We start from the raw sequence: 271251 nt of genomic DNA, 5'->3' as shown, positions 1-271251 counted from the left end.
GTGCAGCTTTTTTGTATTTCATTAACTTGAAAACATCTTGCAGAAAGCCAGAAGACAAATCACATGTTAAAATAGAATTGGATTTTGAGAATCAGCTGCCCTGTTGCTTTTTTGGTACTGTGGTATCAGAAAATTCTAAGCAGTTCACATACCCAAGAAACCAGGACATTCTCCTGGGAATAAAAAAAATATATATAGCATTAATATAGTAGAAATAAAAATGATACAAAAAGCCAGATAAAATATTGTTTAGGGAATATATCCTCAATTAAATAAAGTCTTTAAAAAAAAAAAAAAAATTTAATCTAAAAGCCTGATGAGTAAGAGTGATCAGAATATGCAGAAATTTCTTCCTAAATCTTAGGAGCTTGAAAGGCTAACAGCATCTCATATAACTTAAATTTTTCCTGCAGATAGTGTAGCTAGTTTTAAGAAAGGTTTGGACAAGTTCCTGGAGGAAAAGTCCATAGTTTGCTATTGAGAAAGACACGGGGGAAGTTACTGCTTGCCCTGAATCGGTAACATGGAATATTGCTACTCCTTGGGTTTTGGCCAGGTACTAGTGACCTGGATTGGCCACCGTGAATACGGGCTATTGGTCTGACCCAGTAAGGCTCTTCGCAGAAGGGAATGTAAAAGGTGAATTATTAAGAGTTGCCTTATTCTAGAAGAAATAGAAAATTCAAAGTGAGAGGGAGCCTATATTACAGATACTCACCATTTAAAACCTTATATAAAACACATGAAAACTTAAATAAAATCTTAGCTTACCGAGTTGATGTAGTTTTATATAATTTCCTGTGATACTATCATATTTATTTAAGCAGTGTTCGGAATCATCTGGAGTCTTTTTACCGCATGTGTTGCGTTAGGATACAAACTTGTATTGAAAAATCTTACACTGTAACTATGACAAATTTAACCTGTAAACTGTATATTATGGATATTGGTATTAAATCCCTAGTATGTGTCTAGTTAGGATAAAAACTTGTACTGGAAAAAACTTGTACTGTAATCATGTTAAATTGTAACCTGTTAACTGTTTTGTATATTCTGTATGTTGACCTGTAAACCCTCCCTGGGCTTTTTGGGACGGACGGGACAGGAAACAAAATCAATCAATCAATCAATCAAATCTACTGATTTTCACTAATCTTTTTGATATGTCCATCCTGAATTAATACTTTCACTACCAAGATGTTTGCAACTTCAGGACCTTATATACATGTGCGTGGATGCTGAAAAGTTCACAGCCCAACCAACCAACTTCCTAAATTCTGAGCCCACTGTAGCTGAAAAGAGAGTTAGCTTATTTCATTAAGGGCCAATTTGCAGACGTGAAAGTCTATTGGCTCCTTTTACTAAGCTGCGGAAGCATTTTTAGCGCACGCAGAATATTAGCGCACGCTAACCCCGCGCTACGCGGCTAGAACTAATGCCAGCTCAATGGTGGCGTTAGCGTCTAGCGCGCGGGGCCATGTAGCGCGCGCTAAAACCGCTAGCACAGCTTAGTAAAAGGATCCCTATGTTTTGACTGTTTCAGATCAATGATTGAACCGCGTCCACGTTATTCTCTTCTTGGTTGAGCTGAGAACTTTTCAGCACCCCCTGGTAAACCACAGTAACACAGGCTGTTGCAGGAGGCTCTCACTGAACTCATAGCACATACAGGCAGTGGGCATTAGCTGTTTTCTGGTCACTTGCCTGCCTTCTGGGGGGGGGGGGTTCCTGTGAATATGACATCCAGAAACAACATGTTTAAAACTATACAAAATACAAATTTCAAAAACATTTAATGCATTTTCATTATATAAATATGTTGAGCCGGAATAAGTGTGTGTAGCTACTATGTTTTCAATAATAATGAACCAGATAGAACAACATCCTTGAAGCAAGAATAGTCACCCATTTACTGTTAATTTTTCCATCTATGAAGGGTATAAAAGTATAGCACAACAAAGAAAAATGGGGAGACCCGATGATCCACAGTGAAAACAGTCCAGCGATGAAAACAAAAACTGTGGATACAGATGTTCTGGAGATAATTTATTAAACACTGACATATAAAATCATGAAAATTCAATTTAAAAAGTACAATGCTAAAAAAATATTGTGATAAAAATCCAACCGGATCCTACAGGGTCCGTGTTTCGGCGAACACGCCTTCCTCAGGGGTCCAATGGTTTGCAAACTCACATATAAAGAATTGGACTGAAAACAGTCTATTGTCTTTAAACATGTGAGCAAAGAACACCGCAGACAAGCTGAAGTAGCAAAAAAATGCTAAGGAGGTACATCATAAATCTTATTTTTATTGTTTAGTACAAATATGGAACTCACTTTCTTTAGAAATTCATGTAACAACTTCTATCGTTTTTCGTAGAGTTAAAAAAGTATAGTTTTAATTGTTTTTGCTATGTGATCGTCTCTGTATATAATTTGAACCATGTGCAAATTGATGCATTTTTTAGGAAGTATTGTGACTCGCTCTGAACTTCTATTGTGAGGATATAGCAGATACAAAAAAAGTTAACATAACATCTAGAGATAGGAATAACTAGTGAGATTATAAAATTTTCTGATGACACACACACACACAAAAAAAAATTGTCACCCATTTTTGAATCCTTCACTTTAAAGAGAAAAAAAAAGAGTCAGGTCTAAATCAGGGATGTTTCCTCAGTTTGGTGGTATTCATTTCATTTTAGTGTGCAGCATTTTATTTAACACATTCTGCATCAGAACAAAAAATAAAACTATCCCCTCTCCATATAAAATTCACTGCCCCCTCCTCACGCACCTGTGGAGGGGCATAATAAAAAAAATATGTCTAAGTCCGTTTTGGGCCTAGGGCACTGGTCACCTACAGTCGGCAGTATCTAAAGTCCATTCTCGAAAAATATGTCCAAAATATTTTTTTCAAGAATTGTCTAATTATACCTCCAGTCATTTGATCGTCCAAACCACAAAGCTGTCTATCTTTATACCCCATTCTCGTCCAAAAATTTGTTCAAGTCCCAAACACCTAGAAAAAGACCTTTTGGACATGGGAGGGACCAGCAAAGTGATGGACTAGCCACCCAGACATGGCAAAAGAGTAGTGGGGCACCTTACAGGGCACTGCTGTGAACTTCACAAAAAGGGTGCCACATAAACATCTCACCACAACTCCCTTGCAGGTCATGGTGAGCCTCCCCCCAAACAACCCCAAAGCCTACTATACCCACCTGTCTACCACCCTAATAGCTCTTATGGCTTCAGGTGGCATCTATATTGCAGTACAGTAGGGTTTTGGGGGATTTGGTGGGCTCACATTTTTTACCATGAATGTAGTGGTTAGAGTGACTTATGAGCCTGGGTCTTCCTCTCTATGGCTCACTAGCCCCTCCCCCCACCCCCAACTACTTAAGCCAGCTCTGTGCAGCTTTACTTGGCCTTCCTATGCCACGTTCTGATGTTCTGGAGGCAGGTATGTACATTTTTATTCTGATGTTTATGGCAATGTGTGTATGGGGGGGGGGGGGGGTTGTCAGTGATCACTGGGGGAATGTGTGGGGGTCTGTACTTTGTCCCTGCATTGGTTATCTGGTCACTTTGGATACCTACTGGGAACTTAGACCTGTTTTTAGATCACCTAAGTCACAACATATAAGTTCTGTCTAGGCAGTCTTGTCAAACTTTCGATTATTGCTGCAGGACGACTAAGTTTTGTCAGCCCACATCCCGCCCTAATCACTCCTTGAAAAACACCCCTTTTTTTCTCTGGGATTGGAGGAGGAGTATGACTGACAATAGAAGTGAAGGAGTGAGGAGCTAGCTGCAATTAGCAGTTTAGTGGGTAAAGGAAATCTTAGACTAATGTTTTCTGCTATTATGAATTGTACAGTCACAATCAGTGAGATTTACAGAAAAGGAATGTGAAGTACAATAATCAGTGAAGGCCATTGATGGCATACAAAAAGGGGGGTCTGCATAGAAATGAAATGAGATTGTCATATAGTTTTTTTTTTTATAACTGGGATGTTTCCTAAGTAAAATACCTGGCACATAGAATATATAACCATATCATATAGGTACAGACTGGTTTGGGCAGAATTAGTTTTCTTCACCTGGAGTATTGCGTTCAATTTTGGTCTCCTTATCTCAAGAAAGATATAGTGGCACTAGAAAAGGTTCAAAGAAGAGCAACCAAGATGATAAAAGGGACGGAACTCCTCTCATATGAGGATAGGCTAAAAAGGTTAGAGCTCTTCAGCTTGGAAAAGAGACGGCTGATGGGGAGATATGATTGAAGTCTACAAAATCCTGAGTGGAGCAGTATGGGATTTTTCATTCCGTCAAAAATTACAAAGACTGGGGGACACTCGATGAAGTTGCAGGGAAATATTTTTAAAACCAATAGGAGGAAATATGTTTTTACTCAGAGAATAGTTAAGCTCTGGAACACATTGCCAGAGGTTATGTTAAGAGTGGATAGCGTAGCTGGTTTTAAGAATGGCTTGGGCAATTTCTTGGAGGAAACGTCCATAGTCTGTTATTGAGAAAGACATGGGGGAAGCCATTGCCCTGGATCGGTAGCATAGAATATTGCTACTCTTTGGGTTTTGGCCAGGTACTAGTGACCTGATTGGCCACCATGAGGCCGGGCACTAGGCTTGATGGACCATTGGTCTGACCCAGTAAGGCTATTCTTATGTCCTCAAAATTGTGTGAAGGCATGAATGGTTAGGCATTGTTAATCTCTTCAAGCTAACCTCTTGACCGACTTTTGTAAACTACGCATGCCTGGATGTATAATTGTATGTATTTTCTGTCAGAATAGGTAATGCTAGAGGCCATCATTCATTAGTGAGGGGCAGTTAGCATGATTAGCAAGTGTTATGTTAGTAATCAGTTTTATATCTATGCATTAAATCAAAACCATGTGTGTATTATCCTAGGTGTACTTATGGAAATCATAGTTTTGTAACACTATATAAGATAATGAACAAATGAGTCTGAATGCTACATCCTTGTCTTTCAGTGTTGTTACAATAAATACTTTCTTATAATGCTATGAGGACTGGTATTGAATTCTGTATCAGTGTTAGTGGATGGGAATTTAGAGACCTTGAGCTGGAGAGTTTTGGGTTGCTCAGGGATACCGATTACTGCTTGGCATCTAGTAAGAAATTTATTCTTACAATAGTGCTTTGTGTATCTGGTCACTTCAGTGCCTCTGGATCTCTCATTTTTCTTTTCTCCTGCTAGTTCAAAATCAATCTAGCATTATAGAACCTTTGAAAGTGGTTTATTGAAGTAAATAATTTGCCCAAATACTTCAGCTTGCACTTTTGTTATTTACATTGCACAGCTAGGAATATCTCTGTTCTAATCTCAGGATTTCATGCATAGGCTTGGATTCAGGGATACCATTCTTTCATGTTTCAAGAATCCTTGAACCCCCCCCCTCTGTGTGACGCTTCTGTTTCCTAGTTGAAGGACTTCCAGGTCAGGGCTGTTCCATCATGGGTCAGTGATACAACGTGGTAGGTAGACTGTGGATACTACTGGGTATTTTTGCTCTTCGCTTTTTCAGGAATCCAGGGAGTCTGATTCACAGACAGGAAGTGGGCTTGCCCAACTCTGAATGAGTGTTGAACCAGTCAGTGGAGAGGAGAAAGAACAAGTGCAACTTTGACCACAGCATCCTGTCAGCCCTCAACATCCTAGCAGAAAAACGGAGGCATGGATGGAAGCATTGGTGGCAGATAGGAAGAACACAGGTGGAGGCCTTGTGGGTGAGACTGGAAGGCCCAGTGGCCCTGCAATTGTTCATCAGGGGGAGCAGAGTGTAGGTCAGCAGCAGGAAGGGGGAAAGGAGAATGCCAGATAGAGGACAAGAAAACCCACTACTATTTTCTATAACATTATATGTAAACAGCACTGTACACATTATATGCAGGTACTTTCTCTGTGCCTAGTGGGCTCCTAATCTAACCCCCTCTTTTATTAAACTGCGCAGAGAGCCGTGCTGAATAGCCTGTGCTGCTCCCAACGCTCATAGGAACTCTATGAGCATTGGGAACAGCGCGGCTCTCTGTGCTACAAACTGCTAGCGCAGTTTAATAGAAGAGGGGGTAAGTTTTTGTACCGGGGGGAACACAGGGCTAAGTGACTTGCCCAGGGTCACAAGGAGCTGCAGTGGAACTTGAAGAGGGTTAACATATGGCTCCAGAAAAAGAGAGGACGGATTGAGATATCTGGGTTTTTCTTCCATTGGAAGTAAAACCCGGAAATCTCAATCCATCCTCTTTTTTTCTGGAGCCATATGGTAACCGTAAACTTGAGCCCAGTTCGCTATACTAACCATTAGGCTACTCCTCCACTCTGGAAAGGGGGATGGGACTTAATATACCACCTTTTTGTGGTTGCAGTCAAAGCAATTTGCATATTATATACAGATACTTATTTTGTACCTGGGGCAATGAAGGGTTAAGTGACTTGGCCAGAGTCACAAGGGGCTGCAATGAGAATTGAACCCAGTTCCGCAAGTTCTCAAGCCACTGCACTAACCACTAGGCTATTCCCGAAGAAGAAGAAATAATATAACTCTGGTGTTTTCTTCGCCAGCTCCTCTAATTCTTTGCAGCCTTCATCCTCTTTGACTAGTACCGTATTTTCACGCATATAACGCGCGCACTATACACGATTTTACAAACCGAGCATAACCGTGCACGTTATATGCGTGAGCGCATTTTACAATTTGTTTTTTACATTGCTGGTTCCCCCCCCCCCGACGTCTGATTCATCCCCTAGCTCCCCCGCACCGTTTGCAGTGGAGAAGCAGCCTACCATGGGTTTGCGATGCCAGTGAGCCCTGCGCTGCTTCCTCTGCCGCAGACCCGCCCCTTCTCTGAGCCCTGCGCTGCTTCTCCCAGAGAAGGGGTGGGACCGCGGCAAAGGAAGCAGCGCAGGGCTCAGAGAAGGGGCGGGACCGCGGCAGAGGAAGCAGCGCAGGGCTCACTGGCATCGCGAACCCACGGTAGGCTGCTTCTCCACTGCAAACAGTGCGGGGGGGGGGGGGCTAGGGGATGAATCGGACGTCGGGAGGGGGGAACCAGCAATGTAAAAAACAAATTGTAAAACGCGCTCACGCATATAACGCGCACGGTTATGCTCGTTTTGTAAAATCGTGTATAGTTGGGGCGGCAAGACAGGAACAGGGCGGCGATTCGGGGCAGAGGGCAGGGCGGCGAGAGGAGAATCAGGACGGCAATGCGCGGTATACGCGTGTGCGCGCTATATGTCAATTTATTTACATAAATGTTTTTCCACACACTATACCCATGTGCGCATTTTACACGGGTGCGCGTTATATGCATGAAAATACGGTAATAGCTCGTATGCAGAGGTGGCAGGGAATACAGAGAATATAGGTATGGATTGCTGTACCCAAGCTTTAGTGGCTTAAACTGAATTATAGGAGTCTGTACCTAAGTGAGTGTGGGAAAAGTTTAATAAATGGGCTTTGTTCTGTCACCAACAGTTTCTTACAGTGTTCTGACATGCATACATCCTTCTTAGGAATTGTCAGTATGTACTCAGCTGACTTGTGCTGCTATTGCTTATAAAATAACTGCAGTTGAGGTGTATGGAGACTGTCAGCTTTACCCATAGTTGAAACCTCAAATGTATGAGGCCACTGAAAATTTTTCAGCCCAGCCAAGAAGAGAATGATGTGGAACCATGAAACTTACAAGTTATTTGACACTTTTCTCTTCAATGATATGAAATTAAACAAAAAAGCGTCAAGAAAAGTGTGGAATAACTTGTAAGTTTCATGGCTCCACATTATTCTCTTCGTGGTTGGCTGAGAACGTTTCAAGGCCCCTCGTATCTTTCTCTATTTTTGAGTTTGTCCAAAAGAAAGAGTTATTTGTCTATTTCTGCTTCACAATTTTCTTTTGCTTTTTCCATCAAGCTGTAAATTCTGTGTGTTCTTATCAGGACCTTTCCTCAACTCAGAATTCTCCTGTGCTGCATTTGAAATGTGATCTGATTCAGCATTGAAATCAATGCTTTCTTTAAACGCTCTTTGAAAGTTGAGTGAGTGAAACTTGGCCCTGTCTCAAAATAATTTTTCTTTTTTTGCAGCTAAGATGGAAACTGGGGGTCTATAGGAAACTCCTTATAAAGAAACATCTTTTTTTTTTTTCCTGTTAGCACACAGCACTTGACTGGATTCGGGACTTTTGTAACAACTAGGCACAGCTCTGTCCTGTTTGCTGTCGCAATTTACTGTAGCAGGCTCTAAAATTCTCAAATGCACACCGAGAATGTACCAGAGACAGTGCAAAAACCTTTTTTAAACTATGATAGGCTTTCCTAAGAGAGTTATTTCCTTGGCACTGCAATGATTTCTTAATCTGACTGCAGCTTGCACATTAACAGATGATAGCATTCCTCTGTCACCATTATATGTGATGCTTTGAGTAAATGTTCTGAAGCATTATCAAACTGAAGCTCCCTGAAGGAATTCATATGTTTTCCTTCCAAGCCTTATGGCTTTTACATGAGGTTTTACTGTTCTGTATCTTACAGTGTTCTGATATGCAATAAAATCTTGTATTTAACTTCACCAGATAGACTCACACTCATGATCAGATTATTCTTTAATATAGCTCATGAAAAATAAGGAAAAAATAAGACTTATGGCTCCTTTTACTAAGGTGCGCTAGCGTTTTTAGCGCACGTACAAGATTAGCGTGTGCTATAGCGCGCGCTAACTGAAAAATTACCGCCTGCTTAAAAGGAGGCGGTATCGGCAAGCGTGTGTGCTAAAATTGCTAGCACGCCTTTGTAAAAGGAGCCCTTAGGGCTCCTTTTACAGAGCTGCGATAGTGGTTTTAGCGTGCGCTAGAAGCTAACACCAGCATTGAGCTGGCATTAGTTCTAGCCGCATAGCGCAGGTTTAGTACATGCGGCAATTCTGCGTGTGCTAAAAACACTATCACAGCTTTGTAAAAGGAGTCCTTACTATTGAGATGTACTGGAACAAGAGTTACTACTTTCTACTGGTTATTCCAAGGAGATGGCATTCCTAAAAGGCTCGAGGTGGATGGAGGGTAAGGTAGAGTACAAAATGCTAGCAAGGTATGTTGTTTATGCCAAAGGACTGGAGGACTCTGAAGGGGTGGTGATTAAGCATGTAGAGGTTTCTCATTTTCTGCAAAAGCCTTTGGTGGAAGTTGGCAAAGAGTTTTTGGTTAAGTGAATGTTGAAGGAGGGGGTTCCCTAGGACACTGGTTCCCAACCCTGTCCTGGAGGACCAGCAGCCAATCAGGTTTTCAGGATAGCCCTAATGATGGAGCAGATTTGCATGCCTGTCACTTCCATTACCTGCAGATCTCTCTCATGCATATTCATTAGGGCTATCCTGAAAACCCGACTGTCTGGTGGTCCTCTAGGACAGGGTTGGGAACCACTGCCCTATTACACCAGATACCTATTATTTATTTATTAAATTTTCTATACCATTCTCCCTGGGAAGCTCAGAATGGTTTACATTAATTGATTCAGGTACTTAAGCATTTCCCCCATGGGCTTACAGTCTATTGAATGTACCTGGGGCAATGGGGGGCTTAAGGTACTTGCCCAGGGTCACAAGCAGCAGCATGGGTTTGAACCTGTAATCTCAGAGTGCTGACACTATAGATTTAACCACCGTGCCACATTCCACAGTGGTAATTTAGCATAATCTGCCTAAAGTTGCTTACTTCCATTATGAAGTTTGGTTGTTTAGAGCTGTGTTTAGTTAGGCCTTTTCAGAGCCCTCCAGGTGGGGGAGCTGGTGGCCAGGTCTGCAGTGACAGTTAAGAATGAGATTCCACAGCTGGAGCATGTGGTATTATTAGAGGACAGGATAAAAATAGTAAGATCCAAGACTAATCAGCTGGGTAAAGGACCATCTAACCCTAGGTGGTTTACATAAGAACAATACAAAAGGCAAATAAAACATCCAAATTGGATACACAATAATCCACTGATTCAATAAATTGTTGAAAGAAAGGCAGGTAGTGTAATTACTCTTCTTTGGAGGAATGTCCAGGGTTACCATATGGTTCCAGAAAAAAGAGGATGGATTGAGATACCTGGTTTTTACTTCCATTGCTTTCAATGGAAATAAAACTCAGATGTCTCAGTCTATCCTCCTTAATTCTATTGCTTTTAATGGAAGTAAAACTCAATCCATCCTCCTTTTTCTGGAGCCATATGGTAACCCTAACTTAACCATCCAGCTGCAGGGGTCAGAACCTTTCTTGATGCTTCGGAAAGATGGGCATTGGCCCAGTGGCGTACCAAGGGGGGGGGCGGGAGTGGCGGTCCGCCCCGGGTGCCAGCCCTGAAGGGGAGCTCCCGGCCTTGCCGTTCAGTCCCCCCACACCCCCGAAGGACCGCTCGCCCCACTGACCTTCCTGCACCACCTGTGAAGCAGCAAGCAGCAGGATCGCGAGGTCAGCTATCCCTGAGCTGCTTGGGCTCTGCTTCCTGCGCCGCGGTCCCGCCCCTCCTCTGACATCAGAGGAGGGGCGGGAACGCGGCGCAGGAAGCAGCGCCTAAGCAGCGCAGGGATAGCTGACGTCACAATCCTGCTGCGGCTGCTTCATAGGTGGTGCAGGAAGGTCAGTGGGGCGAGCGGTCCTTCGGGGGTGGTGGTGGTGGTGGGGACTGAACGGCAAGGCCGGGAGCATAGGTAGTGCTGCTTCATAGGTGGTGCGGGGAGGCCAGGGGGGGCGAGCGGTCCTTCGGGGTGGGGCGGGTGGGCAGGCAGGCAGGCATTCAAGGGGGAGGGGGGTGACAGGCAGGCAGGCCTTCAAGGGGGGGGGACAGGCCTTCGGAGGGGTGTGCAGACCTTCAAGGGGGAGGGACAGGCCTTCAAGGCCTTCAAGGGGGGGACAGGTCTACAAGGGGGGACAGGCCTACAAGGGGGTGGGCAGGCCTACAAGGGGGTGGGACAGGCCTTCAGGGGGGGTGCAGGACTTCGGGGGGGGGTGCAGGCCTTCAAGGGGGGGGACAGGCCTTCAAGGGGGGGACAGGCCTTCAAGGGGGGACAGGCAGGTAGGCCTTCAAGGGGGGGACAGGCTTACAAGGGGGGGGACAGGCCTACAAGGGGGTGGGACAGGCCTTCAAGGGGGGGACAGGCCTTCAGGGGGGTGCAGGCCTTCGGGGGGGGTGCAGACCTTCAAGGGGGGGACAGGCCTTCAAGGGGGGGGGACAGGCAGGCAGGTCTTCAAGGTGGGGGGACAGGCCTACAAGGGGGAGGGACAGGCCTTCAAGGGGGGGGGACAGGCCTACAAGGGGGTGGGACAGGCCTTCAAGGGGGGTGCAGGCCTTCAAGGGGGGGACAGGCAGACCTTTAAGGGGGGACAGGCCTTTGGGGGGGACCCTGGTTTAGAAGTACATGGAGGGAAGGGGGTGTTCAAAGAGACGTGCATATGCCAAACTTTGGGGGGGATGAAGAAATAATGGGTCTGAAAATAGAGGAGAGGGAGAGAAATGATGGACCATGGGATTTAGGGAGGGAAGGAACTGAAAGGGAGAGAAATTGGACACAAGGGATGGTGTGGAGGAGGGATAGAGATACTGGATAGGAGGGTAATTGGGAAAAGAAAGGGAGAGATGGTGGACTCTGGGGTGGTGGGGAAGGAGGGAGAGATGCCGGATGAAAGGGTAGTTAAGAAAAGGTGGATCTGTGGAGGGAGATGAAAAAAAGGAAAGATACCAGACTTCCTGGGGAGGGAAGGGAAATGGAAAGGGAGGACAGAGTTGGCAGATGGATGGTTAGCACGCAGAAAGAGAAAGAAGGAGACCCTGGCAAGCAAGTTATCAGAAGAAAACCAGAGCCTTGGACCAACAAGATTTGAAATATAACCAGACAACAAAAGGTAGAAAAATTAATTTTATTTTCTGTTTTGTGATTATAATATGTCAGATTTGAAATGTGTATCCTGACAGAGCTGGTGTTGGACTGCAAACGTGAGCTAGGATTTAACAGAGAGAGGAAAAGTCCTTTTTGTTTCTTTATTTTATTTACACCACAGCGCCAGTGTGGTTAGGAGAAGCCAAAGGGGGTGAAAAAGCTATAAAACCCACCAGGAGTTTTGAAAAAAATCACCCAACTGGGCAGGAAAATCGAATTGAAAAACCAAATCAATAGGCTGAATCGAATCGAAATTTTTTTTCCTGAATCTGGCAGCATTAGTTTGCGCTACTGTCTTAGACTTTAGGACCTGGGATTGGGGAGAGATGGCATCCTCAGTACTTTATAATGCAAGTGAAACGAGGATTTGGTCAGACTTTTGAAGGGTCTGCAGAAAAAAAATATTGTATAGGCCGGGGACATGAAACAGCAGGAAATGGGAACTTTTCTTCCTTCTATTTTTGTGAATGGAAAGGCTGAGGATGTCAGAGAGTTCAGTTAAAATATGTGCTTTATAAGAAAACTAGCTGATGCCCTGGCATTGCACGGGTATTTAATTATAGCAATAACACTGTAAATGGATTCAAATAAAGATACTTTATAGTGGTGAATGAAAGTATTTTTTTACAGCTTAATAAAAAGTACAATATTCAAATAATAATGTGAAATATTTGACAAAATGAATACAATACAACTAACGCAAAACGTGATTATAAACAACAATTTTAGCTTCACCTCCTGGAGCAAGAACATATAAATTCTTGGGTGAACCCACCCTTGGGCAAGCGCCATAGAGTTGTGGGCCGCGAGACCCCCAGAACATATCAACCCAGGTAGTGAGGGATCAGCATACCAAGTTTCGTCCAAATCAGTGAAGCCGTTTTTGAATTAATGTGAGAATGGCAGCTTTTTACATTTTTTCCATTGACATGAATGGGTGAAATGTGATTTTCTGTTTGTAGCTCCGCCCACGTGTTCAGGTGGGCCGCGAGACCCCCAGAACATATCACCCCAGGTAGTGAGGGATCTGCATACCAAGTTTCGTTCAAATCGGTCAAGCCGTTTTTGAATTACTGTGAGAATGGCAGCTTTTTACATTTTTTCCATTGACATGAATGGGTGAAATGTGATTTTCTGTTTGTAGCTCCGCCCATGTGTTCAGGTGGGCCGCGAGACCCCCAGAACATATCACCCCAGGTAGTGAGGGATCTGCATACCAAGTTTCGTTCAAATCGGTCAAGCCGTTTTTGAATTACTGTGAGAATGGCAGCTTTTTACATTTTTTCCATTGACATGAATGGGTGAAATCTGATTTTCTGTTTGTAGCTCCGCCCACGTGTGCAGGTGGGCCGAGAGACCCCCAGAACATAACAACCCAGGTAGTGAGGGATCTGCATACCAAGTTTCGTCCAAATTGGTCACAGTGAGAATGGCAGCTTTTTACATTTTTTCCATTGACATGAATGGGTGAAATCTGATGTTCTGTTTGTAGCTCCGCCCACGTGTGCAGGTGGGCCGCGAGACCCCAGAACATATCACCCCAGGTAGTTGGAATTACTGTGAGAATGGCAGTTTTTTACATTTTTTCCATTGACATGAATGGGTGAAATCTGATTTTCTGTTTGTAGCTCCGCCCAGGTGTGCAGGTTGGCCGCGATAACCCCAGAACATATCACCCCAGGTAGTGAGGGATCTGCATACCAAGTTTTGTTCAAATCGGGCAAGCCGTTTTTGCGTTGGCAGCTGTTTTACATTTTTTCCATTGACATGAATGGGTGAAATCTGATTTTATGTTTGTAGCTCCGCCCACATGTGCAGGTGGGCCGTGAGACCCCCAGAACATATCACCCCAGGTAGTGAGGGATCGGCATACCAAGTTTCGTTCAAATCGGGCAAGCCGTTTTTGCGTTGGCAGCTCTTTACATTTTTTCCATTGACATGAATGGGTGAAATCCGATTATCTGTTTGTAGCTCCGCCCACGTGTGCAGGTGGGCCGCAAGACCCCCAGAACATATCATCCCGGGTAGTGAGGGATCTGCATACCAAGTTTCGTTCAAATCGGTCAAGCCGTTTTTGCGTGATCGCGGCACATACATACATACATCCGATTTTATATATATAGATATAATAATGTGTTTTATAAAGTTTATAGCATAGCTGGCCTACCCAGTGAGGTGTTTCTAGTGGTGGTGGTGGCAGTGTGTCAATTTGTTGAGAGGAAGAGGTGGTCTGGGAAATTCTGCTGAGCAAACTCCGGGCCCATTTCCACCCCCCAGTTAGTCCACTCCACTCAACTGGTTCACACACTGAGTGGGTCTTTGGGTGTTGTGTTGGGATCTCTTCCAGTGGTTTATCAGTATCTCCTTCTGGTCCAAGGAAGGAAACTTTGTTATCCTTAGCATTGACCTACAGAATATGTTTGTAACAGCGCTGCTTGTGTGGCATTAGGCTATGTAGTGATCGAAAGAAAAAAACAGACCTTTGCACATTTCCTGCACAGCTAAGTCCATGTGAAGTTACCTTGTGCTGTATTTGACATCTAGCAAGGTCTCTGTTTGAAAGGAAAGATCTAAACTTAAAAATGAAGTGGCCAGAAGTTATGGTAAAAGCAGATAGTGTAGCTGGTTTTAAGAAAGATTTGGACAAATTCCTGGAGGAAAAGTCCATAATCTGTTATTAAGACATGGGGGAAGTGTCTGCTTGCCCTGGATCGGTAGCATGGAATGTTGCTACTCTTTGGGTTTTGACCAGATATTAGTGTCCTGGATTGGCTACCATGAGAATGGGCTACTGGGCATGATGGACCATTGGTCTGACCCAGTTAGGCTATTCTTATGTTATGTTCTCATCTGTAGGGGCCTTTGTTTTCACTTCTTATTTTAATGTATTTTTTTTTCTGGGAACTTATCAGTGTTTTTTATAATGGGAACAAAAATGGAAGAGAATTAATGTGAGTGGGATGAGGGGGTAACTAATTTCTTCAGCTAAATAATTCAATCCACTTCAAACAGACATAGGAGAACTCACGCACCATTCACACACCCTCCAACCAAAAACGTCAAAAGGAAAAAAAACTGTTCGACAACCTCCTAGCCATTCGAGCTGCAACACTCGACCCCCAACTCTACAACCAATTGACATCGACCACAGACTGCAAAACCTTCAAAAAGAAATAAAAACCCTTCTATTCAAAAAACACATAAAACCGAACTAACACAATCAGAACTGTCCCAAGCATCACCTGCAACTACTCCATATGTACTTCTGATGTCATGACAATTCAGACATAATTTATGTTATGTTATGTTATGTTTGGAATATAAGAAAATTTTCAATGCCTGTTTCTATTCTGACCATTTATTCCGTTTCATGGTCATTACAAAAAATATTTTTTTACATGGGGGGTGTCAAAAAATGATGGGCCCCGGGTGCCACATACCCTAGGTACACCACTGCATTGGCCTATTACCAGTTTGCTGTGGCTTTGAAGAAGCTGGTACAGGAGCTTGGTCTGAATGCATTCTTGCTTGGAACTTGTTCCACACTGGGGTAGCTCTTAAGTGCAAGGGATCCAGCTTGGGAGCGGCAGTTATAAAGAGGATTGGGAGGTGGGGTCAAGGGTATTTGAAGGGAATATCAGAAAAAGGAATGGATCGCTATTCTATAGGTACATTTAGATATAGATATGTAAAAGAAAAAAAAGGGGTGATAAAAAGGGGAACTGGGAGTTTCAGTTTATGGAATGAAAAAGGTGCAATATTCCAAGAAGTCATTGGTAAAGGTACTGTATGTGGAGTATGGGGAGCTATTTCTAACATTATTTGATACTTGCAAATGTGAATGACTGTGCGACCACTGTTTGACCAATAGGACATTCCTATATTTGTTGGGCTGGACACAGGGCAATATTATTTTTTACTGTATTGTTATAAGCATTCAAACTGATTGCAAGCAAATTACTTGCTTAGGAAATAGGATGCAAGGGAAACAAAACCAAAACACAAATATCATAGAAAATTTCTTATCCTCTCAAATTCGTGCCCTTATGGAAATCACCCTGAATTGTCAGTTGCTGGAGTCTGACTATCTTGGTTGGGTGAATGGTACATGTCCTGGAATCAGCTGTCACTTTGACCTGCCTCTCACAATACATGTGATACCTACCCTGTGCCCCCCCCCCAAATAGTTTTGTCTAGTGATGCCTCTGGGTGAAAGCAGCCAGCTTAGCAGGGTTTAAAAAAAAAAAAAAAGGTTTGCATAATTTCCTAAAGGAAAAGTCCATAAGCCACCATTAAGATGGATTTGGGAAAAGCCACTGCTTATTTCTAGTATAAGCAGCATGAAATCTGTTATAGCAGTGGTTCCCAACCCTGTCCTGGAGGGTTTTCAGGATAGCCCTAATGAATATGCATGAAAGAGATTTGCATGTAATGAAGATGGTAGGAGTGCAGATCAGTCCCATGCATATTCATTAGGGCTATCCCGAAAACCCGACTGGCTAGTGACCCTCCAGGACAGGGTTGGGAACCACTGTGCTATAGAATACTAGCATAACCTGAAACGGCACCCCTACATCCTAACAATTACACCAGCCATAAAGCTACCATAACTGCAGGCACCTATATTTAGCAGAGGCATGCGTACTATGATGAATTTCCCCACATATGTTGCAAGGATTCTTCATTATCAAACCTATTTGTTTCTGGAGGACATTAAAAGGAATGTATAACTTTCTTTTACAAGACTTTTCAAATGAGCCAAGGATAATTATAAATATATGGCAAAAAAACCCAGAAACAACTTTTAATAGTTTGTAGATATCACTTAATATAATGGAAGGTAAAAACTATTTAAAAGTTGCTTCTGTTTTTTGCCTTATATTTATAGTCAAAAGGAACATTAAGGGTCCTTTTACTAAGGCACGCATGCTAAATATTAGCGCGTGCTAAATGCTGTGTCCATAGAATATAATGGACGCTTTAGCGTTTAGTGCGTGCTAAAACAGCTAGCGTGCCTTGTAAAAGGACCCCTTAGATAAGAAAAGTAAAAAATATAAAGATAACGAAAAAGAAAAGTAAAAACAAAAAAGTTTAATGAAAGGCTTTTTGTAGTAATATATCCCCCTCCAAAAAAAGGATTTTATGAAGGTTTTTTGGGATAAATGAGAGAAAATTCAATCCAATTATAACCAATGGATGCTAATTTTGCCCACCATTTGGATTTCTGAGATCCTTTTTCCTTCATCAGCATCTGTGCGCACCGTTATAGTGGCATGCGCTTTCAAGAAATAAACCTCTAGTTGACTGACATTTTATATTTTTGGTTTATTACCATTTTTTGGTTTGATATATATTGAATTTGTAAAAGGGTCCCTCAATTAGGTGTTTTGATTTATCCTTTCAAGTTTTTAAGTTTCAAGTTTATTAGTTTTTTTTATATACCGCCTATTAAGATTATTTAAGCGGTTTTACAATCAGGTACTCAAGTATGTTTCCCTACCTGTCCCGGTGGGCTTACAATCTATCTAACGTACCTGAGGCTATGGAGGACTGAGTGACTTGCCCAGGGTCACAAGGAGCAGCACGGGGTTTGAACCCACAACCCCAGGGTGCCGAGGCTGTAGCTCCAACCACTGCACCACACATTCCTCCTTTTTAAATAATTAACACCCCCCCCCCCTTTTACAAAGCCGCATTAGGCTTTTTTTATTACCAGCTGCGGCGGTATTAGCTCTGATGCTCTTAGGAATTCTATGAGCTAATACCACCATGGCCGGCGATAAAAAAGCCTAACGCGGCTTCATAAAAGGGGGCCTAAATGCTTCCATGGAGTTTTATAAGGTTTTTTTTATGGTACTTTATTAATGTTTAAGTATTTGCTTTATATTTAATTTTTTATTAGATATATAACTTGTTACCTGCCCAGAACAGTGGATGAGCAGATTTAAAATATTTTCAAATAAATAACAAAATAACCATTATAAATTATATCCAGTTTAATAGAGAAAACTTAAAAAAACATACAAAGAACTAACCAGCAGTTCACACATTAATTTAAGATCAACACTTTCAAGTTATCACAAAAATAAATAAATAAATAAAAAAACCAATGTAAAAATATACCTCTCCCTCCCTCCCTCCCTTTTACTAAGCCACAGTAGAGATTTCTATCACGACCCGGAGTGCTAAATACTCTGACACTGCTCTAATGCTCATAGAATTCCTACCATGACTTTGTAAAAGAGGACCACAGTAACACAAAAAATGTAATTTTATTAAATATTCCTGCATTTATATCAGGGTGGATTAGAAAAGAATAATAAAAAGAATACAGAGGCCAACAGTGAGCCAGCAGTGCTTAGCGTTTCTTTTATCCCTGGCACCAGGAGTGGCTCAAGGCAATCTGCTGCCTCAGACGAGGGATGAGCTGGCACCCCCCCTCCAAATATCCAAAATGGGGGTGGGACAAGGGCTGCCCCAACTATTAGGCTTTCCGCTTTCACCCTTCTCCCCCCCCATCGCATTTTTCCCATTCCACCTGCCGCCCTCCCACCCCAGCATCTACCTTCAACTTGTCATAAAAGTTGCTGGGCGGCAGTAGCGATTCACAGAGCTACCTTGGTGCCAGTCCCGGCATCTTCCTTCCACTGTGGCCCTTCTCTGACAACTTTCTGTTTCCGCTCGGGCGGGCCGCAGTGGAGAGAAGATGTCAGAACCGGCAGCAGAGTAGCTCTATGAATCGCAGCTGCCGCCAGGCAACTTTTAAGACAAATTGAAGGTAGATGCGAGGGGGGAGGGTTGGAATAGGAAAAATGCTGATCGGTGGGAGAAGGGTAAAAGCATTAGATGCCAGGAAGGGAAGCAGCAGAGAAAGCCAACCAGCAGGAAGGCTGACCAGCAGCAAGATGCTGCTCCCTCAACAGTGCTGCCTCAGGCCACTGCCTCAGTTGGCCTCATTAGAGGTTTGCCCCTGCCTGGCAGTATCCCCAGACATTCAATGGTGAGCCATGTCGGGGCACCAGTACTGACTGTCTGGCTATACGTAGCTAGATAACATTTATCCAGTTAAGTGCAATATTCAGAACTTAACTAGAGAAGATAAACTGGATAAAAATAGGACTGTGTTTTATGTAGTCCTATTTATCCTTCTAGCACCTACTTTCTCCATAAGGCTCAGTAATCATGTCAGTAGCTCTGTAATACTGTAACGATTGCTGCTAAAGAAGAACACAATTTGTTCTCGCCCCTGCGGGATCAATCTCCATCCCTGTCCCGTCCTCATGAGTTCTGTCCCTGTCCTTGCCCCACCTCTCCACAGCCAGTACAAACCCTGTTCATGAAATCTGTCAACAGGGGGCGCTAATGAGGCCAGCGATGATTACTCTTTCATTGTAAGACTAATGAAATGGTTTTCAAATCTGATATAGGATTTACAGTAAGAAAAACCTAATATTTCTGCTTTGTGAACTTTTCAGTAAGAGACGTAACATTACACATACCATAATATTTAACTTAATAAATAATCAATAAATATATAGATACTCGGGCTTATGTCATAGTCTGCACCACACTATAGCCAGTAGCTGGCTTCTTCATGTGACGGCGGCTTCTGTTCACTTTAGGGCTCCCTGAGAAGTTACAATGCTGTTTGGTGTCTTCAGTCTCTTCAACTTCCCTATAATTGGCTCTCTGGTGTGGGCTTAGAGCTTTAAGAAGAGGAGTGATGAATGTTAGAAACAAGTCAATTGAAGCACCGAATAAACTACAAACACATGTAATACAAAATCATACAAAAATATATAACACTCATTCCCTGGGTCTTATTTTCAAAGATAATTATACACATGTGCCTGAAGCAAATTTTTTGAATGCTTAAAGGTCAGAAGAGAAACACGCCTAAATCTGGCCATTATTTTCATGGTATTTTCAGAATATTGCCCATTCAAATAATTCCATCTATTCTAAAACAAGTGATCAACATTTTAATTTTAAAGGGGTTAACATTTTTTTGCTAGCTAGTAACATTTTTTTCTTCACTAGTAAACTTAATTTATCTTGGATTAATATTCAGTGGAAATTAAATTAGGCAGAAGTGTCTTTTTCCCAGTTAACTCCCACCAACAGGCTGTTCACCTGATAGTCATCAGCAGTTAACCAGATAGTGGTGCTAAATATCATATCTAATATCTTTTTGCAACTGCATTTTAGTGACCTATGTAATCTGGAGATGGAATGATGTTGGATTGCTTACAGTATAGCAGAGCCATTTTTCTGACTTCAATTATGTATTTGTGACTTCAATTATGTATGGCCATTTGTAAATCGCCTTGGTTTAGGCCAGTGTGTCACAAACTTTTTGAAGCCGTAGCACACTGAACTTGGGGCCAAGGCTGGGGAGCCTCCTGGCGCACACGGACGTTAATGTGATGATGTAATGTGTATGTGTGATGTCATCACATCGACGTCCGTGCATGTGTGAAGGCCCTCCAGATGGGGCCCTGAGCTTATTCAACTTGAAATTGGTATGCCATGGGGGGTGAGGGTGGAGAGAAGGAGAAGCACCGGCGAGGAAGACAGATACCAGTGCCGGCTGACTGCCTATAGGACGTGCCACTCACCATGAGAGGCATGTTCTGTAGTAGCCAGCACCGGCACCTCTCCTCCTTACCAGCATCTCGCAGCACACCCAGAATCTCACTGTGGACCCACAGTTTGCGATACAATGGCTTAGGTGAAGTATAAATTTGTAAAATAAAAACGTCACCAGCATGATACTATCTAGTTAATGCTGGGCGATCCAGCGGCAGAATCAGAAGCTATCCAGGTATCTAGGTTATCAGTTAGTTGCATCCCTGCTGCATGTAAGTGCTCACATTTATGCCAACTCTATGGCAGGTGTAAGTGCGGGCACCTACATGTTAGACACACAAATGCCAGGTTACGCCGGTATAGAATGCTGGCACCACGGTTCTAACCCGAATGGACTTTTGTAGGGGTAACTCTATAAAGTGCAACAAAACAAAACAAAAAGAAGACCCAATATTCCACAGTGAAAACAATCCAACCGATGAAAACAAAAAACTGTGGATGTTATAAGAGATGATCCCAATATCAACAGGACCCCTGAGGAAGGCGTGTAAGGTCCGTATAGGGTCCGGTAGGAAAATCATATGTGGACTATAAACTTGGATTTATATTTGTATTTTTATTTTTTTATTGTGAAGAGTGAACAATAAATCATCTTTCAGAACATCCACATCCACAGATGGCAAATGGTGGCGTTCTTGACAGCGTGATTTATGTTACTGTAAATTGAACGTTGGATGCAATTTTTTGACCTTTATACAGATTTATGAGACTCCTGATGCAGGCCTCTTTGGCCGAAACATGCGCATGTCGAGTCGATATATGGTGTACTGAAGAAATAAAGAATTGTGTGTGATATCTTGAGTTCACCAGTCTTTTTTGGACCTTTCCACTACCTCTGAGTCTAACTCTATAAAGTAACATTTACGTGCTGATTACATGCGTACATGATTAGAATGCCGACATAGACTTGCACAGGTGTGCAAACACCTGGGTAAATGTTACCCAGGCAAGCGTGCTCACACATGAGTACCTGAATAAATGCATGTAAACTGTTCTGAGCTCCCCTGGGAGAACGGTATAGAAAATTGATAAATAAATACAAAATAAATGAGTGGGGGCTGGGTGGAGTGGGGCGGAGCTTACATTTTTAGAAAAACGGATAAAATTTTATAATTTATGCACTTTTCTCTCGCAACTAGGCATGCACACTTCAATCAGCTCTGTGGAAGTTTCACTAGTATTCTAGAAAGAAAAGTAAGCACATACTTTGCTTTACAGAATAGGCTACTACCAGGCCCCCTGTGGTCATTTAATTGTAGGTGCACTTTACAGACTTATCCCGTATAGAGCTCATGTTCACATAATGACAATGATTCTATAATCGGTTTCTAAAGCATAGGTGCTGAACAACACAGTGCATAGTGACTGTCAATCTTGAGTTAGACACTGATTATAGAATCATGCCTAGCAATATTTAAATTGCGCATAGGTGTCTATAGTTAGGCAGTGCTTAAGTTAGGCCTAAGGCAAATTTAGTCACCTAGCTGCAAAACATGCCCAACATATACTCACAATTTGCCCCTAACCATGCCTACTTTCTGGTAGGCACCTACTATCTAATCAATTGTTTTCAATTGCTATTTAATTGTGATTTTCAATTCACAGCACCGATTAAGCATAATTAAATAATTAAGTTAGGTGCCTAGAATGGCTACGTGCACCGATCTAGGCACCTAACTTTAGGGGCCATTTATAGAATCATGGCCAATATGCCCAAAGACATTCCCAGAGGTGGAAAGTAGGTAGAGTGGAAGTGGGATTACTAATTACAAACATACTTTTATAAAATATTCAGATATGCACCTCTTCTTTCCAGCATACACACATGTACAAAATACGCACCAATTTGCCTTGACATCCTAATTGCCTCACTATGAAATTGACTCTCCCCATGTATGCCATGTAGTTCTACAATTTTTCCTTAACACCTTAAGATTTGTTTTACCTTTCTAGAATCTTCCTGATGATCCGTTCCACCCAGGGAGCTCTTGGTTCCAAACATACTCTCTGCCCAGACTTTAGTGTCGCACTAAATAAAACCAAAGATATGAATCATTATAAATCCTCACAAAGTAAAGGAATGAAGTCTACTAAAGCTTCTCTCACATGTATTGCAAAATTTATTGTGTCTCCTTCACTTGGGTTGCCAAAACCCTATAGATCTCTTTGATCTAACTGATTTAGTGGATTTTGCATTTGAATGCAGGAAATTAACACATGCTAAGTATATAACTAACACGGTGCCTAATGTGGGGGGAGGGGCATGCCCAGCGTGTAACCTGCAGTTACTGCATTAAAACGCCCATTGCAATGATCAGGGGTGATGGGGGGGGATCTTCGGTGTGTGTGTGTGTGTGTGTGTGTGTGTGGGGGAGTTACGACAATTCTGTTTACTGTTCAACTTTCTTGGTTTGCTATATTTGCTGTATTGGGGGTGCCTCTCCGCATGTGGAATTGGGGATTTGGATTGTAGGTTTTTTTGCCTGCTGTTATGGGGAGTGGGGTTGGGGGGGATTCTAGGGGGTTGGGTTGTTAGTCAAGTGGGAGGGGCATGTTTTCTGGGTTGTAGTTTCTGCTTGATGACATGATGCATGTATAGTGTACTTTTTCTGTTTCTTCTAAATAAAGAATTACCAAAAAAAAAAAAAAAAAAGCCCATTGCATTAGTTGTTAAAGCAGACCAAACTACGCATTAACAGTCTAAGTTTTCTCAGTGGTGGGCATTTAATGTTGTTAATACCCATACTATCATTAATACTTTATCAGGGTTTCCAAAGTCTCATAGATCTCCTTGTTTTCTGATTAACGTTGCTCTGTGCATTTGATATTGTGATGATTGGACCTAATTGGGGGAGAGTGTGAGACAGTGATTAAAGCTACAGCCTCAGCATCCTAAGGCCATGGGTTCAAACCCACACTGCTCCCTGTGATCCTGGGCAAGTTATTTAATCCAATTAGTCTTCCAAAAGTATACAGGAAAAAAAGAGAGAACTAATAATCTCCAATAAATACCCCTCTTCAGTGCCTTAAATTTGTCACTGATTTAGAAATGTGGTGAATCTTCTTTACCATGGACTTGTTTCAAAAGCAAAACAAGTCACTAAATCTCCCTGCTGCCCCCTGTACATTTAGATCAGGGATCTCAAAGTCCCTCCTTGAGGGCTGCAATCCATTCGGGTTTTCAGGATTTCCCCAATGAATATGCATTGAAAGCAGTGCATGCACATAGATCTCAGGCATATTCATTAGGGAAATCCCGAAAACCCAACTGGATTGCGGCCCTCAAGGAGGGACTTTGAGACCCCTGATTTAGATAGATCATGAGCCTGCCAGGACAGACAGGGAAAAATACTTGCGTACCTGAATAAATTCATGTAAACCATTCTGAGCTCCCCTGGGAGAACAATATAGAAAAATTATTGTGGCTTCTTTGTGGGATGGTTCTTTACTTGGTAGTCTTCCCCACCCCTTCCCCTTTTGGTTATCTGTTAAATATAACTTAGATTATAGTCTTGGAATAAATTATATTGGGCTAGTCATATTGCCTCTCCTCCCATTTGTGGATTCTTTTCTCATTGTCTTTGGTCTATCTCATTTACTCAAAGTTGTTATCATATATGGTTAGTTTCTGCTCTGTATGAGTATTTTGTAAACTGCCAAGATATTTCATGAATCACGGTATTAAAATATTCATAAATAAATACCCTTATTACCAATATTGCTTTGCCGTTATGCCCTATTTGACAGTGTATATTCTTCTACTTAAAAGAAAACGGAAACTGGAATGCTTACATGACTTCAACATTACTGCAGTGGGGGCCACTTGGGATGAGCTCCACATTCTGCATGAGTCTGGGGGGGATGAACCTGGACTCTGTTTTTATACACTGGCAGCGCAATTCTCTTCCAATTTGTGCCAGTGACATTGCTGTAAAAAGAAAATGAGTATGTGAATACAGAGGGAAAGTAATTCCACCCAGTGGCCAGACCAGGGCTTTTATCTGGGGTGTGTCTATTTTTCTTCCCAAGACAACCAGAAATGCAAGGGTGGAAGAAAACCCCCATTCTCAACATTTATCACAGACATTTAAAATCAACCATTTACTTATTCCAACTCTGTACAAACATGACCGAAGACAGGTCTTCATACAGTTTGAAAGAATTTTCCGGCTAAAGTAAATTCAATGAGAACAATGCTGTAAAAAAATTTTTTAAACTTTCCTTTGAACATTAGGATATCAAATTATTATCACCACTATTAATTTGACATTAGAAGCCATAAGATTGTTTTCATATTTTAATAATATTACTATTTGCTTATGTTCCTCTGGATTTGTGATACAGTATGGGGACGATGAATTTAAAGAACATGTTTTAAATCAGTGATCTCATTCTCGCGGCCTGGGGGGCCACATGCGGACCACCAGGTACTATTTTGAGGCCGTGGGTATGTTTATCATAATCACAAAAGTAAAATAAAACAGTTTCTTGATCATATGTCTCTTTAGCTATAAATGACAATATTATTATTAAGACTTAGCCAAAAGGAAAGATTTATAAACTATAAAGAGTTTTACCTCATGCAAAATTGTTGTTTCTTTAATAAGACATTAACTATTTTTTCTGAGGCCTTCCAAGTACCTACAAATCCAAAATGTGGCCCTGCAAAGGGTTTGAGTTTGAGACCACTGGTTTAAATGTATCCGACTATTAATGCCTTCCTGAGTTATACCTGTTTTATTATTGTTTGTATAGAGAGCTTAAGCTGATTTGTATGTAATTTGTGAACCAAATAGTTAATATGCAGTATATAAATTTTTAAATAAATAAATAAAACTTCTTTTAATAATTGTAAATAATAAGCTGAAACTAGCTCACTCTTCTACAAAGCCGCGCTAGCAGCTGCCGCGCGGCAACAGCCCCGAAGCCCTTTAAATCTCTATGGGCTTCAGGCCGTTACCGCGTGGCAGCCATTAGCACGGCTTTGTAGAAGAGGGGGTAGGTTTCATTGTGCAGGATGCATTCCTGAATTTTCTTACCACCGAGATTGCAGAACTGCTATACTCCTATAGCTACTGTTATGATTTAATAAAGCAATAATTATGTTACTAATATTTCATGCATAAAGGGAGTAGTTCAAATTCAATCAAAAGGTAGTAAGTAAAAAAAAAAAATAGAAGAAAATCTTTTGTGATAGCAAGCTTATGGTAAATTAAAGAAGTCATCATTAAAACAAATTCTTTGCTAAATCCACATTTAAAAAAAGCCAGAGTCCTTTCAAGCTGGTAGATTTTTCTACCAGCTTTATCTCCATATAAAGTTTTTCTCACCATCAGTCAGGGAAACTGAGAGCAGGCACATGATCAGGGCAGCAGCAAACATTGCGTTCCTGGTTCCCATGAGTGGATCGGCTTCCTTTCTCGTGTCTCTGGTTCTAGCTGCAGGGCGCTTAGTTGTCTTTATGGTCTGAACTGCAAAAATGATCCTACTTATATCCTGAGGATGAGGAAGCCGGAATCTACCCTCTCATCTCATGGCTAGATTATGAAAGGGGCTTTCCAAAATGTGCAAGACCCCTGTCACTGTCCTCCAAATTAGTTCAGCAAAATGACATCATGCCCTCAGGACAGTCAGATTGACAGCCTGCAATGAATATTAGAAAATCTTTGCAATTCCTCAGGTGGTTGCTGCTGAATTCATATTTTTATTTCTGCCTCATTTTCTTGAATAGTTTAATTGTTCAAATGTTTTGGAAACTCCCAATGTGGCTCTTATTGTATTGTATATTATTTTTACCTTTCATTAACTTGAATACATTTTACCATTAGGCAGACAATAAGGGGCTCATTTTCAAATAAGATAAACGTCCAAAAAGTGGTATAAAGGGACAGATGGATATATTTCTCTCCAAACCCTTGCAATTTGGTATTTTTGAAACCTATTTTCTAGATGGAATTCTATGCTGTTCATCTGCAGCCCATCTAAATCTCAAGGGTGGATGGGTGTTAGAGGTATGGTATGGGCAGGACTAGGGCAGGCTTATGACTTGGACATTTTTCTAAATAAAGTGAAATAAACTGCAAGATGTTATCCCACAGTTTTGCCGTACTTCATTCAACAATATATTATTTTGTCATTAATTTCACTGGTCCTCAGCGGGCCACCACACACTCAAACTATCTCATTGTGCTGGGCTTTATGCTCTCACTCGTCATTGGATCCAGTATGCATTATTTTAAACCTTTCTAAGAAATAATTTAATGCACTCAACCAAATATATGCTTAAAGTACTTAGCTTTTGCAAGACGCTATTCAGGGGGGGGGGAGTAAATTCACCATTCACCAACATGTTTCGCCCGTGCGATTCAGAGGGCTTTATCAAGGTTCCCACTCCCTCTTAAGCTATTCAACCAGACCATTGCGTCAGAAATGAAATTTTTTCTGTCATAATCAAACATTTAAGAATACGTCCAGGGCACAATGTAGATGTTTGAGACTAGACTTGTTTTAACAACAAATAAGTGTCTAAAAGATGCCCAAACTGGTCAGATGACCGCTAGAGGGACACAAGCATGCCCGTCACACTCTCCAAGTGGTCACTGACCCCCCCCTCCCATCCCCCAGAGATGTGAGAGAAACAGTACATACCTGCCCATAAGATTCCTTCAGGTGTTATGGCCAATCCTAGAACGAGGGGGTGCTGAAAAGTTCTCAGCCGTCCCTGTCCATGCCCCATTCCTGTAAGCTCTGCCTTAACCGCACAAGCCTTGGACACTTATGATTTTAAAGTGTTTGTGGCTTGTGCAGATGATGATAGAGCTTGCAGGAATTGGGCAGAGACAGGAAAAGAACTCGTGGGGACAGGATGGGAAAATGTGTTCCCACAAGGTCGAGGATAAATTTGTCCCTGTGCCATTCTCTAGTTGAATGTCTGTGTGGCCAGTCTACTACAATGCTAGCCCCTCCTACATCCCAAAGGCTTGTTTTCTAGTGTGCTAGTTATAACTAATATGACCTTTGGCTTATACCATAAATGTGCCAGCAAAAGAGACCAAACTGTGTGATATAAGGTGGTCCTCAGTAGTCACAACTCCAAGAGACTTTCATAGAGTTGGAAGCTTGATAACCCAAAAGGGTTTAGTAAGCGTAATACATCCTTGGACTTGTTTGTGGTGTGATGTGCAAAATCAACACAAAAATAACACACCTAACTAAAACTTTGCCCTGTGGTTGATCGCAAAATAATTTCAAAAACAAGTCGAAGCCATTTGAAGTTTCTTGACTGCTCTCCCAGTGTCTACTGCGTTTGCCCCTGAGAAAGAAGGCAGTTGCCTCCATAATGGAGCTCTGTAGAGCTGAATTACAGCACGGACTTTGAAAGGCATATTTTGACTGATACTCTCACCAACGGAGATAAGTACTTTTTCATATTTTTCATTGCTTCTCCTTATGCTGATTGTTAGATTAGGAGAAGTGCTCTCCCTCCTGTAAGCAGTAGCTGGCGCCAGTACCTTTCCTCCTCGCCGGTATGCCGCGGCACACAGTCTGCGATACATTGGTATAGTATAGTGTTTAGTACCAATTATTTCTGGTGCTCATTTTTGAATAAACAAACAAAAAGATCAAAAAGAGTTCCATGGGATGTCATCAAATGAACAAACAAAGTGGGACACTGTGAAGTCCAAAGCACCTTTAATAAAGCATAAAACAGTCCAAATAAATACTTGCCCTCTGGGAGAACAGACTCAATTCAAAGCAGTCACTTTCTCTCGATTTCAAGCAGTCACTTTCTCTCGACACAGCCGTGTTTCGGCTGGTGCACCTTCAACAGGCGAAGGAAAACACGCCTTACAAACTCACTGGTCGAGATGATATCAGCTGATGTTTAGAGCACAGTTCAAAAAGAGAACCAATCACAGAAAATGAGCTGTAGCTAGTAAAACAATCACACACCAAAATGCTGAAAACTTTTCCTATAAGAGAAAAGGACTGCTTGAATTTTTTTTTTTTAAATGTATATTCTGCATATCCTACAATTCTATGCAGATTGCAAATTATTCAGGTACTTCAACATTTTTCCCTAACTGTCCTGGTGGGCTCCCACTCTATCTAATGTATCTGGCGCAATGGGGATTAAGTGACTTGCCCAGAGTCACAAGCAGCAGTGCAGGATTTGAACCCACAACCTCAGGGTGCTAAGGCTGTAGCTCTAACCACTGCACCACACACTCACCACAAAGTGATTATTTTGAATTGAGTATGTTCTGCCAGCTATTTACTTGGACTGTTTCATGCTTTATTAAAGCTCATTTTTGAATATCGTTTATAGAACTCCCCTCTAACTGTCAAATGCAGAGTTAATGCGAGATCACTTACTCCCTCCTAAATAGCAGGTGTTAAGTGCTTCTCTTTTAAGTGGGAACAGTTGCCACATGTTAACGATGACCTTTATTCATTTATTTACACATTTGAATTACATCACGGCTCCATGCAGAAACAGTTGGAAAAACTGAATAGTCAACAATCATTTAACCATCTGGTACTAACTGACAAGGACATAATAAAACAAGAGGGAGGGGAAGCATAGGGTGGCAATAAAATTCTAAAGAACCGAAAAGTAATGCAATAGAATGGGAAAGAGAGAGAGAGAGAAAACACAGGTCAAAATATTTAAACTGATCTGACATAAGTTCCTTATTCCTCATGATCTTCCGAGAACTTTAAGATCTGCCTCAGCACCTTCTTCATGTCCCATCCTTAAAAATCGTTAGTACACGTAGGGCAACTTCATTCGCCACAACAGCCCTTACAATATGGAATTTGTTACCAGCACATTTAGGCCTAGATTCTGTAAAGTGCGCCTAACTTTAGGTGTGCTATAGATGTCCTTGTAGCACAAGTGGCAATCAGCGTTATTTAGGAACTGTTACGCCCACGTCAACAAACTTAGATGCGACTATTCCCTAAATCTGCACCTATCTCGCATCTGTGCTCTAAGGACCCCTAAAGGATGCCTAAGTCCGTCTACGTTCCAATTAACACTTGTTAAGACCCTTAAATTGCTCATTATCTACTTAAATCGGACGCCTAACGCACGCCTGAAGTTAGGCGCACTTTACAGAATCTATGCCTTATGGTCTGAGAAAAATTTAGATAAATTTAAGGGCGGTGTTAAAAGCTTCTTATTTAAAGATGCTTATGATTGCTAAATGTTCTCTGGGTCCTTCTATGCCAAATTCTGTTTTACTTATATTCAACACTGATGTGATCCCTCTCATTTCCCTCTTGTTTTTAACCTTAATTGATCTCTTTTCTTTTAAAATTGTATTTCTCCCTACCATCCTGTTGTTTTTATGTAAATACTGTCGTGTCACTAATAAGTTTGTTAATTGTTCCCCATTTTAATTTTTTAATTGTCAAACGCTTAGAATGTATGATTAGCGTTTTATCAAATTTTAATAAAACTTGAAACTTGCATTTCTTGGAGGATGGTTACAAAACGAGGTCTGTAGAGAGAGTATTCCAGATAGCTGCAGCTAAGCACCTAAACACTAATCAACAAAAAAAGTTTCAAGTTTAATTAATTTTAATATACCGACCATCGACGTGCTAAAAATGAAAGGTTAAAATAAATTTTTGTAGGGGGGAAATGTGAATATTAAATAGAAAAATTACAAATACAAACATAAACTTGAGGGTAAAGGGGGAGGGGAAAGTTAATAATTACATCATTAAAAACAAATTAATTAAAGGGAAAGGGGGTAGGATAAAACACTAGGAATGGGAATCGCTCCTTAAAAGCAATTCATGTTTATTTTGCAGGATGTTGGAAAGGAAATATTTAGACGCTATGGTATGCGCCTCAGAATAAGAACGTTTTTCGTTTAGTCTTGAATTTGTCGAGTGAATTTTCAAGGTGGAGTTGAGGTGGCATGGCGTTCCATAAAGTTGGAGCTACAATGGAAAAGTTAATTTTTCTAGTGTAGTAGAATTCTTTGATGGAAGGTATGGTCAGTAACAACTAGGTGAGGACTGTCGGTTAAGAACTTGTTGATATGATATGAAGAAAGATGATAGATAAGAAAGCTGACCAGTACAATATGCCTTATGGGCAAACATCAAGATCTTAAAATGTAGCCTGGTATTTATTGGAAGCCAGTTTTGTGCCACAAGAAAGGGGTGGAGATCACATGATCATATTGTCTAGAGTTGTATTAAAGTCTTGCGGCCATGTTTTAGATTAGTTGGAATTGCTTAAGGAAATAGGAGAGAAACCTGGCCAGAAGGGAATTACAGTAATCCAGTCTATTTCTAGGTCATGAAAAAGTGTCTTCGCAGCCTAAGGTTCTGAGTCTATAAACAGTGCCAAGAAATGTGATGCATAGCGGCTGTCAAGCTTCAGTTATGTGATGTTTCTAGAATCATGCCTAGCTTTGCTTAAATTGGACTTAGACGCCGGTTGGTATCAAAACCTTAGGTGCTCCCTATTTATGCCAGCATTTTCTTGCCTTAAATATTGGCACCTAAGTTCAGTTTAGGCACCTACATGGAAAATATGCCCAAGATCTGCCCACGATCTGCCCGTAACTATGCCCACTTTCTGGTAGGTGCCATGGGCTAGGTGCCTACCGATTTAGGCACCTAATGAGCAATTGATTTTAATTTATGCCAATTATTGAGCTAATTAAGCTAGGCACCTAAATCGGCTAGGTGTGTTGATTTAGGCAACTAACTGTGCCTAAATCAACTTTCATAGAAAGTTAATTTAGTCTCTAAAATGGACATCAAGACCTGAATATGAGCTATCAAAAAGGACCACTAAGGATCATATACTGAGTTTTACTAGGATAGGGGTGGAATTAAGCCATGGTTGAAAAGGAAGCAAATGCTGGGAACTAGGAATCCAAAGAACTTCTGACCTGTATGAATTTTAAATCAGCTTATTATTGATAAGTCAGGAGGATATCAGGCCTAGATTGCTGTCATTTGAGTGCTAAATGGATTCATCCCAAGTATCTGAAGATATTGACAGTTGAATATCATCCACGTAGATATATACCCTTCTTTACGTAGGGTGGTGGATGGCTGAAATGCGCTCCCGAGAGAGGTGGTGGAGAGGAAAACGGTGACGGAGTTCAAAAAAGTGTGGGATGAACACAGAGGATCTAGAATCAGAAAATAATAGTAAATATTGAAGAACCAAGGCCAGTACTGGGCAGATTTACACGGTCTGTGTCTGTATATGACCATTTGGGGGAGGATGGACTGGGCAGGGTAAAGATGGGCTGGAGTGAGCTTTGACGGAGACTTCAGTAGTTGGAACCTAAGAACAGCACCAGGCAGAGCTTTAGATTCTTGTCCATAATAGCTAAGGAGAAGAAGAAAAAAAACCAAAAAACAACCCACCAAATTTTTAGATTGAATCAGGTTGGGCAGACTAGATGGTCCATTCGGGTCTTTATCTGCCGTCATCTACTATGTTAAACCCAGATCCTTAATTAAAGTCGCCAAGTGTGCCAAGAAAAAATTGAAAAGGATCTTGGACAAAATGGAGCCCTGGTGCACTTCACAAGAGAGGGAGAAGATAGTGCAGGAAGTATCGTTAACTACTTTGAACGAGGAATGAAACCAGTTTAGGGTGATGTCATAGAAGCTTGTGCTGTAAAGTCTAACTAATAAGAGTGATTGATCTATACCTAACCTATTGTTTTAGCCATTTATGTTCTGCCTATTCTATATCAATTGTAGTTCTTCCCCATCCGTCCTTTTGTTGCCATATGTCTGTACAAGTCACTTGTTTTCCCTGTTTTAATATACGTCTCAATGTAACTGTTTAACTTGTTTTTATGTAATTTTATTATGTTAACTGCTTAGAAATTAGATTAAGCGGTCAAACAAATATTTTAATAAACTTGAAACTTGAAACATCAAAAACTGCATTGAGGTCTAATTAAATAAGAAGGACATCCTTTCCAGAACCTAAAAGTAGCCAGATTAATAGGTGACATTAAACCTGCAACTACCACGTCGAAAATCCCATGTTAAGCTTAGTAAAAGGGCTCCTAAGTTATGTTTTAGTTATCACAGAACAACTTCACTGTTACCATATTCCACAAAGCTTATCAGTAGTGCTGACTGAAACTATAATCCACACTATTGTTTCCCTGTAGATCCAATTACTACTTTAATTCCACCCCCTGATGCCATCTCTTTGATCCTTGAGGAAGGGTACAATTTTCTTTTTATTTCCGTGGGTAAACACCTTTTTTTTTTTTTTTCTCAGAAATCTCTTTGAAAATTTTCCCCTAATGCTCAATCAGTTTTCTTCTGTGAACAATTATTAAACAATGAGGCATCAAGTAACAAACTAGATAAGTTAACATGAATAAGCAATAAAGTGAATACTACTCCAGGAACACAAACCACACCCCCATATAGTCTCACTACCATTCATCTTCTATTAGAGAAAGGCATAGATATCCTTATCTCAAACTTCAAAGCTATTTATTATGAAAACACCTGTTCTTACTTGACAACGAGGCCCAAATATGGGCTTCTTGACTCTTTCCTGCATTTTGTAAATGCAATGTTAATGGAAGATAATCAACACATTGTCCAAAAAGAACAATAGTTAAATCAACCATAAAGAAACTCAATCTGGCCCAAATAATCCTTTAACCGGTGACGGGATAATCGCGCGTGAGACACCAGCGCGCCGACAATCCAGCGCAAGACAGAAGTGCACCACCGAAAGCCCCCGAAAAACTTATTTTTTCAGAGCTCCGACGGGGTGTGTGTGTGGGGGGAGGGAACCCCCACTTTAATGCATAGTGTTCACGCTGCCGTTGGGGGTGTGTGGGGGGTGCAACCCTCACATTATAGACAAAACTGAACTTTTCCTGAAAAAATCAGAAACTGTTTCATTTTCTCTATAATGTTGGGGGGGTTTGCACCCCCACACCTCCCCCAACGGCAGCACAAACACTATGCATTAAAGTGTGTGTGTGTGTGTGGGGGGGGGTTCCCCCCCCAAAACAATTTACCTCGGGATCAGGGTCTGTAAATACCAATATATCACTCAAGTCAAAACCCTATATGGAACCAGACACACACTCCCCAGGTAGACCTATTGGACACTCCCCCAGGTAGACCTATGGAGGGGCATAATCAAAAGGGACGTCTAAGTCTGTTTATGTCCATTTCGCAAGTCGTCCAAAGTCAAAAAGTGCTTAAGTGACATTTTCGAAAGAGATGTCCAACTTCTTTTGACTTTCGAAAATCGTCCAAATTATATGTCCTGCAGAACTGATCTAAAATATCTATCTTTATGGTCCATTTTCGTACAAATGTCCATCCAAGTCAAAAACGTCTAGAACAAGCCCTGTTGGACGTGGGAGGGGTCTGCAAAGTGATTGACAGAACACCCAGACAGGGCACCTAAATAGTGGGGTACCTTACATGGCACTGCTGTGAACTTCACAAACAGGGTGCCATGGCTTCTCCTCACTACAGCTCCCTTATAGGTGATAGTGAGCCCCCCAAACCACCTCCAGAATCCCCTAGACCCACTTATCTACCACCCCTATAGCCCTTATGGATGCAGGAGCCACTTATATGCCAGTACAAAAGGGTTTTGGGGGTGTATAGGGGAGTGCACATGTTTCAATATCAATACAGTGATTACAGGGGCTTATGCACATGGGTCCATCTCTCTATGGGTCCCAAACCCACCCCCAAGATGACTTAAGATGCCTCTGGGCTGGACGACTAGGCTTTCCTATGCTAGGCAGCCAGGTGATGATGGTCTGGAGGCTGAAATTTCAAGGTATGATTAAAATTTTTATTGGGGTGGGGGGTTGTTAGTGATCACTGGGGTAGTGTGTGGGGGTCTGTGTTATGTGTTTTCAGTGATTATCTGGTGAGTTTAGGTGGGTTTTAGTGACTTAGACCATGTTTTAGATGGTCTAAGTCAAAACGTCCAAGTTTCCTCTAGGCTCTGTTGTTTAACTTTCGGTTATACATGCTGTACGACTAAGTCTAAGCCGGACATTGAGCAGCTCTATGAAGGCCTAAGTCATTTAGAAATACGTCCAAAACCCGGTTTGATTATCGGCACTTGGACGTTTTAGAGAAATGTTCATCCAAGTGCCGATTTAGGCTGATTTTTGGACGTTTTTCTCTTTCGATTATGAGCCCCATAGTGTCAGGGAGAGATTCTTTATTAGAACGAGTGTGTCAGTATGTGGATGTTCATCTCCAACCTTGTCTTTCCTCTGTGAAATCTTTACTGAAAGATACCACACATTTTTTTGAAACTGCTGGGTAGTTGGGAACCTGGACTTTCTGAGGTCACGTTTTTGGTGACTTTTGATATTGCTTCTTTGTATACCTCCATCCTTCAAGATGAGGCGTTGGAGGTTTTACAACAGTTTTTGAGTCAACTGCCTCGTCCTTGGGTGGTCCCCCCTGAATTCCTGCTTGGACTGACGGCCTTAGCTATGAAGAAGAACTATTTTTTGTTTGAGGGTCAGTTCTATATGCAACTCTCGGGGGTGGCTATGGGTGCTACTTTTTCTCCTACCATAGCCAATTTGTTTATGGGCTATTTTGAAGAACGGTTTATCTACCCCTCTAGATTTTTTCAGGCGGTGATGGGATTGACTCGTTTCATAGACGATATTTTTTGTCTATGGCAAGATTCCTTGGACGAACTGTTGTCATTTAGAGACTACATTAATGCATGTCACCCTTCACTTAGATTTGATATGAACTTTCATCAAACTAAGATTGCCTTTTTGAATGTCACTGTGGAGATAATGGATGGTTCAATGTATACCACTATACATGTTAAGAAAACTGATCGTAATTCTTTACTACAGTTTAACAGCATGCATCTGTATCCTATGAAGACCAGCATTCCATTTGTCCAGTTTTTATGCTATAGATACATCTGTGGCACCAATTCAGAATTTCAATACCAATCTGGTATATTACAGGAGAAGTTTGTCCACAGGGGCTATCCTGCCCCTGTGGTAGCAAGGGCTAGGAAAAGGGCTCTATATAATCATAGGGAGTCCTTACTTGAATACCGTAATGTGCAAGCTTCACAGGACATGGTTCCATTTGTTTCTAAGTTTAACCAGATGTCCAGAAGTTCGCAGCAGGTAATCTGTCGGCATTTGAACATTCTACGGATACATCCTTGTCTACAACATCTTAAGATTTTATTTTCTTGTGGGCGTAATTGGAATCTTTGTGACATTCTAAGCCCTAATGTTTTGAGATCAGTTCCATCAGATTTAAACACAGGGGTTTTACCTGGTCATCGAAGCTGTGGTCATTGCTCGTTGGGCCCCCAGATGATCGAGTCAGATGAATTTGTTCATCCTAGGACTGGCCAAGTGTATAAGCTACGGAGCTCTACTTCATGTTTGACAGAAGGGGTGATATACATCATTATATGCCCCTGTCTGAAAATATATGTGGGACATACATCTCGTCGGTTTAAGACCCGACTTATTGAGCACAGATCCTGTTTAAATACTCGGCGCTTGGAGGAGCCTTTGGTTGTGCATTGTTTGGAGGCGCAGCATGAGTTTGGGACACTGCAATGCACGGTGATTGAACACATCGTGTATCTGGTTCGCAGGGGAGACTGGAGACATCTACTCTGGCAGAAGGAGCAAAGATGGATTTACATACTGGCATCGGTTCAACCTGATGGACTAAATGCCCGGATTGAGTTGGCGGCTTTTTTTGGTTCATGAGAAATTCTGAGAGATTTTGATTGGTGAATGGCATTGTGGGGTGGAGCCTGTGGGAGGATTTCAGCGCGTTACTGCAGCGTTTCTTTGCGCCAGTAGTGATTTGAGAAGTGAAGTGAGAACCTGAGGAGCACGGTGGGTCTGGAAAGTTTGAAGGTGAAGCAGTGGAACCGATACCCCTGACGCAGCAAGACAAAGCGAAACAGAGGGTTCCCCATCGGGTTTATTGGGTGCAGAGTCCTGGAGTTAGAGTTTGGATTGAGACGTTCCTGGATGCCATTAGCAGCTAAGTTGTTTCTATTTTTTGACTGCTTCCTGTGCAATACTGAGGTCCGTAGTGTTGAAGAACTCACGTATCCACAATATCACGAATTGGGGGCTGGATGCCCCGGCGTGCTGTTTGACATCACTCTGCAGGCTACTATAGTGCCTTTTTTCTATTTTTGTTCACATGTATGAGTGGTTATCTTTATGAAGTGGAGTTTTTTTGCCAGATGAAGCAGAACTGAGGCATTTTCCCCACTTCTTTTCTTTTTCTTTTTTCTTGCTTTCTTATTTGGTGTGTGAACGATTGATGTGTTTGATTGAGGCCTAGTAGTGTTATAGAGTGTGTGTCTGGTTCCATAAAGGGTTTTGACTTGAGTGATATATTGGGGTTCCCCCCCCCACACCCACTGTCGGAGCTCTTAAAAAATAAGTTTTTTGGTGGCTTTCGGCGGCGCGCTTCTGTCTTGCGCTTAATTGTAAGCGCTGGATTGTCGGCGCGCTGGTGTCTTGCGCGCCACTGACTATGAACCCTTTAACCTACCATTTCTAGGTAGGATCAATGAAAAAATAAATGTTCTGATCCTGCTTTCTGATTTCTGCTCATCACAAAGAGCCGGAGCCATTTTAATTAGGTTTCAGACCATGTTTCAGCCTTTTATCCTTCCATTAGACCAGGGGTAGGCAATTCCGGTCCTCGAGAGCCGGAGCCAGGTCAGGTTTTCAGGATATCCACCATGAATATGTACAAGATGGATTTGCATGCACTGCCTCCTTGAGATGCAAATCTATCTCATGCATATTTATTGTGGATATCCTGAAAACCTGACCTGACTCCGGCTCTCGAGGACCGGAATTGCCTACTCCTGCATTAAACTTATATCTGCTCCCCATGCTCCCATCACAAGACCATTTCCAAGTACCTCTATCTAAGAATTACACTTCACAACCACCAGAGATCTTTTTTTTTTAAATTATCAACCTTTTGGAATGATTTGAACCCAACATCAAATTATCACTGGGGTCAACACTGAAAGACACTGCTGCCAAATAAAGGTTACAGTATGATGTATCTGCTGATTGTAATGATATGACACATCTTTCTCACTCAAAATCATGTTACCCACTGGCTAATCTTTTGTTCTTGTTTTGTTAAGTAATTCTGTTTTGTTTCATTATGAGTGTGTTGGTTTTACTTTTTGTTTTTAACCATGTTACGTATTTTCATTGTGTAAACCCCTTTTAATTGTTCTGTAAACCGCTAAGAAGTTTTTGATTTGGCGGCCATAACACTATCAGCAGTGTATTACATCAAAACTAAGACCAAGTATCTAGTATTAATGTTCACGTGCCTCCATCTTCTTGTGGGACTGCACTCCTTTGAAGGACTCTTTGACCACCTCCCTGAGGTTTCTGAGATCTCTGATGATCCACTTGCCACCGGTATTGTGCCAATTTCTTTAAAGCTGAATCCTGCATCTCCTGTGTTCCTGATGATGTGATGCCCTCCTTCTGAAGTACATTCCAAGCTTCTGCCACCATCAACACTTTCTTACGGAACCCATTAATAGTGATCAACGAGGCCAGATTCTGGAATATTTCCACTTTAAGTTTTTTTTTGCCATAGAATGGGCCCTTTCTCAAGAACTGATCTTTCTCCTTAAAGTTATTGTAGTCCACCCCTGGACAGTTTTAGTAGCTGCAAGACAACAATAAAATTTGAGAGTTTTCCTGTAAAACCCTACTTGGAGGTGAAATACATATAAAATAAAGTGACCTCATCCTGCTGTTTCTAAAACAATAGGAGGAAATAATTTAGGGGGTCTTTTACTAAGACATGCTAGCCGATTTAGCATGCACTAAATGCTAACGTGCCCATTATATTCTATGGATGCGTTAACATTTAGCGCACATTAAATCTGCTAGCTCTCCTTATTAAAAGACCCCCTTAATGAGGATTTTAAAAAAACAACCCCCAGTTACAATATAATATTTTATTTTCTTATGTAAAATTCAAATGAAATGGTAATCAAGATGATACAATATTATTTGGCATATCTATGAGGGCTAAGAGCCAAATATCTTCCATGTTCTTATATAATTGGAAAAATTGGAATAGATTGAACTACAGATTTTGGTGGAATTCAGTATGTCATATTTATAAAATGGAAAGATCATTAGCTATTCAGAAAGGGAATTTTAATAAATTTCAAGATGTGTGCAGGCCATTAACAAAATACTGCAAAGAATAGTTATTATTTTCCCTGATTTGTACAAATGAAAGAATGGGGTGGGGGGAGGGGGACTATATTATATGATATGAGATATTGAAGGGATGGGAGGGTAAGGGATAAATTTTATTTAATATGAAAAATTGTAGAATTTCAAGTGATGTATTTAAGTTAAAATGTGGTTACTTATTTGATGCACTTGATGAAAGTTATAAAAATAAAGAATTAAAAATAAATAAATAAATAAACAGTCTATCAGTGGTTCCCAAACCTGCCTGGAGGCAAATATCTCCCATTGTGGATACCCTGAAAATCTGATTGGCTGGGGAGTCCCCAGGACTGGTTTGGGAACCACTGGTCTAAATCCAAAATTTTATATGGGTTTGCTACTTTAAATTTTAAAAGGTTGACTTCCCAGGCTTACAAATATAAACAGAAGCTATGTCACTTTGGTTGCACTCAACACCAGCTTCTTTTAACAGACAATGGCATACTACTTAGAGCTCTGTTAAAGTAATGGAAACTGTGGTCATAGATCAGAATTTTACACAGACCACCAGGAACAGCTTCCCAAACTCCAGTTCCACAACAGTTTACTTTTTAAAGTCACAAACACACTCTCAGAGCGCAATAACCACACGAGCTCTGTGTTTGTTTGTTTTTGTGTGTGTGTGTGTGTGTGTTTTTTTTAACTAAACAGCCAATCCTTAAACAATTTCCTCACAAATCAGAGCACAGTGAGGCAGTCTCCAAAGTAGGTCTGCCTTTCTTCAACGTTCCCTCCCAACCCACACAGACAGGCAAAACAGCTCCAACCAGAATGGTTACCAGGGCAACATGGATGCCAGTGCTAATCTCTCATAATTCTGCAGCCTCTGCACCATACCAGCTACAGCAAAGACATGAACAAACTGCATCCCCCCACCCTAAGATTCATATATTTTTAATACTTAAGGGGTTGTATTATGTAAACACGCTATTACAGTATATCTTTTGGTACATCTCCACATTTAGGACTTAATGCTTGGTGTGCCCTATCTATTTTAACAGGAGCAGAAGGAGCACCATCCCCCATACTGTAAATGTCCATCACAACATTGTAAATTTCTTGTATCACCTTTACAGCATCTCGATAAGCCTCAGATTCAGGGATCCCCCCTGAGCCTGACATTCTGCCTTTGCGACCTGTTTTCCAAATTTTCCACTCTCGACACACAGTCCAAAAAGTCTTTTTGAACACCTTTAGTTGTGGCTTGCAATTCCATAACCACCTCCTCCTGTTCTCCTATACTAGGGTTGCAAGATTTTACATTTGTAAAATCCAGTCCCCTAGGCCCACCCAATTACACCCCAGTCCTGCCCCCTAATCCCACCCTAGCCCCGCCCCTGCTGGCTTGCAATTCCATAACCACCTCCTCCTGTTCTCCTATACTAGGGTTGCAAGATTTTACATTTGTAAAATCCAGTCCCCTAGGCCCACCCAATTACACCCCAGTCCTGCACCCTAATCCCACCCTAGCCCTACCCCTGCTGGCTTGCAATTCCATAACCAACTTCTCCTGTTCTCCTATACTAGGGTTGCAAGATTTTACATTTGTAAAATCCAGTCCCCTAGGCCCACCCAATTACACCCCAGTCCTGCCCCCTAATCCCACTTTAGCTCCGCCCCTGCTGCTTACTCTGGTTAGGCAGGAGGGCATCCGCGCATGCGCAGATGCCCTCTTGCCTGACACAGTTTCTGGGGAAGCTTTTCAAAACCTGGACAAAGGGCTAGATTCACTAAGGGCACGGATCGGATCGGATCCATGACCGGGGGGCTGATTCATGAATCACCCTCATGCAAATGAGGGCGATCAGAATCACGCCCCTAACTGCCAGCCCGGATCACTCTATAGTGATCCCAGCGCATGCGCAGACCATCTGTAGATGGTCTGTGCATGCGCTGGACCTCTGGGCCCGGCAGAGATTTTATTTTATTTTTTTTTACTTTTTCAGAGCACGTGGTTTAACCCACTTAAGTGGGTTAAAACCACTGGCTTGCACTGCGGGGAAGGGTGGGAGAGTCGGGGAAGGCAAGCGATCGGGGCAGGCAGGAGATCCGGAGCAGCGGGAGAGTCAGGGCTGCAGGAGAAAAGACAGCTCCTTCCAGGATGCAGGCGATCGTGGCAGGCAGGAGATCCGGGGCAGGCAGGAGAGTCGGGGCTGCAGGAGATTGGGGCTTACAGGGCAGAGAGCAGGGCGGCAGAAGGCAGGGCAGTCGGAAAGGGCTTGAGCGACTGGTCCTCAGCAGTCGCTTGTTTGTGATCGGCCAGCCCAGTTGGTGTTGCAGGGTTTTGGTTAGTGAATCGCGTCCCTGCCTACTTTGCATGCCGTTCCCCTCATTTGCATGTGCGGATCGGAGGATGGTCGGCAGAGAGGGAAGTGAATTGGGCCGGAGGGAAATCAGGTCGCAAAGGTACACGATCGGTTTGTTTTGTGAATCTAGCCCAAAGTGCCGGGTTTTGAAAAGCCGTCCGGACCACCGGACATGTCCTCAAAAGGAGGACCTGTCTGGGGAAATCCGGACATCTGGTAACCCTATCGTATACGCCTCTCTACCTCCTCCACACACCCCACCGATTCCACCATCTCCTGTTTGATTTCTCAAACCACTACCTCGATTTTGCCCCTGACCATGGTGAACTCACTTTTAATACCTTATTCCCATTTCTGCAGGTCTGCTTTCGTTATTGGGGCCACAGCTTCCAACTCTCGACACCAGGGTGAACCGCCTTGAGTAGATTTATCTTCCGATCCACTCTCTCCCAAGTCCAGACACGTCGGGCCTGAGGTGCCGTGCGTGTGATATAGGCTGCTTTTGTGCATTGCTGTAACTGAGCTTTGGGGCTCTTCTCACTCCTTTTTCGCTAGCATATTTGGCTCAAGTGCACAGTTCACTGCACCACCACAACAACAAATGCTTCAACAGATCGGGGTTTGCTCTGGTGGATGGGTTTTATTGTTTACGCAGGCCAGAGCTCCAGTTTTACCCTGCCCAATGAAGTCACCGAAAGCCTGCTGCCTCCAGATTTTTAATGGAAATCAGTGGAAACCAGGTGGAATTTAGGAAACCAAACCACAATAGAACATAAGAACATAAGAAAAGCCTTCACCAGATCAGACCGAGGTCCATCCAGTCCGGTGATCCGCACACGCGGCGGCCCATTTAGGTACTCCTGATTGGAGACCCAGATATACCGTAGCCCTCAATATTATTTGCAAGAAGGTGTGCATCCAACTTGCGCTTGAATCCCAGAACAGTAATCTCTGTCACAATATCCTCCGGGAGAGCATTCCAAATTCCCAGCACGCGCTGTGTGAAAAAGAACTTCCTGACATTCGTCCTGAACCTGCTGCCACTCAGTTTCAGTCTGTGACCTTTTGTCCGTGTCACATCTGAAAAAGTTAGTAATGCTTCTTCTTGGTCGATTTTATCAAATCCCTTTATTATTTTAAAAGTCTCTATTAAATCCCCTCTCAGTCTTCTCTGCTCGAGGGTAAACAGTCCCAATTTCCTAAGGCGCTCTTTGTAGCTCAAATTCTCCAATCCCTTGACAAGTTTCTTTCAGATGGAGGATTCTTTAAGCTACAATTTTATGAAGCCATTAGACTTTAGGAAATTAAAGTAATTATCATAAAAGTAATGATGATAATTATCTCAAACAACTGTCAGATGAGTCACTTGTAGTGATAATGAGGAAATCAGGGACTTCCTTGTAGCCATGCCTGTCTTCACATGCCCAGCAGAATTTCTACCAGAGGAAATTGCCCAACAAATGGACGATGTCATAGTCAGCTGGTGGAAGAATATCAGCTGGGATCCGCATAAGCTCTGGCGGCTAGCACCTGAAGAATTAGCCCTGGATATTTATTTATTTAAAATATTTATTTCTCTCATTATCCACTAGTTCTAAATGAGGTACACTAAAAACTTATATAATCATTGCCCAGCATTGAATATTGGGGATTAGTTCTGTTGGCTGACTATTGACTAGAAGAAGTTTTTATAGGCATTCCCATGGTTTGAGCCTAATGTAAAATTTTCTTATGGCTGTGATTTGCTTACAATAAATTTGCTATTTGAGAGGCTGGTATCATAGAGCAATTCTGATATTATTTTCTGTTTCTTTTATTTTTGGTAAACCTCTCCTCCCCCGATTTTATGGTGCTACAGATTGTCTGAGGACCTTTCAAGCATATGTGCTTTTGAACTGTATTCTTTTCTTCATGCTGATATTATTGTAAGCAAAGGAGTGGTGCGAGGGGCAGCTGAAAAGTTTTCAGCCCAACCAACAAAGCTGGGGCAGTATCCATCGAGGGCTATACACTTAGGGCTCCTTTTACAAAAGTGCGTTAGGGTCTTAACGCGTGGAATAGCGTGCGCTAGCCGCTATCGCCGCCTCTTGAGCAGGCGGTAGTTTTTGTGGTATTGCACGCTATAGCGTGTGCTAATCTGGTGCGTGCACTAAAAACGCTAGTGCACCTTTGTAAAAGGAGCCCATAGACCAGCAGTTTTCCATTTTTTTCATTTTGTATTTTTCCGACAGAATGAAAAAAGTGAAAATTCATTGGTCTAAGGGGCAAATTCTATAAATGGCGTCCTGATTGTAGGCGGCAGTAGGAGTCCTATTGCTGTCTAACCAGCCAGGACGCATGTTAAAAAACCCCAAAACAACCCAAGGCAGGCTGCCTACATTGGCATTTTCACGAGCCTAGAGAGGTACATAGGACCACGTAAGCTCACTCATGGTAAGACGTGGGCATGGTTTCACCCAGAAGTGGCCTTAAGCGAGCTGAGGCGGCCCTAGGCACCTCCCTAGGGCCGAGATAGGCACCTGAAATGTAGGCCAACAAAATACTGGTTTACATTTCAAATATACATGGCTGCTGAGCCGATTGCGGCAAGGGAATCTCCCTGCCATGATCAGTTTAATGGCCGCAGCAGGGAATCCGGCCCCATTGCTTTGTCTACCTTTAATTTAGCTAGCTCCTCACGAACACAACCCTCTGAAAATCGATCAGTGTCAAACACTCCTCCATCCCTAGTCGCGTTTTGTCTTCTGCGGTCCCACGCCCAGCGCTTCAGCCGTGAACAGAGAACAGAAATATTTATTAAGAAATTCAGCCTTTTCATTATCAGCTTGTACATATGCCTCCCCTTCACTTTTGAGTCTCACAATGCCACTTTTGCGCTTCTTCCTATCACTGATATAATCCACCTGGAGTTCCAGCCAAATTATGACTTCACTTTAATCTCTTTGGCCTGGAGTCTCAAAATAGCACTGTTAAGTTGTGGTAAGTGCCCTACTGCTGTCTAATTTAATTTGTTTAATTGGTTCAATTGGCGCAGCAATTGACTGCGCCAATTAAAAACTAATTAAAGGGCTATTTTTAAAAAAAAAATGAAGGCACCTAATGGTACCTCCAAAAATAGTGCTGTCGTCTTTTATAAGGAGGCACCTTGTGGCATTTAAGGCCACTGTAGGCATGGATAATACTGGAAGTGGCCTTAAGTGCCGTTAGGTGCCTCCTTAGATGTGATTCACGTGAAAGGTAGGTGCCAGAAACATAGACCTTTAAAACCCCGGCCTACGTTTCTGGTGCCTACCTTTCACGTAACTGCGATTCTCAAAATAGTGCCTTTGCATGATTGACACATGATTGGCTGTTTTTGAAGGCGGATGCTGATATCGGCACCATTTAGAGCAGGGGTAGGGCACTCCGGTCCTCAAGAGCCTTATTCCAGTCGGGTTTTCAGGATTTCCCCCAATGAATATGCATGAGATCTATTTGCATGCACTGCTTTCAATGCATATTCATTGGGGAAATCCTGAAAACCCGACTGGAATACGGCTCTCGAAGACCGGAGTTCCCTACCCCTGATTTAGAGAATCTGGCCCTTAATGCTTTCCATCCGATTAATACATAGAGTAGAAATGTAATTGTAATTGCATAATTTTTCTGAGGTAAATTTTCAAAGTGTAAGTAGAGATGTACCATAGAAATATGCACATATTTTAATCCATGTGCATAGTTAGCCAATTACCTCCTAAATGTTTATTATACTCAAAAATTTCTGCAGAGATCATCATTCTTATTTGACGTGCTATAAGAACACCAAAAAATCCACGAGGCAGTGCTTGTTCTTGCGTAACAACTTTAATGTTGAATAAATATGTAAATAATATCACAGATTTAATATTCAAAGTCAAATGTATTCTCCATCATTTGTTTATAAATTATAATCATTAAGCACACTTCTATAGTTTTTCACAGCAACAGAAAAAAATTTCATTTCATTCACCAATAAATCACTTGAATTAAATATATATAAATAACAATACTTAAGTGAACATTAAAAATATTGAAATAATTACTAAAAAAGCACGTTTTAAATCAGTGATTCTCAACTCGGTCCTCGAAACAGTGAATCCCCCTTGAAACCAAAAAAATAGTGCATGCATATCTGTCTCATGCATATGGATATCCTGAAAAGCTAACTGGCTGGGTGCATGCTGAGTACTGAATTGAGAAGCACTGTTTTAAATTATTACATATCATATAACAATGATCCCCTAATATTTTCTGCAAGTGCTTCTTATCTTTCTCTTTTAAGACATTCAGGCCTCTTTTAGAAAGCCTGATAGCGCGGGCCAATGCGGTAAATGCTCTGCCACCCATGACAACTGAATAGGCATCAGAGCATTTGCCGTGCGGCACTCCTCTCGCACACAGCTTCGTAAGAGAAGCCCTAATGCTTCGTGTGTGATAATCCCTTAGACGTGGTCAAACAAATTACAGCTGGCCAAAGTTGATGAGGAGGCTAGTGACTAAATGTTTTTCTCAGCGGGTTAAAAAGTGTCCCTTATGAGTGCCGCTTCTGATGACTTTATAATTTTTGAAACCAACAATAAGACAAAAAATGGTCAAGGGTTCCGTGAGTGATTGCAGGACTCAGAATACACCAATAAGATACTAATAAACAAAACTAAGAGAAGTTCAATAACTTGTTAAAGTGAGATTAGGTACCCTCAGTGCGAGGGGTCAGCGACGGGAGCAATGCTCCAATGCTTCACATAATGAGGTAGAGACCGACAGGCCACCATCATCGGGTACCTATGGTGTGCTTCAATTGAAAATAACGCTATCATCATAAAAAACAGTGCACAATGAACACAGGTGAATTCATTTGCAGCAATCACTCAGGGAACTCCCCCAGCCAACTCCCCAAAAATCAAAAGAAAGCCACTTAGCTTCGATGAAACTTCATCCAGCGTCCAGGGGAGCGAGGACAAGGCAGATGAAACACCACAGAACCAGGTTCAACCAAGCCTGGTTTCGGGAACATGTCCCTTCCTCAGGAACCCATAGTTCAAGGAATCAATGGCAGATCTCAAGACGAGCTGGTGGGAGGGAGTTTTCTTAGTGAATGTAATAAGATTGATACAATTTTTGATATGCAAGTCTTTTAGTGATTCAACAGGCCAGATGAATGTGATGATAGTGTGCGATAATGGCATTATTATGTATTATCTATCGCAATGCAGTATGGCAATGCTTATTTTGATGGATTATCTATCACATAGTCCATTTTATACAATGGACTTTATGGCAAATAAAGACTGGTAATGCCATTATTTTGCAGTAAATATTAGTTAGTAAGAGCCGTAGGTAAAAGAGGAAGTCACTTCAGTGAAAGTCCTGTTTGCATCATTACTCCTCCCCAAGGTATCTCTTTGATTATAAACTCTTCAGGGCACAGATTTATTCATTCTCCCTGTGCTTGTTGTTTATGTTCTCATGTTAATGATTTCAAGTATTTCAGTCCTACCACTTGTGTCTTATGCAAACACCAAACTTTTTTTTGGTTTTCTTCCTGCACTACAGTTTTAACATTTACACTTTCATGGCATTGGAGGTGATTGCACTGAATGACAGATGTGACATTTATCTCTGAGGCCAATACCAATACTTCTCCTTGATTCTTCCGGCAAGGAAATCTTAAGCATCAAAAGATGAACGCCCACTTTCCTGCCTTACAGCACATTCATGTATCCAGGATGAAGCATGGTTTTCAGTAAATTTTACAGAACTTGTTAAAACATGTTACTGTATCATGTTTTCGCTTGTGGTATTTTGGCCTCAGGTTGGTGCCTTCATGTAAACTAAAGAAACATCCTTTTTCAACTGGATTCAATTTGCATTGTTAAATAAATGTACAGATATGCAACTTATAGTCATTAAAATGTAGTTGAAGAAAAGACTGTTTGCTTGTGAATTAAGGTATTTTCTTCCTTCATCAACTTGGGAAGCTTCGAAACCATACGGCTCTTCTCTCTCAGTGTCTTCATCAGTGACCTTCATTATTAATATCTGGGGAACTATAACAGAAGAAGGTATTGAGGACATGAGAAGCAAAATGACACTACAATTAAAACTACACAGAAAATCAATGTTACGATTATGTCAATGAAATCATAACAACTTAATTGGACACAAGATTAACACAACAGACATGGTAATACCTGATTGATCACGCTGCTCTGATTCCATCTTTTCGTGAACACCAGACCTTTAAAAAGTAACAGTGAGAAGCCAAATTGTTGCACCAAGTAGGTTCATTATAGTTGCAACCAGCATGAGTTTCTACTCTAAGGGGGACTTCCATTTGGGCGCCCCGATGTTGTGTGATGAGAGCGTATTCTATAACCAAAGCAATATATTGCCTGGACTAGGGTAAATATAAAACGAAATTTGCCAGAAGCAATACTGCAAAGAAAATCAATGAACCAGCAAAACCAGTTAATATATACCATATCAATGATATTTAAAAGTGCTCCGAGGTGTGAACTAGAGACCATAAGTGGAGACAAACCCCAATGTGTTTGTCTCAATGTGTCTCTCAATCATAGCACTTTAACGCGTCCAAATCAAAAAAACTTCAAAATGTTAAATTAGTGCACTGAGTTTTCTGAGAAAGCTATTTGCGAAACATGTCAAGATCCAGGAACATTTATTAAGATAAGTGCACTAATTTAACATTTTGAAGTTTTTTGATTTGGACGCACTAAAATGCTATGATTGAGAGACACATTGAGACAAACACATTGGGGTTTCATTTATTTATTTAGGGGTCCTTTACTACGGCGCAAAAGCTGATATAGCATGCGTCCATTATATTTTATGGACACGTTAGCATTTAGCATGCGCTAAATTGGCTAGCGCGCCTTAGTAAAAGACCCAGTTAATTCGCTTTCTATCCCGTCATCCTCAATGAGCTCAGGACAAGTTACAGGTTAACATACATAATATACACATCTCCCTCATTATTCGCGGGAGATAGGGGCAGAGCCAGACCGCGAATAGGGAAATGCCACGAATATCTGACTCTGACCCACCCCGCCTCCCCCCAGCATCTCGGCCTTACCTGGTGGTCTAGCAGGCTTTCGGGGCAGGAGCAATCTTCCTACGCTCCTGCCCCGTGTAGATCGCCAATAGGAAATGGCTGTAGGGAGTTCCCATCGTAGTCTCAAGAGACTACGGGAGCTCATGGCAGCCATTTCATATTGGCGATCTGCACGGGGCAGGAGCGTAGGAAGATCGCTCCTGCCCTGAAAGCCCGCTAGACCACCAAGTAAGGCCGGGATGCCAGGGGAAGGCAAAAATATGGGGGGGGAGGGTGTTCCCCCTCCTCCCAAAAATTACGATTATGTGAAATCGCGAGTGGGGAAACTGTGAATGGGGAGGGGGAAGTGTATAGTTAACAGGTTACAATTTACCATAGTTCCAGTAGAGGAATGAGGTCTCAGGGAGACATATAATGAGAGACAAGAGAGATATTGATACTGATAAATGTTTCAAGAATAACTATGGTTACACCTAGAGATATGCTCAGGAGATACTTATTAAAATCTTAGAAGTCCCGGAAGGTAACCTTCCACCATTTTCTCAAGTGTATTATCTCCCTAGCAAAACTCCGCATCAACAGCAACCTGAGCCTACTGAAGGACAAGCATTGAATATTACCGAGATTCTGGAGAAGTCAGACACGGAAGTGGTTACACCTGCAACATTAGTTGCTACATTGGCTTTTTCTATTGATAAATTTTGGTTATTGAGACTATTTCTAAAGAACAAATAAAAGGAATTTCTTGGTTGTAAAATTCAAATGTTCCCTGACGTTTCAAGGGAAACGCAAAAACATAGATGTGACTTTCTTCTTTTAAAACCGGGGGTCATCTCATTAGGGGCTACATTTGATTTACGACATCCCTGCAAGTGCATCGTCTGTTATCACTCAACATTTGACCAATTTTGAGCTCTAAAAGAAAATAGTAACTCCGTTCCCGATCTACAGGAATAGCATTACTTCTTAATATTGGTTGTTTTTTCTTGTTTTTCTCGCTACTAAAACTCTTGGATCCAAAGAGGACTTGAGCCAATTTCACCATAATAATTTTTCTTGTAAATTACTTAACATCTGTTAAGTATGTATTTTTATAATTGTAATATGCTTTGGTTAAATTTGCTTTCTGTACAAGTTATACTTGATATTATATTGAAATCAATAAAAAATACTTAAATATAGATTAAAAAAAGAGAGATACTGAGGGGCTGCAGAATGAACACACTTGTAGGTTAATAACACATAAGAACATAAGAATAGCCTTACTGAGTCAGACCAATGGTCCATCAAGCCCAGTAGCCTGTTCTCATGGTGACCAATCCAAGTCACCAGTACCTGACCAAAACCCAAGGTGTAGCAATATTCCAAGCTACTGATCCAGGGCAAGCAATGGCTTCCCCCGTGTCTTTCTCAATAACAAACTATGGACTCTTACTCCAGGAACTTGTCCAAACCTTTCTTAAAACCAGCTATGCTATCTGCTCTTACCACATCTTCTAGCAATGCGTTCCAGAGCTTAACTATTCTCTGAGTGAAAAAAAAAAAAATTCCTCCTATTGGTTTTAAAAGTATTTCCCTGCAACTTCATCGAGTGTCCCCTAGTTGTTGTAATTTATGACGGAGTGAAAAAATCGATCCACTTGTACCCATTCTACTCTACTCAGGATTTTGTAGACTTCAATCATATCTCCCCTCAGCTGTCTCTTTTCCAAGCTGAAGAGCCCTAACTGTTTTAGTCTTTCCTCATACAAGAGGAGTTCCATCCCCTTTATCATCTTGGTTGCTCTTCTTTGAACCTTTTCTAGTGCCACTATATCTTTCTTGAGATAAGGAGACCAGAATTGAATGCAATACTGCAGATGAGGTTGCACCATGCAGCGATACAGGGGCATTATAACATTCTTAGTCTTGTTAACCATCCCTTTTTTAATAATTCCTTGCATCCTGTTTGCTGTTTTGGCCGCCGCCACACATTGGACGGAAGGTTTCATGTATGCAAAGGCGGATAGTGAGCCAATTACTCCACTTGTGGTCTCTAGTTCACAACTCTGAGCATTTTTGAATACCACTTATATAGCATACTAGCTGAAGCCCCGGCGTTGCACGGGTATTTAATTATAGCAATAACACTGTAAATGGATTCAAATAAAGATACTTTATAGTGGTGAATGAAATTATTTTTTTACAGCTTTATAAAAAGTACAATATTCAAATTATAATGTGAAATATTTGACAAAATGAATACAATACAACAAACACAAAACTTGATTATAAACAACATTTTTAGTTTCACCTCCAGGAGCAAGAACATATAAATTCTTGGGTGAAGAGACCCCCAGAACATATCACCCCAGGTAGTGAGGGATCTGCATACCAAGTTTCGTTCAAATCGGTCAAGCCGGTTTTGATTTACTGTGAGAATGGCAGCTGTTTACATTTTTTCCATTGACATGAATGGGTGAAATATGATTTTCTGTTTGTAGCTCCGCCCACGTGTGCAGGTGGGCCGCGAGACCCCCAGAACATATCACCCCAGGTAGTGAGGGATCTGCATACCAAGGTTCGTTCAAATCGGTCAAGCCGTTTTTGAATTACTGTGAGAATGGCAGCTTTTTACATTTTTTCCATTGACATGAATGGATGAAATCTGATGTTCTGTTTGTAGCTCTGCCCACGTGAGCAGGTGGGCCGCGAGACCCCCAGAACATATCACCCCAGGTAGTGAGGGATCTGCATACCAAGGTTCGTTCAAATCGGTCCAGCCGTTTTTGAAGTACTGTGAGAATGGCAGCTTTTTACTTTTTTTCCATTGACATGAATGGGTGAAATCTGATGTTCTGTTTGTAGCTCCGCCCACGTGTGCAGGTGGGCCGAGAGACCCCCAGAACATATCACCCCAGGTAGTTGGAATTACTGTGAGAATGGCAGCTTTTTACATTTTTTCCATTGACACGAATGGGTGAAATCTGATTTTCTGTTTGTAGCTCCGCCCACGTGTGCAGGAGGGCCGCGAGACCCCCAGAACATATCAGCCCAGGTAGTGAGGGACCTGCATACAAAGTTTCATTCAAATGGTCAAGCCGTTTTTGAATTACAGTGAGAATGGCAGCTTTTAACATTTTTTCCATTGACATGAATGGGTGAAATCTGATTTTCTGTTTGTAGCTCCGCCCACGTGTGCAGGTGGGCGGCGAGACCCCCAGAATATATCACCCCAGGTAGTGAGGGATCTGCATTCCAAGGTTCGTTAAAATCGGTCAAGCCGGTTTTGAATTACAGTGAGAATGGCAGCTTTTTTCATTTTTTCCATTGACATGAATGGGTGAAATGTGATTTTCTGTTTGTAGGTCTGCCCACGTGTGCAGGTGGGCCGCGAGACCCCCAGAACATATCACCCCAGGTAGTGAGGGATCAGCATACCAAGTCTCGTTCAAATCGGTCAAGCCGTTTTTGAATTACTGTGAGAATGGCAGCTTTTTACATTTTTTCCATTGACATGAATGGGTGAAATCTGATTTTCTGTTTGTAGCTCCGCCCACGTGTGCAGGTGGGCCGCGAGACCCCCAGAACATATCATCCCAGGTAGTGAGGGATCTGCATACCAAGTTTCATTCAAATCGGTCAAGCCGTTTTTGCGTGATCGCGGCACATACATACATACACACATACATACCTCCGATTTTATATATATAGATTCTATAACGACATCTAAACTTCCAGATTCTGTAATAGAACACCAGTGTAAACCGGTATCGGTGTGGCTAACATTACACGCCTGCAGTAAGACTAGCCATAGACCTAGTGCAGCTATGGTTGGGTAAACGCAACAGTAGTCTGTTAGGTGTGTAACTGGGAACCCCACCCATGCTCCGCCCATGTTCCACCCACATCTACCCCCCTTGCATTTATCTGCTATGCCAGTTATGCATTGCCTTACAGAATAGCGCTTTTGCAGGTAAGTGTCTATTTAGATGCATTAGTGCTAATATTCTCTACATCGATGCATGCAATGGCAATGGGCACATAACTGCCATTGGCAACAGGCACATAACAGTGGATGCCCAGTTATATAACTGTCCTTCACATAATGATCTCCAGCGCACTGCAAACTGATGAACTGAACTATGAAGTATGGCATGAGAACGGCTGCCTTCATGGGGAGCTCTTCAGTGATTCAGGCACCATAAATCCTGGCAGGGCCTTTCAGAGAATCAGAGAGCACCGGGCCAATGCAAATTAGGAGGCTCCGGAGTCCCGAAACTCATGATTGAAAATGAAAACCAGACATCCCAAGCAAATTATGCAGATTTTTAGCGATAAAAGTGTATTCATAGGTTTATAATTACAGTGGTATGTAAAAGTCTGGAACCACTTGTGAATTTTGCATTCTTTCAACTTTCTGACCTTTTATTTTAATTTCTTTGTTGACCCAATGGATTTGTCTGTGCACCACATTATAAAAGATACATTTGCCTATTAGAATCGACTTTTTAAGATCACTTGTTTCTAATTTTACAATTTTGTTGATACTGCATATTGCAAGATGTGCTTCTGCATCAAAAGACTGTGCTACCTTTGAGGCAGTGGTGTGTGGTCATGGCCTTCTGGGGATTCACCAACCCCCTGAAGGCCCTGAGGGCACTGCTCTGAATTTTATTGGTTGTGCAAGGAGGAGGCATAAGCTGCTCAACCAATCAAATTCAGATCAGTACTGTCAAGGCCTTCAGAGGGTTTGGTGAATCCCCAGCCCTACAGCCCTGCTTTTTTTTAAAAAAAATTTTGTTTACTTAATGCTTGATGCAGTTTGACTGTTGAGCAGGCTGCCTGCTAATCAAACTGCATCAAGCAAAAAGTAAACAAACTAAAAAGTAGCAGGACTGTATGGTTCATAGACAACGGCGCGAAAGACAAAGGCGCGCGCCAAAGAAAATTACAGTTTTTAGGGGCTCCGACGGGGGTTTTTGTTGGGGAACCCCCCCCCCACTTTACTTAATAGACATCGCGCCGGCGTTATGGGGGACTTGGGGGTTGTAACCCTCCACATTTTAATGTAAACTTAATAACAACTTAATAAAAACAGGGAAAAAGTGAAGTTTTCATTAAAATGGGGGGGTTACAACCCCCCAAACCCCCCACAACGCCCCCACAACGCGGCGCAATGTCTATTAAGTAAAGTGGGGGGGTTCCCCCCACGCCCCCCCCATTGGAGACCTAAAAACAGTGATTTTGAGCGGCGTGCACCTCCGCGCTGCGCTCAATTTTCTGGGCGCGCCTTTGTCCCGGCGCGCTTTTGACCTGGCACCGGACTGTATAGAGCTGGTGATTCACTGAATTTCCTGAAAGCACTGACTGCACTTTAGTGCTTTGAAGATAAGTTCCCCTAAGTAAAATGGTATTTATCCCCCTAATTCTATAAATTTGGGTGCCCTTAATAAAGAAATTAGTTGACCTTATGCATGACATATTGTTTAAGGCTGTTACATATGAGCATACTAATGTAAAAGCGTCATGTCAGCTCAAAGTAAAGGTCCAGCAGTCCCAGTATCCTATTTCCAACAGTGGCCAGTCCAGGTTACAAGTAGCAGCCCACCGTGATAAGCATTGACTGTCCCCAAATCTACCTTAATAAGATTTTATTGACTTTTCCTCTAGGTACTCATCCAAATCATTTTTTAAACCAAGCTGCACCAACTGCTTTTACAACAACATCTATCAATGAATACCAGAGCTTAGTTATGCATTGACCCCCAAATTCTACATAAGGTGCCTAAAAAGTCAGCACCAGTCAGAACGGCACTTCGCATGATTCTATAAAAGGATATATAAAATCACGCTTAGCAGCCATATGTGGCATAACATTTAGGCATACCTATATAGGCCAAGGAAAACCAGGCCTACATACCTGTGTCTAAATTGTGCATAGATTAGACGTCCACAGCTTTGTTAAAGGGGCCCTTTTTTTGGTGTCCCCTAGTCTTTTTACTTTTTGAAAGAGCAAACAATTCATGTTTACCACTTCCACTGTACTCAGGGTTTTAATTACATCTCTAACTTTTTCCTCAGGAGATGATTATGGAATGGATCTTACCTTCCTAATATCTTGTTGATGATTTTTTGCACCCAAGGGGCAGAGGGATCCAAACACACCCGGTGTCCGTCTTTAAGGGTCGCACTGTGAACAGGAACATTGAGACGATGATAAGCCTTACAAATTTCCAAGTTTAATTAATGATTGATATACCGCATTGGCAAATGCATCTAATTGGTTTACATTTAATATAAAAGTTAAAATAGAGTGAAATCTGAAGGTCCAATAAAGGAAGGTGTGAAGTTATATTTTAGACAGATAAAGACAAACAAAATGTGATAAAATTCAAATTTAAATGTAATTTAATGTTAAACGTGTGCTTCTAATTCCATATTGGTGCTCACTGAGTCTTGCCTGAATATGAATATGTCGAATGAACAGAAGCTGTTAGTGAAATGAATCTGAAAATAAAAAAGATTTTAAAAATGATTTGAAATGTTCTAAATTGGTTTCAGACCTAATGTCATTTGGAAGGGCATTGCAGAGTTTTGGACCATTAACTGAAAAAATATGGTCTCTAGTGACGTATATAGTATAGAAAATCAAAAAAGAACTAATGGGAGACAGCAAAATATATTTAAAAAACTAGTCTTTAAGCCCGTTACATTAATGGGTGCTAGAATATATGTCTGTCTCTCTCCCTGCCCCTGTCTCTTTCTTCCTTTCTTTCTGTCTCTCTCCCTCCTGCTGTCTGTCTTTCTTTCTGTCTGTTTCTCTCCCTGGCCCCCTTTGTTTTGTCTGTATTTCTGTCTCTCTTCCTGCCCCTGTGTCTTTCTTCCTTTCTTTCTGTCTGTCTCGCTCCCGCTGTCTATCTTTCTTTCTTTCTCTTTCCCTCCCGCTGTCTGTCTGTCTGTCTTTCTGTCTCTCCCTGTCCCCTGTGCAGCAGCCACAGCAGCATTTCCTCCCCTCCATTTCCCTGTGCAGCAGCAGCAATAGCATTTCCCTCCCTCTCCACTTCCCTGTGTAGCAGCAGCAGCAGCAGTAGTAATATTTTCCTCTCCCTCCACATCCCTGTGCAGCCGCAGCAGCAGCAGCATTCACCTCCATCCCCGTCCCTTCCCTTCCCAGCAGCTGTTTGTTTATGGCCAGCTCCCTTAATCCGTTGCAGGAGTTATTTTTAAGTTTTAAGCTGCAGCAGCGGCTCCTCTCACGATCCTCGCCTGCGTCGGAAGCCTTCTCTCTGACATGACGTCAGAGAGGCTTCCGACACAGATGTGGCTGTGAGAGGAGTCGCGACGGCGGCTTTGAACTTAAAAATAACTTCGGTCAGGAAATGTAAGGGAGCCGGCCAGACCGCAGGCTGCAGAACAGTACCTGGGGGCCGTGAGTGTGAAGCCGTTCTGTTAGACGGAGTGAGGGTGGGAGGGGGAGTCACCTCCATGCATCCCTGCTTAAGGTGGCTCCGCATGTGCAGAAGAAACCACCGCTGACTCCTTCTACTGCGCATGTGGGGCCATGGAGCTACGGATCATAGATCACGTAGGTAGAAGTGTGCATGTACACTTAGGGTTTTATTATTAGTGATTGAATTCCAAAGTATTGGAAATCTTCACATAAGAACATAAGAAGTTGCCTCCGCTGGGTCAGACCCGAGGTCCATCGTGCCTAGCAGTCCGCACCCGTGGCGGCCCATCAGGCTCATGACCTGTAATGTGATCCTTCTCTAATCCCTTTTATCCTTCTATCCATACTCTGTCTAAAACCTATCTCTACCTCTATCTGTATCCTTCAATCCCCCTATCGTTCAGGAATTTATCCAATCCTTCCTTGAACCCCCGTAGTGTACTCTGTCCTATCACAACCTCCGGAAGCGCATTCCAGGTGTCCACCATCCTCTGTGTAAAAAAGAACTTCCTAGCATTGGTTCTAAAATTGTCCCCTTTCAGCTTCTCTGAGTGCCCCCTTGTGCTTGTGGTTCCTAATAATCTGAAGAATCTGTCCCTTTCCACCCTCTCTATGCCCTTCATGATCTTGAAAGTCTCTGTCATGTCTCCTCTGAGTCTCCTCTTTTCAAGGGAGAAGAGCCCCAGCCTTCCCAACCTGTCTGCGTATGAAAGGTTTTCCATACCTGTTATCATGATTTTGTTATGGCGGTTTTTTGTTGGTCTGAGGGACTCTTACACATTTTTTTGAGAGCACATGGATATTATCCAGCAGCAGTGACTTTACAGATAAGATTTTCCTCAACCTCCTGCCTGAAGCTTTTTACTGAACATTTCAACTTCAAGCTAAGTGAAAGATATATATCTTTTTGGAGTTTGTGAGAAACCAATGTCTTTATGAGTTTACAGAGTGTCATTCAAGATAACAAGCAATATTCTAGGTAGGCAGGTGGGTGCTTTGATGTCTTTACATCACCTTAATAAGACGCTGCTGCTGAGTCTAGATGACATCTTGAACTGAGCACTCATAATTATTTCACTCTTGAGTTGTACCTCATTTGTTGTATTTTGTTTCATTTTTTAATGTTTTATTCTTTATTGAATTTTGATATGTCATTTTATATATAGTATAGAGACAGAATAGCAAGAACAGTGACATAGTAAGGGGGTGGGGGTGGGGCAGTCCGCACCGGGCGCTGTCTTGGCACGCTGCTTCCCTTCCCCCCATACCTCTGAAACATTTCTGGCGCAAGCTGCATCCCCCCCAACCTGCTGTTGCGTCAGCATCAGCTCTTCATCTGATGTCACTTCCTGGACCTGCACCTAGGAAGTGTCGTGAGAGGAAGAGCCGACGCTGGTGCGACAGCAGCTTGGGGGTTGCTGCTCATCCAGGAACAAGAGGGGGCAGGGAAGGAGCGTGTGGGGGGGGGGTCAGAAAAGAGGGCAGGGAGGGGCGCCACTGTCCCAGGCGCCTCTCACCCTTGCTATACCACTGAGTACGAAGGTTTTGTTGGAGTGAACAAAGTTTGCATGAAGGTGTATATGGCATCAAATAATTGTCGAGATAAGGTGGAGATCGAGCAGAACGTGTCTTAAAAACCATAGGCAAAATCTTATATGTTAAACAATTAGCAGTAAACTGGATCATGATGACGTGCTGAAATCTTAACTATCTATAGATTTAGGACTAGATTTAATAAAAGGCACCCATATTTGGATGCTGAAAAAAAAATGCACACATAGTGAGTTGAGTGCCATTTAATGAATGGGCTCCACCGGGATCCACGCCCAACTCATGGGCACGACGATTTATACCAACCAAGACCTGGTGTAAATCCTTGTGTATCTTTAATGAATGCCCCCCCCCCCCGATTTCCCCATGCCCCTCCTCTTGGCCACGCCCTCTTTTCAGTTGCACACTAAATAATGTTGGCGTACACCTTTATAGAGCAGCATCTAGCAAGGTGTGTGCATAAATCTAAATGGTTACCGATAATTGTTAGCACCCAATGAAGGGCGCCAATTTGCTCATTACTCAAATTGGGCGTGTAAATTTGGCCCATGCCTAAATGTGTTCAGGCAGTTTTGAGCGCCATTTAAAGAACTTGAGGGTTAACATATACCTTCATTCTCTAAGTCATCAGACTGGATCTCAGATTCCTATTGACATGTTCCTATACCTGTGTTTAAAAGGGAATGTGGTGGTTTCTTGAACTCTGAATGTGAACGCCCATCATAAATGCACCCTTTGGCATTCGCAGCTTGAGCTGCTATTAAAACTGCACAGTGCATATTTTTTCCTGTGCTTTGCTGTTGACTTTGGGCGGGGTTTTCAGCACACCAGTTCACTTTGTTCATGTAGACTTAACCCCCCCCCCTAGCTTTTTTCATAGCTCTAATTTCACTTCAAAGAGTAGTGGGTGTGGGGTTTTTTTTGCTATCTTCTTCATACTTTTCTGTCTCCACACTCCAGCTCAAAGTAGTACAGCATAACCTGGTTAGGTTAGATCACTCTTTATAGGTGCGTGTGTAAGAATTTTTGAAATACGAGGGGTGCTGCAAAGTTCTCAGCCCAACCAACCAACTTCCTAAATTCTGAGCGTTATTTCACTGCTGTAGCTGAAAAGACCCAGCAGCCGCTGACATTCACTATATACGACGGGGTGCCAAAAAGTTCTCAGCCCAGCCAAGAAGAGAATGACATGGATAGGGTTCAATCAATGATCTGACCCAATGACAAAACATAGAATTTCATTTCTGCAAATTAGCACTTAATGAAATAAGATAACACTCTTTTCAGCTAAGGTGGCAAAATAAAGCTCAGAATTTAGGAAGTTGGTTGTTTGGGCTGAGAACTTTTCAGCGCCCCCTTCTATGTTTATGATTCACTGTGCTAAGTTTTTCTTACAACAATTTGCATTATGTCAACGTTGATACAGTAGAGTTTTAATATGGACTCGGGGGATGGTGAGAGGAGGCTTGAGATGGAAGGTGATGGGAAAAGTGGTGAAAAAATTAAAAATTGTAATATAGGTACTTGACGACTTATGACCGCAATTGGTTCCGACTGACAGGTTGTAAGTTGATTGGGACGTAAGTCAGCCTATGTTAGATTATGTTTAACAGATTCGAACAGACAGCTCACGCACCCTTTAAATACCGAAGGAAGAACATAAGAACATAAGCAGTGCCTCTGCTGGGTCAGACTAGGGGTCCATCATGCCCAGCAGTCCGCTATCTATACCCTTCTATCCCCTTTTCCTTCAGGAAATTGTCCAATCCCTTCTTGAACTCCAATACCGTACCCTGTCCTATTACGCTATCTGAAGCGCATTCCAGGTATCCACCACCCATTGGGTGAAGAAGAACTTTCTAGCATTGGTTCTGAATCTGTCCCATTTTAATTTTTCTGAATGCCCTCTCGTTCTTGTAGTTTTCGAAAGCTTGAAGAATCTGTTCTTCTCTACTTTTTCTATGCCCTTCATGATTTTGTAAGTCTTTATCATATCCCCTCTAAGTCTCCGCTTCTCCAGGGAAAAGAGCCCCAGTTTCTCCAATCTTTCGAAGTATGAAAGGTTTTCCATACCTTTTATCAAGCGTGTCGCTCTCTTCTGAACCCTCTTGAGTATCGCCATAGCCTTCTTTAGATACGACGACCAATATTGGACGCAGTACTCCAGATGCGAGCACACCATCGCCCGATACAACGGGAGGATAACTTCTTTCATTCTGGTTGTAATACCCTTCTTGATTATACCTAGCATTCTATTCGCTTTCTTAGCGGCCACTGCGCACTGTGCCGACGGCTTCATGGTCTTGTCCACTATTACCCCCAAGTCCCTTTCTTGGGTACTCTCACTCAGTAACAGCCCTCCCATTGTGTAGCTGTACATCTCATCGTCCACTCCCCTAGCTTGTTCAGGTCCCTTTGTAAATCTTCGCAGTCCTCTTTAGTCCTTCGCACCCCTTCTAAACTTCGGAAGAAGTTCCCAGAACTGCCGAGCGATGCGCGGGAACACGGCGACAGAAAAGAGGCGACCAGACGTTGATGCCAGCTTACTCTCATGCTGCATAGTACTGCTGCATAGTGAGACTTGGGAGTGCTGGAAACTGTCGTAAATGCATCGTAAAGTCGAACGGTCGTAAATCGCATAGGTTGTAAGTCAATAAGTACCTGTATATATTTATTTGAGGCTTGATACAATGCTTGGATGCCAATATTCTGTTTTTCTTTCTTTAAGTTAATAGTTATTTATATACCACTTATTTATTAATTAATTAAAAAAATTATATACCACATACAACTATGCGGTTTCCATACCACATACATAAAATCTTGTTTCACTCCGATTATCACATATAACATAGACATGTCTCAACAACATCGTTAATCGTCCCAGTTATAATAGGGATAGAGTACAAATTCAATCAATTCAGAAATGCAAGTAAGTTTTAAATCATACATTGATGTCAGAAAAATTCTAAACGGTGATTATCAACTGAAATATACCTTAGCATAAGAAGGCATTGGCAAATAATTGAGTTTTCAGCATTTTCTTAAAATTCATCCTCCCTATACAAAATCACAAGATACCAGGCAAGTCATAAGAACATAAGAACATAAGCATTGCCTCTGCCGGGTCAGACCAGGGGTCCATCGCGCCCGGTAGTCCGCTCCCGCGGTGGCCCTCCAGGTCCATGACCTGAAAATGTTCCCTACCTAACCTAAAAAGTCCATACCCTATTTGCTCAGTGTCCTGTGAGGTAAACCTCCATCTGTACCCTGTTATTTCCTCGCTTCCAGGAAGTCATCCAGTCCCTTTTTGAACCCCAGAATTGTACTCTGGCTTATCACCTCTCCGGGAAGCGCGTTCCATGTGTCTACCACCCGTTGAGTGAAGAAGAACTTTCTTGCATTCATTTTGAATCTGTCTCCTCTCAGTTTTTCTGAGTGACCTCTTGTTTTAGTTGCCCCTGCTAGTCTAAAGAATCTGTCCCTCTCCACCTTCTCTATGCCTTTCATGATTTTATAAGTCTGTATCATGTCCCCTCTCAGTCTCAGCTTTTCCAGGGTAAAGAACCCCAGCCTGTCTAACCGTTCGGCATATGAGAGGTTCTCCATACCCTTTATCATCCTCGTTGCTCTCCTCTGGACCCTTTCGAGTATTGCCATGTCCTTCTTGAGGTATGGCGACCAGTATTGGACGCAGTATTCCAGATGTGGGCGCACCATTGCTCGATACAGTGGCAGGATAACTTCCTTCGTTCTGGTAGTGATACCCTTTTTGATAATGCCCAGCATTCTGCTCGCTTTTTTTGAGGCCGCTGCACATTGCGCCTCCGGCTTCATTGTGTTATCCACCAATACCCCCATATCTTTTTCTTGGCTGCCTTCCCCGAGTACCCTCCCTCCCATAGTTCTATGCCAGCCACAGATATTACTGATGCTCTGATCCTAGCATGTATTCAGGTACTCTAACACTTTTCCCTCTCTGCCCTGGCAGGCTCACACTCTATCTAATGTACCTAGGACAATGGAGGATTAAGTGACTTGCCCAGGGTCACAAGGAGCAGCATGGGATTTGAACCCACAACTTCAGGGTGCTGAGGCTGTAGCTCTAACCACTGTGCCCCACAGTTAAATGGATGCTTCTATATGTTCCTGCTTAATAAAGGACTTCTTTTACAAAGCCACACTAGAGGTAAATGCTCCGATGCTCAAAGGAATTCTATGAACATTGGAGCATTTACCGTACCGGCCTGTGATAGAAACCTCTACCATGGCTTTGTAAAAGCCAGCAAAAGTGACTTAAAGTAAACTGCTTTTCCTGAACAATTCATTGGAACTGAAAGAAGTATTAAGTTTAAGTTCTTTTTCCTGAAAGATTCTTCTCATTTATTTTTCCTGCTTCACTTCCCCAAATGGTATTTGTGGTCTAAGGAAGGAAAATGTAAGAACATAAGAATATAAGAAGTTGCCTCCACTGGGTCAGACCAGAGGTCCATCGTGCCCAGCAGTCCGCTCCTGCGGCGGCCCATCAGGTCCATGACCTGTGAAGTGGTTTCTGACTATTCCTATAACCTACCTATACTTCTATCTGTAACCCTCAAACCCCTTTTCTTTTAGGAACCTATCTAGACCCTCCTTGAACCCCTGTAGCATGCTCTGGCCTATCACAGCCTCCGGGAGCGCGTTCCATGTGTCCACCACCCTCTGAGTGAAAAAGAACTTCCTAGCATTTGTTCTAAACCTGTCCTTTTTCAATTTCTCCAAGTGCCTCCTTGTACTTGTGGCTCCCCGCAGCCTGTACTTATATTAGTGTTAATGAATGGATATTCCTTCTATATTTCTATAGCAAGAAGTTTTTCATGTAAAAAAAATAAAAAAGGAACTGAAAGAAGTGAACTCTAAGAGCTCCTTTTACAAAGGCGCGTTAGGGCCTTAACACGCGGAATAGTGCATGCTAAAATGCCGCGCGCGCTATCCGCTACCGCCTCCTCTTGAGCAGGCGGTAGTTTCTCGGCTAGCGTGCGCTAATCCGGTGCGAGCGCTAAAAACACTAGCGCACCTTCGTGTAAGGAGCCCTAAGTTTGGATATGACATTCTTTTAAAAAAATCAGATGGATATTTTTACTATAAGAGGACACGAGGAACATTTTGATCAAGCCAATTGGTAGAATCAGCACTGCTTAAGGGCTCCTTTTACCAAGGTGCGCTAGTGTTTTTAGTGCACGCAGGATATTACCGCACGCTATACCGCGCGCTACATGGCTAGAACTAACGCCAGCTCAATGCTGGTGTTAGCGTCTAGCGTGCGGAGCAATGTAGCGCGCGCTATTCCGCACGCTAATGCCCTAACGCAGCTTCGTAAAAGGAGCCTTAAGTGCTGCTTCATGTCTTTATCACATTTTAAAAAACTGCCTGCCTTCTTCTTCTTAAAAAGAAAACAACTCTTATTCTCTTGTCTTGCTTGGCTGCCTGAATTATTTTCAGTGGTTTTACCTTTAAAATAACCCCCCCCCCCCCCCCCCACACACACACACAGGGTTGAGAACTTGGCAGTAGTCCCCATTGCTCACAAATTTCAAGCATGTGCTGATTCAGGCCTTTTTTTTTTTTTAATTGTATCTTCCAAATCACATCAGTCATTTTCCATAAAGAGTAGAGGCTGAGACTTACACCCCAATCCTGGTTTCTTTAAAAGTCTAACACCCTGACTAAAAATTCCAAAAGCACTCACATGACTTCCATGTTCGCGCATTGTGCCCCACTGGGATAGAGCTCCACAATCTCAATATTCTTAGGGTGAATGAAGGAGGACTCTGTTTTTATACACTGGCAGCGGAGTTCCATGTCCATCCTCGCCATGATCATCCTGGGCAACTCCATCCTGGGCACACCCGTCGCTGTGGAAAGACAACAGAGAAGCTGATAAAGATGAGAACCTGGACCTCAGCACTGAACAGATCAGGTAGCAATCATTAACATAGTGTTCATTAATGAATGATGTAGAAATTGTTACACTTTCAGTGCATTTGAGTTGTTCTTTTTCAGTGCTTTTATATTTGTCTACTGCTTTAAAAAAAAAGGTGACCTATTAAATTTTTAACAAGTTCATTTGGTGAAATGTGCATTTCAATACTGTAGGATAGGACAACAGGCCTTACTAGCCTCTGGGCTTTGCTCTTCATTTGCAGCTTTAGCCCCTGCAATATGGAATTCGTTACCACCATATTTAAGGGCGGAGCAAAATCCAGATAAATTTAAGGGCAACCTTAAAAGCTTCTTATTTAAAGACGCTTATGATTGCTAATCGATCTCTGGCTCCTTTCTTGCCACATTCTGTTTTTACTCATAGTCAACATCAATATGATTTCTCCTATTTCCCTTTTGTTTTTAACCTTAATTGTACTCTCTCCTTTTACAATTGTATTTCTCCCCACTTTCCTGTTGTTTTCATGTACGCAAAGTTGTGTTGTAAGTTCGTTGATTGTTCCCCATTTTAATTTTTATTGTCAGACGTGTGAAATTATGATTATGATTATGATTTATTGTCAGACGTGTGAATTTATGATTAGCGTTTTATCAAATTTTAATGAAACTTGAAACTTACCTTCAGAGTAACATGTAGAAATAAAACAAAAACATTAAGGAAAGAAATAATACATTTTTTATTGGACTAACTTAGGCCCCCCTTTATCAAGCCATATAAGGGGATTTTATCAAAGGCCGCTGCGGTAAAAGCTCTGACGCTCGTAGTGTCAGAGCTTTTACCGCAGTGGCCAGCGATAAAAACCCCTAATGTGGCGTGATAAAAGGGGGCCTTAATATAATTTATGATTATTATACCACTTATGGCCTAAGTGGTTTACATTCAGGTACTCAAGAATTTTTCCCTATCTGTCTATCTAAAGCAGGGGTCTCAAAGTCCCTCCTTGAGGGCCGCAATCCAGTCGGGTTTTCAGGATTTCCCCAATGAATATGCATGAGATCTATGTGCAGGCACTGCTTTCAGTGCATATTCATTGGGGAAATCCTGAAAACCCGACTGGATTGCGGCCCTCAAGGAGGGACTTTGAGATCCCTGATCTAAAGTATCTGGGGATAATGGGGGATTAAGTGACTTGCCCAAGGAGCAGCATGAGGTTTGAACCCACAACCGCAGGGTCCTGAGGCTGGAGCTCTAACCACTGTGCTACACACTCCCTTGAGCTTTCTTCCTCCACTGAAATGCTTTCATGTTTCCCTTATAAATACTGATTTTGCCAACATTTGCTTATTTCTGATCTGAGGAAGAAGGGGTTATCTTCGAAAGCTATTGGGGTGTTTTTTTTTTTCCCTTTATGTTTTTGTTTTATTGCTACATATTATCTTGAAGAGTGGGCTAGTACGGCCACCAAACCACTTACCTTCAGGCAAACTGGTAACAACAGACAGCAGGTAAGTTGCCAGGATGACAGTGGGAAATAGGCTCTGCATGTCTACACTTGAGTCGTTCTGCTTCTCCCGGTTCTCCTTGTAGCTGCTGTGAGATCTAGCCTCTCAGGATATCTGTTTGTTGAATAGCTGTTGAGGTCATATTTATACCAAAGCCAGGGTTTCTTTTACATCTTCGTGTTTACATGACCTTAGAGGAATTTCCAAAGGCTTAAGTGCCTCTTGACAGCCACACAGGCTGAGTCACGAGGAAGTCACATACCCTTTACCTATCCACATTTAATAACACCGCAATCATATCTCCTGAGTGTTTGCACTAATCTATTCAATTTACAGGGGTATTTACAGCACCTATTGTGTTTGCTAAAGAGGAAGGTTGTACAAGGTCACGTGGCAATATTCTATGTAAGTAACTATTCAAGGATTATTATAGCACAAAATTCTGGGTTGTATTTCATCTGGTCATTGCAATATACCTTAGGCGTACAAGGGAAAACAGTGGTTGAAATTTCCAAAATTTCAGTATTTAGGTGATGGATAGGTCGGTTCTCCCCCCCCCCCCCCCCCCATTTTACAAAACTGTAGTGCGATTTATAGCGCCAGTCGTGGCAGTAACAGCTGTGACATTCATAGAATTCCTATGAGCGTAGGAGCTGTTACCTCCACGGCCGGTGCTAAAAAACGCACTACGGGTTTGTAAAAGGGGGGGAGGGTGTTATTTTTACATTAACTAAAACCAAAAAGAGAAGCCAGAGAACCCATTTTTAGTGCTGTGGGATACTAATTAGTTAACGCCAGGCTGGGTGTATTTATCCGAGCTTGGTTAAATTTCTCGTTTTCTGTTCCATCGTTTGCACATTACTATATATCTTCCACTGAAAAAACAAAAATGATAAATGATTATTCCAGAGAAAGCTGACATAACATTAGTTATTCTATTTGAATTTGAATTTGACCTTGGAAATATTGTGCCATCAGCCATTCAGATTTTTTTTTTAATCTGCATTTAACAATTAAACAAAGAAAACATCTTTGCAAGAAAAGCAAGAAGGAAACATTCCCACACAGGAAATACATACCCTAAAAAGAGTTGCTTGGGGTGTTTTTTTTCTAACCTCTATTCTTTTCTGTTATATATTGTACTTCCTTTCCTTTGTCTTAGTTGTATCATATATCACATTGCTTTTGTATTAAAAAGTGGTACTGTATATCAAATGCCAAATAAACTAAACATAAGTTGATATCCAAACCCTGGAGCAAAGAGATCACAGCAATTATAGGAGCTGATGGTAATGTAATCTATCTCAACAAATGCAAAATAATCTTGTCATAAGAAACTGACAGAACTTTAAGGGTTCCTTTTACTAAGGTGCGCTAGCATTTTTAGCGCGCGCTAACCCCGCGCTATGCGGCGAGAACTAACGCCAGCTCAATGCTGGCATTAGCGTCTAGCGCGCGCGACATTGTAGCGTGCTCTATTCCGCGCGTTAATGCCCTAACGCAGCTTAGTAAAAGGAGTCCTAAATGTGTGCCTTTGCCTGATCCCTTAACCCAATAGGGACAAATCATGTTAATTGAGCAGAAATATATTTCTTTACAGCTTCAAGAAAAGTCATCAATTGTTTAGGGTCCCAGACAATATAGGGACAGGTTTAATGAAACATTTCACAGGAAACCTCAAAAAGAACCATCCTCCAATGGAGTGTACTTCTTAACAAAGTTTAAGGAATATTCTTCTTTTATCTTGTGTCTGTTTAGACACATCTGGGAATAAGCACACAGGACTCACAAATTGAGTTTGTTGCATATAAATGTAGAACAGAGTCCTTATCGGACTTTAAAACAAAGGTGACTAGAAGAGTTTAATTGTCTTGTTTGATATCTACAAAGGGGTGCTGAAATGTTCAAAGCCCAACCAGTGTCGTACAGAGAGCGCGAGGAGTCCAAGATGGTGGCACCCCTCCCCCATGCTCTTCTCTACCCCTTCCTTCCCTTCCCCCCCCTGCCGTGGGCATGCCCCTTCCCTTCTCCGTACCTCTAACTTTCCCGGCGCGAGCAGCATCACCAACTTGCTGTCTGCATCGGTATCAGCTCTCCCTCTGATGTCACTTCCTAGCTGCAGGACCCGGAAGTGATGTCAGAAGAAGAGCCTACGCTGGCACAAGCAGTAGATTGAAGTTGCTTCTCATGCTGGTGAAGAGCTAGAGGTAATGTGGGGAGAAGTGAAGGTACTATTGCTATGGGCCAGCTTTCCATACAAGGGAGCGGGGAGGAGGGTGGAGGAGAGGCTTGTGTTTTAATACAGGGTTAGTTCTGAGACCTGGTGGTTAGCATAAGTCTTATGGCTTTTTGCATCATCCTTAACCTGTTGCACCAATAATAGTATCTTTCTCACATATTTCTATCTCCCTTGGATTTAGGGGGGGTGGGGCTAGAGTGGCACCCAATACTCTCCTCTTTACTTTGGTTTATGCCATAGTCAGTATTCAACACTCCCTAATGTTGGAACAAAATAATAAACTCCCACACCTTTCTCTTTAAACCCTGTCCTATATACTATATACTTTCTGGAACCCCTCTAGCTCCTCTCCTGGATCTCCTTACAGAGAACTGAGCTAGAAAGTTCCAGAGTATTTCTAAAGTTATATCAATACTAGTGTCTGGTACTCCTGACTGATCAGTACTCCAAATTCCACTGACTGGTAGGCACTTAAGATCACCCCACTTCAAACTGACCCCAACAATGTTACATTACTTAAAACACTAAAAGTTTTCCTGCCTTCTTCTGCGTCTCCTTAATGAGATTTCTTTGATTCTAATTGGTGATTATACTGTACAAAGCTCATAAAATCCTCTCCCTCTATATAGCCAGTCTACTTTTTTTTACGACAGCATATAAATATCAGACTCAGCCACATATCTGCTCTCTTCCCCTCTGCACAGCTTAACCTCCCCCCCTGCTACTGAAAAGTCATGAGAAAAATAAAAAAAGAATCTCACACTTCCTCAGCCTCATTTTTTCATTCTTACCCCTTCCAGGTTCATTGTCTTTTTCTCACCTCTCACCCTAGGTTCACCTCTAGATTCATCTATTGTCTGTATTACCAGCGTAGGTGCATTCTGTCCTCACACAGCACCTTGTGACTCATCTACTGCCAGCTTTCCAGGATAACCTCCATCAGCCTCAACCAATCATCCACATCCACATCCTTTCTCTCTCAGCCCTAGGTTTATTTCTCTTCTCTCTCCCATAATCTCCCCATCAATGTCTCTCCCCTATTTATATCTTCTCTCCCACTTACCCCCATACTCATCCTCCATCTCTACCACCTAGATCAGTATCGTCTCCCATTCCCCAGGCTCAGCTCTTCATTCTCTCTCTACCTGAAGGTCATCTCTTCTCTCTTTCAACTCTGCTCCACCCTTTCAGACACCTTTCCAAAAGTGTCCCACACTGCCCTATTAGAGATAGCAGGAGAAAGAGAATAGGGGTACATTGGCCACCTTTTCCTTCTATTTAGCCAGTAGCAATGGGATTACTGAGGAGTAAATGGCAGAGAGTCAGCAGTCTTGGGCTTATTGAGATGAAAGAAAATATTGCAGATCAGACAGGGGCAAACCAACATTGGTGGCAAACGCTGAAGCGAGACAAAAGTACCTCCCATGGCTTTCCCCCTTTTGAGCTGAGCACTATGGAATTCAGGCACCAAGCACTATAGAATATCACAGAGCCAGATGTGCGCAATCTGTGCATACATCCTAATTGGTACCAATTAATGTACATAATTTGTACATAATGTACATAATTGCTCGTTAACTGCTCATTAGCCAAATAAGTGTGCGCGTCTCAGATTGCATCAAATTTAGGCACTCAAATCTGTGAGAATGGAGGAGTGGTCAAGTGGTAGGAGCTGCTACCTCAGCACCCTGAGGTTGTGGGTTCAATCCCAACACTGCTCCTTGTGACCCTGGGCAAGACACCCAACCCTCCATTGTCCTAGATACCACAGTTATATTGTGAATCCATGGGACAGATAGGAAATCTCTTCAGAAAAAAACTAGTTAATAAATAAATAAATATAGAATCTGGAGGGTGGTGCTAGCTGTACACATTATTATTTTTTGGGGGGGAAGAGGGATAGGGACTTATTTCCATATAGATAAACTTATAGCCTTAAATGAGGACTCTGTGACCTGATATGGGACTGTGACCCATAGTTTGGAAACAGCTGCTAAAGAAATTTCTCCTTTGTAAACGTGCTTAAAGACTCACAGGGACAAATTAGCCTTGCACCAGAGGATTTCATAATTTCCCCTACAGTCTTTATGCAAATAATTTAATCTTCCTAAAGACATGATACATTAAGCCACAGTGTCAACTATTGAACAATGAAACATGTTTACAAGTTGTCACGTTGCAATTTGTATTCTGAACATGCAAAATTACGCCTTTCCGGTTGAGATTTGCATTATGAAATATTTGGGTTTGAAATATTAGATAGACAATAGCCTTTAAGTACAGTACTTTAGAATGTTCATAATGATCTCTGACTCCAGGTGGAATGCTAATAAATCAATCAATCGTTCAATAAGATAGTCTTTCTTCTGTATGTGAAACACGTGTCTGTTAACAGGCTGAGAATGAGTGAGAACCTACTCTAAGACCAATACTGCAGAATCTATTTGGCAACTCAGCTGCTTCTGTTTAGTTAAAAGTTGTTTTGCAGTCAAAAGGATGGAAGTGCTCTTCAATGGTTATGCTGTCTCCCCATGTTATGTGTATTAATGGGGTTAATTTCATTGCTGCTAATTTACCTATTTGCAGAGGGGACAGTATAGGTCAGTTTGGGATTTTTGACGTATTATGGGACCAGCAGCACTGATTTCAAGATATCGCACTGCATTAGGCTAACTATCCCTAAAGACAAAATACAATTTACAAAATCAGTCCAGTGATTCTCCTATGTGCCCAGGACTAATTTAACAAATCATATAATGACACCCTTCTCTTCCCCCAGATTATAAGTTCCTAAATCACCAACTGAAACCAGCTATAATCAAATTGTTATTCAGAGGATTTATATTTTTCAATTTTGGAAGCCCATAGTTTTAATCGAGGAGGTAATCTTGCCGTTCAGCTGTGGTGGAAAGCGCAATGCTGGATCTTCAATATAAATACTGTCAGCCCGCACGGTATGAAAAGTGATATAGAACGGGTTTCTGGGTTAACTCATTCAGCAATAACAAATGTGAATGACATCATCTCTCCGTTTTCTCGCTGGATTGCTGTTTTGTGTGATGTCATCATGCTTGTACATAGTGCTGTCATTCAAGTGATTTGCCGCGTTGGTGGTGGAAAGATGCGCTTACTTTTTTTGCGCATGAAGATCAAGATGAATATTTGAAGTCTACAGCTACCTCCCATGAGATTATCTGTGGCTGTTTCTGGAGACAGTTCATCTATTTATAGTTGTAACTTTATAAAAATTGACAGTCGGCCGGGACAACAGACAGGAAGGATCCCACCCGTCTCGGCCCACCCCACCAGACCATATAGCAGGCTCGTGGGGCAGGTGGGCGATGACTGGAATATAAGTTGAGACTCCCATTTTCAGGCCATTTTTTTGGCCCCAAGATTTCAGTTTATATTCGAGTATATATGTATTCTCTGAGTGAAAAAATATTTCTTCTTATTGGTTTTAAAAGTATTTCCTTGTAACTTTATTAAGTGTCCCCTAGTCTTTGTAATTTTTGACAGAGTGAAAAATCAATCCACTTGTACCCTTCCACTCCACTCAGGATTATTTAGACTTCAATCATATCTCTCCTCAGCCGTCACTTTTCCAAGCTGAAAAGCCTTAACCTCTTTAGTCTTTCCATATGCAATATGGAAATTATTATCACATTTTCACATTTATCACAATTATTTATCACAATTATTATCACATTTAAAATTATTATCACATTTTCACAGTTCACCGTGGTATGTGTACACGCTACTTACACCCAAACTACATCTCACATTCTCCTTATCACAATCTTCCCATAGGACCCCTGAGGAAGGAATGTTTTCTGAAACACGGACCGTGTTGGGTCCTGTGTACTCAGACAAGAAAACCATTTGTTTGGAATGCTACATTGCATTTTCTTCAATAAAGATAAGACTTCTATACCTTCCACATTATTTCTGCAGTTTTTCTCCTTGTTCTGGTCATTTTGACTCTTTTACTGCAGATTGATTGGATTGATTTTTTTTTGTTTTGTGTAGCAAGTGCTTTACCACTTGCTACACAAAACACTTGCTACACAAAACAAAAAAAAATCAATCCAATCAATCTGCAGTAAAAGAGTCAAAATGACCAGAACAAGGAGAAAAACTGCAGAAATAATGTGGAAGGTATAGAAGTCTTATCTTTATTGAAGAAAATGCAATGTAGCATTCCAAACAAATGGTTTTCTTGTCTGAGTACACAGGACCCAACACGGTCCGTGTTTCAGAAAACATTCCTTCCTCAGGGGTCCTATGGGAAGATTGTGATAAGGAGAATGTGAGATGTAGTTTGGGTGTAAGTAGCGTGTACACATACCACGGTGAACTGTGAAAATGTGATAATAATTTTAAAACTTATTGAACAAATGTGAAAGGGAACAATCAGCATAGATTGGTATTCACCCTGTGTAGCAATGAATTAAGGTGAGGGTCAAAAAGTGATGGCGAGAGGTGAAACAATCAGGCTATTATGACATGATCGAAACAAGGGAAAAAGGAGAGGAAATGCTGCCTTAACTACATACCGGGATGTAATGGTACACCAATAAAACCAAATTATCCTAAAAATAAAATTAAAGATTTGCAGATCACAGCTTCACTTAGCTTCCAAACTCAGAGCGTTTTCAAACATATTCAGTCTATCTCATTAGAAACATAGAAACATAGAAAGATGACGGCAGAAAAGGGCTATGGCCCATCAAGTCTGCCCACTCTACTGACCCACCCCTTTAAGTCTACTGACCCCCTTTAAGTCTACTGCCACTCTACTGCCCACCCCTTTAAGTCTAAACCCTAGTGACCCTATTCCTTGACTTGACCCTCGTAGAGATCCCACATAGGAATCCCATTTATTCTTAAAGTCTGGGATGCTGCTGGCCTCGATCACCTGCACTGGAAGCTTGTTCCAATGATCAATCTCTCTTTCCGTGAAGAAGTACTTCCTGGCGTCTCCATGAAATTTCCCTCCCCTGATTTTGAGCGGATGCCCTCTTGTGGCCGAGGGTCCTTTGAGAAAGAAAATATCATCTTCCACCTCGACACAACCCATGATGTACTTAAATGTCTCAATCAGTGAAGAAATGAGCTCAGATATAGAACTGGGAAACCCCTGGTTAAAAAAAAAATCTTCCATCTTGTCAGTACTACTCCAATTGGTTTCAAACCACATAACCACCAAAAAGGCAATGCCATCTGTCCAATGAGAGCTGCGGTAAGGCAGATCTGAAGCAGTTGATACGGCATACATCATACGGAAAACACCATCACCCTGCTGCTTTGAAATGTGTGCTCAGCTCTGTCTTTTGTCAGCTGCTGAATCACGTGCTGTGACATCCTTACTTTATTTACACTGAATATTTCATTTATTCAGTTTCATTCCTGGAATGCCTAGTCAAAAAAGATCTAACAGATTTATAGCAAATAAAATACACAAAAGCCACATAGATAAAATAAAACAAATACCAGAAAACCAAACATAGAAAAATGATGGCAGATAAAGACCAAATGACCCATCTTCTCTGCCCATCTGCAGTAACCATTATCTCTTCCTCCCTCTAAGATATCCCACATGCCTATCCCACGCCTTCTTGAATTTAGACAAAGGACACCTTTTACAAAGGTGCGTTAGGGCTGTAACACGCGGAATAACACATGCTGAATTGCCACATGCGCTAGACCAGGGGTCTCAAAGTCTCTCCTTGAGGGCCGCAATCCAGTCGGGTTTTCAGGATTTCCCCAATGAATATGCATGAGATCTATGTGCATGCACTGCTTTCAATGCATATTCATTGGGGAAATCCTGAAAACCTGACTGGATTGCGACCCTCAAGGAGGGACTTTGAGATCCCTACACTAGACCGTAAAGCCAGCATTGAGCTGGCGTTAGTTCTAGAAGCATAGCAAGGGTTTAGCGCACGCTAAAATCCTGCGTGCGCTAAAAATGCTAGAGCACCTTAGTAAAAGGAGCCCTCAGTCTCTGTCTCCACCACTTCTTCCGGGAGACTGTTCCACACATCTACCTACCTGTCTGTAAAAAAGTATTTCCTTAGATTACATTGGACCCTATCACCTCTTTTTTTAAAAAATTATGCTATTTTTATTCATTTATCAAAATTTACAAGTATAACTACTTGTTATAGAAATATAGAAATCAAACTCATTTCAACAAAATTCAAGTCGGAAAAAACAAAGAAGACCATATATCAATATTATCCTTAAGGATTTCAAATTCTTTCTTAGACCTCCATAACTTGCTGGAGGAAAGACAAGAAATTAAGGGAGAATTACAATTACCAAATTACAAAAAGAAAATAGTTTAAAAGGCCATTAATTCCCTCAGTTATTAATTTGAGCCTCTAGCCGTGCCACTGGTCAGTCCCTCTTAACTTCATCCTATGCGCTCTCATTCCAGAGCTTCCTTTCAAATGAAATGAGACATCAACATAAAATGAATGAAACAACAAAGACAAAAAATATATAAGAAAATACCAAAATAAAATATTTCCATACTGTACAAAAGAATGCATGCCTAGTTCTATCAGGTAATAATTCAGAAAAAAAATAATTTCACAGCTAGAAAGACAGAAGGAAACAAAGGGATAGAGCACATCATAGACAACGGCGCGAAAGACAAAAGCGCGCGCCGACAATTGAGCGCAGCGCGTGCCACCGCACCGCTCTAAATTACAGTTTTTAGGTGCTCCGACGGGGGATTTTGTTGGGGAACCCCCCCCCAGTTTACTTAATAGACATCACGCTGGCGTTATGGGGGGTTTGGGGGGTTGTAACCCTCCTCATTTTACTGTAAACTGAACTTTTTCCCTAAAAACAAGGAAAAAGTGAAGTTTTCAGTAAAATGTGGGGGGTTACAACCCCCCACACCCCCACAACATGGCGCGATGTCTATTAAGTAAAGTGGGGTGGTTCCCCCCACACACACCCCCGTCGGAGCACTAAAAACAGTAATTTAGAGCGGCGCTGCGGCGCGCGCTGCGCTCAATTGTCTGGGCACGCCTTTGTCCCAGTGCGCTTTTGACCTGACACCCAAAATAACATTTCCTCAGGCTTTTGCAGTTGCTGTTGAAGTTCAAACATTCCTGACACGCCTGCCAAAACCTGCAACACTTTTGCAACCCATTTTTAGTCACTCGTGGCCAAAAGGTCTATGCCAGCTGACTGAACCAAAGAGGTCTGTCATAAAATTGTGAGATTTACAGCTATTAATGTTAACTTCTCAGCATGTGTTGAAGCATCAGCTGGCTGTGATTTCAGGATCTAATGGAAATAAAACTACGAGGGTTCTCCATAAAGTTTCCGCACTTTCATTTTTTGGTGGGAAATGGTTGGGACGGGAGAAGTGATAAGAGGGCATTAAGAAGTTAGCAGGATGCTGGGCAAAATGCATCACCAACATGGTGATGTAATTTGGTTTTGTCACACACTTGACCATGGCTAACCACACAAACTTAACAGTGAAGTAATGCTTTTACACACTATGGAAGCTAAGGACTATTAAAAAATACTTTGACACAACATACTTCGCTGATCCTATCCACCCTGGACTACTGCAATATCATCTACCTGGGTATCCCACAAAAAAACAATAAAGAAACTGAGATTAGTGCAAAACACTGCAGTTCGCTTAATCTTCGGACTGAGGAAAAAAAGACCACATTAGCCCATACTACAAAAAACTGCACTGGCTACCAATGGAAGCGCAAATACAGTTCAAATTTGCTTGCATCTGCTTCAAACAAATCTGGGGCCTAGCCCCTTCCTACCTGCAAACACACTTCACTCTACACAACCCTACACGAACAACCAGAAACAAAAACATCTTCGCCTGTCCTAAAATCACTGGCTGCAAATACAAATCCTTCCTTGACAGAACCTTCATGTTCCAAGCTAACAGACAACAATCCTGGCTGGGAAACTACATAAATAAAACCAGACAGACCTACAACGCATTCCAACAATCAATCAAAACCACTCTGTTTGACAAATTCATCACCTAAACAGACCGACCTTCGCTCTGTGCATTTTCGCCCTACAAACCCGAAGCAATCTCTCAGGCAATTCCAACCCCTCTCACTTCCCCTCTCCTTACAACCCCTCTTACATTCCCTCCCCTTCAACCCTTTTCTTCTGTAACATTCCCCTCACGCATTTGTAATTCGCTGAATGTCCAGCCTTCTTTCGATGTGAATCGCCTAGAAGTCGTCTGACTATGGCGGTATAGAAAAATAAAGTTATTATTATTATATTTGTGTTTAAAAAAATAAAAGTGCAGAAACCTTTTGAAGATCCCTCGTATTAGTTCAGAAATTCATTATTCCTCTGAAATTACAACAGTTTCATTTGACTATCGTCACTGACAAATAATTAACACCTTTTTATCTCAACCCCCCTTATTTATTGGTTTAGATTGGTTCCAGCAAAGATGCAAAATGTTCAGTCTGTTTTATCTTTTTGTGACTAATTCTATAAAGGGCGCAGACTTTAAGTGGTAAAGTACACAGCTTTGGGGTATTTAAATCATTTATACACAGATCAGTGGCATAGTAAGAGTGAGCGACACCCGGGGTGGTGATGGCCCTCCCCTGCCCTCTTCCACGCCACCTTCCCTTTCCCCATACCTTTATAGCTCATCCTTTGATGTCACTTCCTAGGTGCAGATCCCGGAAGTGATGTCAGAGAGAGCACAGATGCTGACGCGGGCAGCAACCTCATGCCGGAGAAAGGTACGGGGGAAGGCAAGGAGCATGCGCACATGGCAAAGAGGGGAATTGGGGGGGGGGCAGAGAGGAGGAGGGGTGCCACTGTGCCCTTAGAAAAACCACACTCAGGGCAGACCCCTCCCCCACATCCCCCTTAATATGCCACTGACACAGATGTGGCAATTTTTCTTTACAGAACAGCAAATATTTTTCTTTATAAAATAGCAGCTAGGTAGGTACTTTCGTACAACCTTATCCACGACACACTTATAAAATTACTGTCCTAGAGGGCAATTCTACTCATATGAAGGGACATCTACATCTAGGCACCCAAAAGGCACCTATTTTACTCTTAGTGGATTTCTGTATGACTGCGCAATGCAAAATGTCCGTAGAATTGCACAGTCACGCAGAATTCCCTTTTCCCACACAGAATCTCGCCGTGTTGGGCCATGTCAATATCAAATCTCACCGTGTCATTATCTTCGGGTCCCGGTATCAGCAGCAATTCCCACATGCTGCCTGCCGCTGACCCATAAGTCTTTCTGTGGCACAGAAGCAAGCAGCATGTGAGAGTCACTGTCGATACCGTGACCCAAAGAAGCAACCCTTGGAGTATAGAGGAAGAGATGGAAGGAAAGTTGGTGTCACAGCGGGAGGGAAGGGGTGAGAGAAAGGAAATCTGGTGGCACAGGGGGAGGGAAGAGGTGAGAGAAAGGAAATCTGGTGGTACAGGGGGAGAGGAAGGGGAGAGAAAGGAAATCTGGTGGCACAGGGGGAGGGGAGGGGGAGAGAAAGGAAATCTGGTGGCACAGGGGGAGGGGAGGGATGAGAAAAAGGAAATCTGGTGGCACAGGGGGAGGGAAGGGGTGAGAGAAAGGAAATCTGGTGGCACAGGGAGAGGGTAGGGATGAAAGAAAGGAAATCTGGTGGCACAGGGGGAGGGGAGGGGGAGAAAAAGGAAATCTGGTGGCACAGGGGGAGGGAAGGGGTGAGAGAAAGGAAATCTGGTGGCACAGGGGGAGGGGAGGGGGAGAGAAAGGAAAGTTGGTGGCACAGGGGGAGGGAAGGGATAAGAGGAAATTTTTTTCACTCAGAGAATAGTTAAGCTCTAGAACACATTGCCAGAGATTGTGGTAGTTCAAATAAAAGAACTGTCTTCTCATTCAAATTGGTAACCAAACTTCAGGATTGCAACCGTCACGTTTGAAAGTCACTCAGAGGTATAGAGTTCTTCAAGAAGAGAGTTGCGCCCTCTAGTGATAAACCAAAGTATATTTTTCAGTCGTTGCAACTTTATTAGTTCTGGTTACGCTCCAAGTTTGATTACAAAAGTAAATAAATAAATAAATGTCTTTACAGTCTTTCAAACACTTGTATGAAAATACTTTGTTTTTCTTATCTTTACAAATCTTTTCAAATGAACATCGCTCTGTGAGAAAATTGAGAGCAGCTTGGTAATTCAGTTTATAACAGGTTTGGGGTCTCTACGTGGCCCCGTTTCGATTCCTTCTTCAGGAGACCCTATTGTATGTAAATTGAAAAACCTTTTCAATGCTGATAGAATGCTTCAAGTTTGCGATGTGGTAACATCGTCAAAAGAACGCTGTCGGTGCTGTGAATTTAAACTGTCAGAGAAAACATAGCATCAGCTGTCTGGTTTAAAAGAGTAATTTAAAAGAGTAATCAAACTTGGAGCGTAACCAGAACTAATAAAGTTGCAACGACTGAAAAATATACTTTGGTTCATCACTAGAGGGCGCAACTCTCTTCTTGAAGAACTCTATACCTCTGAGTGACTTTCAAACGTGACGGTTGCAATCCTGAAGTTTGGTTACCAATTTGAATGAGAAGACAGTTCTTTTATTTGAACTCTAATATTTTTCTGACTTCCACTAATATTTAACTATTAGTACCCCAGTGACATTATAAAGAGATTGTGGTAGAGCAGATAGCATAGCTGGTTATAAGAAAGATTTGGACAATTTCTTGGAGAAAGAGTCCATAGTCTGTTATTGAGAAAGAATTGCCCTGGATCGGTAACATGTTGGGTTTTTTTTCAAGTTTTTATTACAATTTGATTCTGTCACATGGAATATTGCTACTCTTTGGGGTTGGGCCAGGTACTAGTGACCTGGATTGGCCACCGTGAAAATGGGCTACTGGACTTGATGGACTATTGGTCTGACCCAGTAAGGCTGTTCTTATGTTCTTAGATGAATACCTATGCTGTTCATCTGCAGTTGGTCTAAATCTCAAGGGGGCATGCTGTGGGTGGGATTAGGATGAGTTTATGACCTAGACATTTTTCTGCCATAACCAAACATTTTAAATACATTCGGGCACAATTTAGGTGTCTAGTGCTAGACATGTTTTAACAACCGGTAAGTGCCAAATAGGTGCCCAGACTCACCAGATGACCACTGGAGGTATGTAAGCATGATCTCACCCCCACCCCACACATACACACATACACACACTCCCCCAATGGTCACTGACCCCCTTCCACCCCACAAAGATGTAAATGAAACAGTACATACCTGTCCGTATGATAGCTTCAGATGTTATGGCCAGTCCCAGTAGTGCAGCAAGCAGATTTCCGGAGTAGTCTGGTGAGTGGTGTAGTGAACCGTAGAAATGGGAACCCAGACCAATATTTCACTCTAACCACTATCCTTGTAGTGAAACATGTGAACTATCCAAGCCCCATCCTAATCCCTCTGTACTCACATACAGGTGTCAACTGCAGGCATGAAGGCTATTGGTGTGATATACAGTTGGGTACAGTGCATTTTGGGTAGGTTTTTGGAGGGCTCACCATACAATATAAGGAGGCTCAGGTGAGATATGTACCTGGGACTTTTTATGTGAGGTTCACTGCAGCGCCCCCCTAGGGTGCCCCACTGTTCTGCTGGAATGTCTGAGTGGCCAGTCTATTAAAAATGCTGGCCCCTTCTATATCCCAATGGCTTGTTCTGTGTGTTTTTCTTTTGGATGAGTGTTGTTGTTTTTTTTAAATAGTTCAAAAAGATAGACGCACAGAGCACAAACACATCCATTTTCTAAAAAACATGACAGATGTTTTGCAGTTTTGAAAACGAGCATGCTTGGTATTGGATTTTTGTGCATGTAAGCCAATACAGATGATGCATGTAAGCAAATACAGATGATGATCACCATCTCTCCAGATGGTATCTCCTTAGAGGCATGCCTTGACATTGAGGTCCCCAATGCCTCAACACCTAGGGCTCCTTTTACTAAGGTGCGCTAGCGTTTTTAGCATGTGCTAAAGATTAGCACACGCTAACCACGCGCTAAATGAAAAATACTAACGCAAGCTCTAGCGTACCTTAGTAAAAGGAGCCCCTAGTATTGCAGGCTCCTCCTGTACCTTTGCTTATATCAGTACCAGTATCATTGATAGAGGAGCAGCTTTGAGCACTACTCCAACGAGAGCTTGCAGGGCTACTGTAATCGCAGGCTAACCAAGCTCCTGCGGCTTCCGCACCAGCCTCAGCCCAGCTCAAGGATATGTTGGTACATCGCTCCAGACAACGCTCCAGGACTCTTACTGTAGGTTAAGCATTGACATGCAGGAGATGCTTGATGCATGCTTCATCCTCAAGGGAGTGTGATTCATCTGTTTCACCTCAACACATTCTTGATGCTCTACTTCAGAAATATCTCGAAGAATATACTTTCATGAATTTGATTCTGACCTATTATTACGCTACTGGAATAGCCCAAGGAGTATATAAAAGTTCTACTCCAAAAACTACTATACCCACCCGTGTACCACCCCAATAGCCCTTATTGCTGCAGGTGACACCTATATGGCAGTATAGTAGGGTTCAGGTGGGCTCATACTTAGTACCATAGATGTTGTGGTTAGAATGACTTATGGGCCTGAGCAATGGCGTACCTAGCATATGTGACAACCGGGGCCCATCATTTTTTGACACCCCCCCCATCTATATGAAAAATTTGATTTTTAGTAATAATCCACTTATCACACAAGAGTGTACCTAGGAAAAGGCAGCATCTTAAACACTGCAATGAGCACTAGAACACCAACACATACATTGTAAAACAAAACAAGTCAGATCCCGCACAGTCAATTGATCCTCTAGTCAATGCCAACTGAAAACTATGTTCTTTTCATACACACAGAACAGAGATACACCCTCGCCCAATATGGAATAATCACAAACTAAAAATAGAAATATGTAGACAAAAGTTAAACTGAATCGCCAAGAAACCAGACTCTGCATACAATGCAACACTACAACAGCACAAAAACAGTAACACATGTCCTCTAATACTGTGCAAAATATAAAGAGAGTAGATGTAAATTTGAAAAACTGATACATAACAATCACCACTTTACAAATTAACAAATAAAAATAAAACAAATAATGAGAAATAAGAAAATACAATTTTATTGGACTAATTCCTGTAAGCTTGGTCCCAATCTTCTCAAACCAACTGATTCCATCCACACAGGCCTTGAATTGTTTTATATTGAACTTATATATTAAAGTATAAAAAGAAACAATATTCTGTACAGTTGTCAATTTATAAATCAGCGTCTTCTCCCCACTCTCTCGTCCCCATTTCCCTTCAGCGTCCTCAGCCCACTCTCTCTCCACTTTCCTTCAGCGCACGCAGATAAAAACAAGCAAGTAATTTTATATCATTTTCATTCTATTCATTCATAGAAATTAAAGTCTAAATAATGCCAGTCACATAACAAAACATGATTTTACAAAAATAATTCCCTGCAGTCAAGGCTGCAAGGATTACTAGATGTTTTTCAGCAGCTCCCCTCCCCCCCTTACCTTTGTGGCCAAGTCAAAATGATCTACCAACAATAAAATTTTAAAAACACAAAGCACACTGTACGCAGAGAAAATGTTAATTATCATTTATATTCCACGGGTTTTCAAAGAGGTCAAGGCAGATGACTTTATGCAATGTCACCTCAGTAACAACTATACAAAAATAGACAAATATACCCCCTCCCTTTTTACTAAACCGCGATAGTGTTTTTTAGCACAGGGAGCTGTGCTGAATGCCCCACGCTGCTCTCGACGCTCACGGGCTCCCTGCGCTAAAAACCGCTATTGCGGTTTAGTAAAAGGGGGCTATAGTGCAAAATATATAAATTCCCAAAACGGACACATTTTGATCACTAAATTGAAAATAAAATCATTTTTCCTACCTTTGTTTGGTAATTTCATCAGTCTCTAGTTGCACTTTATTCTTCTGACTGTGCATCCAATATTTCTTCCCTTCTTTCAGCCTCTTGTATGCTTCCTCTCCTCCAGACCTCATTCCCTCCCCCAACTTTTTCTTTGTTTCATCCTGCCCCCTTCTTTTTTTCTCTCTGCATGCCCCCTTTCTTTCTGTATGTCTGTCTTTCTCTCTCTCCATGCCCCATTTCTTTCTTTCACCCTGCCCCCTTCATTCTTTCTCTCTCCATGCCCCCTTTCTGTATGTCCGTCTTTCTCTTTCTCTGTACCCCATTTTTTTCTTTCTTTCACCCTGCAATCTTCTTTCTTTCTCTCTCCATGCCCCCTTTCTTTATGTATGTCTGTCTTTCTCTCTCCGTGCCCCATTTCTTTCTTTCTTTCACCCTGCCCCCTTCTTTCTTTCTCTCTCCATGCCCCCTTTCTTTCTCTATGTTTGTCTTTCTCTCTCTCCGTGCCCCATTTCTTTCTTTCTTTCACCCTGCCCTCTTGTTTCTTTCTCTCTCCATGCCTCCTTTCTTTCTGTATGTCTGTCTTTCTCTCTCCGTGCCCCATTTCTTTCTTTCTTTCACCCTGCCCCCTTCTTTCTTTCTCTTTCCATGCCCCCTTTCTTTCTCTATGTCTGTCTTTCTCTCTCTCCGTGCCCCATTTTTTTCTTTCTTTCTTTGTTTCACCCTGCCCCCTTTCTTTCTTTTTTCTCCCTGCCCTCCCCATGCCACCGCCATTGGGAAACATGCTTCTGCCACTGCCGCCGGGGAAAGGCTGCCACTGCTGCCATCAGGAACAGGCCGGCGCTGAGTTCTCCCTCCCTGCTTTTCTTCCCCACGGGGCCAACCAACTTTCGCCGCCCAACGTTAATTCTAACGTCAGAGAAGACATTCTGGGCCAGCCAGGCAACGATTAGCTGGCCCAGAACGTCCTCTCCGATGTCAGAATTGACGTCGGGTGGCATGAGTTGGTTGGCCCCGCGGGGAAGAAAAGCAGGAAGGGAGAACTCAGCGCCGGCTTGTTCCCAATTGCGGCAGTGGCAGCCTATTCCTCGGTGGGTAGCCAGTTGTGCACCCCCTTGGGGCATGCACCCAGGGCGGACCGCCCACCCCGCCCCCCCTTGGTACCCCATTGGGCCTGAGTCCTCCTCTCTATGGTTTACTAGCCCACCCACCAGGTAACTCTACAAACCTGATACTCTACTAGGCTTCCCCATATCAGATGCTGTTGTTCTAGATCCAGATATGTACCTTTTTGTTCTCATTTTTGTGTGGTGGAAGGGGGTCAGTGAGCACTGGGGGAGTTTGGAGGCATGCAGTGGTCATCTGGTTAATTTGGGCACTTTTGTAGCACTTAGACACTTCCAAAACAGGTATAGCTCCGAATGTCTAAGTTCTATCCAGGTCATCTTGCAAAATGTTTTATTATTACTGGAATACTTCCAAGTCTAACCCACCCTTACGCATACCCAAAGCCCACCTATAACACACCTCCACCACGCCCATTTCGAGCTCTGGATTCACAGAGGCTGGGACACCTCGCTAGACGTTCAGAAAAGTGGTTTTGATTATCCGTACTTGGACACCCTGGTGATTATGATGTCCATGTGCCGATGTAGGACGCTTGTTGGACATTTATATTTTTTGATTATGAGCTCCAATGTGTATAGCACTACATATGCCTAGTAGTGCTATAGAAATGATTAGTAGTAGTAACATGAATTTAAACATCATATCAAAAATGCCTCTCTAAATCTTCCAAAAATCCATTTTTTGACTATCATCATGTTTTCCCATAGCATTGAGGCAGTAAATCCCTCCCACTGTTTCTCTGAGTTTGGGCCAGAAGTCCTTTTGCATGTAAAATTCTCTGAGGAAAAGAGCACAGCCAGGACAGATAGGGAAAAATGCTTGATACCTGAATGTACACCACTTATATTATAAGTGGTATATAAATGCTAATAATAAATAAATATATTCAGTCAATGTAGCTTGTTACATCAATTATGACCAGATTCAATACGTGGATTTAGCACCAAATATGAATTTGGTCAGGTGTGACATCTGATAAATAAGCAGTGATGATATTGCAGATGCCTTGCAAGTGACACTTAGCCACAACACTTCTCTACCTTCACCTGAGCCAGCCAGGTAAGTTGTTCTCTCCTCCCCGAAACAATTTTTTAAAGCCGTGCAAATAAGGCAGTGTGGTGACTGAAATATGGGTAAGCAGTTTTTGGCCTCTTCCCCTTATTCTGTGGTCACGACAGGGCTGGCTCATGCTCTCTGTGGTTCCTCCACCCAGCTACAGAGTCTGTTGACGTTATAAAGGGTGGTAGAAAGCCAGTGAATGGATTAACTCTAGTCTGGGAAACTACACATACGTTTTTTGACCGCCTGAGCTATAGTGAAGCAGCAAAATGCCAAAACAAGTGATCTAATGCTTAAACTGAGCTAATGAAATGATCTTTGGGTTAGAGGCCAAGGTCCTAAGTTCTTTCATGTGATCTTTCTGACAATATAGCAGCATGTAGGCTCTTGCCTTTGAAGTCTCCTGAGCACACCAGCCTATGGAAGCATTTGAATATTCCATTATGAATTCTTGAGCTCCTATAGGAAATCTAGTATTACATATTTTTTTCAGGAAATAGTCCCTCATATTTCTGTGCAAAAAGGCAAAATCAATTCATGAAGCTGCTCATTCATGAGGAAGTACATCATGTGCTATTTAGATGGTTCCAGTAAGTTGATAAAGAAAGGGAAACTGGTGCAGAGTACATCTTGTGCATCAGCTAAAAAATTTAGGAAACAAGTTGACTGATAACTTCAGTCAGACAATTTACTCTGGAGAAGTGTCAAAGGTACATAAGTGCAGAGACCCCTCCGTTTCCCTATTAATTAATGTCTCCCTTTTAAACAGGACATGTTTTCCTGTAGCACAAAGAACTACTATGGTCTATTTGTGGGAATGCCCCTTTTGGGAGGTAGCTGGAATAGAAACTCTGCCTGTGAGGTTATACAGCAAAACATGCATGGGAAAAAGTTTTGGTTTGGTTTGTGGTAAGTGCAGTCACACATTTGATTCATTTTCAACTTCCAGATTATTCAGATAATTTTGAATTATTTGAGGTCATTAAAGTTAATGATGAAAGCAATTTTGCAATCCAGCAGTAGGAGATTCCGTTCAATGCTAGTCAAACTTAGAACATAACATAAGAACATAAGATAGATTGGGACAGACTGAAAGTCCATCAAGCCTTTTATCTTGTTTCCAACAGTAGCCTACTTAGGTCACAAATGCTGCTTTTCCTAGAAATAAGCAGTAGATTTTCCCAAGTCCATCTTCATAATGGACTTTTAGGAATTAGCCAAATAATTTTTAAACCCTGCTAAGCTAACTGCTTTCACCACATTCTCCGGCAACAAATTCCAGAGTTTATTAAGATGTTGTGTGAAGAAATATTTTCTCCTGTTTTAAATCTACTACTTAGCAGCTTCATTGCATGTCCCCTAGTCCTAGTAGTTTTGGAAAGCGTAAATAAGCAATTCACATCTGTCTGTTCCACTCCACTCAATATTTTATAGGCCTCTATCATAATTCCCCTGGGCCATCTCTTCTCCAGGCTGCAGAGCTCTAGCTGCTTTAACCTTTCCTCATAGGAAAGTAATCTCCTCCCTTTTATCATTTTCATCACCCATTTCTGTACTTTTTCTAAGTCTACTATATCTTTTTTGACATGCGTCGACCAGAATCGCACACAGTATCTGAGGTGTGGATGCACCAAGGAGCAATACAAGTGCATTGTAACATGATATGATTAATTTTATAGGGTATCTGAATATAAGAATTATAGCTGTCTTCAGGTTATTGCAAGCCTGAAACAAAGAAGTTAAGTACCCCTTTCAGTGAATACAAAAGAGAGCTGGGTTTAGTACCAGTGTCGAACAGAACTTTACTCTGCAAGATATGCACAATAGTAGAAGTTGCAGCTCTATTCTCCAAGTTTAGGGTTACCAGTCATCTGGATTTCCCCGAACATGTCCTCTGGATTTTCCACACGGAAAATCTGATAACCCTATCCAAGTTATGCACAGCAATCAGAGGCTGGAATGGAACAAAGGACATAGGGTTTGGAGCAAAAGTGTTAACTCCCTAAGCAATCAGAAGCTGGGATGTATACTATCAGGTCCATGCAATTTGCTACTCTCCAGTTTGTAGATTTGCCCCATTGTATCTTCCAGTGTTAAGAGATTTTTTTTCATTTTCTTGCTGACACGTCTCCAAGTGGCATGAAAACCCCCATGGCACCAAAAGAGGGGCAATGGGCACTAACAGTGGCATGAAGACTCCAAGATACTGTGAGAGGGCAAAGTGACACAATAAAATCAAGACTCTAAACCATGGAGAGAGAGACACACACAATACCACCATGGTAGGAAAACTCTAAAGCTGTAGGAGAAAGGCAAATTTAAATTAAAGCAGCACCAACACTGAGAGGAAGACCCTAAGGAAATGGAAGAGGGTAAAATACCAACGTTAGCCTGGAAATCTCAAGACACTGAAATCGGCAACTACATTGCCTCTGAAAACCTGAAGTGCATGGAGAGGGGCAGAATTGAAACAACATTGCAGGAAGAGGGATTAGGAAGCTCCAATATTAGTAGAAAGACCTCAAGGTAGTGAAAGATGATAAAAATAGTACTAACATCGACACTGAGACTCCACATCCTCTGGGGCAAGGGGAAAAGAAGAATCTAGAGAGTTAGATCACAGCTAGGAAAGCCTAACTCAGTTTAGACTTGCAGGCCTCATAATATTAGGTGCCTGTATATTAGGCCAGGGTTTTTCTGGCCTAATTCACCTGTGCCTAACATATATGCCTACTGATGCCTAAGCCATGCCAAAACTCAACCCCAACAATACTCACTTTTTATGTAGGTACCAGTAGGTGCTGGTAGGCGCTGTGCCGATTTCCATGCAAAACTTAAATGAATAGTTTTTTGTATTTTAATGGTATTTTCAATTATCATGCCTTTTAAGCCAATTATAAAAAGTTACATTCCTTGTGGAAATTGGCTAGGTAAGTAACTGCACCTAGTCTAGGCACCATTTATAGATTCAGGGCTTTTGTTTCAGTTTTATATTACCGTGTTTCCCTGAAAATAAGACCTACCCCGAAAATAAGCCCTAACATGATTTTCGGGGCAGGTTTTAATATAAACCCTACCCCAAAAATAAGCGCTAGTTAGATCGCCCCTGAAGCCCCTCCCGAATGTCCCTGATACTCCACGACTCCATCCCTAGAGCTGCTGGCAGAAGCGCTCCCCCCAAAACCGCCACACAGCCGAACCCCACTGACCTTCCCACCCATCCCCATGCACAGCATCTTTCCATTTCTCTCTCCCATCTGAATCCCGCCGACCCTCTCACCATGAGACCGATATACCTCCCTTCAAACAGCAGCGTCAGCAGCACTTTAAACAGGCTGCTTCACAGTCTTCTCCCGCCGGGGCCTACCCTCTGCTGCATCACTGATGATGTCATCAGCAACACGGCACAGATAAGGCCCCGGCAGGAGAAGGCCGTGAAGCAGCCTGCTTAGATTGCTGCTGATGCTACTGTTTGGAGGAAGGTATGTCGGTCTCGTGGTGGGAGGGTTGGCAGGGTTCTGCTGTGTGTGTGGGGGGGGGGGAGGATGGGAGGGAGGGAGAGAAAGATGCTGCTCAAAGGTTCTGCTGCACTCGGAGATGGAAGAGAGGGTAGAAAGATGCTGTGCAAAGGTTCTGCTGCATAGGGGGGATGGGAGGGAGAGATAGAAAGATGCTGCTTAAAGGTTCTGCTGCACAGGGGGGATGGGAGGAAGGGAGGGAGAGATAGAAAGATGCTGCTCAAGGGTTCTGCTGCACAGGGGGGATGGGAGGGAGGGATAGAAAGATGCTGCAGGGGAAGGCACAAGGGGATGGGTGAGGAAAAATGCTGCACATTTTGGGGAGAGAAAGGAAAGAGGAAGAATTGGGCTGGAGGAGAGGAAGGGAGAGATGATCATTGTACATGAAAAAATAAGACATCCTCCGAAAATAAGCCCTAGTGTATATTTTTGACCCAAAATTAATATGACACTCTTAATTTCGGGGAAACACGGTACTTGAATGATTTTGTTTGCCTATATATATCATTTGCTTTTTTCTCAGCTTTTCTTTATGTATTTAGAATGTGCAGCTTTGTTCTGCAACATGTATACTTGATGAATTTTGCAAATCTAGCAACACAAAAATTCTTTAAAGCGTGATAAAAACACTGTAAACAAAATAAATTACTTATTTCTAATTTTGAGAATTATTTCAATTGGGAAGTGACACCAAACAATATAGGCTTCCTTTTATCAAGCTATGGTAGAGCTTTTTACCGTAGGCCAGCGAAGTAAATGCTCTGATGATCATAGGAATTGAATGAGCATCTGAGAATTTACCTCGCTGGCCACAGTTTAAAAAACTCTACCATGGTTTGATAAAAGGGGCCCATAGTTACTATTATTGATGTTTTGTTTCCTTTGGAAATGACAGCAGAAATATGTCATTCCGTTGAATCACTGATATTGTTTCTCACCACTTTTCCCCTGAAATTCTGTCTGGGGGATATTTTGCCATCCTGCCCCCCCCCCCCCCAAATTTCCCTTTAAAGTACCGTGCAATGTGGAAATGTTTGCTAATGAGATTTGTGTGTTTTGTTTGACCCTCATAGTCACAAGGTGTTGAGGAAATGATAGCAGGGAATAGTCAACTTGTTAAAGAATGTGTTGAGTCATTTTGTGGTATCTGTTTTTACTTAGCTCTTCATTCCCTCAAAGAATGTTTTATGTAACATATTTCAAATCAAACTCAAAAATTTTTAGGTAGAACCAACCTTAGCAGAAAAGGTATAGAGAAAGGTGACAAAAATGATAAATGGGATGGAATGCCTTCTCTTTGAGAAAATGCTAAAGAGGATAGGACTTTTCAGCTTGAAGAAGAGACAAACTGCTGAGGGAAGGTGTGATAGAGGTCTATAATAATGTATGGAGTGGGATAGGTAAATATAAAGGCCTGGATCCTATAAAAGGCATTGGCGGCGGCGGCGGCTGCCTTATAAAATAGTCGCCAATCACGTGTTAATCGTGCAACGGTGCCATTTATAGAATCACAGCTTCAGGAAAAATAGGCGCTGGAAATGTAGGCTAGAGTTTTCAAGGCCTACATTTCTGGCACCTACTTTTCACATGAGTCATGCCTATGGAGGCTCTTTATGACACCTAACACCTCATCCGGCATTAGCCATGCCTTCAGTGTTGTTAGGCACCATACCGTGCCTCTGTAGCCGCAATGTATGCACCATTTTTGAAGGTGTTGGTAAGCGCCTACATTTTTTTGTTTTAAAATGCTTAAAATTTTTTTTAACGGGGTTTTCAATTCACGTTACGCGCCGTAGGGCATCTACCGACGTCTAGTTTAAGATGCTGTTTCAAGAACATGGGCCAAATTGCTTGTTTATTCTTTTGAAAAGTACAAGGACTAGGGGTCATGCAATCAAATTAATCAACAAGGAAGTTATCAATGTGTGCTGCTGTTAAGATGTATTATTTTACTGCTAACCTCAGTTATTAATAACCAGTCCCCTCTTCTACAAAACTGTGCTGAATGGCCCGCGCTGCTCCCAATGCTCATAGGAACTCTATGAGCGTCGGGAGCAGCATGGGCCATGTAGCGCCGCTCCCCGCGCTAGAAACTGCTAGTGCAGCTTAATAGAAGAGGCCCTAGGTCTCATTGCATAAAATGAGACCTGTGTTAAATTAGCAAGAGTCCATGGCAAAATAATGTTAGCCCATGCTGATAACTACACCCCTAAGTACTACATTTAAAGCGAATCAAAGACTTAATTTTTCCTTTTGGTAGGAAACTTTGTGTTTATGTTATAAGTATGAAAAAATGAATTCAGAAATATTGTGTCATAATAAACTATTTAAATTAACTTGGGGGTCCATTGACGAATTTTGCTAACTCTGATTAGTTGGATTATGCCTTTATTTCCTATTTGATTTGCACATCCAAGGAGGGTGGGTAATATATTTTGTTGTATTCATTGATCGATTGTAAGTGCTGTCTATGACGTTAATTGTATGTATATATTTAATGCACTGTTCTCGAACTGAAAATTAATAAAGATTTATAAAAAAAAAAAAAGCAAATCAAAGAAAACATTTCTTCACTCAACATGTAATTAAGCTTGGAATGCATTTCCAGAGAATGTGGTAAAAAGCAGTTAGCAGGGTTTAAAAAAAAAAAGATTTGGACAAGTTTCTGGAAAAGTTCAGAAAGAGTTATTAAAGTGGACTTAAGGACAATCCACTGCCTATTGGGATCCTGACATATAATTGTGACCTGGATTGTCAACTGTTGCAAATGGTATACTGAGTTTGATGGATCTTTAGGGGGAATGTAGTAACTAGTGCCCTTTGCAGAATACTAGCTTAACACTGATCTCACACCTAACTTTGGGTATGAGTGAAGAAACGGTGACAGAATTCAAAAAAAGTGTGGGATGAACACAGTGGATCTCTAATCAGAAAATGAAAGGTATAAATTGAAGAATTGAGGCCTGTACTGAAGTACTAAGACCCCTGGGCAGACTTGCGCAGTTTGTGTATATGGCTATTTGGCTTAGGATGGGCTGGGGAGGGCTTTGATAGGAACTCAGTAATCTGGGATGGTTTAGATAGGCTGGAATGAGCTTTGACGTCAACTCCAGTAGCTGAAACCTAATAACGGTACCAGGCAGACTTCTATGATCTATGACCCAGAAATATCAATGAATAAAAACAATTGAACTTAATTATGAATTTGTAATGTGTGTATCTATTGTGAAGAATGGATGGATCATTCAGGTCTTTATCTGCTGTCATTTACTATGTTACCTAAGTTACTTAGGCGCCTGACATGTTGATCTTTAAAACACTGGCCTACATTTCCGGTGCCTAAGTTTTTACATTATATAAACAGTACTTAAGTGTGGTTGACATGTGGCTGGCACCATTTTTCTAGGTGCCAGCCAATTTAGGCACTGTTTACAGAATGTGGGCCTAAGTAGCATAAATTTGCAGATACATATGCAACAGATTTACAACTCTATTCTGCATACCTAATCTCTATAGTGTAAGAACATAAGAACATAAGAATTGCCGCTGTTGGGTCAGACCAGTGGTCCATCATGCCCAGCAGTCCGCTCACGAGGCGGCCCTCTGGTCAAAGATCAGCGCCCTGAGACTAATGCTACCTGAGTACGTTCCGGTTCAGCAGGAACTTGTCTAACTTTGTCTTGAATCCCTGGACGGTGTTTTCCCCTATGACAGACTCCTTGAAGAGCGTTCCAGTTTTCTAGCACTCTCTGGGTGAAGAAGAACTTCCTTACGTTAATACAAAATCTATCCACTTTCAATTTTAGAGAGTGCCCTCTTGTTCTCCCTACCTTGGAGAGGGTGAACAACCTGTCCTTATCTACTAAGTCTATTCCCTTCAGTACCTTGAATGTTTCGATCATGTCCTCTTTCAATCTCCTCTGTTCGAGGGAGAAAAGGCCCAGTTTCTCTAATCTTTCACTGTACGGCAACTCCTCCAGCCCCTTAATCATCTTAGTCGCTCTTCTCTGGACCCTTTCGAGTAGTACCGTGTCCTTCTTCATGTACAGTGACTAGTGCTGGACACAGTACTCCAGGTGAGGGCGCACCATGGCCCGGTACAACGGCATTATAACCGTCTCTGATCCCGCTATACCGGGCCATGGCGCACCCTCACCTGGAGTACTGCGTCCAGCACTGGTCGCGATACATGAAGAAGGACATGGTACTACTTGAAAGGGTCCAGAGAAGAGCGACTAAGATGCAAGGAAGCAAGGGCGGAACAAAGGTGTACCAAGAAATTACATGCTAGCCTTATTGAATAGGTACTTAGAAGTCACATGAGTTTTGGTTGTACGATCATTTGTTTGTGCTAATTGGTACACCTCATAAGGGCCAACTGGCTTTGAAAGCCACCATTTCCAGGTGGATCTGCATTTTCTCCCCCTTTATCAGAGCCAGAAAGCAGACTCCTCATTCAGTAAAGGCTCACTCTACATGAGGTGTAGCTTCCTTGTGGGCAGAATCTTCAGCGATTTCTCCAGAAGAGATTTATAGAGCTGCTACTTGGTCCTCGTTTCATATCTTTACAAAGTTTTACAAGATAGACGTGGCATCCAAGTAGGATTCTGCTTTCACTTCTTCAGTTCTGGCAGCTGGCTCATCAGTCCCACCCTGAATTTGAGGGACTGCTCTGTTACGTCCCACTTGACCAGAAATAGAGTGGGATTGTTCAAGAATGAAAGATTAGTTTCTTAACTATGCTAATTTTCATTCTTGTAAATCCACACTCTATTCCTGGAACCCACCTTGGGAGTTGTTGATTCGCCAATTGTCTACCTCAATAAGTACTGCCAAATTGGACCTTTGGTTTTTTGACCAGCCTTTCTAAGATTAACACCCCAATCATATTATGCACTTTGCCCTGGGGGTTTATAGCTAATATGTTCTACCCTGTTAATGCAGGCTGTCTCTCCTTCTTGTTCTGATTTTATGGTTTATCAGTTTTCTGCAACCTGTTTCAATAGTTCATGACTGTTATGTAGTTTTTTGAGGTGAGCAGATTAGACATGTCTCTCGGGGAGTATCCTTGTACCCCTCCCCTTTCTATGTCCTATACATGTATGACTGTCTGCTTTTTGAACCAACTGGAAGTCAGAGGGGTAATCCAGAGATAAGAGGTAAGGGTCAAAATATGTAAATGAAGCTTCCTACAAGAGATCTTGCGAGATGGGATTGACTGCCCACTTGTCCAGGAATAGAGTGTAGATTTACAAGAAAGAAGATTAGCAAAGGTAAGAACCTAATATTTTGAAAGTTTTCAAAGCAGTATCTCTTCTTTCAAAATGCAATAATATTTCTACTGCTTCATATAAACTTAAATAATAATAATAATAACTTTATTTTTTCTATATCGCCATAATCTTGCGACTTCTAGGCGGTTTACAGTGAAAGAGAGCTATACAATCAGCGAATTACAAGATGAGAACAGGTAGGAAGTCACTGAGTAATCAGTGTTTACAGATTATAAATAGGTTACAGTATAATCTTAAGCATTTTACATCAAAGAGGCTGGATGGTCAACGAATTACAGTATACAGGAGGTGAGGGAGACACTGAATAGTCAAGAGTAGAACAGAATACATTTGTGAAGAGTGTAGTGTCAATGTAAAGAGAAAAGGTTTTGGGATGGGGGGGGGGGGCATTGTCTGGCTGGGAAATAAATCTATTGAATAGAGCGGTCTTGATTTCTTTCCGAAAAGCACCATAGGTCTGCCTGGTTTTGTCGGTGAAGTTGCCTAGCCAGGTTTGCTGTCTGGCAGCTTGAAACTTAAGTTCTATCCAGAAAGGTTCTGTATTTGCAACCTATGATCAAGTTTCAAGTTTCAAGTTTAATAATGATTTGATTTATCGCTTAATCCAAATTCTAAGCGATTAACATATTGATAAAATTACAATGTAAGGGGATTAATACAATAAATAAGACTGACAAAATTATTAACAAATTTGATAAGACAAGAAACATAAGGGAGGAGATGGGAAAGAATTACAATATATTTAAAAGATAAAGAGACAAATAAGGAGGGCACATAAGGAAAGGGGGAAAGAAAAAAAATATATATATATATATATAAAATATAAAACCCCCTTTTTTTTTTTCTTCTTTTTCTTTTAAATTTAAATTTACTTCAATAAAAGTTTGGAAAGAAAAAATGATATTGATTCAAATACAAAATGATTAATTTATAAAGGCATCTTTAAAGAGAAAACTCTTCAGTTTACCTTTAAATTTTTCTATATTGGTTTCTTCCCTTAAATGATTAGGGAGAGAATTCCAGGTTTGGGGAGCTGTAACTGAAAAAATTAACTGTCGTCGGGTATTTATAATTTTAAGGGAAGGAATCGTTAGTAGATGTTGTTCAGCGGATCTTAATGTTCTATTGGCGGTGTATGGGATCAATAACTTGTAAATAAAAGCTGGGGTTTTAAAGAGAAGAGATTTAAATGTAAGCAGACATAGTTTATATGTTACCCGATGTGTAACTGGAAGCCAATGGGCTTCCCTAAGAAGCGGTGTTACGTGGTCAAACTTCTTTGCTTTAAAAATGAATTTAATGGACGTATTTTGAATGATCTGTAGACGTTTGATTTCCTTTTGAGCTATCCCGTTATACAGATCTTCGGGTAGGCAAAGAGGTTGCGATTTCTGGTTGTCCTTGTGGGGGTGAAAAGTTCAAAGTGAGGTAATAGGTAAATTGGGGCCATTCCCCACACCAGTTTATAGCAAAAACCGAAAAACTTTAATAAAGTCCGTGCCTCAATTGGCAACCAGTGCAGCAGTTTGTAGTAGGGGCTAATGTAGTCACTTTTCTTCAGTCCGAATATTAGTCTGATGGCCGTGTTTTGCACTATCCTTAATTTTCTCAAAGTTTTTTGGGGAGTACTCACATAGATGATATTGCAGTAGTCTAAGGTGGATAGGATCAGTGACTGAACCAGTAGTCTAAAAGATGGAGGGTCGAAATATTTTTTTATGGTTTTTAATTTCCAAAGTGTGTGAAAGCATTTTTTGGTCACCGAGTTTGTGTGTTCGATCAAGGTCAGGTGGGTGTCTAGAAACATAATTATAATTTCTAGAAACATAATTATAATTTCTTCTGGAACCTCAGTGATGCCACCCTTAATCAGCTCAAAATGTCATCACTGATAGGAATTTAAATATCAAATCATCATCGGTGCTCATAATTATTCTCACTTCATCATTTTTATTTTATTTTCTTAATACTTTAATAATTAAAAAAATTGTAAATGTTATCTCACTTATCTTTGAGTTAAGGAATCAAAGTCGGACAGGGGTTTCTTCAATCGACATGACTCATGCTTTGCTATAACACTGTATCAAGGTCTATCTTTCTGTGAGCAAAATTTCCAAACGGCCTGTGAAATAGCCCAGCTGTGAAGAGAGGTCAAAACGGAAAACTTTAAGTACGCTTTTTAAATATAGAAGGCAATAGTATCTAGCGGACAATGACTTATTTTTGTGTTAAGGCAAAAAATATGAACCTAAAATTGCAGAACCCACATACGACGAAATACCAAAAATTAGCAATGGCTATAGAGAGCAAAAGCCCCCACTATATATATGCCAAAATAAGAAGAGGTACAAAAATATAACACTACAGTGTAGAAAATCTACAATAAACTAGAAGAGAGAGACCTCAGTACTGGGGAACTGCTGTGAATCAAATCTCCCGGCTGAATGCTCATATTTCCTGGAACCAATAACCTAAATGAGTTCGCCCTGTACATCATAATGTCTCCCCCATCATGAGAAGAAAACCTAATAAGTGAGAAATAATAATAATGTGAAAAAAAATTTAAAAAATTAATAATCTACTCCCTTTATCTGACAAATGCTTTCTTCAGTTTTCTTTATTCTGCTCAAAATTGTAACAAAAGTGCAATCAAAGTGTTAAACTTATTTGTGTTCAAAGAAAGTCAGTTGCTGTCAGTTGATATTTAGTGGGGGCTTTTGCTCTCTCTATAGTATACCCATTGCTGATTTTTGGTATTTCGTTATTTTTGTGTTGTCACCCCCATAGAATTCTATAATGATTTTTGAAGCACTGTACTGAAATTGTTTCACAGAATCTGGATGTGTTCATAAGTTATAAACACTTCTCTCCTGCCATCTACTGGTACACTTGCAAAATTGTGTCCAGGTTCAGGTGCATCACAGCTAACCTCATAGGTCGTCCAGATTTTCTGGATCTGTTGTGGGACTTTTAAGGCCTCTGAATTTCACTGTGTACCCAGAGCTAAAAGGGTGTATCCAATGAGTCATTGGATGGATTTTATGAGGCTTTGAATGAATAAAGGCATTTGGATTTATCAGATGAGTTGAACGACACCATTCTGATTAGAACAATTCCACTTTGGTTTTGTGCTTAAATGATATACAAACAGGCATAAGTGCCAAAAATGTATCCAGAGTGACCAGATAATCACTGCAGAGACAAAGTAAAGACCCACATACACTCCCCCAGAGTTTACTGACCTCCTCACACACCCAGAAAGATTGGAATAAAAAGTACATACCTGTCTCCTTAACATCAGCACCTGGTATAGGAAAGTCTAGTAAAGCTGCACAGAGGTGTCTTAAATAGCCTGGGGGAATAGAGAGGAGGATCCAGGCCCATAAGCCACTTTAACCACAACATTCATGGTGGAACATGTGTGCCCACCAAAACTCTACTCTACTGCCATATAGGTGCCACCTGCAGCCATAAGGGCTATTGAGGTTGTAGACAGGTGAGTATAGTGGGTTTTGGGGGGTGGCTCACCATAACCTATAAGGGAGTTCTGGTGAGATGTTTATATGGCACACTTTTTGTGAACTTCACAACAGTGCCTTCTAAGGTGCCCTACTGCTCTGTTGCCATGTCTGGGTGACCAGTCCATTACAATATTGGCTCCTTCCATATCCATATGGTTTTGTCCATATGGTCTTGTTATGGGCGTTTGGGACTAAACTTTGGTCAAAAATGTGGTCTAAAGATGGACATTTTGGTGGTCTGGATGAACAATAGTCTGGACGTCCAGATAGACGATTAAAAAAAAAAAAAAAAAAATTCTAGATGTATTTTTTGAAAATGGCCATTTTCCCACTGCTGACTTTGGGCATCTAGCGCCATATGTCTGAATTTGACTTAGACATTTGTTTTGATTATGCCCCTCCACATGTACATTGCATAGCTAGGTTTGTTTTGATGTCTGCTATCATGCTCTTCACAGGCATCGGAACGGGGGAGGAGGAGGGGGTAGGCCACAGGGGCCATGGGCTCCCCCAAAGTTGGCACAGCCTCAGCCCCCTTCCCTCCCTCCCTGCTCTGTCAGGCTTTTCACCTGTGGGATCGGGTTTCTTCTGCCACATAGGGGCAACAAGCACTGTCCCCTTCCCTTCCCTCCCTGTCAGGCTCTTCACTTGGGATCAGCTTTCCTCCGAAGAGTGGCAACGAGCACTGCCCCAGGCACTTCCCTCCAAACCCCTGTCAATCTCTTTACCTGCGGAAACGGCTTTCTTCTGCCGCTCAGCAGCAACGAGCAGGAGTGCGCTTTGGTGCACCTGCTCGGCGCTGAGCAGCTTATTGAATGGCTCCTGTGAATTCTCGCGATTCGTGGGTGAAGAGCCTGACAGGGGTTGGGAGGGAAGGGGGCTGGGTAAAGTGCCTGATAGGGAGAGGCTGGGTGCAGGGGCTAGGGAGTTGGAAGTTGGGAAGGCAGGGAGGACAGATGCTCAGGAGGTTGGGAAGACAGATACTGCACATACTGGGAGAGGGTTGGGAAGGACAAATGCAGGGGCTGGGGGGGGGGGGGTCGGAAAGGAAGTGCAGCCAGAGACTGGGAAAGATAGTATGAAAACCAAAATCACCAGCCATCAAAGGTAGGGGAAATTATTTTATTTTCAATTTAATGATTGAATTCTGCCAGTTTTGGGAATTTACATCTGCTGTCTATATTTTGCACTGTTCAGGAAGAAATTCATTTGTTTCTATTTCTCTGGGGTTGTACTGCATGCAGTCTTGAATCTTAGGGTTTCGTTTATATATATTAGTACTTTTAGTTTGTGGTCTCATATTTGCATAGGGGTTATCTGTGTTCTGGTAGGAATGAATGTTGAGAAGCATATGTACAGTGTGCTTTGTGTAATTTAATTTTGTGGTTAAGCATTATATATTATTAATAAGATTATTTTGTGCTTTTATATGAAAAATGAATGGGAAAAATGGTATTACAATTAGTACTATTATGGGGCGGGGTCTGGGGCAGAGCTTGTGGGCCCCCCCCAACAAAAAAGCGTTCGGCTGCTTATGCTCTTATTTGCATGGCTTATTGTTTCTTCCTTCGGGATGCAGTCTGGATGAAAAAGTGTTAGTAACTCAATGTAACCCCTTGTACTTTGCATAACAAAGCAGGAAGACTAACTGATAACAGCAAAGAGCAGAGACCCGGAATGCAAAATGCAAAAGTGACCTCACTGTCAGGGAAAAGCATGGCTCTGCACACTGTAGCACATCTGAGAGGTTCTGAAAAAATCTGTAGCCTGCCCAGTGAGGTCTTACACTGATAGCGAGAGCAGGAAACCTTTCTTGACACTTTCAGAAAACTATGTTTAAAAAGAACAAGAGTTCACTGAACTCAAATTACTGTGTACAGGGACACTTTAAATGCTTAGATGGGAGTGATTCGATCTGATGTTCCACTCTGAGGCCCTTTTACTAAGCTATGCTAGGAAATAAGTTTAGAATGCCCATACGTGGGTTCTTCCCATGCACTAAGGCCCTGAATTTATAAACAAGATGGAGTCAGTCCAGAGGACTGGTAAAACTCTGCAGCCATCTCCCAAATCTCAACTTGGCTCCTAGCTGGCTGCTTGTTCCTTGGTAGGGTTACCAGACTTCCGGATTTATCTAGACAAGTCCTCTTTTTAGAGGGCATGTCCTAGCATCTGGATGGCTTTTCAAAACCCAGCACTTTGTCTGGGTTTTGAAAAGCTTCTACTCTGGGACCGTGTCGGGATGGCATGCGTATGTGATGTCATCACATTGCATCCATGCATTTGTGGATGCCCTCCATCCCGACATGAACAAGTTCAGAAGGTGAGGCTGGGGCATGATGTGGGCGTAATGGGGGGGAGGGTGCGGCTGGGGTGGGGCTATGGGTCCGGATTTTATTTAACTAAAATCTGGTAACCCTATTCCTTGGCCACTGGAGCAATATCATGCAGGCAGCCCAAACATACTGTAGTGCAGGGGTGCCCAAAAGGTTGATTGCAAAGGCAACACGAGTCAATCGTGGAGCCCATCCCAGGCTCCGTGATAGGCTCGTGTTGCTTTTGCTTTCTGTCTACCTGTCCCCCCTTTCTTTCTGTTTCCCTTCTTTCTTTCTGTCTCCCTGCCTCCCCACCCTTTCTTTCTGTTTCCCTTCTTTCTTTCTGTCTCCCTGCCTCCCCACCCTTTCTTTCTGTCTCCCTGCCTGTCCCCTTTCTTTCTGTCTTTCTTTCTCCATGCCCTCCCATAAGCCACCGCTGATGCCATCGGGGAACAGACCTCCAAGGCACCACCGCTGGGTTCTGAGCTCTCCCTGCTTCCCAATGCCTTAAACAGGACGCAGAAGCGCCAGGCCGACCAGCCTTCCCCCCCCACCCCCCCAGCCAACAGCTGCCTGGCTGGCCCGGAACTTCCTCTCCGACATCAGAATTGACATGGGGGTGGGTGCAGGGGGAGGCTGGTCGGGCTGGGCTTCTGCATCCTGTTTATGGCATCGGGAAGCAGGGAGAGCTCAGAACCCGGCGGCGGTGCCTTAGGTCCTGTTCCCCGATGGCAACAGCGGTGGCTTAGGGGAAGGCAGGGAGAAAGAAAGACAAAGAAAGAAAGGAGACAGGCAGGGAGACAGAAAGAAAGGGTGGGGGGGCAGAGAGACAGAAAGAAAGAAGGGAAACAGAAAGGGGGGACAGGTAGACAGAAAGAAAGAAAGGGGGCATGGAGAGAGATAGACAAAAGAAATAGGGGCAGGGAGTCAGAAAGAAAGAAAGGGGAGGGGAACAGGGAGAGAGGAAGAAAAAGTTTGGGGAGGGAATGAGGTCTGGAGGAGAGGAAGTATACAGGAGGCTGAAGGAAGGGAAGAAATATTGGATGTACAGTCAGAAGAAGAAAGTGCAACCAGAGACTCATGAACTCACCAGACAACAAAAGTAGGAAAAATGATTTTATTTTCAATTTAGTGATCAAAATGTGTCCATTTTGAGAATTTATATCTGTTGTCTATATTTTGCACTATGGCCCCCTTTTACTAAACCGCAATAGCGGTTTTTAGCGCTGGGAGCCTATGAGCTTCGAGAGCAGCGCGGTGCATTCAGCGCAGCTCCCTGTGCTAAAAACCGCTATTGCGGTTTAGTAAAAGGGGAGGGGGCATATTTGTCTATTTTTGTATAGTTGTTACTGAGGTGACATTGCATAAAGTCATCTGTCTTGACCTCTTTGGAAAAAACCCCGGAATATAAATGATAATTAACATTTTCTCTGCATACAGTGTGCTTTGTGTTTTTTTTTATTTTATTGTTGGTAGATCATTTTGACTTGGTCATTTTAAAAGTAGCTCGCAAGCCCAAAAAGTGTGGGCACCCCTGCTGTAGTGGCTTAGTATGAGTGCATGTTTCTCTGCTGCCAATATGTCATCTCTGAAGTTTAAAACTGTGATTCTTTCTGGGCTTCCAGAGCTCAGGGTGAGCATGTGGCGAAGAATCTCATGTTGACTCTATAGGTAGAGGGTATTCATTTGCCCAGAATCTGTGAGTACCAGGGGAAGTGCTGCAGTGCAAAAGGGAATGGGGAAGCAGTCCCAGAAAACAGGAATGTGCCTGGAGCCAGGGAGAGCAGAGCAAGGAAATGATCCATGCATGTGGTCAATAGGGAGTCAAAAATTGAAGATGAGTTAAATCTGCCAAGGAAAGGAAGTTTCACCTGTAGATGAGAGTGAGACGTGGGAAGCAGTGAAGGGATGGGTGAGCTAAACCTTTATCAAACAGCAACTGGATAGGGGGAAATGCATTGGAATTTGCAGGGGACTATAAGGAAACAGAAGTCTGACTCAAGACAAAATGAGCAGAACGGGTTAAAAAAGATTTAGGGAGAGGAGCAGGAAGAGAGCTATAAAACCACCTGCTCCCAAATATGCCTGTGAAAAAGGAGAAAAACTTTTTTAAAAATGTAGAGGGGGTAGGGAAGGGGGAAGAGGAGTGAGGAGGGGAAAATGAAAAATATTGAAGAAAAAAAGTGTGGTATAGATCAGTGGTCCTCAACTTTGTCCTGGAGGACCACCAGGCCAATCGGGTTTCAGGCTAGCCATAATAATAATGGAAGTGGCAGGGATGCAAATCTCCATGCATATTCATTAGGGCTGCCCTGAAAACTCAATTGGCCTGGTAGTCCTCCAGGTCAGGGCTGGGAACCACTGGTATAGATGGTGGCCTAAGGGACTGGTTGGAGGAAAATGCTGTAGATGGCCTGAATGGAGGGAGAGAGCATGATGCTGACAAGCTTCCAGGGGTAGGAGAGAGTGGCAGGATGCTAGCTTTTGATTTGTCTACATTACCTGCCCTGCTCTTGACATTTAGATACAGGCTGGTCATTTACTACCAGATAAATTTTGGTTTTCTTTGCTAGATGTGAGGAAATTTGTTGTGCTTTTTGAGTTCAGTACCCCCAAATGACGTTCCTACTCCCACTTCATGCTGAGCCACTGGAATCGACTGTCCCCCCGCAGATCAGATCCCTTGAAGGACTCCTCAACTTTAGGAAAGCAATAAAAACATACCTCTTCACCTAATTCCCCTGTCCTTGACTGATGGATTACAAAAAAATGTCTATTGGTACCAGATCCCGGTATGTGTCACATGAGGAAAACTTGTATTGAAAAATCTTGCACTGTAACCATGGCAAATCTAACTTGTAAACTGTCTGTGTGTCAAGTTAGGATAAAACTTGTACTGGAAATCTTGCACTGTAAGGATAACTATGGCAAATTGTAACTTGTACATCACGTATATTAGTATTAGACACCCCCCTTAGTATGTGTCAAGTTAGGATAAAAACTTGTATCGTAAACTTGTACTGAAATTATGGCAAATCGTAACCTGTTAATTGTATGTTATGTATGTTTAACCTGTAACTCAGTCTGGGTTCTTTGGGGGACAATGGGATAGAAAATGAAAAACTACTATACTTGTACACAGTTGTATTATAGTGGAGGTCTTCCTACACCACTGTGTCATAAATATAAGATGCGGGAGGCACACTTTGGGTCATGCATTTTGGTCTTGTCCAATTATCCAGCACTTTTGGAAGCGAATAATATCTTATATGTCAGAGATAATTGGAAGACCCTTGCGCTGTTCTCTGACCCATTTTGTTTTGGATTTGCCAGAGGCTTTTGGTCACTTGCCTAGGGGACATAGGGCGCTGTGTAGGAAGATGAGTCTATTGGCCAAAAAATGTATTCTTCAATATTGGACGATCCCAGACCCTCCGAAGTATTGGCATTGGCGGAACTAGTTACATCAGTTGGCCATCTGGGAAGCGAGAGATGATGGAGGGGCTAGGAATATAATAATAATAATAATAACTTTATTTTTCCATACCGCCATAGTCAGACGACTTCTAGGCGGTTCACATCGAAAGAAGGCTGGACATGCAGCAAATTACAAATGTGTGAGGGGAATGTTGCAGAAGAAAGGGGGGGAGGGAATGTAAGCGGGGTTGAGAGGGGAGGGGATGTGAGAGGGGGTTGGGATTGTCTGAGAGATTGTTTCGGGTTTGTAGGGGAAAAAAGCGTAGAGCGAAGGTCAGTCTGTTTAGGTGATGAACAGAGTGGTTTTGATTGATTTTCGGAATGTGTTGTAGGTCTGTCTGGGAAGAGAAAGATGTTGTTTATGCAAATCTGGGATCCACATTTGCAAGCCTTACATCCCAAAGGCTGTAGTGCAGTCTTAAGATGGGTATCCTAATTGGGATCTCATTTAGTCAGACTGAGATTGTAATGGTGTGTGGTAGAGAGTACCATTGAGAGGGAAGGGGAAGGGGGGATTGGAGAGGGGAGATAGAGAGTACTGAAAGGTTCGAACACATAGTCATGTATAGATTAAGTGGGGTTTGATGGGGAGGGGGGTTGAATGGCATTATCTAGGTTCATAAGAGTCAATGGCCTGGGGGTGCCTTCTCTCCCTTGCTCGCCCTATGTAGTGTAGAAGGGGGGAGAGTTATGTTTTATTTGTAAACATTTATTATATTATTATATTCGATGCATCATTATTGTACTATGCACCTTGGGGTGTCATTGTGTTATATTTGATGTTGTTTGCATCAATAAAAATTGTTTGAACCTAAAAATAAATAATTTTCAAAAGTTGGCTCCCATCCTGTGGTAGCCCATAAAAACATAAGAATAGCCTTCCTGGGTCAGACCAATGGTCCATCAAGCCCAGTAGCCCGTTCTCAAGGTGGCCAGTCCAGGTCACTAGTACCTGGCCAAAACCCAAGGTGTAGCAGCATTCCATGCTACCGATCCAGGGCAAGCAGTGGCTTCCCCCATGTCTTTCTCAATAACAAATGATTGACTTTTCCTCCAGGAAACTGTCCAAACCTATAAAGCCATATTTTCTCTTCCTTCTCTTTAAGCGACCCTTTCCTGCTTAGGTGTGATTCAGGTGTAGTGCTAGCCTGTCAAATCTCTGATCCATGGAACTGGAGAGCCACAGTGGGCCGTTCCTACTCTAAGAAAAATCTTTAAACTTTTCCAGTAAATATGAGTCAATCAAGCAGCAAACACTTCAGAATCCATTATTACTCACCAAGCACTCTTTTACTGAGGCAAATATTTTTCTTGTACCAACCGCACACCCATTTACACAGCAGCACTAAAGTAACACTGCTGCACTCTTCTACTGTGTCCGTTGCTCTCCCCGAGCTGACGGCTGATCATGGGCCCCCTACCTACGCCTCCATAGAGGTGCACAGCCCATCTGCCTCTCTTCTCTCTTACAAAGAGAGAACAAGTAGGGAATGGGATAGAACACGTCAATCTTGAGACAAACAATCTTTTATTTCTATAAATTCAAAAAAATACAGGAACACATGAATAAAAACACATATATAGAAAGTCCTATGAACGTGATGTTCTAATGTTGAAAGGATCCAGTTGATGGCCCGAAGCAATCCGTGTTTCGGCCCCCAGGTGGAGGCCTGCCTCAGGGGTGTGTCTATTGGTCCACTAGGTGTCACTCCAGTGATGGGAATACAATGTAAAACAATCTTTAAAAAGACTATAAGCATATGCAATGCTCGTAAAAAAAAGCCTAAAAGGAACTCGAATCAACAGGGTACACAGGGGTTTCAGTTGACTGTATGAGTATTTAAAAATCCCTCAAGAGGCAGTGCCTCATAATTTAAACCCTAAAACCTTGCCTGATATTATGGCAAACTAAAATTATATTAAAGTATCGATGTCTCCTCAGTAAGACCAACATACAATCCCTCCACTGCAAAATACTAGACACAAACTCTAGCAAGAAGACATACCTTAATTGCACTAACTTCCAAGAAAGGAAGAGCTGCAACGTCACATATGAAAAGTCAGCACTGGAAATATTATACTGGGCCTTAAAACACCTATACACTACTAGATGAAAAAAAACAATTCCAACCATCCAAATACTACGTGCTATACAGCACCCCAGTCACAAATGAAAAACACTTGACACATCAAATAGGACACAAGGGGCCAGAGATCAATAAGAGATATGAAGGTCAAAAAACTGAACTGGAAACCCAAGAGGTCAGATTCAGCATACAGCAATATTATAGAAATCTGAAACTTAAATGCAAAATATCAAAGATGTGCATTTCCAAAAACTAACATACTCCAACCAATAAATTCAGAACAAAATACCTTCCTAACTTTGTTGTCCAAGCATTTTATTTTTCTATTTTCTTCAATCCCTGTGCATCTTTTCTGTATAGCTCTGTCTTTTTCTTGTCTTTGCAATGTCTCCTGTTTGACATTTCTTCTCTCTACCATCCTGCTCCTGTGTTTTTATCCATCTGTCCATCTCCCCTTTCTGTCCCTGTTCAATTTCAGCATCTGTCCCCACTGTGTCCCAACGTAGCCCTTATATTCAGCCCTTCTCCTTCCATACCTAGCGTCTCTTCTCTGTCTCCCTGCCCCTACCATCTCTCTTCCCTTCTTTGCATACCTCCCAGCTTGGGCCAGAATCTCTCTCTGTTGTTTCCCATCCACATCCTGCATAGAGAATGACATGGTGACAAAATTCAACACCGTTCCCGTCCCCGCGGATAACCGTGGGAAACCATCTTCATGTCATTCTTTAAGGAGAGAGGGAAGAATCAGAGTATGAATGGCCACAACCACTGACCCGCAAGCTTTGCTTTGAAGAATGCTGGTGTAGAAGGACTGAGGTTGAAATAGACAATAGAAAATGACATGGGATTATTTCCCGCGGTTATCCGCGGGGACGGGAACGGTGATGAATTTTGTCACCGTGTCATTCTCTAATCCTGCACTCCAAATCCTGGGGTCAGTATCTCTCTCCATCTACATCCCCCTCACAGTTAAGTATGGCTCCCTCCTAGACCTCTCTTGCTCTCTTCCATCCAGCATCTCTCCACCTTTCTTCCCCTCTCCCAGTCTATCTCTCGCTCTCTGTTCCATCCCCCCCAAGCTGGTCCTGCATCTGTCCCTATCCCCTCTTTTTCCCATCCTGCACCTTTTCCTGTTTGTTTGTCTGTCCCTTCCTCTATCAGCAAAGCAGCATTTAGTTCTCTGCCCTCCTCCCACCCCAGTGGAGCACCTCTCTTTTCCTTCCTCTTGCCTGCAGGTCCAGTGTTTCTCCCCTGTAGAGGCACCGCAGAGATTCACAGGAGAAGCCTCAGTTTTTCCCTGTAATGCATACAGTCATGAAAAGGAGGGGTGCGTCATAAGGAAGAACAAAAGCCCTCAGGTTGTTCCTTTCAATCACTGCAGCAGCGCATCTACCATCAGCAATCAAGGCACCTTAGCAGACCCAACGGGCCACTGGTAGTGGGAAGGAGTGAGAGAGGACTTGCTGCCAGCAGCCTGGGACACTGCATGGAGTTAGAGTAGACCAGCTGGATATCCTGTTGTGGAGATTGGGTTTGCAATTGAGGAGGCATTTGAATAGTGATCCACTTCTGGTGTTATTCCCTGATATTCAATGCTGGGGCCTCTCCCGTATTCAGCATTGAATATCTGGTTTTGCAGAGCCAGCTAATGCATAGCTAGTTCAGTCTAATACAGTAGCCTTGGGGAACCCCCCAGCCAGTCGGGTTTTCAAGATATCCCTAATCAATATGCATGAGGCAGATTTGCCTGTCTGTTACCTCTATCATATGCAAATCTTCCTCATGCATATTCATTAGGGATATCTTGAAAACCTGACTGGCTGGGGGTTTAAGAGCTACTGTATTAGACTGAACTAGCTATGCATTAGCTGGCTCTGCAAAATCAGATATTCAATGCTGAATACGGGACAGGCCCCAGCATTGAATATCAGGGAATAACAGCAGAAGTGGATCACTATTCAAATGCCTCCTCAGTTGCAAACCCAATCTCCGCAACAGGATATATAGCTGGTCTACTCTAACTCCATGCAGTGTCCCAGACTGCTGGCAGCTCTTCCTTTCTCCCTCCTTCCCACTACCAGCGGCCCGTTGGGTCTGCTAATATTCAGCACTTAGCCAGCTAGGGGGCACCGCATAAAGATAGGACTGACTTTTATATCCCCTATTTATACGGTAAACCTTGCCACTTAAGAGCTGATTGTTGGCATTTAACTGGCCAAGTGCTGACTACATCCCTGGAACACCCCCAAACTAGAGAAGCTAAGTATCATGAAACGTTCAAATATTTGCTTGGTCTCAATGACACAAGGCAAACAATTATGTCAAGAACACAGAATAGTGGAAACCAAATTTAAGAGGAAAGCAAGAGGTTAATGTTATTAGTCTGATGTGGCATTTATCACTGCTGAATCTCTCTGTCCCTTCTTTTTTGAAAAAGGTAGGGTTACCTCACAATCCTGCAGTCACCTGTGCGTAGGAATCAAAGGACCAGCAACGTCCAGACCTGCTCCCCTTCTCTATATGTAGAAGCAGTATGCAAAGTGTATTGTCGCAAGACTTACTATACATTAAAAGTGCACTTTTAAAACAGATGACTTTAATGTGAAATAGGAAATGCGAACCATCAGAGCAGTGTAATAGTATGTGGGCAAGCTTCACTGTGAAGACATTAACGCTAAAAACTTTACATTTCAGGAAGATATAGTTATATTTGTGCTGTACCATTCATAAAGCAAACATATATACTTGATCGTTTGCCTCATTTGTGTATCATACCAGCTCTTATATATACATAAATTCCACTTTTACATGTGTTATCCTGGTCACAAACACCCTATTGAGTAATGCACTGGCCTCAAAATACCAGTGAGTGGTGGCTTGATAAGCTGTTGTGTTCAGTTGTATGCTGATGTACTCAACGAATGATGTTTAAGCTGGCTTTCCCCACTGGGACTGGTGCCAGGACAGGACTTAATGATGTCACTAAAATTTATTAAAGGGAAAGTTTATGAGGGAAAATTTGACTTTGCCTCCTTTCTGACAAGTACAGGTGGTTGAGTCTTCAGTGCTGATCTAGGCTCTGGAAAAGAAACCTCACAGTAGATGTGATATTTTATCTTCTATTTTTACCCTCAAGAAACATGAAGGAGATACTGAAGTACTATAACTGGTGAAGACTGGACTCCACTAAAATAGAAGGCACATGAAGAAAGTTTCTTCATCTAAGGCTCTGAAGGGAAGACATCCGAGGATGGTAAGTGCCTTATTTACCAGGACTTGCTCTTTTTTTCATCTATGATGATTCCTGAAGATCGACTGATCATTTGTAGATTGCTTTAAAGTTTGCACTTTATTTTGTTGTATGATTATCTATCAGGAAACAGAATTCGTGACAGTAAACTAAGAGGTGTTTGGAGGTGGTCTATTCAGAGTTTCCTTGAGTTCAAAGAACCTTCTGAGAGAGACTCTCTGTTACTATACAGTAAAGTCTTTTACAAGTTCTAGGAAGAGTTGATTGCCACCATGAGAGTGTAAAGAAGACTAGATAAGACATGAAGACAAAGTCAAAAGAAGCAGCTCTCGTTCTTTATGTTTTAGTATCTCTGAAGCTATTTGTTAAGATTTTAATCCTCAGGATTGTGAGTATTTTAGGTAAATGGTAGAGAGATCGAAGAACGAGTGAGACACTGAGCCTACACAGAGCATCCACAAAAGGAGGGCCTTGAAGCATGTGGTTCCCCTGCCTTCTCAGGCACACATAGAAGGTAAGAGGTAATTTCCACCTTCACAACTGTTGCTCTGGTATATTACATACAAAGGATAGGAAACAAGGGACATCTGCAAACAAATGCATGACCCTGATCCCTTTGGTGGGCAATATTAGCAGACTTTTAGTACATTGGTTCCAAAGGACTTGGTTATTTTCTCTTTAAGCTCTGATATTCCGTAAGTTCATTAATGGAGTTGGAAGTAGAGATGTGCATTTGTTGAAGTGCATACAGTTTTGCTTTGGGTTGTTTAGGTGTGTTTTTTTTTTTTAGCATTTTTAATGCTAAATTATAAATGCATACAATCAGTGGCATAGCAAGGGTAGGAGACGCTCTGTTCTCCACCCTCCCCCCCACCCCACCACATGTGTGTCCTCCCTTCCACCGTTCCTCTTTAACTCTTTGCTGGCACGAGCAGCATCTCCAACCTGCTGCCCGCACCAGCCTTGGTTCTCCTCTGACATCACTTCTTGGTCCCGCGACCAGAAAGTGACTTCAGAGGGAGAGCCGAGGCCAGCTCGAGCATCAGGTTGGAGATGCTGCTTGCACTGGCCTACATGGGTGTGTCTAAAGTGGGTGCCTACGGCACTTAAGTCAAACTACATCCAAAATCCTCCCCTAATCACAACTACTTTCTGATAGGTGCCTCAGTGTAGATGCCTACTGGAAAGTTATAGGCACCTCCCATAAAATTAAATTTTTGTAATTGTTTTTAATGGCGCGTTCAATAATTAGCAGTGCTTATTAAGCCAATTAAAAAATTAAGCTAGGCACACCGATGTAGATGGCTAACTTTAGGCAGTATATCACATGCATAGATAGATGGGGACAATTCTATAAAATAGGCCCATTGCACATGTAAGTGTGTAGACCAGTGGTTCCCAAACCTGTCCTGGAGGACCCCCAGGCCAGTCGGGTTTTCAAGATAGCCCTAATGAATATGCATGACAGAGATTTGCATATAATGGAGATGCCATGAATGCAGATCTGCTCCATGGATATTCATTAGGGCTATCTTGAAAACCCGACTGGCCGGGGGGTCCTCCAGGACAGGTTTGGGAACCACTGGTGTAGACTAATGGTATGGTCTCCCATATGCATGTAAGTGCCACAAATTCTGCATAAGTGCTGTTCTGCAATTACCCATTTAAATTGTATCTTGTGTATTTGGAAGGGGACATAGACACAAACAAGACTTCCATTTAAGTTACACATGTAGATCACGTTTAGGCGCAAACATTTATACCAGCTCTATGGCTGGTGTGAGCACTTACACCTAACTTTAATTCATTCAATTTTTTTTTCTATACCATTCTCCCAGGGGAGCTCAGAGCGGTTTATAAGAATTCACTCAGGTATTCAAGCATTTTCCCCCTTTAAAGTGTACATATACATGGTTAGGCTAGCATATAAAGGAAGGTAGGCACCTACATTCTTTATGGACTAGGCTCTTACTAGGTGCCCCCGGGTGGGAGCACCTGCACCATCTGCCAAAGCATATAATGTAGTGCCAGACCAAAGTAAAAAGAAGAAGAAATAAAAGAACTGTCTTGGTGGCAAATCCTCCCTGTCCTTCCTCCTGATCCAATGACTCCTCCAAATAGCTTACCCCTGATCCCTCCTCCCAAATCCAGTCCACCCAAAGTAACCCCCATATGCTTCCCAATCTCCCTCTGGTGTCCCTCTGGTAGTGTAGAAGTGTGACATAGGAGCAGTCCCTCTCCATCCCTGCCCCAGTGCTGCCCTGTGTTCAAAATGGCACCAATGACCACAAAGGGTCATCCTTCCCTGAAAGGATAATCACTTTATGGAAGGAAGACCCCTTACAACAGGCTTGTCCAACCTTTTTCTATTGGGGGTCATATATTACATTTTGTAACATTCAGAGGGCAAAAACACCACAGTCATAGTTTGCTGCACGTTTTGTCGAATAGTGCCAAAATATGACAGTTCCATGGTCCCCTTCACAGTGTTCACCCGGTCTCTCTTGCTCATTTAAACCCCCCTCCCCCAACCTTCACCTAGTCTCTTTCCCCTCGCCTAGCTTCAGCTGCAGAAGAAACAGAGGGATTTCTGCTTCCCCACCACAACTTTGCTCTCTGCAAGCTTGAGCCACACGGTGCCAGAAATTCGGGTTGGTCTCACAGAACTTGAAACTGCAATATCAACCCGAACTTCTGGCACTGCATGCCTCATACTTAAAGAGAGGCGAGTTATAGCGGGGAAGCAGAAATCCTACTGTAAATGCCACATGAATTACCAATTTTTGGTAATTGGTACCAATTACCAATTTTGAGCAGTGGTGTAGTAAGAGTGGAGATGGCAGTCCGCCCCGGGTGGTGTCATGGTAGGGGTGCTGGCACCCATCCTCCTCTCCACCTCTCCTGCTCCTTCCCTGCCCCCTACTACTGCACATGAACCCTTTCCCTTCCCCCATACCTCTTTAATGTTTGGGGCGCGAGCAGCAACCCTAACCTACTGCTCATGCCTGCATCGGCTCTTCTTCTGACATCACTTCCTGGACCTGCTCCTAGGAAGTGATGTCAGAGGAAAAGCTGATGCTGGTGCGAGCAGCAGTTGGGACTGCTGCTCGCGCTTTGACCATTAAAGAGGTATGGGGGAAGGAAAGTGGCGCAGGTGCACGAGGGAGTGGGGAAGGAGTGGATGGGGTGGAGGCGGAGTAGAGGGTGGGGGAGGGGCATCACCACCCTGTTTGCCTCTTACCCTCGCTATACCACTGCTCCTGAGAGCCAGAAAAAAGCATTTGATGGGCCAGGTTCTGGCCTGCAGGCCATAGTTTGGACAAGCCTGTCTTACAAGGTGGTGTTAAGTGCAGCCACTCTATTGGCAGCTAGCATGTTGCATCAACCCAAGTGCTGTTACATTCAGTCATGCCTGCAACCTGCCTCTGCCCATTTTAAGCTTCTCTATCACCACTTCTGCCAGGTAGATGTCCTGCTATGCCTAGCTTTGTAGCGATGGGGTGAGGAGTCTACAAAAGGAATAATGAGCTTCATGAGATAGTCAAAGTGCTCAACAGACCACTTACGATATGTAAACAGGATGTACACAGATAAGCTAAGTCAGGACATTCCGTATGCAGCTTCTGTTTGTTGTGATGACCTTACACTGCTTAGGGTTCAATCTTTCTCAATGCTGAGCAATTACCAGAATATTTTCTTCCCTTGGCTATTAAGTTACCGTACTTGCTAACAGCATCAACAAAATCCAGCCATTAGCCAAAATCCAGCTGTGGGTGCCAAAGTCATCAGTAACTTTGGAATTCCCTGGCTTCTGATTTCATTTCTTCATCGCTCGTGTTTGTATAAACTAAGTGGGTTACTGAAAATGATTAAAACTCTACAAAAAGAACCCCAGAAACAAAGGGGGTCCAGTATTCAAAAAAAACCTGAGCTCCTAAATGTATGCTCCTAAGTTTGTGCCCTGTTTTCAGCCAACATAGGAGCCCTTTTACTAATCAGCACTAAACAGTGGCCTGTACTATTACCAGCACGGGTCTTTCTCACCCATTGAGGCCACTTTTAGTGCTGTTTGTATATGGCTGAATTTCCCATTTCTGCAATAATGGCCACACACTAATTCTCCAGTTAGCAAGTAGCCATTACCGCGTGAGCAGTTACTGACACCTATTTTGTAGGCAGTAAGGGCTCGCACTAATCCTGCAATGCCCAAACATGCCCCCTAATCTAAAAAAATAAATGTTATTTTTAAGCACATGGATATTGTACACACATGCAAAAACTACTACGGGACACCTGATTGCACCCCTTGGTAGTGCATTTTAACCAGTGGTAAACACGTTAATTGCTTGCCACTGCTTAGTGGTTACAAGCTCGAATTCACCCAGCCCTGGTTTGTGGACTCCCTGGTAGGGCTACCAGAAAAAGCAAGATTGCAGCTACAGTTCAGAATTTGTTAGATATTACATTACATTAGAGATTTCTTTTCCGCCATTACCTTGAGGTTCAAGGTGGATTACAAAAAAGTAATAGATGGAGGGTTACAGTAGAAGATCTCTGGTTATTTTTAGAGAGGATAAAAAGAGGGTCAGGTTGATTTGGGGGTCAGGAAGAAGATGGGGGGAAGGAAGGTAATTGTGGTGTTAAGACTTTGTCAGGGATTTCTTGAAGAGTATAGCTTATGTCAACCACCAAGGAAGCACCAGGAGTGCACAGCTGAGGGAGACCCACTCTCTATTCCAGTAGATGGAGTGTCATCTTCAGGTACACATGGCAGGAGTGGACAACGTCCAGGCCGATTTTATCAGCAAACAGACTCTGGATCTGGGAGAATGGACACTGTCTGCCACAGCCTTCCTTCACTGGGGTCGCCCAACATTTGATCTGATGGCAATAGTGAGAAACAAGAAGGTGAACTTGGTGATCTGGCCCAACCATGGCCAAAGAACAAGCTCTTGTATGCATTTCCTCTGTGGCCCATGATAGGCCGGATACCTCAGAATTGCAGGCTATTTGAGAAAAGTAATTCTTGTGGTGCCAGATTGGCTGCACAGACCGTGGTATGCAAATCTAGTGTATCTTAAGAGGGGCCCAGGTCTCAGACTGAAAGTGTAGCCGGACCGTCTTTGTCAGAGGTCATAGAAGATCCGGATTGCTTTGCTCTTATGGCATGGCTCTTGAGCGCACGGAATTAGCACGCAAAGGCTACTCAGAGGTAATGATTGGTACTCTTCTGAGAGGTCTCTGCTTATGCTAAGGCATGGGAAACATTCCAGCACTGCTGCATTAAGGAGAAGGCGGAGCCTTTTTCTGATCCAGGCAGACATTGACAAGGGTTTTACACTGGTATCCCTCAGCGTTCAAGTAGTGGAACGCTATTGTTTTAGGGCTTAAGAGTCTAAAGATTCCTTGGTGTCTCATCTGTATATAGCCAGATTTCTAAAGGGGGCACTGAGGCTCAGGCCCCAGTAAAACATCCATCTCCATCATGGAACCTTAAAGTGGTTTTGCAGGGCCTCAGTCAGGTTCCATATGAGCCATTTATATTTTAATTTAATTTACCTTGTTTAAACAACATCTGATAAAAACAATTGGACATAACTATTTAGTTTTCTTTCACCCTCAGTTGTTCTGTTTTTTACATTGCAACAAATAAATACAAATACAATAGTGGTTTTTAGCACAGGGAGCCTATGAGCATTGAGAGCAGCGCAGGGCATTCAACGCAGCTCCCTGCGCTAAAAAACATTATCACGGTTTAGTAAAAAGGGAGGGGTTATATTTGTCTATTTTTCTATAGTTGTTACTGAGGTGACATTGCATAAATTCATCTGCCTTGACCTCTTTGAAAAAACCCTGGAATGTAAATGATAATTAACATTTTCTCTGCATACAGTGTGCTTTGTGTTTTTTTTAATTTTATTGTTGGTAGATCATTTTGACTTGGTCATTTTAAAAGTAGCTCACAAGCCCAAAAAGTGTGGGCACCCCTGGTGTATACTATATGTAAGTTGTCACAGGGTAGGCCATTTGACTGAGCTGGGTAGTGAAAAGATACCGATGTCTAGGGCTAGGCAAGGGAAAATACTATCCCAAAAAGAAAGAACCTCAACCTCAACACCTCAACCCAGAACTAAAGCCAGACAGGGAAGGTTTAGTGTAGAGCAAGAAAGTACCTATTTGTTTTCGCCTGAATTAGAGAAGGGAGAACAATGGGCAGGAGGAACTAAAAGTACTCAGGATATTGTTCCTAGGGGGAAGGTGCACCACACATCTCATAACATTCATGGGGGACATAATTCCAGGCAATACCAGGAACATTCTAGCCCTCAATTTAGCCAGGGACAAGCCACACCTGTAGCTCATTATCCTGAGGCTTATAAGGACCAGCAGCAGTGCTCAGCAGGGAGACAGCCAATGAACCAACCCACACGAGAGGAAACAGAAAGGTGAAGGAAAACCAGTTCCTAGGACACGTAGCAGCATACCTCAACCTAACACCCAGGTCAGACCTAGTTATTTGGAATCTGAAATGCTAGATGATTTCATGACGGAAGCTTCAGATAATGAAGACTATGTAGACCCTAAGGAAGTCATGGATTTTAAGGAAGGGAATGGTGATACTGACCTGTGGGACATGAAAACAGATGGGGTTTAAAGGAAGTTATGCTGAGACTTGGGCAAATAGCAAAACTATAAAGTAAAAAAGGATTTGCCAGTTTGTGGAGCCAAGTTATGGGGCTGACTGTCTCTGAACTTTAAGTTAAAAGAAAGGTTACTGAAAGCCTTAGCGGCTTGGGAAGGTTCCTGCATCCTGCTGGTGCATGAACCAGAGTTTTCTAGGCTGTGGCAGTTAGCACTGCACAGCCCTGGCAGTAATTTTTGAGACATTTTTTCCTTTTTGGGGGTTTTCTCATAGACTGGATTGTGGGTCCTAGTTGGGAGGGACCACAGTCAGCGGTCATTGTGGGAGGAGGTCCCTTCTGCCCTGAGCTCAGCATCCAAGGAGCTCAGAGGCAAGATCCAGTCTAAAGCTGCAATAAGCCATTGTGAGCTAGAGACTGAATCAAATTGCATGGAAGTATTTTGAAATCTATTGTATATTGCACTGGAATAGAAAAGAGTCATTTTGGACTGTATCTGTGAAATACAAGTTTTTCTTTTGAACTGTGAGTGCAATTTGGGTTTTTGGAAGCTAAAATTCCTATTGGAATAAAGTATTTTGAGTTGGAAGCAAGCTGGGTATCTTATTTTACTTGATCCACCAACTCCAATTAGAACTGATAATCCGCTCGGTCAGCACCATGTGCTCTGGGCTCTTTTGGCTACTCTTGCTTGGGAGCAGTCCGGCCTGGTGACACACAGTGACAATGTGTATTGCAAGACATTGCTTGTTTATCAAGTTAAAATTTAATAAAATGTTTTGCTTGTCTTGCAAAACACTTGCAAACCAAGGTTTTACTGTATTTAAATGTTTAACCTCTGTATCGGTGGGAATTTAAGGGGAAACCTATTGAAATATCTGACTGATTATAACATCTCATACATTTAATTGTAATAATTTAAATTGTAATGTAATTGCATCACATCACCACTAGAGATTTTACAATTACAGTAGTCTAATCTTTATTAGGAAACTCCCTTAGTAAGTGCTTTGTGTCATATGCCTTATTTTGTCACAACAAAAAAGTGCACAAAATATCGTATCTATGAACAAACTTAACTTGAGTTAGCCACCATTTTTTTCGCATAAAGTTCCTCAGAATGCCACACGATTTTAACGTATGGTAGCTGTCCTCATAAGAACCTTTGTATTATGCGTTTTTTCATTCAATATATTATTTTATGGTTTTCTTTATAAGTTATAAAGTGCTTGTGCTTAATACTATAATAGCAAATGTAGCTTTTACTTAGCTTTTTCTTAATAAACTGGGTCTGGCTCAATCCCCACCGACGCGTTTCATTATTTCATCAGGGTCGGGGAAGGAGAACGCTGTGAAGAGCAAAACATTATATTAGCTTAAAGTTTAAGAACCCAGCAATATTGAAAATTTAAAATTTAAAATCGCCACAATGCTTACCAGAGCAGTATACTATCTTAGCTGAATGCTAAATCCATGGTTTATGAGCCGGAAGTAAGAACACACCGGCAAAATGGAAGCTAATGAACAAAACTCATGGGTCATGTGACTCAAAACTGACCAATGCACACCACCCCCGCAGCCCTTTAACTCGTATACCACAGACATCTGATGGTGAAGTCATATGCTCGCTGTGAGCCAATCACTAGTTAAATTTAAGCCATGGGGATACATGGTGTTAAGCTTAAACATCCATCGCAATTCCTTGATGTTCAAATTGTGTTCATAATTTCCTCCCTCCCACCCAACATGAACCGTATCAATAATACGCCATTTTAAATCAGTGATTTTGTGTTTCATTAGGGACCAATGACGGACCAAAGGAGCAGTCTCAACTCCAGTATTGACACGTGATTTATGTTCATTAAGTCGAATATGCATAGGCCGGCTGGTACGACCTATATAAATTTTTGGACAAGGGCAAACGATCATGTAAATCACATGATCAGTTTTACAGTTAGTTCTCGTTTTAGCTGTATAAACCTGGCCAGTATAGGGATGAGACCAAGTTTCCCCTACCAATGCATATTCGCACCATTGACATTGTTCACATCTATAGTGACCATTGATTGTAAAGGGTTCATTTCGTTTATGTTTGTAATGACCAATAAGTTCCCCCAAATTTTTTGCTCTTTTAAACGCAAAAGTGGGCGGGCCATAGTCCTTCCCCATGATCAATCTAATGATGTGCCAATGTTTAAGAACAATATTCTTGATGTCATAAGCCAGGTGGGAGAATTGTTGAACACATACCAACAGGTTATCCTCTTCAGGCTTTTGTTTATATTGCAAGAGTAGATATCTATGTGCATATTTAGCACGCGTGTATGCTCGTCGTATAACATGCTTAGGGTATCCACGTTGTTGAAACCGTTTCTTCAATACCCGGGCTTGGATCTTATATTCAGTAGTGGAATGACAAAGTCTCCTCAACCGTAAGAATTGACTATGAGGCAGACTGTTCTTAAGTTGTTGAGGGTGAAAACTGTGGTAACGGAGAAGGCTATTGCGGTCAGTGGGTTTACGAAAAATTGTTGTTAGTAATGACCCCTGTGATTTAAAAATAGCCATGTCTAAAAATGGTATTTCCTGATGGTTAATGGTAGCGGAGAATTGAATATTAGGATCTAAATGATTTAACCACTCAAGAAAGGAATTGAAAGTGTGGACATCAGATTTCCAGATGCAAAAAATGTCATCTAGATAGCGTCTCCAAACTGTGATGTTCTGAAACCAAGGGGAGGTATAGATATGTTGTTCCTCCAATTGGGCCATATACAATGTTGCGACAGAGGGAGCCATGGATGCCCCCATGGCTATCCCATGGATTTGTAAATAAAATTCCCCATTGCACCAAAAATAACTCTTGGTAAGCACCAGTGTTGCCAATTCCATCAAGAAGGCTGAAGAGATCCGCTGACAAAAAGTTTGGTTGACAAATATTTGTTGGAGCAAATTTAATGCACCTGAAATAGGGATCATGGTGTATAAAGCCTTGATGTCTAGCGTTATCAAGAGTCCATCAGTTTGAGATTGCGGAATGGAATTCAAAATATTAATCATGTGAGTGCTATCCTTGACATGAGATCTAATATTCAAAATCTCTTTTTGTAAAAATAAATCCAAAAATTTGGAAAGGGGTTCAAGCACAGAATGAGTCATCGAAACGATGGGACGCCCAGGAGGATGGGAAATAGATTTATGAATTTTCGGTAGAAACCTTATTCGTGGAGTGTTGTGAAATGGAGGACAAAGAAAAGCAGCTTCTTTAGTTGTAATCATCTTTTTCTTTAAGGCATGAGAAACAATAAATTTATAAATTTCTCTCTTTATAAATTTCTACGTAAACTCCACACTCAGCATTATTTTTTGGATAAAGAACTTACCACTGATTCATCCTTGATAGCACGTAAATCTGGATGGCATCCACCCCTTCCTCTCCACCCAAATCTAACAACCTGGATGGATTTAGTGCTCCATGATGTTGAAATATTAGAAGAAAATTCTATTTCTCCTTCAGACAATCTCACTAAATGGCAACGGCTTGCTTTGAGAGATTTACGTAGTAATCAGGATATTGTAATCTCTCGCGCTGATAAGGGTGGTGCTATCGTACTGCAATCTTGTACGGATTACCTAGCAGAGGTAACCAAACATGTAGATGATGACCCTGTGGTTGATTTAAAAATCTATATATCTGGTATTGTTTCTCATGCCTTAAAGAAAAAGATGATTACAACTAAAGAAGCTGCTTTTCTTTGTCCTCCATTTCACAACACTCCACGAATAAGGTTTCTACCGAAAATTCATAAATCTATTTCCCATCCTCCTGGGCGTCCCATCGTTTCGATGACTCATTCTGTGCTTGAACCCCTTTCCAAATTTTTGGATTTATTTTTACAAAAAGAGATTTTGAATATTAGATCTCATGTCAAGGATAGCACTCACATGATTAATATTTTGAATTCCATTCCGCAATCTCAAACTGATGGACTCTTGATAACGCTAGACATCAAGGCTTTATACACCATGATCCCTATTTCAGGTGCATTAAATTTGCTCCAACAAATATTTGTCAACCAAACTTTTTGTCAGCGGATCTCTTCAGCCTTCTTGATGGAATTGGCAACACTGGTGCTTACCAAGAGTTATTTTTGGTGCAATGGGGAATTTTATTTACAAATCCATGGGATAGCCATGGGGGCATCCATGGCTCCCTCTGTCGCAACATTGTATATGGCCCAATTGGAGGAACAACATATCTATACCTCCCCTTGGTTTCAGAACATCACAGTTTGGAGACGCTATCTAGATGACATTTTTTGCATCTGGAAATCTGATGTCCACACTTTCAATTCCTTTCTTGAGTGGTTAAATCATTTAGATCCTAATATTCAATTCTCCGCTACCATTAACCATCAGGAAATACCATTTTTAGACATGGCTATTTTTAAATCACAGGGGTCATTACTAACAACAATTTTTCGTAAACCCACTGACCGCAATAGCCTTCTCCGTTACCACAGTTTTCACCCTCAACAACTTAAGAACAGTCTGCCTCATAGTCAATTCTTACGGTTGAGGAGACTTTGTCATTCCACTACTGAATATAAGATCCAAGCCCGGGTATTGAAGAAACGGTTTCAACAACGTGGATACCCTAAGCATGTTATACGACGAGCATACACGCGTGCTAAATATGCACATAGATATCTACTCTTGCAATATAAACAAAAGCCTGAAGAGGATAACCTGTTGGTATGTGTTCAACAATTCTCCCACCTGGCTTATGACATCAAGAATATTGTTCTTAAACATTGGCACATCATTAGATTGATCATGGGGAAGGACTATGGCCCGCCCACTTTTGCGTTTAAAAGAGCAAAAAATTTGGGGGAACTTATTGGTCATTACAAACATAAACGAAATGAACCCTTTACAATCAATGGTCACTATAGATGTGAACAATGTCAATGGTGCGAATATGCATTGGTAGGGGAAACTTGGTCTCATCCCTATACTGGCCAGGTTTATACAGCTAAAACGAGAACTAACTGTAAAACTGATCATGTGATTTACATGATCGTTTGCCCTTGTCCAAAAATTTATATAGGTCGTACCAGCCGGCCTATGCATATTCGACTTAATGAACATAAATCACGTGTCAATACTGGAGTTGAGACTGCTCCTTTGGTCCGTCATTGGTCCCTAATGAAACACAAAATCACTGATTTAAAATGGCGTATTATTGATACGGTTCATGTTGGGTGGGAGGGAGGAAATTATGAACACAATTTGAACATCAAGGAATTGCGATGGATGTTTAAGCTTAACACCATGTATCCCCATGGCTTAAATTTAACTAGTGATTGGCTCACAGCGAGCATATGACTTCACCATCAGATGTCTGTGGTATACGAGTTAAAGGGCTGCGGGGGTGGTATGCATTGGTCAGTTTTGAGTCACATGACCCATGAGTTTTGTTCATTAGCTTCCATTTTGCCGGTGTGTTCTTACTTCCGGCTCATAAACCATGGATTTAGCATTCAGCTAAGATAGTATACTGCTCTGGTAAGCATTGTGGCGATTTTAAATTTTAAATTTTCAATATTGCTGGGTTCTTAAACTTTAAACTTTAAGCTAATATAATGTTTTGCTCTTCACAGCGTTCTCCTTCCCCGACCCTGATGAAATAATGAAACGCGTCGGTGGGGATTGAGCCAGACCCAGTTTATTAAGAAAAAGCTAAGTAAAAGCTACATTTGCTATTATTATAGTATTAAGCACAAGCACTTTATAACTTATAAAGAAAACCATAAAATAATATATTGAATGAAAAAACGCATAATACAAAGGTTCTTATGAGGACAGCTACCATACGTTAAAATCGTGTGGCATTCTGAGGAACTTTATGCGAAAAAAATGGTGGCTAACTCAAGTTATTTTGTCACAAACATTTCATCACAACTTCATTTTTTTTTCCAGCTAAACGCTATTTTGCTAAAATGGATTTTAATGGTCACATCCAGAATGAACACTTTTGGAAAAAGCAAGGATCATCCAGTTTTTACTGCATCTTGCAGTAACACCTATCAGTATTAGTAATGAATTGGGTTATTTGGGGAAAAAAATGTGGGGCCTCCTTTTTTCTTGACATTTGTAATATTTTCTAGTGCTTTCTTTCTGTCATTAAATTTAAAGCATTACTAGATAATTAATAGAAAACCAAACCCACATTCACTGTTTACTCCTTGCTGAGATGTTTCAGGATGATTTGTAGCCCAGGAATAACATTATAATTCTGCCTTATTCGTGTCTATCATGAATTCTTTAAAACTGCTTTTGTAGTTCAGACAAATGGTAAGGTACTTCCTCCTCTCCAAGTACCTCATATGAAATTCTCTACTGCCACCTGCTGACAACTTAGATAGTTTGGCTTTTAGGCAGAGAATCTTTCAATATCAGCTGTCTGGATTGCCCAGACAAAACTAGGGTTACTATAAGGCTGGGGGAAAAAAAGGAGGACAGATTGAGACATCCGGGCTTTACTTCCACTGAAAGCAATAGAAGTAATACCTGGATTTCTCAATCTGTCCTCCTTTTTCTGGAGCCATACTGTAACCCTAGACAAGACCCATCTCTACCAGGTCTTGGTGCCAGAGGTGCTCTTCCAGTCTGTTCAGTACATGTTAAATGTCAGTCAGTCTCACTCTGCTGTCAAAGGTCTGCTGTTCTGCAGGTTGAAGCCTGTTTACACTCTTTATCCCAGTGGCATAGCTGGGTGTGGGGTTACCAGATGCCTGGGGAAACCCAGATATGTCCTCTTGTTAAAGAACTGTCCAGGTGCCCGGATGAACTTTCTAGAACCCATCATTTTGTCCGGGGTTTGGAAAGCTCCAACAAACTCTGGCTGCATCTAAAGGGCCTCTGAGCATTCGTAGATGTCACCCACATCCGCGCATGCTCCGGGCCCTCCAGACACGGCCAGAGCTATCAGGGAAGAAGAGAGGAGGCTTTGTGGGGGCGGGACGGGATTGGGTTGGAGGCAGGATGGGACAAGGCTAGAGTTGGGACAGAGGCAGAACAGGGCGGGGCCATATGTCTGAGGTTTTGCGGTCCAAAATATTGGCAACCATAGCTGGGTGGGCACAGGCTCACCCTGTCCGTCCCCTTAACTCACTTCTGGTGTGGCCATCTGGGTCTCCTCACTTCCTTTACTGGATCAGTCCATGACCTGGCAACTCCCTTCCTATCTACCTTACCTTATTCACAAGTAGCAGCAATGCACATCTGCTGCCTGCGGTGGTCTCTGCAGGCTTCCCTCCGCCACGTCCCAGCAGTGGAAACAGGAAATGACAAATCAACAAGGTGGGACATGGCAGAGGGAAGCCTGCAGAGACCAGCGCAGGCAGCATATGTGTAATTATCAGTAAAGATAACCAGTTAACTGCTGCTAAAAATGACTAGAGAGCTGCCAATAAGCGAGTAAACTGGTCTGCAGTCATTCCCAGCCAGTTAACTCATTTTGAATTTCAGCTGGAATTAAACTAAATAAACATAGCTTATAAAACTTAAATATTTTATTTCTCATCAAATAGTTAAGCTCTGGAACTCATTGCCAGAGGATGTGGTGTAAGAAATGAAAATATTAATATTTTCTAATGGTGTTAGTTATTGCAAAATAACACAGTATGGGGTGGATGCTCTGACTGATGAGCCACCACAGGGGTCTCTATAGCACTGGCACTGCAAGCAGACTACATTATTGTGGTTTGTTGGGGGCGTTTGTGTTTTTTAAAATATATATAATAAGAATGCATTGCAGAAGTGCAGCTGGGGTTTGAACTGGCTCCAGCGTTGGGGATTATGGAGTTGACGCTCTGACCAATGAACCACAGCAGGGGTCCCTCTAGCACTGGCACAGCAAACACACTACATTATTGTGGTTTGTTGGGGGCGTTTGTGTTTTTTAAAATATATATAATAAGAATGCATTGCAGAAGTGCAGCTGGGGTTTGAACTGGCTCCAGCGTTGGGGATTATGGAGTTGACGCTCTGACCAATGAACCACAGCAGGGGTCCCTCTAGCACTGGCACAGCAAACACATTACATTATTGTGGTTTGTTGGGGGCGTTTGTGTTTTTTAAAATATATATAATAAGAATGCATTGCAGAAGTGCAGCTGGGGTTTGAACTGGCTCCAGCGTTGGGGATTATGGGGTAGACGCTCTGACCAATGAACCACAGCAGGGGTCCCTCTAGCACTGGCACAGCAAACACACTACATTATTGTGGTTTGTTGGGGGCGTTTGTGTTTTTTAAAATATATATAATAAGAATGCATTGCAGAAGTGCAGCTGGGGTTTGAACTGGCTCCAGCGTTGGGGATTATGGGGTAGACGCTCTGACCAATGAACCACAGCAGGGGTCCCTCTAGCACTGGCACAGCAAACACACTACATTATTGTGGTTTGTCGGGGGCGTTTGTGTTTTTTTAAAAAAAATAACAATGCATTGCACTGCGTATGTTCTGTTCCAGCAGGAACTTATCTAACCTTTTCTTGAATCCCTGAAGGGTGTTTTCCCTTATAACAGCCCCTGGAAGAGCATTCCAGATTTCTACCACTCTCTGGGTGAAGAAGAACTTCCTTATGTTTGTACGGAAGCTATTTCCTTTTAACTTTAGCGAGTGCCCTCTCGTTCTCTTTACCTTGGAGAGGGTGAACAATCTCTCTTTCTCTTCTAAGTCAATTCCCTTCAATATCTTGAATGCTTCAATCATGTCCCCTCTCAGTATCCTCTTTTCAAGGGAGAAGAGGCCCAGTTTCTCTAGCATCTCATTGTACGGCAACTTCTCCAGTCCCTTAACCATTTTTGTTGCTCTTCTCTGGACCCTTTTGAGTAGTACTATGTCCTTTTCCATGTACGGCGACCAGTGTTGGATGCAGCATTCCAGGTGGGGGCGTACCATGGCTCAATACAATGGCATGATAACCTTTTCAGATTTGTTTGTGATCCCCTTCTTAATCATTCCTAGCATTCTGTTTGCCATTCTCGCTGCCGCCGCACATTGCCTGAACAGTTTCATTGACTTGTTTACAACTACTCACAAGTTTCTTTTTTGGGAGGCTTTCTCCGAGTATAGCCCCAGACATCCTGTATTTGTGCATATGATTTTTGTTACCGACAGCATCACCTTGCACTTATCCACGTTGAACCTCATTTGCCATTTTGTGGCCCATACTTCGAGTGTGTTTAGGTCTTCGCAATCCTTCTGTGTCTTCACTACTCTGAATAGCTTTGAATCGTCCGCAAATTTAATCACCTCACTCGTCGTGTCAATTTCTAGGTCGTTTATAAATATGTTGAAGAGCATAGGCCTGAGCACCAAACCCTGCGGCACTCTACTCATGACACTTTTCCAGTCCGAGTATTGTCCATTTACCTCTGTTTCCCATCTGTCAACCAGTTTATAATCCACGTGAGTATATCACCATCGATTCCATGGCTCACAATTTTCCAAAGTAGATGTTTATGCGGGAGCTTGTCAAACGCCTTCTGAAAATCTTGATATACGATGTCGACTGGGTCACCCTTGCCTATCTGCCTATTTACTCCTTTGAAGAAGTGCAGTCCTTCGAAGAAGTGCAGTAAATTCATCAAGTAAGATCTTCCTTTGCATTAAAGTTGCTCGCCTTAGCGAGAGCGCCTTTGCGAAGGGGCTTGAGAAGGGACAAGCCACCGCTAAATGAGAAGCAGAAGGAGACCACTGCAGGAGCAGAGGACACATATCTAGACAGGCACAGAGGACACACAACCAGGCAGGCTCAACAGGTACAGAGGACACACAACCAGGCATGCTCAGCGGGCACAGAGGACACACAACCAAGCAGGCAAAGAGGATACACAACCAGGTAGGCTCAGCAGGCACTGAGGACACACAACTAGGCAGGCACTGAGGACACACAACCAGGCAGGCACAGCAGACACAGAGGACACATAACCAGGCAAGCACAGGAGACCCAGCAGGCGCAGAGGGCACAGCAGGTGCAGAGGACAGCCAGCAGATGCAGAAGACATCCACAGCAGACTGGCAAACAGGCAGCAATGGAAGCAGCAGACAGAAGCAGGATATTGAGCTACACAGTTTTCTGCACCATCTGCCATATGTATGACTACCTCCCCTCTGGGAGGCGGTCTTACATATGCTCGATGTGGAGAACCTGAAGAAACAAGTCAGACTCCTGAAGGGCAGAATATTGGAATTGGAGGCACTTCAAGCCAGTGGCGTACCTAGGGTATGTGGCACCCGGGGCCCATCATTTTTTGACACCCCCCCCCCCCATGTAAAATTTTTTTTTTTTTTTTTTTTTTTGCAATAACCATGAAATGGAATAAATGGTCAGAATAGAAACAGGCAGTGAAAATTTTCTTTTTTTTTTTTTTTTTTTTTCCCCAAAGTATTTTTATTGAGAATGGCAAAAGGTCCAGACAAGCAACCATGGTCTGTACAGAAACTTATACATTATCAAAAAGAACACAGAATGAGAGTAACAGCAACAACAAGCATGAACAAGCCTCTCCCAAGAGAAAATTGCCAATGAGAGGCATAGCAATACACAACAAAAGGCCAAAACTTGGGGCAAGCAAACAAATCCCACCCCAGAACCCACAAGAATAATAAGCCGGACTAGACCCTCAGCCATATTTTATAATGAAAAAAACCCCCACAAGCAACAACACCCAGACCGCTCACCAGACACACCAATCCGCACAACAAGCACCCAAGAAACACCCAGCCACCACCCAGACAAAACTACCAGACACACCTACCCCACCAAGCCCAGACCCAACCCCCCCTCCCCAGAGAGTGCAAGCGCAAAGTGGACCGTGAAAAGGGCAGCTGCAGAAGTGGAAAGCCCCAGATAAGTAGGTTAGCTAAAGAAAGCCCACAGATAGAAGAAATCAGGATAACAGAAGTTCCAACAAATGCTCCCACAGAAAATTTTCTTTTATTGAACCTCATTTATGTAACCATTATTCCAAACATAACATAACATAAATTATGTCTGAATTGTCATGACATCAGAAGTACATATGGAGTAGTTGCAGGTGATGCTTGGGACAGTTCTGATTATGTTAGTTTGGTTTTATGTGTTTTTTTAATAGAAGGGTTTTTATTTCTTTTTTTAAGGTTTTGTAGTTTGTGGTCGAGGTCAATAGGTTGTAGAGTTGGGGGTCAAGTGTTGCAGCTCGAATGGCTAGGAGGTTGTCGAACAGTTTTTTTCTTTTGACGTTTTTGGTTGGAGGGTGTGTGAATGGTGCGTGAGTTCTCCTATGTCTGTTTGAAGTGGATTGAATTATTTAGCTGAAGAAATTAGTTACCCCCCCCCATTCCACACACATTAATTCTCTTCCATTTTTGTTCCCATTATAAAAAAACACTGATAAGTTCCCAGGAAAAAAATACATTAAAATAAGAAGTGAAAACAAAGGCCCCTACAGATGAGAACATAACATAAGAATAGCCTAACTGGGTCACACCAATGGTCCATCATGCCCAGTAGCCCATTCTCATGGTAGCCAATAGTGCTGCCCGATTCAGAGAAAAATATTTCATTCGATCCGATTCACCCTGTTGAATCGATTTTTCGATTAGATTCACTGTTAATGACACCGCTTTTTAAGTTTAAACAAAGTATAACAATAAATTTCACAACAACAATAAATTTCACAAAGTACTTAAAAAAAAAAAATCACATTTTTCCATTAAAGCAGTTCTGGAGACATTTGCTTGAACAGTCTTTTTTCCCAGTCCATAAGCAAGCAATATGAAAAAGATTTCCTTAATTATCTACTCAAACATTTTTGCTATTTACTTTCATTGTACCTATACTATTATTCAGTAGAAAAAATGGACTTAACTGTGCAGGAAATGAATCTCCTCATACACCCACCATATAGTGCAAAAATGTGCAAAGGTCTGTTTTTTTCTTTCGATCACTACATAGCCTAATGCCACACAAGCAGCGCTGTTACAAACATATTCTGAAGGTCAATGCTAAGGTTGACAAAGTTTCCTTCCTTGGACCAGAAGGAGATACTGACAAACCACTGGAAGAGATTCTAAAACAACTACCCAGAAATAACACCCAAAGACCCACTCAGTGTGTGAACCAGTTGAGTGGAGTGGACTAACTGGGGGTGGAAATGGGCCCAGAGTTTGCTCAGCAGAATTTCCCAGACTACCTCTTCCTCTCAACACACTGACATGCTACCACCACCACCAACACTAGGAACACCTCACCGAGTATGCCAGCAATGCTTATAAACTTTATAAAACACATTATTATATTTTCTTATAAAGCATATATTTTAACTGAACTCAGCCTTGCTATTCACAAAAATAGAAAAGTTCCCATTTCAAGCTGTCTCATGTACACTTTTCAAATCTAACATATTGTAATCACAAAACAGAAAATAAAATTATTTTTTCTACCTTTTGTTCTCTGATCAATATTCAAATCTTGTTGGTCCCAGGCTCTTGTTGTCTTGCTTGCCAGGGTCTCCTTTCTCCGTGCTAACCATCCGTCTGCCATCTCTGTTCTCCCCTTCCGTTTCCCTTCCCTCTCCCGGAGATCTGGCATCTTTCCTTTTTTTTGTCTCCATCCACAGATTCACCTTTTCTCAACTCCCCACCACCCCAGGATCCACCATCTCTCCCTTTCTGTTCCCAACTATCCTCCTATCCAGTATCTCTATCCCCCCTCCACACCATCCCCTGTTTCCAAGTTCTCTCCCTTTCTGTTCCTTCCCTCCCTAAATCCCATTATGCACCATCTCTCTCCCACTCCTCTGTTTTTAGACCCATTATTTCTAACCCCCAAAGTCTGGCATATGCATGTATCTTTGAACCCCCCCTTCCCTCTCTCCCTCTGTGTACTTTTACACCAGGACCCCCCTCCCCCGAAGGTCTGTCCCCCCTCCGAAGGGCTACACCCCACCCCTGAAGACCTGCACCCCCCGAAGGACTTTACCTCCCACCCGAAGGTCTGTCCCCCTCTGAAGGCCTAAACCCCACCCCTGAAGGACTGCACCCCCCCCCCCGAAGGCCTGCACTCCCTTGAAGGTCTGCACCCCCCCGAAGGCCTGTCCCCCCCTTGAAGGCCTGTCCCACCCCCTTGTAGGCCTGTCCCCCCCTTTAAGGCCTGCCTGCCTGCCTTTCCCCCCCTTGAAGGCCTGTCTCCCCCTTGAAGGCCTGCACCCCCCTTGAAGGCCTGCACCCCCCCTTGAAGGCCTGCACCCCCCCTTGAAGGCCTGCACCCCCCCTTGAAGGCCTGTCCCCCCCCCCTGTAGGCCCGTCCCCCCCCTTGTAGGCCTGTCCCCCCCCCTTGTAGGCCTGTCCCCCCCTTGAAGGCCTGCCTGCCTTTCCCCCCTTGAAGGCCTGCACCCCCCTTGAAGGCCTGCACCCCCCCTTGAAGGCCTGCACCCCCCCTTGAAGGCCTGCCCCCCCCCCCCTTGTAGGCCTGTCCCCCCCCCTTGTAGGCCTGTCCCCCCCCCTTGTAGGCCTGTCCCCCCCTTGAAGGCCTGCCTGCCTTTCCCCCCTTGAAGGCCTGCACCCCCTTGAAGGTCTGCACCCCCCCCAAGGCCTACACCCCCCCCCGAAGGTCTGCACCCCCCTGAAGGCCTGCCTGCCCCCCTTGAAGGCCTGCACCCCTTGAATGTCTGCACCCCCCCCCCGAAGGCCTGTCCCCCCTTGAAGGCCTGCCTGCCTGTCACCCCCTCCCCCTTGAAAGCCTGCTTGCCTGCCCGCCCGCCCCACCCTGAAGGCCTGATGCCCCGACCCACCCCGAAGGACCGCTCGCCCCCCTGGCCTCCCCGCACCACCTATGAACAGCCGCAGCAGGATCGCGAAGTCAGCGTCGGGTACCAGCCCTAAGGGGGTGTTCCCGGCCTTGCCGTTCAGTCCCCCGCCACCCCCGAAGGACCGCTCGCCCCCCTGGCCTCCCCGCACCACCTATGAACAGCCGCAGCAGGATCGCGAAGTCAGCGTCAGCATCCCTGCGCTGCTTCCTACGACGCGATCCCGCCCCTCCTCTGACGTCAGAGGAGGGGCGGGATCGCGTCGTAGGAAGCAGCGCAGGGATGCTGACGCTGACTTCGCGATCCTGCTGCGGCTGTTCATAGGTGGTGCGGGGAGGCCAGGGGGGCGAGCGGTCCTTCGGGGGTGGCGGGGGACTGAACGGCAAGGCCGGGAACACCCCCTTAGGGCTGGTACCCGGGGCGGCCCGCCCCCCCCGCCCCCCCCCTAGGTACGCCACTGCTTCAAGCAATGGAGGAGGAAGACAGAGACGCAGAGATGCAGAGAACTCCAAGCAGTGGAGGAGGAAGATAGAGATGCAGAGAACATCGAGACAGAGAACGCGATCGGAAGAAGTCCGAGAGCTGGAGAAGTTCATAGAGGATGTGTACAGGGAGACCATGGGAAAATCACCAGCAACAGTGAAACTGCTGAGATACACCTACAGAGAGTGTGGATCACCCGATGGACAACCACCACGAAGGAATGGGTGACACAGCAGCGAGAACGAAGGACACAGACCTACGGATGGAGAGATGGACACAGACCTGCGGCTGGAGAATCAAGAGAAGATAGAGAGGACAGCAATCGTCATGGGGGACTCCATCATTAGATAGCTCGACAACCATATAACAGGGGGAAGACTGGATCAGCTGGTGACCTGCCTACTGGGAGCTAAGGTAGAAGACATAGTGAGCCGCATCGACAGGATCATTGACAGTGTGGAAGAAGAAGACACGGCAGTGATGATCCATGTGGGAACGAACAACATGAGCAACAAGAACTAAATTAGAGAAGTACTGAAGTTCCGGATGCTAGGAAGGAAGCTGAAGATCAGAAAACAGAGGATAGCATTCTCGGAGATCCTGCTGGTACCCAGGGCAGACGAGAAGAGGCAGATGGAGCTGCAAGCAGTCAATGCGTGGATGCGGCACTGGTGTGAGGAAGAAGGATTCCACTTCGTGCGCAACTGGATGACATTCTGAGGGAAGAGAAAGCTATTCAGGAAGGACGGACTCCACCTCAGCAGAGGCTACTTGCAAGCAACATCAAGAGAGAAGTTGAGAAGTTTTTAAACTAGGAAGAAGGGGAAAGCTGACAATCGACCGAGAGAGAGTTGATGGTTCGGGAGCCGGTATACCCGGAGGATACCGTGCAGGAAGACAGAGGGGAAGACTCACTGGATCACAGGCAAGATCGAAAAGGACACACGAGGGAAGGAAATGCAAGAAAGGAACAGGCCACAAACTCCAGTATATGTACACAAACGCAAGGAGCCTTAGGAATAAGATGGGTGAATTTGAAGCTGTGGCACAAACAGATAATGTTGACATCATCGGCATCACGGAAACATGGTGAACTAAGGGAAACATCTAGGACACTGTGCTACCAGGATACAAACTATACCACAGAGACAGAGTGGCTCAAAAAGATGGGGGCATTGCCATATACGTCAAAGAGGGAATTGAATCTACTGGAGAGAACAAGCCACAACCGAAGGATAAGTTAGAGTATGGGTCAAAATTCCAGGAACAAATGGACTGGAAATGAAGATCGGCATCTACTACCAACCCTCAGGGCAGTCCGAAGAAATTGACAGAGAAATGACGGATGAGATTAAATGCAACTGCAAGGGAGGCAACGCAGTTATCATGGGCGACTTCAACTATCCGTGGATAGACTGGAACCTAGGCACCTCTGGCTGCGCTAGGGAGGCCAAATTCCTGGATGCTGTAGGCGATAGCTTCCTGGAACAACTTGTCAAGAAAAATACAAGAGGAAATTCAATTCTGGACTTAATTCTAAATGGACTGCGAGGACCGGCACAAGGTGTAGAAGTAGAAGGGATGCTGGGAAATAGCAATCACAATATGATCCACTTCGACCTGGACACAGAGGCGAAACATTGGTCCAGAACGACGGCCACGGCACTGAACTTCCGAAAAGGGAATTACGAAGAGATGAGACGCATGGTGGGGAATAAGATTAAGAAGAGGACAAGCACTGTAAAAACGCTAGAGCAAGCTTGGTCCCCTTTTAAGGACACGGTCACCGAGGCACAATATATATATATATATATATATATATATATATATATATATATATATATATATAGTTAATACCGTATAATACCGTATATTAACAAGGGATCCAAGAGGAAAAAGAACAAGGAACCGGCGTGGCTCACTGTAGAGGTTATGGAAGCGATCAGAGACAAGAAAACTTCGTTTAAACAATGGAAAAGGTCAAAAACAGACAAAAACTGGAATAAGCACAAATAACATCAATGCAGGTGCCATAAGGCAGTAAAAGGGGCAAAAAGAGACGAGAAGAAAATAGCCAAGGAGGGGAAAAATTTCAAGCCGTTCTTTTGATATATTAAGGGGAAATGACCCGCGAAGGAAGCAGTGGAACCATTGGATGATAATGGAATGAAGGAAGTGCTAAAGGAGGACAAAGCAATCGCCGACAAACTGCACACATTATTTGCATCTGTATTTACCGAACAGGATATACACAGCATACCGGAACCCATCAGACTATATGCTGGAAACGAAGACGGGAAACTGACAGGGTTGACGGTCAGTCTAGAAGAGGTATGCAGGCAGATAGATAGGCTTAAGAGCGATAAATCCCCGGGACCGGATGCCATCCATCTGAGGGTAATCAAGGAACTGAAAGAGACTATTGCTGAACTGCTTCAATTAGTAATCAAACTGGGAAAGATTCCAGAGGACTGGAAGGTGGTGAATGTTACGCCGATCTTTAAAAATGGTTCGAGGGGGGACCCGGGAAACTACAGACCTGTGAGTCTGACCTCGGAACCAGGAAAGATGGTAGAGGTGCTGATAAAGGACCACATCATTGATCACCATGACGGACACGGGCTGATGAGGACCTGCCAGCACGGTTTCAGCAAAGGCAGATCTTGTTTGACGAACTTGCTGCACTTCTTCTAGAGAGTAAACAGGCAGATAGACAAGGGCGCCCTGGCTGACATTGTATATCTGGATTTTCAGAAGGCGTTCGACAAGGTTCCACATGAATGACTGCTTCGAAAAATTGCAAGCCATGGAATCGAAGGTGAAATACTCACATGGATTAAAAACTGTCTGGAGCATAGGAAACAGAGAGTGGAGGTAAATGGACAATACTCGGACTGAAAGAGCTTCACCAGTGGTGTGCCGCAGGGCTCGATGCTTGGACCCGTGCTCTTCAACATCTTTATAAATGATCTGGACATTGGTATGACAAGTGAAGTGATTAAATTTGCGGACGATATGAAATTATTCAGAGTAGTGAAGACACAGGGGGATTGTGAAGATCTGCAACGTGACATAATCAGGCTCGAGAAATGGGCATCGACATGGCAGATGAGGTTCGTGGATAAGTGTAAAGTGATGCATGTCGGTAACAAAAATCTCTTGCACAAATACAGGATGTCTGGGGCAGTACTTGGAGACACTTCTCAAGTAAGAGACTTGAGAGTTCTGATCGACAAGTCGCTGAAGCCATCCACGCAAAGCACAGCGGCAGAGAAAAGGGCGAACAGAATGCTAGGAATGATAAAGAAGGGGATCACGAACAGATTGGAGAAGGTTATCATACCGCTGTTCTGGGCCATGGTGCGGCCTCACCTGGAGTACTGCGTCCAGCACTTATCGCTGTACATGAAAAAGGACATGGTACTACTTGAAAGGGTCCAGAGAAGAGCGATTAAAATGGTTAAGGGGCTGGAGGAGTTGCCGTACAGCGAAAGATTAAAGAAACTGGGCCTCTTCTCCCTCGAACAGAGGAGATTGAGAGGGGACATGATCGAAACATTCAAGATATTGAAGGAGGTAGACTTAGTAGATAAAGACAGGTTGTTTGCCCTCTCTAAGGAAGGGATATCGAGAGGGCACTCTCTAAAGTTGAAAGGGGATAGATTCCATACAAACGTAAGAAAGTTCTTCAGTCAGAGTGGTAGAAAACTGGAATGCTCTTCTGGAGTCTGTCTTAGTGAAAAACACCCTCCAGGGATTCAAGACAAAGTTGGACAAGTTCCTGCTCAACTGGAAAGTACGCAGGTGAGGCTGGGCTCATTTAGAGCACTGGTCTTTGACCGAGGGTCCGCCACGTGAGCGGACTGCTGAGCACGATGGACCACTGGTCTGAATCAGCAGCAGCAGTTCTTATAAAGCCATGCTGGCTGGTCATCAGTTTGTGTCCATCAAGGTGATTGATGATGCGGTCCTTTATCAGCGCCTCTACCATTTTTCCCGGTACCGAAGTCAGACTCCCTTGTCTGTAGTTTCCCAGATCTCCCTTCGAGTCTTTCTTGAAGATCGGCGTAACATTCGCCACTTTCCAGTCTTCCAGAATCTTTCTTGATTTAATAGATTGGATATCAGATTGGCTATTAGTTGAAGCAGTTCAGCTAGAACCCCTTTCAGTTCCTCGGGTGGATGCCGTCTGGTCCCTGGGATTTATCGTTTTTAAGCCTATCAATCTGTCTACATATCTCTTCTAGACTGACTGTCGACCCTGTCAGTTTCCTGTCTTCATTTCCTGTGTATAGCCTGTTGGCTTCTGGTATATTGGAAATATCCTCTTCGGTAAATACAGACGCAAAAAATGTGTTCAGTTTGTCGGCGATGGTTTTGTCCTTCTTTAGTAGTCCCGTTATTCCATGGTCATCTAATGGCCCTACTGCTTCCTTCGCGGGTCGTTTCCCCTTAATATATCGAAAGAACGACTTAAAATTTTTTGCCTCGGCTATTTTTCCTCATAGTCTCTTTTGGCCCCTCTTACTGCCTTGTGGCACATGCTTTGTTTGTGCTTTTTCCAGTTTTTGTCCTTTTCAATTCCTTAAACGAAGTCTTCTTGTTCTGATTGCTTCCTTTACTGCTATAGTGAGCCATGCCAGTTCCTTGTTCTTTTTCCTCTTGGAACCCTTGTTGATATATGGTATATATAGATTTTGTGCCTTGGTGACTGTATCCTTAAAAAGGGACCATGCTTGCTCTGGCGTATTTACAGTGCTTATCCTCTTCCTAATCTTCTTGCTCACCATAACTCTCAACCCTTCATAGATCCCTTTTCATAAGTTCAGTGCCATGGCAGTCGTTCTGGATTGATTTTTTGTTCCTTTGTCTAGGTTGAAGTCGATCATGTTGTGATCACTGTTTCCCAGTGTCTCTTCTACTTCTATACCTTGTGCCGCTCCTCGTAGTCCATTTAGAATTAAGTCTAGAATTGCATTTCCTCTTATATTTTCCATGAAAAGTTGTTCCAGGAAGCAATCGCCTACAGCATCCAGGAACTTGGTCTCCCTACTGCAGCTGGAGTTGCCTAGGTTCCAATCTATCCCCGGATAATTGAAGTTGCCCATGATAACTATGTTGCCTCCCTTGCATTCATGTTTAATCTCGTCTGTTATTTTTCCATTAGTCTCTTCACACTTCCCAGGAGGTTGATGGTAGATGCTGATCTTCGTATCCGTTCCATTTGTTCCCGGTATTTTGGCTCATAGAGACTCTACCTTATTGTTCGCATACAAATCATCAGGTCTAAAAAATAAAACCGTAGATTTAGAAGGCCAGATATTCAGTAGTATTTCACTGACTGGGAACAACTTCCGGCCAGCTAAATATCATTTTGCTGGCTATATGCTGATATCCAGTGGGAGATAGCTGGTTGTCTCCCACTGAATATCTTGCTTTCTGGATTGGCTAGTGACTGGCTATGTCATGCAACATAGTCGGTCACAACCAATATTCAGCGGCTGGCAGGTCTATTATTATTTTAGGTATTTATATACCTCCAATCACAGTTAATATAAGTGGTTTACAATCAGGTACTCAAGCATTTCCGCTATCTGTCCTGGTGGGATCACAGGCTATCTAATGTACTTGGGGCAATGGAGGATTGAATGACTTGCCCAGGGTCACAAAGCACAGTATGGGAGTTGAACCCACGGTGCTGAGGTTGTTGCTCTAACCATTACACCACTACCTTAGCTGGCCAGCTGCTGAATATCTTTAGCAGCAAACTTTGACATGGATTTTCAAAATCAGTGGCCGCCTCCAGTCCTGGCATTGAATATCCAGAATCGCTGAAGACTTCAGTAGACAAACAGCTATCTCCCATGGTCTGAATATCAGGGGAATAATGTAGAGCATCAAACCAAGATGCAGATGTAATAGGCATCTGAGACCTGGTAGAAAGAGGATAACAAATGGGATGCTGTGATGGCAGGATATCTGAAGCCCAGAACATTTGGGTTGGGGAAGGGATGGTTCAAGTTGGAATGACTTGTCTAGCAGCAATATTTCACAAAAGGCAGGTTGAGCATATGACCTTTTCAACCCCAGAATTGATGTATGTGGCATGTCTCATAGGTTTTCCTTGTTTTGAGATGGTGAAGTGCAAGGGCAAGCTCCATTCATATGACGACTCATGTTTCAGGCAGTATTTTTACTGTTTCCGGTGTTGGCAACGAGGCAGCTTTGCTGATGCTCAATATTTCACTGAGTCCAAAGGATAGACTTCCATCCCTTAGACTAGGCATGCAGGCGAGTTCCAAGTTATTGGCCCATGTGTTGACATCAGAAACTATGACAGCATCATTGGGGCTGCAAGAGGGAATTTCTTTGGAGTCTAAAAGAGTGGTCCGAAAACTTGGTGCTGCCATCTAGAGAGTTGACTCAGGAGTAGCTTGTTGAAGCTGTGAGTATCCTGCTTCCAACAGTGGGCACAAGCACCCAGTAGAAACCCAAATAGTAGCAATATTCCATGCCACCAATCCCAGGACATGCAATGGATTCCCCCATGCCTATCTCAATAGCAGACTATGGACTTTTCTTCCACGAACTTGTCCAAACCTTTTTTAAACCACATTCTCTGGCAACGAGTTCCAGAGCTTAGTTATTCTTTGAGTGAAAAAATATTTATTTCCAACCATTTTAATAGTTATACAATGTAATTTCATTGAGTGTCTCCCTAGCCTTTGTATTTTCTAAACAAAGACAAAGGGCTAGATTCACAAAGCAAACCGATCGTGTACCAATCGTTCTTGGCCGGGGTGGGCAGTTGCCAGGCCAAGAGGGCTTGGGCTCCCTCCTGGCCCGATCGCTGTCGGCGGGATGGGGGTCGCCTGGGCAGGAGGACTTGGGCTCCCTCTTGCCCTACCTTGTTGGGGAGGGGGGTGATGCATCAAGGCAGGAGAGATTGGCTATCTCTCCTGCCGCGATAACAATCTGAAGTGCCGTGGTTGAAGGCACTTCGGAATCGTTATCACGGCAGGAGAGATTGGCTATCTCCCCTGCCACATGTGATCACTCCTGTACCCAAACTGCCACAAACCGCGGCAGGAGAGATTGGGCATCTCTCCTGCCGCGGGTTGCAGAAGTTCGGGTAGAGGGGTGATCGCCAACGTGGCAAGGGAGATGAGCCATCTCTCCTGCCTCGATGGTTGCTGTGGGGGGAAGGGGGAGGTTACCGGGCTGCTGAGCTGATCGCGGCAGCTGCCATCAGCTCAGCAATTTTCTAAATCGGCGCCCCAAATAACCCCCAAGCACAGGTCAAAAAACCCAAGGCACAAATAATTTTTTTTTTGATTGGCTTGTGTAATAATACTATTGTATATTGGAGATGATCACAATCTCCACGATTCGCCTCTAATACTTATCCAACACCTGCATTTTTCCAAAGAAAGTCTAGGCAATATATCAAGGTTTTCATCAGGCCAGAGGTACCTAGTAGAACAGGAATAATTTCTGTATCTGTCAGCAACATTATCTAGGTCTTAATTGCATTTGTTGGTACATCAGGATCTTCTCTTTCTCCACATATGGTATAATGTTCTTGAGCATGTTTCCTTTATTACAATAGCCCTTTTTTATGCATTAAACATTTTATCTATGGGAATAAGAACGTTCAGGATAATCACAACTTCTTCATTCTCCACAGTTCTATCTGGGTCATGATTCCAGTGTTTTTCTGGCACAGCAGGTTTATAGTGTTTACATAACTTTCAGTGGATGAGATGTGCTACTTTATTGTACCTTTCTGTACACAGGCCTTTTGACTTCTTTGATTCTTTACCCCTGACGAAACTTATGAAAAAGTGAAATGGTAGAGCTCCCATCGGGTTAAGATAAGTCCCTTTTTGAAAAAAAGTCTCATTGTGCATATTCAAGGCAGCTTTAAGAGTACTGTATATTATGAACCAATGATTATATTCATACCCCAGAAAAACACCATGAGAATATGGGTGTTTGGGGGTTCATTACTCTTAAAAACAATGTGCTGTAGATAAGTCTACTTTATTTCTTGATTCAGAATTGGGTTTGCAGTGGTTAAAGCTACAGCCTCAGCACCCTGAGGTTGTGGGTTCAAACCCACTCTGCTCCTTGTGACCCTGGGCAAGTCATCCCCCCATTGCCCCAGGTACATTAGATAGATTGTGAGCCCAGTGATAGACAGGGAAAAATGCTTGAGTACCTGAATAAATTCATGTAAACCATCCTGAGCATCCCTGTGAGAATGGTATAGAAAGTTGAATAAATTAATAAAGTAAATAAATAACCATTCACAAGTCAGGTGTGATCTACTTATTGTTACAGAAATAACTCTCCATATTTCCCATTATATTGTGCTTATTTCTATTCCTTGCTTGCTGATATTATCATCTCTTGCTCATACTGTCCTGATAGAAACATAGAAACATAGAATATGACGGCAGAAAAGGGCCGATGGCCCAACAAGTCTGCCCAATCATGATCCCTTCCACCCTTGAGAAACTATCCCCTATCATACCTCTGTAGCGACCCCACATGTTTGTCCCATCGTCTCTTGAAGTCGAGCATGCTACTAGCCTCGACTACCTGACGTGGAAGACCATTCCATCTATCAATCACCCTCTCGGTAAATAAGTATTTCCTGGTATCCCCATGAAATCTTCCTCCCCTAAGTTTTAGTGGATATCCTCTTGTCACCGTGGGACCCGTAAGAGTGAAGATTTCCTCCTCCTCCTCGATGCGGCCCGTTATGTACTTGAAAGTTTCTATCATGTCCCACCTTTCTCTGCGCTCCTCGAGCGAGTATAAGCGCAGACTGCTCAGACGGTCTTCATATGAGTGATCAAGTCCTGAGACCATCCTTGTGGCCATTCTCTTCACATCCTTTTGGTAATGTGGTCTCCAAAACTGGAGGAAGAAGATTCTGGCCTTTGGAAGCTAATCAAAAAACTCTATCAAGTTAGCCCAGGAAAACCCAGAATAATTTTATAATCATTTCTGTTTTGTTTTATTTCTGTTTATTAACCTTGCTTGCTGATGTAATCTTTTTAGGAGCTTTTCTCTCCTGTTTTGCAAATTCTGCTGCTTCTTGTTCCCTATGTGCTCACACTCGCTCATTATGTAATGCTTGCAAATTAACCTTGGAGTGATTCTTTATTACAATTCTCATATTGTCTGTAACTGTTTTGATACCAAGTGTTATCATTTGCTTGAACACCTCCATTAAAATTGGCAAGAACATGTGTAAGATGCTTATTTTAATGTGCATTAATCAATAGGGCCTAACTGACATGCTCAAAGTGGCTCAGATGAACCATGGCAGGGTCTCTAGATTACCGACTCTATGCTCTAACACAGTGGTTCCCAACCCTGTCCTGGAGGACCACCAGGCCAATCGGGTTTTCAGGATAACTCTAATGAATATGCAAGGAGCAGATTTGCATGCCTGTCACTTCCATTATATGCAAATCTCTCTCATGCATATTCATTAGTGCTAGCCTGAAAATCTGATTGGCCTAGTGGTCCTCCAGGACAGGGTTGGGAACCACTGCTCTAACACACAGACTGCTCAGGACACATAAAAAAATGAAGACAGCAGCCAGCCTCTCCCATTGGATGCACTAGCTAGTGAAAAAACCAAGCTCTGCTAGTTCAGTAATAGTTTTTGGGCGTGCCTCTCACTTCAAATCTGATCATCCGAAGCTGTCATTTTTAACCCTGCAGGTAAGATACCTAACGTTCCAGCAAACCAGCCCATTCCTGCCAGTGAGGAATTTTACCATGACAATAAAAGATAGCCAGGTATAATATGAGATCTTAATGAAACAAATCTCTTTCTTGTACTTTATCTTTGAGTTTCCTGTTCTGGGTTTTCATATGGTACCCGTACTTGAGGTGGATGTGAGTAGACAGAAGATATCCACTCAAAACAAAACGCATTCTTCGCCAAACAAGGTTACTTTGGGCTGTCTTTACCCTATTGTCCCCAAATATACTACAGTAAAACCTTGGTTTGCAAGCATAATTCGTTCCAGAAGCATGCTTGTAATCCAAAGCATTCGTATATCAAAGCAAATTTCCCCATAGAAAATAATGGAAACTCAGATGATTCGTTCCACAACCCAAAAACTTTAATACAAAATACTATACGTACTTGTATACAAGACCTTGCTCGTTTAGAACAGTCACTACACTCCTGCAGTGTCTGAGAGAGAAGAACCATTGGCTCAGTTGTGATGTGCATATACTGTATGTACTTGTATTGCAAGACATTGCTTGTATAGCAAGTTAAAATTCAATCAAATGTTTTGCTTGTCTTGCAAAACACTTGCAAACCAAGTTACTTGCAATCCAAGGTTTTACTGTATTTTGTTTTGTTGAAGCTTATTCCACACAGGAGTGTCCAGTGAATGCCTCTGAGATTTACTATGTGAAGTCGTAGTACCTTTACCTTGGTCACCCAGTGACCAACATTAGCCATCAGCTAAGCTTCAAGGAACTACATGTGAAGGGTAAGTTGATCTTGAGGCACTTACCATATCTGAAAAGTTCAAAAAAGCACCTGTTTTATATAGTCAAGATAGGTGTCTATCTGCTTTTATACAATATTCATTTATTTATTTATTTATTTTAAAAAATTATTTTCCGTCTACAACCTAAGCGGATTACAATAAAACAGACACAAAAAATTTCCCATAATATTCATAACAAAACAAATTACAACAAATAACCCTACATTCCCTTTTACAAATATTTCAAACATAAAATCTCACAAAGATATTTCAGTCTAAAAGAAATGTTTCAGTAACATTTTGCTCTAAAAAAAAACAAACTTGTACAAATAAATAAGTTTTCAATTCCTTTAAAAAAGATTTTAACTCCCTACATAATCGCAAATAGGCTTGTACAATGAACCCCAGTAATGTCTAAATGCTGTCACGCAAATGTACACTTTCTCTGAAGTAGATGTAAATGTGTCATGTATTTTAAGCATGAACAGGAATATTTTATAAAATACCCTCTGTATTACAACTCTGCCCTACCTATACCCCTGGGAATGCCTTACTTTCAGAAAATGCTTTATAAAATTACTCCCTTCAAGGACAATTTTCAAACAATGTAAATGGAAAACCTGCACACTTTGATTTTCAAAGGGAAGAATTTCCATTTGAAAACTGAGAAAGGAAAATGATGCTCACAAATTTGCCCCTTCTATTGGTGCAGATTGTTTTCACTTATACACAGCCTTTTGGAAATCATAAGTGTACTCCCCACCCTTACCATTCTTCTAGATGGTAGGGGGTCTGTGACCACTGGGGGAGTAAGGGGGAGTCATGCATTAATTCCTCCAGTGGTCATCTGGTCTGTTTAGGCACCTTTTTAGCATTTAAAGGCCGTTAAAACAGGTCTAGCTCCAAACATCTAAAAAAGCTCACGACCTTTTGTTAAAGGTTTGATTATGCCTGACGCGCGCCCAAGTCCAAGCCTGCCCTAATCCCACACAAAACACAGCTCAAACATGCCCCCTTAAGATTTGGACGCACTGGAGACCAAACAACCAGAAAAGATGTCTAGAAAGTCTGTTTTGAGAATGCCCACTTGGACGTTTTGACTAGTAAGACATCCAAGTGCTGGTTTATTCTGTCTTTTGGACGTCTGTCTATCTTTTAAAAAAATGAGCCTGTTACTCTAGTATTCTATAAAAGCAGTTACGTGCACAAATGCTGTTATAAAATTTAGAGAAACAGAGAAAAATGAAGACAGGTAAAGACCGCATGGCATATCTATTCTGCCTGTCCATGCCATCTACCGTCCCTTCCTCTCTCTTAGAGATCCAATATACTTATCCCAAGCCTTCTTGAATTCAGGTGCACTTTTTCTCTCCACCACCTTCACCAGGATGCCGTTTCACAAATTTACCACCCTTCCCAAGAAAAAGTATTTTCTGAGGTTTCTTCTGAGCCTTTCCCCTTCATCATATGTCCCCTCATTCCAGAGTTCCTTTTCAAATGAGATACACTTACCTCATGGGCATTTATACCACTTATAACATACATAACATAACATTGTGCTTATTGACCACGTAACCAGAAGTTCAACACAGTTTACAAAAAGTTATAAAAGTAAACATGTTACATGAAATAAGGTGATTCATTAAACAGTCAAATATTTAGAAAAAAGATAGGTCCTCAATTGTTTTCTAAAATGGCCATAGGAATGGGTAGTAAGCAACAATATTCGGAATTCGTTGTCATGAAGATGCCAAAGTATGATCTAGAAATTTCTTACTCCTGCAACTCTGGACAGATGGAAAATTAAACAAAAGATGAGTTCTTCTACTATGTCTGTATGATGCTAAAGAAAATCTATTGACTAAGTAAGAAGGAGCTGTACCATAAACAGCCTTGTAACAGAAACAGCCTAGTTTAAACTATATCCGGGCCTCCATTGGCAGCCAATGCAATTCGCAATAAAAGGGTATAACATGATCAAATTTCTTCAGGCCATAAATCATTCTGACCGCTGTATTCTGTATTATTGTAAGTCTTGCTAATTCTTTTTTGTATGTATTTAAATGTCTCTATCATATTTCCCCTCTTCTGCCTTTCCTCCAAAGTATACAGATTGAGATCTTTAAGTCTGTGCCCATACGTCTTATGATGAGAACCAACAACCATTTTAGTAGCCATTCTCTGGACTGACTCCATCCTATTTATATATTTTTGAAGGTGTTGTCTCCTGAGGGACAGTGGAATGCAGTCTTGTTGGGGGGAGGGTCTAAGGCGCTCTGCCCAGGCCCCGGAAAAATTGTGCGGCAGCTGCCATTTTAAATGATTGGACAGCCGCAGCGCAGCATGAAGAAGAAGGCCTGCCCCCGGAAGTCTTCATTCTACTTCCGGGGGCAGGCCTGCTCCTTGACACTGCATGGTGACGGCTACCCGATAATTTTAAGTCAAATCCTGGGAGTTGGGCGGGTAGGCAGGCACCAATTTTGGAGGAGGCCATGGCCCCTGTGGCCTCCCCTGTTCTGACGCCTACAGTCTCCAGAATTGTGCACAATATTCTAAATATTTTGTTGGAAGTGCCTCCCTTGTGGTCTATTGCAAAAGCTACAATTTGTTCCAAGGTATTTAGTGTCATGGGCCCACAAGCGTGGAATTCTCTTCCAGATTCCTTTGTTCTTTCTTTTTGAGAAGCTCTGAAGACTTATTTTTTTTCAGGAGGATTTTGGTAATTTATGAAAGGAGAAAAATATATTTGCAGTATTTTATTAATAAATTTTATGTGTATGGTAATTTTAATGCGTTAAGTTGTCTGTTTTAATGCATTTGTATGTATATTGTAACCCGCATAGATTTTGATGATATGCAGGATATAAATGTTTAAAATAAATGAGGTCTCACCAAAGCCTTAAACAGGGACATCAATACCTCCCACTGGTCATTCCTCTCCCTGTGCACCCAAGCATCCTTCTAGCTTTTGCCTTTGCTTTTTCAACCTGTTAACCACCTTAAGATAAAGGGCTGTATCTAAAAGAGATTCTTTGATAGATCTCTGTCATTCCAAGCAGGCAAATGGAATAAAGGTCTAATCACCCTCATTTCAAATGAACCCTCCTACCAAACCTTCAGGAAATCAATAAAACCTATCTCTTTGATAAATTTCTCTGACTCCCTCCCTGCCTTGTATCTCTGATATGCCTCCGGATATACCTGACTACTCTCGACTTGCTAAGATAATCTAAATGTCTTGTATGTATCATCGCTGTCTGTGTACGGTCTCTTCCTCTGTAAACCGCTCTGAACTGTTGTGGTACTGCGGTATACAAAAATAAAGTTATTATTATTATCATGCTTAGCAAGCGTCATCCTGGCACCCAACTTTAGGTGACCTATAGACAATCATCCCCATAACAGCACTATTACCATACATTTATTCACAGTTAGAATGAGAAATCTGCAAAAGTCAAATTTCCACACACACAACATAAACACACCAAATGTGTTAATCAGAAATGGTTTTCAGTTTTATATTCTCTTGTATTTTTCAAAATCTTAATAAACTTTCATGGAAAAAAAAATATATGGTTTTCAACATCATTGTCTAACAATTTTTGTCTCTGCCTCCAGCATTATTGCTAAACATCTGCTCCGACTATCAAGGCACTCTCCAATTAGTGCCAGGCAGTCCAGGACAGAGTTGGGGTGGAGCCAGAGATCATCTGGGCATCGACTATTTAACTAGGGTTGCCAGATTTTCCAATTGGAAAATCCGGACCCCCTCGACCCGCCCCCCCAGGCCACCCAGTTCCACTCATCCCCGCCCTTTAACGCCCTAATCCTGCCCTGTCCCCTGCTGCCTGCTCTTGTTGGGCAGGGAGGAAATCTGCGCATGTGCAGATTTCCTCCCTGCCCGAAGCGATTTGAGGAGGCTTTTCAAAACCCAGACAAAGTGCCAGGTTTTGAAAAGCATTCCGGACATCCGGACAAGTCCGGGAAAATCTGGACATCTGGTAACCCTATATATAACCATCCTGACAAGTAGGACCACTGATTATCAACTTGCAAGTTCTGTCCCTGTCCCTACCCCATCCGTGCAAACTCTGTCTTCATCTGCAAAGCCTCAAATACTTATGATTTTAAAGTGTTTGCGGTTTGTGGAGATGAATACAGAGCTTGTAGGGATAGGGAAGGAACAGGGACAGAACTCGCAAGGATGGCATAGGCTGGAGATAGATCCAAAGGGGATGGGAACAAATTTGTCCCTGACTACAGCAGGCTGAATATTACCCCCAACGAGTGGTATAAATGTGACTCCAAAACTTCAGCCTGAATATTGCTGCTCCAGAAAATAAACTTGAAGGTTGGTTTTCTAGTAGGAGGATCCATTTATAATTTGAGAGATTTTATGTACATTCAGCAGTGCTGCACATTCAGACTGTACCACAGAATAAACATTAAAAAAAACCACAGGAAAAAAAACACTGTTTAATGGTAAGCCACCAATGCTATCAAACAATATTTATATTTATAGCAACAGGGTTGGAAAAAGCCTCAGAAGCATAGGGAAGTTTTTAATAAATGCCTCATCCTATAATTAACTTTTCACTTTCTAATGATATGCATAAAAACCTCCCTCTTATTTTGTTTTTTCAGTATAAATAGACTTAACGATAATGACCACTTATACATATGAAGGGGGGGGGGAATTTTATAAATGATTCTCAAAAACTGAGCACCCAAAAAATTTGACACGAAGCACGATTCTATAAAGTGTGCATACTTTATAGAATCATGCTTAGTGCCAATTCCCACGTTTAACTTTGGGTTTTAGACTTATGCCTGCTGAAACCTACTGTACATGCTAGTGCCTAAGTTAGGCTCACGGATCCATTATTCTACAAGTGAAAGGTCACTTGGACACACAAAGTCAGAGGCGTGAAGAAAGTACAAGAGATTTATTACGGTATACCGGACTCTAGTGCATTTAATAGCCTGCCTACTAGAGTGCCAGAAACAGGAAATACACGGACTTTTATGCCCTTTTTGCAAACTAATATATGCAAAAATTACAATTTTCATTTGTTACTTCTATAACTTTTCTACAATTATTATTGGTCCTAAGCTCACACTAGCAGGTCACTTATCTAACTCTTACAGTTCTAAATGTTAAATGTACAGAAGGGCAGGGTACATCATGGCTCAAACTCTTATCTATTTAGCTTACAATGTGGTAAGGCAGGGCCATACATTTTAGGCAGATGAAGTCAATAGATTGTAAACTTTCTTCAGCTATGTAGGCCAGAGCAATATTTTAAACAACAGTTAACCATTTCATGACCCTACACAAGGACACATTGTGACCAGCCAGGTAGTCTCCCTGCCCAGGTCCCAGTTAGGACAAGAGAAATTGGTGCAGAAAAGAAAACCCGGAGAGGAGTTGGGAAGGGACAGGTAGTGTCTGAGTTAAATAATGACATTAAAATGGTTGAGCACGATGAGAAACAATAATGCACGGCTCACTCGGTGGTATCTTGCACTGCAAACCTTCCGTTTCACAGTGGTACACCGACCGGGCAAGTTGAATACTAATGTCGACATCCTCTCCCGGATCCCTGAAAACACTGGCCAATTCCAAGCTTATAGGGATAAGCACCGTTTAAGGGTGGGGGTATGTGACCAGCCAGGTAGTCTCCCTGCCCAGGTCCCAGTTAGGACAAGAGAAATTGGTGCAGAAAAGAAAACCCGGAGAGGAGTTGGGAAGGGACAGGTAGTGTCTGAGTTAAATAATGACATTAAAATGGTTGAGCACGATGAGAAACAATAATGCACGGCTCACTCGGTGGTATCTTGCACTGCAAACCTTCCGTTTTACAGTGGGCCACAACATGCAACTTTTTGGAATGTCCCTGGAACACTCATGCCCCTTCCATGGCCATTCTTTCTTTCCAGATACATGTTATAGAAGTTAGGTGCCCTGATTTATAGAATAGCACGCAGACAGATGTCCATGCAAACTCTAATGAGTGCCAGTTACACTGAAACATGAAGGCAGATAAAGGCCAAATGGCCCATCAAATCTGCCCACCTGCAGCAGCCGCTATCTCCTTCTCTCCGTAAGAGATCCCCATACCTGTCCCACGCTTTCTTGAATTCAGACAGTCTTTGTCTGCCTCCACCTCCACCAGGAGACTATTCCACGCATCTACCACCCTTTCTGTAAAATGTGTTTCCTTAGATTACTCCTGAGCCTATCATCCCTTAACTTCAGTATCATTAGTGCCAACATGAATGAGCGGCAATGGATAATAGTCATTAGGCTTGATGAGTCTCGGTAACATCTTGGATTTTGGCACCAGACAGATAGTATACTTCCCAGGACAATATGTCTGGTCTGCAGATGGACACTCCTGTACCCCTCAGAAGAGAATCACCAACCACCACTACCTTACGCCTCCTAGTGGTCACGTATCCAGCAATTTGGGGGATTTCGAGCTATGGTTCTTCCTCTCCCTGGGATACTCCCATCTCCTCCACTTTCAGGGCTGCATAACGGTTCTTCAGTTTAAAGGCAGCTGAAGTATCAATCCTGCAGGGTCCTGTAATCTGTGTCCAGTTGTCCCCACTCAGCAAGGCCTCTTCTTCCCCACTGCTGGAAATCTTTGATGTTTCATGAAGCATTTCATCGATGTACCTCATACTCATGGATGCTTCTCAGTGTTGCCACCTCCTCTCTAAGTTCCTTAACTTCCTTCATGAGGGATCCAAGCTGAAGACAGCTTGCACAGAACAGAAGCTGTAACCTGAGCAACAGCTTTGGTGACACAATGTTTCCTAGCCATATTGTGGTTGCAGAAATACTCGCACCTTTTCCCAAGTATGAATGCAAGCAGGTAAGATATTCCAAAATTGAGTCTTTCTTCCTCTTAACAGATCCTCACTAAGCACCTTTTCAGGACAAGGAACAGTGCCTTTTTGTTAGCTGTGCTTCTAAAGTGAAAGTGGTGTCGGCTACACCTTCTAGATGAGTCACCTGCACTGATCCTGCCCTTTTAACCTTTCCCTTTCATCAGGCACTACTGTTTAACTGAAAGGTAACATTTCCCAAGTTTAATGCCAGCAGGTAAGATATTCCAAAATGGAGTTTTTCTTCCCCTTAGCAGATCCTCGCTCAGCAACCAATTATTGATCTGCTCACCATATATAGAATCCAAGGGATTATCCAGACATATAAGTGCTGATATTCAGACAGTATGTACATGTAGGGAAATTTTATAACTTGGCCACTTGGTGTGTAAATGTACAGAATAGCAGCCCCTTCCATGGGTAAAATTATACTTATGCACATAAATGACAGTAAAAAAACCTGGTTGTGTATGTCACACAGGGCCATATCCGATATATGGCATCCAAAAAATTGGTTGTGACTACAACAGTGCTTAACATGATTCTATAAAAGGTATGCACAACTTATAGAATTACATTAAGTGCCAATTCATGTCATCACATTTAGGTACAGCCATTTAGGCCACGGAAAACCAGGCTTAAATACGTGCGCCTAACTTGTGCCCGCATCAAGCACATTCCATAACACTGTGCATGAAATTTAGGAATGCCTGCAATCTGCCCATGCTCTTCCCCTGGCCATGCCTCCTTATCACATTTGCGCACTGGTACCAGATTGTGTGTGCTAGTTCTAATTAGTGTCAACTAGCATCAATTATAAGGTTTTGCCAATTATCGGCACCAATTAGGTTTGTTAAACAATTAAGTTGTGCGTGCAAATTGGCTAAGCACACTGGTTTGTGCACACAACTTAAGGCACCATATACAGAATTTGGGGGACAGCGCATGATGCAAGAGGGGGTTCACATAGGTGGAAGATGGGGAGGGGTGAGTGGTGCTGGCGCTTAAGAGAATTCTGTTAGTTACAGGCCCCCTCTATGGAGCTGAGATCTATGGCTTGTGTAACTGTGAGTTATGACAGTATTTGTATAATGGAATCATAAATATTCAGCTGGCATTTAATATCTAATACGTATAAAGATAGGATTGTAGTCTATGCGGTCCAATTTGCTGCTTAACATAGGCAGTTAAGTACTGAATACTGGCATATAACCACATATGTGCTAACTCTGCCCCCAGACTGCCCACAAAATAGTGGGCTTGCAGTTTACCAGTAAGTGCTGGTATTCAGTGACACTAACTGTTTATGTGCTGTTGATTACTATCAAAGGATACGCCTCAATCAGGAGAATTACGTGGCATTGAATATTTTGAAGAATGTGTACCTTGTCTTCCATGAGGAAGTACCCACACAAAAATTAGGCACAAATGTGTGCCAAGCGTCAAGACAGCTGACTGTCCCAGGTTAGGGTTACCAGAGTCCAGGAAAACCCAGACATGTCCTCTTTTTAGAGGACAGACCAGGTGCCCGGAAGGATTTCCAAAACCCAACATTTTGCCAAGGTTTTGGAAGTCCCCGAGCTCGGGGGCCTCTTCTGGAGGGCCTCTGCACATGTGCGGACATCAATGCAATGATGTCATAAGAACATAAGAATTGCCGCTGCTGGGTCAGACCAGTGGTCCATCATGCCCAAAAGTCCGCTCACGCGGCGGCCCTGAGACTAACCCTACCTGCGTACATTCCGGTTCAGCATGAAGTCATCTCAGCAACATCTATACATATGCAGAGGCCTTTCAGACATGGCCCCGAGCTCGATGAGGTTCCTGTGGGGGCAGAGCTGGGGTCAGAACGGGGCAGGGCCAGGTGTCATCTTTTTTTATAAAAAGGAAATCTGGCAACCCTATCCCAGGTACTATAGTTAGATTGTGAGCATGCTGGGGCAGACAGAGAAAATACTTAGCGTTCCTGAATACTATTCAGTGTATTATAAACTGCTTTAATGTCCATGGAGGAAAGGCGATATATCAAATATAAATAGCCATAACCATGTAGACACAAACTTTCTTTTTAAAAAAACCAGCGCAAAATCTATAAAGGGAAGCACCTGTAGACTTTGAACTGGCACAGACAACTTGAACATTACTTCCTAAATCTTTTAAAGCTGGTAGTCTTTGTTGGAAACTTTTCTTAGCCGTGGAACCTGAAGTGGCCCGCTTCGCCTAAACAAGTCACTAACCCGTACGTCAGCCCATTCCCCAATAATATACTCCACTCGGATGTTGGTGAAAACCTGGCCGCAGCCCTGCTTATTGATAATTAAACATATAACTTAAATATCTTATTAACATATTTTAACAAACATAATTGTATTAACAATAACTACATCTTGTTACCGAGCTACTGTTACAACTTAATGGCCCCCGACCCCACCGTGCAAGCAAGGGTCTGAGGGGTGGCATGTCCCAACATGCCCCATTGTCCAGGGTCATCCGACCCACCAGGCATGGCTCCCAGCCGGCCCACCGCTCATCCCTTGATGAGTCCAGTAGCCAGTAGCTCAGGATACCGCCACAGGCCTATAACCCATTACAGCCCCCCCCCCATGAACAGAGCTGCAGCTAAGGTCCCACCAACATACACAACAAGACGTAAAATCGTCCAACAAGAGGTCAAAGCCAATATCAGATAGGTGCACCCTATCCCTGGAGAACAAACCCGCGCAGGACATGTTTACCCAATCATGCTGAATTTAGACTCCTCCCCTAGCCTCCACCCACCTCCCTACCTGCCAATTGACCTTACACAACCCTCTCATCCATCGGAGGGACACTAACTGGTGAGGTCGCAGAATAATGTCCAACCATGCTAGTAGTTTGCCAGGAAATCAACCCTGCACCACCCGCCAGATCACCCGTGATCATGTCAATGAGCTGTTTTCCAGGGCACATGTCTATATCGTTTCCCCCTAAGTGCAAAATCATAACCTCTGGTCCATGGGGGCGATGACCCAAGTCCTCCAGCAGAGGCAACAGCTGGTGCCAACTCATACTTCACTGCTTCCATCAGGAAACCCGCACACCTTGATGCCAGAGTCCCAAGTGCTGACCTCCTGGCCTGATGATGGCACACACCCCATTCCAATGGACAAAGGAGTGAACCAAGGATCCAAACCAACGTAAAACATCAAACCGCATCTGCAAGGAAAAAAACCCCGCAGACAGGCCAACACCCCTACGACAGCTGGGTTAGTAAGCCAAACATGCAGGGATCTCACCACTTCCCCTTGTCCCCTCATAGCCCTTTACCCCAAGGTCCCCAAGGATGCCACCCTCGTATCCAGCCCCCAGAAGTTTCCTACAAACCCCTCCCTTCAGAGCCCACCCCCTTCCCCAACCCAGTCAGGTGAATGTATCTCTGATAAGCATTTGATGACCATCTCCCCAGATGCTGGATACCGACTGATATAAATACAGTAACTGGGTTGTTATAGCAAAATAAAGCAATAAGTTTGGTCGAAATACCTCAGCCCCACCACTCCACCGCAATAATAATCTTTTCTAAAGCGAGAGATTTACGTGGTGCTTCATCATTGGTAAATCGTTTTTAGCGCTGTGGTTGTATTTAAATTAGTTTTTTATAAGTTTATCAATTCAATAAATAGAAAGTTGTGAAATGCATAAAATTGTATACTTAACGTCTATGCACAGCTAGACCTGGGAGTCCGACCCGACATGTTTCGCACTGATTGTGCTGTCTCAAGGGTCTCCCTGCATAACAAATAAACAACATCTTAGGGCAGTGACCGTGACATTTCTCAACCTCTCACCGCTCCCCATTCAGAAATTTAATAACAACATAACTACCCCCTCTCTCATCAAGACTCACCGAGGAAGCCGCAGTCATCCGACTCACAAGTGTAGTGTCTGTGAAAGATGGCGGCGGCGTCCTCAGTACCGGTGTAAATAGTTTCCTTAATGAGACACACCCCCCCCCACGCAGCAGTCCATTGGTCCATTCACCCTCCAATCAATGTGATCCAGTCAATCTCAGCATTCAATCCCCGCGGTTCCACAGTATCTAATGTAAAAATTGTTCTCTGTTCAATCTCATTCAATCTCCGTACATCCTTCTCACCCTCCCTCCCCGTGACTCTCTGCACCACACGCCACCTCAATTGATCCACCCCATGTTTATATTTTTGCCAGTGGGTTACCAAGGGGGCCTGAACAACGTTATTGACAATCCGTGATTTGTGTTCATTAAGTCGAGTCTTGATCTTACGGTTAGTTCTACCAATGTAGATCAGCTCGCAGGGGCATACAATCGCGTATATTACATTTTCAGATGTGCAATCTGTAATTGTATTCGAATATAAAGATACTGATCTACCTGGAGGTCTCCATACATCCCCTATAATGGTAGAAGAACACCACTGGCACTTTCCACAGGGATTGTGGGATCCTCTCTCCCTCACAGTCTTCTTCTCATATTTTAAAGGGTCACATCTCTGCCCCAGGGTCCTACCTCTAGAGTATGCCACACGAGGGAACTCACTAAGAGATGGATGAATCTGTACTATGTGCCAGTAGCAGTGCATATACCCCACCAGCATCCTAGTGGCCTTCGAATAAGGAAGCACACATGTCAGTACTTCTTGGGTGCTCCCCTCAACATCCTCTTGAATACCCAAAAGTAACTCCCTCTGAGCGTATCTAGCCCTTAAATGCGCATGACGTATAGATTTTTCCGGGTAACCCCTCCTGCGGAATCTGTCCGCTAGCAGATCCGCCTGTTTTTTATACTCTTCTAAAGAGGAACAAACCCTACGAATACGTAAGAATTGTGCTATGGGGAGATTGAATCTTAATTTGAACGGGTGGAAGCTATCGTAATGGAGGATGGTGTTGCGTGTCACCGGCTTGCGGTATAGGGAAGTCTGGATTTTACCGTCAACAACAGAAATAGCGATATCTAAAAACACCATCTGCGTGGGATGGCATAGCATGGTGAATTTTATGTTATCATCAATCGTGTTGAGATATTGTATAAATTGATCCAGCTTATCCCTTGTATCGTCCCAGATGAAAAAAACGTCATCAAGAAAGCGGCCCCAAAATGCAGTGGAACTAAACCATTGAGATGGATATATATGGTCCTCTTCAAATTTAGCCATAAAGAGGGCCGCCACAGAGGGGGCCAGAGTTGCCCCCATGGCCACCCCCTGAACCTGTTATAGGGGATGTATGGAGACCTCCAGGTAGATCAGTATCTTTATATTCGAATACAATTACAGATTGCACATCTGAAGATGTAATATACGCGATTGTATGCCCCTGCGAGCTGATCTACATTGGTAGAACTAACCGTAAGATCAAGACTCGACTTAATGAACACAAATCACGGATTGTCAATAACGTTGTTCAGGCCCCCTTGGTAACCCACTGGCAAAAATATAAACATGGGGTGGATCAATTGAGGTGGCGTGTGGTGCAGAGAGTCACGGGGAGGGAGGGTGAGAAGGATGTACGGAGATTGAATGAGATTGAACAGAGAACAATTTTTACATTAGATACTGTGGAACCGCGGGGATTGAATGCTGAGATTGACTGGATCACATTGATTGGAGGGTGAATGGACCAATGGACTGCTGCGTGGGGGGGTGTGTCTCATTAAGGAAACTATTTACACCGGTACTGAGGACGCCGCCGCCATCTTTCACAGACACTACACTTGTGAGTCGGATGACTGCGGCTTCCTCGGTGAGTCTTGATGAGAGAGGGGGTAGTTATGTTGTTATTAAATTTCTGAATGGGGAGCGGTGAGAGGTTGAGAAATGTCACGGTCACTGCCCTAAGATGTTGTTTATTTGTTATGCAGGGAGACCCTTGAGACAGCACAATCAGTGCGAAACATGTCGGGTCGGACTCCCAGGTCTAGCTGTGCATAGACGTTAAGTATACAATTTTATGCATTTCACAACTTTCTATTTATTGAATTGATAAACTTATAAAAAACTAATTTAAATACAACCACAGCGCTAAAAACGATTTACCAATGATGAAGCACCACGTAAATCTCTCGCTTTAGAAAAGATTATTATTGCGGTGGAGTGGTGGGGCTGAGGTATTTCGACCAAACTTATTGCTTTATTTTGCTATAACAACCCAGTTACTGTATTTATATATGACTTATTAGAGTGGGTTGGATATAAATCTATATAAACTACTGGTTTCTAGTAAGGGATACCGACTGATGGCATCCCTGCCACAAAAGCCCTCGTGGCAGCTCCGATCCATAAAGAATGAGTGCCGTAGAGCGCCGGCTCCTCACCGCACCTTCCCAGGGCCTGTCTCAAAAATGCCAACAACTGACACCTTGTGAAGAGAGCACCATCGCCCGAACCAGGGAAAATATTCAAGGGGGAAATTAAGGACAGACTCAACACAGTAAAAGTGAACCTGGACATGATATACAATCAGATCAATAGACTGAAAAGTGACAAGTTACCTGGACTGGATGGAATTCACCCGAGAGTACTAAAAGATCTTAAAGTAGAAATCGGAGAGCTCTTAGAATCCCTAGCTAATTTGTCAATCAGAACTGGGCGAATACCAGACGACTGGAAGATAGCGAATGTCATTCCAATCTACAAAAAAGGATCAAGAGGAGATCCAGGCAACTAAAGACCTGTGAGTCTTACATCGGTTCCTGGGAAGATGGTTGAAGCACTAATCAAGGACAGCATAGTGCAACACCTGGAAAATCATGGCCTGATGAGAGACAGTCAACATGGCTTCAGGAAGGGGAAGTCATGTCTGACGAATCTACTTCGATTTTTTGAGAAGGTGAACAAACAAATCGATAGCGGTGACCCAGTGGATATAATATACTTGGACTTCCAGAAGGCGTTCGACAAGGTTCCACACGCTAGGTTCCTGAGGAAACTATAAAGCCATGGAATTGAAGGGGATATACTAAGATGGATAGCCAATTGGCTGGAGAGCAGACTGCAGAGGGTAAGCATAAATGGGAAGTTCTCAGACTGGGAAAAGGTGACAAGCGGTGTGCCCCAGGGCTCGGTCCTTGGGCCAATCTTATTCAATATATTCATAAATGACCTGGAAGAGGAAACAACGAGTAATATAATTAAGTTTGCAGATGACACGAAGCTATGTCGGTCAGTTGGATCACAAATGGACAGTGAAGAACTCCAGAAGGATTTGAACCAACTAGAGAAATGGGCTGAAAAATGGCAGATGAAGTTCAATGTGGAAAAATGCAGAGTGATGCACCTAGGCGCGAAAAACAAGAAACACGAATATAAAATGTTAGGTGCAACACTGGGCAAGAGCGAACAGGAAAGGGACCTGGGGGTACTGCTAGACTGGACCCTGAAACCGTCGGCACAATGCGCAGTGGCTGCAAAGAAGGCAAATAGGATGTTGGGCATGATAAAGAAGGGAATCACAAGTAGATCGGCTAATGTCATAATGCCGCTTTACAGAGCAATGGTCAGGCCACACCTGGAGTATTGTATCCAACACTGGTCTCCCTACCTAAAGAAGGATATAACCCTGCTGGAGAGGGTGCAGAGGCAAGCCACGAAGTTAGTAAAAAGTATGGGAAACTTGAGCTACAAAGAACACCTAAGAAAACTAAGCTTGTTCATCCTTGAGAAGAAAAGACTACGTGGGGATATGATAGAGACATTCAAAATACTAAAAGGATTTGACAAAATCCAGCAAGAAGCATCGTTATTCACGTTATCAAATGTGACTCGGATGAGAGGTCATGGACTGAAGTTGAAAGGAGACAGGACCAGGACAAATGTCAGAAAGTTCTGTTTCACACGAGTGGTGGACACTTGGAACGTTCTCCCGGAGGAGGTTGTGATGGAGACCTCCATTATGGGATTCAAGGGCAAGTTGGATGCACATCTCCTTGCAAATCACATTGAGGGATACAGGTAAACAAGATCTCATCTGGGAACACCTAGGTCTTCATCAGGAAGCATCTAGTTAGGCCTCCACGTATGCGGGTCACCGGACTTGATGGACCAAGGGTCTGATTCGGTGATGGCATTTCTTATGTTCTTATGAATCAGCAATGACAATCCCAGCGAGGACAGACCACCATATAGGCTCTCAGCGACACAAAAGAGCATGAAGAACTGCCCTCCCTGCCTTGAAATACCAACATGCGTCCCCGGCCCAGCTGGTCCGTCTTGAATCGGGTGATATGCAAACGCACTATGTCCTCCTCTAGCTGCACATGTCGCTGGAGGAGACCCTGCACCCCCGCACATCTGAGGGGTAGCGAGAAGCTCCCCCCACTCGTAGGGCCCCGAAGAAGGCCATAGAAAAAGCCGCTCAGAATAGGCATTCCTCTTAGCACATACTTGCCACCGCCGGCAAAATCCCCATTAAGTGAGTCAACAGCTCGTATGTGATGGGTAACTGGAATCTTGTGTACGTGGAGCTACCCGACCCCAGGCCACCATCATCCGCTGTGTCAGCCCGTCGACGGGCAAGGCCAGCCGAACGCTTTTCAAAAGAAAGCAAAGCCTGCCAAATGACCTGCTGTCGCGCTCCGGGAAAAACCGGCGTGATGCGAGTCTGCTATGAAATCAGCCAACAAGACCTCTGGCATGGGTCCCAGAACCCACCCCCGTGAGCGAAGGAAAGCAAACAATGTTCTGAACACCGTATCTACATAGCCGGAGCCACGGACTGTTTCAGCATGTTCTAGATCCCGCAATTTTCTCCTAACCTCTGCCCTCAGCTGCGAAACCGATGAAGTGTTAAGACGCCTGAACATTCTCTACCGGAAGCGCATACGGAATAACAAAACCCTCCCCAAAACCCCTTTCCAACAGCTCCGCTACCCTAGCATCAGAAGCCATGGTTAAAGAGCTGCCACTCATATCGGGGTGGGCAGTCTCACCTCCCCGCCCTCACTTAGCCTGCCCGGGGGACACCCTGGTCCCCCCTTTCTTGGGACACTTGAGAGCCGAGTGTCCTTGCCTACACAAAGAACAGGCATGTCGAAAGCGAGAGTCGGCAAAGGTGCAAGTAGTTTATTGAACTGCCAGCAAAGCCTGGGACCAACCCTGGTGCTTAACCCCCCCTTGCCCCCTCAGAGGGGTGAAAGGAACGCATCCTCCCTGAGCTTGGCATAGCAGCCTTCCCAGGACCACCCACCCCAACACCTACTAGCTTTGCCATGTGGGTGAGCCACAGGTTGATGGCCTGCGTACCCCACGACATGTGATGGTTCTCCTCCATCTTGTCCCGGAACACCTCATCATAGGTAAGCCAAGCCAAACCTCCAAAATGATGATAGGCATCCAGGATAGAGTCCACGTATGCCAGCAGTAGGCCGTAATCTTGTGGTTGCTCCTGCCCCCACATGCTGGCCAACCGCAGAAACGCATGCATCCAATTCACAATGTTGGGGGACACCGGCCCCCACCTTCACCTTCCTTCCCTCTTTTTTGCTCTTTTCTTCCCTCTATGAATCCGGCCCTCCAGGAGTCTGAAAATGTTCATGCAAGCCTGCTTTGTAATTTTATGGCGTAATGACTGGGGCACTTTCTCCCACAGCTCCAAAAGCACTATTAGTGCCAAAGCTCCCCTACCTTCTCCCCCCTGTACCTGCCACATCCCCCCTCCCAATGAGGTGAGTCCGAGGAAGAGGTAGACGACGAGGAGGAGGAAGAGGTTAGAGACTTTGAAGAGGAAGAGAAAGAAGAAGAGTCCCAACCATGGCAGCCAAGCTTCCCCTTCCCCTTTCTCCTTTCCCCTGGCCCCAGCCCCTAGGTCCTTGTTACCTGTAGTTCGGACACCTCCAGCGCTGATCTGTCCGCTGACATCTCCTGCAGTGGCGCCATCCGCAGCAACCACCATAGCCGGACGACAGCTACCCTCCAACGCAGGCACCTGGACTCCACTCTGCGCTGATCTCATCTCTCTGCTCCCAGATGCACCAGCAGCTGGCGTACCTGCCACTCTCTCCGGTCCGAAGGGCTCCTGCAGGAAAAAATCCAGATGGACCAGCAACCTGCACAGCATGAGGGCAAATTATGCCCATGGGACAAACCCCCGCCTCCAGTCGGCCAACCCAACCTGTCCCCTCCTCACTGCACCAAGGCCCTATGGTGAAGGAGGAACCGTCCCATAAAACGTAGGCAGAGCCGCTGACCAAGGGCCCGGCCCCCAAATGGCACCCCAAGGCTTACGCGCGCTCCATGCTGCCTCCAGCTCAGTGCCGCTCTGTTGCTGCAAGTTCCGCCCACACGCTCAACACAGCCGCGCCACACCCCACGAACGAACCGTGAAGTAGCTCCTGACAGCGCAGTCTGCACCCGCGTAAAGCAGTCACTACCCAAGAGCTGCCCAACCCAAATGCACCCAGAAAACTACGTTGGAGGATCAGGTAACTGTTTGGGTCCTCTGAGGGTTCCCCTTAAGTACCCCCTCCCATCACTCCCTACGGCCACAGCTTCCTGCCTATCCGGGGCCTTTCCCTTGGTGGGAAAGACCCCCCTCTGCTCTCTCTAACCACCCTTCCCAGCTCACCTCGCTCCCCAAGCTAACCCCCCCCCTCCTCTGACAGGTGACCTCGCTGGCCTCCAGCTCCGCGTTAAAGTCGCCCGTTGAGACAGGCTCTGGGGCTTATTGTTATAACTTCACATCAACTTTCATACCTATGATACCTATAGCTTTAAACAAATACCAGGTGCACAGGATCTAGAACATCATTAACTGGCCTAGAGCTGGTATGGGTTTGTCATGGCAACCAGTACAACTGTGGGGTGACTGAAGGCTGCCAGTGGTTTCCTTCAGCCAGGCAGCACCATACTAAAGTATTTCTTCTAAAGCACACGCTGTTAAAAATCTACTAATCTGCACCAAGTTAATCAGTTTCATTTGTAAATCATTGAGAAAGTGCCTTTGATGTTCGTGTAGCAGCGGGAAAAGAACCTGCTCCCTGTCTGGAGTTTAAGCAATAACCACAGCGATAATAAATCAGCTCAGTCTGCGGTGCTGTAGATTCGAACACGAATTGTGCAAGGGGGTAATAAGCAGCAGGCAAGGTGTGCTGTTTGCCAACGAGGGCGTGGCTACCCCATCAGCTGCTCCTGGAGGGGGACAGGACAGGTATAGTAAACAGTCCCACAATGCACCAAAGTAGAAGGGCGTGTCTCCTCCTTCCAACACTTCACTGCCCGCAGGGAGACGGTGGTAATTAACTTCCCCTTTGTCTTTGATTAAAAGTGCTGTTGGAAGCTGTCAGGTGATGTGAAAACACTGTCATGTTTTTCCTGCAGCAGCGGGCTCGGAGCAAAGGAACATGTGAATGCCTGTGTCCCTGGCTGCAAAAAGGTGAGTGGAATTTGAGCCGCAGCGGTCCTCCTTGTCACCCGATACTGGACAGAGTCGTTGTCCCTATGTAAGGACAGTAAAAATGCTGGGCAAGCATGCTGGATCACTCGTTTTAAGTCGTTCAGCAATCATTGATCACGTACTGCACTAAAGCACAGAAGAATAGGCTGTGTCTTATGAGAGAGAAAGAGGGGCAAGGTTTGGAGTCCACCGGGAATAGAGTTGATTTTGTTTTGTCTATGTTTTGTTTTTTTAACATCCACCTTGGTTATAAGGCAGACTCCAAATAACAAACAAACTAAATAAAAGATCTGAATGACCTACAGTCACAGATTATTTGAATAAGGTTCCTGCTGTAAAACAGAAGGTAATCAGAATAGTTATCAACAGTTAAGGTGTTTGCTTAGGTCTCTCTAAGAAGGTTTTGTGAAAATGTTTATCTGGGACTCTGTGAGGTACTTTTATTAAAGCCCGTTAAGCACTTAGGAGGGAATTTTGTATAGGCCAACCAAAGTTAGGCCAAGTATGATCTGCACTAAAGGCTGGATTCTCAAAACTTATCATGCCCTTAACAATGGTTGCTAAACAGGTTCCAGACGGTTTAGCATGCCAGTATTTTACCAGCCGATTATCAGACCAACTCACTGTAGTCTTTTCCGAGCATTCTAGAAGTCTTCCACTCTGCCATGCAAATGTAGTACAATGAGGCCCCTGGGCCAATTAGAGTCTTAGGCCTTTCCCTAGTGCATCCCAGGATGCACCGGGAATGGAAAGGCCCACTATTTTAAAGAGGTAGGCCTGCTGGCTGGAGGAACTAGACATCCCTCTTACCAGTCTTCATCTTAAAGGCACGAGGGGCGGGAGGCAGGGCACCGAGGCGGCAGCAGGAGGGAGTGGGTATCCTTCTTGCCTTCATTCATTTTAAAGTTGTGTGAAGAAGGGGGGTGTATTTCAGGGAACCCCAGCAGCAGGAGGGAGTGGACATCCTTCCTTCCTTCAATTTAAAGGTGCAGGGTTGTTGGAAGGCTGTCAGAGGAAGCGAGGAACTCCAGCAGCAGGTGGGAGAACGCTTCGCTCCTGCCAATCTTGTATAGGGTTTGGGTAACATGACCATTTATTTCTTCCCTCAAAACGGGACAGGACCCCTATCTGGACACCCCCCCCAGATCCTCCTGGATCCTGGACCCTCTCCCCTGGATCCTCTCCTGGAATTCCTCCCCCCCCCCCCCCGGGAACCCGTTAAATACAGTGCAAAATATAGACAGCAGATATAAATTCTCAAAACTGACACATTTTGATCACTAAATTGAAAATAAAATCATTTTTCCTACCTTTGTTGTCTGATGATTTTATGAGTCCAGTCTTCATCTTAAAGGCACGAGGGGCGGGAGGCAGGGCACCGAGGCGGCAGCAGGAGGGAGTGGGTATCCTTCTTGCCTTCATTCATCTTAAAGTTGTGTGAAGAAGGGGGGTGTATTTCAGGGAACCCCAGCAGCAGGAGGGAGTGGACATCCTTCCTTCCTTCAATTTAAAGGTGCAGGGTTGTTGGAAGGCTGTCAGAGGAAGCGAGGAACTCCAGCAGCAGGAGGGAGAACGCTTCGCTCCTGCCAATCTTGTATAGGGTTTGGGCAACATGACCATTTATTTCTTCCCTCAAAACGGGACAGGACCCCTATCTGGACACCCCCCCCCAGATCCTCCTGGATCCTGGACCCTCTCCCCTGGATCCTCTCCTGGAATTCCTCCCCCCCCCCGGGAACCCGTTAAATACAGTGCAAAATATAGACAACAGATATAAATTCTCAAAACTGACACATTTTGATCACTAAATTGAAAATAAAATCATTTTTCCTACCTTTGTTGTCTGATGATTTTATGAGTCTCTGGTTGCACTTCCTTCTGACTGTGCATCCTTTCTTTCTCTCTCCCTGCCCCCCTTTCTTTCTTTCTTTCTCTCTCCCGCTCCCCCCCCCCAAGCCGCCGCTGCCGTATATTTCTCCAAGCCACCGCCACACTAACAGATCATTTTCGTGCAGCGACTGCACAAGCCTTCCCCCCCGATGTCGGAGAGGAAGAACTTCCTCTCCGATGTCAGAATTTAATTAAAGAGCTTTTTACCAGTGATTCTCTGCACAAATAGCGTGCATATAATTTGCATGCTATTATTTTGAGAATTGCCCGTAAAATAAAAATTTTTCCCACTACGGACATTACATTGACTTGCCGGATTTTACCAGCAAGTTTTGAGAATCCAGCCCTAAGTATTTTATAAAAGTTGGTCTTTGAAGACTGGCCTTTAGAGAATACTAGCTTAGCATGCATTTTCACGCCTAACTTTTAGGCGCAAACATTTACACCTGCCAATGCTGGTGTAAATGCTTATGCTTAACTACTGTCGGGCACAGAAATGCCTAAATCCTGGAAATTCCCTTGACCCAACCATGTCCCTCCCTTGGCCATGGCCTTGCATGTGAGAAAAAGTAGGCACACAGGTTATAGAATATGGGCATAGGGCAGATTTACAATTTCGCATGTAACTACTAAGGCCTGACAGCACTTGTTAATGCCAGTACTTGATTATCATCACCTAATTAGTCAATTAGCTTCTATATGGATCTGTGATCTGCATCCAAAATTGTGCACCCAACTTTGAGCAACCTACACAGAATCAGGTAATTAATGTCACATTTACAATGCTTTAACTGCTAATTTCCAAACTTTACAGGCTTTTGTATATCCTCTTTTTGATTATTGCATCTCTTTGGGCTAGATTCACTAAGGGCACGGATTGGATCGGATCCGATCTGTGTCCGTGGGGCTGATTCATGAATTGCCCTCATGCAAATAATGACAATCATAACCACACCCCCAACCACCTGCCTGGATTGCTCTATAGCGATCTCAACGCATGCGCAGACCTTCTGAGCCTGGCAGAGAATTTTTTTAAAGTGCTTTTAACATTTTTGTGAGCCCTCCTGCCGCCAACGATTCCCACCCCCCAATATCTCCCAACACACCCATACCTTTCAGTCCGCGGCCAGCCAAAGGGATGCCTACTCCCTAGGCCAGGGGTCTGCAACCTTTAAGACATAAAGAGCCACTTGGACCCGTTTTCGAAAAGAAAAAAAAACTTGGAGCCGCAAAACCATTATAAAACAAATCTAACACTGCATATATTGTTTCTTATCTTAATGCTATATACAGGATCACTAAATTGAAAATAAAATCATTTTTCCTACCTTTGCTATTTGGTGATTTCATGAGTCTCTGGTTGCACTTTCTTCTTCTGACTGTGCATCCAATCTTTCTTCCTTTCTTTCAGCCTCCTGTATGTTTCCTCTCCTCCAGACCTCATTCTCTCCCCCAACTTTTTCTTTCTGTCTCCCTGTTCCCCCTTCTTTCTGTCTCTGTGCCGTCCCCCAAGCCACTCGGTTTGCTGCCACCGCAATCGGGGAACAGCCCCCAAGCCACCGCCGTCCCAAGCTTTCCCTGCAGAAGTGTTGCGCTGACCAGCATTCCGCTCCCTGATGTCAATTCTGACGTAGGAGAGGAAGTTCCGGGCCAACAAGGCATTTCTCCTCATTCCATCCAGCCTGAGCCCCATCTCTCCTTGATCCAGCATTTCCCTTCTGTGTCTGTCAGAATTACCATTCCACCTATTTTCCAGCATCACCCTTCTTTGTGTCCATCTCACCTATATCCCTATCTCACCACTTTTTCAGAATCTTCATTTGTCTCTGTCCTTGTCTTTACCCCATGTTCACCATTTGCCCTTTCAATGTCTTTATCTCCCCCCCCCAACACACTTTTTCAGCATTACTTCTATGTCTCTATTTCACCTCCTCTTCATGTCCCCTCTGTATCTCTATCCTTATTCAGTAGGTCCTGCTTACCCTTTCTCTTCTTTGTGTCACTATCTCCATTTTCAGCTTTCCCCCCTTTTCCTTTGTTACTGCACCCTGTAGCTAGAATCTTTCCACCCTCCCTCCACTCCGGCCCAGCCCAGTATGAAAGATTTCCTTTTGTTTCCCTCCCCTCTCTCTTTCTCTCTCTCTTCTCCTCCCTCACCCACGAGTCCTGCATCTGGCCCTCTCCCTTCTACCTGCACCTGGCAACACCTCCCTGCTCCGCGGCACTCTTCAGCAACTCGTCAGCAGCAGTGATCAAGACAAGCTGCCGACATCGAGGCCTTCCCTCTACGAGTCCCGCCTTTGTGGAAAAAGGAAGTTGAAACAAGCGGGACTCGCAGAGGGTAGGCCCCGACGTCAGAAGCTTGTGTCGATCGCTGCTGCTGAGTTGCCGAAGAGAGCCGCGGAGCAGGGGATGTGGCCGGAAGCAGGTAGAAGGGAGAGGGAGATAGGAAGGCTGTAGATCTCCGGAGCATGACACCGACCCCGGCCAGGATGATTTCTTTTTCAGGCACCTTACAAGTCCAGCGTCGCAGCGGGAAATAGCCATGCTGAGCAGTGAGCTCAGCACTACACAGATGAAAGCCTTGCTTGCTGATTGGTCCGGCGGCACGGCGGGGCAGGGCCGCCGGACCAATCAGCAAGGAAGGCTTTCATCTGTGTATGTGCTGAGCTCACTGCTCAGCATGGCTATTTCCCGCCGCGACGCTGGACTTGTAAGGTGCATGCCTGCGTGACACACTACCGGAGCCGCAGCAAAGGTGGAAAAGAGCCGCATGCGGCTCTGGAGCCGCAGGTTGCCGACCCCTGCCCTAGGCCATTAGGCTCACCTCTTCAAAATGGAAGGATCTTCCCTTCACCGGTGCATCCTGGGATGCGCCAGGGAGGGGCCTGATTGGCCCAGGCACTTAAGGCCGCTATAGTGCATCCTGGAAGGTGTTGGGGGGTGGGAATCACCGATGGCAGGAGAGAGTGTGCATCCCTCTTGCTGGGGGTTGTTGGGGGACGGGGCAAAATTTTCTGGCAGGTATGAGCTGTCAAGCCTTACTCTCCTATCAATGCCTGAGCCAATCAGCGCTCAGGCATTGACCAGAAACTTAACAATTAGCACCTCATAATTGATGTAAATTACACTTAATTGGATGTTAGGTGCCTAACTTGGTAGACGCCTACCACTTTGGGGACAGATCATGGGAGTATTTTGTATGTAGGCACCTGTTTTAGACTTAGGTACTGGTAGGTACCTAATTTAGACTTGTAATTAGGCCAAGAAAACCCTGGCATAAATACAGTGAGTCTAAAAGTTAGGGCACCTAGTGATGCTCAAAGCTGCTTAGATGGCAGTAGGAATGATTCTATAAAATGCACCTAAAATCGCAGCATGTTAAGCTAGTAGTGGGACTGCTCCTACTAGTTTCTTCATTAAATCTGCAGCTACTGCATAGTAAAATCCTGTGTTAAGCCACAGTAGCTGGAAGTTTTACCACGGATTAATAGAAGGGCCCCTTTATATTTTTGGGAGAGAGGATTTTTTTTTTTTTTTTTAGATTTTGCCACTCTGAACTCTTTACTCGAGTTGCCTTCACCTCCAACCCCCTCCCCCCTTCACTTTCTCCCCAGACTATGGCTTCCACGATAAAATTCACAAGATTTACTATGAGTTCTCAGCCCATCTCCACCTCTCCTTCCTACAGTCCATTTTGTCCACCTTCCTTCAAACCCTGCCACTTTTTCTTTCTTTTCCGAAATCACTGCATATCTTCTTTCCTTCTCCAAACTTGCTACATGTTCCTCTGGTCCGATTCCTACCTATCTACTCAGCACTACCGTCATCCCTTTTATCTGACATATCCTCAATCTTATGCTTTCCACTGCAACTGTTCCTGATGCCTTCAAACATGCCATAGTTACACTACTCAAAAAACCTTCACTGGACCCTTCCAACTATCGCCCCATCTCCATCTCCTTCTTTACCAAGCTACTTGAAAGTGCTGTTCCATTGCTGTTATCTTGACTTTCTTTCATCTTAAGCTATTCTTGACCCCCCCTACAATCAGGCTTTCACCCTCTACATTCTACAGAAATTACCCTTGCTAAACTCTCCAATGACCTGTTCCTAGCCAGATCCAAAGGCCTCTGTTCTATCCTCATCCTTCTTGGTCTATCCACTGGTTTTGGTACTGTTGATCCTTGATACACTGACCTGGGCTCTATTATTTTCTGGGCTTTTTCTTATCTCTCCCATCACAATTGTAGTGTATGTTCTAGTTGATCCTCTACTGCTTTCCCACTATCAGTCAGTGTACCTCAAAGCTCTGTCTAGGGACCTCTTTTGTTTCCATCAATCCTCATTCCCTTGGTGCTCTGATCTCCTCCTATGGTTTTCAGTATCACCTATTTGCTGATGACTCCCAGATCTACCTCTCTGTTCCAGAAATTTCTACAGGAATCCAGGCCCAAGTCTCAGCCTGCCTGGCCGACATTGCTGCCTGGATGTCTCATTGCCATTTAAAACTGAACATAGCCAAGACTGAGTTTCTTAACTTTCTACCTAAACCCACCTCTCCTTTTCCTCCATTCTCTATTTCTGTGGATAACAGTCTCATCCTCCCTGTTTCATCAGCTCGCAACCTCAGGATTAAAGCCTGCTATTTCTTCCTCTTATAATATCACCCAAATCTGACCTTTCCTTTCTGAGTACACTACCAAAATCCTCATCCACACTTATCACCTTTTGCGAGATTACTGCAACTTGCTTCTCAGAGGTCTTCCACTAAACTACTTCTCTCCCTTTCATTCTGTTCAAAATTCTGTTGCACGACTTATGCCACACTCTCTTCCTAAACTAAACTAAACTAAACTAAACCAAACTAAACTTACTGCAGGGTGCACTCAGGTGTGCTGTGGTAATTTTGGTTTTGGCTTGCACTTCCTATGCACTAAAATATAGATTTTATTTTTTAGCGCTGTGGCGGGTTGGTGGTAGAGAGCAGACATGTTCTGGACTAATTGGTTAGTGCATGTTAACCGATTAGTACATGAGCCCTTACTACTTACACTAAAGGCTATGCACTAATGGGACTATTGGTATACGACAATTAATTTAAAAAAATAGAAAAAGCATGCGCTAAGGCCACTTTTTACTGCCCCTAAGCTTTTGCACCTTGGGTGCAAAAAGAAGGGTAAGTGATTTTTCCAGAATCACAAGAAGCTGCTCTAAACATTAGGCTACTCTTCCACTCCACTACATGCCTTAGAACAAAAGAATAGCTATACTAGGTCAGACTAATGGCCCATCTATCCCAGTATCCTACTTCTACAGTGGCCAATTCAGGTCACTAGTATCTGGCAAAAACCCAAATAGAAGCAGCATTCCATGCTATTAATCCAGGGTAAACAGCGGCTTCCCCCATGTCTGTCTCAATAGCAGACCGTGGACTTTTCCTCCCAAATCTTGCCCAAATCTTTTGTAAATCCTGGATACTGGCAAACCAGAAAATTAATGACACTGAATAATGCGCTCAATCATCGTACTCCAATACAACAATCCACGTGTCAATCCCTATGGTTAAACTCCAACATACAAATCGGCGAGTCTAAAATCCTCTGGAAACATTGGTTGCAGGCAGACATACGGACTTTAGATGATGTAATTCAGAATGGAAAAATAGTAAATTTATTACAATGGCAACAATCATTTGGCATTTCAATATCTCAAGGTTATAAATGGTTGCAGTTGAAACAGATAATATGAACCAGAGCACAAATTCATATAAAGTTTATATTGAACTAGTCTTATAGCCCGTTACATTATTTATTTATTTCTCTCTCTCTCTTCTTCTGTATTTCTGTCTTTCTTTTTCCTCGGCTGTCCACCCATTCTCCCTTCCTTTTACCTTCCCTGTGTCCACCACCACCCCTTCACTGCTCCCCTTATCCAGCAGCAGCCCTTCTCCCTTTTTTTTAATGTCTCCCTTGTCCAGCAACACCTCTTTCCTGCTCCCCCATCCAGCAGTAGGCCTCCCTTCCTTTTTTTACCCCCGTCTCTTCCCCTGTCCAGCAGCAACCCTTACCTCGCGTCTGCCCTCCGCCGACAGCCGTGGCGGCCTGCAGGCGCCGACAGCCGCCGCGGTCTGCAGCCGCCGCGGCCTGCAGACGCCGATAGCTGCTGCAGCAGACAGCCTCCGCACCGCCTGAAGCCAACATCTGCCTTGGGAGAGAGAGATGCGTGGAAGCACGCATGCGCACTCTTACCTGCGGGGACCTACAGCGCACGAAAAACGTGAGCACGCAGGTCAGAGTGTGCATGCGCGGCTTAGGCTTTTATTATATTAGATTACCAGACCTCAAATACCCAAGGCATTACTTAAATAATTTTTCATGCCCTTACTGGGGTGGTAAATTCATCATTGGTCTTGGTAAAGTGACCTGTGCTGTAAGTGTTTTTAAATATTTTTAATATCAATTTTAATAAATATAAAGTGCATAAGGAGCTAGAGGAATGAAAGCACTTATCTTTTGTGCAGTTGAAACGGGCCATTCAGAAAGGGTTCCTTGATTGGCGTAACTTAAAAAATCAGTATATCTTGCTGGGCCTATGTTTGACAGATTTACAAGGGCACTAGGTCTCCAAGTGGTGCAAATTAATATCTGAATATTTGACTAAAAAACCAAAAACAAGCCTAAAAGATATTTGGAGCATTGAAACAAAGCAGCATATTTCTGCTAAATGGCCATGGTTTTGGACTTGGAGAATGAGATATTCAGCCTCTATGAGACAAACTTGTTTTTTTCTGTTACATAGAAGTTTCAAGTTTAATTAATTTTAATATACCGACTATCGACTTGCACCTGGCTGGTTTACAATGCTAAAAATGAAAGGTTAAAATAAATTATTATAGGGGGAGGGGAAATGTGAACATTAAATGGACAATTTACTGATACGAACATGAGCTTGAGGGTGAAGGGGGAGGGGAAAGTTAATAATTACATCATTAAAACAAAAGTTGGATAGTTCAAAGTCTAATAGATGCTGACACTGTCATCTTGAAGTAGAGACACTGGATCACTTGTTGTTTTATTGTCCCTTGATACTCAACTTCTGGAAATCAATATGGGGTAAAATTAACAGGATATTTAAGGCTTCTATTCCACTGTCATGCCATTGTTTTATTTGAGACTTTATTGCAACCTAAGAGTCCAATTGATGCAAGCAAGAACAGACTTCTTATGACAGGGGTAGCTATGCAGCTAATAACAAGAAATTGGAAGAACTGGGATAGATTGAACTTTAACTTTTGGTGGGAAACTCTATGTCAATATTATAGATATGAAAGAATGAATTCTGAACAATCAGGACATAATATAAAATTTAAAGCAACTTGGGGTCCATTAAAACTGATCGATCAAATAAGCCTTTAATTCCTAATTGATCTTTACACACATCTAGGGAGGGTAGGAGGGAGGGTGGGGTGGGGGTGGGGAATGTACTTTGTATCATTATTTGTTTGGATGTAAGTGCTGATTATTGTATTAATGGATTGTATATTCTTTGCACTTTTGTATTTGATTTGAAAATGAATAAAGAATTACAAAAAAACCGAAAATATTTATAAAATTTCTAATATTTATGATATAATGATGATTTGAAACATTAGGGCTGAGGTAGATTGATGCTAAATTCAAGATTCTTTTAGGGTTTCAGGATGAGATAGTTTACCAGCAAACGTAGCATTAACCACTAAGAACTTAAGAATCGTCTTACTAGATCAGACTATAGTATCTGAGAAAAAGCTTGCAGGAATGGGACAGGAAAAGAACTCATGGGATGGAACGGAAAAATGAGTTCCCGTGTGGCCGAGGAAAAGTTTGTCCCCATGTCATTCTCTAATGTAATAAGCAACAACTCAAAATGAGATTTGAAAACCAAACCATTCCATAGGCATTTTCTGAAATATGTAGAAGGAAAATCAGACAGCAGCAGACCCTGGCAATGGTTTAAAAATGATTATTAAACAGCGAGACAGAAGAATTGTTTTTTTGGTATCCAAGAAATAAGCATAAGGGATAGGGGAAGGGGTAAAATGTGGTCCTCACGGATCTAACCCTGCACATCCTTAAAAATCTGAGGTCCATGCCACTTGTAGGCTCCTTTTACGAAGCCGCATTAGTGGTTTTAGGGCACGCAGTTTTTTAGTGTGCGCTAAACTCGCGCTATGCTCAATGCTGGCATTAGCGTCTAGCGCAGCCAGCAGTTTAGCACGTGCTATTATGCGCATTAAACCGCTAACGTGGCTTCGTAAAAGGAGCCCTTAGTCTCGGCATAGGTTATGGCTCTGACAGACCTCTATGACAATTTATCTCTGATGGATCCTAATGCTTTTCCCTTCCTATGCCGAGACCAAATGCCACGAATTTGGTCTTGGAGGATGAGATGTACAATGTCAGCATCTATGAGACAAACATGTTTTTTTCTGTTACATAGAGCATTATGGACCCCTGTTCGGTTACAAAAATTGGATAGCTCTAAGTCTAATAGATGTTGGCACTGTCATCTCGAAGCAGGGACTTTAGATCATTTATTATTCTATTGTCCATTTATTATGAATTTCTGGAAATCAATTTGGGACCAAATTAATTGTTTATTAGATAACCCAGTGGCATTATCATATGATACTGTGCTATTTAGTATGGCAATGAGAGCAAAAAGTCAGATTTCTACAAACAATAACAAATTATTACCCATAATGACTGGTGTTGCCATTCAACAAATTACGTATAATTGGAAAAACTGGAGTAGATTAAATTATTATTTTTGGTGGAATTCGTTATGTCATATATATAAAATGGAGAGATTTCTGGCAATACAGCAGGGTAGTTTCAAGAAATTTCAAGATGTTTGGGAGCCATTAACAAAGTATTGTACTGATTAGATGAAATTTTCTTTTCCCTTAAATTTACAAGTTCAATTGTGAGGGAAGGGGGGGGAGGGAATTTATAGTTATGTATTGTATAAGTATTGATTATTTGATAGGTAAGGGGGGAAGGGTGGGAGTTAAGTATTTATCACTGTTACCATTGATGATTATTAAGTGATATAGATATTGTTAATTTGTTGGACATTTTATCACACTTATTTAAGTTTGAAAATGAATAAAGAATATTTTTTAAAAAAGACCTCTATGACAATTTATCTCTGATGGATCCTAATGCTTTTCCCTTCCTATGCCGAGACTAAAAATGGCACAGACCTCAGGGCAAAAATTTTGCCACTTTTAGTCTCGGCATAGGGAGGAAAAAACATTAGGATCGATCAGCGCTAAAGTGTCATAGAGGTCTGTCAGAGACATAACCTATGCTGAGACTAAAAGTGGCATAGACCTCAGATTTTTAAAGATGTGCGGGTTTAGATCCGCAAGGTCCGTAAGGTCTGCGTTTTACCCCTTCCTGTACAAATGTCATAAACGCAATAGTGATGGGCAGTCAAACAATGACAGAGGAAATGTCAGTAATGATAGTAAATGCCAAATGTGTAAAGACCAAAGTAGTTGGTCATATTTGAACTAGATGCTGCAAAATTGTACTGGCTGCAAAACCAGACATGACTGAGTGGGTAAAAGATTGCATTGGATTTTATGCAAACAATATAGATTTCCAGTCAATAAGAACAAAAATATGCAAGCAAATATGTAGAATTAAACATGCAAATGTGTGCATCAACATTTACATTCTACAGGGGAGGTTCTGGGAGCCTATTTTATAATGACACAAAAGTGTCTTTGTTGACTTTATAAAATAGGTGTGTTTTAGGGCTCTCCCTTAGGTAATCTGCTATACAATTACCCTTATTATATGTATACAGTATATGCAAAGCTAAGTTTAACATTTAAAAGTGCAATACCCACATTTTGCATTTTAGAGGATCTTTTTTGGTAGGGTTGGTGTTGGGGTGATCATGATTCTTTATTATCAAATTCTTCATGGGGCCCAAGAGCCTGACAGTTAATTAAGGAGGGAAGATAGAAGGCTGAAGGCTCACCTAGGATGCCTAATACTCCTTCACCAGCCCTGAGTCTGACAGAGGCTACTAAAGCAAGTCTGTGGGTCCCTTTTACAAAGCTGCGGTAGCGATGCTGCCGCAGTAAACCCACCGAAGCCCACAGGAATTGAATATGCGTCAGTGCATTTACCACGGCAGTATCACTACCCTGACTTTTTATTTGGTTTGTTTATTTCTGGGTTGTTTGGTTAAAAAAAAAAAAAAATTATATATATATATATCCACAGCCCCTTGCCTTCAAATAAATTAACACTTGTGTTTGTTTTCTGCAGTATTCTGTCTAACTTGAATACTTGAAAAAAGTAAACATGAATTCCTATGAACATCCTCCCCCAGACTTCATCTGTGAAAGGAAGCACATTAGCAGGTAACCACTAGCTTTACTTCTGGATGTTTAATACCGGATTCTTCATTCATTTTTGCAGCCATTGCCAATTAGATTAGGAAATTCTAGGTACTAGCACAAGCAAAAACATGAAATGCTCATCTAGAGAATGGTGAGAGCAGATAAAAACCATGAGGTCAATATAAAATGATTTAACCAGGCAGGAGAACCTCCTGCCCAGTTAAATTGTACTCAGTTGGCCATCTGTCGATATTCAATATCACTTAACTAGGCAATTTATTTATTTTTAGTATTTATACACTGCTTATAACCTAAGCAGTTTACATTGAGGTACTCAAGTATTTCTTCCTATCTGTCCTGGCATTCTGTCTGGGCATTCAGGAGGCAAGGGCGGGGTGGAGACAGGAGGTCACTGATTTAGCATTTGAATGGTTTTCATACTACTTCTCCTACTGCTCTTCGAAAGTTAAAATGGCCAAGATTTCCTCCAGTTCCTTTAATAATGAGTACGGCATACCTCAAGGATCCCTACTCTCACCTTTCTTATTTAATATCTTTCTGGCTCCCCTCCTGACACTAGGACAATCAATAGGGTTCACAGTGTATGCTTATACAGACGACTTTAAACTTATCCATCCCATTGACCCCGAAAATTCAAATGACATCTTCGAAATCAACAAAAAGCTAGCAAACATCAGTGATTGGCGAAATGATAACAAATTAGCACTTAACAAAATCAGTGCTCATCTCTTATAAGGAAGGCCAAACATTAACTACCCCCCATCTGTCTCCAATCTATCCCACTTCAAATTGTAACTTCCATGAAACTGCTTGGCATCATATTTGACAATAAATTAACTTACCATCAACAAATCAGTTCAATACAGTATAATCTCGTTATAATGGACTCGCTTATAACGGAACCTTGCCTATAGTGGACAAGATCCGCTGGTCCTGGCCGTGCACCATTATAAACATACCGAAAATTATCACATATAGCGGGCTTGCATATAACGGACAACCAATTTGGTCCCCAGAGCCGCTTTTAGCTGTAGTTTTCTTCAGCTATAACGGACATGCAGGCTCTGCCTACAAGGCGCTTGGCATGCCAGTGATATAGTATCAAAATGCAGCCCAGAAGAAAATGACAGAGTATTTTTCTTTCCAGTGCAGTATGACATAATGCTTTAGAACATCTTTTAGTGTTCTGGTTATGCAATCATTTCGTGCCATACCAATGTTTTGCTGAGTTTTGTTCTTGATGTTGCTGATATGGTTGTGCAGTGACTGTTGTTCATTGATTGAACATTGTTTCAAGTTGACCTAAATAAAGTTTGGATATAACGGACCGTTTTTCCAGGTCCCTTGAAGTCCGTTATAATGAGATTATACTGTAGTACAAAAATGCTTCTACAGTTTACATATGATTCGCTCTCTCATAAACCTCCTAGAACCATCATCATTAAACACCCTAATACACTCAGTGGTAATCTCAAAATTAGACTACTGTAACTTGCTCTATAAAGGAATAACACAAAAAATAATTTAGACATTTACAAATTATACAAAATACAGCAATCAAATTGATAACAAAAGCTGAAAAGTATGACCACTTGATATCTCTTTTGATCAATGCATACTGGCTACCTATCTCCCACAGGATATCATAAAATTTTGCTCCTAGCATTTAAAATCCAATTCAATCATACCACCAAATTTCTAGATAAGGTTCTTATTCCTTATGCCCCCTTTCAATCTCTCTGATCATATAATCAAAATCTTCTAGCAATCCCCTCAATGTTACAAATTACTGTATATACGACACCACCTGTTCCTCTATCTTCTCAGTAACCGCTCCAGAATTATGGAATTCCATGCCAATCCACCTAAGGGAAGAATCATCATTCGACCATTATAAATCTAACCAGAAAACTTTCTTATTTAGAGACACATATGATTTATAATCTCACTCCTTACACAACTTTGACCGGCACAAATAGGATTCCCTCGCCCATTGTACTTACCCTTTTTCGTTTCACTCTCCTATACATTATTGTATATCTCCCCACTAACCTTATGTTTCAATTTGTAAGTATGATGCTATAATATCATCGTAGTATATTGTTTTTTAATTCTAAATGTATATCTCAGATTTTATAAAATTTAGATATGTACACCGCTTAGAAATGTGATAAGCGGGTTAACAAATTTTAATAAACTTGAAACTTGAGATATGCATGCACTGGTAATATTCAGTGCCTGTGCCCACCAGCTTCACTGGGCAACTTGGACTATATGAAAGGCTGTCCAAACTTTGCTTGGTTAGGTATGTGGATATGGCACTGCATATCAGTTACACCCGCATACCTTCCAGAGGCATGGGACTTGGTTATGATAGTCTGTGATGACCTTAAGGTGGCCAAACAGGTTGAAAAGGTGACGGCAAAAGCTAAATGGATGCTAGGATGCATAGGGAGAGATATGGCCAGTAGAAAAAGGAGGTATTGATGTCCTTGTATAAGACTCTGGTGAGACTTCATTTAGAATATTGTGTGCAATTCTGGAGATCACACCTTCAAAAAGATATAAACAGGATGGAGTCATTCCAGAGGAAGGCTACTAAAATGGTCAGTGGACTTCGTTATAAGGCATACAGGGACAGACTTAAAGATCTCAGTATGTATACTTTGGAGGAAAAGCAGGAGAGGGGAGATATGATAGCGATGTTTAAATAACTACGTGGCATAAAAGCATGAGAAGAGTTTCATTTGACCGGAGCTCCAGAATGAAAGGGCATGGGATGAAGTTAAGAGGTGATAGGCTCAGGAGTAATCTAAGGAAATACTTTATTGCAGAAAAGGTGATAGATGCATAGAATAGTCTCCTGGTATAGGTGGTCTCCTGGTATAGTCTCCTGGTATAGGTGGTCTGAATTCAAACAAACATGGGATCTCTTAGGGAGAGGAGGAGACAGTAGATGCTGGAGATGGGCAGACTGGACGTTCCATTTGGCCTTTATCTGCCATCGTGTTTCTATGCTTCTGTATTTTTAGGCATAAGTGTAGCTATGGGATGGCACAGTTTGGCAAGTGCCACCCCAAAAAGTGACTTACCACTCCTTTGCCACCCCAGTTTTACCAGCCATATACTATGGCATTTTCTACCTAGCCTCCCTCTGAGGTCAGGCATATCTTCCTCTTCCCCTGGTGTGAACTAGCACCTTTTCTCAATCCTCCTGCCCTGCAGTCCAGTATTGCTCAAACCTTTGGTTCTCCAGCCTTCCAGTACATTGAAGGCAGTGCCAGTGGCTGAGGTAGAGTTCTACTGACTGGCTCCAGAAGCTTTCTCTCTAGTGCATCGCACCTCCACACTTCCTGTTCCCGCTTAGGCAGGAGTGCTAGATAGAGAGCTTCTGGAGCCAACTGGTGGGGCTCCATTTCAATCACTGGTAGTGCCTTTAGTATTTGGAAGGTTGGAGGACCGATGGGGAAAGGGAGGAGAGAAAGGATTCTATATCATGGAGGGGAGGAGGAAGAAGATGCCTTATTCGCTGGTGGGGGAAAGTAAACATAGATACATGATTACATGGTGGCAGAAGGGAGAGAGGTGCTAGATGGGATGGGGGGGTTGTATGGAAGAGAGTAATGGAGCTTCAGTAGCTACTTCAGTAGTTGGAGAACAAGGTTAGAGATAGGCAGACATCTACAGTCTGCCCTAAAAATGGCAAGAACAAATCAAAATCAAGTATGCATATGTAGTATCGTATCACACCTTATCTTGTTGGATAGGCTGGATGGACCGTACAGGTCTTTATCTGCTTTCATCTATTATGTTGTGAGGCGAGGAAAGAAGAGAGATATTGAAGGGAAGACAAGGGCAGATAAGCTGGAGCCACTAAGGGAAGGAGAGAGACAAGAAATATGGTGGGGGTGGGATGCAGGACACAAAGATGACAAGAGGGACAATAGAGAGATGCTGGACTGCAAGGAGAGGCTGGGAGAGAGAGAGACAGAGAAAGATGCTGACCCTCAGTTAGGGATGCAAAAGGGGATAGAGAGGGGAAGAAGCTGGACATAAGAAGGGACACGGACAAAGAGAGGTGATGCAAAACACAGGGGAAGGGGGACAAAGAGGACAGGTCACAGATGCTGACCATTAGGGAAGGTATAGGGATTGGGGCACATACACAGAGAAGAGATGTTAGATCATTTAGGGACACAGACAAAATAATAGTGGACAATGAGAAATAAGAAAGGTCACATTTTTTTTAATTATTTTTATTTTATGTTAAAATTTCTCTCCTGCCTAACATCTAGGTGGATTGCAGTAATACATATACAGCTTATTCATAGGACAGAGAACAATAACAATTCACATCAACAAGTAACATATATCTTCTTATATAGAACTCATCAACAGAACAACGATTCATCCCTCCCACCTTGATAAATTCTGAGCAGTTCTTTCAGTTTCTCCACATTTCTTGGCCATAGATGACCTAGTTCAGCAACAAAACTCCTTCACAAATAAATGAGTCCTGAGCAGTTTCAAAATTGTTCCCCAGACTTACACAAACATACTTGTCCTGGTAGTACATTCCACAATCTGGCTCCTCCCATCGAGAAAGATGCCTGACTTGTTGACACATAATATACTGAATCCACCAACAATTTAATTGCTGTCTCTGACCTTAATGATCTTTTTGGCATATATACTTCTAATGCTGCCTGGGGGGGGGGGGGTATATTCTGTTTGCCCATATACAATCTGGTGAATTATCATTAAAACCTTATATTGTACTCTACATTTCACTGGCAGCCAATGCAATTGCTTCAAAATTGGTGTTATGTGCATTGAATGGTTGCCACCTACTAAAACCTGGACTGCTGCATTTTGAATTAACTGTAACGCTTTTAACTTTACATTTTGCAAGACTCTGCAAAATTGAGAGACCCATGGTTTCAATCTTCTCAACAAATGTAATTTAGGGTTCATAGACAACCCAGTGAAAGACAAAGGCGCGCGCCGACAACTGAGCGCAAGATGGAGGCGCGCGCCGCAGAAAATTACAGTTTTTAGGGTATCCGACGGGGGTTTTTGTTGGGGAGCCCCCCCAGTTTACTTAATAGAGATCGCGCCGGCGTTAGGGGGGGTTTGGGGGGTTGTAGCCATCCACATTTTACTGTAAACTTAACTTTTTCCCTAAAAACAGGGAAAAAAGTGAAGTTTTAAGTAAAATGTGGGGGGTTACAACCCCCCAAACTCCCCACAACACCCTCACAACGTGGCGCAATCTCTATTAAGTAAAGTTCCCCCCCCCACGTCCCCCCTTTGGAGCCCTAAAAACAGTAATTTTCTGTGGCGCGCACCCCCGCGCTGCGCTCAATTGTCTGGGCGCGCCTTTGTCCCGGCGCGCTTTTGACCTGACACCGTAATTTAGAAAAAGATAATTGCACCACTCATAGTCAGTGTGGAATCTAAAATAAGTCTTAGCAAACGCATTTCTTTCTTTATAGTAACAACAAAATCTTCACTTCCTTGGGCCAAGCCTGTTCTTCTTGTTTCCCTATCAACGTAATTTGTGTTTTAGCCACATTTAGCAAGAACTTATTGTTGCTCATCTATTCATCGACTCCCTTCATACATTCATTTATTCTTTTTATAAAGTCCTCTCCCCATTCACATACCAGGAAAAAGAATTGTAGAACGTCGGCATATAGCTGATACTGTACGCTCAGTCTTTCAAAAATGTCCCCTATGGACGCCATATACACATTAAAAAGAAAAGTGGATAGGGCAGCCCTATGGAACACCCCGCTTCACTTTCATCAATGCAGAAATCTCACTTTTACTCAAAATTTAAACTGAGTGATCCAATAAATAAAATGAAAACCACGCAAGGACCTTCCTTTTCATGCCTAATCTTTCTAACAAGAGCTGGCAGGGGAAGCTCTGATCAGTTGATCGTGGCTCCAGAGCCATCAAGGGAAGCCTTGATCAGCTGGGGCTCCGGAGCCAGCAAGGAAAGCCCCGATCAGCTGGGGCTCCGGAGCCAGCAGGGGAGGCCCTGAATGAGTTAAATTGACAGCCTCCTTTTCTCCCTTCTGCCAGTGCTTGGTTGATAGTGGCTCCGTAGCCCGTCAGCTGGGCAGAAGGGGCGAACAGCAGCTGCAGTCTTTTCTTTTGTTGTTATTTTCGGAAGGGTGCATGTGTTTGTTTAGTTATTTATTTCAATTTTTATCCTGTTCTCCTGGTAGCTCAGAATGGTCTACAAGCAAGCATTCACAGTGGAGTATATTTGGCAGTACAGCGATTATACAGTAGTTCAAGTACAAGGATTATACAGCAATTTAAGTACAGGTTAAGAATGGACTAAACAGTAATTTAAGTAGAGGTTCAGGAAGGAGGAGGGAAGGGGGAAGGAAGGGGGAGTTTAAGGGGTAGATCGCAGTTGTAATTTTAGTTGAAGAGGAGGGTCTTTACCGCTTTCCAGAAGGTCATCAATGAGTTATGTAATCTGATTTGTGGGGGGAGTTGGTTTCAGAGTTGGGGGATCAAGTGGCTGTAGGAGCGTTTACAGGCGGTTTCTGACATGAGAGACCTTCCTGGGGGGATGCATAGGCATTTCTCCATTTCCGAGCAGGTGGGGGGAGCAGGTGGGGGTGTACAGGGTTAGCTTGGATTCTATGTAGGCTGGAGTGGTGGCGTAAATTATTTTATGTGCTACTAGCTGATGCCCCGGCGTTGCATGGGTATTTAATTATAGCAATAACACTGTAAATGGATTCAAATAAAGATACTTTATAGTGGTGAATGAAATTATTTTTTAACAGCTTTATAAAAAGTACAATATTCAAATTATAATGTGAAATATTTGACAAAATGAATACAATACAACTAACACAAAACTTGATTATAAACAACATTTTTAGTTTCACCTCCAGGAGCAAGAACATATAAATTATTGGGTGAACCCACCCTTGAGCAAGCAACATAGAGTTGTCCATGGGAAAAACAGGGGGATCTTAAATCCACTCCACAGTATGTAATAGTCTGTCCCTGTGATTTGTTGATTGTGATAGAGAATGCAAGTCTCACTGGAATTTGCAATCTCTTAAACTGAAAAGGAAGATATGTTGGAATAAGTGGCATCCAAAAGTTTCAGTATTGATTTAAACAACTCAATATGTGGAAACTCAGGTTGAAAAGAAACTCCATGCAGTTTTTTCCCGGTTCAGAATGGAACCTGTGTTCCTAGTTCAGCATATGTGAGTACTCATGTAATGTAATAACATTATGAACTGGGGTGCATGAAGGAAACAGTTACAAACACAGTTAGAACATACAAACTCTATATGTATGGTGTCCGTGGTAGAATAGAAACGATGTCCCTAGTGGTTATAGTGTCATAGAAAGTGTTTTATAGTTGGAATTACTGTGAGAATGGCAGCTTTTTACATCCTTTCCATTGACATGAATGGGTGAAATCTCATTTTCTGTTTGTAGCTCCACCCACGTGTGCAGGTGGGCCGCGAGACCCCCAGAACATATCACCCCAGGTAGTGAGGGATCTGCATACCAAGTTTCGTTCAATTCGGTCAAGCCGTATTTGAAGTACTGTGAGAATGGCAGCTTTTTACAATTTTACCATTGACATGAATGGGTGAAATCTGATGTTCTGTTTGTAGCTCCGCCCATGTGTGCAGGTGGGCTGCGAGACCCCCAGAACATATCACCCCAGGTAGTTGGAATTACTGTGAGAATGGCAGCTTTTTACATTTTTACCATTGACATGAATGGGTGAAATCTGATTTTATGTTTGTAGCTCCACCCACGTGTGCAGGTGGGCCGTGAGACCCCCAGAACATATCACCCCAGGTATTGAGGGATCAGCATACCAAGTTTCGTTCAAATCGGTCAAGCCGTTTTTGAATTACTGTGAGAATGGCAGCTTTTTACATTTTTTCCATTGACATGAATGGGTGAAATCTGATGTTCTGTTTGTAGCTCCGCCCACGTGTGCAGGTGGGCCGCGAGACCCCCAGAACATATCACCCCAGGTAGTGGGAATTACTGTGAGAATGGCAGCTTTTTACAATTTTTCCATTGACATGAATGGGTGAAATCTGATTTTCTGTTTGTAGCTCCGCCCATGTGTGCAGGTGGGCCGCGAGACCCCCAGAACATATCACCTCAGGTAGTGAGGGATCGGCATACCAAGTTTCGTTCAAAGCGGTCAAGCCGGTTTTGAATTACTGTGAGAATGGCAGCTTTTTACAATTTTTCCATTGACATGAATGGGTGAAATCTGATGTTCTGTTTGTAGCTCCGCCCACGTGTGCAGGTGGGCCGCAAGACCCCCAGAACATATCACCCCAGGTAGTGAGGGATCTGCATACCAAGTTTCGTTCAAATCGGTCAAGCCGTTTTTGCGTGATCGCGGCACATACATACATACACACATACATACCTCCGATTTTATATATATAGATTACCAGGGCCTTGAATGCGCAGCATTGGTTAATCGAGAGCACACGCACAACAGCTGAAGCTTCCAGAAAATTTTCATGGTAAAAGGAGGGGTGTTCCCTTTGTGTACCACAAGGAGAGCTCATTAGAATACTAATTAGCTCCTTGTAATGCATATTCCCCTTCCCCTGTACACTCTGCCACTCAGTCACTAAGGCCCTGATGCTCAAAAGGTTTCCGTGCCAGTAAGACTTGTTAAAGCAGTCTTACTGGCACAGAAACTTAACTATCCTCCCAAAGTTTAAAAGGGTTCTCTGTGGCTGCTACTGTTTATAGAGTCTGGCTTTCTTGGACAGATGGGTGGTCTCCATTTCATATTCTGTCTGCATGGTTTTTGTGGTCCTCTATTTTGTATCAGGTGAGAGTCTGTCCATGTTCTACATGTGCGACCAAGGTTGAAGGATTCTATTAGCATGTAGGACTAGATTCTATAAATTGGGCACTCCCCCCCCCCCCAAAAAAAAAAGTGAATGCTAAGTGCTATTCTACAAACAGCACTCAAATTTAGACACCGTTTATAGAATAGCGCTGAGATCTGCACTCAGTTTTAGGCATGAGGATTTATACCAGTTAGCAGTCCAGCCCTTTGCTGGTAAAGCATCATCTAGGCAGAGGAACTGCAAGAGCCATTGCAGGAATAAGACCTAGGCCAGGAAAAGGATCCAGGCTGAGGTGAAAGAACTACCATCAAGACTGGAATCTGGATTCAAGAAATGGATCCAGGTTTGGGAGAAATATGCTGGGGGTCAGACCCAAGCAGGGGAGTTGTTTTCACAAGCAGACCTAGAGCAAGGCAGTGACCTAACTACAGGTGGGCTTGGGTGGGCAGAGGCCATTCTTGCTTCAGGCCCACTCAGTCTAGTAGCTCATGAGGCCCCCAAAGTGCCTCAGTGGTAGAGCCTCATTCTCCATTTTACCTGCTTTCTGCTCATGGACTGATATTTTCCTGTCTCTCTCTGAACACCCCTCCTGCCATCTACCTGGGAACCATCATTCACGGCGATTTCTATAGGCAACCTGTACCACCCCAGAAGGCTTCCCTCTATTATGTCCCCACTAGTGAACAAAGAGGAAGTGACAACATTGAGGGTGGGATGAAGTAGAAGGAAACCTGCAGGGCTGGCCCAGGTTGCCTATAGGAATTGCCACCAGGGATGACTCTGAGGTAGACCAGGGAGGAGGCAGGGGGGTTCAGAGAGAGACAGGCAAATGCTGGTCTGAAGGCATGGGAAGAAGCAAATGCCAGTCTAGAAGAAAGATAATGATGTGAATAGGGGTAGAGGGGATGGAAGGAAAGAAAGAGGAAGAGATGAGATTGATGCAGGGGCAGAGGGGAAGTTTGAAAAACACTATTAGGGGCATTTTCAAAACATAAAAACGTCCCAAAAAACATCTAAATTGGCACTTGGATGTTTTTCTCAGCAAAATGTCCATGTACCAATTTTCAAAACAAATATTTTAGATGTCTTGTGGAATGTTCACCCTCCAGGACATCCAAGTTATAAATGGGCGTGTTAAAAGGTGTGTTTTGGGTGTGTTTTTGTGTGTGCTGGCTTAGACTTGAATGTCTTGTGGCGATAATCGAACATTTCCCAAAATGTCCTGGATGGAATTTAGACACTTCTAAAACAGGTCTAGGTTAGAACGTCTAAGTGCCAACAGGTACCCAAACTGACCAGATGATCACTGAATGCATTAAGCTCAAATGACCCCTCCCTCCCCCGCCAAATATCTTAATGAAACAGTACATACCTGTGTCTAGAAGAACACCACCTGGTATTGGAAAGCCTAGTAGAATTCCACACAGGTGTCAAGTAGCCAGGTGGGTGGGCTAATGAACCATAAGAGAGGAGGAGCCAGAACCATTAGCCACTCTAACCACAATATTTATGGTGGAAAGTATGAACACACCAAAACCCTACTATACTGCTATATATAGTAGGTGCTACCTGCAGACATAAGGGCTATGGGGATAATAATAATAACAGTTTATATACCGCAGGACCGTGAAGTTCTATTCGGTTTACAATGATTAAAAGGTATTACAGATTGAGTGGAATAAACAAAGCTCAGAGTTAGTGAATAACAGTTCTAAAGATCAATTGTTGAGGACTAAGATTGTGTAGGTCAGGTACCTAAGTACTTCAGGAACAGATTTGTTTTTAGGCGTTTCCTGAATTCACTATAAGTGGTAGGCACGAGCAATTGTTCCAGGTCTTTACCCCATAATGCTGCTTGATGTGAGAATAGATGATGACTTTTAAATTTACCGGTGGAGAAACAAAATTCGGATGTGAGGTTCTCCTGAATCTGTTGGTTGTGAAGGAGAAAAAGTCTGTTATATATTTAGTGGCTAAGCCGTAAAGTGCCTTGAAACAAAAACAACCAAACTTGAATTTCACACGTGCCTCCATTGGCAGCCTGTGCAGAAGTCGATAGGAAGGTGTCACGTGATCAAACTTCTTCAGTCCACAAAGTAACCTAACCGCTGCGTTTTGTACCAGTTGCAATCGCCGCATGTTCTTCTGGGAGAGTGCCATGTAGGCGATGTTACAATAATCGAGTTGACTTAGTATGAGGGATTGTACCAGAATTCTAAATGATGAGACATCGAAGTAAGCTCTGATGGACTGAAGCTTCCAGAGGGTGAGAAAGATCTTTCTAATCAGGGAGTCTACCTGGTCTTTCATGGTCAGGCTCTGGTCCAGTGTTACTCCCAATATCTTCATGGTTGGTTGAATGGGATAACTAAAGTTATTGATGCACAATGATGCTTTAGTGTCAAGTGGGTGTGGCGATGCTATAAAGAATTTTGTTTTCTCTGAATTTAGCTTTAGTCTGAATTCAGTCATCCATTACTCCATCCGATTTAGTACTTCTGTTGCTTTGGGGGTGGCTTCTAAGACGGAGGTAGTAAATGGGATAATTATCGTGAAGTCATCAGCATAGCTAAATAGTTTTATCCCTAGCTGGGACAATTGCGCACCCAATGAGGACATGTAAACATTGAAGAACAGTGGGGATAATGGTGATCCCTGTGGCACGCCAGATGGATTGCTCCATGTATCAGAGAGATCGTAATTAAAATGGACTTGGTAGGTGCGTGATATAAGGAAACCTCGAAATCAGTTTACTACCTCTCCTCTGATTCCAATTGCGTCTAGGTTTCAAGGGAGTTTTGGAGAGCTCGGCATGAATTTTAAGGGGTATATGGTGATATTTATATCTGGCACCATATTTGCGATGTGCACAGCAGTGTCCCATTGGCACGTCTATGTAGCCAGTCCATTATAATGCTGGCCCTTCCTATGTCTAAATGGTGCTGATTTGGGCAAAATGGTCAAAATGGCAAATAAAGTTGTCCTGACAGTCTAGATGTTTTGGCGAACAAGATGTCCAAGTAGACAATTTTCATAGTCCTGTTGTAGTTTCACACGTGTTTTTGCATGCGCGTCATAAGTTTTTGATTTTGCCTCAAGTGCAACCCTGCCGGAATCCAGGCTCTCAATCTTTTCAAAAAGCACGGACAATTGCTCCGATTGAGAGTTCTCCCCAGCTTGCAAGTCCTTAATAGCTACGTGAGTAGTCTGAAGCATCTCCTTTATCTCAGCAAACTCTTCATTCATTGCTGACGCCAAAGTTAGATTAATAGAGTCCTTGTAGCCGACGCCTTTTGAGGAGAAGGCAGATCTTGTTTCGATCATTTAGTAGATTGGCCAGCTGCAAACGCTGTTTCAATATGCTGCATTTTCGACATAGTCAATTAATACACTATATGAGCAAGTGTAGAAAAAATCTGCTCGAGTAATACTGGTAGGATCGATGCATGAAAAAAAAAAAAGTAGGCCTTCGGGACAGCTAGGGAAATCCAACATACCATTTTTATTTATTTTATTTTAATGTATCTTTAATCTATCTTCATTGTAAACTGCTTTGAACCTCACGGTATAGCGGTATATAAGAAATCAAATCAAAATCAAATCAATGGAAGCTCTTCTGAAACATGGCCTCTCACATGCTGTGCTATACAGCGCCCCTGCCAAGTAGGCAATTAAAAAAAAAAAAGTGGACATCCTGTTCAAAAATGGACGTTTCTCCATCTCCAACTTTGGACATCTTGCAGGAAATGTCCAAATTTGGACTTGGACGTCCTATTGAAAATGGCCTTCCACTTATATTTGGGGTAGGGATGGGAATGGTCCACCCAAGTTAACTCTGAGCTTATCCAAAATGGCAGGTCTGGCTAAACCTCCAGGGCAGGGTGAAGAATTCACTGCAGGGTCAAAATTAGGAGAATAAATTATCGTAGGGCTTGAGTCCAAGAGACTCTGCTGGTCTATTGAAAGAGACTCTGCTGATCTATTGAGGAATGAGTGAGAAATATGTTAAACTACAAAGAAACAACAATAAGGGCCTGATTCTACTATGTCGCCTAAATATTTGGTGCTGACTAGTGTGCTAAGCACAATTCTGTAAAAGTTAGGCGTCCATTATAGAATCATGCTTAGCGTGGGCTCTGAGGCAGGAAGGAGTAGGCATCCCTCCTGCCACTCTTTGGATAAAAGGTAAGGGGAGGGGTCTAGGGGGTCCTGGCCCACATGGCTAGGTTGGGGGGGGTGGAGGGGGAGATTCATTAGACTAGGTGGGCCTAGCCTAATGAATCTCACTAGACCATCAGGCAGCTCTACTGGCTTTCATTGTCCTAGGGAGTTATATTTTGCGATGGGAAAAAGAATAAAATAAAACTAAGTGTGATAATATAACAAACCATTCGAGGCCACTGTCAAATATTTCAAAATATGGACATTATTGTTTAATCGCAGTGGCAATAGATACTTGCTAGCAGTATTCAGAGCAACCATTAAGAACGCAAACAGTTCAGTCAGTAAAAATTGGTTTCATTGGGGTTTTAGATGCTGAGGTGCCTGTTGTGTCATTTCAAACACAAATGGCGTAAAAGTTGCGCTTCAGTTTGTAAAACTAAATGTAGAGCTATCAGAAAATTTTACTACTTTTCTCTCCATATTCGTGACTTTGGCACTCGCGACTTCAGTTATTTGCGGGTTTTGTCTTAACGGCTCCACCCTCTCCCAAATGATATAATCTTGGAGTACCACTTCTTCATCTCTGGAATAGATTCAACTATTTAAACATCTGTATCATATCTCCTCTATCCCTTCTTTCCTCTAGGGCAGGGGTGTCCAATGTCGGTCCTCGAGGGCCGCAATCCAGTCGGGTTTTCAGGATTTCCCCAATGAATATGCATTGAAAGCAGTGCATGCAAATAGATCTCATCCATATTCATTGGGGAAATCTTGAAAACCCGACTGGATTGCGGCCCTCGAGGACCGACATTGGACACCCCTGCTCTAGGGTATACATATTCAGGTATTCATGCCTCTTCTCACACATCTCTCAGCGCAATTCCAATATCATTTTTGTTGTCTTCCTCTGGACCGTTTCAAGTATTCTCACATCCTTAGCAAGATACGGCCTCACAGTATTCCAAGTGGGGCTTTACCAGTGATGTGTTTAAAATGACCTGAGCAATGTCATGTCCATGGAGGCACTTTACAATGCCTAATGCCACTTCTGACGTTAACCATGCTTACAGTGCCATTAGATGTCATAAGGCGCTTCTTTGGGTGGGATATCGGCGGCTTTAGGTGCCTCCATTTTTAAAAAAATCACGGTTTCATTGTTTTTTAATCGGCGCAACCAATTGATGAAGTGATTAAGCCAATTAAAACCAATTAAGTTAGGCGGCAGTAGAACACCTACCCCTGCCTAACTTATGGTGCACTATCAAGAATTTGGGCCAGACTGTCCATTGGAACCAGGAAAGGTCAAATAAATTGATTTTGAGTAGGGGTGTCCCACAGGAGCTGCTACTTTCCCATTTACTTTTTAATTTATAACTGATTCCTCTGGCCAGATTGTTGGATAGCTGCGATTGCAAATGTCATTTGTTTGCTGTTGACATTCGATAATGGGAGAGAAATGTCCTAGTGGTTAGAGCTGCTGCCCCAGCACCCTGAGGTTGTAAGTTTAATCCCAACCTGCTCCTTGTAACTCTGGGCAAGTAACTTAATCCACCATTGCCCCAAGCACCACATTTAGATGGTGGCCCTACTGGGGCAGATAGAGAAAACACTTTAAATTACCTGATTTCTATTCAACACATTGTAAACTGCTTTGGGTGAATTGTTTCATAAAAAGGCAGTTAATAAATCTGATTAAATGTCAAGCTAGACTTCAACAAAAGAACTGGATATGTTAGCAAAGTTGCTAAATGATCAAGATTTATTTCTGAATACAGTACTCCCCCGTGAATTTGAGGTCCATGATTCGCGGACTCTGTCATTCGTGGTATTTTCTGATTGCCTCTTCCGAAAACTAAAGTCATGCTACACCAATCAATAGCTGCTTTGACACTCCAGATAGTGTGTCAAAGCAGCTCCTGATTGGTGTAGCATGACTTTAGTTCCCAAAAGAGGCGGTCAGAAAATACCGCAAATGATTTACATAGGCACCCGCTGCCACCCCTAATTTGTAAGCTCCAAGGATCAGTGACAAACAAAAGTTCCCCACATCCAGGTGAGTATACAAGGGGCTGCCCTTACACTATCCTAGCAAGCTTTTTATTAACTCTGGTGTTTCTCGGTATCGGATTTATTAATTCCTTGCCTGCTCTTTCAGTTTCAACGAGACAAACTGTTTTTAAGTTCTCTTGACTTACATAGGTACCCACCGCCACCCCAGCAGCACTCTCCCACCTCAGATCTGCTCGTAAACCATGTCCAATATTTGCGGTTTTTCAAAATTCACAGGTGCTCCTGGAATGGAACCCCCATGAATTTCGAGTGAGTACTGTATTGACAAGTGTGCAGCATTATGATTATGAAGAAGAAATCATTCCTTGCTTATTCTTCCCATGTCAGGAGATAAGTTTGTTCCACTCAAGAATGAGATCTTCAGCTTGGGAATCCATTGCGACTCAGCATTGAAGTTTGATAACCAACTCAATGTGGTAGTAAAGTCATGCTACTTCCAACTCTGCTTACTATATTTTTCAGACCATAAGATGGACTTTTCCTACCCCCTAAAAGAGGTGGAAAAGGGGGTGCGTCTTATGGACTGAATACACCGTGTGCCCCCCCGGTACTTTTTTTAAGTGGCGGTGGTCCAGTGCGGTCTCCTGCTGGATGGCTGCCTCTTTGCAGAGTGGCGCACAATGCAGGAGCGTGACCTTTGCGCTTCCTACCTGGTCCCATGCCGCTCTATGATTGGCTGTGGAATTGGCTGCGTTGTGCGTTGTTCTGCATAGAAAGACAGCCATCCAGCAAGAGACCCCGCTGGACCACCACTACTTACAAAAGGTACAGGGGGGGGGGGGCTTCAGGCTGCAGGCAGCTTCTTCGGGCTGCGGACGGTTTCAGGCTGTAGGCTGCTTCTTCGGGCTGTTTCGAGCTTTGGGCTGCAGGCTTCCTAGCACCAGACCACAAGATGCACCTATGTGTAGAGGAGGAAAAACCAAGAAGAAAAAAATTCGGAACCAAATTTTTTTTCTTGTTTTTTCCTCTTCTACAGGTGGGTGCGTCTTATGGTCCAAAAAAACACGATAATTTGACAACTGAGGCCTCTTTTGACAAAGGAGAATTTGGAAAAATGAGTCTATTCTTTAATCATCAGCAGAATAGATTGTAGTAGATTGCAACTGTATGTGGGTCTTTCAAAAATGATTGTGTAATGCCACTATTTAAAGAACTTCACTGGCTGACTCAGGCCTAGATTCTCAAAAAGTCATGTTAAAAACCGACGGACCGCTGTCATAGCCGTTATAGTAGCAAATGAGGTTGGTGGAGAGTAGCAAAGATTCACTACATTTACATGTGTCTATCGCTGGTGATAGCGAAGTGCACATGTGCAGAATAAATTCAAACAAACTCCACCCAACAACAAGCCGCTGAAGTCAAGCAACCCTCCACCCGACAGAGGGAGAGATGCCCACTCTCTTCTGCTGCAAATAACACCCCCTCCCTGGCAGCGGGAGAGATGCCTACTCTTACCCAATACCAGTCAACATCTCTTTGGCAGCGGGAGAGATGCCCACTTTCTCCCGCTGCCAAGCAACACACCCCCTGTGCCTCTGACAACCCCCGCCCTCTGCCCCTTATCTTTTAGATGGCTGGCCAGAGGGATACCTACTCCCTCCAGACAGCATGCCTGTCTCTTCAAAATGACAGGCCTTCCATTCCCCAATGCATCCTGGAATGCACCAAGGAGGGGCCTGAGGCTCTTATTAGCCCAGGTTGTTTAAGGCTCCTCCTATGGGAGGGGTCTTATGCATCTGGGTCAATCAAAGCTTTAGGCGCCTTCCCAGATGCATCAGTTAAGAGCCTAAGGCTCTAACTGGTCCAGATGCTTAAGGCTCCACCCATAGGAGGGGCATAACCTGCAACTTAATATTATTGTCCTCTTATTTTACCACTTCTTCATCTCTGGAATAGATTCAACTATTTAAACATCTGTATCATATCTCCTCTATCCCTTCTTTCCTCTAGAGTATATATATTCAGGTATTCATGCCTCTTCTCACACATCTCTCAGTGCAATTCCAATATAATTTTTGTTGTCTTCCTCTGGACCGTTTCAAGTATTCTCACATCCTTAGCAAGATGCGGCCTCACAGTATTCATAAGAACATAAGAACATAAGAACATAAGAACATAAGAAATGCCTCCACTGGATCAGACCAGAGGTCCATCGTGCCCAGCAGTCCGCCCACGCGGTGGCCCAACAGGTCTAGGACCTGTGCAGTAGCCCTCTATCTATACCCCTCTATCTCTTTTTCCAGTAGGAAATTGTCCAATCCTTTCTTGAACCCCTGCACCTTACTCTGCCCTATTACGCCCTCTGGAAGCGCATTCCAGATGTCCACAACACGCTGGGTAAAGAAAAACTTCCTAGCATTCGTTTTGAATCTGTCCCCTTTCAGCTTTTCCAAATGCCCTCTTGTTCTTTTATGTTCTGAAAGTTTGAAGAATCTATCCCTCTCTACTCTCTCTATGCCCTTCATGATCATGTCCCCTCTAAGTCTCCGCTTTTCCAGGGAGAAGAGCCCCAGACTCTCCAATCTTTCAGTGTATGAAAGGTTTTCCATGCCTTTAATCATTCGTGTCACTCTCCTCTGAACCCTCTCAAGTATTGCCATATCTTTCTTAAGATACGGTGACCAATACTGGACACAGTACTCCAGGTGCGGGCGCACCATTGCCCGATACAACGGCAAGATGACTTCTTTAGTTCTGGTTGTAATACCCTTCTTGATAATACCCAACATTCTGTTTGCCTTCTTTGAGGCTGCTGCGCATTGTGCCGTTGACTTCATTGTTGTGTCCACCAATACGCCCAAGTCCCTTTCAAGGCTACTTCCCTCTAATACTATTCCAAGTGGGGCTTTACCAGTGATGTGTTTAAAATGACCTGAGCAATGTCAACTATATTTTTCACATTGTTATATGTTTGCTGGTGAAGAAACTAATCATATCTTTCACCCAATCTCTCTTCCCAGAAACCAGCTAGCATCTTTACTGAAGACTTACAACTGTTACTACGAGGATCAAAAGAATATGCAACTTTCCTCTTATCAGGTAAGGCCTCTAACCAGCAGTGAAGTAGATTTGTTTCATAGAGGTATCTGAACAGTCATTTTGGGCCTGATTCTATAAATAATGCCTAAATTGGTAGGTCCTACCGAAATGGCACTTACCATGTGTCATTCAAAGTTAATCACCATTTATAGAATTAGCCTGGCAGTGCCTAACTCAAATTAGGCAACAGTAGGCATCAAAAACTTAGTGCCAGCATATTAGGCCAGGGTTTTCTTGGCCTAAAATACTGGAGCCTTGCTCATTCCACACCTCAAATCTGCAAATTACCACGCCTACTTTTTAAGTATTCACTCGTAGGTACCTTGGTGTAGATACCTACATAATGTCTACCAAGTTAGACACCTTTGTTTTTAAATTGGTTTTTAATGATGCGGTTCAATTAACAGCGCTGATGGAATCAATCAAAAAATTAAATTGTGCACCTAGATTGGCTAGGCTTGCTGATCTAGGTGCCTAATGGCAGGCACTTTGGGCTCCTTTTATGAAGGTACGCTAAGCGTTTTATATTACATTAGTGATTTCTATTCCGCATTTACCTTGTGGTTCAAGGCGGATTACATAAGAATTGTTATGATATTAAGAAGTACATATTGATAAGATATCAAGAAGTACTTAAAGAATAGTTTGAATATTTTCTAATTTGCTAAGGAGTAGTTGATAATGCAGGAGGAGTTCAGAACATTATTGGTTGTGTTATATTGGTTTATGTATTTTTTGAAGAGTAGGTTTTTGTTTCTTTTTTGAAGGTTTTGTAGTCTGTGGTTGCACAGTAGCTGAAAATCTACCGCCTGCTCATAAAGAGGCGGTAGCAGCTAGCACGTGGGGCAATTTAGCGCACACTATTCCGCTCGTTAAGACCCTAGCGCGGCTTTGTTAAAGGAGCCCTTTGTATAGAATCAGGGTCTCTATGTCTGTTTGCTTAATAATATCCTGTCCCAAGGGTGTGACTCCACAACCAACCTCATTGATGCTTGAGTTGAATATGAATCTGAAGTAGATATTGGGGGGAAAAAAACCTCCCTTATGGCCCAGCCCAGGTATGGTGCTTCCTGCATTAGCGTTTCAGAAGATGTCAGCCATTTTCAAGTAGAAGAAATAATCTCCTGTATATATGAATGTTATTTATTTTTTGACTATCTATTAACATTTGATTTTTCATTATTAGTAATCTCATGGTTTATATGAGCAAACTGCAGAACAGGTGAATTCTTGCAATGACCTAGAAAATACAGCTCACTATTCAAAGCCAATTATTAAGGATGGAAAGTCAGAACATTTTTGTTTCATGTTGTTTCCTTTGTGGTTTTTAAGAATGTCTGTTTTATTTGCTTTCATTTTACCTATTTTTCATCACAGAAGCAAAGTCATTGAGTGTGCACTTGTCTGAAAGAGGGTGCACTATGTGCAAAGATGGCAAACACTTTCTGAAAGACTTCGGAATTATGCATGCATGCGCAGTGGTTTATGTATGTATGTTCATGCATGTGGAATGGTGCCCTCTTTACAAATAATGTGTTTTCTCTCTCAAACGATAAAGCACAAATTTTCATATTTATTTCTGCTCATTTTTATTTGCTAACAACATGCTTAGCTTAGCAAGCGGAAGGAGGTGCCCAGGGTGGTGGCATCCGGCTTTGCCATAACTTGCGCCCCACCCCCGTACTGTTCCCCATTACAGGCCCCCCCCCTCCCCAGCAATCTCTACTCATATACCTCTTGGCATGGACACCAGCACCTCTCCTCCTCCCCACCCACCCTTCTCTTCAAATTTTTGCCAGCAGTAAGTAGCATCTCATTTCTGCTGCTCGAGCTGGCCTCAGCACTCTCTCTCTCTCTCTCTCTCTTTCTGACATCACTTCCTGGCCCCGCAACCAGGAAGTGACATCAGAAGGAGAGCTGAGGCTACCATGAGCAGCAGGTAGGAGGAGAGGGACTAGTATTCCCGCCAATATGGCACCTGGGGTGGTCTGCTACTCTTGCCCCCCCCCCCTTCGCTATGTCACTGGACATGGGATATATCTTTGATGTTTCCAATATTGTTGCAAATAAATGTCTATCCCTACTATTGCCTGTGAACACATAATTCACTTAATATATATGGCATAATCCAAAAAAAGGGATCAAGTCTTAGAAATCGAGTTGTTCAGCTGGCTAAGTAATCAAGAAGATGCTGATTCAAATGCAACAAACCACATCTTTCTATCATTTCATTTGCCAGAGATATGCTGTTTCAATTAACAAAATTTTTTTGTTATAAAGAGAACCCAACTGACATTGTTGCCTCATTTCTCAAGTAAATGAGTACTAAGACTTGATACCTTTTCTTAGACTGCGACACATATTTTCAAAAATTATGTAGTCAGTATTAGAGCTGTATCAAATAGCATATTTGACTAGTCGGCCAAATACAAATATTGAAAAGTATTATTCGGCTGAATGCAAATAATAGGCATTGAGCTTTAACATAACAAATTAAAAGAAGCAACATGAAATCGTAAATCAAGTGTTTATTTCAGTCAGATTTAGTACAGCCCTAGATTATTAATATTTAAATTTAAATCACTATTCAATTGAATATGAATACTACATTCGGGGCACTATTCGGGGCCAAATTGAATCAAATACGAATGTTTGGTACAGCCCTAATCGATATTCAAAGTAATTTAAAAACTCCAGAAATGGCTCCTGGTTGTTTAAATCATTGTCTGGAGCTAACCAGGCATATTCAGCAGCACCTAACCGGACATTGCCACTGAATGTGCCTGGTTAGTAGCTAAGTCAAAACCAGCTATTCTGGGATGAAGTCACCACTTCTGAGGTTAAGTACTGACATTCAGGGCTTAACTGCATAAGCGTAACAGCAGAGCCTGACCTGAGCATGGAATTATAGGGAGATGAAGGGAGGTGGAGAGATAAGAAGACATTGGTAAGAAGGGATGAGTAAGGTGAGTGGAAAGCTGGGAATGGGAAGAGAGGGTTGTAGAAGCAGCGGCAGGAAAATGAGGCAAAGGAGGTTGGAGGGATCAAGAAGTTTCCCAGGCTGGTCTGAGGAGGTTGTCCAACTCCATTGGACAGGAGAAGAAACTATATAGCAACACATAGAATATATCAGTATAAACTTTATTGACATTTACATGTTTAACCCTTTCAGGACCATAAGGATCGTAGGCCAATTTTTGTGGTTTTGACGACATTTTTATGGTAAAAAGGGCTTGCAGATGCCAAAAAATTGATTTTTTTTGTGAAATATCATTATTTTTATTTAAAAAATCTGGCTTATGGACAGTGTGGCAAGTGAATCTTCTCGTCAATCTAGCAACGACGCTAATGAATGAATGTCGGAACCAGTTTGTTTACATAAAGGCAGTATCATATGGAATCCGTACATATCAAATTTAGAACTGTAGACTATCCCAATCAAAATTTATAGGATTTTAAAGTTATGGGACAAATATGTCCCTTGGTCCTGAAAGGGTTAAACCTGGTATCTACTGACTTCCGTAAGCAGAACTTATTTTTCAGATTTGTACATTAAGAGGGAATGTCCATATCAGTTCTGGTTCCCCCATCTCAAAAAAGACAGAATAGAACTGGCAAAAGTCCAGTGAAGAGCAATAAAAATGGTAAGGGAATGGAAGGACTCCCTTATAAAGATAGGCTGAACAGATTGGGGCTCTTTGTCTTGGAGAGGAGACGACTGAGGCCCAGATGCACTAAAGCCAATAATCATCGCTAAACCTGTTTTTAACAGCTTTAGCAACGATCACATTTGCCAACCAGATGCAGAAAACGGCTCATCGCCTGGTTTTCTGCCCGATTGCTCATTCCTCAATCCAGCTATGCAAATAAGCTGATTAATATTAAAATGCCATATAAAACTAGTTGAATGATTGATGCTCTAACTGTATTCTTAACTGTATCCATGACATCCTGTTTGTTTGTCTGTCTTGGCTGTTTAGATTGTAAGCTCTTTCGAGCAGGGACTGCTTTTTTCTTTGTGACTCAGTACAGCTTTGCGTGCGTCTGGTAGCGCTATAGAAATAATTAGTAGTAGTAGTAGTAACTGCATAAAACAGAGTTCTATCATTATGCAGTTAAGCGCTTAATATTGCACATGAATGTATATGTTTTAACCAGCTGGGTTATTCAATGCCAGTGCCTGGCGAAGCTGCAAAGTTACCTATTCCAGGAGGGAAACTTTTTGGCCTGTTCTGGTTTTAAACTTGCATCCCAAAGCAGTGTAGTATTTTGTAGTTCATGATTCTATCCATTGAAATTGGTGCTGCAGGTCCCATAATACACTAGGATGAGGCTGGCAGAAATCCAGAACTGGCCCCTCTTGGAATGGGTAACTTGGTAGTTCTGGTGCCCAGGCTCCCAATTACATGGATATTTAACAGAAGACTGTGAGTTACACATGTAATATGTTGCATTTTGGTGCATATACCGTATTTTCGCGGATATAACGCGCACCTGTGTAAAACGCGCACAGGGGTATAGCGCGCAGAAATCACGATGATATGTACCAAAACTTTTCTATACCGCGCTCAGGCATATAACGCGCATGATGCCCGACGCTCCTTTCGCCCGCCCTGACTTTCCGTGCGCTGTCCCGACTCTCCGTTCACCCCCCTGACTTCCGTGCACTGCCCTGACTTTCCGTGCGCTGTCCCGACTCTCCGTTCACCCCCCCTGACTTTCCGTGCACTGTCCCCCCTTGAAGTCCTGTCCCCCCTTGAAGGTCTGTCCCCATCCTGAAAGCCTGATGCCCCCCCCCCGACGTCCGGTACATCCCCCCCCCCCGGCAGGACCACTCGCACCCTCACCCCGAAGGACCGCCGACTCCCCAACAATATCGGGCCAGGAGGGAGCCCAAACCCTCCTGGCCACGGCGACCCCCTAACCCCACCCCGCACTACATTACGGGCAGGAGGGATCCCAGGCCCTCCTGCCCTCGACGCAAACCCCCTCCCCCCAACGACCGCCCCCCCCAAGAACCTCCGCCCGTCCCCCAGCCGACCCGCGACCCCCCTGGCCGACCCCCACGACACCCCCACCCGCCTTCCCCGTACCTTTGTGTAGTTGGGCCAGAAGGGAGCCCAAACCCTCCTGGCCACGGCGACCCCCTAACCCCACCCCGCACTACATTACGGGCAGGAGGGATCCCAGGCCCTCCTGCCCTCGACGCAAACCCCCTCCCCCCAACGACCGCCCCCCCCCAAGAACCTCCGCCCGTCCCCCAGCCGACCCGCGACCCCCCTGGCCGACCCCCACGACCCCCCCACCCCCCTTCCCCGTACCTTTGGAAGTTGGCCGGACAGACGGGAGCCAAACCCGCCTGTCCGGCAGGCAGCCAACGAAGGAATGAGGCCGGATTGGCCCATCCGTCCTAAAGCTCCGCCTACTGGTGGGGCCTAAGGCGCGTGGGCCAATCAGAATAGGCCCTGGAGCCTTAGGTCCCACCTGGGGGCGCGGCCTGAGGCACATGGGCCAAACCCGACCATGTGTCTCAGGCCGCGCCCCCAGGTGGGACCTAAGGCTCCAGGGCCTATTCTGATTGGCCCACGCGCCTTAGGCCCCACCAGTAGGCGGAGCTTTAGGACGGATGGGCCAATCCGGCCTCATTTCTTCGTTGGCTGCCTGCCGGACAGGCGGGTTTGGCTCCCGTCTGTCCGGCCAACTTCCAAAGGTACGGGGAAGGGGGGTGGGGGGGTCGTGGGGGTCGGCCAGGGGGGTCGCGGGTCGGCTGGGGGGGCGGTCGGAGGTTCTTGGGGGGGCGGTCGTTGGAGGGAGGGGGGTTTGCGTCGAGGGCAGGAGGGCCTGGGATCCCTCCTGCCCGTAATGTAGTGCGGGGTGGGGTTAGGGGGTCGCCGTGGCCAGGAGGGTTTGGGCTCCCTTTTGGCCCAACTACACAAAGGTACGGGGAAGGCGGGTGGGGGTGTCGTGGGGGTCGGCCAGGGGGGTCGCGGGTCGGCTGGGGGACGGGCGGAGGTTCTTGGGGGGGGCGGTCGTTGGAGGGAGGGGGGTTTGCGTCGAGGGCAGGAGGGCCTGGGATCCCTCCTGCCCGTAATGTAGTGCGGGGTGGGGGTAGGGGGTCGCCGTGGCCAGGAGGGTTTGGGCTCCCTCCTGGCCCGATATTGTCGGGAAGTCGGCGGTCCTTCGGGGTGGGGGTGCGAGTGGTCCTGCCGGGGGGGGATGAATCGGACGTCGGGGAGTCGGCCGGGCAAGAGGGCTTGGGTTCCCTCTTGCTCCGATCGTGGATGCGGGTGCGGGTGGGAGCGCGTGCGAGCGGTCGTTCGGGGTGGGGGTGCGAGCGGTCCTGCTGGGGGGGTGAATCGGGCGTCGGGCGGGGTGGGAACTATGTTTAAAAACTTTTCTATACCGCGCTCAGGCATATAACGCGCGAGGGGTATGCGCGGTACGTAAAATCACGTATAACGCGCGCGTTATATCCGCGAAAATACGGTACTTGCATCAGCTCTATGGCTTGCATAAGTACAAGTGCCTAAGTGTTAAGGGCATTGACAGACAGTTGTGCTAGAATTCTATAATGGAACCTAGGCACCTAGGGACAGATTCTGTATAGGACACCCAGTCTCAGAAGCCGCCTAAACAGCTTTTGAGAATTGCATATGGGCTTCCTGTATAGAATCGCGTCTGTCCTCATGGACAGATTCCGAAGCCTGCCCAACACCACGATTCTCTAACCGACATCCATGTCACAGGGGCCGGTTAGAGAATTGGATTGCCACAGAACTTATTGCGGCAAGGGAATCTCCCTGCTGTGCTCAGTTTAACATCCGTAGCAGGGAACCCATCTCCCCCTCCCCCCCTCAAAGATTACCGGCAGGAGGGATGCCCAGTCCCTTCTGCTGGAACCCACGAATGTCCGCACTCCCACCCCCAAATGTCTGTGGTAAGAGGAGTACCAAATTCCTTCTACTGCCACCCCCTAAGAAATCCCCTGGCAGAAGGAATGCCTAGTCCCTCCTGCCAAACCCCCCAAAGGGCATCCCTTCTGCCGGTAGTCTTCGCGGGGGGGGGGGATGGGTTCTCTGGTGAGGCCACTAAACTGATCATGACAGGGAGATTTCCTTGCCCTGATCAGTTCAGCGGCCTCGTCTATTTGAAATGTAGGCCAGCATTTTGCTGCCCTACATTTCAGGTGCCTATCACAGCCCTAGGGAGATGCCTAGGACCGCCTAAACCTGCCTAAGATCACTTCCGGGTGAAACCATGCCTAGTCTTGGCGAGCTTAGACAGCCCTTCGTGCCTCCCTAGGCTCACTAAGACGCCTACAATGGAGGCAGCTTGCCTCGGGATTTTTTTTTTTTTAACTTGCATCCCGATTGGCTGGTTAGGCAGGGATAGGGCACCTACCACCGCCTACAATTGGGACGCCATTTATAGAATTTACCCCCTAGTTTCCATTATAGAATAGGCTTCTACTCCACATCCTATGGGCCCCTAATTGGAAGAGCCTAGATTTAAGGTGAAGTTGAGAATTTCATTTGTAAGTGAGAAAAAGATGAATTTAACTAGCTTAGAAAGTGGCCTGATCAAGAAAATTATGAGGAAATGGATATTAAGCCAAATGGAAAAGTCAGGAGAGCAGTACTGAAGTTAGGCTGGGGTGTTAAATTGCAGAGATCTTGAATAGTATGCAAACATACAAATTTTGTGAAATTAAAACTAAAACTCAGCATGTCAAGAGGAAAATTAATGGACTACATATTTGGTAGGAACAAGGTCAACTGGTTTTTATGGGACTACTGGAAATTCTCTGGGGGGTTCGGCGACCCATCAGGTTCAAGATTCAAGATGAAAAGCAAACTTCTTCCTCTGATCTGATAGAATTGCCTGAACCTGTGGGTTCTTCTATCAGCAAAAGGTACTGTATCATGATATATGTTGTTATTCAGAGTACATTGTGGTGTCAAGGTGAAATATGCTTCCTCATTTTACTCCCATGATCAGCCTCTTCAATAACTGACAATAGTTCTTTTTATTATTATTATTTATTTATAAATTTCAAAATTTAACACAAGAATCCTCTTGTTACAGTAAATCAGAGAAAATACATACAAGAAAATTATCCATTTGTTACACAACATAATCCAGTAATTCTTAATAACATAAAGTAAAAGGAAATAAGAATAATTTCAATGTTGTGAATAAGTTATCCTTTCTTAGACCACAATAACCTCCTAACTGAGCAAGATGTTAAGAGATAAGGAGTTCTCAACCAATGTAACTAATTAAGAGGAAAAAGGCTTAACATGATTCAAACCAGTCTAAAAATAAAATTACAGCCATCACACTTAGGTAAACTTTTTAGTGTCCAGGAAGTTACGAAGCTGCTCCAGCATAAAGTAAATATATTTAGTACCAGCATATCGAATCAGACACTTACAGGGATAGCTTAACAAGAAGATAGCTCCCAATTTTATTGTTTCTTCTCTCATATTTAAAAATAATTTCCTACGTTCCTGAGTAGATTTTGTAACATCTGGAAAAATCCATATTTTTTCTCCCAAAAATAAATTCTGGGAGAAACGAGACAATAGTTCTTTTATATCATTTTATTTATTAGCTTTTCAAAGTGTACATCTAGCCAAATATGACTTTTGACTGGAAATAATACATCTCATATGCAAGAAATAAAACAAAGAAAAAAATTATAATTAACAGAAAGATAAAGCACAGCGTATGCTACCAAGTCTTCAAAAATTTTATTTATTTATTTTTAAAATTTATATACCGTTTTATTCCCAAAGCGGTTTACAAATGGTTACTTACATAAGATATTATACGGAGTGAAGGATGAGGAGAATAGAGGAAACACATAAAAAGCTAAAAAAGAAACCTGAGGTAATACCACCTATCCTCCTAGTGGAAAAAAATTGGCCGGATGCTATTACATTATGCTGCAGTATAATTTCATTCAAAAGTGCATCCTACAAGCCAAATGTGATGTACCATCTTCTAGAAACATCTCAAGTCACACCAGATCAAGAAAATTCAATACACTTATCGAAACATCACAATATACAGTATTTTGCAGGAAATGGGGGGAAACGTCAGCTCTCATTTGGAGAACTTTAGAAATGTGCTTTTCAAACTTTTTGTTACCATGGCCCCATGAGTACAGCCAAATTTAAATGGTGAATTCCTCTATTTCTATCCCGACTATTGATTTCCTATCAGCCCCCTAGATTTCATGGGTCTTCTCAACATAATTGCCTGGTGGTGCCATCCAAAATTCCAAAATTCCATCTTTAGGATGACTGCTGCTATGTTATGGAATGCTCTTCCACCTTATGCTTGAAACAATCCCTAGAAAAATTTAAAACTAATCTTAAAATCTATTATTTTAGGATACATGAGTGAATTATTTTGCTGTCATTCTTGATTGGATGAGGAAATTGGGGGACTCTCTGGAAGTGCAGAATGCTATCCTTTATAATTATCCTATGCCTTTCTGAATTGCATTCTTAACATAACATAAGAATAGCCGTACTGGATCAGACCAGTGGCCCATCTAGCCCAGTAACCCTTCTTCACGGAAGCCAATCCAGGTCACAAGTACCTGGCAAAAACCCAAATAGTAGCAGCATTCCATGCCACCGATCCAAGGCAAGCAGTGGCTTCTCCCATGTCAACAGCAGTTTATGGACTTTTCCTCCAGGAACTTGTCCAAACCATTTTTAAAACCAGCTACATTAACTGCTCTTACTACATCCTCTGGCAACACACTCCAGAGCTTAACTATTTTCTGAGTGAAAAAAAGATTTCTTCCTAATGGTTTTAAAAGTATTACTCTGTAACTTCATCGAGGTTCAACGTGGATAAGCGTAAAGTGATGCATGTCGGGAACAAAAATCTCATGCACATGTCCAGGGCGGTACTTGGAGAGACCTCCCAGGAAAGAGACTTGGGAGTTCTGATCGACAAGTTGATGAAGCCATCTGCACAATGCACAGCAGCAGCAAAAAGGGCAAACAGAATGCTAGGAATGATTAAGAAGGGGATCACGAACAGATCGGAGAGGGTTATCATGCCGCTGTACCATGCCATGGTACGCCCTCACCTGGAATACTGTGTCCAGCACTGGTCACCGTACATGAAGAAGGACACGGTTACTACTCGAAAGGGTCCAGAGAAGAGCAACTAAAACGGTTAAGGGGCTGGAGGAATTGCCGTACAGTGAGAGATTGGAGAAACTTGGCCTCTTCTCCCTTGAAAAGAAGAGACTGAGAGGGGACTTGATCGAAACATTCAAAATACTGAAGGGACTAGACTTAGTAGAGAAAGACAGACTGTTCTCCCTCTCCAAGTTAGGGAGAACGAGAGGGCACTCTCTAAAATTGAAAGGGGATAGATTCCGTACAAATATAAGGAAATTCTTCTTCACCCAGAGAGTGATGGAAAGCTGGAACGCTTTTCCGGAGTCTGTTATAGGGGAAAACACCCTCCAGGGTTTCAAGACAAAGTTGGACAAGTTCCTGCTAAACTGGAACGTACGCAGGTGAGGTTGGACTCATTTAAAGCACTGGTCTTTAACCTGAGAGCCGCTGCATGGGCAGACTGCTGGGCAGGATGGACCACTGGTCTGACCCAGCAGCGGCATTTCTTATGTTCTTATGTTCTTTGTAAATTAACCCACTTGTACCCATTCTACACCACTCAGAATGTTGTAGACTTTGATCATATCTCCCCTCAGCTGTCTCTTTTCCAAGCTGACGAGCCCTAACCTCTTTAGTCTTTCCTCATACGAGAGGAGTTCCATCCCCTTTATCATCTTGATTACTCTTCTTTGAACCTTTTCTAGTGCTGCTATATCTTTTTTGAGATAAGGAGACCAGAACTGAACGTAATACTTAAGGTGAGGTCGCACAATTAAGCTTTATGCTTGTGCACATGTATCCTCTTTCTGGTCGAATGTGTGGTCCACAATTACTTACATTTTTCATATCACTGATGCTTTCTCCTTGGATCTACTGTTTACTGGCTTCTCGATACTTTCTTCCCCTTTATCCATCAATCATGAACGTCTGTGGATTATTTTTCTATTTACTGCTCTGTCCATTATTCTTCAACACTGGAAGGATACTTCCAAATTACATGTCAATCAGTGGTGGAACTCAATATGTCTCTTAGTTAAATTTGAATGTCATTTTGCTGAACGTAACAACTCCTTGGCCTCTTATACAAAAACCTAGTCTCCTTTGCTTGACTATTGCAAATCAGACCCTTGACCTCTCCATTATTATTCCATTATTATCATATTACCAGTATTTGTCTCACCTATTGGCTGAAAATACTTTATATGTCGTTTTGGTTGTGACATATATTATATGTATTCCTGTATCTTCTATTTAGAAGCTTTATGCTGGTTTTCCTGGTACATTTGAGGAACATTCCTCATATTTTATTCTCCATTCTTTTCTTGATGTACACCATCTTATCTCCTCTCTGGCCTATGCATTTGCCGGTATATGATTGTTATTCTGTTGTGGAACACTTCACATATATTAATGATTTTTGTTATTATGTGTTCCTCTTTTGGAACACCCATATTGTTGGCATTGTATTATATACTTATAAAATCAATAAAACTCTTTGAACTTAAAAAAAAAAAAGCTTTATAGCATTATAGCAGAGGCATTATAACATTCTTAGTCTTGTTTACCATCCGTTTTCTAATAATTCCTAGTATCATTTTTGCTTTCTTGGCCACTGCCGCACATTGGGCGGAAGGTTTCAGAGTATTGTCCATGATGACACCCAGATCCTTTTCTTGAGTGATGACCCCCAAGGTGGACCCTAGCATCTGGTAACTTTTTGTCTCCACCATCTCCCTTGGGAGGGCATTCTAGGCATCCAACCCCCTCTCTGTGAAAAACATTTCCTGACTTTACTCCTAAGTCTACCCTCTTGCTTCCTCATCTCTTGAAAAATGTTGCTTGAATATTAATACTTTTCAAGTATTTAAGCATCTGTAATGTATCTGCCCTGCTCTTCCTTTCTTCTAAAATATACATATACAGATATCCATGTCTCTTTTCATATGTCTTTTGGCACAAACCCCATATCATTTTTGTCCAGGTCTTGTGAAAGATACTTCAATAAATGGATATGTACAGTTACACATGCTTTGCAAGCATAAATGCACCAATTAGCATCACATATGTACCCAAATGCACCGTTATTCTATAAACAAGCATGTGTTATGACACAAAAGTTTGAGGGGGTGTATACATTGGCAGAGCATGGGTGGGCCATGGGCATAGGGCCAACTATTCACATGTTATAGAATACTATAAGTTATGCACACTGCTTGGCACACATAGGTGTGCCAACTTATGCCAGCCATAGACCTGGCATAAATGGTCACGCCTATCTACAAGCACATTGATGCTGGCATGCACTAATATTCTATATTGAAATCTTGGCGCCATTATAGAATTGGTGCCCAGCCCACGGAATCAAGGCACTTAATTCAAAGTGCCATGTTACAGAATTGCCCTCTTTATGTCCTTATTGAGATACAGCCTCCAAAACTGAAGACAATACTCCAAATGTGGCCTCACCGATTGCTTGTACACCGGTATCAACACCTCCTTTCTTCTGCTGGTCATGCCTCGCTCTATGCAGCCTGGCATCCTTCTGGTTATGACCTCTGGTTTACCACATTGTTTCGTTACCTTGAGGTCCTCAATGTCCCTTTCTTGTCCCCTATCACATATGCTTTCTTTGGATTTCTGCTACCCAAGTGCATGTTTGTGCGTTTCTTCACATTAAATATTTAACTGACAAAGATTAGACCATTCTTTAATTATTGTAGATCGCTTCTCATATTGTCCGCTCCCTCCGAAATGTTAACTCTGTTTCAAATCTTCAAAAGATTTGCTTTCTAACTCTTTGGCAATATCACTCACAAATATATTGAATACAATTGGCCCCAGTAGTGACTCTGAAGCACTCTACTACTTACCTCTCCATCCTCTAAGTAAATTACATTTACCTCCACTTTCTGTTGTGTGTCAGTCAACCAGTTGCTAATCCAATTCACCACATTGGGTTCTAAGTTCAGCCCTGCTAAGTTTATTACTGAGCTTCCTACAAGGAACTGTGTCAAAGACTTTTCTGAAATCCAAGTGAACATTAACTTAGACCAGTGTGTTGCAAACCTTTTAAGCAGCTGGCACATTAATCTCGGGGCTGCGGCTGGAGGGCAGCCGGAAATGCATGGATGTCCTCCAGCATCTATTACTGCCGGTGGGATGCTCCAGAAGGAGAAATCAGGAGAAGGAGCAGAGGCACAGGAGCCAGCTGACTGACTACAGGATGTGCCTCTCGCCACAAGAGGCACGTCCTGTAAGCAGTCAGCCAGTGCCGACACCTCTCCTCCTCATTGGCACCTCGGGGCACACCTGGAATCCTATGGGGCAAATAGTTTGCGATACACAGACTTAGACCATCCTCCACTAATTATAACACCTTCCCACACTTTTAGGAGCAGAGCCGCCAGATGTTTCCTCACTGTAAAAGACAAATTTACTACTTAGTTGCTCCATGTGTTCTTACAGAGAAGGGCATTGAAAATGATAAAAGGGATGGGATGACTTCTCTATGAGGTAAGGCTAAAGCGGCTAGGGCTCTTCAGCTTGGAGAAGAGACCGCTCAGGGGTGATATGATAGAGGTCTATAAAATGCTGAGTGGAGTGGAAAGGGTAGATGTGAATCGCTTGTTTACTCTTTCTAAAAATACTAGGACTAGGGGGCATGCGATGAAGCGACTAAGTAGTAGATTTACAACAAACGAGAGAAAATGTTTCATCACACAATGTGTAATTAAACTCTGGAATTTGTTGACGGAGAATGTGATGAAATCAGTTAGCTTAGCAGTGTTATAAAAAAGGTTTGGATAATTTCCTAGAAGAGAAGTCCATAAGCCATTATTAAGATGGCTTGGGGAAATCCACTGCTTATTCCTAGGATAAGCAGCATAAAATCTGTTTTACTACTTGGGATCTAGCTTGGTACTTGGGACCTGGGTTGGCCACTGTTGGAAAAAGGATACTGGGCTTGATGGACCTTCGGTCTGTTCCAGTAAGGCAATTACTGGACCACATTGAGATTTCTGCAATAAATTGATTTGGACCACAGTAGTATGATAACAATCTGATTTCCAGCTTTTAGTTTCTCTCTCTCTCTCAAACACATTCATATAGCACCTACTGTAGTCCTCCCCTTCAGACCCCAGCTCTGTTCATAGACCAACTAGATATGCAGTTGAGAAAAGGTACATTTTCAGTTCCTTTTTAAACCTTTTCAAATTCATTTGAACACAAAGGGAAGTAGGAAGTGTGTTCCAGAGGGCTGGCACAACTTAGAAAAAAAAGCCAAAAATTGAGTGACCTCCTGCCCTACATACCATGCCCATGCTCCCCATACCATAGTTCCAGATGTTCACCCCCTCCCCCACCTCCCCTGCTTCCTGAGTCGCACACATATGTGTAACCACAGTCAAGTTTCTGACTGTAACTGAGGTCCTCCTCCATCCAGTTAGTCCATAAATGAAGATTTAAAAAGAAGCCTTTATAAACACACTCCCTTATCTCACACACTTCCATCTCTGAAAATACCTTAGTAGAACCCTAGGGTCTTTACACATGGAAGCCATTTTGTCATGTCATTTCACAATGCTTCATTTTCTGACAGTGCTAGGTATTTTTGGAAATATTTCAGGGTATTTTTTTTTGAAATACATACAGAGAAAATCAATTAAAAAAAAAATAATAATGATACATAACTGTACATTATGATATGAAATTCTATACCAAAAAGACAAGCACAGCATGTTATTGAGAAAGACATGGGGGAAGCTACTGCTTGCCCTGGATCAATAGCATGGAATGTTGCTACTTCTTGGGGTTTTGGCCAGGTACTAGGGACCTGGATTGGCCACTGTGAGAATGGGCTACTGGGCTTGATGGACCATTGGTCTGACCCGGTAAGGCCATTCTTATGTTCTTATGACTGAGTGCTTCCTATCAGGAATCCATAATGAGAAGGGCCATGATTTTGTGTTGCAGTGTGATGGTACGCTGGGGCGAGTTTGATGATCTTTATCACATTAGTGATCTAGAAGAGTCGACAAAGACTGAAAATGAAGAAACAAATGACCAGGAAGGTAACAGCACCACCAGGAATTTAATGGTGACTTTTAAAAAAGTGATGGTGTAGAAGGGAATGGTCACAACTCAGTAGTAACTTGTGTCACAACTTTATTCATTGAATTCCATGGCACTGTCCGTAGGAGCTATGTACTTACAGTGGTGATGGCCAGTGGAGATGGCATTTTAGAACTGCTTAGGTCAAGGGCATGAGGAAACTACTGAGGATTGGAAAGTTTAGCCAATACAACAACATCTACTGGTGTGGCACAATCTTGTCACAGGACTATAACTATAATGGTTGTGTTATATAGAAGAAGGGGGCCAAAAATAGATTTAAACATTTCTGGAAGTAGCAAATGAATACTCTTAAGGGGTATTTCTAATAGGAGGGTGCCACCATTTAGGTGCCAAGAACACATGAAAGTGACCACAATACCAGCATATATGCGAATACTGTGTACATATAGGTGCATAAATGCCTATATTCTACTTGTGCATTCAATTTATAAAGTGCTCAGTCACCAACCAAACAGTGTCATATAAAATGCCAGCATTAGAAACATAGAAATATAGAAAATGACTGCAGAAAAGGGCCTAACTTAACCCTCTTAGATATCCCATAGCCCATCAAGTCTGCCCGCTCTGATTGCCCTCCCCCAATTTACCCTCTTAGAGATCCCACATGTGCATCCCATTTTTTCTTAAAATCTGGCATGCTGCTGGCCTCAATCACCTGCAATGGAAGTTCATTCCAATGATCAACCACTCTTTCGGTGAAGAAATACTTCCTGGTGTCGCCATGAAATTTCCCGCCCCTGATTTTTAGCGGATGCCCTCTTGTTGCCGAGGGTCCTTTAAGAAAGAAAATATCATCTTCCTCCATGATACGACCGGTGATATATTTAAACGTCTCAATCATGTCTCCCCTCTCCCTACGTTCTTCGAGAGAGTACAGCCACAATTTAGTCAGCCTCTCCTCGTATGAGAGATCCTTGAGCCCCGAGACCATCCTGTTGGCCATTCGTTGAATTGACTCAACTCTCAGCACATCTTTTCGGTAGTATGGTCTCCAGAATTGTACACAGTATTCCAGATGAGGTCTCACCATAGATCTGTACAACGGCATTATGACTTCAGGCTTCCTGCTAACAAAACTTCTACGGATACACCCCAACATTTGTCTAGGTTGGTTGTCAAGAGGGACCATCATCGCACTACGAGAGTCCCTCTCATTGCCCTCCATACAAAAATATGTAAAACTACTTATGTTTGTAATTCAAAAAATTACTTATCTGTTTCAAATGAAGTCACTTATGGAGGCAGACGCTTGGCAATAAAGTAAACTAATCATCACTCAAATCCATTTCAAATGCTATGGAACTCTTTGAAAATCCGTGTTCAATAAACTAATTGGCTCCCTTTGACTCGAGTTTCGCTCGAAGCGTCGTCAGGAAGGGGGCACTAGAAATAAACGAAAAAACAGAAATACATAAAAAATGCATACTCAAAAAACAACACGCTGGATCTGTTTGGTAAAAATGTAATCTAATCATAAACTTAAATAAAGTCAAAAAAACAAACATCAAAAACTTGTAATAAAGTATATAATACATCCACTTACTAATGCGGCCAAGGAGTTCACTGAAACTCGAAGGGGAGCAGCAGAAAGGAAAGAACGCTATCAGTAACTGAACTAATTTAAAGGTGCTGGGACCAAAACGTCACACAAAGGGTTCCACAGCATTTGAAATGGATTTGAGTGATGATTAGTATACTTTATTGACAAGCGTCTGCCCCCATAAGTGACTTCATTTGAAATAGATAAGTAATTTTTTGAATTACAAACATAAGAAGTAGTTTTACATATTTTTGTATGGAGGGCAGTGAGAGGGACTCTCGTAGTGCAATGATGGTCCCTCTTGACAACCAAAGCTGGCATTTTATATGACACTGTTTGGTTGGTGACTGAGCACTATATAAATTGAATGCACAAATAGAGTGTTTTGTGTAGTGTGTATTTCATATTATGAACAAATAGACTTGTGACAGCACTTTTTGCATTGATTTTTTAACACAAGCAATTTATTTTTGAGCTCCTAATATTGTTTTAGTACTCAATTCATAGTCAAGGCTACTATTTACACTTCATATATTGATATTGTGACTTGCACAGCCATAAGCAGCGCCAATCAAATATATATAGAGATCTAGGTATCTTCAGACTGCCAATCCGGTACCATAACTCAGACTGGCTGCAATCCTCATTAATCCCAATTGTTTGATCTTATAATATTCTTATTGTTTAACATTCTACAGTACTTTCTTAATAATACTTTTCTGTCAGCATTTTGTAAATATTCATTAAGATGAAAAACTTATCTTGCAGCAGCAGTACCTCATTTGAATATATTCTGGCTACACATTATTCTTTACAATGGCACCTAAATGTGGTGATGCATAATTTGAAGGTGAGCAGACACGGGGTAGGAGTCTGGACAGAACAGAATGTTATGTGTGTAAATTATAAAATATTATCAAGTTTCAAGTTTATTAAAAATTTGATAAAACACTAATCATAAATTCTAAGCGTTTTACAATAAAAATTTTTAAAAGGGGTCCAGTTAACAAACTATTAATGACATAACTTTTCTTACATGAGACAATAGGATAGTGGGTAGAAATACAATTTGAAAAAAAGAGAGAACAATTAAGGGTAATGACATAGGGAAAGAGAAAAACAAATTTTAGTATAGAAAATGAGCTAGAATTAACAGTCATATGCGTCTTTAAATAAAAAGCTTTTGAGGCCACTCTTGAATTTATCTAAATTCTGTTCAGACCTTAAATATGATGGTAACGAATTCCATATTGTTGGGGCTATTGTTGCAAAAGAAGAAGCCCTGCAGGTACTAATAATTTTTAGGGATGGGACATGAAGAAGATGCTGTGATGCAGTCTAGGTTTATTTGCAGTAGCTCTATGGCTATAGTAAGTGATTGATGCCTAAAATATACACGTATATTTGCTCTGCTTTGCCCCTATATAGAATTAAATTTCAAGTTTTATTAAAGCTTGTTATACCACTCTCTCAAGGATTCTTTCAAAACAATTTACAATTAAGAATATTAATAAAAAGTAAGAAAAAAAAGATGAAATTCAGAAAGGAGAGCAGAACTGCATCATTCAGTAGGATAGACAGAGGAAGGAAATTGCACCACAGATCCAGACTCTGCAGCCCTAGATAGTTTCGACAGGGTGGGTGGAAAATGAGGGAAAGGGATTAGGAACTGCTTGTTAAAAGCATCTGTAAAATGAGAGGTTTTTAATCCAGTTTTAAACTTCTCAAAGAAATGTTCTTGGTGGAAATACTGAGGGAGGGCGTTCCAAAAGAAGGGGCCTATTGCACTGAAAATTTGCATCCTGACGAAGTCATAGCAAACATGTTGGAAGGAGGGAACTACAAGAGAATTAAATTGGGAGGATCTGAGGCTTCAGACTATTGATTGATATATTGGACATGTTACAGTCCTTGCAAAAATGCTGTTCCAAATCACTAAAGCTTGACTGTCAGTTAAACCAGAGCTTAGGACATTACTGTGAGAAGACTCGGAACTCTTGAACGATAATCTTTTTTAATGCAGACAGGGAAAGGAATTGGGACTTGTATACCACCTTTTTGTAGTTTTACAACCACACTCAAGGTGGTTTACATACAAGTATTTCAAGTATTTTCCCTATCTGTCCTGGTGGGCTCACAATCTATTTAATGTACCTGGGGCAGTGGAGGATTAAGGCCCAAATTCTGTAACCAGCACCTAAAGTTAGGCACCTATTTTGGAGGCGCCCATCTAGATAGGAGCCTATCTAAATTGAATATCAAGCTCAATTAAGCTTTTTAATCAGCACTGATTGAAACATAGGCGCCTATAAAGGAAGCACAATTCTGTAACAAGGCGCCTCTAAAAATGTAGGCGGCCTTCAAAAAAATAGGCGCTATGCATGTTAGCGTGACTACATGTTAGGCACCTTGTTGCAGAATCACTGCTCTAAAGCGTGCTTAAGCGCTCAGCTAGGCACCTAACTTTTAGTTGTACCTAGAGCTGGCCTATTTCTTGGGCGTCTCCAAAATAGGTTCCGCTCAGCGTGATTTATTAAACAGCACCCAATATTACTTGAATCGTGCTAAACAGTGCCTAATTAGGCGCCTAACTTTTGGGCACTTCTTATAGAATTTGCCCTTAAGTGACTTGCCCAGGGTCACAAGGAGAAACATGGGTTTTGAACCCACAACTTCAGGGTGTTGAGGCTGTAAGCTCTAACCACTGCACCACTTTCTCTTAAACAAGGAAAAAACAACTTACAGTTCATGTGTGCTGGGCAAGTTATTGTTGTGCAATTGGGAGTCTGTTCTCAACCAGCTCTTTCTCCATCCATGAGAGACTGGGACTTTCAGCAATATGCTGGGAAGTAATGCTGTTTATACTTGTCACTGGTGAAACCTTGATTGAATCACAATAGACTTGTAGGATTCGTGCAACCATAATACAACATGGCAGTTTCAGTTCACTAAAGAAACTTTCTGCAGACTAATTCTTACAGACCCAGTGGAGAGAGGAAAGGGGCTACTTAGCCAGCTTGTTTAGGGAACAAGCAAGCCAATGGAAAGAGTTTCATAAGACACAGGAAGCTGTACATGTGTTCTGAAACAGCCTATTACAGAGAAATACAAGATTACAGAGATTTGTAGTCCTATCACATTAACTAATTATCTTCTAATTGCTTCTATGCAAATGAGGGTAGAACAGGACAGATATAGTGGCAAGCTGGAGTAACAGACTTTGTGAACCATGGATATGATTTGAAATGAAAATTCTTTAAGTAACAGATAACCAGTGGTACCTTGGATTACGAGCATATTCCGTTCCAGGAGCATGCTCGTAATCCAAAATGCTCGTTCCTCAAAGCGAGTTTCCCCAAAGGAAATAATGGAAACTCGCTTCGATAGGTTCCCACCCTCCAACCCTCCCCCCCCCGAGGCCAGTAGCGCTGCTTCTCCCCTCCCCCACAAGAACCAGCATTGCTCCCCCCGAAGGCCCCCCCTCGCGATCCAGCACCCCACCCCGCCGCCATCGGGCACCTCCCCGCCACGACCTCAGGTCCCCCAACCCACCCGAACCCTCTTCTTACTTTGATGTAGCCTCCGCACCGGCACCGGCAACAGCATGTCTTGTGCGTTGGTGCTGGTGTCCGAAGATCTGCCTCCTGTGCTGGGCCTTGAGCATGCGCACATGCTCAAGGCCCAGCATAGGAGACAGATCTTCGGGCACCGGCAGCAGCACAGGACATGCTGGTGCTGGTGCGGAGGCTACATCAAAGTAAGAAGAGGGTTCGGGTGGGTTGGAGGGACCTCAGGTCGCAGCAGGGGGGGGTGTGCTGGATCGCGGGGGGGAGGGTGCCAGTTCGCCGGGGGGCGGGTGCTCGCAAATCGAGGCGCACTCGGTTTACGAGGCACCAAGTTTGCAAATGTTTTGCTCGTCTTGCAAAACACTCGCAAACCGGTGCACTCGTAAACCGAGGTACCACTGTACTTCTAACGTAGAAGGGTGACATGGTCTTCACCCTATTAGCAGTTTTATGGTTGAGTTTTGACTCATTTGCAGACAACAGAGTGCAAAGGTTGAATGACAAATGCCGATCATACTCCACAGTGAAGAAGTGGTGTGCAACTTTCAGCCTGGAAATTTTGATACCGAAGATGCAGCGAGGTCTGGGAGGCCTCAAACGGTGTCAACTCCTGAAATTGACACCCATATTCATGGTCTGATTTTGGCAGATCAGCGAATATCGGCTAACACAATTGCTGAGACACTACAGATATCCAAGGAACATGTTGGATGTATAATCCACAAGCAACTGGGAATGCAGAAGCTGTCAGACAAGTGGATGACCAAATGTTTGAATGGTGATGAGAAAGGACGTCGAGTGGACACTTCTAAGATGATTTTGCAGCATTTTCAACGAGTTGGTGTCAACCTTTTGGAACAACTAGTTACTGATGATGAAACATGGTTACGCCACTATGATCCTGAGACAAAACAGTCCATGCAGTGGTGGCTCTTGGGTTCTCCAAGGCCAAAGAAATTCAAGACCCAAAAGTCAGCAGGAAAGGTAATGGCCACAATGTTTTCGGATCAGGAAGTGTTGTAATGATTGACTATCTTCCAAGGGGCCAAACAGTTAATGCAGAATACTACTGTAGCTTGCTGTGCCGATTAAAGGAGGCATTGAAAGAAAAAAGGAGACAGAAGCTATGGAAAGGAGTTTTCTTTTTGCAAGACAATACACCTTCTCACAAGGCTAGAAAAACGAGGGATGTTTTGATGCAGTTGGGGTTTCAGTGCATAGACCATCCACCCTACTCACCAGATTTTGCTGCATCTGACTATTTTCTGTTTCCAAGCCTTAGAAAGAGTTTGAAAGGGTGACATTTTTTGAGTGATTCAGAGGTGATTGTAACAGCAGAGCATATTTCAGTGACCAGACTTCAGAGTATTTTTTGGAAAGGTTACAGGAACTTCAGACACAATGTGCCAAGTGTGTTGAACTTAGGGTGAATTTGTGGAATAACTTATAAGTTTTATGGCTCCATGTCATTCCCTTCTTGGATGGGTTTAGAACGTTTCAGCATCCCTTTGTAAACTGCAGACCATGTAGATCATGTGAAGCTTAAAGAAACATTGTCTAACTACCCTCATACTGCTATAATCCAGTATAGGCTGATTTCAACTGAACTGGATGTCCAAAGAAACAAAATAAAACAACTGAGAAAAAAATATGAAAATATAGCTGCAGGGTTAGGATACATCTACTTATCGACATGCCTGGCCAAACTTTATTCATGTGTCAGATCAAAGTGTGTGAAAATGCTGTACAGAGAAATAAGCAACTACAGTAAGAGGCATTGAGGGGCATTTTCCAAAAGACTTCCAAGTCAGAATTGAGACATTCTGCTCAAAACTTCCCCCCCAAATTGTCTATTTCATATCCATATTTGAATAGGGAAAATGTTGAGGTTTTCTGTTTAAAAATGCATGAAACTGTCCAAAATGTATAGTTATTTTCCAAATTAAAACATTCAAATTATGAATACCAAAAAAAGCAGGGACAAGGATGTCTGCTGCCAGCATTTCTACACAGGTATCCCTACAGAGCAGAGGAGCAGCCTAGTTATCAGTGCAGTGGACATGAACTATGTCGTTGACATGTCCCATATCAATTTTCCCGTTTTTTTCCTGCTTGCTTTCATTCGATAGTGACATGGTATATGTCAGTTGACTTGTCCTATTTCATTGCTCTTGTCAGATGTAGAAGAAGTGCTTTGTAAACATGCTACTAATCATCCTATTCTCTTTTATCCAGCGTACCCATCTTATGGCAGCAGCACCCTGAGGCCAAAGGGTAATGAAGACCTAGATTCCCCCTCACTGTATCGAACTATGAGTGATGCAGCATTGGTGAAGAAGAGGATAAGGCCCCATGCGACTGACCGGAGAGAAGTGCAGCATCACAGGTTTTCCATCAATGGACATTTCTACAACTACAAGGTGCAAAGGCCAGAGTAATATGGCTAGGACAGAAAACAGTGAGCTACCCAGTTCTAGGTTGTCCCACATATTTAATTATTTATTTAATTTGTTTTCTATCCTGTTGGCCCCAAAGAGCTCAAAACGGGTTAAAGGTTAAACATACATAATTTCAATACAAGATTACAATACAAGTTGGCACACGTTGGGGGGTCTGATATTAATATACAGTTTACCGATTACGATTTGCCATAGTTACCCTTACAGTACAAGTTTTTAGATTTGCCATAGTTACAGTGCAAGATTTTATACAATATACTGTAATGCTATTTAAAAAATATTTCCCACAGTGTTATAATCAACAGTATTATAACTCTGGTATTAAATACGGTATATAGATTGTCACCACCATTTCCCCTGGACACAGATCCCCACGTGGATGATGACAGGAATTTCAAACACAACCCTTTTGTACTGTAAAGGGTTTACTGAAGACTTGAACATCTTAATAAACAGCCTCACTGGAACTTGGTACCTTGTAAGTTTTATTGCAAAGTAATTCCAAACAAAAGGTTCAGTTTGTCAGCATGCTCCCATAATCTTTTCAGTTCAGTCATTAATGAAATACACATTTCCTCCAGTTTCTTCTGCTCATGTTGGCAGAGGTATTCAACAGTGCTGTGCTTACCTAATGTGACCATACGTCCCGTTTTGAATGGGACTGTCCTGAAATGTCCCGTTTTCAGAGCCCAGGATTTCTCCCTGCTTGTTTATGACTCTCCCTGCCCTCCCCCCCAGCCACCCTCTTTCCCCTGCCCCTGATACACCCTGCTTCTTCCAGGCCAGATGCTGCAGTGACTGTACTGCACATGCACTAGGCCTACAAGCCTTTCCCACCCCCTGACATCAATTCTGATGTCGGAGAGGAAGTTCTTGGCTAGCCAATCACTGCCCAGAACTTCCTCTCTGATGTCAGAACTGACATCGGGGGGGGGGGGGGGATGGCTTATGGGCCTAGCGGTTGTGCATTGCAGCATCTGGCTGGGAGAAACAGGGAAGCAAGGTACGTCAGGGGAGGGGGCAAGGGAAGCAGGGTGCGTTGGGGGCAGGGAAAGAAAAAGAAAGACAGAAAGAAAAGGGGCAGGGAGAGAGAAAGAAATAAGGGGGGGCAGGGAGAGAGAAAGAAATAAGGGGGGCAGGGAGAGAGAAAGACAGAAAGAAAGAAGGGGCAGGAAGAGAGAAAGAAAGGGGGCAGGGGAAGCAGGCTGCTTCGGGGAAGCAGGGTGGCTAGAGGGCAGGGAGAAAGAAAGAAAGGGGGCAGGGAGAGGAAGAAAACGGACTCATGGAAAGGAAGGAAATGAGATCTGGAGGAAAGGAAGCATGCAGGAGGCAGAAAGAAGGGAAGAGATAATGGATGCACAGTTAGAAAGAAGTGCAACTAGAGACTCATGAAATCACCAAACTACAAAGGTAGGCAAAATGATTTTATTTTCAAATTAGTGATCAAAATGTATCCGTTTTGAGAATTTATATCCGCTGTCTATATTTTGCACTATGGAGCAACCCGAAAAGCCTCCCTCAATATCACCTTCGGGCAGGAGGGCATCTGCACATGCACGGATGCATCGCACCGCATGCGTACATGCCCGACCAGAGCAGGCAGTAGGGGGCGGGGCTAGGGCAGGATTGGGACAGGACTGAAAATTAGTAGATGTCCTGTTTTGAGGAAAAAAAAATAAATTGTCACATTATTCTCACCACTTGTAGGAGCACTGTTTCACAAGCCAACACAACAAACAAAAAGAAAACTCTAAAAGTAAAATACAAACTTCCACAGTTTATTCCTCTGCAGTGTTTTTACTTCTTGATCATCTCCCTTAGATAACAGGTATTTCAGTTTCACAGAGGAAAAACACTTAAAAGAAAAGAAGAAAAAAATGCTTCTTGCAGTCCTTAAGACAAACAAACAGTCAAAAAGTCTCTTTCAAAAGGGAAAAAAATGCATTCAGTAGGTAGGTAAATAACTGATGAAATTCCCCTTGTCTTTGTGCTTTAATTAGTGTCCATGTCCTGCACGTCATTTATTTATTTAAATTTATTCATAACCCGCTTATCCACAAATCTAAGCGAGGAACTAAATTCACATACAAAATCACATTGCTCAGCAGGTTAGAGCCAACATCCACCTCCATATGCTGGCTTGTATGACTCTCAAAGTTTGGGGGTCTCCTCTTTTCCTTCTTCAGCCTCCATGAATTCAGGGAGCTCAGATTCAGGATCCTTGCCCTGCTCCCACTGCCTCCTGTCTGCCTCCTAACCTTTTGGATTTAGCATTTAAGAGCTGGGTGCCATGCCCCAAACTTCCAGGTACAGGGAATGACTTCTGTGCTCTCCATCTCCCTCCCTGTTGATTAGTGGAATGATTATTAGAGGGATGTATGCACTCTTCTGGGAGAAAGCCTGCTCTTCTGCTTCCTCTAGTGGGTCTTAGTGAAATAATCTCTGTTTGAGGAAATCATATCTGGCAGTCAGGCACCATGTAACATTGGCACATATTGTAGCATTTCAACATGAATTATTAGGTTATCAATAGTGTCGAGCATATAGAAAAGATATGTAACTGGAAAGGCAGTCAGGGCCAATTGGTCCTTTTCTGTTGTTATTTATTCAGTTATAATTTTATACCCGAAATTAAATTTCTCCTTCATTTCTTATTACTTATTCTAGACATCAATTTTTACCCCAGCTTTTGGATCACAAACAAAAGTAGCCACGCATAGTAATATGAAGACAGAAGAAGTATTAGAGCAGCTTCTCTACAAATTTAAGGTAATTGAAACATTTACAGGGGCATTTTTGATATGATAGTTAAATCCACGTTTAGATGTTTTGTGGAATGTGCACAAAAATCCAGTAATGAAATGACCATTTTCAAAATAGGAAAACATCCATCTTTTTTGTTTTGAAAATGGCCATTTCTCAGATATCAGATGTATTTGCCCTCAGTGCATCAGTGGAGGAGACCCCATAGACATCATATACTTAGATTTCCAGAAAGCCTTTGACAAGGTGCCTCATGAACGTCTACTCCGGAAACTGAAGAACCATGGGGTGGACGGAGACGTGCATAGATGGATCAGAAACTGGTTAGCGGGTAGGAAACAGAGGGTAGGGGTGAAGGGACACTACTCAGACTGGAGGAAGGTCACGAGTGGTGTTCCGCAGGGCTCAGGGCTCGGGCCGCTGCTATTTAATATATTCATAAATGATCTAGAAACAGGAACAAAGAGTGAGATAATAAAATTTGCGGACGACACCAAACTATTTAGTGGAGCTCGGACAAAGGAGGACTGCGAAAAATTGCAAAGGGACTTGGACAAATTAGTGGAATGGGCAGAGAGATGGCAGATGAAGTTCAATGTTGAGAAGTGTAAAGTATTGCATGTGGGAATCAGAAACCCGAGGCACAGCTATACGATGGGGGGGATGTTATTGAATGAGAGTACCCAAGAAAGGGACTTGGGGGTAATGGTGGACATGACAATGAAGCCGACGGCACAGTGCGCAGCGGCCGCTAAGAGAGCGAATAGAATGCTGGGTATAATCAAGAAGGGTATTACAACAAGAACAAAAGAAGTTATCCTGCCGCTGTACCGGACAATGGTGCGTCCGCATCTTGAGTACTGCGTCCAGTATTGGTCACCATACCTTAAGAAGGATATGGCGTTACTCGAGAGAGTTCAGAGGAGAGCAACACGACTGATTAAGGGGATGGAAAACCTTTCATACGCTGAGAGATTGGAGAAACTGGGTCTCTTTTCCCTGGAGAAGAGAAGACTTAGAGGGGATATGATAGAGACTTACAAGATCATGAAGGGCATAGAGATAGTAGAGAGGGACAGATTCTTCAAACTTTCAGAAAATAAAAAAACAAGAGGGCATTCGGAAAAGTTGAAAGGGGACAGATTCAAAACGAATGCTAGGAAGTTCTTCTTTACCCAACGTGTGGTGGACACCTGGAATGCGCTTCCAGAGGACGTTATAGGGCAGCGAACGGTACTGGGGTTTAAGAAAGGATTGGACAATTTCCTGCTGGAAAAGGGGATAGAGGGGTATAGATAAAAGATTGCACAGGTCCTGGACCTGATGGGCCGCCGTGTGAGCGGACTGCTGGGCGCGATGGACCTTGGGTCTGACCCAGTGGAGGCATTTCTTATGTTCTTATGTTCTTATTATGTTCTTTTTGAACCATTTTAAATAAAAAAATGTTCCATAAGAAAATTGCACAAATCAAGCTATTGGGATGTCTGTGAGGCTAGCATGTTTAGTAGACTGGTCATATAGACATCCCAGCAGAGCAGTAGAGAACCCTATGGGGTACTGCAGTGAATTTCATATAAAAAGATACACATACACATCTCACCAAACCCTCTTATATTGTATGGTGATCCCTCTAAAACCCACCCAAAACGTACTAGACCCAGCTGTATACCATACCAATAGCCCTTATGCCTACAAGTGTCACCTATATATAGGTACAGTGGGATTAGGGTGGGGTTTGGAAGGCTCACATATTCCACCATAAGTGTAATAATTAGAATGGGATATAGGTCCTAGTCCCCAACTCTTATATGTCCCCTCTTTTACTCAGGCGCGCTAGCCGTTTTAGCGTGCGATAAATGCTAACACATCCATAGAATATAATGGACATGGCAGCGTTTAGAACACGCTAAAACGGCTAGCGCGCCTGAGTAAAAGGACCCTTTAGTTCACTACAGCGCCCACCAGGTTATTCCAGGAGCCAGCTTGCTGCCGTAATAAGACTGACCATAACATCTGAAGCTGTCATATAGGCTGTCATATGTGCTGTTTCATTCACATCTTTGGGGTGGTGGGAGACCACTGGGAGAGTAAGGTAGGGGTCATGCCTCCATTCCTCCTATGGTTATCTGTTCAGTTCTGATACCTTCTGACATTTGTCTAGCCTCAAATGTCCAAATTGTGCCCTGGATGTTCTCGACTACATAGAAACATAGAAATAGACGGCAGATAAGGGCCACAGCCCATCTAGTCTGCCCACCCCAATGACCCTCCCCTACCTTTCTCTGTGAATAGATCCCATGTGTCTATCCCATTTCCATTATTGCAGAAAAACATCCAAATCATAAGCCTGTCCTAGTCTCACCCAAAGCACGCCTCCAGCACACCTCCTTGAGATTTAGAAGCACTGCAGACAAACAACATAGAACTCCATCTACAAAATGGGTTCCGAAAATAGTAATTTGGAAGTTTTGGTGAGAAAAATGTCCATCTGCTCCATTATGCCACTTTTTTGGATGGTTTTCTTTTTCGAAAATGAGCCCCTTTGTAAGGCAATCAGATAATTGTTACCAAAATACATAGCTTGTAATGCTGTACTTGTCTGCCGTGGAGTATAATATTCCTGAACAGTGATTCTCTACTGTTAGATTCTATAGACAGATATGTAGTCTTGTTAAACAGATTTTAAATGTACAGACTTAGGTTCTACCTCTAAGCATCCTCCTCTTTCCTTCTACCTCTCTTTTAATTATGAAGAGTAAATAAAGAGCAGAAACAGAAGAATGATTCCATTAATATAGTTCTTTTGGTAGGCAAAAATGGAAAATATATGCATTTTCTCCCATATATATTTTAAACAAGTCTTTTTTTTTGGAGGGGGGAACATGTGGAGGGGCATAATCGAAAGGAACGTCTAAGTCCGTTTTCGTATAAGTCGTAAGTCGTCAAAAGTAAAGAACATCTTAGGACACATTTTTGAAAAATATGTCCAAATATTTTCCATTTCAAAAATCATCTAAATATACGTCCTGCCGATCTGATCATCCAAGTCGCTAAATCGTCCATCTTTATGCCACATTTTCGTCCAACTTTTTGTCCAAGTCAAAAATGCCTAGAACAAGCTCTGTTGGACGTGGGAAGGGTCTGCAAAGTGATGGACTGAATACCCAGACATGGCACCTGAATAGTGAGGTACCTTACAGGGCACTGCTGTGAACTTCACAAAAAGGGTGCCATGTCTTCATCTCATTCCAACTCCCTTATAGGTCATGGTGAGCCCCCCAAACCACCTCCAGAACCCCTAGACCCACGTATCTACCACCCCAATAGCCCTTATGGCTGCAGGAGCCACTTATTGACCAGTAAAAAAAGGGTTTTGGGGGTGTATAGGGGAGTGCACATGTTTCAACATCAATGCAGTGATTACAAGGGCTTATGGGCATGGGTCCTCCTCTCCATGGGTCCCTAACCCACCCCCAAGACGGTTTAAGATGCCTCTGTGCAGCACAACTAGGCTTTCCTATGCCAGGCTGCCAGGTGATGATGTTCTGGAGGTACAATTTTCAAGTTGTGATTAATATTTTTATGGGGGTGGAGGGGTCGGTGATCACTGGGGTAGTGTGGTAGTTTTAAATGGTCTAAGTCAGGGGTGCCCACACTTTTTGGGCTTGCGAGCTACTTTTAAAATGACCAAGTCAAAATGATCTACCAACAATAAAAATGCTAAACATATATATATTTATATATATATATATATATATATATATATATACACCGAGTGTACTTTGTATTTATGTTCAAATATTTTTTTATTATACAGCCCCCCTCCCCTGAAGGCCTGACCCCCCCTGAAGGTCTGCACATTCCCCCTCAAAGGTTGACTCCCCCCTGAAGGCCTGCACTACCCCTTGAAGGACTGCACCCCCTCCCCCCCCCACCGAAGGCCTACCCTCCCACATCCATTTACCTAATTCCAGCAGAGAGCAGTCTGCAGAGAGGATCGCTGGTACTTTAGCGATCCTTGCAGGTTGCCATAGGCCTCAGGAGCTGTCTTCCCTTTGCCCCAAGCCTGTCTCTGACGTAGAGGAGGGGCAGGACCACGGCAGAGGGAAGACAACTCCTGAGGCCTATGGCAACCTGTAAGAATTGCTAAAGTACCATCTGCCACCGGCCGACTCCCATTCGTCCCCTTTGGAGATCCCCACAGGAATAAGGAAGTTAAATTAATAGAATACTTAGGCACAGAAAAACAAAGAAATACCTCCAAGAACTGCCCCATAAGAACTGCCTGTCACAATGCTCATTAGTGGAACTGAATAAAAGACAAGTACAATGGATTTAGAAGGGGGACGATCCGCCCGGGTGCACGGCTTGGAGGGGTGCACAGCCGGCTAGGTCCGGGTCATCCTGCCTTTCTTTTCCCCCAGTCCGCGCTCGGGGCTCGCGCCTGCCTGGTCCCGCGCAGACGCTCGAATGGTGCCGTCAACTCCCGCGAGTCTCGCGATAACCAACAGCATCATTTGGGCGGCGGGTGCGAACCCCGTGCGCAGACCGGTGGAAAGGAAGGGCAGGACTGATGATTGTCCAAGTGCCGACTTTGGCCGGTTTTTGGACGTTTTTCTCTTTCGATTATGAGCCCCATTAGGTTTAATTAAACACAAAATATATTATCTTTCACATAGGGGATTAAAGTATCCATCATGGAAGATACAGAGCGCTAGAATTAGTAGTACCTTCTCCTTTATAATTTCACATATTTGGTCTATGTCTGTAGTACGAAAGTTCATAAAGTTTCCTCAGGACAAACACAGAAGTTTCAGGTCTTGAGAATCCACTATGTTTGAATGTCCAGAGAAATCGGCAGACCTCCAACAAAACATGGAACATCTCACCATCACAGACATGAAAGTCCTTTGAGAATTCAAAGCCTTTATTTCACAGAGGTCTGACTCTCTGTAATCAAACCCTCCTCCAGCCTCTGCTGGTACTCTCTCTCCGATTGCTTTCTTTAAACATCATAAAATGTTTCCTTGCCAATCCTGACGTTAATCATGACCCACTCCATGGCGCCACCCCCCCCCCCCCTCCACGCTTTTTCCCAGGCACTAGCTGCAGGATGCGTTTAATGCTCTTAACTGTGGCCATATCTGGGACAATGCGAAACCAAAGAACTAGGACACTGGGCTCTGAGGGGGTTTTGCCGCACACGCGATACACCATATGGAGGCGTACCAATAAGCAATTTTGACCCTGAGGAGGAAAAAAAAGCTAAACAAGTCTTAAGAGAAGACTTGACAGTCTAATTTGACATGAAATATCTTGTACAATCTGTAGCAAATACTGAGGAAATAAGTTTTGTCCTTTATTTTCCCTGAATATTCATTCTAACTGAGCTCCTTTTTTTATTTATAAGTTTTCAATTTATACAATCAAGATAAACTTGTACAGAAAGAGGATTCATGATCAGTAATATTAAATTATATCACACCAAAACCAAAATAAGCAATATTAACATAAATCTTATCAAGTCCTCAAGTGATTCAAAAGTGAGTTTTTAATAAAAAAGAAAAAATTCCCTGTAAGAAATCATTTAGCTATCAAAGAGTAAGGACATTTATATTCCATAAAGCACTCTCCTTCTCCAAGCGGGATAGAGACAGGAATGTCATCAATTGGAGAGGTTCAAAGAAAACAAACTTCTGAGTTTTATAATGAAAATATTTCTGTCATAATTTGATTCTTAAATATTTACACTTGGGATGGGTGGGAGGATGGAAGGATATGTCTAATAGGGTAAGGTTATTGGGGAAATCTATGTTTCTGTGTTTTATAAAATTATCATTAGGTGGGGTGGGGGGGAGAAATTGGTTGATTATGAATATTTGAAAGTTAAATGTGCTTACATTGACTTATTATATATGATGTATTTATGTATTGCACTATTGAAGATAGGAAAATCAATAAAGATTTATTAAATAAAATAAAATAATGAATTACACACTTACAGGGGTGTCTAAGAAAAAAGATAGCCCCTAAAGCCAAAACACCAGGTTTTAACAACAGAAATTCTCTTCTACGCTTTTGAGTATCCCTTGCTAAATCTGGAAACATTTGTATTCTTTTTGCCTATGTTTATAAAACATTCTCAGAAGCCAACTCTTATCAGGAGTAAGTGCTACCGTCAACAATAAAGTAGCTGAAACAGACATTCCTTAGCACTGGCAGCAGATGAATCCACAGACCAGTGGGATAGCACATACCTACCAGCAGGTGGATATAGAGCCCTGATTTTCAGGAATATATCTGGATGGAACTCCCTCATACCAATCAGTATGCTCTATCTCCAGCAGGTTGGATGGTGTCTATCGTAGATTCTTTCTTGGAGTTCTGGTGTTCAGGGGACAAAATGGAGGCAGTGAGAAGTTCTCTCCAGGGGTTGTTGGAACTGGGGACAATGGTCCTGGTGCCTCTGGAGCAAAGAGGACTAGGTCGCTATTCCATTTATTTTGTGGTGCCCATGAAAGGGGGGTCGGTCCGACCCATCCTAGACTTCAAGAGAGTAAATTGGTTTCTCAATGTAAGACATTTCAGAATGGAAACAGTGAGGTCAGTCATTTCAGCTGTTCAGCTAGGGGAGTTTCTTACAGCATTAGATCTCAAGGAGGCGTACCTCCATATTTCCATTTGGCCTCCTCATCACCAGTTTCTTCGCTTTGCAATTCTAGGGCAGCATTTTCAATTTCAGGCGATGCCCTTCGGTTTGGCCACAGCACCCCACATGTTTTCAACAGTGATGGTGGTAATGGTAGCGTTTCTTCACAGGAAGGGCATTCAGGTTCACCCATATTTAGACGACTGGTTGACTCAGGCTTCATCCTATCAGGAAAGCTTGAGGGTCACAGAGAGAGTGATTTTGTTTTTGTAGTCCCTAGGTTGGGTGATAAATTTTCCAAAGGGTTCCGTCCCAGGTATTGGAGCATCTGGGTGTTCTCTTCGACACGGTCCAGGGCCGAGTCTTTTTGCATTGAGTCAAGGGTGAGAAATTGCAGGCTCAGATCCGTCTTCTGTTACAGGATCCCCAACCCTGCATTCAGGATTATGTTCAAGTCTTAGGTTCCATGGTGGCGACGCTAGAGGTGGTTCCTTGGGCCCAATTCCATTTGAGGCCGTTACAACAGTTCATCCTGTCCAGGTGGTCTCTGCTGTCTCAGGATTATGAGCGCAAGTTAGGCTGGAGCCATTCAGCCTCCAGTACTTTGCAGTGGTGGCTACAGGAGGAACACCTGTTCAAAGGCATGCCGTTGGCATCTCCAGACTGGATAGTGGTTACAGCGGACGCCAGCCTGACCGGATGGGGGGGGGAGGGGGGCTTGGTGTCTCCAGTACTCAGCACAAGGCAGTTAGAGCCAGGAAGAGGCTCACTGGTCTATCAGTATTCTGGAATTGAGGGCAATCAGGCTGGCTCTGCGGGAGTTTCAGCCACTCCTTCAGGGAAAACCCATCAGAGTCCTGTCAGACAGTGTCACGGCAGTTGCCTATATCAACAGACAGGGGGGCACAAGGAGCCAGTTGTTGGCACAAGAGGTAGGCATTCTTCTGCTTTGGGCAGAGATGTTTCTTTCACTGTTGTCAGCGGCGCAGATTGCAGGTAGGGATAACATGCAGGCGGACTTTCTCAGCAGAAATCAGTTGGACACCGGGGAATAGGGGCTGGCTTGACAGGCATTCCAGCTCATTGTTTCCAGGTGGGGGCTCCCAGAGATGGATCTTATAGCCTCGGGTTGCAACGCCAAAGTCTCCCGGTTCTTCAGAAAGCACAGAGGTCAGAAGGGATAGATGCGTTGGTTCTTCCGTGGCCTTCGCACAGTTTGCTGCATGCATTTCCTCCTTGGTCGATGATAGGCCAGGTGCTAGATCGTGTTGCGCAGTTCCCAGGATCAGTTGTGTTCATTGCCCTGGATTGGCCGCGTCGTCCATGGTATGCAGATCTGATGAAGCTGTTGCAGGGCCCTCCACTTCGGTTCCCGGTGACACCTGACTTACTCACACAAGGACCAGTGCAGATAGTAGATCCCTTCCGCTTTGGCCAGGCTATTGAAAGGTCGCGGCTGAAGTGGAAGGGGTATTCTGATCAGGTTATTTCTACTCTGCTGCAGGCAAAGAAACAGTCTACTTCTAAGGCTTATGCCAGGGTCTGGAGAGTGTTTGATTCTTGGTGTTGTAGTGTGGTGACTTCGCCTTTTCATGCTTCCTTGTCTCATATTCTTTCTTTTTTGCAAGAAGGGGTTTCCAAAGGATTAGCGTGCAATTCCCTTCGAGTGCAAGTGGCGGCTATTGCCTGTTATAGAGGTAAGGGTCTCAGCCAGATGTCGTGAGGTTCCTTAAGGGGGTTAACCGGATTAGGTCACCACTGCGGAAACCTTGTCCGGATTGGAGTTTGAATGTGGTTCTTAGGGGGTTGATAGGAGCTCGTTTTGAACCTTTGAGTACGGTGACGATCAAGGATGTTATCTTGAAGGCGATTTTTCTGGTGGCTATGGCCTCGGCAAGGCGGGTGTCCGAGTTACAAACTCTGTCTTGCCGGGATCCGTTCTTACGTTTTTCAGAATCAGGGGTTTCGATTTGGACGGTTCCTTCTTTTCTGCCTTTTCACGGTTCCTTCTTTTCACCTTTTCACGTCAATCAGGCACTCTTCCTTCTGGCTTTTAGGGAAGAAGAGTGGGGGGGGGGTCGCGATTTCAGTCTTTACATTTGATGGATGTGCGTAGAATTCTCTTGCACTATCTTCAGGTTTCTAATGACTTTCGGAAGTCAGATCATTTCTTTGTTCTATTCTCAGGACCTAGGAAAGGCCTGGTGGCCTCAAAAGCTTCAGTGGCTCGGTGGGTCCGAGAGGCTATTGCTTCTTCTTATTTGGTGTCAGGAAAACGGCTACCAGAAGCCCCCCATGCTCACTCAACCAGGGCAATGGCTACGTCCTAGGCGGAGTCCAGAGGTTTTTCTCTGGAGGAGATTTGCAGGGTGGCCACCAATGTTCCCTTTACGGATTGATGAGGTGTGTGCAAAAAAAAAATGCATGAGCGACAAGTTACATACTCCACAAATTTATGAGCAGGCGCGGAGGATGAGTGCCCATGAGATTGAGGGAGGGTTAAATACTCAAAACTTAGAAGAATAACAAATTTTGCACTTAACACCATCAGTTTCTGAGTAATAAAAAATTTCCCCAAGTAGCACGTGCTGTGGGGTGCCATACAGTAAATCCGTTTCAACATAGCATTCAGTCAACCACTCTGTTTTAAAACCCAAGCACCTCTTCTTGCCTGTGTTACATAAACTTTCCTCAGCTCGCCGCTTAGACATGGCCATGAATTATTTAAAAATAATGAATTCTTTGATATTTAAAGTAACTTAATCCTATATAATAAAACGCTAGCCGCGCATGCGCACTCCTATCTGCGTGTTCTGTGAGGTGTAGGTCCGTGGCCACAGGAGTGCGCATGCGCAAGTCCCCAGCCTTACTGGTATGTTCATGCTGTTCTTCGGTCTGCCCTGCTCCTTGACTTAGTGTATTTTTAAGCTGAAAAACGTGGCAGTGGCTCCTCTCACGATCCCCACCTGCGTCGGAAGTCCGATGCAGTCGGGGATCTTGAGAGGAGCTGTCGCTGCATCTTTCAACTTAAAATACACTAAGGCGAGCAGGGCAGACCGAAGCTTCAAAAAACATTTCAGGCGGAGGTGCGGAGCGGCGGATGGAGAAAACAAGGCTCCGAGGAGGACGCGCAGGCACGGCGTCACCCGAGGAGATCATCACAATCTCGCAAATCAGAACTGTCTACTTTTGAAATCTACTGACCTTATGCATTCCACTGACCTCATTTCCCCATACTCAGATCAATCAAGATGCGGTGCCGCGCTGGCGCTTGGCCTGAGCCACCACCACCGCTTCCTCTCACCTCCGCCCGCGCTCGATTCCAGTCATGCCCACTGCGTATTTTAGTGAGTGACACGAGAAAAATTATGAGTGACGCCAATGAAAATAGTGAGCGATCGCTCATGCGTTCAGCTTAGAGGGAACATTGGGTGGCCACTTGTTCCTCTGAAAGATCACTTTGGACACTTAGGAAAACCAGTCCCAGACTCCTTCACCTCCTCTAACTCTTTCTCTAGACATTACCGCTTGGATGTGGCAGAATGCTCAAAGGCGTCTTATGGGGCTTCTGTCATTGCTGAGGCTGCACCTTAGTCCCACCCAGTATGAATTGGCTTTGCTATATCCCACTGGTCTCTGGATTCATCTGCTGCCAGCGCTAAGGCATGTAAAATTATGTCCTACCTGTTAATTTTCTTTTCTTTAGACGCAGCAGATGAATCCAGAGCCCCACCCGGGCTAGATTCTGCAGTTCATCCCCTGGCGGAGAGGGGGGAATACTGGGGTTGGTGATAATTTGGTGTCTGTTTGTTGGTCTGATTTTCATATGGGAAAGTTTTCTTGAGCTGCAGCTGCTTGGGCAAGAGCACTACTGATTGGCAAGAAGGAATTCCATCCAGATATACTCCTGAAAATCAGGACTCTATCTCCACCTGCTGGTAGGTATGTGCTATCCCACTGGTCTCTGGATTCATCTGCTGCATGTGTGTGTGTATATATATATAGAGAGAGAGTGTTACGGTTCTGTAGATGACATCCAATTAATGGTCCATATGGGGTCAGATCATGTTAGAAAGCTGGATCAGCTGGAAACCTATTTATGGTTGTGACACAGTGGATGGAGCAGAATAGACTTTTGCTAAACCTCAATACATTGGAATTCCTATTATTTGACATCAGCAAGGTTTGGAGATGCCACCTCAGAAGCTGGATGTTATTCTCAAACAGGGGTGAAATTTCAAGAGCTTGGGAGGTTTTTTATTAAGATCAAGACCTTCCAATGGAAAACCATATTTCTAGGGTAATTCAGGCTTCTAGATTGAATTCATGCATGTTATGGTAGATTTAGGGTTATCAGATGTTCAGATTTACCCAGATATATCTAAGTGTCTGGAAGGATTTTAGAAAACCTGGCTGTTTGGGTTTTGGAAGGCCCTGGCAATGCCAAAGCTCAGGGCTGCATCTGGAGGGCATGCATGGTGAGACACGATGACATCACGTCACATCCGCACATGCTCAGAGGCCCTCCAGACACGGCCCTGAGCTTAGGGAAAGAGAGGAATTGAGGTTTGTGTAGGGGTGGGGCTGGAGTGGAATGGGTTGGGCAGGCCACATGTCCTCATTTTTTTACTTTTATAAATATGATAACTTTGGGTAGAATACAAAGCTTCTACAGTTTGAATGATATGACAATTATGATGTATGCAGAGCCAAGGCACATGCCTCGGGCAGATGTGCTCAGTATCTAGAATTGCCAACTGTCTGGATTTTTTCAGGATTCTAAAAAGTTGTACATTACCTGTCTCAAAGCAAGAAGGATGGCTAAGTGTGTGGATATTTTTCAGAGATTAGTCCATTACAGCTCTCCATGCTCTCCCCCCCCCCCCCCCCCTTCCGTACAGAGGCTGTGATAGGCTCCAGCCAGTGGGAAGGCTGCTCTAGTCACAGGATGGAGGTGCTGAGCTGCAAGGCTGTGGGAGAAGCAGATCTCTGCACAGGGTCTCTGGAGAGAATCAGTGGAATTAGTGAGTGGTGTTGATAAGGATAAAGACTGAAAAATGCAAAGGGTTTGCTGTCAGTTGAGAAAAAGAACTGGCAGTAAATGCCAGAATTTACATGATGGTGGGCAGAACTGGTAGGGGTGGGAGAAATGCCTGGAGGAACGTATTAGTAACAGAAAGTGCATGCACTTATGTTTCTATATCTCTGGAGAAGACAGCCTCATATAAATAAAGCGTCCCTTTGAAAATCTGTGCTAGAATGCAGAGTTTCATTGATACCTGTGCACATATAAGTGGATGGAAGTTTTCAGCCCAAGGAATTTACTATAACCATTAAATTACATGTATGGACAGGAAAAAGTACCTGCCTATGAGAATATATGTAAACCGCTTTGATTGTCCCCACAGAAAGAAGGTATGTCAACTCTACTACCCTGGTTTCCCCTGTTCTTATATTTTCTTCTTTACCTCTCATATTATTGACCTCCACACAAAGAAATGGATGTATCAGTATGAGTCTCAAATTTAAAAAGTGAAAATTTCCAGCAGCATGGAGCTATCTTATGTTGGGTTTTACTAAGCAGCTTAAGAGCATTTTGCTATGGACTGACAAGGTAAATGCTCCGACGTTCATAGGAATTCAATGAGCATTGGAGCATTTACCTCACTGGCCCGCAGTAAAGTGCTCTTTGGGACTCTGTGTTAATGTATATTCTTTTCTTTACTTCACAGATTGAAAACAGTCCTCATGAATTTGCACTTTATATTATTCATGCCTCTGGAGGTAAATAACTGTATAATTTATACTGAATGTTATGCTTGGCTTCTGCTATAGATCCACTTTATAATAAACCGGGGTGTCTTCAGAATAAAATGGATATGAATGTTAATTCTATCTTCCATTATTCTGTTAGGCTCATTACATTCATTTATGTGTTAGGTTGATTATGGATTATTCAGTTATGCAGCTAATTTTATAGTTTGAGGATTTTTGCAATATTGACCTGTTTGGTGTGTTTAGCTCTGGTTCATGGCTACAAATCAATGGGATCCTTTTATCAAGCTGCGCTAGCGGGGTTAGCGCGTCGGACATTTCATCACGTGCAAACCCCTGCGGCCGGCTAAAAAACTAACGCCTGCTCAATGGAGGCATTAGCGGCTAGCGCGGCAGGCGGTTTAACGCACGGTATTATGCGCGTTAAACCCCTACCGCAGCTTGATAAAAGGACCCCAATGTTTGCTGTATTGAACTGAGAGTCTTTGAGATAAGAGCTGTATATCATAGGCTGGAAACGTGTTGGATACAATGCACAGTGGAAGCCTCTGGCAGCCAATGTTTTGGTCAGTGAGAGATCTCTGAGTTAGAGTATGAAATTAGGAACATCATAATTTTGGATTTTAGTTTTAATTATGCCATTTTACTGGCTTTGCATTAGTCTTCTAGTTTTAGTTTATTTTCCAGCTAATTAAGGATTCTTTGAGGGTACAAAGACTTACATTAACTGGTATTTTTGTGACGCAGATACTTTGACCACATAGCTATACTTCGGCCATATAGCACTGAATATCAGCCAGCAGCTTACACTATGATCCCTCCAACCCATCCCCCAGACCCGAACCCCCTCCTCCAAACCAGTCAGATGTTTATTTTCTATTCATTTAGACTTTTCCCCACTTTTTGGATATTTTATAGTTAATTTTACATATTTTTGTAAATAAAGAATGTTAACACACATTAGAACTGTCTAATACACACTAATCAATTTAGCATGCATTAATTTACGGGTTAACGTGCACTTAATCAACTTACACTAAGGGCTCCTTATACAAAGGTGCGCTAGCATTTTTAGCGCATGCACCGGATTAGTGCGCGCTACCCGAAAAACTACCGCCTGCTCAAGAGGAGGCGGTAGCGGCTGGCGCACGCGCAATTTTGTAAAAGGAGCCCTAAATTTTGTAAGGCACACTATTGAACAAAATATGTCCTAAGGAATACACAGTCCTGCTACCGCCACAGTAATGAAATGGCCGGCAAACTGTTGAATGGGTCTATAACCAAATGTAAGGGCTTTAGTGAGCCACTAATGAATAATCTGCTTTCCATTTTCAGAAAAGAAAAAACTAAAGAGCACAGACTGTCCTTTGTTGGAAAGAATCCTGCAAGGCCCCTCGGGGAAGGCTGCCAGGTTTTTCCTCATGGACAGGGATGCAGAAGAAGTCAGTAGTGATGTGGGTATGAGTCCATTCATTTCTCCATGATGCGTGGTCACTTTTCAAACTCTTCACCAATGAGTGCTCTCCTCTGTGTTTCCCAAATCAGGTAGCTCAGTATATCAAATTTAATCTTCCATTTCTGGAATCAATTCTTCAAAAACTAAATGAGGAAGAGAAGAGGGAAATCCAGAAGACTGTGGCCAAGTAAGTGCAAGATCTGCGGCTGGTGATTTTCGGCGTAGTGTTTGACATAGCAGAGAGTCAGTAGGGCTGGTGTGTTACTTACAGATGTATACTGCTTAATGGCAGGGCCCTGTATAAATAAAAGGAAGACCAAACCAAACAGAAATGTGGAAAACAAACAATGTTCAAGGTCTTTGTTTTATTAAAACACTATCCACATTAGTATTGAACGGATCCGTTCATGAAGAGATAAAACGAAGACCTTGAACATTGTTTTCCACATTTCTGTTTGGTTTGGTTTGCCATATTCTCTGTGGAAACTTGTTTTTCATTGGTTCAACTTAAATAAAAAGGAAGCACCGAGAAAGCTTTGTTCATTTCTATTTTAGAATTTTGTTCTGGGGCCCTTGCATCACCCTACTAGCTCATGTCTACTTGACACCAAAGGAAGCTAGCTGGGGAACAAACCAGCAGTGGCGTACCAAGGGGGGGTGGTCCGCCCTGGGTGCCAGCCATGAGGGGTCTGTTCCCGGCCTGGGAGTCATGGTCCGAGAACTTCCCTTCTCATGGTCCGGTACCAAGGCTCTGGATAGTCCCCGTGGCCCAGCATGTTCCCAGCCTTCTCTCCCTTTACCTTCTGTGAAGCTGAAAAAACTGCCGGCCTCAGCAGTGATTTAGCAACGACACCTGTGGCTCCCCTTCCTGCTTTCCATGTCTGCCAATGACGCAACTTCCTGTTTCCACCCGGGTGGATTACAGAGGCAGACATGGAAAGCAGGAAGGGGAGCCGCGGGCGACGTAGCTGAATCACTGTCAAGGCCGGCAGTTTTTTCAGCTTCACAGAAGGTAAAGAGAAAGAAGGCTGGGAACATGCTGGGCCATGGGGACTATCCAGAGCCTTGGCACCGGGCCGTGAGAAGGGAAGTTCCCGGACCATGACTCCTAGGCCGGGAACACCCCCTCATGGCTGGCACCTGGGGGGAACATTACTAAAAATATTTTTTACATTGGTCGGGTATCAAAAATGATGGCAGGGGGTGTCAAAAAACAATGGGCCTCGTGTGTCACATACCCTAGGTACGCCTCTGCAAACCAGAAAGGAAATAAATGTTGAATTAATGAGATCCAAGTAGTAGATAGGATAGAAAGTTTTTAAGAATTACTTTGTCTGAATTAGCATACAGTTAAGGACACTGCTGGGTAGACAACTTGGATTCAGTTCTCAGCTCAGACTCCCATTCTTTGGGAAGCACAACCGAGAGGAGCCCTGATAGCTCAGTGTCTTTCCTGTTGGCTCACCGAAAGCCCTGCCAGTTATTACATATATCAAAGGAGATGGTGAGGGGACATGTTGGTGGGTGCTGTGATCATCTGTTGAAAGCTAGAGGTTTTTCAAAGGAGATTGAATAAATCAAGATACGAAGCCTGACATGTTGTGTCAAGCTGCAGCAATTCTGGTAAGTTTTCTATGTGTAATGAGAGTAAGTTTCTAACAGCTCACTTGTGTGTCTAGGGAAAGTAGGTGCTTATTTTGGGACTATTTCAGCACAAATTCTGAAGAAATCCACATACATTTACACCTGCTCAGGAGCAAATGCAAATATACCCCAGTTAAGTACACCCATACGCATGTATTTTATTAACAATACACACAAAATTGTGAGGCTGTCCAAACTCCATTGTCAAAATGCCTACACCCAAGTTGTGTATAACAATGCAAGTTTTTCTCATCATGTGTACTTTTTGCACTCTGGGTAATTTTCTAAGGGGCTTCTTATACATGTGTTCTGGCTTATCTGTGCAAAAACAGCCTGTAGAAAATTATCCTCCATAACTTCAAGAGCACTTTCAAATTAATTTAGGGAAGACGTACACAAAATATTTTCAGGTACACTCAGGGCTGGATTAGTGACTAGACCCAGTAGGCACGTGCCTAGGGCCCGAAACTGTGAGGGGGGTGTCCGCTTAAGGAAGATGACTCACCTTGCCCATTTTTTAAAACAAAAACGGCCCCCTCCCAGCATCAACGGTAACGGGGCCCCCCCCATCAACAGCAATGCGGCTGGCTCTATTACAGGAAGGTCCCACGATGACTGCATCTGCCGGTCCATCCTCCTACGATGTCACTTACTTGCTCTGGAAGAAGTGACATTGGAGCGGGATGGTCCAGCAGACACAGTTATCGCGGGACCGTCCTGTAACAGACCGGCCGAGTTGCCATTGATGTGGCGGGGGGGGGGGGGTAACCCATTGCTGTTGGCTGTTCTAATTCTGCTTTCGGGCTGCCTTTTGCAAAGGAGCTCAGAGGGCAGAGCCAGCAGCTGCAATGTTTGGAGGGGGATAGAGAAAGGAGCATGGAAGGGTGGTGGAGGGAGAGAAATGGGGCAGGGTGGTATAGAAGGGTTGTGAGAAGGATGTTATGGAAAGGTGGTGGAAGGAGAAAAAGGGGGCAGGGTGATATGGAAGGATTGTGAGAAGGATGATATGGAAGGATTGTGAGAAGGATGATATGGAAGGGTGGTGGAGGAAGAGAAAGGGGCATGATGGTATGGGAGGGTGGTGGGAAGGATGGTATGGAAGGGTGATGGAGAGAGAGAGAAAGGGGGCAAATGCTGATGGAATGATATGCAAGGAAAGGGAAGAGACATAAGGGGGAAGGATACTGGATGCAATTGGGTTGGAGGGAAAGAAAGGGGGCAGATGGTGATGGACGTGGGGGGAAGGGAGAGAAGAGAGTGAAATGCCAGACCACGGGGGTATGGGAGAGGGAAGGAGAGGAGAGCGATGCCAGACCATTGGAGAAGGGAAGGGAAGAAGAAGCATGCCACACCAATGGGGGGTGGAGGGATAGAGAAATGGAAGGGAGAGGCATAGAAAGAGAGCAGATGCCATATGGAAGAGGCAGAGAGAGGGCAGACAGTGCAAGGAAGGATGAGAAGATGAGGAAAGCAGAAACCAGGCAACAAAGGTAGAAAAAATTTCTATTTGTTTTACTTATTTTTGCTTTAGGATAAGGTATTATTGTAGCTGTATTGATAATCATTTATTAATAGAAGATGGAAATAAGATGATGCTTTTTATTGAACTAATTTTAATACATTTTTTTACTAATTCAGAGACCATAATTCCTTTCCTCAGGTCAGGACAGGGATACTGTAACAGCAGTATAGTTTACTGATCTGAAGAAAGAGGTTTTAACCTCTGAAAGCTAAGTGAGAAATGTATTAGTCCAATAAAATGATGGGCACTAAATTTTCTTCCCGCCAAGCCCCATGCCTCCTACCCATATGCAAAATATAAATTGGTGGGCTTTCCAAAGCCCAGCCAGTTGAAGATCTCTTCATCTAGGAAGGAAGGAGCATTTGTCCAGAAATGTTTGGAGCTTGCATAGAAGAAAAACTGTACACTGGCACTGGTATGGTAATCTTTGTTGTTTGTTTTGAATTTTTAAATAAAAGAAATAAAGTGGAAATAAAGAAGTAAATAAGAAAATGGGTAAATACATGGGAGCAGGGCATGATGGGGTGGGGGCAGGGTGGGGCAGGGAGTCCAGTGTACTTGTGTGCCTAGGGGCCCTCGACTAATTAATCCTGTCCTGGGCACTGTGAATGAAATCAAAGAACCTGTTTACTAACGAATGGTCAAGTTGTACATTTACTGCACTTTAACTGCAAAAAAAATTAGCATGTGATAAGTGCTAAAGCTATACGCTACCTGTTTGGGGGGGGAGGCAGGGGGGAGGCAAGCCTAGCATGTCCCCTGCAGTTACTGCAGAGAAAAGTTCTTTACCATATGCATTCGTTCCTTGGCTGTGCGTCCCTGATGTCAGAAGTCATAAAAATGTGAACAGAACTTTGTGAGAATGTAAAAAAAAAAAAATCATTATTCTTAGCTATTATACTTACCCAAATCATGTGTGAATAATGAGAGAAAGTAGCATGTTTTCTGTTTTGTATTTAGTTATAAAACTGATAGGGTAAAGTATCTGCACACTGGTCTTCGCTGTGGGCATTATACCAGTCCTGATGCACAATCCAGAGCAGATTGATGTTACTATATGCAAGGGCTATATGCCCTGAAAAATTACAATAAAGAGCAATATACTTCTCAATTTATTTTCTAAATTATAGACATCTTTTAATTGTAATATAATTTCGCTACTAACAGTCTAAGCTAAGCAGTACTTTTGCTTGAAAAATAATCATAAGTTCCTTCTCTCACAGAATCTAGCTTCTGCAGCCTACAGGTTTAATTAAAGTACTTCATTTTTATCATACCCCATAGAGCCTGGAAATTCTGTAGAATCCCTCTTTTAGAAGGGTTACTGGATGACCGGATTTCCCCAGACGGCTTTTCAAAACCTAGCACTTTGGGTTTTGAGTAGCTTCCTGACATAATCACATGAGGAAGGGGCATCCGCGCACGCGCGGATGCAATGTGGTAGCATCGTGTCCATGCATGCACGGATGCCCTCTGGGGGCGGGGCTGGGGTGGAACTGGGCAGTCCTGAGGGGGTGTGGCCATGGGTCCGGATTTTCCCAAAGGAAAATCTGGTAACTCTACCTTTTAGTATTCTTTTCTAAGGGTCTTTTTGTTTTGTTTTTTAATCTATGTATGTTGATTTGTGATCTACCTATAACTGTGTCTCTCAAAGTGTGTTCCATGGGCACAATGGTGTGCCCCAAAGAAATTCTGGATATGCCACAAGAGAGTCCAGAATTTTACTTTATTTTTTTTTTTTCAGTTCAAAAAAATTTTTATTGGTTTTTGGAAAACATAAAAAAACTGAAGTACAAAAAGAAGAGCTTCCAAGGAAGCACAGGTTATAAACCGGGTGATGACACCCATCCAGTATATTCAATTACATAATAAGAAGTGGCAATAACAAGATAAATGAACAGTAAACAGTATATCAATCATGTTAGTATGCACATCATAAAAGCCTATAAGAACGAGGAACAAGCTTCGTATGGGATAGTGAAGGGAGTAAATCGAGAGAGATAAGATACAATATAGTCCACGCTAAAACAGTGCACATGTGACTGTATATCGTCAGCAGACAATGACAAAATAGTATGAAATAAAATAAAGAGAAAATAAAGGAAAGATCAAACCAGAATACTATAGGTAAATGATCCGGTTTATGGTCAAGGGTCTAAGTGCTGATGTTTGCCAGAATCGACCAAGTTTTATCAAAAGTCGCTCTAGATTTATGGCGGTCAGCCATATGTCGTTCAAATTTATTGTGGAGGCACATTGAATTCCACCATTGGTTATAATCTAATTTTGTAAAATCTTTCCAATTATGTAAAATAAGTTGAATGGCTAGAATTAATAAAAGGGTAAAAAGGCGGTCATGATACACAGATAGATGGGCAGTGAGTGCCGAGGAACCCAGAATCAAAATATCAAATGAGAAAGGATCAGTGATAGAGAAAATTTTAGAAATCGTGTGCCAGATCGAATTCCAGAAAATCTGCAAATGGGGGCAATCATAGAGCATATGCCGCAAGGAGCCTTCAGATGCTTTGCAAGACCAGCAAGAGTTAACTGAGGACTTCATTATTTTGGCTGATTTAATAGGAGTCCAGAAGGCTCTATGATAGAGGAAAAGAGCTGTTTGTCTATGAGAGGCTGAGTGAAGGGATTTAAATAATCTGGGCCATAACGCCAACCATAATTGCTCGGTAATAGGGGATTGCAACATCGGATCCCATTTAGAGATGGATTCGACGAGGAAAGGATATGATTTTGCCTGCATATACTTGTACCAATTTGAAGATTGACCTTTGGAAGCAGAGAAAAGTTGTATCTTTGAGTGGAGGTCAGGAGTAGTATGCAAGGATGCGGGAGATGAGAACCTCGCAGTAAGACAATGATGCAGCTGAATCCAATTAAAATATTGGGTGGGAGGGATATGGAATTTTGCCATAATGTCCGAGAAGGTAATCCATTTATTCGCGTTGATAAGATGCGCAATAGTACAGAGACCTTGCTGTTGCCAAGATTTCCAAAGTACCACGGAATTGTCAATTTTAAGTTTGGGATTATGCCAAATAGGTGCCGCTAATGAATCAGCTAATTTGTTCTCTGAGATGGAGTCAATATGGTTAAGTGTTTGCCAAGTACTATGTAAAATCGTATTGCGTTTGGCCTCTGAAGGCAGAGGAATGGCAGGTGCATGTTGCATGATGTACGGATCGAGTAAAGAATGCTCTAAGGATAACCACGTGGGCGGTGTGCTTATGAGGAAAAGATTGGACCATAGGGAGCCTTGAGATAATAGAAAAGCATAATGGTATTCCCGAAAGCTAGGGAAGTTGACACCTCCCTGGTCCCGAGGACACTTTAATTTACGCAAGGCAATCCGGGGCTGTTTGTTGTGCCACAAGAAGGAAGAAAGGAGACGCTCAATACGAGAATAGACGGAGGGAGAAAAAAGACATGGAAGCATACTGAGAACATAATTTATTTTGGGAGTTATCATCATTCGTATTGTAGAAAGTCTGCCCCACCAGGAGAGGTTGAGGGGGGACCATTTGGAAGTACAAGTGTGAATGATAGAGAAGATGAAATCAGAATTAAGTTTCAATGTGGATTCGAGAGTAGGACCAAAGAATAAACCAAGGTATTTAATTTTGGTAGGGGACCATATGAAGCCAGAATTAATTGCATCAGTTTGGACATCGATGCAATTTAGCGGAAGTATTTCTGATTTAGTTATGTTTAGCTTATAGCCAGATATGGCTGAGTACTGTCTAATTTGTTCAAGAACAGGAGAAAGAGAGTCCGGGGTGATGTAGAGCAGGATATCGTCTGCATAGGCCGAGAGTTTAACTGAAAATTGGTCTGACTGGAAGCCATTAATTCTATGGTCGTGTCTGATAGCCGCTAATAACGGCTCCAGAGCGAGATTAAAAAGTAATGGGGATAGGGGACATCCTTGTCTGGTGCCACGGGATGGATAGAAAGGTTGCGAGGTACGGCCATTAATCATAATCCGAGTCGTCGGGTGGGAATATAGAACTTTGATCATATCAATAAAAGGATCTGGGAATCCATACCAACGGAGAATATGAAAAAGAAAATGCCATTCTAGGCGATCAAAGGCCTTTTCAGCATCGAGGGCCATAATCAAGAGTCTGTCTGGATGAGATGTAGTGTGGTGGATGATATGTGACAAAATGCGGGTATTATTGGAGGAGTATCGGTTATGGATAAAGCCAGATTGATCAGGGGAGATAAGAGATGGAAGAACAGATTGGAGCCGGGTAGCAAGAATTTTAGCAAAGATTTTAGCATCCACATTAATTAGAGAGATAGGTCTATAGTTTTTGACATCTTGGGGGTCTTTGCCGGGTTTGGGAAACACAATAAGGGTAGCCTCTGTAAAGGAGCCTGAAGAATCGCCCTGATTGCAGAGAAACTGAAAGAAAGATAGCAAATGTGGAAGCAGAGTAGGAAGAAAGGCCTTGTAAAACTCAACAGTAATGCCATCGGGGCCTGGTGATTTATTCGAATTTAGAGAGTTAATGGCGTCCTGGAGTTCCTGAGCAGAGAAGGAAGAGGAGAGAGGAGACGTCTCGGTAGGTAAGAGTGAAGGATGGGGAAAAGATAAAAATGAGGTAAGCTGAGGAATAGAGGGGGAGGTTTCTGATGAATATAGTTGTTGATAAAAATCATGGAAGGCAGAAGAGATGGAGGAATAGTCTGTAGATAACTGCCCAGATACATCTTTAATAGAAGATATGGTAATCTTATCTTGAGATTTTTTCAGATAGTTTGCAAGTAGATGACCCGGTTTATTATTGTCGGCGTAATATGTGGATGCTTGAACAAAAACAGAGTTGGCAGCAGAGGAGCTTAAAAGAGAGTTGTATTGCAATTTAAGATTGCGAAGATCAGTTAGAGCTTGTATATTAGATGTATCAGAGATATGGATGGACTCAGCCAAACGAATGCGGGATTCCAGATCCCGTTGTGCAGTTTTCTGAGAAGAATGAAGTTTGGCTGAGAATTGAATAATAGTGCCACGAATAAATGCCTTAAAGGCGTCCCAGGTAACAATCCAATTAGTATGTGTGGGAATTAAAAAGCCCGAGAGCCTGTCTCGACGGGCGGCTCTAACGCGGAGCTGGGTGGCCTGCGTTTGCCGTCCGTCGGGGGGGGGGGGGTGGATAGGAGGAGGGGGATAGGAAAATTTTAAAGAGGGAAGGAGGTCTTTCACAATGTGGGAAGGACCTCCTATAAGGTTAAATTGGGGCCGCAGGGTGGGGTAGGGTGGGGGGTATATAAGCTGTAGGCTCGGAGGACCGTAACGGTTTCCGGTCCTCCGAGGCAGCTTTCAGCTTTGGGCGTCGTCGAGTGGTGCGATCGGGCCTACCTCGTGCTTGGTGTTGTCTGCTGTGCAGTCGGGAGATGGCCAGTTCGCCTTCTATGGACCCCTCCGATGCCGTTGAGCTGTCCCTCCTTGCCGGTGACTCCCTCGACGAGGCAGACCCGGATCCGGTGAGCGTGGTGGCTGGGGGGGGTAGAGCCTTGCCTCCTCGGCGCTCGCGTTCGGCTGCCCGAACTGCGATAGCGCTGGAGGTGAGCGGGGAGGTGCCGGATGTTTGTAGTCCTGCGGGGTCTACCCACAGGGGCAGTTGCCGCCGGTCGGGTGTCCGGGGGAGGGGCCGAGGCTTGTCCCGGGGTGTTACTGAGCCGGATGGAGCTCTGTCTGGGGCTCTCGGTGGGGTAAGTGGGACTTTAGCTGTAGGGGCCCTTCCTGCTCCCAGCCTGCCTTTGACTGCACAGGGTGCTGCGGGGCAGGCTGGAGCTGTGAGGGAGTCTGGCCGGTTGGGGGCGGCGTCTTCTTCCTCGGGGGAGGGTGGTCTGGTGGGGGACAGGGTGGCGGAGCTTCCGGTTCTTACATCGACGTCTGGGATGGGTCCTGGGTTGCCTGCCGGCCCTCCTGGTTGGTGGCTGCCTTGGATGTCTGGGCATTGGGGGGCTCCTTGGGGCTCTGCCCCTTGGGCTATGGTCCCGCCCCCGTTTCCCGGGGTTGTTCCTCCGTCGACTTGGGGTGCGGGCGCTGCGATGGGAGGTGGCTCGCGGAGGTTAGAGGTCATGGGAGATCGGCAGGCGGAGGCTTGGACTCCGGGGCTAACGTTCCCTCATGCTGCGCAGGTTGCTGGCCCCTGTCTGGATTTTTTCCCCCAGGATGTCATCGCTGGACGTGAGAGCCGGGCAGGGCCGTCTGCTGCAGGAGTATCGAGCGGAGGACATGCAGCAGTCCAGCGGCCGGGAAGTGAGGAGCCGGTGCTGCCAGCTGGAAGGATTTCGGATACGGTGGTAGCTGCGGACGGCGCCACTCCTGGAGCAGACGTTGCCGGAAAAGGACGGACAGCGACAGGATAACGGGTAACATGGCCCTCGTGGCTGGGGCTGGGGGCAAAGGGAGGAAGGGGAAGGGGAAGGGGAAGGGGAAGGGGAAGAAGGGACGTCGGACTAGGGCTTCTTCTTCGTCCTCTTCGTCTTCTGTAACCTCTTCTTCTTCTTCTTCGACGTCGTCTTCTTCGTCGGGGTCACCTCGGCGGGTAGCAAGTGACGGGCATGTGCGGGAGGGTGATGATCGGGGGGTCCCTGCCCTCGTGGCGCTCTCGGAATTGTGGGAAAAGGTTCCGCGGTCTCTGCGTCATAAGATTAAGAAGCGTGCTTGTATTGATGTTTTTAAGCTTTTAGAGGGTCGGGTGCGCGGACGTAAGAAGAAAACCAAGAAGGAGGCCGGGAAGCCGAAAGTGGGATTAGTTTCCCGTAATGTCTTGAACTGGACGCGTGCGTTCTTGAGGTTAGCCAGTGTCTGGGGGCGGGAGCGTCCTCAAGACTATGGTCTTTTGCTGGCCTATGCGGACTCCATTCTGGATGCGCATCAGAGGTTCGGTGGGTGGGCATGGCTCAATTATGACGAAGCGTTTCGGGACAAGATGGAGGAGAATAGGCACATGTCTTGGGGCACGCAAGACATTAATCTATGGTTGACGCATATGGCGAAACCCGGTGGGTCTGGGTCGAGTGTGTCCAGTAAGCCGGGGTCTACATTCCCGGCGGGTGTTCGTTCCTTTCGTCCTCCGGGAGGCTCTGGGGCGGGGGGTGGCCCTGGCGTCTGTTGGCTGTTCAATAAATCTTCCTGTTCCTTTCCTGAATGCCGCTTCCGCCATGCCTGTTCCTTATGTGGGCAAGCGCACTCGGCGCTCAAATGCCCCAAGAGAGGAGTGGGGGCGCCTCCCGCTCCAGCCAAGTGAATTAGGGGATCCTGGGTTGCCCACTCCGGTCCGGGTAGGTGTCATGCAGCCTTGGTTGGATCAATACAAGGATGTGCAGGCGGCGGGGGTTCTAGCTCGGGGATTTCGGGAGGGTTTTGTGATTCCTTGTTCGTTGCCTCAGTCCAACGTACAGGCTTCTAACGCGTCTTCTGTGTCTTAGTTGCGGGAGGAAGTGCAGCGGAAGTTGCGTGAGGAGCTTGATATGGGGCGGGTTGCTGGTCCCTTTCGGGAGCGCCCGTTCCCAGTAATGGTGTTGTCTCCTTTGGCGATCATTCCTAAAAAGGAGCCTGGTAAATATCGCTTGATCCATAATTTATCCAGGCCTGTGGGGCACTCTGTGAATGATGGCATCCCTCGTGACCTCTGTTCTGTTCGATATGCTTCTTTTGATAGTGCGTTACAGTTGGTGCGCATTGCAGGCCGGGGAGCCTTGTTAGCCAAGGTTGACATAGAATCGGCCTTCCGGTTGCTACCGGTTCATCCGTCTTCCTATCCGTTACTGGGGTTTCGGTTTGCAGGTGCATTTTATTTTGATAAGTGTTTGCCGATGGGTTGCTCGATATCCTGTGCCTTTTTCGAGTTATTTAGTTCATTCCTACATTGGGTTACAGTGCGGCGCGCGGGAAAGGCGTCGGTAGTTCACTATTTAGATGATTTTCTTTTCGTTGGGGGAGCGGGTTCGGCTGATTGTGAACTGCTAAAATCTACGTTTGAGTGCATGGCGGCGGACTTCGGGGTGCCATTAGCTGCAGATAAATCTGAGGGGCCTACTTCATGTCTCACCTTTTTGGGTATTGAGATCGACTCGCGGTCCATGGTGACTCGGCTTCCGCAGTGCAAGGTACATCAGTTGCTGTCTTTGATCACCTTGGTGTGGGGTACTCGAAAGCCTACTTTGCGGGTTGTTCAGTCTTTGTTGGGGTCGCTTAATTTTGCTTGTCGGGTCCTGCCTATGGGACGGGCCTTTTCTCGTCGTTTAGCGGTGGCAACGTCGGGCGTTCGTGATCGTCGTCACTTCGTTCGGATCACAGCAGGGATCAGGGCGGATTTACAGATGTGGTCGTTGTTCCTCACTCAATTTAATGGGTCTCTCCCGATCCAGTTCCCGGACGTTTCCAGCTTAGATCTAGACCTGCAATCGGATGCGGCTGGCGGTGTGGGTTTCGGGCTTTATTGTCAAGGAGATTGGTGCGCTGCTGCGTGGCCGGAGAGTTGGCGACGGGCTGGTGTTACCCGCAATGTGACCTTGCTGGAGTTTTTCCCCTTATTAGTGGCATGTGACTTATGGCCGGAGAAGTTGCGGAATAGGCGTGTCGTTTTCTGGTGTGACAACATGGGAGTGGTAGAAGTTGTGAATCGGCAAGCTGCTAGATGTTTGCAGGTGAATGCGGTGATGCGAGAACTTGTTCTGCGTTGTTTACGCCTTAACTTATACGTTAGGGCTCGTCATGTACCTGGTGTTCAGAATAGGCTTGCTGACGCCCTCTCTCGTTTTCAATTCTTGCAGTTTCGAGAGCTGGCTCCTGCAGCGAAGGTGGAAGGGTCGCCGATGCCGGAGCGTTTGTGGAACCTGGTGGTGAACGGATCTGGCGAATGTTGCAGCAGTCTGTAGCTCCTGCCACTTGGACCCGGTACAATCGTGGTTTCTCGACCGTGTTTGGATTCCTGCGCGCTCGGGGTTGGGTCCCGGGCCCTGTATCTGAGGTTTTGCTGGCTGACTTCCTGGCCGGTTCTCATCTCGAGGGCTATTCCCGTAGCGCGGCGGCTGGCCACTTAACGGGCTTTGCTTTTTTTTGTAGGGCCTTTGGTTGGTCCTGCCCTGCGTCAGGTTTTTTGCCCCGTCGGATGCTGGCCGCCTGGGGTCGGGTGGCGCCGCAGCTGCCCGACTCCCGGCTACCGGTAACGCATGCCTTGTTATCCCGTCTTCTGGAATTATTGCCGGTAGTGGCGAGATCGGCCTTTGAGGCCTGTTTGTTCCATGCTGCTTTCTCGTTGGCCTTTTACGGAGCCTTGCGGGTGGGGGAGTTGCTAGTTCACCCAGCGGACATCTCGGGTTCTAGGGGGCTCCTGTTTAGCCAAGTTCAGGTGGATCAGAGTTCGGTGCGCCTCTTCATTGCCCGTTCTAAGACGGACCAGCTGGGCAGGGGACGCACGGTGGTTCTTCACCGTGTGGTGGGTTGCGCTTCGTGCCCTGTCTTATCCCTGGCTGCCTATATGGCGGTTCGTCCTCATCTTGATCTGGCCTTGTTGATCCATGCAGATGGGGCGAGGCTCACGCGTTATCAATTTTTGGCGGTCTTGCGGCGGGCTCTGAATCGGTGTGGTGAGGACCCGACGCGCTATGGCACTCACTCATTCCGCATTGGTGCGGCTACCAGTGCTTTTGAGGCGGGTGTTCCTGCTGCAGCTATTCAACAAATTGGCCGTTGGTCGTCCGCTGCCTATCGCGGTTATATTCGTCCATCGGGTTCTGGACGGATTGGTTCCCAGTAGGGGGGACTGAGTTGATGGGTGTTACAGTTAAGTGGTGTTGGGGGAACTTGCATTGGGGGAGGGCTGTACTGGTTCACTGCATGGCTTTCTGTTACTAACCCCTGTGTTTTTTGGGTGTTGGGATGTGCGTGACTGCTGAGTTTTGCCTTGCAGATGCTGTTCGGCGGGTACTGTCGGTGTGGATCATCGGGCACTCCTTTGTCCATTGGGCGGGGGAGCGTGCCGTGGTCAGGCCGTGCGGTCAGCACTTAGGCCTTCAGCGGTGTGGAGTCTACGTCTCGTGGTGGGGTCAGCGAGGCATGCGGTGGCATCAACTGTTGCCTCTTCTCGATGACCTTCGACATCGTGCTCGGCGCCCGGATCTGTTGCTGCTTCATCTTGGGGGCAACGATGTTGACTCGTTTAGCGGGAAATGTTTAATTGACACAGTAATTGATGATCTCGGGGTGATTCGGGGTTGGTTTCCGGCTGCCCGGATCGTTTGGTCCGACATTATACCACGCCCTAAGCGGTTGGTGTCGCGTAGGTGGACCAGAGGGCTAATCAAGGTTAACCGTCAGATCGGTCGGTGGGTGGAAGCTAGAGGGGGATTGCAGATTAGGCACTCTTGGGTTGATGTCACTTGTTCTGGATTGTTTTACAGGGATAGAGTGCACCTCTCGGACATCGGGTGGGATCTATTGTTAGACGATTTTGCTTCTTGTTGTGAACGAGTGCTAGACCTCTAACCGCAGCTCTGTTCATTGTTGGGGGGGCCTGTAACGAGTTTCAGGCCTGTGGCGGTATCCCGAGCTACTGGCGGCTGGTCTCATCATGGGATGAGTGGTAGGCCGGCTGGGAGCCGTGCCGGTGGGTCGGATGACCCTGGACAATGGGGCATGTGGGGACATGCCACCCCTCGGACCCTTGCTTAGACGGCAGGGTCGGGGGCCATCTTCATCTATGCCGGTAGCTCGGGATCAGGGGTCACAATGGTGGGTTCCATTGTGGCGGTTTAATTAGACAAAAGGTTATGTAATGATGTTTATTATGTTGTTTTCTATATGTAAATTGTATTTAAATATGTTTTACAATAAACAGTGCTGCGGCCAGGTTTATCCACTCAGGTCTATGTTTTTATTGGTGAAAGGGTTGGGATTGGTATTTAAGGTTAAAGGTATGCATTGGGGAAGTGGGCCACTCCAGCTTCCGCTGTTAGTTGAATTTGAAAAATTCTTCAATGGCAGCACTAATGCAATCCGAAAAATGGTCCTCAGCAAGGAGTGAAGAATTAAACCGCCATTGTTTACTGCGAGGTTCTAGGGAGAAATGTGTGCAATTTATTGTAATGGCAGCATGATCTGAAACAGTTATGGAGTGAATGTCAGATGAAAGAATGTGTGTTAAGATAGATGTGCTGACAAGGAAATAATCAATCCTGGAGTATGTGGCATGGGGGGCAGAAAAGAATGTAAATTGTTCATCATCCCTATGGTGGATTCTCCAAGGATCTGTTAGTTGTAACTGAGTCATAATATCATGCAATGCATACCATGATTTTGATTTTTTATAGGGGGCGTGCGATTTCCGGTCCCTACTAGGGTCCAAAATGAGGTTAAAATCCCCCCCTATTATTACGGGAGTATCTGGATCCTGCAATACATGGTTGGCGATATTATGAAAGAAATCTGGAGAATCAATATTAGGTGCATAGATGTTAATGATTCGCAATGCATGATTGGAAATAGAAAGCTTAGCACTTACCCATCTACCATGTGTATCATGAGAGCTAAAAAGTGTGGAAATGGAGGGATGTTGTCTCACCAGAGTAATGACACCATTCTTACCATCCTCAGCAGGGGAGAAAAGGGGAGGAAGAAAACCACGTTTGGTAAACTTGGCAGAGTCAGCAGAATTAAGATGAGTTTCCTGTAGCAGAATAACATCAGATTTAATATCATCCAAATATGACATTAACTTCCGTTGTTTTATTACATTATTAAGACCCTTAACATTCAAAGATGTTATTGAAAATGACATTTGAAGATAATGAAAAGAATCTGATAATTGTCTGCATATAAAATATAAGGAATGAAATACCCATCAGAAACTGCATACATATCTGTAGTAAATAGAACAGGAGTGATAAATATCAGTGAAATACCAATAAAGAGAGAAAGAAGTAAAGAGCAATAAAATATACTGGAAAAGGTGAGAAAGCCCCCTGCTAAATAGCAGCAGGCCATAAAATATGGGTGGGCTGAGAAGCCAAGGCCCAGGCCGAAGGACAGCACACACCAGCAAACCTATTGACAAAGACTGTGAAAATAGTAGCTCTTGCTGCACGCTTAATTATGCAGGAAAACAAAAACAGGATATCAGCAAGTTCAAGCAGTAAAACCTTGAGTAAACAACTGAGCTATTAGGCTAATTGAAAGATAACCAGTCATAACAATCCAGGTAGCAAAAACAGTTGAAGCAGAACTAACAGGGCTGAACAGATACAGGAGCACGCTGTGAGTGAAAACAAGGTGTCAGAGTGACCAAGGAGAAAGCAGAAGGCAGCCGCACACAGTGAGAGGCTAGAGAGAGAGAGCCGAAAACGGCTCCAGAGACAGATGCAGGCAGCATTAAATCTAATGGTGCCGAGGCCCAAGGCGGGAAAGGAAACAAACAGAGAGCACATTGTCAGCTCGTGGTGCAGAGGAGTGCAGTAGAGGTAAGGAGAGTAGGCAGACATTGTGCAAAAAGAAAAAAAACTTGAGCCATAATTACAAAAGGAAGTAATGCATCATGGTGAGGAAAATTCCGTTGCTCTGAAGTAGAGAGTCACTCTTTAAAGCTCAGCCATGCTTCTGCTAGCAGAGAAGGGCAGATCAGACTCACACATTGTCAATCGGGGTGGGCGAAGTTTCTTCTATGTAGGTGGCCAAGAGCTCCGGATCGGTGAAGTCTTTTGTTTGGTTTAAATATGTCACCCGCATCCGCGCCGGATAAAAGAGGCCAAAGCGGGCGCCCATCTTCTTTAGCTGGGGACGGAATGCTAGGAGTTGCTGCCGGGTTTTGACTGTGTTCTTATGAAGATCCGGGAGAATAAGAATCCGGTTACCCTCATAAGTAATGGGAGCCATAGATCTTACTTTTTGTTGTATAGCAATAACTTGAGGGTATCTCAGGATTTTCATCACGATGGGTCGCGGTCGACGGTCGCGTGGGAGCCTGGAAGATGGCGACCGGTGGGCTCGCTCAATCTCGAAGTCGTGGGTGAATGAAAGATCCAGCAGTTTGGGGATGAACGCTTCGAGGAAGGTGACCATATTGTTTCCTTCCTGCCCTTCCGGGACCCCCAAAAGACGCAAATTGTTCCGGCGAGAACGATTACTCGCGTCTTCCATATCTTTCTCCAGGGCCAGCGTGCGTTTCACATGGCCCTGAAGTGCTTTAACATTAGCCTCCGTAGTTGCCGATTTGATTTCTAAATCAGCCAATTTGGATTTAAATGAAGACAAATCAGTGTGAATCACTGCCAGATCTTCTTTAAGCTCCGATATTGCATCTTTGGTGTCTGTCATAAGTTCTTGAACTGTTTTAATTGCTTCCCACAAGTCAGACATGGAGGGAGATGCAGCAGTATCAGAAGTCTCTGAATTGGAGTTTTTCGCCGGAGAAGGTGGGTCTGGCTTGTGTCTCTTGCCCTTAGTAGTTGAAGCCATAGTTCATACAGCTGAAGGTGGTAATTAGAGGGGTGAAAAACGAAAATATTGCAGCAAAAGAGCAAAAAGTAAAGAAAGGTTGCTGGAGCTAGTTGTTCAAGCGACCATCCCAGTCGGGCTCAACAGCGCCCCCCCGAATTTTACTTTATTTAAGAGAAATGATATGGCAGCTATGTTAGTCCACTCTTAAAGATAATATGTAGATATTAAAAGGAGATAAAACAAAAAGAATCCAAGTGATAACCGCTTTCATTGGACTAACTAGAGCAGGGGTGCCCACACTTTTGGGGCTTGTGAGCTACTTTTAAAATGACCAAGTCAAAATGATCTACCAACAATAAAATTTAAAAAAACACAAAGCACACTGTATGCAGAGAAAATGTTAATTATCATTTATATTCCGGTGTTTTTTCAAAGAGGTCAAGGCAGATGAATTTATGCAATGTCACCTCAGTAACAACTATACAAAAATAGACAAATATACCCCCTCCCTTTTTACTAAGCCACAATAGCGTTTTTTAGTGCAGGGAGCTGAATGCTCTCGACGCTCATCGGCTCCCTGCGCTAAAACCCGCTATTGCGGTTTAGTTAAAGTGGGCCATAGTGCAAAATATAGACAGCAGATATAAATTCTCAAAATGGACACATTGTGATCCTCCATCTTGTTCCTCCTTCCTCAGCCCGACGCCACTCGAGCAGGACTGAACGGCCCTGCCCCTGCCCCACACTTGAACTCTGCCTCCACAGCCCACCCAAGAGCTGCCGAAGTCCCTGCTAGACAGTACTAGCACTTCTGGGCTCCTTTCTGCCTCACCTCAACGTCCCCCCCCCCCCTCCTTAGCTCATCAAGGTCCACTGAGGACCTCCAGACTCTCAGCTCCCCTTGCCCAACCCGGACTCTGCTCGTTGCCAAAGTTTACCATTGTTCATATTCCTGTCTCTGTACCATATTTTATTATTGTCTATGCTTTTCATTTAGATGCCAAATTCCACCTTGTCTTTGCCTAGCTCAGCACCAAACTGTATCTCTGCCATACGGAAAGCGCTTAGCCGCTAACCGCTTCTCACCGATATAGCTCCCCCTTTGATCCACCCCTAAAAAAAAAAAAAAAAAAAAAAAACTCTCATCCCTTCTCTTGGCCCTGCACTCAGCCAGTTTAATCCAAGTTCTCCTGCTACTCCCTCCTCTACCTCTCTCCCCCCCCCTGCTGCAGACTCTCACACATCAACCTCCCAGTCCTAATTCCCCACCATGAACCCTTCCTTCTGGATCCTTCTCCTCCTACTCTGCTCACCTCTCTATACCTCCCTCTGTCTGAAACCTCCCTCTCCCAACCTACTCGACCCCGCTCACTCCAATAACATCTGCCCTGGACTCAAAATCCCCACACTGATTCGCACCAGAATTCCCCCTCTCAAGAAAAACCCTCGAAAAGTCAACCAAGATTCTCTAAAACCCCTGCCCACTGCCAATCTTCCCAACACTGCCTCAGACTCTCTCACCCCAGTCCCGACACTTTATTGCAATGCCAGATCCGTGTGCAATAAGACCCAAATCTTGAAAGACCTTCTAGACGAGCTCGACCCTGGATTCCTATGCATCACTGAATCATGGATCGCTAAAGACGATCTATTCACACAAAACGAACTCCTCCCCCACGGTTACCAAGGCCTCTTCTCCCCCAGACCCAATCGAAAAGGAGGTGGTCTAGCACTCCTCTACAAATCTTTCTTTGACGTCCAGCTCCTTGAGACGGGCACTCACGCTTCCCTAGAATATTTGCTTGCCTCAGTCAATGACGAACTCCGCACCCACCCATTGGGCATCCTGTTACTATACCGCCCACCCACCCCTTGGACCAAATCCTCCAATCTCGTCTTTGAGACCATAACAAATGCCTTCCTTAAATTTCAAAGACTTCTGATCGTTGGTGATATTAACCTCCACCTTGACGACACCAACAGCAAGGACAAGACTGAATTCAACAACTTCCTTACCTCTCTAGGCTTCCCCTCACCCACCCCATCTCCAACCCACGAAAAAGGGCACACTCTAGACCTCACCACTTTCCTTGATCTTACTGACTACAAAACTTCAACCGACGACACTCGCTGGGAACAAGTCCCTTGGTCCGATCACTTCTTAGGGACTACCTGCCTCCCCATCTTCATGTCCCATCTTGACTCCCCACCCCACCCCTCTCATTCCATAACCTTTCGCAAAAAAACCTCGAGCGATCTATTCTGGTCCAAATTCCTCAACCAACTCTCCTCCAACCCTAGACCTACAGACCCCGAATCCCATTGGCGCAACTGGACTGCCCTCTCCGAGTCCACCTACCACTCCCTTGCTCCAATATCCACTAAAACCATCTCCTACCCCCGAAAGGCTCCCTGGTACTTACCTCTTCACAGAGAACTGAAACAGAAATGTCGCGCTCTAGAGCGCAAATGGAAAAAATCCAAATCCCCCTCTGATAGACACACCTGGAGGGTCAATATTAAACTTTACAATTCTACACTAAAAAAAGCCAGGAAGAACTTCTTCGGAGACAAGATCTCTAGATCCAACAACCAGATCAGTGCGCTGTTCAACATCTGGCGCTCCCTAACTACAAAAAAAGACCCATCTGTGCTCCCACCATCTCTATCAGCCGATGCCCTCGCAAATTTCTTTAATGAAAAGGTTACCACCCTAAGATCCTCCTTCCCACCCACAGTCTCCTACAATTCCCTGACCTCTACTGACCTCAACCCTACCTTACCTATATCCACCCCCATTCCCGCCGACAGATCTTGGACCGTCTTCGAGCCTGTTTCCGAATCGCAAGTCTCCAAACTCTGCCTCAAACTAAAAACCTGCAAGTGCACTCTGGATCCTTTCCCCTCCTATCTATTCGAGAATATCCCTACACAGGCCATCGCTTCCCTCACCGAACTCATAAACTCTGCCCTAACATCGGGCCTTTTCTCCCCCAACATGGGACACATTTCATTGACTCCTCTACTGAAAAAGGCCGAACTTGACCCCTCCATGCCATCAAACTACCGCCCTATAGCAAATATCCCTCTCCTAACCAAGTTATTAGAATCCATCATATCCACCCAACTCTCATTCTACCTAGAAAGATTCTCTATTCTCCTACCCCACCAATTCGGCTTCAGACCCAACTTTAGCACCGAATCCCTCTTGGCCTCACTAATCTCTAAGGTGCAACATCTCCATTCTCGCAACAAATTTGCTGTTCTCCTACAATTTGACCTCTCCGCAGCCTTTGATGTCGTCCACCACGACATCCTAATCTTCCAACTCTCCGAAATAGGCATAAGCTCCACAGTCCTAGATTGGTTCTCGAAATTCTTACGCTTCCGCTCCTACACCGTTAACACAAACGGTACCTCTTCCCCCCCCTGGAAGCCAAAATGTGGAGTCCCGCAAGGCTCACCCCTCTCCCCTATCCTTTTCAACATCTACATGTCCTCTTTGAAACTCCTCCATCTATCCCCCCTAGAAACTCTCTACTCCTACGCTGATGACATCCTCATCCTCCTCGAGACCGACTCAAACCTCTCAAACCTTGCTGATAACATATCCACATGTATAACGAATCTCCAATCCTGGGCCCAATCTGTACAAATGAAACTGAATGAGTCCAAAACAAAACTACTTTGGCTCGGCCCAATTTTAGATCATTTACCCACCTCCTTCCCACTACCATCCGGCCCCACTCTTCAGCTTGAGTTTTCAAGCAAAGTCCTAGGCATCGTCATAGACTCCTCTCTCTCCTTCAATGATCACCTCAACTCCTTGGTAAAAAAAATGCTTCTTTAGCCTTCATATGCTGAGGAGAGTGAGATCCTGCTTTCATCATTCTCACTTCGCCGTTCTCGTTCAATCTACCATCCTCTCTAGATTGGATTACTGTAATTCCATCTACATAAGCCTAACTAAGAAAAACCTCCATAGACTTCAGCTAATTCAGAACGCCGCGGCCAAGCTTATTTTCGCAAAAGGCAAGTTCGATCACGTCTCCCCACTCCTCTCCAAGCTTCACTGGCTCCCAGTATACTCCAGAGTCCTCTATAAATGTGCCTGCTTAGTCTTCAAGATCCTACATGGCGTCCTCCCTCCCGTTATCCCACTCTTTTGGAACTCCTCAAACCCACACCCCACTAGACCCTCACAAAAACTGAAACTGTCTTTCCCCTCTATAAAAGGTATATCCCGCGCAGGAAAACTTGGAACATCCCTCCTCTTTAGAACCACAGAACTCTGGAACAACCTCACACCCCCGCTCAGAAATTCAAGCTCCTTCCAATCCTTCCGCAAACACTTGAAAACTTGGCTCTTCTCAAAAATCTAATTACCTCCCGTTCTCTAGCAACCGGTCCCTCTCTATCTTCTTAGTCCCTCTCCTTTATCCCTCATTGTAGTTCCTTTCCTCTTAACTTCTGTAAACCGTGCCGAGCTCTGCGCTTGCGGAGATGGCGCGGTATACAAACCTAAGATTTAGTTTAGTTTAGTTTAGTTTAAATTGAAAATAAAATCATTTTTCCGACCTTTGTTGTCTGGTGATTTCATGAGTCTCTGGTTGTACTTTCTTCTTCTGACTGTGCATCCAATATTTCTTCCCTTCTTTCAGCCTCCTGTATGCTTCCTCTCCTCCAGACCTCATTCCCTCCCCCAACTTTTTCTTCCTCTCTCCCTACCCCTCCCCTTTCTTTCTTTCTCCCTCCCCCTTCTTTCTTTCTGTCTCCTTGCCCCCTTTCTTTCTTTTTATCTTTCTCTCTCCATGCCCACTTTCTTTCTGTTTCCCTTCTTTCATTCTGTTGCCCTGCCTGCCCCCTTTCTTTCTTTGTCTTTCTTTCTTCCTGCCCCCCCAAGCCGCCGACGCCATAGGGGAACAGGCCCCCAAGCCACCACCAACTATTTCTGAGCTTTCCCTGCTTCACGACACCTTAAATAGGACAACAGAAGCGCCAGGCCCATCAGCCTTCCCCCTGACGTCAATTCTGACGTTGGAGAGGAAGTTCTGGGCCATCCAGGCAGCGATTAGCTGGCTTGGAACTTCCTCTCCAACGTCAGAATTGACGTTGGGGGGGGGGTGGAAGGCTGGTGTGAGTAAGGATACAACCGCCCAGACAAGCATCATTCTTCGACATGATTGGTCCTTGAAATCTAACAGCAAATAATTATAGCTTTATTTTTTATGCATAAGTTATCCTAACTTGAGCAACAAAACAATCAAAGCTTTGATACCATTTGGAACTTCTTATCTTTGTGAACTTGAATTTTTAGCTCTGACAGAAATCAAATTTTTTTAAAAAAGAGAACGACTGCAGATGGTGGATGATGAAATGTGAGATTGCTTGTTGACTATCGAGCTGCATTTTGAGTTAATTTGCACTCTAAAACAAGCACATCCATCGTATTGACTAGCAATTCTATTCTGTCTTCTTTAGTTTCACCGTTGTTACAATTACCCATTCATAGCTTAAAGAACTTTAAATAAATAACTCTCAAATTTAATTTTCTGTTGGTTTTCAATTTTATAATTTCAATTATAAATGTGCCACGAAAAATGTTTGCTCCATTTAGTGTGCCAGAGCTAAAAAAAAGTTTGAGACACACTGGATAGTGCAGAATAGAAATGTTTTAAAATGAATAAATAAATTGGGGTTTTTTTTAATTTTGCAATTAGTACTATGCACTAAGGTCTAGATTCAATAAATGGGACTCAGAGTTAGACATTGGGATGATCCCTGTTAAGCTTGTAGTCTGTAAATGGCGCTCTGTGTGATGTGCCCTTTACAGAATTCTAGCTTAGCACACATTTTGCCCCCTAATTATGGGCCAAATGGTAGTGTAAATGCTGGCGCTCAAATGCTGGCAGTAAGATATACAAATGTAGATATAATATTGCAGTTAATTTCTGGGAACACCTTGACCTGCCCATACCCCTCCCATGGCCACATCTCGTTTGGAGTTGCATGATATGAAATTTAGGCACATGTGTAATAGAATAATAATAATAATAACAGCAGCTTAAATACCGCAGGACCGTGAAGTTCTATGCGGTTTACAAAGATTAAAAGAAGGTACAAATAGAATGAACTTAACAGGGTGGAAGTTAGAGATTAACAGCTCAAGGGATCAGTTATTGAGGAGAAAGAGTTGTACGGGTCAACTGCCTAGATATTTCAGGAACAGATATGTTTTTAGGCGTTTCCTGAATTCCCCATAAGTAGTAGGTGTAAGCAATTGTTCTAGATCAGGGGTGCCCACACTTTTTGGGCTTGCGAGCTACTTTTAAAATGACTAAGTCAAAATGATCTACCAACAATAAAATTTAAAAAAAACACAACGCACACTGTACGCATAAAAAATGTTAATTATCATTCCTATTCCAGGGTTTTTCAAAGAGGTCAAAGCAGATGACTCTATGCACTATCACCTCAGTAACAACCATACAAAAATAGACAAATATACCCCCCTCCCTTTTTACTAAACCACGATAACAGATTTTAGAGCGCAGGGAGCTGTGCTGAATGCCCAGCGCTGCTCTCGACGCTCATAGGCTCCCTGCGCTAAAAAACTCTATTGTGGTTTAGTAAAAGGGGACCTTAGTGTAAAATATAGACAACAGATATAAATTCAGACACATTTTGATCACTAAATTTAAAATAAAATCATTTTTCCTACCTTGTCTGGTGATTTCATGAGTCTCTGGTTGCACTTTCTTTCTTCTGACTGTGCATCCAATCTTTCTTCCCTTCTTTTAGCCTGTATGCTTCCTCTCCTCCAGATCTCATTCCCTCCCCCAACTTTTCCTTCCTCTCTCCCTGCCCTTTCTTTCTCTCTGCCTCCCTTTCTTTTTTTTCTGTTTCTCTTCTTTCCTTCTGTCTCCCTGCCTGCCCTTTTTCTTTCTTTCTCCCTGCCCTCCCCCAAGCCACTGCCACTGCCATCGGGGACCAGGACCCAAACCGCCACCAATAACAGGCCCAAAAGCTGACGCTGCCCCAAGTTGTCCCTGCTTCGGCCGACCAGCATTCCTCTCCCCGACGTCAATTCTGCCGTCAGGGAGAGAAAGGCTGATCAGCCCAAGATCGCGATCGACCTACTGGGGGAAATGCTGCCGGGTCCTGCCTTCGCGGAAACAGAAAGTAGGCAGGACCCGGCAGCAAGAAGAGCAAATGCTTCACTAACCTGTCTCCCGCCTTAGCCCATAGCGAACGCTTGCTTCAGGGCTCTCAACATGTGTGTGCCGGCTTCCCTTCTCCCCCCCCCGGGTCATAACTTCCGGTTTCGGAGGGAAGAGAAGGGAAGCCGGCACGCACATGTTAGAGCCACGTTCAGCAGCGGCGGCAGCAGCAGATGACAGCTGGGCGGACTGCCCAGCTAAAAGGCCCTAGAGAGAACACTGGAGAGGAAGGTTGATTGGCCCGGTAGATTAGGACGGCAACACGAGTCTATCACGGAGCCCGGGATGGGCTCCGCGATCGACTCGTGTTGCCTTCCTGAGCTACTGGTCGATCGCGATCGACGTTCTAGATCTTTACCTCATAATACCCTGTTCTAGATCTTTACCCCATAATACTGCCTGATGTGAGAAAAGGTCTTTTGAGTTTACATCCTCTAACTGGAGGTGAAACAAAGATCGAATGTGAACTTCTCTTATGTCTGTTGGCTGAGAAGGAGAAAAGGTCAGTTATGTATTTAGAGGCTAGTCCATATAGTACTTTAAAGCAGATACAGGCGAACTTAAACTTTACACGTGCCTCCAGTGCAGCTGTCGGTAGTAAGGTGTCACATGATCAAACTTCTTCAGCCTGAAAATCAGTTTGACCGCTGCATTTTGCATTAGTTGTAAACGTCGCCTATTCTTTTGGGAAATTGCTAAATAGGCTATGTTACAGTAATCAAGTTGACTCAGAATGAGGGATTGTACCAGGATTCTAAATGCTGGCATATCAAAATATGCTCTAATGGATCGAAGTTTCCAGAGAGTGAAAAAACCCTTTCTGATTAAGGAGTCTACCTGGTCCTTCATGGTTAAGCACTGGTCTAGTGTTACACCCAATATCTTCATAGTAGACTGAATAGGATAATTAAAGTTATTGATGCATAGCGATGTTTTGGTGTCAAGTGGGTGTGGCGAAGCTACAAAAAATTTTGTTTTTTCTGAATTTAGTTTCAGTTTGAATTCAGTCATCCATTGCTCCATCAAATTTAGTGCTTCTGATGCCTTGGGAGTAATTTCCGAGAGAGAGTTAGTAAATGGAATGATGATCGTAAAGTCATCTGCGTAACTGAATAATTTTATCCCTAGCTGGGTCAATTGCGCACCTAATGAGGACATGTAGACATTGAAAAGCAGTGGGGATAATGGTGATCCTTGCGGTATGCCAGATGGATTGCTCCAGGTATCGGAGAAATCGTAATTGAAACGTACTTGATAGGTACGGGACATAAAGAAGCCTCGGAACCAGTCCAACGCCTCTTCCCTAATGCCAATTGCATCTAGGCATTGTAGCATTTTCCCATGATCAACTAGGTCAAAGGCAGAGCTCATATCAAATTGCATGATCAGGGCATTAAGGCCCTTACTGAACAAGAGACACAGATTATCTAAGATAGCCGCAATTTCTATCTCAGTACTGAACAAAGGTCTAAAGCCAGATTGAGTTTCATGCAAGAGAGAGAACTGATCAAGATAATCCATCAGTTGGGAATGTACCAATCCTTCCATAATTTTTACGATGAATGGAATGGATGCTATTGGTCTATAGTTGGTTACCAGTGCTGATGATTCTTTACTATTTTTTGGAATTGGGGTTATTATTATGTGACCATTATTAGTGAGGAATTTTCCATTTTTTAGGTTATAGGCTAAGTAATTCAGCAGAGATAGTTTAAATTCTAAAGGAGCCGCTTTCATGATTTCTGGGGGGCATGATTCCAGACTGCAGTATGATTTAGAGTATTTATTATATAGTTTGATATAATTATTCCATTCTAAATCTTGAAAGGAACTCCAGATCATGTCTGCTGGTATTTCATTTCCTTGTATGTTGGCTATTTGATTATAGTTAGTGTCATTTGTCGAACAGTTGTTTCTTAGATTTTTAATTTTTGAATCGAAATGCTGTGCTAAATCATTTGCTGAAGGTAGTTTAATATTGTGCATGAGATGAGTGTGGCGTGTGGTGTCAAAAAAGTTTGTAACCAAATTGAACAGCTCTTTTGTATTGATTCCTTTTGAACTAGTGCTAGATAAGTTGATTTTAGAAGAGTAGAATGCTTTACGTTTGTCTTTTATCAGTTGTTTGTAGATTTTTATGTTAGATCTCCAGTTGTTATGGTCTGACACTTCTGTTTTTTTCCAAGTTCTTTCTAGTTGTCTTACTAGTTGTTTCATTTTTAGAAGTTTGGAGTCAAACCATTTGTTATATTTATTTGCGCAGCTTTTCCTATTTAGTTTAGGGGCTATTTCATCTAAAATGGCTGTGCTAGATTTTGTCCAGTGATCCCAGAATCGACTTCTTCACCTATTTCCGCTTGTAGTTCATATTGTGACCAATATTCTTCTGGGTTGACATGACCCCTTGTGTGATGTTCTCTTGTTTTTCTTTTTATCCTTGGGTGTGTTTTAGATTTTAAGTGAGTCCCTATTAATTTGAAATAGTAAGTGAAATGGTCAGACCAGATATCGTGACACCAGGTGCCCCTGAGTAGAGAGATGGCAGGGTCCGAAATATCCTTTGTGGACTTAGCTACCACATCCAAGTGATGACCTTTTTCATGTGTTTGTGTGGGTAGAGGGAGATTGTAATTGAGTAGGGATAGAAAGTTTTTAAAGTCTTTCATATCTAGATTGTCCTCTTCATCTAGGTGTATATTTATGTTACCTGTGATGATATTGTAAGAAGGACTAATTGAGTTATGTAGGACAAATTCGCAAAAGTCCTCTTTGGCTTTGGCCAGCTTTTCGGTGGGACATAGAATAATATGCAAGATAGGGATTCTTCCAGTTCCTTATTGCTAATTTTACAGGCTAATATTTCTAACTGATTGGTCATTTTGGAATCCAATAGTTCAAACTCAAATCCTTCCTTAAGAATAATTGCTAATCCTCCCCCATTTCTTCCCTCACGGTTTAGCATGAGGATTTTAAAATTATCTGGTAGAAGATCAATTATTATTGGATCTTCTTCAGACGAGAGCCATGTTTCGGTTAGAAAAAGACAGGCTATTTGCTTGCTGATGATCCAATCTTTGATTAGGAAAGCTTTACCTGACAGATCTAGTATTAAGATATGTACAGGGAACAGAGGCAGATGTGATAGGCTTGATAGGAGTAGTGGTTCTGATAGGTTTTACTTTCCTTATTCTTTTTTTAGGGGTTCGTTGATGTCTTTCTTTATTTGAGATTATGTTAATATGATTTACCCTGTCTTCTTGTGGGTTAATTATGTGCTTGATTGATAGATCAGGGTAGTGGACTGAGCGTAATTGTGGATAGAGTGAGTTAACATCTTTGATGCTACCGCTTATTAGATAGATCAGTAAAATCAATAGGAAATTCATGTTTGCAGGGTAATGTCTCTTCCTGTCACAATAGCTATATTGGTTTCCCTAACACTCCCAATTTCTAGTTTGTTTAGTTGATAGTACCGTATTTTCACGCAGATAACGCGCACCCGTGTAAAACGTGCACACGGGTATAGCGCGCAGAAACCACGATTTTATGTACAAAAACTTTTGTATACCGCGCTCACGGGTATACCGCGCATGCAGCCCGACTGTCCTTTCGTCCGCCCCGACTCTCCTCTGGCCACCCCGACTCTCCTTTCGCCCTCCCCGACTCTCCGTGCGCTGTCCCGACTCTCCGTTCACCCTCCCTGACTTTCCGTGCACTGCCCCGACTCTCCGTGCGCTGTCCCGACTCTCCGTTCACCCGCCCTGACTTTCCGTGCACTGCCCCGACTCTCCGTGCGCTGTCCCGACTCTCCGTTCACCCTCCCTGACTTTCCGTGCACTGCCCCGCCTCTCCGTGCGCTGTCCCGACTCTCCGTTCACCCGCCCTGACTTTCCGTGCACTGCCCCGACTCTCCGTGCGCTGTCCCGACTCTCCGTTCACCCGCCCTGACTTTCCGTGCACTGCCCCGACTCTCCGTGCGCTGTCCCGACTCTCCGTTCACCCGCCCTGACTTTCCGTGCACTGCCCCCCCCCTTCCCCGTACCTTTGGTAGTTGGCCGGACAGACGGGAGCCAAACCCGCCTGTCCGGCAGGCAGCCAATGACGGAATGAGGCCGGATTGGCCCATCCGTCCCAAAGCTCCGCCTACTGGTGGGGTCTAAGGCGCGTGGGCCAATCAGAATAGGCCCTGGAGCCTTAGGTCCCACCTGGGGGCGCGGCCTGAGGCACATGGTCGGGTTGGGCCAATCCGGCCTCATTCCGTCGTTGGCTGCCTGCCGGACAGGCGGGTTTGGCTCCCGTCTGTCCGGCCAACTACCAAAGGTACGGGGAAGGGGGGGGGGGGTGTCGTGGGGGTCGGCCAGGGGGGTCGCGGGTCGGCTGGGGGGGCGGTCGGAGGTTCGTGGGGGGGGCGGTCGTTGGAGGGAGAGGGGTTTGCGTCGAGGGCAGGAGGGCCTGGGATCCCTCCTGCCCGTAATGTAGTGCGGGGTGGGGGTAGGGGGTCGCCGTGGCCAGGAGGGTTTGGGCTCCCTCCTGGCCCGATATTGTCGGGGAGTTGGGGAGTCGGCCGGGCAAGAGGGCTTGGGCTCCCTCTTGCTCCGATCGTGGATGCGGGTGCGGGTGGGAGCGCGTGCGAGCGGTCGTTCGGGGTGGGGGTGCGAGCGGTCCTGCTGGGGGGGGTGAATCGGGCGTCGGGTGGGGTGGGAACTATGTAAAAAAAATTTTGTATACCGCGCTCACGCGTATAACACGCGAGGGGTATGTGCGGTAGGTAAAAACGCGTATAACGCGCGCGTTATATGCGTGAAAATACGGTAAACAGATTGATTGGTTTAGCTCTTAAGATATAGCCAGTAACTGATAGCAGTGGTTGTGTTGGGTGAGTTAGTTCTCCCGACCTAAGTCATGCATAATTCTAATACATGCATATAACAATTACTCATGCGTTTAACATATGCGTCGAATACATGTGTCTAATATTTGCATCCCATGCGGCTATGAAATGCAATTAGCAGTCACATATGTATCTAATACATGCATCGAATGTGTCTAATACATGCATCTAATATGTCTAATACATGCTTTCTAGGTATCTAATACATGCGTTTAGCAATCACATATGCGTCTAACACATGCATCTAACAATTACACATGCATCTAACAATACGGCAAGTAAAGTGCGGAGAAAAAGAAACTTTAGCAAAAATCTTAACCAAAGAACCTTAGCAAAGAACTTTAGCAGGGTGGGAGGGACAATGGTTGACCCTTTCTTCTCTGTTCTGTCGGTTTGGAATTGACTGTGGCACCCTCGTAGGCCCTTTTCCAAGGGCTGAAGCAGGCAGGCAGGTAGGTGATGTCAGTAAAGTCCAAGTCAGGTGAAGTCAGTGAAGTCTAGGTCAGTGAAGTCCAGGCCAGCCGTGTAAGAGCTGGTTACTGCAGCAGATAGCAGGGAATTCTAGGCCTGACTTTGGGTTTTCAGGGCTGCACGGCAGTTGCTACACAAAGGCGCGCACTAAAGCGCACGCGCCTTTGCCATGCACCTTAGCCGGCGCGCCGTTAGCGCTGCTGATTTTTAAAGTTCTTCCCCGCTGGATCGGGGGAGGGGCACAGCCGCGCTCACACGCCCCGCTGAAAAGGGGAAGCCGACGCTGTCGCTGGGCCGCAGGAGTAGGTGCGGGAGAAAAAAACTCCCACTCCCACCTCTGGCCTCCAAAGTTCTTCCCTGCTGGATCGGGGGAGGGGAGGGACGGAGCTGCGCTCACACGCCCTGCTGAAGAAGGAGAGCCGACGTTGCCGCTGGGCCGCAGGAGTAGGTGCAGGAGAAAAAAGCTCCTGCTCCCGCCTCTGGCCTCCAAAGTTCTTCCCCACTGGATCAGGGGAGGGGAAAGGCGGAGCCGCACTCACACGCCCCGCTGAAGAAGGGGAGCCGACGCTGCCGCTAGGCCGCAGTTGTAGGTGCGGGAGAAAAAAGCTCCTGCTCCCGCCGCTGGCCTCCAAAGTTCTTCCCCGCTGGATCGGGGGAGGGGCAGAGCCGCGCTCACACGCCCCATTGAAGAGGGGGAGCCGACGCTGCCGCTGGACCGCAGGAGTAGGTGTGGGAGAAAAAAGCTCCCGCTTCCGCCGCTGGCCTCCAAAGTTCTTGAATAGAGTGTAGGGCAGATCCACACATTACTCTTAATTGCCACCAATTAAATGCTTGCTATCTCCAATAATTGTTTGTTTGCACTTAATTGAATAATTAGTTTATGTGCAGATCTGGGATCTGTGTCCAAATTTAGACAACCTATATAGAATCCAGGGGTAAACGCAATGTGAAGTTCACAACCATTCACCGTCCATACACTGCCTATTTGCTACCCTCTAATACCCCATGCTGTTCTTGTGCAAATTAGCGCGCTAATTGTCTTGCCAGTGCAATTGAATGTGCGACACACAAATCGAAGATTAGATTAGAATTTACATGTTAATTGCTTAGAGCACTTTAGCCAATTGATTTTCCATCTGGTAAAAAAAAAGGACACAAGGCCCTGCCCTGTTCTGCCTCTGGGTCCGCCCCATTCCACCCCCCCACAAACCTCCTCTCATCGGGCCGGGGCTGGAGTGCATCTGCGTATGCGCAGATGCACTCCTGCTCCGGCCCTGATCTCACCAACTTTTCAAAACCTGGACAAAAGTGTCGGGTTTCGAAAAGCTGTCTGGATGTCTGATAACCCTACCTAAATGCATCAGTTTTATTCAGCGGGTACCTAAGACTATTTTGCTCAACCGTTTAGGTAACATGGATTTCTTTGTGGTTCTAGATATTATAAGGAGAAGACTCATCTGCTCCAACACCTTCACAGCAGGAGGGTGAGAAGAACAGAAACGGCAGTGTAACACCAGGAGGTTTATTGACAGCTGCAGCCTGCCATATTTGGATATTCATTTGTGTGTGTGTTTTTAGCTCCTGTGCCCAAAACTTTCTTTAAATACTTTAGCTCAGTATAGGTCACTGGATGGTTCATACTGAAGATAAAAAGGTGTTACATTTTACTGGAGTAAATTAAGAGAAGCTGGTTCGCCTTACAGCTTTGGTTATGCTGCTGGCTGTAGGACTGGACTGCATTGACCATGGAGAGAAGAGATGATGCTTCTGCAAGTCACATCAAGCATTCAGATCACAGCAAGTCACTTTCTTTAAACTGTGAAAAGAAAACTTTAGCGCGCTTGCTGTAGAGAAAGCATTCACTGACTATCTGTGCAGAGTTCACAGCAGCCAGGAATCACTGCAGTGTCTTTAGGATGTTTGTAAAATAAATAAACCTTTCACTGGCATTTTTAAGAATAATCACCAGAAATGATCTTTTGCCAAAATCCTATGGATTTGTACTTGAAGAGAATGGACAAATTACTGATGCCACCATACGTTAAGGAAAGCCTATAGTGAATATCCAGTTTGAATTACAAAGGACAATTATTTGGCAATGCACACACACATTTGAAAATACTGTGGGGTCCTTATCAGCATCTGTAGTATGACTTTACATGTGTCAATATCTTAATATACTGAGATGCAAGGTAGAGAATGACACGGTGGTTGTTACCCACCTAAACGGTGGCAAAAAAAATGGTAGCCGCGGATACAGGGAGAAGGCCATTCACCGCCCTTTGGAGTGGTGAATGGCCTTATCTCTGCAGTTAAGGGAGGGAGCGCGTGCAGTCACCAATCGTGTAGTCCAGCAGCCCCCTCCCTCCTTACTAACGATCAGTCCGTCCGGCATCTCTCTCCCTTCCCCTTACCTTCGTGGCAATTTCAATTTTGTTTCTACAAGCAGCCGGTGCCTTGAAGTCATGTGTTGTTGCTGGAAAGGCCTCCTCTGATGCAACTTCCTGTTTCTGGTTGTGTCAGAGGAGACCTTTCCGGAAGCCACACGTGACTTCAAGGCTCTGGCTGCTTGTAGAAATAAAATGGAAATCGCTGGAAAGGGAGGGAGGGAGATGCCCAGATAGATGGATGGACAGCGGGAGGGAGGGGGCTGCTGTACCACGTGTAGGGTGCTGAGGGGGGGGAGGGTTGGAGAGAGAGAGGGTGGAGAGAGAGGGGGGTTGGAGAGAGAGAGGGTGGAGAGAGAGAGAGGGGGTTGAGAGGAGAAGACGCTGAAGGGAACTGGGGAAGGAGGGATGGGGAAGAGAGAAAGGTGAGAAGACGCTGAAGGGATCTGGGGAATAGAGAGTAGGGAGAAGATGCTGAAGAGAACTGGGGAAGCGAGAGGGGGGAGAAGATGCTGAAGGGAAATGGGGATGTAAAAGTAGGGAGAAGATGCTTAAAGGAAATGTGGAAGAGAGAGTGGGAAGAAAACGCTGAAGGGAAATAGGGAAGAGAGAGATATGCCAGACTGGGGGGAGCAGAGGGAAGAAGATGGGTGCCAGACCAACTGGGGAAGAAGGAGAGATGGAAGGGGGCAAGAAGGCAGACAGTGAATGGAAGGAATTGAATGAGAAGATGAGGAAAGCAGAAATCAGACAACAAAGGTAGAAAAAAATTTTCTATTTATTTTCTTTTTTTTGCTTTAGGATAAAGTAGTATATTAGCAGCTAGAACTTTGATTTATAAAATGACAACAGTACAGAATATTTTTTCTTTTTATACTTTAATAAAATAAGTCCAGTATAAAACTATTTGAGGCTTGTGTGGATGGGATCAGATGGTTTGCAGGGACAGGGACCGAGCTCACGGGGATGGGATGGCGACGGGGACCAAGCTCGCAAGGACGGGAACAAATTTTTTTCCCCATGTCATTCTCTAATACAAGGTATCACTATAAGTTAGCTCACATATCCTCACAAAAAGACCATGCAGGTATATCTCTTTGAGCCCTTTCCAAATTAAATTGAATCTTTGTACACTGCAGCTCTGCCCTTTTGCTTCTGCCAGCAACTTTTTCATTTCCCCAGTGGATATGGAAGGACATTATATACCCCTTTCTCTCCCTTCCCCATAATTACATCCTGAATCTCATCAAGAAGGATTTGTCCTCAGATCTTACATTTGATCTTAATACAAAAAGGCTGAGATGTTCTTTTCTAGACACACGCTGAAATGGCAGCCTGAAGACTCAAAGCCTGGTGGACTGACCCTAGGATACAGACTCGTAGGTCCTTTTACTAAGGTGTGCAAACTGATATAGCACACGCTAATTGAATTGTGTGTGCTATACGCTAACACGTGCGTGTTAGTTTATGGATGCATTAGCGTTTAGTGTGTGCTAATTTAATTAGCACGCTAAATCAGTTTGCATGCGCTACAACAGTTAGCGCACCTTAGTAAAAGCGGGGGTCAGTTTGCTGATTCTAATCTGAAAATTATTTGGTAGCCTATAAGAACTGAGTTGGTGTTCTTAGGCTAGATCCCACTAAGTGCCTGCATCACTGAAAATTTATCTTTATAAAACTTACATAGCTTGATATTCTTCACAACAGTCTCGGAGGAAAGGTGAAGGATTCAGTGGGCATGAAGAATAAAATACTCTTTCACCACCAATGGAGTCTCTTCTAGAAATAAACAAAGATGGACTGACATGGTAGTGATGTTGGCACTGCTCACGCTATTTTTTTCTCTGTGATTAGATGGAGGACTTTTGATGTTCCTTGCTGTCCATTGAATACTTTCAAATAATAACATAAAATACAACCCAGAGACTGGACAGCCTTAAAATGCCACAAGCCATTTCCTATACCTATAAGGCCAGCACTGATCTAATAATGAAGGTCAAGGACTATGTATCCATGACATTTGGGGGCTCTTTTACTAAAGATTAGCATATGCTAACAAGATATTAGCATGTACTATGTGCCATGTGGCAGTGGCGTACCTAGCATATGTGACACCTGGGGCCCATCATTTTTTGACACCCCCCAATCTGTACGAAAAACATGATTTTTAGTAACAAGCCACACGTCATACATGAGTACCTAGGAAAAGGCAGCATCTTACATACTGCAGTGAGCAGTACAACATCAATACACCCATTGTAAAACTAAATAAGCCAGACTAGTACAGATCAATCCTACACCGTCAATCCTAACAAAACCATGTCTTTCGAACACACAGAAAACACCTTTGCCTAGTATGGAATATGTCATCACAAACTAACCCCTCCCCCTTTCACAAAACTATAGTGTGGATTTTAGCCACGGTGGTAACAGCTCTGACGCTCATAGAATTCTAAGCAGCAGAGCTGCTACCACCCCAGCTGGCGCTAAAAAACGCTCCACAGTTTTGTAAAAGGGGGGATAAAATAGAAATACATAGACAAAGGTTCAATTGAACCAGCAAGAAGCTGGACTCTGCATACAATGCAACACCACAGAAACAGTGACACATGTCTCCTAAAGTAATAAATAAATAGAAAATTTTTGTTCTACCTTTGTCTTCTCTGGTTTCTGCTTTCCTCATCTTCTTGTTACTCTCTTCCTTCCATCCACTGTCTGCCGTCTCTTTGCCCCTATATGGCATCTTCTCTCCTTCTATGCCCCTTCCAGAAACTGTATGCCTGCCCCTTCCATCTCTCCTTTCACCCCTATTGGTCTGGCATCTCTCTCCTCTCCTTCCCTCTCCCACACCTCTCTTCTGCAATCCCTTTCTTCCCTCATTTTCCTTTTCAATTTATTTTCTGCATTCATCTAGATTAAGTTCTTACTACCCTCTCATCAATTTCCTTTTTACTGTCTACCTACAGCTCGCCACCTCTTTCCCTCACCCCCTCCAGTATTTCCCTAAATCAATCCTTTTCCCCCCATCATTTAACCTCCTTTTATTTATCCCCTCCTTCCATCATGTGCCCTCTTTCTCTACCCCTTCCATCTAGCTAAAGAAGCACTGCCTGGGCTTTGCAGTCCCCAGTTATGTCTTTACCAGGATATATATTTCAAATCTGATATATTCTAATGACAAAATAGAAATAAAATGATTTTTTTCTACCTTTTATTGTCTTTGGTTTCTGCTTTTGTCTTCTTTTCACTCTTTTCCTTCCAGTGTCTGCCCTGTCTCTTCAATCCAGCATCTGCCTGTTCCATCCACTGTCTGCCCCTTCCAGAAACTGTCTGTCTCCCCCTGCCATCTCTCCTCTAGACACCCCGCCCCCTTTGGTCTGGCATCCATCATCTTCCCTCTGTTCCCTCAATGTCTGGTATCTTTCTCCTTTCATCTCTCTTTCCCTCCCCCCTGTGGTTTTTAGCATCTCTCTCTTCTCATTATTCCGCTTAGATCTGATACTCTGTCTCCTTCCCTGTTCTCTGGCATCTCTCTCTCTCTTCTCTTTCCTTCTCTGGTCTTCCTTCTTTATTTTCTGCCTCTGTCTAAATTTTTTCTTACTATGCAGTCCTCAGTTTCCCTCTTTTCACTGTGTCTACCCACAGCATCCCACCCCTTTCCTTCACCCCTCCACTATCTCACTAACTCTATCTTCTTCCCCCATCCAGCATATGTCCTTTTTCTTTATCCCTCCTTCCATCCAGTATGTGTTCTCTTTCTCCATTTCCATTCAGTATTTGCTCTCCCTTTTCCCCACTTCCATCATCTGCCCTCTTCTCTCTCCCCCTTCTCTCCACTTCCATCATCTGCCCCTTCTCTCTCTTCCCCCCCCACTTCCATCATCTGCCCTTTCTCTCCACTTCCATCATCTGTCCCTTCTCTCTCTTTCCCCCCACTTCCATCATCTACCCTCTTCTCTCTCCCCACTTCTATCATCTGCCCCTTCCCCCCACTTCCATCATCTGCCCTCTTCTCTCTCTCCCCCTTCTCTCCACTTCCATCATCTGCCCCTTCTCCCCACTTCCATCATCTGCCCTCTTCTCTCTCCCCCTTTCCATCATCTGCCCCTTTTCCCCACTTCCATTATCTGCCCCTTTCTCTCAATCTCTCCATCCACCACAGGCCCATCTTTCTCCCTTCCTCTCACCTTTCCGATTTTGGCAACAAGATCGGCAACACCCCCCCCCCCCCCCACGATGACACTTAAGATCGGCAATGGGCCTCCTCCCCCCGGCATCAACAGAACTTCAGATCGGCAAAAGCTTCCCTCTGACTGATCTATCTGGGCGGAAACAGAAAGCTGAGTCAGAGGGAAGCTTTTGACTGAGCACTGCGTTGCCGATCTGAAGTTCTGTTGATGCTGGGGGGAGAAGGAGGCCCGTTGCTGAACTTAAGTTTCATCATGGGTGGGGCGCTGATACCGCTCAGTGCTGTCGGAGGGGGGCGCCGATGCCGATGATCGCTGTTACAGCCCAGATGCTGCCGATGGCCTCAATCCGATCTTGCTGGCAGGAATTTTCCGGACCTGGCCAGCTGTGCACCCCTCCTAAGGCTGCACCCGGCGCAGACCGCCCCCCCCTTGGTACGCCACTGCCATATGGCCCTTAGTAAAAGGCCTCTATTCTTTTTACACGTCTGTTTCAAATGAACAGTAGTGTATTTGGGTAGAGGACATCCTGCCAGAATTCTGCTCCAGGGCATGTTCTGTTTGCCTAATGATTCACCATGTTCATTCCATTAATTTAAGCTTGCTTTGACATGCAATGTTATAAGAACATAAAAATAGCCATTCTAGGTCAAACCAATGATCCATCTAGTCCAATTTCTTGTTTCTAGCAGTGGCCAGTCCAGGTTAATTTGGGGAATGCACTTCCTGTTTATAACTTAGCTCTGTACAATATTTAAGAACAGATACTTAAAACATTTAAAGACAAACTAGAATTTTATCTTTACGGAGCAAAATTTATTTATAAGGTTAGGCAGGCAATGTAATAAATTTTAGTTACAATTTAGGGATCTTTACACAAGAGAAATGTGCCACAAAATATAATATTGTTATAAAAGCAGAATGATTAAGCTGGATTAAAAGTAACTCACTCTGACACAGGCCCTTACTGGAAGAATTCTTAAGTTGCAGCACACACCACGGTGGATAAGATATTGCTGCAAGGTGTGTCCAGCTATGATCCCAAGAGAAAGAGCATAGATGAATTTCCCTTTGTAAGGACTGGTAGGAACCCAGGAGCAATATCCAAACCCAAATCAGAATTTCAATTCAACCTTTTCTGTTTCTGGATGCATGAGGTCATCTGGTGTGACTTCCGACTGAGAAGGCCTGATTGAATTTGTATACTGTCTTTAGGGAGTTTCAGGTCTTTTTGTCTTATCTCAGTTTTGAATGACTTAAGTTCTGTGTTTATTTGTTCTGCTCCATCCTTTGTTTGCTGTCCATAGAATTCAGTTTAACACTGATACCATACCTTTATGGTGCAGTTTTTGCAGAGAAAAGGTCTGAGGAGATACTGAGCATCACCCAGCATACCTTTGTTAACATAAGAACATAAGAATAGCCTTACTGGGTCAGACCATCCATTAAGCCCAGTAGCCCGTTCTCATGGTGGCCAATCCAGATTACTAGTAACTGGCCAATCACCTCACTCGTCATTCCAATTTCCAGATCATACTCGTCGTTCCAATTTCCAGATCATTTATATACAAGTTAAATAGCACTGGTCCCAGTATAGACCCCTGCGACACTCCACTGTTTACTCTCCTCCATTGAGAAAAATGACCATTTAACCCTATCCTCTGTTTTCTATCCGATAACCAATTCCTAATCCACAACTGAACGTTGCCACCTAACCCATGACTATTTTCTCATTTTCTCAGGAGCCTCTTGTGAGGCACTTTATCAAAAGCTTTCTGAAAATCTAGATACACTCTATCAACTGGCTCACCTTTGTCCACATGTTTATTCACACCTTTAAAGAAGTCAAGCAAATTTGTGAGGCAAGATCTCCCTCGGCTAAACCCATGCTGACTCTGTCTCATTAAATTATGTTTGTCTACTCTACGTGTTCCAATGAAAGGGGGTGTTTAACTCCTTTTGAAGACAGATAGCCAGAGTTTCAAGCCATATTCTATAATTCTAAATCCTTTGTCTGAATTCAAGAAAATATGGGCTAGGCACGTGGGATCTCTTAGAGGAAGAGATAATGGTTACTGCGGATGGACAGACTGGATGGGCCTTTTGGCATTTATCTGCCGTCATGTTTCTATGTTTCTATGATTCAGGCAATAATTTTATAATTGTTAAATCCAGCCAAAATTAATCATTTCATGCTACACAAGCACCTGGCAAAATTCCAAATAGTAGCAACATTCCATACTACCAATCCAGAGCAAGCAGTGGCTTCCCCATGTCTGTCTCAATAGCAGACTATGAATTTTACCTCCAGGAATTTGTTGAAACCTTTCTTAAACCTAGCTATGATAACTGTTGTTACCATATCCTCTGGCAATGAATTCCAGAGCTTACTTATTTTTTGAGTGAAGAAATATTTCCTTCTGCAGTGGTACCTTGGATTACGAGCATAATCCGTTCCAGGAGCATGCTCGTAATCCAAAATGCTAATTTATCAAAACAAAGTTCCCCATTGGGGATAATGGAAACTCAGATGATTCGTTCTAGAACCCAGGGTCTATACCTGTCGGGTGCCGGGTGCTGCAGCGCCATCTCCTCCGTCGGTCATCTGAAGAAGAACCCCACAGTGCCGTTTCGGGGGGGGGATGCCAGCCGCCGGAGAACCCCACAGTGTTGCTTCGGGGAGAGGGGGATGACAGCCGCCGGAGAACCTCGCAGTGCCTTCAGAGGGTTGCCTCCTCCATCCGCCGGCCAGTCCTCCACGTCGGATGCCCCTCGCATGCTGGAGAGCCCCCACCCGAGCCCATGCAGCCGAGCACCGCCTCACCCACACGCCGCGCACGACACACACAACGCCGATGATTGACGCTGTGCACGTCACACGCAACACGCAGGCGGGACAGCACCCACCCGCGCAGGCCCAGACAGAGGTCATCTAACCTGCGGAAGGCACCCGATGTAGAAGGCTGGCCGGAAGATGGAAGAGGAATCCCCCGAAAGGGCGCTTCCTGGACTGTAAGTGCTCGTTGATCGGGGCAATGCTCGGTTTGTGAGTCAAAAGTTTTCTGAGTGTTTTGCTCGTCTTGCAAAATACTCACAAACCGGGTTACTCGCAAACCGAGGTACCACTGTATTTGTTTTAAAAGTTGTAGCCACACTGCAGCTCTAGGCCGGGTCTCAGCAGCGCTCTCAGTGGCTACATACGAAAAGTGCACCGGCGTGTGACCCAATAAGTCACCCTGCAGACACTGCTTTAATAAATGAAACAAACAAACAAAAAAAAAACAACCAATGCACACAGCTTCAGTTTGGTTCTTCAAAAGAAAATTTAATTGTCAGAATGACCAATGGTAAAATTCCAAATCAAATACTGTAACTTGCAAAAATCCATAGAAAACAAGGAAACACAGCTAATTCCTCATCAGGCAGTTCTCCCTGCAGTTCCATGGAAGTTTCATCTTCAGGTACTGGTAGTTCTGGAGGTGCACCAGCTTCTTATACCGCCATGAGTGTACAGCTATTACCCCTGCTTGAGCCTGTGAGGTCCTCAGGAGAGAGAGACCTCAGCTTTCTCCCAATCCTGCCTAACAGCTTGTTCCAGATTGCTGGCTTTTCTAGGGAAGGGACACGCCCTGTTCTGCCTGAGTCAACAGGTAACCAATCTCTCTGGCTCCCCCAGTGGTGACCTGGATACTGTTTTTTCTGTGTTCTCTTAGTTCTGCCTTTGCTCTCCTGGGTCTTAGTACTTCTGTGTTCCCGAGGTATGTGACAAGTTTTCCCAGCCCCTGACTCTGGATGGTTAGTAGGCTCTGGGAAATCCACATAGTGACTGGGCTGGGCCCTGGGCATCCCCTTTCTGGGTTTCCTATTCCCTTTCCTCCCAGCACCCACAGGGACTTTGGCAGGCACAGAGCCTGACTGGTCACAAAGTGTAGTGCAGTGGTTAAAGTTTCAGCTTCAGCACCCTGAGGTTATGGGTTGAAACCATGCACTGCTTCCTGTGACCCTGGGCAAGAAACTTAATCCTCCACTACCCCAGGTGCATTCGATAGATTGTGAACCCACTGGGACAGACAGGGAAAATGCTTGAAGTACCTGTATGTAAACTGCTTTGAGCCCTTTCCAGGACTTTTGTGATTTCAGATCTAATCGTATGACCAGTTTCCCTGCCATGGAGGACTACAGCCCCAACATTTAAATCTATGACGAACAAACTTTCCTACCACATTTCAGATTTGTGACGAATGAACTTTCCCACCAAAATTCAAATTCAAGACCAATTGACCTCCCTGTTCTCAATCAGGTCCGTGAATCCTCACAGCATACCCTGAACCCTGAAGAAAGCCACAACATGATGACTGAAACATCAGTTCTACCTACCCAGGCGCAACGAGACCTAGACCAGTGTTTTTCAACCTTTTTTGGGCAAAGGCACACTTGTTTCATGAAAAAAATCACGAGGCACACCACCATTAGAAAATGTTAAAAAATTTAACTCTCTGCCTATATTGACTATATATAAAGTAATTCTCTTGAATAGGAATCAAATAAACACAAAGAAAGTATTTTATAATTACTTTATTACGAAATAAAAATTATAAAATACTTTATTCAGTGCGAAACCTGGGCCTGTTTGGCTGAACACAAAGCTGATATTCTGGCTGGAATGGAAGAAAGACACACACGTAGCTCTTCGTCAACAGCTCTCAGTCTCTCTCTGTATTTGGTTTTTATAGCATACAAAAATAGACAAATATACCCTCCATCCTTTTTATTAAACCACAATAGCAGTTTTTAGCGCAGGGAGCTGCGCTGAATGCCCAGCGCTGCTCTTGACGCTCATAGGCTCCCTGCGCTAAAAACCACTATTGCGGTTTAGTAAAAGGTGACCATATTGTAAAATATAGACAGCAGATATAAATTCAGAACTGTGCATAGTAAGTGAAGGGAAGTTTTCATCTCTGGGAATTTACCCAGTTAACTATTAAGTTATTTGGGCAAATTCCTTTGAAAACTGTGGTAATACTGCCTCCACTTTGCTAAATTTAAAATAAAATCATTTTTCCTACCTTGTCTGGTGATTTCTGGTTGCACTTTCTTCTTCTGACTGTGCATCCAATCTTTCTTCCCTTCTATCAGCCTGTATGCTTTCTTTCCTCCACACCTCATTCCCTCCCCCAACTTTTTCTTCCTCTCTCCCTGACCTTTCTTTCTTTTTTTCTGTTTCTCTTCTTTCCTTCTGTTTCCCTGCCTGCCCCCTTTCTTTCTTTCTCCCTGCCGTTCCCCAAGCCACTGCCACTGCCGCTGCCATCGGGGAACAGGACCCACCAATGGATAACAGGCCCCAAAGCCGACGCCGACGCATGCTCTCCCTGACGTCAATTCTGCAATCGGAAAGGAAGTTCCGCCCAGCCAGGCAGCGATTGGCTGGCCCGAACTTCCTCTCCGACTGCAGAATTGACATCGGGGAGAAGAAGACTAGATCGCCAAGACAAAGTGAGTCCTGGGTGATCGACTCACTTTGCCTTGGCGAGCTACTGGCGCCCCTGCCTCGGGCCCCCTGTCAGCTCCGGGCCCGGCGGCCCTGCGGCACACCAGGCAACATCTCGCGGCACACTAGTGTGCCGCGGAACAGCGGTTGAAAAACACTGACCTAGACAACAGATAAATAAAGTATTTCCTTAGATTACTCTTGGGCCTGTCACCTCTTAACTTCATCCGAATTTGAATTTTCCTCATTTGAAAAAGACTCACCTCCTGTATATTAACACCACAGAGATATTAAAATGTCTCTATCATATCCCTTCTTTCCTGCCTTTCTGCCACATATTGAGGTCTATAAGTCTGTCCCCATACACTTTATGACAAAGACCACTAGCCAATTTTGTAGGGGCCCTCTGGACCAACCTCCATCCTATTTATATCTTTTTGAAGGTGCGATCTCCAGGGGCACGCACTGTGAGAATGGAAGAAATCTTTATTATAGCAGATTATAATGCTGCCTGATATAGCCATGTTACTCCCTGCATGTGTTGCTTCAGTTCAGGGATTTAACTTTTACTGTAAAATGCACCAAAACATAGCTCACTTAACACATAACCTAACACATAAACTATGTACATCCAAAATAAAACATTACAACTATATTAATAAAAACACATAAATAAAACCAATAAATAAGTAGTTGAATAAATAATAAATACTTAAAATGATCATACAGATTGTGACATGAGACATACAAATTGTGCAGAGACTCATCCTATATATTTTAAATGTATGGGAACCAAGTCAAACTGTGTTACATACCCGTATGATATTAGGGAAAGACATCACCATGAGGCATTGGTGTTGATGGTAAAAAGCAGTACAGTCTTTCTGACTAGTGATTTAATCATTATTTAAATCCAATCCACCCTAGGTTTGGGTGAAGAATTTGTTTTTCTCAAGGAAATCTAGTAAGATGAAAGCAATTATAAATTGGAGATTGGGTGATAGTTGAAGCAGGCGGTGTCAGGTTGTTTACTGTTTAATTTTGGGAGAATGATGGTCAGTTTTCAGGTGGGAGGGTCAGTGCCTTGTGAAATGCTATTCATTGTATGAATATAGGGAACAAAGATGTTTGACATTTCAAAATTCCTGATGGAATTGGGTCATGAGGTGCTGTGGTCCATTTCATTGTAGAAACTATGGAGGAGATCACGGAGACTGAGGGTATGTTGAAGTCAGAAAGGATACTGGTGCATGGGTTATGATGAGGAACATGGGAAGGGGAGTTAGAACATAAAAATTTCCACTGCCAGGTCAGACAAGAGGTCCATCGTGCCCAGCAGTTCACTCCTGCAGCAGCCCTTAGGTCAAAGCCAGTGCCCTAACTGAGTCTAATTATTTATGTATTCAATTTTCTATACCGTTCTCCCAGAAGAGCTCAGAACGGTTACATGAATTTATTCAGGTACTCAAGCATTTTTCCCTGTCTGTCCCAGTGGGCTCACAATCTATCTAGTGTACCTGGGGCAATGGGAGGATTAAGTGACTTGCCCAGAGTCACATGGTGCAGTGTGGGTTTAAACCCACAACCCCAGGGTGCTGAGGCTGTAGCTTTAACCACTGTGCCACACTCTCCCCCTTACCTGCATAAGTTCTAGTTCAGCAGGAATTTGTCTAACTTTGTCTTGAATCCCTGGAGGGTGTTTTCTCCTATAACAGCTTCCGGAAGAGCGTTCCAGTTTTCCACCACTCTCTGGGTGAAGAAGAATTTCCTTACATTTGTACGGATTCTATCCCCTTTTAACTTTAGGGAGTGCCCTCTCGTTCTCCCTACCTTGGAGAGGGTGAACAACCTGTCTTTATCTACTAAGTCTATTCCTTTCATTATCTTGAATGTCCCCTCTCAGTCTCTTCTTTTCAAGGGAGAAGAGGCCCAGTTTCTCTAATTTCTCACTGTACGACAACTCCTCCAGCCCTCTAACCATTTTAGTCACTCTTCTCTGGACCCTTTCAAGTAGTAAAAAGCAACCAGAATGGAATTGTCCAGATCAGAATGATGTGCACTACAAAAGTGTCCTCCAACTCATCTGATAAAATGAAGATCTTTACTCCTCCAATGTCACAATGGTACATTCAAAAGACTCAATGGCTCAATGAAGATCTTTATTCCTCCAGTGTCACAATGATACATTCAAATGACTATATGTTTCAATGACTCGACATGTACATGTTTCGGCCAAAAGGCCTGTCTCAAGAGTCTTGAGGAACATGAATGATGATATACGAAGGTTGCTACCACTCACATAGATGGAGAAAGGGAAGCAGCTTTCAAATCTCTCCTGCTTCCCTGTTTCCATCTATTCAAGATCCTATTTGATGATATTCCTTATCTGAATTTTGGTTAAATCTATGTGGTTAAATCTATGCGGTTAAATCTAAGGCACAGGCAGAAGAACAAATGGCTAAAAATGTAAAAAAGGGAGATAAAAATTTTTTCAGATATATTAGTGAAAAGAGGAAGATAAAAAATGGAATTGCTAGGCTAAAAGATGCTGGGAACAAATATGTGGAGAGTGATGAGGAGAAAGCAAATGTGCTAAACAAATACTTCTGTTCTGTGTTCACAGAAGAAAATCCTAGAGAAGGACCGAGATTGTCTGGCAAAGTTACACGAGAAAATGGAGTAGATTCTGCGCCGTTCACAGAGGAGGGTGTTTATGAGCAACTTGAAAAACTGAAGGTGGACAAAGCGATGGGACCAGACGGGATCCATCCCAGGATACTAAGGGAGCTCAGAGAGGTTCTGGCGAGTCCTATTAAAGACTTGTTCAACCAATATCTGGAGACGGGAGTGATTCCTGGGGATTGGAGGAGAGCGGATGTGGTCCCTATTCATAAAAGTGGTCACAGGGATGAAGCAGGAAACTACAGGCTGGTGAGCCTCACTTCAGTTGTTGGAAAAATAATGGAAGTGTTGCTGAAAGAAAGGATAGTGTATTTCCTTGAATCTAATGGGTTACAGGATCCGAGGCAACATGACTTTACAAAAGGTAAATCATGCCAAACGAACCTGATTGAATTTTTTGATTGGGTGACCAGAGAGCTTGATCGAGGACATATGCTAGATGTAATTTACTTGGATTTCAGCAAAGCCTTTGATACAGTTCCTCATAGGAGGCTGTTGAACAAACTTGAAGGGCTGAAGTTAGGACCCAAAGTGGTGAACTGGGTCAGAAACTGGCTGTCGGACAGATGCTAGAGGGTGGTGGTTAATGGAAGTCGCTCGAAGGAAGGAAAGGTGACTAGTGGAGTCCCTCAGGGTTCGGTGCTGGGGCCAATCCTGTTCAATATGTTTGTGAGTGACATTGCTGAAGGGTTAGAAGGAAAAGTGTGCCTTTTTGCATATGATACCAAGATTTGTAACAGAGTAGACACCGAAGAGGGAGTGGAAAATATGAAAAAGGATCTGCAAAAGTTAGAGGAATGGTCTAATGCCTGGCAACTAAAATTCAATGCAAAGAAATGCAGAGTAATGCATTTGGGGATTAATAATAGGAAGGAACCATATATGCTGGGAGGAGAGAAGCTGATATGCACGGAGGGGGAGAGGGACCTTGGGGTTATAGTGTCCGAAGA

The 271251-nt window shown here is 43.6% G+C and overlaps 3 protein-coding genes across 9 annotated transcripts; 1 reads left to right on the top strand and 2 right to left on the bottom strand.

Moving 5' to 3' along the window:
* Positions 1-18119: 18119 nt before the first annotated feature.
* LOC117358635 (interleukin-8-like) lies at positions 18120-26058 on the bottom strand. Its single transcript, XM_033940109.1, has 4 exons — positions 25942-26058; positions 24404-24539; positions 22557-22640; positions 18120-19668 (listed from the first exon to the last, which is right to left on the bottom strand). The coding sequence occupies exons 1-4, from the start codon at positions 26009-26011 to the stop codon at positions 19638-19640; spliced, it is 321 nt and encodes a 106-aa protein (XP_033796000.1). The 5' UTR covers positions 26012-26058; the 3' UTR covers positions 18120-19637.
* Positions 26059-45046: 18988 nt separating this feature from the next.
* LOC117368349 (interleukin-8-like) lies at positions 45047-64834 on the bottom strand. 2 transcript variants are annotated; one of them, XM_033961932.1, is made up of 5 exons: positions 64696-64834; positions 63027-63192; positions 54404-54487; positions 47435-47481; positions 45047-47290 (listed from the first exon to the last, which is right to left on the bottom strand). In XM_033961932.1, the coding sequence occupies exons 1-5, from the start codon at positions 64763-64765 to the stop codon at positions 47103-47105; spliced, it is 555 nt and encodes a 184-aa protein (XP_033817823.1). In that variant the 5' UTR covers positions 64766-64834; the 3' UTR covers positions 45047-47102. The 2 variants fall into 2 exon arrangements, with proteins under 2 accessions (XP_033817823.1, XP_033817832.1); XM_033961941.1 differs by lacking the exon at positions 47435-47481.
* A 48148-nt stretch (positions 64835-112982) lies between these two features.
* RASSF6 (Ras association domain family member 6) lies at positions 112983-258015 on the top strand. 6 transcript variants are annotated; one of them, XM_033961765.1, is made up of 12 exons: positions 156126-156210; positions 156297-156351; positions 168591-168685; positions 186768-186846; positions 194610-194758; positions 201969-202066; positions 209472-209656; positions 212363-212464; positions 224840-224891; positions 226218-226336; positions 226428-226525; positions 256993-257985. In XM_033961765.1, exons 3-12 carry the CDS (start codon positions 168627-168629, stop codon positions 257066-257068), a joined length of 1017 nt encoding a protein of 338 aa, XP_033817656.1. In that variant the 5' UTR covers positions 156126-156210; positions 156297-156351; positions 168591-168626; the 3' UTR covers positions 257069-257985. The 6 variants fall into 6 exon arrangements, with proteins under 6 accessions (XP_033817662.1, XP_033817656.1, XP_033817696.1 ...); XM_033961771.1 differs by lacking the exons at positions 156126-156210; positions 156297-156351 and adding an exon at positions 112983-113060 and having other exon boundaries at positions 256993-257986; XM_033961805.1 differs by lacking the exons at positions 156126-156210; positions 156297-156351; positions 168591-168685 and adding an exon at positions 184031-184056 and having other exon boundaries at positions 256993-257987.
* The last annotated feature ends 13236 nt before the right edge of the window (positions 258016-271251 follow it).

The sequence above is a fragment of the Geotrypetes seraphini genome, chromosome 1, assembly GCF_902459505.1.
Source record: "Geotrypetes seraphini chromosome 1, aGeoSer1.1, whole genome shotgun sequence".
In the NCBI taxonomy this organism is placed as follows: Eukaryota; Metazoa; Chordata; class Amphibia; order Gymnophiona; family Dermophiidae; genus Geotrypetes; species Geotrypetes seraphini.
Note: the sequence above shows the minus strand (reverse complement) of the source record. Positions and strands in the feature narration are given on the sequence as shown.

What these genes read in the sequence shown, in the direction of transcription:
- LOC117358635 (XM_033940109.1), bottom strand. Translation starts at nt 26,011, where the DNA reads ATGGGAACCAGGAACGCAATGTTTGCTGCTGCCCTGATCATGTGCCTG. An exon ending in CTCAGTTTCCCTGACTGATG is followed by an intron (nt 24,540 to 25,941) that starts GTGAGAAAAACT and finishes TTCTTTTTACAG; the next exon opens with CAATGTCACTGGCACAAATT. An exon ending in ATCAGGAAGATTCTAGAAAG is followed by an intron (nt 19,669 to 22,556) that starts GTAAAACAAATC and finishes CTCTTCTTAAAG; the next exon opens with CTCTAAGCCCACACCAGAGA.
- LOC117368349 (XM_033961932.1), bottom strand. Translation starts at nt 64,765, where the DNA reads ATGCAGAGCCTATTTCCCACTGTCATCCTGGCAACTTACCTGCTGTCT. An exon ending in TGTTACCAGTTTGCCTGAAG is followed by an intron (nt 63,193 to 64,695) that starts GTAAGTGGTTTG and finishes GTCTTTCCACAG; the next exon opens with CGACGGGTGTGCCCAGGATG. An exon ending in TGCGCGAACATGGAAGTCAT is followed by an intron (nt 54,488 to 63,026) that starts GTGAGTGCTTTT and finishes TCCTGTTCACAG; the next exon opens with TGCGACCCTTAAAGACGGAC.
- RASSF6 (XM_033961771.1), top strand. Translation starts at nt 168,627, where the DNA reads ATGAATTCCTATGAACATCCTCCCCCAGACTTCATCTGTGAAAGGAAG. An exon ending in GAAAGGAAGCACATTAGCAG is followed by an intron (nt 168,686 to 186,767) that starts GTAACCACTAGC and finishes CTCTCTTCCCAG; the next exon opens with AAACCAGCTAGCATCTTTAC. An exon ending in TATTATTCATGCCTCTGGAG is followed by an intron (nt 224,892 to 226,217) that starts GTAAATAACTGT and finishes TTCCATTTTCAG; the next exon opens with AAAAGAAAAAACTAAAGAGC.